Source organism: Struthio camelus, chromosome 3 (genome assembly GCF_040807025.1).
Source record: "Struthio camelus isolate bStrCam1 chromosome 3, bStrCam1.hap1, whole genome shotgun sequence".
Lineage (NCBI taxonomy): Eukaryota > Metazoa > Chordata > Aves > Struthioniformes > Struthionidae > Struthio > Struthio camelus.
In genome coordinates, this window is record NC_090944.1 from 15702320 (window position 1) to 15922839 (window position 220520).

The 220520-nt window shown below is 39.6% G+C and overlaps 5 protein-coding genes across 16 annotated transcripts; 3 read left to right on the forward strand and 2 right to left on the reverse strand.

Moving 5' to 3' along the window:
• The first annotated feature begins 13220 nt into the window (after window positions 1-13220).
• Window positions 13221-30230, forward strand: LOC104151473 (WD repeat and coiled-coil-containing protein). Its single transcript, XM_009686347.2, has 3 exons — window positions 13221-15143; window positions 24086-24206; window positions 30064-30230. The coding sequence occupies exons 1-3, from the start codon at window positions 13221-13223 to the stop codon at window positions 30228-30230; spliced, it is 2211 nt and encodes a 736-aa protein (XP_009684642.2).
• Window positions 30231-42827: 12597 nt separating this feature from the next.
• On the forward strand, window positions 42828-54964 carry LOC104151474 (WD repeat and coiled-coil-containing protein). Its single transcript, XM_068937049.1, has 5 exons — window positions 42828-42948; window positions 43321-43435; window positions 45833-47720; window positions 50211-50328; window positions 52436-54964. The coding sequence occupies exons 3-5, from the start codon at window positions 45852-45854 to the stop codon at window positions 52705-52707; spliced, it is 2259 nt and encodes a 752-aa protein (XP_068793150.1). The 5' UTR covers window positions 42828-42948; window positions 43321-43435; window positions 45833-45851; the 3' UTR covers window positions 52708-54964.
• Window positions 54965-62302: 7338 nt separating this feature from the next.
• MFSD2B (MFSD2 lysolipid transporter B, sphingolipid) lies at window positions 62303-102948 on the reverse strand. Of its 5 annotated transcripts, XM_068937053.1 has the most exons (15): window positions 102822-102914; window positions 97375-97500; window positions 93636-93760; window positions 90217-90340; window positions 87673-87751; window positions 83587-83753; window positions 80159-80249; window positions 79940-80061; window positions 77445-77528; window positions 74259-74339; window positions 69859-69968; window positions 68491-68634; window positions 66331-66350; window positions 66174-66216; window positions 62303-65097 (listed from the first exon to the last, which is right to left on the reverse strand). In XM_068937053.1, the coding sequence occupies exons 1-15, from the start codon at window positions 102864-102866 to the stop codon at window positions 65040-65042; spliced, it is 1419 nt and encodes a 472-aa protein (XP_068793154.1). In that variant the 5' UTR covers window positions 102867-102914; the 3' UTR covers window positions 62303-65039. The 5 variants fall into 5 exon arrangements, with proteins under 5 accessions (XP_068793154.1, XP_068793156.1, XP_068793155.1 ...); XM_068937050.1 differs by having other exon boundaries at window positions 62305-65097; window positions 66174-66350; XM_068937055.1 differs by lacking the exon at window positions 93636-93760 and having other exon boundaries at window positions 62304-65097; window positions 66174-66350; window positions 102822-102948.
• Window positions 102949-105885: 2937 nt separating this feature from the next.
• Window positions 105886-131419, reverse strand: UBXN2A (UBX domain protein 2A). 4 transcript variants are annotated; one of them, XM_068937059.1, is made up of 7 exons: window positions 131279-131419; window positions 120323-120376; window positions 118490-118625; window positions 116583-116692; window positions 114922-115062; window positions 109882-110046; window positions 105886-106983 (listed from the first exon to the last, which is right to left on the reverse strand). In XM_068937059.1, exons 2-7 carry the CDS (start codon window positions 120361-120363, stop codon window positions 106794-106796), a joined length of 783 nt encoding a protein of 260 aa, XP_068793160.1. In that variant the 5' UTR covers window positions 120364-120376; window positions 131279-131419; the 3' UTR covers window positions 105886-106793. The 4 variants fall into 4 exon arrangements, with proteins under 4 accessions (XP_068793160.1, XP_068793158.1, XP_068793157.1 ...); XM_068937057.1 differs by lacking the exon at window positions 131279-131419 and adding an exon at window positions 129774-131243; XM_068937056.1 differs by lacking the exon at window positions 131279-131419 and adding an exon at window positions 123496-123634.
• A 450-nt stretch (window positions 131420-131869) lies between these two features.
• Window positions 131870-213288, forward strand: ATAD2B (ATPase family AAA domain containing 2B). 5 transcript variants are annotated; one of them, XM_068937062.1, is made up of 29 exons: window positions 131870-132310; window positions 147852-148006; window positions 149560-149606; window positions 150650-150803; window positions 153006-153108; window positions 153665-153773; window positions 155135-155251; window positions 156248-156323; window positions 158099-158197; window positions 159614-159725; window positions 160583-160698; window positions 161472-161646; window positions 162455-162543; window positions 163535-163694; window positions 164630-164720; window positions 170340-170651; window positions 174653-174785; window positions 176745-176931; window positions 177641-177826; window positions 178647-178782; window positions 179119-179315; window positions 181904-182063; window positions 186106-186228; window positions 191111-191248; window positions 204407-205102; window positions 208577-208704; window positions 209576-209704; window positions 211421-211476; window positions 211619-212662. In XM_068937062.1, the coding sequence occupies exons 1-28, from the start codon at window positions 132155-132157 to the stop codon at window positions 211460-211462; spliced, it is 4326 nt and encodes a 1441-aa protein (XP_068793163.1). In that variant the 5' UTR covers window positions 131870-132154; the 3' UTR covers window positions 211463-211476; window positions 211619-212662. The 5 variants fall into 5 exon arrangements, with proteins under 5 accessions (XP_068793163.1, XP_068793161.1, XP_068793164.1 ...); XM_068937060.1 differs by having other exon boundaries at window positions 211421-213288; XM_068937063.1 differs by having other exon boundaries at window positions 131878-132310; window positions 179119-179300; window positions 211421-213288.
• The last annotated feature ends 7232 nt before the right edge of the window (window positions 213289-220520 follow it).

The following is a 220520-nucleotide window of genomic DNA, read 5'->3' on the forward strand; positions in this document are numbered from 1 at the left end:
TGCATTCAGGGAAAATGATCTTCATCCACACAGAGCAGTTGTCAGGATGGTTTAACTGGAGAATTACCGTATTGTGTTCTAGCTGTAATAATGTGATGCTTGTATCTGTGCTCTTAACTGCACTGGCCAGCTCCACTCAGCTTTTTACACTGCTCTGATCAGATTATTCACCCACATGCTTTATTGCATATGTTTTATTGTGAGTCAGGCACTCTGCAGTTCTACTGCTGGGGCTGGATGAAGCTTCCCAAAAAGTGAGTGAATGAGGAAAAAGCATGAATTCACATTCAGAAACAGCAATGAGGATTGAATGGGAACTTCAGTCCTTTTCCCTGCCTCCCAGCCCAGTTAAATTCACATCTGGATATGGCATCCATAAAATAAGCAAGCAATTATTTCAGTTCATCAGTTCAGGTTTGTTAACAGTACAAATTCTGAAAAAGTTTTGTTTTTGTTGTTTTTTGTTTGTTTGTTTGTTTGTTTGTTTTAATCAGTGCAAATCTCAGAAAGCCATTTTATTTCTAATTGGTACACAGGTACTAAAAATGCATTCGAGAAATACCAGACAGGAAGTAAGTGGCCCAGGAGTATTAAGGAGACTTAAAACATTGCTAATTCCAGATATGTCTCCAAATCCTTCCAGAATAACGCTGATCGCTGATGGCGCAGCAAATACTGAGCCTGTAAAGGGGAGCTATAATGTTAGATTCTAGGTACACAGTGTCCTAGCTGGACTCTTGACTTTACAAGAAAGGGTTGCCTTCATCCAGGCTCCAGGTAGATGTCTGTGTCCTTTCAGACAATCAGAACAACGGGGAGGCATAAGTCTTATGAATGAAAGCAATCTGTATTTTGCTGGATACCCTTTAGCCTTTATGGTTCCTTTGATCACGGATACAGATCTTTCCCTGACAACGGAAAGGTAGCTGTTCCTGAGTCACTTCTTGTGACTAAGTCACTGCTTGCAACGGGAGGAGATTGGATTCAATCACATCATAGATACAGTTCAGAACGGCCCAGAAAATAGCTATTCCAATTGTCATCACACACGACAGGTCTTAAACACAGATCCCAGCGTCCTCAGACAGACTTACCACCATAGCAAAAGAGCAAAAGCCACCAACAGCCAAAAGGCACAGGCCACAGGGAGGAATTAGGAGAGACCGAGGTCACGACGTGGGCCTAAACCCACCGCGTTTGTTAGTATCCTAACCCCTGGCCTCTTGCCCTGTGCTGGGTCCCTAAATGCAGACATATAGTATATTTTGGGCATGAGCTACTTAGGTGCCCTACAATGGTATTCAAAAGTACATGGAAGGAAAGGTGAGACCAAATTCCGAGGCAGGAAAAAGGAAGGAGGGTATCTCAAAATTGCTGGGTGAATACTTTTCTAAATCTTTGTTACCATGGACATTGAACAATAAATAACTTGGTTATTTTTCTCACCTTACTGTATCTATAGCTTCAGCATCCAGGTTCTCAAAGACACTAGTGTTAACAACTGCACAGCATATGATGATCTTGGAAATGAAGAACAGAATGAAAAATGCCCCGTGTCTTCAGGAAAGCCTCTGAAACACAAGAGAAAGCGGTTTAAGATTGGCAGAGAATTGTAGGAGAAGCAGAGTACAAAGGAGCTAACAGGAAAAGCCTTTCCGTGACTAAGAACATTGCTGTGACCGGTTTATAGAAGCAGACCAGGAGATCACTGCTTTGAAGCATGCTCTTTCAAAGATATTGCATTGCTCCACCTCTTCCCCCTTTAGGATCCCATGTATCTTTATCAAGGATAAAGTCCATTAGTCTCTCTCTCTTAGCTTTCAAGGCTCTGTACAACTCAGACTCCTGAAACAGTGGTTTACCACAAGACTTTCCTGCAACATGCCTTTTATTCTGGCACCAAAAATAGTGGCCTGGAAGAGCGGGGGTTCTCTGAACCTTCCTTCTCTAATCTTATGATGGATCCACATGATTCCAACTTCTAAGGTTCCTCAGTGGTCACAAAGAGGAAAAGTATGAGGTTTTGCAGAGACCTCAAACCGCAGAAGTTTAGCAGCTGAATACCTCTTTTTCTTTAGATAAAACCCCTGCAGCCTGCACTGTTTACAAATTATTTGTGCATTTCCACTTTTAGGAAGACAAATATTTTTCAAACATTGAGGGTTTTTAAGTTTAGTTCAAAGGCCAAAATGTTCCTACATTGTGAAATCCCATTCTTCACTGTTCTTAAAATCTACAAAGGATCTACAAATCGTGTGTAATAGATTCCACATGCACACAAGGTACACCCCTTGAACTAGCAGACCGAAGCACTAAACTGCCTAGAAAAAGCAGAAATTCTGCAAATGTGTTAATTCGTGGAGGCCATAAAAATACAGATGCTACACAGTTCCTTCACCAGCATCCATGGAGAAGGACTCAGTGTTACTTTGGAATCCTAACTACTAGTCTATAAACAAATAATTAAAGCAAACAGAAAAAGTTTTACAAATACTGACCTTTCCCCTCATTGAACCAACAAGCACCATCAAGTAATTTTAATCCAAAAGTGTACAGAACATGCAAAACCAACATTACACTGGAAAAAAACAACCAAAATAAACACCAGCCGCGCAGCTCAGCAGGTCATGTCACTGCAAACGCTCCTGTGCATCACAAGCTGTGATAAACAGTCTAGAGTGTCAGGTCAGAACCAGCTATGTCCCTCGAAGCAGGTGCCCAAGGCAGTCCTGATAGCAAACCCTCAGTGACTGCCATTTACTTGGGCTCCCCTGATGAACTGATCAAAGCACACTGAAAATCTCTGAATGTCTCTATTCTGTTCTCTGTTCTGGAGGGCTGTCTCTATTCTCCGCACAGTTGTCTCCCAATTGGCACTTGTTCCAAATGCCCCCAAAGAGAGTAAGCCTTCCTCCTGATGCAATTGTCCTGACTCTTGTCTTCCTTCTGGAACTCCTCATCCACATCCCCATTCTTAGCGTCCTCTTGCAGTTTTAGCTGCTACTGCAAAACTTCAGCCAGAACTTTTCAGTAGCATTGAAATGGACTGGCAAAGCTGCCACCTCTCTCCGATGTTCTGCTCTGCGCACTGAGCTCTTACCAACTCAGATATTCACATATTCTCTGTTACAGTGCTTACAGGGGAGTCATTATTCAGGTCTTTGTCCTGATCTTCAAGACCTTTTACAGGACTAGGTTAGGTCACCTCAGGAATACACAAGAAAGAGCTCCGGCTCATGAGGCTGAACAAGAGGTGCTAGAGCCATGAAATTGGCAGCTAACGCTCAGGAATGGAGAAAAAAATTCCACAAGCACAAGACCTAATAAATGGAGCTCAATTCCAGAAGAGTTTAATATAATTTACCACTTCCAAACATGTTTTTTTTTCTTTTTTCCCCTGGGATTAACATCTTTCCATGGCCTCTCTCCTCAAAACTTTGGTCTCCCCAGTACAAGAAAAGACATTGATACACTGGAGCAAGTTCAATGAAGGGCAACCAAGACGGTTAGGGGCTGAATGGCTGTGACCTGCCAGGAGAGGATGAGAGATGGATTTGTTCAGCCTATAGGCCAAGGAGAATCACAGAATCACAGAACGACTGAAGTTGGAAAGTACCTCTGGAGGGAGGAGGACTCTTCTCAGAGATGCCTAGCAAAAGGACAAGAGGCAACGGACACAAGTCACAGCATAGAAGATTCTGACTAAACATAGGGAAAAAGTCTCCACCACATGAGTTATAAAACACTGAAACAGGTTGTCCAGAAAGGCTGCAGTATCTCCATCCTTGGAGATATTAAAAACACGACTGAATAAAGCCTTGAGGAACCTGATTAACCTTGCAGTTAGCCCTGTTTTGAGCAAGCAGCTGGCCTCCAAAGATTTCCTTCCAAGCAAAATTGCTTTACGAGTCTACGATATTTCTCCTGCAGAATGAAGAGTGAGGAAATAAAACAATGGTAGTGAGGTTAACCACACAGCGCTAGACCTAGCTTCAGGAAATGCAGTTGCATTTCACAGTTCTGAAATAGACTGACTGCGTGACCCTACATCACTTTGGTTATGTGTACAACGCATAATGCTCCAAACTGGCTGGTACTTCTACAGGGCATTGCACAACAATATGTGTATAAACTAGGTTGCATCTCAGATGCAGTATAAATATGAAACTGGAGCATCCACCCAGGCACACATGCAGATTGCTGCACTGTTTTGAAGCCAGCTTGCTGAACATCATAGCTAGACTCTCCCTAAATGTCATATAACTACACTCTGAATCACTCTGTGCCTCAGTATTCCATCTATATAATGAGAACAGTAATTCTGCCTTGCCTATTTATCTTACAAACAACTCAGGAACATTTATTGTAAATAAATGTAACACCTTGGAGCCCAGAGCCTAAACTCAGGGTCACGAGGTTCCACAAATAAAAATTTTTAATAAGAAGAAGATTAAAATTTCTTTTCCACGCAATCTTTCAAAACAAAACAAAACCGATAAAGACAAATGCAAGCAAGTCTATCTCCCAAACTGAACAAAACTGAACTGGAAACATGTCTATAAACAGTAAAACAATTACTCTAGCTTTGTCGTTACTTTGCCACGGAAGTGACGGAGGGGACACTCTGGAAAAGTTTGGATTTACAAGCAGCAATACATTTGCTGCTTTCTACAGTAAAACTCTTTTCTCTACAGTTTTGGTATTTATTCTGCTTGGGGAAGAAATGTCACTAGCTAGACATAGTGGAAGCAGTTTAAACAACAGGATAAAACCAAACAAACCGCAAATATTAGCTACAAGCTTCTGATTAGTCTTTCGAAGATTTTGGGAAATGTAACTGTGGTATAGAAATTAACTGGCATTCTCAGTCCTCCAGATAAATGAATCAAGGGAGCTGCATAATGGATTCAGAAAATTAAGGTCGTATTTGTTTTCCTTCATTCTGCATGTGCAATTCCAGCACTATTTAATGAATTTCTAGCACCTCTAGACCAAAATGATTTGAAGTTACAACTTAAAGACCAGCCGGCGGAGAGGTAGGTTGTAGACCTACCAGAACAGCTACAAAAAGATGATGAAAGTTTTGTATGACACTCCAGGGCCAGCTTTAACTCTAGGTAAGTGTCAACAGATTTACAATAGGCACTAAAAATCTCAGACTTTTGAGTCTCATCTGCAGAACAAACACAAACACTAATCTTTCTTGCATTCAGCTCCTCATCAAGGTTGACCCAGCATTTGGCCTTTAGCTCTCTTAAGAAAAGGAAAGGCTGAGTCAGCTCTCTGAATTTGGCGCCAATGGAGTCGAGGTGGCTGAATTCTGGAGAGCAGATATCTAGACTTAAGCTGACTCTGAAGTGGAAGATTTTCTAGTCCTTTCACTTAATGAAGGACATTAAGGACAAATTTAGGACAAATTTAGGACAAATAAATCTACCTAACACTTAAACTAGCTCAAGGTTTATGGTTTAAAACCATCATCCACTGTAGTTCTGTTTCATCCTGCACAAGAAGTTTAAAGGCGAACAATTTAAAAAAAGAAAAAATGGTGGATAGCAGCAGGATGTTACCACTGTTTTATTTTAATTTTCAAGTTTGTGTTAGAAAACACTCATCAAAATATTTTTCTACATTGGGAGAGATGGGGGTAGGGAGGTCATCTAAAATCTAACTAGCAAGAATGTGTCTAGGGAAGACCAAGCCAAAGGTAATTTGTTGTGAGGGCTTCCAAATATAGCTGGGAGGCATCTTTCTTCAGATACTTTTGGAATTGTTGCATAACCATCCTTAAAGTGGAACAACCCCATTGACAGGAACAGCAGAAGTATTCGTGTAACATGGACATCAGAAGCATTACCACTATACACACCCCAGACTTGAAGCAAAATTAGATTTGAAGAGAGATTCCAAGATCCTTCTCAATCACTGTTCTCAACCATGGTTTCACTGCATGAATAGATGCTAGAATCCACTGGATTCAGAATCAACCACTTCCAATATGCTTGAAATTTTCTTTCCAGTGCAGTTTCCAAAATAGATGTTGCTCAGAGTTTGACTCTGGCTACACTGACAGCCTAACTGATTTCAATACAGGGTTATGTCAGGCTCATGCTGTCCTGAGTCCCACTAGAATAATAAATTATTTTTTTCTAGTGTAGACAGAGTCTAAATGACCTCTACAAATTATCAAGCTGGAATAGTTCTGCTAAAAAATATTATTATTCTTTGTTCTTTTTTCAAGTCACAATGGGCTTTCAAATGGGAGTAATGCAACTGAGCACGCAAGTTGTAGCAAAGAACTTTTAGCCATACAATAAGCTCTTAAGTTATCTGAAAACATGGTGTGTTTGGTGTAAGCGATATAAATATTACTTCAAAAATGTAAATTTATTTCATCATGGAAAACAAAAAATACTAAGAAGAGATTTATTTTATATATATATATATATATGTTTAATGCCTATGAAAGAAAAAGATTAGCATAATTTGGGAGCTGAATGCTGACTTACAGATGGAAAGACCTATTAGATCATGCATTGCCTCTCTTTGCCAAGACAGGACTGTTTCCTAAAGAACATTTCATACTCTTCTGCCTAGTCTAATTTTAATAACATAAGTACTGGGGTTTCCATCACTTTTTTAAGATTCTATTTCACACAAACTTAGCTCAGTCTCAGGAAATAATCCTTTTTGAGAACACTGTGGAAAACTTTTTGCTTGCTTTATTAAGTGAGCAGAAGAGACTGGCACATATAGACAAGGCATATTAGTCACAAAATAGCGGTTTGAGCGATGTGGGTAGGAAGCATGTAGCTCTAGAAAGGAATATCCGCGGTCTCATCATTGATAAACATGCTAACTATAACAGGCATGCATGTGACAACTACATAACCACACCTGGGGAGGCATCTGTCCGTAACCATGTCCTATTTGAGTTAATCAGCTAGATTCATAAAGCGAGATTCATATTTTACATACTTTAGGATAGGATGATTCATGTCCTATAAGTGTCTCTTTCCCACCACTGACTTTTAAATGAGTCAGTGAGCAGTCTCAGATTTAGACAACTATGGTGTGTATGACTAGAGATGTGTCACAGAGCTGTGGCTCAACTCAGTTACCCAAACATAGGTGCCCAGTGACATTTCCTTGTGGCATCTCAAATGGCACCCAGCATCTATGTTTAGGCGACTAAATCAAGCCCCCTACTGAGCTGACCAGCTATAGAAGAGCTGCGTATCTCTCTGATTTCAGTGACTCCCTAGACTAGATTTCCATTTACTATAATGGGAGGTTGGATACAACTTTCAAGTAGACAGCCATACATACATATCTCAATGTCGGTTTGCTAAGTTGTGAGATGAATCACGCCCCTGCAATTAAAAGTGAAATAAATCTCACCCTCTGTGACTATATTTAAATAACCTCTTTTTATGTGCTTTCCTTCCTAATTCCTCCCCTATTTTGTTTTAGCATTGTGAAAGCCAGGAGAAGCTTGAACCAGACCACCTTGCTGGGAGCAAGAGAAAAGTGGCCTTCTGAAAAAAAGGTTTGATTCTCTTCTCCCCACCCCAGTGAGCCATGAGGGTCCCACTCTAAACCACAAAAGGGGAAGCTTGGGGGGCTAACGAATCCTCAGCCAACTCTGCTTCCCCAAACCTGCTGTACTGCTATGTTAGAATTGCATGATATTGCCTATGCATTACAGAAGAGAGGGAGCTGCAAGTACCGCAGATATCAAGAGGCCTGTTGACAACTCATTCCTGTGGGTCAGCTTGGAATAACATGACAAAAAGGAGCATCTCTGGTGGCTGCCCTGAGATCCAGGCAGATTTCAGAGAACTGCTGGTCGCGTCAGAGGATTGGCCACAGCCAATTACTTACCAGGCTTGGAGGGTTCCTTCTAGCAGGGTATCACTGAGTGTGGAGCTACAAGAAGTTTTGAAGAACTTTTGTCTGTATTTTAATCATCATTCCTGCATCATAGGAGTCCCCATACCAGATATCTTTATTTAGCAGACAAAAGATCGAAGCTGGCCAGTTATATCTGGCCTAGGCAGTCACTCCAGAAGACTAAGACTGTGGCACTTCCAGTGTAAAAGAAATAATCTTAGAAGGAAGCTGTGACTTTCAGTCTAGAGTCTCCTTAGTTCGTATGTAGCCTGCATCAAAAAGCTCAGGGCTTTACTTTTATATAATATCTCTCTTTTTTAATTAACTAAACTTCTTAACAGATTGCTTAAATATATTTATGTTAAAAATTACAGTCTTCTGTTAGATCTTTCCCGCTATTTGACACATATACAAAAGCTTGCTAGCAGAACAGTGGGTTAAATCTTGTTCTGAGTGCAGTAACAGCACACAGACATATCATCATCAAAAGAATGCTGATTTACATAGTGTGATCAGTAGATCTGCTCTGACAGATTGCGTATTTTGTATCTTTATTAACTGTGCATCATCTTCACATTCTGTTCCAGTTAGCTTGTGACAGATAACTGTTTTTTAAAATCAGATCTCAAGGCAAGAAATGTCAGTGTGGAAAAATAAATGCATTACTCAAGCTTCTTGAAAGTATTGAACTAAATGACATATCAACTAAAACTGTTGAAATCATGGTAGGTAGCTTTAAATAGAAATAATTTTGAAGTAAGTATATCACAAAACATTAGAGATTTTAGAAATTTGAGTTAAGTTACTATTAGAAAAATGATTACTGTGAATTATTTTTACATTTTGAGCTGGATCTGTCTTCTGTTTAAGTCATCAGGAATATTACCATCAATTTAATTAATTTGAAGTGAAATTTAGCCCAGAAAGAGTTATTTTACCATGAATAAAGGAGAAAATGAAGTCTGAATCTCAGCTTTTCCAGCAAGGCACTGGGCTCAGATCCACAGAGATATTTAGATACCTAACTCCTACAGGATTTGGCAGGAAACAGGCATGTAAATACATTTAAGAGCCTGGACCTCATTAGCTCTGATTCGTATTAAATACAAAAGGTATTCACCATTTCCTAAGACTGGTGAACAGTAAGTATAGTAATGCAAGAAAACAGCACAACTTACAAGATATAAAATCAATATTATACACAAAGGTAGCTCAACCTCTGCAACAATGAGGGCTAGATTTAATTTTCCAACATCCATTGTGAACTGTGGGAACTCACTGCCATTAACTAATAGCTATGTTCAGCTCAGTAGAAGGTATTTGGTTTTGCACTTTCTGTGCCACTTTAACAACTGTCTCCTCCAAAGCAACCGACCCTGGCTGGAATCGTTCTGCAGGACAGACCCAGTCAAGGTGCCATCAGCTGAAACACTTTGTTTAAACCATGGGTGACATTTTGATCGCAGTTGCACCAAAATTAACCAAAGGCCACGGTGACGATAATAGGATCAGAATCTAGCTCAGTATCAGTGTAAGGACTGTGGCCTCTCACTGGAGCATCTCAGATTACTAACAGATTACTCTTCTCATTGCTGTCTTAGTCAGGCCTCAAAGGAAAATTGTAGTACTGCCTGGACAGTTTTCAATTACAAGTCTTTATTTTGTGTGTGTGTGCTATATAGATCTGTGCACACCAAGGTCATGTAAAAATATTATTTAAATGTTTTACCAGTTTCCAGAAAAATATGCTAGCTGAACGAGGGGAACTTGTTTTCCCCCTCTATTTTCATCCTAGTTCTCAAAAAGGAAGCTGAGCCAAACAAAAGTTATTTGTCTCTTTCATTCACCTTGTGCCTGCATCTGGAACTTGATTTGATTCAGAGTATAACTTGCTAAAGCTCTGTAATCAAGGCATAAGTTCTTATGTTTTTTGTTGCCTTTATCAATTTTGGAAGTCTTCCATTGTTTACATAGTTTTTTTTAAGATAGATACACTCTGAAAGGTAATCTTATCTCAAATTAGTTTCTTCATCAATGTTGTTTACTAGATTATCCTGTTGGCATGGAAGTCTCTTGCCCACATTACTCCCTCCCACTGAAAAACCCATAGAATGAACCATGGGAATAATTTTTCTCGGAGATCCTCAAACGCTATCCCGATGGAGCCGGGCCGGGGTGGGGGGGCGTCAGGCTCAACTGCTGCAGAATAGGCTTTGTGGCTTGTCCAAACCCTGCAGATTCCAAGGAACATAGAGCTTTAGAGAGTTTGAAAAAGGCCGTGGCCAACTCTTCAAAGATTCCATGAGTCTGGCTTCTCCGTGGCCCTCATCTCGCATTCACTGAAGCTGTATTACAGAGATTCTTTGTAATCAGAGATCTCTAAATCTATCCTTTGCCTTAAATGAACTGTGTAACTCTGTATCTACTAAGCATCTTTACTGATTTTCTTCTAATTTTCTTGAACAATTCTACCACAAGATGTAAAGACGCAATGTGATAGGAAACAGAAGGTGAATTGGCTTGGAGGGAGTAAAGGTGCTAGAGTTTAGGAAAAAAAGATCTTAGCACTGGACAATGTAGATACACCTCTTCATGAAACCAGTGTATCATGCGGCTTCAGAACTACCTCACTACCATGCCAGTGAAACTTTACTGATTTACTTTACTCAGTTTCTGAGTATCTTGGAGAGTTAACCAGAAATAAACATAAGTACATCAGACTAAGCCCTTTCTCCTAATGCTTTCACAGCTAGATGAAAAGGTCATCATGGCTCTGTTACAAATATTTTTCAAGACCTCAGTGTCTGTGAGACATCCGTAATTCCAAAATCGAGGATCTAGTTACTGGCAAATATCACAGATTCTGTCCTGTATCTCCTTCTGATAATGTCACAGACACTGCTGAAGAGCAGATACATGCTATGAGAGTTGATGAAATTAAAAGAGAGCCCAGTCTTCCACATGGGTAGTCCATGATCTCAAAATGTCTGGCAGAATACATACCATCTTTAGTGAAACATCATTGGAACATTTCAGTCATACTGAGGCAGAGGTTTCTGCATCCAAAACCCATTTTAAGTTGTCAGAATCCAGCTGCAACATAGTTTGTTTTGATATTTAAAGCACCATTCAGAATGTGGATGAGATGATTATGCTAAAGAATAGCTTTATCAGTGTTAGTAAAATAGATCCAGAAAACAGCAAAGCAGCTAACCACCATTAATTTAAAGCAAAACAAAAATATCTTATACAGACTCTACAAGTTTGTGGGGCTGTTGTATTTTAATGTAATTTCAGTTTCTATTCATTATAATCACTATGCATAAAAAGCTGCACCACCATATATGACAGAATAATCCTGCTACCACTTTGTGGAAGCACAGAATTGTCCGAGGTCCTAATATAACAGATATGGCAGTGTGCCATCTTAAGTGTGACCTGGGCATCGGTGTCAGCAATCCGTAAAGTAAAATTAGTAAAAAACAAGGTTTGCCTGCAAGCACAAAAAGGGACCAAAAACTCAGGAATCTTGCATAATAAGGGATCTTCTAATCTGTGTATTTAGCTTTCTAATTTTCATCTGTTCCAGTCATCACTGTTGACTTGTCTTTGATGAAGGTAAAACAATTTTGATTTTAAACGCAATCTTCATGAGAATATGATATGACTGCTTTACACAAATTCAGGAGTTCTTTTGTAGTGCTCACCATCCTCAGTAAATATGCCTAGAAAAAGGATGTTAAAAAAATTCTTACAAGAGTGATCAAACAGCCTTCAGGAAGAGATCTGCTATTCCCAGGTAGTATTATAAAATATACATATAGTATGAACCAGTAAAGAAGCAGAATGGATATAGTTAAGTCTTACATCTTTAAACTTACTTACACTGATCATTTGAAACCCTTTTCTGCCCAGGTGAAATTTATTCACATTGGTGGGCAAACAGCAAAAGACACATCCAGAGGAACAAGAGAAGAAAGGAGATCCCAGCAAAACAAAAATTACAAAAAGTGCTGAGGACGGGATTAAGTTACCTATGTATGAGCAGCTAATGCCATTTTAGATAGCCTAGCAACTACCTAGGGATAGCCTCTTTGTTATCAGCTGCCACTCCAGAATGCCACTACGCTTCTGTAAGTCCTATGCCATATCTGCTAGCCCTGTGGGGATGCCTCAGTTATCCTAGGGTGTTTATAATAGTAATGGTTGCTTATATTTAAGTATTGAATCCCACCCTGAATATTTATATTCAGTGATACCCAGGCTCTGCCCAAACTAACCCCAGAAAAGGATGTGCTGAGGAGGACAGAATGAAGACACCTGAGGTATTCCATCTGAACCAGCTCTGGTCCTGAAACAATACAGCTGAACCGAACTGGCATGTGCTCACATTGCCACCCTGTTACGTGAGTTTATTTGTGGGGTTTTTGCTAGCTCCGGGATTTTTGCATGATGTTACATTACACGCTGTAGGTACTCCAGAGTTTGGGGGAAAAGGAAAACTTTGGCTTCCTCTTTGCAGTTTAGGCTGTAGGCTATATGATGATGGAGCAGTCCTTAGACAGAGGTGGCTGGGAAGCTCAAGAAAGAAATCAGTATAGACTTGTAGCTAGGAAATCAAAACCAGTAAAATGAACACTAGTCAGCTGTCTTTGCTTCTATAACGTTTTGCTTTTTTTTAAATCTAATCTTCCTTCATTCTTCCGTAACTACTGACAGAACAGAGTATGATTTCCCTTTCTGACTTTTCTTTCAGTAGCCACTTAGGATCTTGTATCTTTGAAAGGTGCTGTCCATCAAAGATTGCAATCTGCCTTGTACGGTTCTCATATATGTTTAAATCTTCTTTTACCCTTCAAAGGCTGGCTGAAAGAAGTGTCAGGTCATTATTTCAGGCTGTAGTTTAATACCTTGGCTTAACAGCATATGATCTCTCTCCTGCGTTCAGCAAAAAAGACCTTCATTCACTGAAGGTCAAGGTATTAGAGTGTTATTTTTAAATATCACTTCCCAGCAGTGAAGAGTCAAAAATAGACTTCTACGAAAATATACAGTAATTAGTTAAACCTTGTTAGCCATCACATGAGGATGATAACTCCTCCCAGGGAAGACATAGTAAAAGCAGCTTTCACATGGATTTACACTTAGAAGAGCAGCTGCAGGCTTACTGAGAGGGAGTTCACGATACAGGCTCTTGAACGAGCAGAAACGATAGTTTGGTTCTGGGAAGGAAGTCAAAGACCATTTTGTCTTCATCATGATCTGCAAATGAATTCTATGGATTCTCTACTTTGGAATAATCCCCAGTAGACAGAAAGCTTAAAAAGATGGAGCTGGGAAAGGCAAAACTGCTGAGAACTGGCCTTAATGCTTTGTATCAGGCCATCCACCCCATGCATGGAATTGCCTGGACAGATGGGAAGCAAGTGGTACTGACTGCTTTATACTATCATCATGGAGAACTAAGGTTTGGAGACTCAAGTGTTGTTGGTCAGTTTGAACATGTGCATGGGCTTTACTGGGGCCCATGTTGCTCTACGGACATCCCAGCTTTGCTTGCTGTTCAGCATAAAAAGCACGTTAGCATTTGGCAGCTGGGCTACAGCACTGCAGAGAAGAACAAACCCTCGATTTCTCAAACTTGTGAAATTGGTGAGCCATTTCCACTGCTTTCCCAGGGCTGTGTGTGGCATCCAAAGAAAGAGGTCCTGGCTGTGCTTACAAAAAGAGATGCTTCAATCTTGCATACTGTTCGTTCTGACAATAGCAGGGTTAAAGCAGATATCAAAAGCAGTGGGCTTATCCATTGTGCTTGCTGGACTAAAGATGGTAATCGTTTAGTGGTTGCTATAGGTAGTACCCTTCACTCCTATATATGGGATGATACTCAGAAAACTCTAAATGCCTGCTCCTTTTGCCCAGTATTTGATGTGGGAGGTTATATCTGTGCTATAGAAGCCACGCTGGATCTCCAAATTGCTGTAGCTACTGAGCTTCCTTTAGATAAGATCTGTGGCTTGAATGCAGGCATGGCATTCGATGTGCCATCTGCTACTGAAACTGGCTCTTTAATCTCACAGTCTACTCTGGTGCTTGGTGATGAGGAATACTCCATGGACCTGCGAAGAAAGTCTACAGATTCAGACAGATCAGTCACTGTGGATTCAGTAGCATCTTCTTCATCAGGTCCTGTGGATTTAACCAATATCCTTGCAAACCATCGGAGGTCTGATCCTGGGCCTCTGATTACTTTGAAACGCAAAGACTACGCATCAATAAACGGCCAGGATTCTTCTTACCTGATCTTGGTGACTTTTGAGAGGAAGGTAACCACCACCAGAAGAGTCACCATCCCAGCTATTCTGGTTCCCGATATATTGGCTTTTGACCTTAGAGCTCAGATCGTGGCAGTAGCCTCTAATACTTCTAATATTGTTTTGGTGTATTCAGTTACCTCTTCTTGCATGCCCCATATTCAACAAATTCAGCTGGAAAAAAATGAAAGACCGAAGGGCTTATGCTTCTTGACTGATAAACTCCTATTGATTCTGATTGGAAAACAAAAGTTCCCTGAGCCTAGTCTCATTCCATCTTCGAGTTCAGACAGGTATGTAATGCGTCTAATGATCAAAGAATTGATGTTTGAAGAAGATTCTTCAGCACTGCCTGAGACTAACCAGAATATGTTTTATAACTTTGAATCCTCTGTGAATATACCTGCGAAAAGAAAGTTCTTTGAAAATCTTGCCACAGAAGACCAACCTCAAAGCAGGGAGCTGCTAATGCCACGGAGCACAGTTATTCAATCTCCTAGTGGCAGGAGAAGACTCATAGAAGAAGTAAAAAGCCCTAGTTATGAACAGAGCTCTTCATCAAGTGTGAGTGACCAGGATGAAAAAAGGCTCCCAGGTGACTCCTCAGTTGCCTTGGAACCTTTGGGTGCTGACCCTATCAATCGTTCGCTGGCTCTTCTAGGTTTCAGAACACCTACCAGGCTTTCCAGCAGACCAACTTCCCCTAAGGTGCAGTTCAATGTGATCCAAGAAACATCAAGTTCTCCTAAAAATAACAATTCGCCAAGTGAAAGAGGAATGAGTCATATATCTAGGAATCTAGAGAGACTTTGTGGCAGCTTCAATGAATTACAACTGAGTCTTTCTGAACTAACAGACTTCACTAAAAATGGGAGGAGGATATCTTTAGCCTATCCATGTTCAGAGGAACCGCCTGTTGTTCATATCACTTACCAGGTAACTTTTTCATCAACTTAGAAATATCGTGATAGGGCACTGCTGTTTTAAAAAAAAATCTTTATTTATTTTTAAATCAAGAGGCTGCAGTTTAATTCTTATGTAATCTGAGTTTGACATCAAGCTTAATTTAAAATTAGTATTATAATTTGTCATTGAAACAGTAACTAAGGACTATGTGGGTAACTTGCAGGATACTTCACATGGGAGATCTGGGTCTGCCCTTCCTTCTTTGATTGTGCACAGCTGTGTTGGATACTTGCTGATTGGGTGTGTATCTATCAAAACAAGAGAGCGGAGCCAAACAGTCATTAGTGTACAAAAGGTTTACATACTAGTTCAGTACAGTGATGAGCCTGAGTTGGGTAGTACAGTAGCCATCCTCACCCGCGACCTGATAAATTCAAACCCAAGCTCCAATTCCAAGTTTGGAGGTAGCTAGGATCTCATGAAGGCTGAATCAAAGTACTGAATCTCAACTTACAGAAAATCGAAAGGAGGGTGATATGAAGTTGGATTATTTCTACTGCCAGTCTTTACACAGCTGCACATAAACAATTTATAAAAAGTATTACTACTTCAAATTTTAAAAGTCAAAATGTAATTATTTCATTAAATAAATAGGTGAATGTCAAATCATCACGTTCCTATCCCACCTTTATTTTGGCAAAAGTCCCACTGGCATCAATAAGAACTTCAACTGACTAAATGCAGGCTGGATAATTATTTATTATCATTCTTCTTAGTAATGGTAGCAGTAATACTAATATTATAATGATAATACTTTTGGTCATGCGGATGGTGGTGCTGCTGTTGAAGCTGAGGTCCCCTTCAGGATGTAGGTGCCAATTATAAATGTATTCTTACCTAACGCAATTTAAGCACCATTATGTCAAAGTAATGCATTTATTACAGTGACGATGCTGAAATATGTATGTCTCAATCAAATTTGACTCACAGATATGCAATAATGGCTTCCTTTTACTTTAAAGGGATCCATATATGCACATCTAAGCACCTCCCTCAAAACATTCATTAAGGGAATCATGACTAAATTCACATATATTCATTACTTTTTAGCAATTATTTGTTTGGCATTTTAGCAAATTCTAGTATGTTAGGCACTCTGGATGAAAGCAAAGCTTTTGATGTGAATTAGTCAATAATTTAACTTGAACATATTATACAAATTCTGTTGAAAAAAGCAAACGTCTATTTTAAATAATGCAGGATTTTATTTGCCAAAAAGTAAACTCTTGTGCGCTACAGCAGGTTCAAATTAATTCTGATTTCTTAACATAAACCAATTTATTTATCTAGCAAGGAGCCCTCTCTGTTGGATTCTACTGGATTAACCTTTCCAAAGAGTAGTTCTGATTCTGACACCTAATGTTAATCTAAGATCTGAAAGTCACTGTGCACATATTTGTTTGCACAGGCAGTAAGAACTAATTTTCCTGTTTTTCTCTTTGGAAACAAAGAAACGTTAGTGCTTATAAAATATTTCCAGACTAACTACATTTGGAAAGGAAGTCTCTTATTTATCTAAACAAGTCGGTTTCACATTGAGCCGGCAGAGAGCAACTCCAGTACCACATTGTAATGACTCAGAAAAAGTGCCACTTAATGTCTTTCAGACACATGTAGCTCTTCTGTGAAAGTCTCACATCTAAAGCCTTGCATAGTTCAACCCTGCTTCTGAGATCTAACAGGATCGCAGCATGATGCCAAAAAATAATGAAAAATAGACTGATAACAAAAAGGCTTCCAGACAGACAGGGAAATATTTGCTTCATAGGCAGCTAATAATTTGCTCAGCAAATAGTTGTTTTGATTAGTTTGGATTCAGATATCTGAACCTTGTTCCTCTTTCAGGAGTTGATTAGCACTCTGTGAGCTCAGAAACCAGCTGGGCTGTGGGTTCCAGCCAGGCTCTATGTTCACAGTGCAAAAAGTCAGGAAATAGCTTTATTGCCTTATGATATAAATATCAGCCTGTGGAAAACATTCTAAACTTTAGGAACACTGCAGTCCAGTCAATAATACGGCCATTATCTGTCAGCTTTTGTGCCAAGTGCATGTCTTCTGAAGTGTTTGTATAATCCCCAGCACAGCAGAGGCTCAATTTTGATTGAGAAATCTCTTGTACTATAAAATATCAAAATGAACAGTGCTGCATAACCATGTCTGTGCGTTAAAAACATAAAAGGAAAGTTTAAGCCATTAGAGCTAAAAGTGTAGCAATAATTAATGGTCGATTAGGAACTTTGCTGTGCAGAAGTATTATTTACAAACATTAAATTTCCAGTTCTGCTTAGAAAACTGTAATATAAAACAGAATGTAAATTACTTAATAATTCATAATGTCTGTTTATTCAAAATCGTTGTTTATTCTGTTAGTTCTAACCTAACTATAACTTCTCTGCAGTCACATCCATGCAGTATTGTCAGAATTTATTTTCTTTGTGTCCCATAGCCATAAAAGAAAAACACGATCACTCACACTTTGAAAATGTCACTGGACTATCACTTGTGTAATAGCATTCAGCCACCAGAGGTGACTTGATCATTCAAGCCTGAAAAGCAAATATTATTGCTCTTTCATCACATGCAGACTTGTGATTCAGGACAGTGTGGGAGGGCAGACAGACAGGCGCAATAAGAAGATATTATTGAACAAGAAAAAAGAAAGAGATGAAAATCTATCACAGATTTGTTTCTGTTTCATTTTGTAAAAAGATACTTTTGTCATTGTTTTCCCCCAGAAAAGAAACAGCTGCAGAATATTTAAACAAGCCTCACTTAAAAGCTAATTACAGTGGAAATAAAGCCAATCTGGATTTGAAATTAATGGCATTTAGGCAAATCTCTTTAGGAGGAAGAAGATTCATCTTAATTCAAGGAGCATCTTAAAATTCCTACATTTTGCTCAGAAGCAGAATGATGTCAGAAGTCTATATCATTGAGAGCATATGATGCATAATTCAACAGGAAATAAATACATTTTCAGCAATTAGTCATCATGATTTCCTTTTCTTAACATTCACCAATAATTGTAGACAAGTCAGTTTGTATTTTTATAACATCTTCATACAGTTTTCCATGGGAAACTTTATGGCCAAGGTCAGCTATAAAGTAAACAATCTTTTACACAGAGGTGAGAGAAGAATAGAAAGGATCAAAACATGACAATAAAGTTTTTTAATACAAATACATGGAACAGAGATAAGGCAGGAGGAGGATGCATTAAGGGTGGCAGCATAAAATGAGCAAGGAGATAAGGGGAAACCAGCCTGTAACGATCAGCTGTAATAAGTCCGTGAACCTTTTTGAAATCCAAAGGGCAATTTTGACTCGGGCTGAGCAATAGAAAGGAAGCCATGAAAATGATGAAAGAGGAAGGTGATACAACTGCTCCCTGGAGTAAGAAACTAGTCAGCCATCCTGAAGTTTAGAAGGAAGAGATTTAGGATGACCGTAAAAGAAAGAACTGCAGAGTCTAGACAAGATGTGATTAATGTGTGCTTAAGATTTTGAGCAAAGGTTGCGGGATCCATTAAGGATAAATTCTGACCATGTTCTGAAACTGCTCAACAGCAGACAAGCAGGGTTCACAGGGGTGCTGCGATATCTTCTATTGGACCAGATGATTCGATTGTCAGATAAACCAACAAGAGAGAAAAGAAATATGTAATGTTAAAGATGAATCCAAGATTTCATACCTTGCAAAGGAAATGAAGGTCTGAGTTAAAAAAAAAAAACCCATCCCAAACATAAAGATAATGGAAGCACAAGCATGGGGGCAAAGAAAACACCTCACACTACAGGACATCTGCAACTTTAGTTGTAGAACTCTGAATGGGTAGCCGGGAGGAGAGAAATCCTAGCGTCATATCATCTGGAGTGCTGGTGTCCTTCCACGAGCTATAAAGGAGACTGCACTAGGATTTAAGCACCGCTGAGCACCTACAAACTCTTCCAAGTTAAACTATTTTACAGGCTTATGCTTTTCCTATGGGCTAATTAGGTTTGTTCTTGGAATGTCTCAAATAAGGGCATGCAAAGTTATTAAGACCTCCACCAAAATAAAATCAGGATCCACCAAAAATCAAACAGGAATCACAGCGGCAATAGAAGTCATAACAGGAAAGGCCAGTTTCTGCCAAATCCAAATACTACTACTCATGGCAACGCTGCACAAGGCTTAATAACGCACAGTGCTTTTAATATGAAAAATCATAGTTCTCATTCCTCTTCAGTGCTCTTCCCGCAGCCATCTGTTTTCTCATTGTCTTCTTGGCCAGGTCCCCCCATGTCTGTATAATTTACCAGTTTTCTTTCCTCACATAGAATGAATATGGGGGCAAGGCAAAAGCAGGCTGACTAATGGGTATCAAAGCTGAAATTACCACTGGTGCACATTCAAAGAGCTGAAATCAAGGGTTTAAGGAAAAGAAAATAAAGAGCTAGGCAACTACAGACCTATTCATCTTACAATGCATACATGTGACAGACTAAGCTGGTATCTTTCCTTCTTAAAAGAACAGATTATTCACACGAAGGATATGAAGAATATTTAAAATATCTGTAACTCAGTACAATACTTGAAATGGTGCTACAGGGAGAGATTATTTATTCAACTGCAGAGAATAGGGATTAATAGAAGAAATATAAGGTGGTCAAGGAAGAATTAGCTAAAGGAAAGATAATAAATGGTTATGCTAAAATAACAGGAAATAGAGGAAATTTGCCAGTGGATTCTCCCATGAAAGATCTTCAGGGTAATCTAAAAGTTTCAATAATGATCTGATGAGACACGCTAATAAAATCTGCTTATGTTACCAAGTCAGTAGTATTTGCAATGGAGAATCAGCATACCACACGTGAAATTTGATGACCTTAACATCTAGAAAAATAAGAATGGACTGAAATGAACTAATATGAAGTGCATAGTCATATATTCCCGGATTAATAGCAGTAATTTCTGTTATACATTAGCTATTCATTACCTGGAAACAATTGAGGAAGACAAAGACTTGCATGTGTTAAGTGACTACAAGACGATTCTGAATCAGAAATGTGAGATGGTCATTAAAAGAAGAAAGGCAGTCTTTGGATACACCAGTGAGGTATATCCAGTATGAGAGGCAATACGGGGCAACACGGCAGTGAGGCCTCATCTGGAATATATTTTACAATTCTAGTCATCCACGTGCAAGAAAGATACATTTGGACTGCAGTGACTCACTGACCCAATGTTAGTAAAAACATATTTGATTGGTAGCATATTCTGATTTATCTCAGTGTTTCAGCAGTCATTAAAGTTAAGTTCATGAAGACTTACGGATCTTCGCATCCAGGCAAGTGAGGGCAGTGCATGAGGAAATCCAAGATTAATAAGGAAAAAGGGTCAAGAGGTAGAACTAGCTGACTGCTTAGTGGGGTTCAAAACAGAGACAAAATACATGTTTGTTTATTGTGCACACATATGGTGTAAGGCAGCTAATCCAGGAACCTCTTCTGCCGTAGGAAATGATTTTCTTCCCATATATATCTGCTTTCCAAAACATGAGGTTTGAAAGACAGCTTGGCAACACTGTGATTGGCTGGCTGCAGCCCAGAAGACCCTTTACAGGCTATAAAATCTGATCAAGGGGCAGGCTGACACAGATGAAAGAAAACAGTTCTTGAATTGATGGTTTGTTTCCGTTGGCTTTTTGTTGAGGGAGAGCAGGACCTGACATACTACAGGAAGTTGGCTAAAGAAACTTGATCTGAAAATATCCACTCAGGCACGTGAAAATTTCATTCTGTGAAATATATTTGTTTCTTCTGTGAGTATGTTCTTAGTCCTCCGATAAACTTTAGTTTAGGATAAAACAACTAACATTAGGGGCTTTTAAACAGAATTGCAAGTCCTCTGGCTTCCATTGGGGATAAATAGCAACACAGGAAAAAGAGATACTATTTCAGGAAGAGCTAGATTAAATTTAGATTTTACTAGAAAATGGTCTTTAGATCAAGACAGGACAATGGGAAGTACTAAGGTGAGATTTTGCTTTTATTTCTAACTCTGTCACAAATTATCTGCATGACCTTCAGTAAAATCTCTTAATCCTCCTGTGTCATGGCTTGATATCTATAAAAAGGGAATAATAACAACTACCTACCTCTCAAGAAGGCATGGGTTTAAATCAGTTAATATATGATATGATGTGTGCGAATATATTCTTCAAAGAGAAGGCACGTTATCCTCACTTAAACTAAACATTAACCAAAGAAGCTAAATAGAAGATTAAAACAGAGAAAGATTTTTGACCTGACAGAACTTGCCAGCACACAAAAACAAAAGGCAAAGCTCATCAATTTTGTCATTATAAACAGAGCGAATAATTTGATATGAATGCTCAGAAGTGATGAAAGACAAATAACTCTGAAACTTGAGCTCTGGGGTCTGTACTTGAAACCCTGTAAAATCATAGGTTAGGATAAAAAAGAGATACCATGTAGTTTTGTATAATAATAAAAAAAAGTCTTCTACTTCCAATGGCAGTTACAATAATAACTTGCAAGGCTAAGCAGAAAACATACTGCATCAAATTCATTCTTAATACATATTTCCATTCAGCTGATTTCAAATCACTGGGAGCACAGCTTGATTGCTTTTTTTTTTTTTCTGATTTTTTGGGGTTGGAGCACATCTATATAAAAAAACGAACCTCTCCAGTCAAGGCAATGTCTCAGTTACAGTCCACCATTGTTCATAATTCATTAATCGAGGTAGAATTTTGAGCAAACTCTGGTATTTCAGCCTGAATTTAGGAAAACGAGGCAGTTGTGTGATTTATTAATAAGCAGCAACAAAAAAGTCTTTCCACAAATATCTGTACAGGCAAATAGCACCTTTGGAATGTGAATGCACAGCACATGCTCATTGCTGAAAATTCAGCCCATTGAGTTTTAAGTGTATTTAGGTTCAGTAGAATAGCACTATACAATTTGAAAAGACCTAAAAGTAACTAAAAAGCTCTGATAAGCTGTAATAACATTTATAATTAAGAAAATGATACTTCTCTGATGCATTCCTTAGATATTTTCCTATTTATTACATAGCAACAAATTTCTGGCTGTTTTGAGCAGGGAAAGCGATGAGAAAACCTCTGAAGTTAGATGGGGTTTTTAATTGAGAGCTATTTTTATATTCTTATATCTTCAAACTATCATAATATGCAATTAAATAATAATCAGCTATGGACTTTATCTTCATGGCCAATTTAAAATACGGTAGGGAAAACAGCACTTTCACAGCAGTTGGTTGACATTCTGACTTACAGCATCCCGTGTGGTCACATGAGAGCGTACGTTCAATGTAAGGAAAAAATAAAAGTGATTATTTGGTTTAGAAAGGGTGTTGCATAGCAAGACAGCACATATTCATTGAGAGACAGACAGCGTCAAAAGACAGCACAGGTGGAAATTAGGAGATGAGCATTAAAAGAGATTAAGAGACATGTATGTAGCCAAAGGTTAATAAACTTGCGGAATAGATTACTGAGCACAGAAAGAGAAGATGCAATATGAATTGATTCAACGAGAAATGTTATGTCAGAAGGAAAGATCCAGGGATATGGAGTACACACAGACAGGGCAGGACCATCACGGGAGTTGGGATAGATGACTACTTTTCCGCCCATTCTAAAATGCTGACTTGGATCCATTCTGAACGTACGAAATGGAAATGTCTACGAAATGGGACATTTCATTAATGTCCCATGTCCCATTAATGTCCCATTAATGTCATAATTAACAGTCTTGTTAATTAATTATGACATGTTAATTAAATTAACAAATATGTTAAATCTGGGGATTTTGCAAAACTAAGTGATGTCAAAGGCAAAAAATGCATGGGAACTAAACAGAGGGAAAGTATGGGGAGGAAAGAACAAAATGAGTTTTACAGGACAAAAATGCAGCAAGATGATTTAGAAGAAAACGTCCAATTCACATCTATTTAATAGTGGCACTGAGTCACTGGAGAAGCTGTAATGCTGAAACTGACCTTCAAATGACAGCAGATAACAAATTGCAAATGCAAATATATACCCATTCCATAACCACATTAACTCAATTTCTTATAACAATTATTTTGTGGTCTTTGCACTTTGCAGTCTTCAGGGCGATGGATCGCAACGGTGTTAATTCACCAGGCCAACTAAACTTCATGAAGCACGAGTATGCCACCTTCATATTCGAAAGCGTGGGATTTTTTGTTAATGTCAGAGCAACCTCCAGGGCAGTAAGTCCATACACTCCCTCGCTCTCCAAGAAATAGAATAGGATTCCTAAGCTACCTTATTAGAGCAGCTTTACAGCCTCTCTGTATAGCCTCTCTTCACAGTCTCTCTGCAATTCTCTCCCTGCCAGAACGGCACAGATGGATTTTACTGGGGTGGAATAGCTGACCGATGATTCTACAAAACACCCACAGGCACCACTGAGACTGAGCAGACTGCTCATTCGCGGTGGTTGCATTAGACTTGGGCAACTTTCTTTCAGGCAACTTCTACAAACGGCACGACATATTCCCTTCCACTGGATTGACTCTTTAGGCAGAAAGGCACAACAGACATACGTGCACGGACCAGCGCATTATGCGTATGCAGGGCTGGTGCAGTTCTGAGCTCCATAAGCGCAAAAAGCAAAGAGCCGTGTTCCTCTTCACATGGGGCTATGAGGTTGTGCCTGGAACTGCACTGAGTCATGGTGCTATTTATAAATTCTAACAAAAACAGAAAGAAAGAAAGAAAGAAAGAAAGAAAGAAAGAAAAAACAAAATTAGTGAAGAGCTGAAAGGAGTAAGAGCAGGGGAAAGGTTAAAAGAACCGAGGTAAAATATGCAAGTCTTTAACAAGATCTTTTCTTTTACATATATGCATTTGAAGAAATGTTTTTCAAATGGAGCAGTTGCTGAAGAAACAAAAGCTGTTCTCCTCTGTGATGGCAAGATCCATCTGAGTTTAGTCCAGCAGCTTTTTGATCTGCCCATTATTGAAATGAAACACGGTATGTTCTTTTTATTTCTAGTATTGGTTTCACCTGAGACTTTTAGCATGAACGAGGCATTTGTGGCAGCGTAATTACTCTTTACTGTAGTAAATGGAGATATCTAACTTCTCTTGATGAGTATTTGTTTTTCTTTGTCTGAAATATGGCACAGCGCCTCTTGAAATCACTTAAATGCTAAGTAAATGCAGAACTGCCTATTACCAGAGTAATCTGTTAGATGCCTCTACAGAGGAAGGCTGAGAAGATAAACAGTACGCTGTGCTATCTGGAAACAGAAATTCTTATGAGACCTTTTGGCATTTTGCCATGCCCATCTTTACAAGCACATCCCACATCTGACAATAAAGAGTAGGTTGGAGGAAAATTCATCCTCTGAATATATGTGTCATGTAACATTTGGGATTAGTTTAATCTAAGATAAACAACAAAGCTCAATGTTCTAATTTGCCACTCTCACATTTCTGCCACCCACCACTGATTTATTTGCAAAAATGGAAGCAAGCAGTGAAATTCTAGCCCCAGAGCGGTCTCTGAATTACCTTATCCCTGCCTGTTCACATGTGCTAGCTCTTCAGCAAACATATAGACTGTTATTTCCCAACCATTTCTCTGTAATGCTTCTGATGGCTTTTCTCATCACAGTCTATTATGATCTTACAGTACACACTGTTTGGTTCTAATTATGATCTTCTTGCACAGTTTCCACACTGAGAGGTCCATAAATAACTCTTTGTCTTGCCCCTTGCCTTAGCCCCTGGCAGGGAGAGGGACGCATTGGCTTAACCAGTACCCTCTATCTCATGAGAAATGAATTCAACTTTTAGCGAAATTAAAATGAGAAGGACTGCGATAATCTACGAAATAATTCACTAAGTAACGATGGTTACATAGCACATTGCTATGTAACAGGCTTATTGATGAAAAAGAAGCTGTGCCTGGGATATTACTGGTGCTGGCAACAAGGGCAGTGGGAAAAGGAGAGGGAAAATATGCACCGTTCTGCCATTCTTGTTCTGCTTATGTCTTTGCTGCTGCTAAGACCACAAGAATGAAGACAAGGATCTATATCTATGATACACAGCTCAGCAGAACTGCCTTTATCCCAGACACTTTGGGCCATTTCAATTTTCCCCTGGCTTATAGTAGATTATTTGAGTTGTTCCAGAAGGTAAGGATATATAGGTTTCCTCTTTTCGTCAGCACATCTCTCTTGACTGTACAGTGGAATGGAAACATATACAGAAAATCTGCATTTGCTGTAGGGGCCTGAGCTATTCCCCAGCAGACTTCTGCAATAGTGCAATGTAGCTTTATAGGACAAGGAGGATCCCATTTTTGGCCTGTGCTTCACAGAATCACAGAATCACAGAATCGTTTAGGTTGGAAGGGACCTCTGGAGATCATCTAGTCCAACCTCCCTGCTCAAGCAGAGTCACCTAGAGCACATTGCCCAGGATCACGTCCAGATGGGTTTTGAATATCTCCAGGGAAGGAGACTCCACTACCTCTCTGGGCAACCTGTTCCAATGCTCGGTCACCCTCACAGTGAAGAAGTTTTTTCCCAGGTTCAGATGGAACTTCCTGTGGTTCAGTTTCTGCCTGTTGCCTCTTGTCCTGTCGCTGGGCACCACGGAGAAGAGGCTGGCCTCATCCACTTGACACTCCCCCTTCAGATACTTGTACACGTTGATGAGATCCCCTCTCAATCTTCTCTTCTCCAGGCTCAACAGGCCCAGCTCTTGCAGCCTTTCTCCATAGGAGAGGTGCTCCAGCCCTCTAATCATCTTGGTAGCCCTCCGCTGGACTCTCTCCAGGAGTGCCATGCCTCTCTTGTACTGGGGAGCCCAGAACTGGACACAGTACTCCAGGTGAGGCCTCCCCAGGGCTGAAGAGAGGGGCAGGATCACCTCCCTCCACCTGCTGGCAACACTCTGCCTAATGCAGCCCAGGAGCCCATTGGCCTTCTTGGCCACAAGGGCACACTGCTGGCTCATGCTTCACTTGTTGTCCACCAGCATTCCCAGGTCCTTCTCTGCAGAGCTGCTTTCCAGCAGGTCAACCCCCAGCCTGTACTGGTGCATGGGATTATTCCTGCCTAGGTGCAGGATCCTGCACTTGCCTTGGGTGAACTTCATGAGGTTCCTCTCCACCCACCTCTCCAGCCTGTCCAGGTCCCTCTGAATGGCAGCACAGTCTTCTGCTGTGTCAGCCTCTCCCCTCAGTTTAGTATCATCAGCAAACTTGCTGAGGGTGCACTCTGTGCCTTCCTCCAGGTCATTGATGACTATATTGAACAAGACTGGACCCAGGACTGACCCCTGGGGGACACCGCTAGCCACAGGCCTCCAACTTGACTCTGCACCATTCACCACAACCCTCTGAGCTCGGCCATCCAGCCAATTCTCAATCCACCTCACCGTCCACTCATCTAGCCCACACTTCCTGAGCTTACCTAGGAGGATGTGATGGGAGACAGTGTCCAAAGCCTTGCTGAAGTCCAGGGAGACAACATCCACTGCTCTGCCCTCATCTACCCAGCCAGTCATTCCGTCATAGAAGGCTCTCAGATTGGTCAAGCATGATTTCCCTTGGGTGAATCCATGCTGACTACTCCGGATCACCTTCTGGTCCTCCAGATGCTTAGTGATGACCTCCAGGAGGAGCTGTTCCATCACCTTTCCCGGGATGGAGGGGAGGCTGACAGGCCTGGAGTTTCCTGGCTCCTCCTTCTTGCCCTTTTGGAAGACTGGGGTGACATTGGCTTTCTTCCAGTCCTCAGGCACCTCTCCTGATCTCCAGGACCTTTCCAAGATGATGGAGAGTGGCCTAGCGATAACATCCGCCAGCTCCCTCAGCACTCGTGGGTGCATCCCATCGGGGCCCATGGATTTATGGATGTCAAGTTTGGACAAAAGATCTCTAACCTGATCCTCCTCCACCAAGGGAGAGTCTTCCTTTCTCCAGCCTTCCTCTCTTGTCTCCAAGGTCTGGAATTCCTGAGGACTGGCCTTAGCAGTGAAGACTGAAGCAAAGAAGGCATTCAATAACTCTGCCTTCTCTGTATCCTTCGTCACCAGGGCACCCGCCCCATTCAGCAGCGGGCCCACGTTTTCCCTAGTCTTCCTTTTGCTATTGATGTATTTGAAGAAGCCCTTCTTGTTGTCCTTGACATCCCTTGCCAGATTTCATTCCAAATGGGCCTTAGCCTTCCTTGTCGCATCCCTGCACACTCTGACGTCCCTGTACTCCTCCCAAGTGGCCTGTCCCACTTTCCACATTCTGTGTACTTCCTTCTTCTGTTGGAGTTTGGCCAGGAGTTCCTTGTTCATCCATGCAGGTCTCCTGCCCGCTTTGCTCAACTTCTTCCTCAGAGGGATGCACTGATCTTGAGCCTGGAGGAAGTGATGCTTGAATATTAACCAGCTTTCTTGGACCCCTCTTCCTTCTAGCTTCCAGTTCTTAATTCTAGAGACATAAATGCCCATAATGAAAAAAAGGTTTAGAATTCAATATGATGAAGGAGCTTGAGAAAGCCTATTTTCAGTCCTACGGAGTGACGATTTAATTAGCAGAACACTACTCTCCAATTTTGTGCATTAGACTTCAGAGCTATCAAAAAGATAATGTCTTAGAATCATCCTAACTTCTTGCCCTTTCTGTTCAACGTGCTGCTAGCCTGTTCAGAAATTGAGTCTGTTTGTTGACAGCAAAAGGAAAACTGACTCAAGAATCCTGCTAAAACTATGCAAAATCATCAGATTCAGGGCAGAGGTAATTATGTAGTTCTTTATTCAGTTCTGACTAGTGGAGGTTTTTCCCCCCAAATCTTTCGTTTGCCACAAGGTGTGAATATTAAATTTGATGGTTAAAAACATCACTCCCACCCTCTAATGCTATATAATTAAAAGGGATGTAATGAACAATGTGCTTATACTGCAATGCTTAGCATTTTTTTCCTTTGAATACACACTTCAACTTGAACATATTGGGAAAAAAAAGTCTACAGCTGTAGGCCAAATTCATACCCAAGGCTATTAATATCATCAGTTATATGAGCAATGAACTTGGCCTGATCACATGTGCTTTAAGTCTGGGGCTGTAATACCATTACCTGTACTTACTAGAGCCTGTCATATGTTGCCCTAGTATTAGCACACAGAGGTCTCAGTTTTCTGCAGGTCATCTGTAATGACTGTGTGCAGCAAAGGGGGATTACATTTTGCACAAGGTTTTTCCACCACTGAAATATTCTGTGGGATATACTTCAAAGCAAGTGTCATCAACTATACAAAGAATTTCACCCATTTCAATGTGATGGAAACAAAAGTACCAAAAGTGTGACGAAAGAGTATGCTTTACTGCTCTGACCAATCATGTAATTCTACTGATTTAGGCAGCAGAATTTCCACTTCCAGGTCCATTGTTTGCAGAATCTAAAGTCTGTCCAGAATTAGAAAGAAAGTATTAAGGGTAGAAGATTAAAGAGTCACGGTTTGCAATGTCAATCTCCTTATGATGTAATAGGTGACATGACAACATGTAGCAGCTTGTGAAATGCTTTGTTAATTGTATAAAGAGGGCAGATTTGCTTTGTCCAGTAAAATGTTTTGTTATGGCTGACCAAAATTAAGCACGGGTTTTGTGGATCTTCTACATTTCTTTCTCCACGTTCCTTTTCAAAGCGCAATCTCATCCCCAAAAACTAAAAATTACAGCAAAAGAACACAGCAAAGCTTTCCATGCCTCAGATAGTCGCAGTTAATGTTCCCTGCTCAGTAATGACAGGACCACATGCTGTATGAAAAATGTGTGATACAAGGGCTCCCACAATGTGTATCTGTTTCCACAGATGTTTTTTTCATAAAATGTCAAACTGTACAAAAGACAAACAGAAAATTCACTCTTTCCTATCATAAGTGCAATATTAAGTCCAACAGGAAATATTTCAGTCACTAGAAAACATATATAACCAGGACATCTACAGCTTCATTTTCAAGCTGTATTTCCAAAGGAAAGTAAAACAACCTGGGGTTTCAGGTTTATTTCTGCTTCTATGCAATATATGAAGTGAACCTCAATGTTTTTGATGGCTTTGCCTTTTAATCTTGCCTCTTTTTTTCTGAAAAAAAAAAAGGATACAAATATGTTATTCAGATTTTGTTCACTCTCTTATGAAAAGATTCAGCAGATAATTTAAAGACAAGAAATCTTACGATATCATTTGCATTTTACAAGCATAAGTAATTGTATAAATGTTGATTATCAAAAATCAACCCTTCAGGTGATGCTAAGAAAGCCCACAACATGTATTTTTGATATCACTAAAATGTTTCAAAAAATGCAAACAAAACATAACATTCCTAATTTTTCAAATAAAAACAAGGAGAAAAATAAAAATAAACTTTTTAGTGACTTATTTATCAAATCCCAATCTTTTTTCTTCTGTAAATCATCTTCAAAGTGTAACTTTTTTTCCATTTGCCAGGTGAATTTGAAAAGATACTGAACAATCCTGGACTGACAGTGAAGGAGATGCTAACCCTATTTCTCTCTAGAACAAATACACAGCACAGTCATCTTCTTTATTAACTGCAAAAATACACCTTGATACTCAATATAACTTAAGCAAGGGGTAAAATGCTTCAAGCCTGTCCTTCTAGTTTCCCTTTGCATTTACACAAAGGTGTGTTTAGCACGGATTGCCAGACCTTAATGTCATTAGGGTAATAAGGCTTTAGTGCACAAAAAGAAAGCCTGCTCTGCACATGTGCTGGATGACGTTTTAAAACGTGTTTGTACATTTTATGTAACCACAGCAGTACACTCATTTTCCTTTTATGCTTAATTTTTGTAGGTTCTTCTTGGATTGTGCTCACCGCAGATAATGACGGCTTTGTGCCATTAATATTCAAAGCAACACAAGAGATAATCATAAGGGATGGAACTGACAGTTCAGAAGTCTGTGGAGGTCACTCCTACCAAAAGAGCCTTTCAATGCGACCACCAAGCAGAGTGACATAATTTCTGAACAAAGAATGCTAATGACCTTCTGTTCGAATACAATAAGATGTTCTGCAGTGTCAGAAACGGAATGACTCGAAAGCTGACTTCAGCGCTTTCAGGGTATTTGAACTGTCAAATCTGTGGCAAGGTTACACAGTAGCTAGATTCTAGCCTTGGCTCAGCCCTCATGGTTTCTTTTGAAGGATTCGACTAGACTGATGTTTATCAGAGCTGTTGTTGTTAATGGCTGTCAGTGGACTGGAGTGCTGTGACTAGGCTGTACTTTAATTGTGGTCAGGATGTTCTTGGAGAAACAATATTATGCTAAAAAATTATGCAATAACAACACATCTAGCAAATACAGGTGTAGGGTCTACACAAAGGCCGAAGAAAATCTGATTAAAGCGCATTTATATTTATTATGGAAAACTAGGAAGAAAAAAAAAAGAAAACCCTTTCAGGCTCTCTTTGCTATTCCAGTGGATCTCATGGAAGCCTGCAATGCTTTCAGAAAGGCATAATTTTTATATAAAAATGTTCAATTATTAAAAAAGTCTGCATCACTGTCTCAGGTCAGTGTCTTACATAGCATGTAGATTTATACACGCATGCAGAAGAGAAAGAAAGTAACTTGCAAGGTAAACTAAAGATCGAACACATTCAGTGTAAATTTCTTTTGTCTGAATACAGGTGTCAGCACTGAACTAGTCATCTAGACTCCTGTAAGATCGGTCCAAAAAATAAGCACTTCTACAGCAGACTTATTGTGTCCTAACACAGATTTCTAAAACTGATCACGGTGAAGCATTCCCTAAGTGCCTGTTCCTTTCCACTGACTGCAAAAGCAAGCCAGGGTGACTAGTTTAAACACAGACATTTGCATTTAGTCAGATATACCTCATCTTTAGAGACAACAGGTAATATAAACATATCTGAGAAGCAGACAGACAGATTCATGGAAGCTAAAACTATCAGGATTATGGTGACAAAAGTAGGCATAAGGGAAGAACTGAATGAACTCCCAGACTTTTCCTCTGTAAGCGCAGAGAGATGGGTAAAGTGTCATGAGTAGCCACACATGTGAGGCCTAGCAGTTCATACTATTGGATAGGCCCCAGAAGAAAGTATGGAAAGGTATGCTTGCTTCATCCCGTACAGTCAGGGAAAGATAAAAGGGATGAGACTTATTTAATCTACTATTAAAATATTATTTTTCACAGTATGCATTTTGGCTCTGGTGAATACTTCTGCAGAGTCGTTTTCTTCCCTGCCTGAGGACAACAGCAAAAACTGTTTACAGAGCACAGATAGGCTAAAATCCATAGTCACAATACTTCACTCCACACCAAGCCACGATCAAGATGGGTTCTGGAAGTTCTGCACTAATATCATCCCAGTGATGCGGCCAGAAATCTCATGAGGAACAGTTTCAAATCCTGATATAGATAAGTAAGGTCCTTATCATGCAAATATCCTTCCAGAGACAAAGAAATCATCATCCTAAATCACCTGCAACTACAGGTATTTGATGTATGTGGGTATATTTGTAGTACCTTCTTTGCAAAGATCTTTTTAAGTGGACAGGAGGCTTCCAGTTTGTAAAAACAAAATAAAACAAACAAACAAAAACAACTTCAAAAAGAACCTGAGCACGTCTGAGCTTTTAGCTATTAGACACATCTATTACTTTGTAACCACTCAGTTAATTGGATTACCTGCTATTTTACATTAAAATTCTGTTCAAAATAGTATTATCCCCGCTTTAGAAACTGGGGTTAAGTCTTGCTTTCCTTCACTGAAATCAGTCAAAATCCTTGAAATAAAAGGGTACTAGAGAGGTTCACAGACCTAGTATGGTGAGTCAGGAAGACATTACTAGATTTCTGAATGACATGACCTAAGCCATTTTGAAGCAGCAGGTTTGTCTCATCTTCCACATACGTTTGAACAGCATCCTTGTGTCTCACAACAGCATGTGGTATTTAAAATATTTATGCATAAGGCCAAGTAAAATAAAAGCTAATTATAATTAGCTAGAAACGATGCGAGGATATACTTTAAAGGAATACTTAGGCTGAACTAAGAGAGAACTAAAATATTAGACAAATACTGTCTTATAAGGGAAACGGTGGGAGCCCCATAGTTTGGTCCACTTAGTATGAGGCTAATGAAACACAAAAGTAATTTATATGGCACGGTCCTGCCCAATACCCCTATGAACTTGAACAGAAACAGGATCAAGCTGGACACCTTCCTTTGCACTGTGCGGTTTCTCTGAGTTCATGGTACGTACTATTCCCAAGGACTTCTGTGTTGCTAGAGGAATACTCATGTTCCATCCTTTGCCATCTTGGTATCTTTGTGCTGTTGCAACAGCTGAAATGGGAATTTTGAGAAGGTAAAAATCCTGGCTAGCAGGTATCAGCCAGTATGTGCATCAAAGACGCCTACTCAAAAACTATAATTATCACTATACATTTAGTTGTCCGTCTGTCACACTACCAATCAAATTTTTCATGTATTACCTGTCTATAAAATATTCTGAACGTTGAGAAGTTCAGGAGTGAAAGGAGCTTTTATATCTGAATGACTATCAAGGTTTGGTCTGATTTAGTTTTCTGGAGCTAGAGAGAAGAAAATAAACCATCAGATGACAAAAAGAGTAGTTTCAGGGAATAACTGGCTGTAAAATTCAAAAACTGAGTTCCATGATGCTCAATGGACTTTCGGATTTGTTATATTTTGGTAACATTGTTTTCTTCTGCTGTACAGTTCAAAGGTTATTGATTCTGAGTAGGAATGTATCTGTCTTAAGGTAGTACCATTACCCAGTGCCATTATTCTGGTAACTGCTGAGGACCTCAAATCATCTTGCTGGGCACATACAATTGGGTAAGAAGGCTTAGGAAAAATCAATTAAAATTTTATAGTTAAAAAATAGCACTTGCCCCCCTTCATGAACACACTGTCATGTACATATATACTCCATTTGAAAATAAATGTTTTAAATCACGTATGCTCAATTAAAAATGGACAATTCCTGAACGAATAAATATTTGTTTTCAGGAAATGATTTAGAGGTCCAATGCGGCGCCTAAGTATTTCATATAGTGGCTAACATAGAGCTGTGAAGTTAAAATTGGAAGTAATAAAAGCACTGGAAGAAGTGTTGAAGAGATTTATGCAAAGCATAGGATAAATTTTCAGCTTTGATTTAGATGGAGAACAGATGGAGAATCAGTGAAGCAGAGAGATATAAGAAGACTGTTCTATTAAGCACAAGCTGTACAGAAGATTTTTGTACAAACAAATGATAAAAGCGTGTGGAAAGATAAAAAGAGTTGGTACTAAATGAGTTGAGACAGTAGGCTGTGAAAGGGAGAAAAGCATAGCTAGGGAAGCATGCACCTTCCTCCTGATATAGGGCTATTTTGCATATAGTGGCCAACATGGACCAGTTTATAAAAAGGGCAGTTGTGATCACTCAACTTTCATGAAGCTGCTAAACCCCTCTTTCACGCTCCTTCTTTAACCAGCAGAGAGGACAGGCTCCTCCAGAGGAAGGACTGGAGTATCTCTGCTAGGTTCCTGTCAGAGTCACCCTGTAGGGGAGCCTGTCTTTCCTAACTACAACAGCAGAAAGCTATGGAAACAAAGGAGCCTAAATTAGATGTCAAAGCAGAGTGACTACACTCAGTATGCCATACCAGTGCTGCTCAGAACACTAAAGAGTATACCAGCTCCTCCAGAACATTTCTCTCATGGGGAACAAGCCAGAAAGTCTACATTTCCATTTTAATTACTCTGCATCTTTATTCAGCACATTTATATGCATCCTAGTGTGTTTTTAGAAGTTAGTATATCTTTATTTAAAAGTAAAATCTGCTTCAAATTAAACTTAAAACTTACCTTACACTTTCCGTCACTTTGCTGCTATGAAGCAGTCTGTTGTAGCCTTCATGGTTTCTCGTATTGTCCCACCCCTTGAAAGAATTACTAACAACACAAGTTCTATATGCCAGACAGTTTTTTGGTGTTTTTTTTTTGTTTGTTTGTGTGTTTTTGCAGAACCTCCTACATTTTAATTGTGAAAACAACAATAAAACAATGTGAAAATTAAATGCAACAAAACCAAAATTAACCGAAATTCTGTTGGCCAGTCTACGATTCTGACTTTGCATGACAAAATACTACCTTGATATACTTCGTAAGAGCTGAAAAGTCACATGTCACTGAAGGAAGTGTATAAACTTGACGGAACATGACCCTCAACTAGTTCTTTTTTGTCCTCTACTATTACTGAAGATCTATTTACTCTTGAATAAAACTTTAGTATCCACGCTCATGTTAAACATATTTTTTATAAATTGCCTTTAATACACTTTAAATTATTGAAAAGGCATAAATAACATCATAAAGCCTAATTTCCTTTTCCTTATTTCTGATTTCAGAAATATCTTTTCACAGCTTGGACAATGACCATATTCTTAGCTGGTTTTACTCTCAGGTTTTCCTATTTTAACAGAAAACTGCAAACATTGCATTGTTTTCCCCTTCCAACAGGTTTCTTACTAGAATGCATTTAACTAAATTACAGAATTGTAGTAAACAAGGCTGGAAGGGACTCATGGCAAGGACTACCTAAAGGTGGGTTATAGAGTCTGACAAAAGCCAGACTCTTCTCAGAGGTGCACAATGAAAGGACAAGAGGCTATGGTCAAACATTGCAGCAGGGGAAACCCCGGGTGGATATTTGCAGGATGAAGGTGATTAACCACTGGAAGAGGGACCCAGAGAGCCTGTGGAACCTCCATCTTTTGAGATTCTAAAAAATCAACTGGAAACTTCCCTGAACAACCTGATCTAACTCTGACATCACCCCTGCTTTGAGCAGGAGGTTGGAAACCAGCAGAGGTCAGAAACCAGCAGAGGTCCTTCCCACCCTTAATTACTCTATGACTCTATGTCCTCTTACATCGAGACTGCCTTGGCACGGCAGGGGCCATGTCCATAACATTAAACTTTTGGATCTCAGAGAGGTCATGTTCAAACTGCGCGTTGGGAATGGCCATTTTAGCAAGTTAACAGCAATGACGCTCCAGTGCCCAGGAATGTTCCCTGCCACTGTTTCCATTACTAGTATACATGAGACAAACAATTCTCCTCTCAAACTGTACAAATCATTCCTAGACAACTCCTGTTAGACATTTGCCTAGCCTGCTCTTAAAAAAACATACAATACCAGTTATGCAAAGAGATTTATGCAAAGCAGAGGATAAATTTTCAGTTATGCAGTTATGAAACAGTTCAGTCCTTCAGAACTGGATTCATCTGACCTAACTTTAAGCATGTGAAATGACGTGAGGTAAATCCCAAGGGTTATGTAATTTTTCACATGAACGTATGAGTTTCTTCTCCATTGTCACACACAGCAGAAATTAACTCGAGTACTTGTTAATTACTCAGTATTATGGCTTCAGCTTTCTACAAGGCTGAGACGATTTCACAATCTCTACACTAAGCACAAATTCACTTTGCTGAGATTCAGTATTCCACCCCCGCCTCCAGTGCTATTATCTAATGGACAAGTAGAGGATTGCCAGTATCTCCCTGCTAATGACATTTGGGTACCTCTCACATGAGTTTCCAAAGTGCTCACAGCAATTCAGCCTCTGTTTGCAGGCAGCCAACACTGTCCTTGAACTTTATGTGTCCCTTTCTTCAACTATAATTTGACACACGTGTCAGCAGCCAGGTGTGATCAATGTTTGGAGGCATGTTGTGCCAAAGCTCAGTACTGGCACAGAAAGACTTCCTGCACAGGAGATGACATGTGCAGTGTTGTACAGACTTGCCAGTTAAAACCATTAGCATTTGACAACCTCTGTCCTTTGGCAAGGATCCATCTATCTTGTCAGCAGGCACCATGATATCTTAACAAACAGACAAGGGAGCATACTGCCAAGAAAATAGTACATCTAAACAACACAGTGTAATACTACTCGCAAAAAAGAACCAAAACTCCAGATGAACACAAACCAATAGTTCACTTTACCGGCTACAGTCATTTCCTTCACATTATAGATATCTAATAACTTGCAAAAATATATCAAGCAGTATCCTAAAACTATGAAACACTCTTATAATGTTGTTAACAAAATAGCACAAAATTCACAATAATATCCTAATTTCAGGAATCAAAAACTAAATTTTTGTCATCTAAGAAAAGCTCTAGCTTCCTAATTGACATTTAGGCTGTGGGTTGATGAGGCAAAGTTTTCAGAAGCAATACCAGTGGAAGGCTTTCTCATCCTCCATCGGATCCCTGTTCATTCCTGCTCCTGTCCTGCAGAAACTGGGCTGTGCATGGGTCAGAGTATTTATATGGCTAAAAAGAAAGACTTACCAAAACACTTCTAAAGTAGATCATTTTCCTGATTCAGTTAACAGCTCAGCTGCACAGTTGTGCCAACATAGTAGAGAAGGCACCATCATTCTTACAGTACACAAATGAATTACCAAGGTCCCCATTGCTATCACATCTCATACCGTGAACGTATCAGTGAATTACTATCAGTCTCTGCAATTATCAGTAATTCCCTTTTTAGGTTTAACACTGGAACAGTATTTATTACAATAACACTGACTGCACTTCTTTACGTTGTACCTAACATAGATAGCGTAACCAAGCATTAACCTGGATAAAAAAGAACCAGCCACAATTTTATTTCTAAGTATGGAGCTAGTTTCCCTCGTCACCTTCAGCTCAGAACCTTCGTGCACCCAAAAATAATTTTAAGACAAAATACTGGCTCCACTGAAATTACTGCCAAATTTTCATTGACTTCATTTACATTTTATTTAGAGAGGAATGACATTGTTATCACAAAATGTAGCTACACTGATCTTCATTTATACACTGTTATATCAAAACACTTTTACCTGTAAATAGCATAAAAGAAAACTGTGCATGATAACAGCATACCTGAAAAGCAGGACGATTTTAAGAAGCAAAAGGTGCAACTAGGGCTTTTGCAGATTACTTTCATGCAAGGCAAATAGAAAATGCAACAGTAGAAAAAAGAAGAAGTACCTAGGATTGACTTCTTTATTGCTGAAAGAAAGGTTTCTCACAGCAAGATTTATACCGAAGGAGGAGAAATGGTCTCTCTACACATTGTGACACAAGTAAAAGGGAACTCCAGTTGCCTACTAGAAAGATCAAGATTTCAACAAACTCTTCTGCATGATGCTGTTAAATATCTGACAGGATGTGATTTGTGTATTAGCTTGGTTCTGGACTGACCACAGGTACAAGGTAAGCGATATAAGAGAAAATATTATTTGTTCTGAAAAGGTATGCAACAAAATCTCTTTGGAAAGATTATTCCAAAGGGGCATTGTCATACCAAAAAACTTTACTGACTTTTAGTAATTGTTTTACTCAAATCAATTTTAAATCTGAAAAGATTCGCATAAGGCTATTTCATTTTTTAACACATACGCTGTTATTTCAGTTTTTGCATGTTTTCTATGGTACGCAATAAAATGAGACTAACCAGGAGACTAAATTTTACCTCCTAACATTTCCACAGTGGCACAAATACATTAGTTTACCATAAAGCCTTATGCCATTGTGCTGGAAGGTTACCCAGCACATTCTTCTGCCCCAAAGCAGGATCAACTTTATCAAAACCCCCCTTGACTGAAGCTTATCTAAAGGTTTGAAACTTCAGTGGTGGAGATTCCACAAACTCCATATACAAACTTTTTTACCATGCAGCTAGCCTTCTCATTAGATTCTTCTGAATGCTTATACTGCAACTGCTGCCATTTAAACACAGTATTTTAGATTATTCACATTTTAAGTCCTTTGCCTTTTGCCTCTACCTTTTCAATACTCAGAAACTGTTATGTCTCCCTTCAGTCTTCTTTTCGTTAAATGATCCCACTCCTTCAGTTTCTCTCACAGACATATAGCCCAGCCCTCCTGTTACTCTCCCCTACGCTAGAATTATCCATTATCTTTCTTAAATTGCAACAAAGCTATCAGGATTTGGTTGAAGTCTTACCAAGGCCTGTTTTAGACACAGAAAAAGCACTGGTATAGGTGTTCAGATACGAAAAAGTAGGCAGTTGCAGGGCTAAAGACTGCACGGGGTGACAAAACGTGCCTGGAAGAGCTTTCTACATTGCCCATGCCCTTTCCCAGAGTAGATAAAAATCAGTTGTTTGAAACATACATTACCGGATCCTGTTCACATTATCCCAGAGTCATGTTTGCCTGCTTGCAACAGCCTGACATTGACTCACGTCCAGATGATTTTCTGCAAAATTATTCATTTCATATAACTGTATCACTAATTGCCTCCCAAAATTAAGAAGCCTCAGAACATTTTCACTCTAGCAACAAAAACATCAGTTAAAAGATCTGTACATTTTAACTACTGATTTTAGGTTTTCCTTCCATACATCTTCCATTAGCAGTCTAAATTACTTAATAGTGCTTCATGAAGCTTTCCCATTAAGAAATTCTATGATGAGATCTTACTCAGTCAGTAATAACCTGGCCTAAATATTTTTAAAATAATATGAGGCTCATGAAGTTAAGAGGAAGTATCTTTGAATTATCCTTTTTCCCTTACACTGCTATGTTCTTTGAATGTGTAAATATTCAAGAAAAGCAAAGAAAAAATCTACAGAGCATATAAATGATGATACTACAGCATGTCCCACCTCGCATCCATCTCTCTGCCCTTCTTCCCCTCTAGCAGGTACTCATAATTCTTCTTTCTCAGACTGCCCTGTATTTTTAGGAGTGTTGTGTTTCAAACTAATTGGAAAGTAGAAGCCCAAATGATAGAAGCAAATTAAATTACGAGACCACAAATCTGTTCTCATTGCATGGACAGCAGTTTTGTGTAACTGTTCAGTGTTTAAGGATTAGTCTGTATTGCAAGATTGACTCAATGTAAGCACTTTGTTTTTAAAAGACAAAATGTGTGCTTTGAATGAGCATGACCATAGAAAATCATTTCAATAATTCGAGCTTTTTAACACTTCTTTTTGCATATATTCATTGCCCTACTTTCTACTTCAAATAGCTCTCCTAAGGGTTTTCGCATCACTTAAATCCCTGAAGAAACAGAGGCATCATATATATATCAGTGGTAAACAGCTTGAAAATTTGTGGGGGGGGGAGAAAGAAAACAGAAATATGTTTATTTGCATTAGAGCTACTGCGAAGTAACCCCTGTGGCTGCGCACATCACGGCTGTGTGACTAGCCATGGCTCGTGGCAGCTAGCCAAGCAGGCTACAGCAATTTTCATGCTGTTCTATGTGAAACAGCCAGCCAGTGCTTATGCAAATAACATACACACTGTTGGGCACGGTAATAAATATACAGCTCTAATAATAACTACCTACACACCGTCCCAGCCCTCTGCTAGGCTAAGACAATTCCATGTCAGTCAAAATAATTATAGAGCTGATCATATTTTACAGAGTTACAAATAGCGACAGGCTTTGGTGATATCTTTGGTTCATTTGCAGAACACAACAAATATTTATACATATATTTATAAGATAATTTATATGATAAAAATAAAGGTCTTTTAAAAGATTTACTCATATCAATTATGGGCATAGGAAGGAAAACAAACATCTAACGTGAAAATATTTTCTGAGGCATTAAAATTTGGTCTCTTAACCATTTTAAAATGTTCATTTCTGTGTATGAGTATGGATTGTCAATTTAAGTTCATCAGAAAACTCTACTTGGGACAAAAGAACACTGTGAAATAGTTATTACTATTTAAATAAGATTCTTTGTGCGGTTACAGGAATATAATTTTACTCAGGAACTAACTTCCTCCTCAGCCCGCTGTTACTGTCCAATAAAGCCCTCTAGTGGCTAAGCAGCACCTTAAACATAAAGCAGAACTGCACAGCAGCAATCTCACATACCTTGCCCTATTCAAAAGAGTAAATAGCTACACTCTCTGCTGAAACAAGTCCAAACAAGATTTCTTATTTATGCATGGCTTGACAGCACTTTCAAACTGCACCACTATCAATCTAACAAAATCACAGGGTATATCTCCAGAGCCTTAGTAGTTGCACCTTTTGGTCACCCTAATTTGTTTACTATCCATAGAACAAGCTTGAAAGCAGAGCCTGGCTCTGCCCCATCCTCTGCAATACACAGGACTAAGCATCCCTAGCACCTTAAACGCCAGCAGCTGGTACAGTAGTGTTGAGTATTTGATCAAATGCAGTCCTGTGGAGAGAGCGGAGTTGAACTGGAAAACGTACCACACTTAAGTTCCCTTTATCAATCCACTAGGTGCTAAGCAGGCACAGCAAGAGACAGTAGAAATTCCCTGTGCTGTTCAGCTCTCATAGCTGTGCTAAGTGTGTACTTTCTAAAGTTAAAAAAAAAAAAAACAGCAAATAAAATTATCATCATTATCATCTCTCAAGCAGGGCTTATCTCTGCTTACCTCTGTGAGAGGCAGATGATACTAAAGCCCTAAAACTGAAAATACATTAACACATAAAGTTAACATAAGCCTAGATTTTTACAGGAACTGAATCATCCTCCTGAATCATATCCTTTTCAACTCTGGATTGTTTTCTCTACAGCGGCGAGCATTTTGCCGCTCTGTCTATTGTCAATGACAGAGGAAAAAGAAAATGGAAAGGAGAAAATAAAATCACATTTGTTCACCTGTTGCTAAATTTTCATACACCTGAGAGTGAGTATTTGTGCAGCAACAGAGAGGAGCTAGCATTTGAGGTGTTGTCTTTTCTTTTTCACCTTCAAAACCCATCAATCATCCTAAACCTCGCTTTTTGATTCACTGCAACTCACAGAGCTACAAGGGCCTGACACTGGAAAAAAGACAGAATCTCGTTCATTATGCGCTTCATGAAAAAGAGCGCAGGTGGAATAAGACCTCTGCTCCACCTCTACCCAGCCCTGTCTGCATCCCACGGCCACTTCTTTTCCGAACAAGCTTCCAAAGGAAGCTGGAAACTACTCTCAATCTGAATAGCAGAAACTTCTCTTCCACAAATCTTTTCCACTATAATCATAGAAGAGCAGAGTTCTTATTCCTTGCTGTCTTCTTGAACACCCTAATCTATCTTTGAGTATCTTGCAGTTGGCGCGTCAGGTAAACAGTTAAATTATTGTGAACTTTTTTTAGACAGCGAGAGCACCTGGAATTTTACTTTGTAATCAACAGTCTGCCACAGATACATAGGCATCCTCAGCTTTTCTACATCACAGGCAGCTGAATTTCATCTAAAAATCTATGTATTGAGTTCGGAAACTTGTTCATGACTACAGAAAAACCTGCATTTAGCAGGAGAATATAACCCTGAAAATCAAGTTTCCACCTGAAGATGTACGTGGGAGATCCACTCTGTTGGCAGTTTGTTCCAGTGGGCAATCAAAATCACAGCCGTGCCTTACTTAATTCATCCACTGGCTCTTGTTAAGCCTTCCTTCACTAAGTTAAAAAATAACCTCTCTATTTTTTTCTTTGAAAAGGCACTTACATAATATGGCCACTACCTACTTTTCTTTTTGGTGAGATGAACCGTTTAAGCTGCTTACGTATTTGACCTTGCACCCCTGTTGAGCGTTTTTTCCACACCTTGAATCAATTTGGTAGCTCTTTAAAGACACCCTTTTCAGTGTTTCACTATTCTATCAAAAGTATGAATTTCAAAAACTGCACAGTGACCAAACTGCTTTGCAAGACTAAGCAGCAACAAAGTGCCACAGTGCACCTCTTGAAACAACGTGGGTAATTATCTTAAGAAAGGCCTTAAGAGACTTTATAAGAAGCTACACCCAATGCAGTATTTCAGGACCAAAGCAGTTGTCTTGGAGTTGCTCCATGCCATGCTTATATGCTTTCTTCTCTGGGTTTAAATGTGACCTCCCCAGGAGAACACAAAACAAAGTAGGTGTGTATGCCGTTTTGCATCCTGATCTCGTGCCAAAGGGTGTGAATAACTCTTAAACTCGCGGCCCTCGCGTTCAAACTTGCGTCACATCTGCGGGGGGAAAAAGGCCCTCCGGCCCCCGGGTGCGCACCGGCCTCCGGCGGCGAGGCACCGCCGAGCTCTGAGGCACCAGGCCCCGCGCACCAGGCGACGCCCCGCACCGGGCGCTCAACGGCCTCCTGCCCGAGGCGCCCCTTCCCTCCCTCGCTCCGTCGGCCCTCCCCGCTCCTCAGGCCCTTCTGAGTGCCACAGGCTGCGGCCAGGGCACGGCAGCGCGGGTCGGACCTTCAGCGGCGACAGGGAGGACATGTCCCCACCGCCTCATCCTCAACCGCCTCAGCGACAACGACCGTTACGGCGCCGGGGGCGGGTGGGGGGGGGGCGCGGAGGCGGGGGGGCGGGGAGGGGAGAGGGGCGGGTCCGCGCACGCGCATACAGTGCCCATCGGCCTCCTCGCCCATTGCCCCCTGGGAGCTGTAGTTCTAGCCCGCACGCCTTGTAGGCGCCCGCGATTACGTCATAGCGCTAGAGCGCCGCGAACAGAGAGTATAGAGAGGCGGCGGGGCGGCTAGAGCGCCGAGAGGCAGCGGCCGTGGTCCGCCCCCCGCGGCCGGGCGGGGAGCGGGAGGCGGGGCCGGGCCGCGCTCAGCGGCCGTCCGCCACAGGGAGCGCCGCGCTTCGTCGCGGCGACCGTCCCAGCGGAGCGGGGCTGAGCGGTGAGGCGGCGGCGGCGGCGTGGGGACGGGCGGGCCGCGGAGGGAGGCGGGGGAGACGCCGGGCGGGCCCGTGCGGCCAGCGGGGCGATAGCGGTGCGGGCGGGCCCGTGCAGAGAGCGGGGCGGGCAGGGGAAGCGGCGCGGGCGGGCGGCTTTTCGCACCCTCCGTGTCCTGCTGCCGCGGTGGCCGAGCCTTACCCTGGGCCTCCCGCAGCAGCTTCCCCGTGGGCCGCGGGCCCGGCCCGGGGGCGGAGGGGGCTCCTCGACCATCCTCCGGCCTCGTCGGTGGGCGTCGGGCGCCTCGGGGCCTGGAGGCCCCGGCGGGGTTTGAACCCAACGGCCGGCGGGGCTCTTTCTGGTTGCGCTCTTGCAGGTGTGCTGGGGGTGAAGTGAAACGTCGCCGGCACCAGAGGAAACTCTCCAGGTGGCCCGGGAGGCTTAGCGCCTCAGCATATCTCGTGAGGCAAGTTATCATCTCCCTGGCATGAGTAAGTATAGCGAAGCATACGCGTGATGCAGGTTACTTGAGAGCGATCCGCAAGCGCCTTGTGTTACCGCGCGCGATGGTCGCTTAGCGAGGCTGAGGTCAGTTGCGCTGGGTTTCGGAGAAGTGCCGGGAAGATGGGAGTTGATTTGGAAGCGTCTCGACTCTTCTCTTACCGGAGGCAGGTTCCAGTGTGCTGAAACTTATCCTGGATACACGTTTACTTAACCACCTCTTAAAGATTAAGAAATTCGTGGAGTGCCCTCTCTCCCTCCCGGAGGTTACCTGTTTCAGTGCTTAGCTATTGTTTATAGTTAGAATTTTTCCTTAATAGCTGACCTAAATCTCCCTTGTTGAAACTAAGCTGATTATTATCTTACACTACCCACGGTAGACAGGGAGAACAATAGATCACTGTTCTCTTGTTAACAACCTAGTATGTGTTTGCATGTTTCCACTCGCACAGTACTCTCTAACTTGAGTGAACCCTCTTCTCTTATTTCTTGGTCTTTGAACTCTTTCAGTCGTTTCCATCGTCCCTGAGGTGTTACGCTCAGAACTAGCCGCAGCACTCCAGTGGAGATCTCGTTAGCTCAGAAGGTAGTGCGGGAATCATTTCCCTTGTGTACGGCATCCGCCTTAAAACATTCAGGAATGATGCTGTCTCATTTGGCAGCGCTGTCACATTGCTGACGTATCCATTTGTGATCCACTGTAAGACGGATCGTTTTTTGGTATAATACTACCCAGGCAATTATTCCTGAAGTGGTATTCATGCATTTTATTTATTTATTTACTAAGTAAAGTATTTTGTACTTTTTGTTAGTTGATGAGAAACTTTTTGTCTCAGTCATCATAATCTCATCATAACTCTTTTTTTTTTTTTTTTCCACTCTTCCACTCCCCCAGCTCCAAGTTTGGGATCATCTACAAATAATTAAAATATCAAGTAGTTCCAGGCACACTGTGATTAAACCCTTCCACTTGAACTCTCAAATACTTTCCTGTTATTTTTCAGGTTTCCTGCTAAAGCTGCAACTACTTCTCTGCTGTGACTCTGAGTTGAGTTAGATCCTATGGAGGAGCCTAAGTGAGGGAACCTTCTATTTCTTTGAATTGGATTCTGTGCACAGAGTAGGATTGCTCACAGCTCAGAACCTGGAAATGTATGAGCCTTTCTGAAATGTTGGTGCCTTGCATAGGGCTTTTGTATGTCCCAGGCACCAAGCTACAGACTATGGAGAAGGAGGTTTCCCAGCTGTTGCCCGTTCTCCCTCTTGAAGCCTTTTCAGTTCTCTCTACTTAGAATAATAATTTCTTTCGAGACATCGGGCAAATCACATAACTTATTGTTTCAAAAATACTGAAATTCACGTTTCCTGGGCTTTTACTTCTTGCGTATAAAATGGTAGTTTCTGCTTCGCAGGATGTTATGAAAGTAAGTACTCTGAAGCAATAGCCAGGCAACAGTCGATAAGAAATAAAGATTTCCCAGGAATTACTGCAGATATTTAGAAAATGAACTTATGGGTATGCAGGCATGTGTAATGCCTGTCTGCAGGCATAGTTAGCTGCTAACTGCTGTCATCCCTTCAAATGGTAGTGGGCTGCAAGATGGTTTGTGGACTTGGACAAAAAGCCACTGAACATTTAGGAAAAGAAAATGAAAATCACTGCATTAGAGAACGTTAAAGACTGTTAGTTGTTTGTGTGCTATCACAGTACAGCTAGGACCTTCGATAGATGGTTCTATGCCCCTTCTCTGTTCCAGGTTCTTTTAAATTCTTCCTTTCTGGAGGAGCGTTAGGAGAAGATTGTGGATCCCTCCCATTCACTGTCTGTGTCCTATATTTTCCTAGAAATAGCTACTTTAATTCTAACCTTTTTCAAAATTTCATTTACTCTTCCAGAGGGCTTTCTGGTATAATGATCCAAATACCTGGTTCTCACCTGCCTAATGTAGGACTAGATTTATAGGTGATGTATTAATGCTTTGTCACGTGTGCAAAAGATTACTTTATCTGACCATAAATGGTCCATGAGACAGAGTCAGAGATAGGGGATAGTTTTAACATTCTTAATGCTAAAAGTCATCACAAAATATTCTGAGAACCAGCAACCTGTCAATTAAAGTTGAAAGGACTAGTTTTGTGATGAAAATGCAGCAGATTTAATCCAGGTAAAGAGAGCAAAAATTCTTTCTTTTAAAAGGGCGTTTCGCAGTGGAAAACCTATAAATGAAAAGCTCTAGGGTTAGAGTTTAAGCATGGATGAACACTGTGCGTATATTGACATTACTGAAAGGAAGAGCCTGACATTGGCAGGGTGATAAGCTAAATAATCATTTATTTTTCTTCTATCCTCTAGAGCAATATCTTCTTTCTTTTCTTTCTATTTTCAGATGTGTTACATTAAAAATCATGGAGCTAGGAAAGGCAAAGCTTCTGAGAACTGGCCTTAATGCGTTGTACCAAGCAATTCACCCTGTGCATGGCATTGCCTGGACAGATGGGAAACAGGTCATACTAACTTCTTTACATCTTCATAATGGAGAACCGAAGTTTGGTGACTCAAGTGTTGTTGGTCAGTTCGAACACGTTCATGGACTCTACTGGGGCCCGTGCCCTGCTGATACCCCAGCTCTGCTTGCTGTTCAACATAAAAAGCATATCACTGTTTGGCAGCTCTGTTTTAATGCTGCAGAAAGAAATAAGCTTTTAGTTTCTCAGATATGTGACATCGGTGAGCCATTTCCAGTGCTGCCCCAAGGCTGCGTATGGCATCCGAAGAAGGAGATCTTGGCTGTGCTAACTACACGGGATGCCTCAGTCTTGCACTCTGTTCATCTCAACAACTTGAGAATTAAAGCAGATATTAAAGGCAGCGGTCTCATCCATTGTGCTTGTTGGACTAAGGAAGGCAATCGTTTGGTAGTCGGAGTAGGCAGTGCCCTTCATTCTTATATATGGGATGATGCTCAGAAAACACTGAATGCTTGCTCTTTTTGCCCAGTCTTTGATGTGGGAGGCTACATCTGTGCTATAGAAGCTACACTGAATTTCCAAGTGGCTGTTGCTACAGAACTTCCTCTAGACAAAATCTGTGGCTTAAATGCTGGTGTTGCGTTTGAAATTCCAACAAGCATTGAAACAGACTCTTTTCCCTCACAGTCTAGCTTATGTGGCGAGGAAGAGCATTCCATGGATGGGGGGAAAAAATCACTGGACTCAGAGAAGCCTGCGTCTGTTGTTACATCTCCTGTGGATCTCACTCACATACTTTCTAGCAAGCAGGCTGCCGATTCCAGTCCTCTTCTTCACCTGAGGCCCAAGGACTACCTAACAGGAAGTGGCCAAGATTCGTCTCATCTCATCTTGGTGACTTTTGAAAGGAAAGTTACCTCTACCAAAAAAGTTAGCGTCCCAGGCATTCTGGTTCCTGATATAATGGCTTTTGACCCCAAAACTCAAACTGTATCAGTTGCGTCCAATACTTGTAATATTATTTTAGTGTATTCACTGACTTCATCCAATTTACCCAACATTCAACAAATTCAGCTAGAGAAGAATGAAAAGCCAAAGGGTTTGTGCTTCTTGACCAATAAATTATTGTTAATAATGGTTGGAAAACAAAAATTCACTGACCCTGCATTTCTTCCATCTTCAAGATCAGACAAGTACATGATCCGCTTGATGATTAAGGAACTAATATTTGAAGTGTATCCTTCAACGCCTGCATCAGCTAATGTGAGCTCCAGTTTTAATCTTCTTTCCAGCATACCTCAAGACTTTTCTACAGACGTTCACCCTCAAAACAGTGGACTCCTGATACCAGGTCGTGCTGCTATTCAGTCCCCTACCAGCAGAAGAAAACTCATTGAAGAAATTAAGAGCCCCACTTATGAGCAAGGCTTGTTGTTGAATGTGGGTGACCTCAAAGAAAAAAAGATTTCCATGAATTTTCCTCCAGCTGTTGAGTCTCTGGATGCTGAACCAGTTAATCGGTCCGTGGCACTGTCTGCCACACCACTGGCGTTTTGTAACAAGCCAACATCTCCAAAAAGGCAGATGGATGCAGCTTCCAATATACCAAATTCTTTTAAGAATAACTTACTGTTAAGTGAAAAGGAAGCAAGTTACTTTTCGAAAAATATAGAAAAACTGTCTGGTAACTTTACGGAATTACAGCATCATCTCTCTGAATTAACTGAGCTGCTAAAATCTGGGAAGAGAAGTCTTCCAGCCTACCCATCTTCTGAGGAACCCTCTTTTATTAACATCACCTATCAGGTAATTTTAATTTTAGAAGCCTTAATGATAAAACCTGTTTATGGACATCTTCCATAGCCTTACTGTAACTGTATCGCAGTCCCTATTTACAGCTTTTTAAAACTGCATATTAGTACTTTTCTCTGACAGGAGATAAAATGAGGGAAATTGTAATCTTTCAATTAAAATTATTGTCATTTCACATGGATACTCTAGGAGTGCTTTCATTTGTACACCCCTGTCTGTAGCTGTGCTGAAAACAGTATTTTTAGGAAAAAAAAGTTATCACTTAATGATCAATAGGATTAGATTTATGTCATCTACAGTCCCTTTGCTCTACAAACTTTTATTGTTTTTAAAGTGATGTAATATTCAGGAATGTATGCTATTCCCTATCCTCACCTCATGTTTGGGCTGAAACGGTTGGATGTTACCCAAGGAGGCACGTCTTGTCTTTGTATGCGGAAACCGATGAGAGTGCAAAGAACCCATGCATGACACTTCAGTAGCAGAATTAAAGTTTTAGGTAAAGTTTGAGGAAGTTAATGTTTTTCCTAAGCAATTTCTGAAGCTTTTTGCTTATAAAAGTAGGCAGTGAAAACTACCATTTACAGGAATTGAGTCATACCTCCTGTCCTCTTGTGGGAGGGCTCGTATAATTGGGACAAAAACCAAAAAATTGCTTTGTCTCTGAAACTGAAATCTTGCTAATTAATATTGAAGGTACCATCTGAGCAGGAAGGAGACCCTCTAGGATGCAACAGATCATTTAATTAACACAGCTTTAAAATGGCATTAAGATCATATTTGATATGAAAGGCAAGAATTCTGAATTATCTTGTTTGTTTCTTTTCCTTAGCTGAAAGAAGGTCCTTCTGAATCTCATGCTAGAAAGTGTAAATTACCAGATTGTCAAAATATGGCACAAGATCCACTAGTCCTCTTTTAGAGGTGATATTAGTTTATCCCTAGTCAATATTCAAAGACATTTAAACTGCCCTTTCTTTTTGATAAACACTTATTTGATGGCTTTATTATTGCTAAAAATAATTGTTCTTTGCTTTTGTAACACTGACCTCTTAGGCCCTAGACCATATTCCCTCACTGTCTTTGCCGTTCTCCATTTAATAATTGTAGTAACTCTAATTTTTCTACCTCTCTTTAATCTTAATTAAACTCTGGACAATGGCCATAGAAAAGTGACAGTTTTCATCAACGAGTCTGCTCTCCCATCTATCTGAGATGTTTATTTAGAGGCCCACTTTGTGTTTGAGGTAGCACAAGATTTTATTATGTTGTTATATTCCGTTCTCTTTTTACAGATCGTTGGGAAGTGAATTACATTCTAGCCTAGCTTGTGGTCACGTTCCAAGAGCTAGAATAGTTATACTTGTATGAGCATGTTCTGCAAATGAAAGCAAGGCTACAATGTAGTCTATGGATTTTGATCACTGATGATCTGTGATAAGAAAAGAATTTGACTCTCAAATTATGAGTGAAGTTGGAAATTCTGGCAGAAAATCTTGTGTTTTAACTGTAGCCTGCGTATATTTGACATGGAAATCATTAGCAGGGAAACGGGGATTCTCACCTCACGCGCTTCTCCAATGAATCGGACCCCTTGACCGTTTTTCTGGTGCCCAAGTTATTAGCTGTATTTTCCAAATTGTTGAAGAAATCCAAAGGACCTTAAGGGAGCAGTGTCCTTCAGAGGGTACTGGCAGGTTTATCAGTGTGGGAGGCAAAGAGCATGTGTGCGTCTCCGAACTCCCCTCCGACAGAACTCTTGTCGGGCATGGATGGGTCAGTCCACAGCATGGAAGCAGAAACAGAATTTACGTTATAGTATTTATCCTATCTGATGTTATCAAGGCTTCTCTGGGAAGTGACATGGCTGTGTGAATTTTATCCTGTACTAGAAACAGTTTGTAGATTTTGTAACAATTTATTTTTTGCGTATTTCAAAAATGCTTTGCTCTGCCACATGGGAGATATTTTCTGAAGATGCTATTTGGATTTTAAGGCTTTGTGCAGTGATGATTACAGGTGTGATAGACGAGCGCTTCTGATTTGTTAATCTGCTCCCCGTTGCAAACGTCTATGGATAGGAGTTCTCAGCTCTTCATAATACGTGGACGAGGGAGGAGGGAAGGGAGAAAACTTGCTGCTTTACAGACTTCTCAGTGAGATGTTCCTCACAGGTGATAGGATGAGAGTCTGGATTATGCTATGGTTGTAGCTGGTTATTTTCTTTAGCAGCAGTGTATGATTTCTTCTGTAGTTCTGACAGATGCTGATTTTTGCACATAGCGACTTGGCACAGGTCATCTCTTTGTGAGAGCTGGGACTTCAAAGTATAAATCTTGAAAATTCATCTGAATGTAGCATTTGATTTTTTTGTAAATGATGTAGGTGAAGGCATAGCTGTGATCCTGTTTTGATGAATGTCATTCTGATATGTCTACTTAAACGTAAATCACTGTATCTAATGGTTCTTTCTTCAATTTACAGAAGCAGCTTTCCAGAAATGGTTCAGATGAAAGGCGAGCTGTTATTCTTTGTGATGGTAAACTTCGTCTAAGTGTAGTCCAGCAAATATTCAACCTCTCTCTTGTAGAAATGCAACATGGTATGTTGTAATTATCCAGTAATACACATATTTTAAAAGACATGCGATATTCTCAATCCAATAGCAATGTGCATAATTTAATGTGGGAAAAAAAAACAAGGAACAAGTAATGAAAAGGTATTAGTAAAAAATTACTCGTTTGTTATAACAGAAAAATTCTTCTCGGTCGAAGCCCAGACTGATTATGCAAACCTGTTGTGTACTGGTACCCCCTTATGAAGCTGCTGGTTATACAGGAAAATCACTGTCACCCAGTATCTTATTTATATTTTCAGCTATTCTGAACAGAGAAATCTGAAAAACAAGGAGGTTCGACTCAACCAGTGGTTTCGGAACCCAGTTTTCTGTATTTTCATCTGTAGTTCCATCTTTTGGTCTCTCTTAACCAATGCTGTAGCTCTTTATAAACCCAAAAGTAGCTCTGTAAATTTTGGTGGTAAAGTTTGCTTCAGTTTTTACTGTGAAGGAAACTACCTTTCTTCCTGCTCTTTTCTTCTCTGCTATTATCCATTCATCCCGTGCACGTTCTGGATGCCTATGTTTGTGTCAATTCTAGCTGTATCATTTTTAGCAAAGGTAGAAAAGTTACCTTGGGGATATGATCTCTCACTGCTACTTATATTCTCTGTACTGTAGTCCGGCAAGTGCAGCTTACCATCTGCCTACTGCAGATTACTGAGCAACTGTTCCAAAGACTGAAGACTGTTCTTTTTACGATTATCAGTGTTATTTTTCTGTAAATAATTGTTAAAATATGTTTAATATTCTGAAACCTAGAGGAAACTGTAGTGTAATAACTCACAAGTAAATCTTGGAAAGGTCCTTACCGCTGTCTTACGTTAGTTTATTGCAAGATCAGTCGCTGCAAGATCAGCCATCTGTATTGAAACACAGCAGCTGTTTAATGATGTCGTGGCACAACCCAGAAGCATGTGATATACCCAGTGCGAAAAGTGCAGACAGTTTTGTAGATATTGATTTCTAATTTTTCACGCTGAAATTTTATCTTGAGCTGTAAAATCTGAACAACTTCTTTCTGGCAGGTAGAGGAGTGTGTCTCCATTACTGGCATTAGTTATGACCGCTTGCTTATAGCTTTAAAAAGTGTAAACTTAACAGAGTTGGTTACCCATGAATGAGTAATGATCATGAATATCATCATGAATATGACTGGCCTTAGTAACTAAATTTTAAAACTAAACTGTTAAAATAGGATTCTTTATGAATGTGACTAATATTAGGAGATAAATGGGCACAGCAGCAATGGTATTTTCAAATTCCTAAATAGTATTGGTTTTAAAGCTTTGTCCAAGTGCGATATTAAGCCAAAAGATTAAAGGGTTGTATGCTTTTAAGCCACAATCTTTTCCTGACCTCACTTGTAATATGAAGTTACATAATGTAGCTACATGAAACAGCTGGAAATGTTTCGCTGAATTCCGACAGACGCTGTGGTACTACTTCATCACCTTAAAATATGCAAGTACAAAAATTTTCTATTTTACGTGAATTGGTAAGAGTCAGTACTTCTAATCCTCTAAACAATTCCAAAATCAAAAAATAATGTTAATGATAATGTAAAATCAGACAGGAAATGGACCAGAGACATGGGGCTTGTACAATATGGTACAGTATTTCTTAGAAATAATAGGAGTTGTTTAAATTGTTCTCATAAACTAATAATAGAAGCTGTTTCCAAATTGTTTTTATTATATGAATTTGACCTTTATTTTAATAAAGGTCTGTTTTGTACAGTATCTGCCCAGCTTAAGAACTATAAAATAGCCTATGAATACCTAATGAAACAGAAGTCTGATGCTTCTGAATTATGTTGTTCAGGATTTCGTTCCTGTTCCTTATTTAAAGTGTACATTTACTATAGTCTCATCTCCTGGTGGGAAAATTGTTCTGAAAGCTGTTTTGCATATTTGTTTACACATACCTTTATTTTTCAGAACGCGCCACCTGTACCTCCCCCGACTTCTTGCTAGAAAACCTATGAACATACAGATGTATTTAACTTTCAATTTTAAAGAAAGGTGTTTTATACCTTAAATATACCTCATTACAGGAAAAATCCTAAACAGATAATTTCATGTTTTCACAGGTTCGTCTTGGGTTGTTCTCACAGCAGACAGTGAGGGCTTCATTCCGTTAATGTTTACATCCATGCAGGAGATAGTCATAAGAGATGCCAGCACGAAAGGCTACAGTGTCCGTTCTTCCAAAACTTTGGACATCATCAGTTCTACGGAAGGGTGTAGACCTGCTTCTTCTGAAAGCTTGGACATCACGAGTTCTTTGGAAGTCCTCAGAGACTGTTCTTCCAAGAGTTTAGGTAGCAGCAGTTCTTCAGAACAGTCAAACAGTAAAATGTAATTTTTAACAGCGATTTTGTAATGCCTATCTTTTGTGATAGAGTTTTAAATTTACTCTACAGGACTGAATTTTTAAATAATGGTTTGTCTTATACCTCTGAATTTCCACCGTTTGTTGGGGATCACTGTAAATCGTGTCATTATTTATTTGGTCGTCCTTGGAAACGTTAGCCTTGTCTTTTTTAACTGAGGAGGTTTTAAATCTGCCTCTTGCTACGTGTTACAGACTAGGTCTTTGTATCGTTTGTATCCTCCAATCACTTTATAGCGGTTGAAAAAAATGAGTTCTTACAAGCTCCAGAGCTGAGGTTTCCATCTTGGTCTTTAATATGTCGGTGTTTGTAGATGATAGCACACTTGTATGATAAAGAAATTCTTGAACACATTAAATTTTTTCCCCATTTCCTCGCTTCTGTCAAATCCTGAAATATGTTACTGTTCTTATTCAGGAACTTCCAGATGCTGTGCCTACAGGAGCGCACATACTTTTGCCCTGGTCTTAGCTAATGGCACAAGCACCAGTTTAGGTATATGGAATTTGGGCCAATGTGATCACATTGAATAGCCGTACAGTGTAGTAGCAAGGCCCTTTTCTCTTCCTCTGCCCCCCTATTTGTTTCTGTATACTTACCCTCTGTGTAAATTTGGGAAAGTTGCTATCACATGAATAATCTCAATAGTCATAAAATGACATTAAAGTTGATTACACCGAGACAACTGTAAGCATTTGCTAGTTAATATTTTTAAACTGGCTTCAATTCACCTATTTCAGCTTTCATAGGCAATACATGTATGTATTGAACTTTCAGAGGAGAATTTTAATATAATCTATTTTAATATAATTTGTAGAGCTTTCAGTTTAAAGGTTAACTGAAGAAAATGTTCTATAGGCATTTATAATGAAAGAGAAAATTCAGGGGTAAAATTTGAGATAACAACCCAAGTTATGAAGCATGGAGTTCAGCATTGCAAAAAAAAAAAAAAAAAAAAAAAAAAAAAAAAAAGGTAGTCCAAGATTGCTACCTGTAAAACTAAAGCATGATAAAATTAAAGAGTTTGTCAGCCTTTCACAGTGGCACTTAACTGTGTGAGAAGGAATCAAGCGAAGAGATTGTAGAATTGGAGCTGCTGTCTCAGGACTAGTATAATTTTTATTTTCTTTATTTTTAATTGCCTATTTGGAAATTTAGCCATTGTCAATAATCAGCTGTCTGCAACATACAAAATTAAAGATAAAATGGTAGCTAAAGCTGCAGAGAGAACTGAGTGTTTTGTGTTGCAACAGAAAGTTAACAGCCTCAGCTTTTTATGAACAAGAGACTCGGATGAAATAATGGTCTGGCCTGCCCCAAAGTATAACAGCAAACAAAGGCCTCAATATCTGAAATGTATCAAATGTATGGCTCATATAATACCAGGGCTTTAATTTTCAATACTGAAGACATTTTGAGAGAACAGTGCACCAATTAGAAATTATTGTACTCTAATATAGGGGGCTGAAGACAGGAACTAATAGAGTCCAGACTTAGGCTGCTACTACCTTGTTGTGATAGCACGGGTAAGTAATTTTTTTTTTTTATTTTCAATTTAACTGTAATAGAGGTTAATAATAATGCTTCAAATAATAGACTTTGTAACGCATAATGCAGCAAGTGTACAAAGTATTATTTATGAATAAATTTAGTAGGTGAACCAGCTTACTTCTTCCAGACAGCTCATTAAAATGTATAGAAAAGATTACATTGAAAAGGAAACCAAACACACACACAAAACCTGGAAGATGTTAAACTTTTTTTTTTAGTTAGCACCCTCTCGTCTGTAGAAGACCACAGAAACTAGTGCAAAACTGATTAGAGCCATTAGCTTACTCATGTGCTTCAGTTATTTACCTTCAGGACAACTTCAAAGACTTTGTGGTGCTGTGATAAGCATGAGTTATAGCAGTTGAATTTAAAGTGCAGCTTGTAATTTACCTTTTCTAAGTCGTTCTCCAAGTTTGGCTTTCATTGGAGGCAATTCTTTGTCCACTGTTGTAGATACTACAAGTTAATACTGTGACAGGGAGTTACGGTACGTGTGATATACATAAGCTTGGAGATGGGGACACGTATACCTTGGAGATAAAAAGCCCTTGCTGCAATTCCACTAGGTCTTGAAGACAGAAGCATTATTACACTGGGGTTTATGTCAAGAAATGCACAGCTGACGGTTTTCAAAAATCTCTTTGATGAAATGTTATTAAAAATCTCATTTTCATATATTGGCTTTTCATTTTCTTCTACTGAAACTTCTGCTGGTTCTTGATAGGATATGGATTTCATTCAAATCCATGTAAAGAAGGCCTGTGCTCTCAGTGCCTTTGAAAAGATAAAACCTTAAATGAATCTTTTTCATGTCAAATCAGAGATTTCTGTTCTGTTTACAATATCCCAAAACTTTAAAAAATGAATTAACATTCATAAACCAGGTAATACTGCGAAAGCCCTTTTATCCGTTGTGTCTTTTAGCTCTAAAAGCCACCTTTAAAAGAACTGGCAAAAGGATCCTATCAGCTAAACCTTATTAAAATGAAATGGTACAATAACACTGCCATTTCAATATCACAAAAACGAATTAGCCTAGGATAATGAGAATGTCCTCATAACTACTTTTCAGGTGTACGCATTGCTGTGCTGACTATAGACTACTACAGTCATTTTATGTAATGGGTCTAATGGTTATGTGTAGTTAGTAAGTTATTACAAAAATGCCTTCTAACTACAGATATCCACATGCACCATAGGTGCCATGCAACTTACTGCAGTTTCTTTCAATATTATCATCTATGTCTTCATATATATGGCATTCATAAACATCCGGCAGTAGCACTGCCTGTGGATACCAACCAGACAACAGAGGATTGACCCCTTTCGAGTCCTAGAGAGAAAACACAAGGCAACTTTCCAACGAGCGCCTGCAGCTCAGCAATATCCTCAGGGCAGGAGGCCCACCAGGTCCACGAGATGCTCACGTGAACTGGAGGAGCTGACAGCCAGCTTCAGTTGCAGCCCAAATGTCTCTACTTCAGGCCTGTGCTGGTGGCAGTGCCTGGGACCCCGTTGCCTTCAGCCTCTGTTAGTACTGGACTGACAATGAGGGAGAGATTCATTTCACCAAGCCTCAGATGCTTTAAAGTCGCCTTGCCAAAGATGACTGGCAAAGGCTTCCCTACTTTCAACAAGAGAAACAGGTACCTCCAGAGAGAGGGTTGGTTACCTCTTGTTAAGATTGGTTGCCAAGACAGATGAAACAAGTGATCCGGTGGAGGTGCCCTTTCCTCTCCTTTCTCACCCAACTCTTTCTCTTGAAGCATATTTATTTCATATAGTCACATTTTGTCTCCTACACTCCACATATCTATCCATCTCTGTTCCATCTTCAGACCATGCTCTGCTTTTGGTTGGAAACTGTCAATTCTGTAGCTTAATTTTGTGCTATGGCTACAACCTTCTATCAGGCTTTGCCTTTTCCACCTATTGATTGAATTTGCCCTTGTTTTTAGTGTAAAAGGCAGAATTCAGAAGTGCTTTGGAAAAATACTTCAGACCTGACTGAATTATGTTCATAGCTGGGATGGTGGTTTACCCAATAGTTTCAGAAAAATACGTTCTGAATTGCTAAAATTGTTTAAGAGCACTTAACGCAGCAGTAGCAAACAAACTTGTACAAAGCTAGTGTGCGTTTACACACTAATTAAAATCAGTCAGTTAAATATGCTAGTGTTTTTCACAGGACCAGCCCAAGGGGTCTCAGAATCATTGTAGGCTAACCTGGACGTACGCTCAGATAAGAGAAAAAAAGCCATCGCATTTCATCTCAGAACTACAGAAACTACAGAAACTGCTTTCACAAGATTTTCATGTTCATATTCTTTATTAAATGGCATGTTTTGCACCATAAATTGACTCTTATTCCTGTTTTCCATATATGCTGCTAGCTGATCAAGCTTTTCATGTCAGCCTGTTGAGAGCTTGAGTAGGGACCGGTACACCAGCCCACCAACACTTTGGAAGTGTGTCCAGTGATACCACAAGTCTACTTGTTCTTTTAGACAGACAGACACTATAAGATCAGGTTGTCCTTGGTCAATAAGAGTTATTTTTATCCCTCCTCTGTTAGGCTACTTTAAATTATTCTTTTTTCTTAGTGTTTAGGTTCCCCATTTATTTTTTTTTGGGGGGGGGGGGGGTTATATTCCCTCCTAGCAGATGATACATCTATAACTCTTTTTACTCTATCCTACTAAATCCATTACCTGTCTCCACTACCCCAGTCCTCTCAAAGAACAGAGCTAAAGAGGATCCCAGAAAAGCCTCGGGATTAAATGGTAATCTTCCTACCTCATGCAAAAGAACAGTCAAAGGAAATGAGAAGTAATGATGTTCTTCATTGGCAACCACAGCTAAATCGTTCTACGTCATTTCTGCGGACAGTGAAAAGTGTCCGATTCCGAAGACTGCTGTGCAAGTCAGGGATAGAGGCCAGGAAACGAGGTGCTGTTTAAGGAGCTGCTTTGCTTTTCTGCTCTGCTCCGCTCTGGCCATTTGTAGGCTGGTTGCACCAGGTTTGTATTCACCACGTATCCGCACCCAGTGAAAACGAAGGGTGCCAAAGCCAATGTTAAGGGTGCACTTCCTTTTCCATGTTGCTCTGAGAAGTCTGTAGTTGTTACAGATAGTATAAATCACTTGGAAGGGAACATTTTACAACTGACCTTGACAGGTTTTCTGCGCTTGTGTTGACCGTTTCTTCTTCCTTCCCTCTCCCCTCTCCCCTCAGCCTTAGATAGTTAAAATAACAACAAAATGTTTCCCTTGTTTGTCATGTCAAGTGCAGGCTAAGCCTGGGATGGGTGACGGGACCAGATTCTCCTACAAACATACATTAGCACAGCCCAGTGCAGCACATTTTCTTCCAGGGACATGAGACTCTAGGCCTAGTATTCATACTACCACGGAGCAGCAGCAGAGGAGTCACAGTTAAAATCCGCTGAATTGTTAGGAAAGAATTGCACATATTCTTTTTCAGTTTTAGAAGATCACTTGCTGTTTTCAGGAAAAAAAATCTCACTTTTTCTCAGGCATTCTACAATTCCAGCTGGATGGCTCTATTTAGTCAGCATCTCTTTTTCATTCTTTCAGATTTTTGTGTTGCTGCCTTGCTAACAAGGGGGAAGGAAAGGGAAGAAAGCCAAAGCCATGAAGCCCAGCAGCATGCACTATGAAAACGAGCAGTTGACAAGAGATCTCATCCAAAGATCCTTGGCTCTTCCACTCTGCAGAATGTGAGATGGCAACACAAAGTAAATGGCTTCTCACAACCAGGTTTCAAAGATGAAAAAAAAAAAAAAAAAGAAAATCAAACTTTTTGAAGCCAGAAACCTTAAAAATCCAATATAGCTTCTGCTGCCAAGGTCCCACCATGTTCTTCCATTGCTTTATTCCTACTGATCTGTCTGAAAACAAATCACTTGTTTTCATCTACCCACTATTGGGTTTCCAAACGAAATAAGAGCAGAGGAGATTTTTTTTCTGTTCAACTTGGAGAACAAATGAATACTTGAATCTATTTCTCCTGCTGAATGAGAGACCGCTCTGTTCATTAAAGGGGGAATCCAGGCTCAGCGCAACAGCCAGGTTTCTCTCTAACACCTACAACAAGACTAGATCCAGCAGTGGCATTAGGACAGAACTCCCTCCTTTCCTTTAGTAATTTATAGTTTTCATAAGTCAAAAATTCTCAAAGTCCACTCCTTCCAATATAGGAACAAGTAGGAAAGTGAAATATTTTCCTCCATCCTATTTCTGTTGGTGTGGGCAGGTGATATGCTGTCTTCACTCCTAGCACCTCCATCTTCTGTATAGTGGGTGTCCAACCACAGCCGGTGGTAGAAGTATCATCTTCCAGCAGTGACCAGGCCCAACACAAAATGGGCTTGATGGACTAAACCTGGTCTTTCCCTGGTTTCTCTCTCCCCCAGGCTGAGTCCCTCTTTCATACTAGTCTTTAATACTTCTCCAGAGACATCTGGCTCTCTAGGAAACCTGAGAAACTTCCCAGCTGGGGACCGTGGGCACACCAATGCACAGTCCTCACCAAGTGCCACCCCAGCTACTCCAAAACTATGTCCAGTTTCAGTTCACTTCTGGATTCACTCAGCCTGCCCTAGAACACGTCTCAGTGCTGGATTTAGTGTGCAGTTTCCTTTACTCAGGGCCACACTGCAGCCAGCAAGTATGATATTGTGGGCTGGTAACCAGTGAGAACACAGTGGGGTCTGAAAGGTGAAAGAAAATACTACCCAATTGCTTCCCTTAGGATAATTTGTGTTAGTTCCTAACCCATTACATCCTGTGCTCTCCTACCAGCTCTCATCTTTTAGACTGGGTCTATCAGACAGTTCCTAATTGGCTTATTACTGTCTGCAGACATCGAGCCTACAATCAACACTAGTTACTAGCAGCACCATGGCCAAAATGCGTTCACCTTATAACGCTGATGATACTGACATCCTAATATGTTTTCTAACTGCTTGTCAGTCCTTCTGTCAGGCTCCTCGTTCTTTCAATTGCACACCCAGAACAATTAAATTATGTCTTTCTTAACCTTTATAACATTGGTTCTGCTGACAGTCCAGCTCCTGGTGAATCACTCATCCTGCTGTGTTGAAATCCACCTTGCTTGCTGCAGTCACTAATCATCTCTTGTACCAAGCTGCTGCTCTTTCCATTGATCCACTTTTATATAAACACTGGTTCACATACTGAGTCAGGGAGAACAAAATCTGAACATGTGAATATCTGATAATTTAAAAAATGTAATTTATTGTCTAAGTTTCCGCTTCCTTGCATGTGGCATTGAGGTGTGTAAATCCAACACCTTTCCTCCCAGTCATTGATCTCAATCCAACAACCTTTAAGAAAAGATTTCGGAGTTTTTGGAGGGAGCTTGCTTGCCCTATGGCTCTTCTTTCACCGCAGTGAGACAGAGCAGGAATTCTGGAATTTCTCTACCTGACCAGCTCAGCAGAGCTGAGACTTTGCCAGGAGTTTGGAGGTGGCTACATCTGTGCATTTGTCACACGTGTATGTCAGTGCGCACAGGTATCCACTGAAATGCTGAATGCAACATGGTCAGCACTGGTGGAATTGCTGAAGCTGCTGGACGTGGCAAACGTGCAGATTCTTCTTGGTGACTTTGAAGATAGCCAAAGGGTGAGTTCGTTTTGGAAATGCACAGGAAATGTTTCATCATGGACTACAGGTGATTTCAAAGATACAAAGACAGAAACTTGTCAACTGTCATAAATCTGGTACCATATTCATGATGATAAGCTGCTGTCCTGACCTGGCCTTAGGCAGGTGAAAACATCCTCTAGGAAAAATAATGATGAAAGTCCTTGACGGAGGCTACTCAGACTCAGAGGAAATCCTGTAGATCCTGTGTTGAATATGAACGGCTCCACGGACATCAGCAAAGATGGGCAGGTAGGGGATGGCTGCCACGGTCTTGAAGGTGTGCCTCCACCTTCTGAACAAGTGAGTATCAATCAGCTCCACAAGGCCTGAGCAGTCCCTTGTCACCGTGCATGGCAGAGTGCAGCGTTACTGAGGACAGAAAGCTGAAGAGAGAAGCTGAAATTCATAGTCCTGTCTAACATCATTCAGGACAAGAAATAAATCTTATTTCTGCTTCCAGAAATAAGATTTCAAGAGCAAAGCTCCCTGTTTCCCTACCATCAAGCCAACCAGCCTGCCTTCTTCACATGCTGCCAGCTGGTTTTACAGTAGCCAGGCTCTCAGTGACGTCCCCTTTTATACTGCTGCTCTCAGGTTAAGGTTAGAGATCCTGCTCTATAAAAACTTTGAAACTATGCTGACCCTTTTCTGCAGAGTGTGGGGACCATTCCCCCTCCACTATTCGTTCAGTTGTATTGTGCCAGCTTGTGTCTTCAGAGACCATAAATTCTCAGGTGCAACATGGCAAAAAGTCTTCTCTGCCTTGCAGATGGAGACGTGGTTTTTCTTTGTCTTTGGAACATATTTTATGCAGCAGACTTGGTGTCAAGTGATATGAAAGCTGTCTACTTTCATACGTTAAGCCTATAACATACACCCATTTTGTAACCAGAATACTCAGCACCCGGGTGAGGTATCTGAACCAGAGTCTTGCAGGGAGTTAAGGTGAGAAAAGAAAAAAAAAAGCATTCAGTGCAGCACCAAGAACTTGTGATCTCAAAAAGAATTGCAGGAAAACAGAACATCACTCCCTCAGCTGCCGGTTTTATGAACTCAGCTGGCCTTTGCATTGATCAGTCTTGGCAGTCTTCAGAAGGAACAGACTCTATTGTACCGCTGTGAGCTTGTTTTTCCTGTAACTATGATACAAAATTCATACAAGGTATGTGTCCGACCACTATACGCTGCGTTGCTACGGGCTACGCTCTACCACCTGAGGGACTTAGAACTAACTTGCCCACTCTTCCTTGTCTTTAAAGAGCTGGACAACAAATAGCAGGTACTAAAGGACCTAAGTTTCCCTCACCTCAAGATCTTCTCAAGGAGATTGATTTACTTTTGCATTTTCTAGCTACAATCCAGAAAGACAGTAGAAAAGAAGGTGAAGAAGTGATACTTAGCAACAAACTATGGGCCCAAACCATGGGCAGGGCTGGGCTGTAAAACATTGTCCACTTCAAGTATTTTACTTGAAAGGAAGAAGGCAAATGGAGACCTAAGGATGCAGCAAGGATTGCATCTACCAGGCATTCTTACAAGGTGCAGGACTGACTAAAGGAACTAGTTCTCAGATCACCAATGCCTCTCTTGGAAGCCCAGTGACCTGAAACCTAAGGTCCCTCACTCCGGAAACTCTCAAGAGACAGATGTCTGAGGTGGTATTTACCTATTAAAGTGCAGGACTCAGCACGGATGATCTAATCCACCTAAGCCATGCCAGGGCAGCAAGCTGAAGGGCAGACCGAATGCAGCAGGGTAGGAGAACATGATCAGCAGGACACAGCTGGCAGCAGTGACTAACAGCAACCCCCTCTTACAGGGAGTGACAAGGATGACAGCTCGCCCACGCAGTCAGTGGTGACTACCAAGGAGCCTGCTTACCTGAGGTAATGCTTGGGAAGGTGGTATAACCTTTGAAGTTTTCAATACTGTCACAAACAACGAGCGGGATGAAACGAGAGGGAACGACTAGTGACTAACTCAGTTACTGCCTATTCCAGCAATCAGTTCATTATAGAAGACGTGGGCTACCATCGGTATACTTCGGCAGGGGCAGGGAACGGGCATGGTTTGCCTTATGGGGGACTATCCAGTGACGTGTAACTCTGTTATCCTTTCCTTTTCTCCCTCTATTAGTGTAAATCCATGTGTTGGAACTGCTTGCGTGCAAGTGGAGAAATACCGTGCATTAGGCACCTAGCTGGTTTAATCCAGTCTCCCATATTCTTAGAGCTGTATTTGGGTGTTACTTGAATGAGACCCCCTGGGAATGAAACCCGGCCCTTGTTACTACCAATCAGTGCAAGTCAGAAGATTTACATTAGATCAGTATTTAATATGAATGGTTGTTAATGTAAGAATCTACTTCTCTCACTCATGTTCTGAACAGATATACCAAGTATACATCATTTTAAAAAGTGACAAGAAGATACAAAAAGTTCATTCATTTTACAGTATCAGCACTGAGCCCTCAGAAACAAAATTACAAAAATCCTACCCTGTACTTTGTTTTTCCATTACAGTGCTGCTTGTTATTTTTAAACTGAAAAAATACATTCATTTTATTAACAGAAGTACAACTCTGGTAATCAAATAAAGTATTTGTCATTTTCAAAATAGAAAAATACTCTGGTACATTTAATCTATGGAACTTTTTTATTTTGGCAATTCCCATTAATACTACCATATGCAGAGTGAGGATTGTGTGCATCTCTGTTTGTTAAATATCACCATTTTCTCTCTGGAAACAAAGGAATAGAGTTTAGAATCTGCAAAGTTTACCCTGCTAGAGTCTGAAGTCAGATGGGTGTTGTGCAGTTTTACAATCAATTGCACAACTGATCTGGAAATAATGTCTTACACCACTTTGAAGATACTCCAGTCAATCACAGCTGATAGTTTCTGCAACCCTTTTATCACCAGGCTAGGTATTTGGCTTATGTAAACTGACACAAATCTACTGCCATGCAGCTGCAGATTTACAGCAGCTGAAAATCTAACCCATTTAAAAAAAAAAAAAAAAAGAGCCCTTACAGGGACATCTGCTTTTCTTTTTAAAGAAGACTATCCAGAAAGATATAAATGTAACAGAATAAATCCAAACCAAAAATTTGTTTGCTGAGGAGTTTTGAGCCATGTAGTACATTACTACATAATTTACTTGTTTCAAAATGCAGTATACCTATTATTTCAGATTCTATCAGACTCAAAATTGTAAACAGGCTTTTGGTATTTATTGGTGCAAACATAGATGCCCCAGGCATATAAACCTTCTTTTTTCAAGACTGGAACTGAAAAAACAGCCTTACGTATCAATTTAGCAGAAATCTTGAACACAGTTAACTCTTTTACCCACATACACTCCAGTCAGGAGTACCAAAATATAGCCTTTAAAGCTCACTCATGCTTAAGTGCTTTGCCCAATTAGGACAGTTTATTAGGCCTTAGACTTTAAACTTGCCTGAAAAGGCTTCATTATTAAACTTAATGAGACACCCAGTGGATGCACTGATTTTACTTCACAATATCTTTCTGTGAAAGCCTTCGCAGCTTCCAGTCCCAGCACCATCAGTTACTTCCCAGATGGCCTGGAGTAAATTATTTGTGCCTCCAGTAATGCCTGCAGCAAGTGCTCCCAAACAGTAACAAGCCATACCTCTAAAGGCACTTCTAGTACAAAATAGAGACATCCCCCTGTGCTGATACAGAGAAGCCAGTGTACTGTAAATTTGTTTCTTGTCTTGTGCTGTGCTAATTTCCTCACATTAACAAACCTTCAGCTCTTGGATTCATCACTCTCCATTCCAACTTTAGATATCTGTGTTCAGAGTCTAGTCATTTTAGCTCACGCTTTGAATCAGCCGCTGGAAGTATCTCTCTCCACTGGCTACAGAAAAAAGCTCAGTGACGGGAGTCTGAACTTAAACGCCCCAGAAAGTACCTGAAGTTAGCTGTTTCTTTTATCTACAAAATGCAGTTTGCAGTGCAAATCTATAGTAGAAATGAGGTTTCAGTTAATGCATCTAATGCAGGATGAAACCCCTGGCTCAAAAAAATCACCATTTACAAGTCAAGTGTGGCCTCATTATTATAAAACAGTATGTGAGCTGAGATTGACAGCTGTGCTGTGGTGTTTTATGAGGTAGAGAGCCTACACCACATGGAAATGGATGAGTACCATGATTGCTTAAGGCCAAAGTTACAGAAATTCATACTGCATAGGCTAATTTTTTGGAAGGACTACTGATTTTGGGTACCTTGACTGGAGATGTCATTTTTTGAAAATGTCAAGTACTCACGTTCTGGCAAAGACCAGTTTAAAGGTGTCAGAAACGAGGAGTTCCAGATCAATAGTAATTGGAAATGTAAGCTTCTGTGTCACATAAAATCTATAAAGTTACATTGCATCAAAATCTCTTTCAGAAAAACTCTTTGTGAGAAAAATTCTCAAAACATGTCTGCATCTGTGGTTTGCTTCATTTCAAAAGAAACTAAATCCTAGCTTTATGCAGTATATTTCAGGATTCCAAAGTGCTTTCCAAGCATACTAGTTATATGTACAGACTGTGTCTGAAAACCACCCCAGCCTCTTAGTGGAAAAATATCACACAGGAATTAGTCAGAAGAAGTGATGAAGAATACCCTTTCCAGCAAAGATTACAGAGTCAGTTCAGGTCAGAAGAATGTATCTCACTGAGTTAAGATTTGCCCAGTATATCACATTTACATTATTTCCCCTTAACCCCTAAGTCCATAGAACCTCCTGTAGCCACAAGGTCCTTGCTTTGCATTATCATTAAAAAAACAAAAAAAACAAAAAACTTTCAATAGCTTCTATTCTGTTCCTGAATATTTGTAATGTCTATTTTAGAACAGTGCATGAAGTTATGTACATATTAAGTGGTGAATGTCCTCTCTTGAATTCATCACTGACTATCAGAATCATCCTTTATCCTTTGTGACAAAATGTGAGCAGGGAAGTGACCCAGAAGATGTTCACAGAGTTTGTGTGTGTGGGATGTGAGGCTGGTTTGGAAAGTCATTGCATTCAGAGCTTTTACACCAAGGTGTCCTCTCTGTGTTCATCAAGGTTCTCTGTGCTTTGATGGTTCCTTCTGTAAAAGGCAGAACAAATCATATGTGAGCAGACTTCTGTTTTTTATTACTAACTGAACAGGCTACAGCTTAGCATTCTGAAATAACAAAGATAACGGAGAATCACCAGCAAGAAGCAGTTGTTGCAGACATTACAGTACTACAGTACCTAAATGGAGGGACCCAGTCTCATTTTACATCTCTTAGCCTGTCCCTTCAGGCCTGCAGCTGCCACTTAAGAAAGCAGCCAGTGTCTCAGAAGCCCTGTGTCACATCAGCCAGCCCCATGAAGGTATTTTGGATACCTTAGAGTATGCAATGAAGTAGTCACAGATATCCATGTTTAAGCACTGGAATTATTCCCTTAGTATCTCAGTCCATTTCCAAGTCTAGTAATTTGGGATGATAAAAACAAGATAGACATAGTCTACCATTTAATCCATCAATCAACCAGCATAAACTGTTCTACAGGGTACTCTTCTGTGTGTTCTCAGTAGACTGGGTCTTCATTTGTCAGAGGTAGATGATTTTGAGCTAGCCAAAGTTTATTGGGAGGGACAGAGAGGGAAGGAGGGAAAAGGAGAGGAAAAAGAAAGACAAAACTACTCAAAGCTTCCTTTCATTTTTCTCTCTTTCCTTCTCGCTCCCCAAAATGGCTTGGACATTTCTTATGTGCCAGAAGTACCAACAATGCTCTCAAGAATCTCATTTTCTTCTATTTACAAGTAAATCATAACTATTCACATTTTCCCCAGTAAATTAATCTGGACAGAATATTCTTCATTTCTGACTTGAAACACTGAATAACAATAGTGCCTTCATGTGCCACCCCAGAGGAAAAGTAAAACACAGCAGCTGATATATCTGATAAAACATATACATGGTCCTCTAAGCAGGTAGTACTATACTACAGAAGTAAGGTGCTAGAGCATGTAATGGAATTATTCAGTTAATAATTCAGCTAAGAGAAAGAAGAGTTGCTTTCTTTTGTGTTAAGGAATACAGAGATGTGATTTAGTAGCTAGTAATTTTTCCCTGGCATGTCTGTGAGCTGCTGCGGTGATGTTACTGCAGTTTGCTGCTAGTTCAAACCTACCTTAACATCTCAAGCGCAAGCTTTGTTTCTTTCCGACTTTCTTCTGTGATTGGGTAGAAGAGAAGTATTAATAAACCTACAATGATGAGGATAGCAGGGACTGCTCCAATGAGGATTTTCAGTGTGAGGATCACATCATTGGATTGTTTACAAATACCTGGTTTGTATCCGGTAAACCTAAATAAATAGAAATAATAGTAGTATGCATAGGTCCAAATCTAAAAGATATTTGTTCCACTCAAGGCCCACTTCCCAAGCCACTCCCTTTCCCCCAACACACTTTAAGACTTTTCTCCCATTCCTTCGTACATCTCTCTCTTATTTTTTCCCTCCTGTGTTTCAAATCTGGTTGGTGTCACCCTAATCACAGTAATGTCAACATGGAATTACCCACAAATTTCAACAGGGCTTGGGGGCTTTGTCCATTTATCCCAATCTCATGTTTGTGCTCTTTTTCAGATAACTGCATTACCTTGGTGTTTACTCATTACTACTGTATAGCATTTAACTATTAAGAGGAACATGGAATCCCATTTAAGGAGATTGTTCTGATACATGATTCTTACTAATTTTCAGTAAAGCATTTAGACTCAGCTTTAGAAGTATGCAAATAATCTTACCAACTTCACCAAGAACACTTAACTTCAAATTAAGCACACACTTAAGCACTCTGCTCAACAAAGACAAATTTACTCAAGTACTTAGAGTTAGGTACATGCTTAAACTTTGTTGATTGAGGGCCTCCACACAGTCCTACAACTGCGGATGTACTTCAATTTGCATCCCCAATTTGTGGAATGAGTTTGTTTCCCTCTGAACATGAACCTATGAAAGCTGCAGCTCTTTTGCTGTCACTCTATATTCTACATTCTCCCATAAACGTCTGCTTTGACAAATTACTGTGAGCTAACTGGAATGGCATGGAGCTAATTGATGAAAAGCAGTTTGTTTGTTTTAAGCTCTTCCTAAATAGTCAGTAAAAATAGGGAAACTTGGTTTTGTTTACTTTTGGGGAGGGAAAAGGTATTCTAGCATCTTTTCCAAATTTTGTCAGGGTTTGTTACAGGGCATCCAGGAGTGGTTCCTGGAGTAGGCCTCACTCAGCCTTCCTTCTGTCATTTTGGTTCTTCACTTTTCAAACCATAGCAGCAATGGCAGGCAGTTTAATCATGGCTAGAATCTGGGATCTGATATTCTGCTGCAGATAAACTAATCTCAACAAAGGAAAGTTTAAAAATCACCTGTAAACACAGAGAATAGATTAGAGGTTCTTGGTGGTAAAGATTACTTCTTGTCAAGCACCTATCCAAAAGAGCTGTCCAATTACGTGGTCTTCTTCATCAACTTGCAAAGCAATATCTGACCTCCACACTTCATAATGTTGGTCAAAACTTTCGTCAAAAAAGCCTTTTGCACATGAGGGTGTTAGCAGTAAGTATCTAAAACTCCCGAGCTGAAATGTCCAGCCAAGCACTGCCTGACAGTTGGCAGCTTTTGCTGAAGGCACTGAAGCAAAAGATTCTGTTTACTAAAACCCAGCTTTGAGCCGAGGGCTAAATAGTCCTTTCGGAACCTGAATTCTGACCGTTCTTTGAGTGCTCTGCTGAATCCTGACAGCTGCAGGCAAAGGTCCTTTCTACTAAGTCATATACAAATACCAGGCAGGAGACGGCTAACATTTTTCCCAATTTGCTTTTCTTTTTGGAACAGACAAGGCAAACAGCAGGAGGAGAACACAAGGCATCCTCCAAACTGACATGCTCTAGGTCATGGGCAGAGCTGTGAGGAAATTCCTGTTCCTGATGCTCTGTTCAGGGTCCAGTCCCCTAAATTCATGCAGGAATCAGCAATCCTTCTAGTGCTGAACAGGCCACTAGGCTGCCCGAAAGCACTCCAACCTGTGTAAAGACTTATAAGCTCGTGGATATAACCTAATCCAGATGCAACAGGGACTAAGAAAACAGTTGTATCGCCAGGTATATCGGCACCCGCTAAGCTTTTATGTTCAGTTCTTTATTCATACAAGCCACTAAAATTTACATAACTAAGCCACTAAAATTTACATAACTAATTTGGAAAAAAAGAAAATCTAGTAGGAATTCAGGTCTTTCTGAACTGAAACATGCTAGGGCAGGTGACTTAATGCTCATCAGTCTGGCCTAGGTGATGACAATCCTGTGTTTAGCGTTCAGCCAACTGGAGCTGCCAGCGCATTCGGCCATATGGCAAAAGGCAATAAAACCCACAGGATAAAGGCAGAATGACCTCAGAACGCTTTCAGCATAGAGAAACTAAGTGGAAACACAATATTACTTACTCCAGGCCTGCTGCAGAAATTCCTAAGCCAATCCCCGTTGACATCTTGGTAAAGAAAACGTAAGAGGAATAGAAAATTGTTTCATGTCCTTTTCCATGGGGATTCTGCAGGCGAAAGTTATCAACAACATCAGGCAGCATTGACCTAGAGATGAGCAAGATAAGAGTAAAGGTTATGCCAAAATCTCTTCTCATGTCTAGACTTACTGGAAGTTTTTTTTTTTTTTAAGATTTGATTGATGTAATTAATTATGCACATGAGATAATCCAATTCAAAAAGTCCTACTGCTTGACAGGAGGACAAAAGTCCTTGTAAGAAATGCACAGCCATGCATTACAAGCTAAAAAAAAAAAACACCAAACTGTCAAACACTTGCTAGGAGGTGACTGTAGACTGACTTTCATTCCAATCACAAGTTGTGATGTTAAAAAAGAATCAAAAATGTTTCTTAGATTTCAAGAGACTGAATATTGAGTAGTCTTATTCTGAAATAACTCTTTCGACAAGCTAACAAAACAATTTTCAGAAACCAATGGGGCTCATTTTCCCCCTACTTGAGAGAGACAGATTTTGGTCATAGGGAATCAGAATGGAAGCAGCTCAAAAGTCAACTATAAATTGATATTTTATTTTCAAAACATTTCATGATTTACTGTTAGAAAAAAGGGCTTTTTGACCCTCTAGGCAGAAAAGTTCAGGTATTCTGACAGCCTGCCTTAAACTGTATTTCCCTGATGTCTCGGAGTTTCACAGCTTTCAGGGAACTAGACGAATGAGGAATGCAAAACAGTGCTTTCAGCAACAGCCTTGCTTTCTGGTCAATTTGACCCAAACAGCAATTATTTCCTATAGAGAGGAAATCTCCCATCCTGCTCCTTCTTGAGTAATTTTTTCCCACATGTTTTCTGTCATCAAGAGCCAAGGACCTTGAATTCTCGGTTTCTTTTATCCTTGTGGTACACTTTGGCATTTGATCTATACCACAGGATTGCTCAGCAGGGATACATAGCTTGCTTTACGTTTCCTCTGCTACATTCTTAATTGCTTAGCATCAATTGATTTGCATGCAATATCCAACTTCATCATTCCTGTAGAAAACCAAGTGTCCTGTTAGAAACCAAACATAAACAACTAATTTACTGCTATCACGAGTTCTTTGGCTACTTAGATTATTGCTTCCTCTACATTCACTTATGTACAAAAAGCACACTTCATCACGAATAGCCTCTATTCTAAAAGCAGAAACAGATTCTTGGACGAGGTGACTGTTCTCTCGTATTCTGCCTCTTTGAGAGGCGATCTCCATGCAGTACACACACGTGTCTAGACATATACCCCTTCCCCATGCCAAATGCAAAATTCTCCTACCATGGCAACAGCAGAGAGGCTGCAATGCTCAGGCCCGAGACAAAGGCAACAAAATACGCCAAGATCAGGTTTGGTATGGTCACTAGCATGACTGCAAAAGGAATCATCCACTGAGGAAGAAGAAAAATAGTACATATTACTTACAGTACACAGTATTTAACAGTGTATATGTGGTTCCCTTCAAAATATCAGACCGACATTATGAAATTACACTTCACAGAGGGAAAAGTCTAACACCTCACCTATTTTGGTGAAACGGCATTTCCTACCTGATTTGGCTATCCAGAAGAATCAGAGAAAAACAGGACAAGCACTGTTACTGCCTTCTCTGTTAGCAGTAGTAGTTGTAGCAGTAGTCTATAGCTGCATTAGTGAATTAAACAGACCTAGGGGCCTGTTCATCAGCCCTGAGGCCAACCGGTAGATCCTTGCCACGTTCACATGACTAAACTGTCAAAGTCTCCAAAAAAAGGGTCACCACATAAACATCTATTGTGAAGAGTCCCTGAAGTGAGCTAGTTCCCAAACTGGTCGAGATATTTCTTGGGAAATTGCTAATCAACCTGTGCTAAGATTTTTCTGACAGTTTAATGTTACAGATGACCAAACTCCAGTTACTAGGTCTAGGCCAGTGGCACTATTTAATTTCCTATTAGGGACAAAGCCTTGAAATGTCAGTACACCGCACTTCAGGGGGAGAGATAGGGGCTCAATGGTCATTTTAAACAGTAAATATCCCATTTCACAGGTCAAATCGAATCTTGAACAAAGAAGAGTTTAGCTACACCTTCATTTCCAATGACAGCTTTAAAGTAATCTGGATAGTTAGCTAGTACTTAACCCCGGGAAGGCAGTGTGGCTTGCTCCCACTCCACACAGGTAGATATGCTCACTACAGTGCCCAAGTCATTAAGGCTGTCCTCAAAACTAATGTGGGATGTTCAGGATTTCTTTACTGGGGGTACTTAAACCCACCAGATTTTCTTAACTTGAGCTTGAGACAAAGGGCTTGCAGAACTGAAAACCCACTATTTTAAATGCTGATTGAATGCATACAGGCAGCTGTCCTGTACCCATCCCACGCTCCATCTCCTACGCCTGTGAACCACAAGTACAGCACATGTAGAATCCATAACCGGAGGTTTACCTACACGGCTTTTTAGTGATGTAGGATTAGTTTAACATTAAGTGTTTCAGTCCTCTATACTCACAGCTTGGCGACTGAGAGTATGAGCAGAGCTTTCATAGAGAGTGATTCCTCTAAGCATTGCTATTTACAGTTCTGTTAGAGAACTGATTCTGGAGTCTTGGAGTCTAATCCATTACGTTTATGTTTTAAATGCTTTCCCATCTAAGGCATTTGCTCTTAACCTAAGGAGGCAGAAAATAACCTTTCCTGACTGCAAGTTCCCAGCACAGACAGATTATCTTTGCATTAGGCCAGTGTTGTGGCAAAATCGTTATTTCACCACAAGAGAGCACTCCAGCACTACAAGATTTTATGTTGCCTACAAGCAATTTTATCACTAGCTTATGCTCCACATGGGGTACCCACTCAGAAACCAAAGCACTTAAATAAAATTCTAGATCGATAATAATAATCATTGTAATTGTAATTTTTTACTGAAAGAGAAGCATGACCAACAGGACTGAGGCTACAATGCCCTAAAGTCTCACTCATGTGACAGCAGTGCAATCATGGGGGCAGTGTTCCTGCAGCAATAAACAGCTAATGCATCTCATTCTTTCCTACTTGTAAAGCAAAAAATACTCTGGTATTGGCAATTTGCTCCCTAGACACAGGCTTGCTGCATTGCGAGTCATTAAAAAAAAAGACATCCTAGAGTGACCGTGTTTCTTCCATTCATGCGCTATCAGCACTATGGCAGGGGACCCTACCGGCATACTGAGGGTGCTACTGACCTGTGTAGCACATTGCTGGACATATGAAGGGCAGGTCAAGAGAAGATGCAGCTAAGATGTTCAGCAGAAATGGGAATGGAAGAGTGGCAAAGGGGCTTCATAGTCAGCATTCATCCAAGGGAATATCTCCATGCTGAACAGTGCTGACAGAGGGCAGGCCGATAACTGCGTATGTGTGAAATGTGTCAGGAATGACTAAAGATTGTCTTTCCTTTTTAAAAACAAACAAACAAACAAACAAAAACCCACGAATCCTCCAAAACCCCTAGCCAAAAGCTAACACTGGCTAGGATGGAAGCTAGAACAGTGAGGTTTCTTGCACAGCAAATTTAGGTCTGCAAATAAGAGCCAAACACACAGACACACACAAAACATCTCCAAGAATCTTTAATACTCAAGCGTAAGAGAGAGAAAGAGAGAGATCTTCCATTTTTAAACATCTTACCCAAACCAAACCAACTATTCAGAGTATAGAAGGGCAAAGGGCTGAGCTGTTCCCCTTCTTAAGATTTCTCTTGGCCACTCCACTTCCAGTCATCAAATAACTTTGCCTTATGAGGTCAGAGCAGACGACCTCAACGCATCAAAGCATATGGAAGCAGAAGCAAAAAACAGAAGAGAAACATTTTTAGCCTGTGCATCAACCCAGTCATGGGAAGGATTCTGTCAAGGTTCCTACTTGGGTATGACCCTATATTTCCAGGGAGTCTAGTCTAAACTTCCAGGAAGTTTAAATACTTGGTAAGTACTTAGACCACTGGTCATTTCTTGTGGGGAAATGAGTGAAAAGGGCGCCATACCAATGGCAGGAATCTAAGACTGTTGCTATCTGTCTGTCTGCTCTGCCCTCTACACACTTAAGGGTTTTTCCTGCTTTACCAGGGAAAATGATTTTGGAGTAGCCTCTTTAAAATCTTTCAGAAAATCTTTTAAATCTTTCAGAAAACTGATTTTAAAATTATATCTTTACCTTGAAACCTGAATAAGGTTTTGGGGAAAACTCTTGTTTTCTTCTCCCAGAAGAACACAGCCCTCCAGTGACACAAACATAGGAACTTTGAATGACGTGATTTTATTTCACAGTAAGAAAGGACAGATTATCTGTACAGATCACATAAGGTGGTAGTACAGGAAGCCCCTGTGATATATTGCCTGACACAAAATCCGTCACGGAATCGGATTCACAATCCCTTGAGAAATGTCTACCAGGTGAAATAAAGAAGTGACTTTTTTCAATCCAGTCCCCACTTTGATCATAATACAGTCAAGAAACAGTCAAGAAATACAGTCAAGAACATTAAGTTAAGTCACTTTTACAGAGGTACTGAGAGACTTTCCAGTCATGTTAAACTGAATTTATAGAGTCAAGTCGGTTGAAGAAAGCATTTTTCTTAGCTGAGTAGGCAGAGGAGGAGATTTCCTAAGGAGGAAATTTGCATTCCCACAAAGGTCCAACATTGCTTTTGACATTTCTCTTTGCTCAAGCGGTAAAAAGAAAGGAGGATGGGACCCAGTTCCAGATGCTCACTTCAGAACACCTAACGATTCAGTATATTTGGAACTTGTATTTTAAAATTACTTCTGATTCTTTGGAAGTCCTTCCAACAGACAGTTTTTAATTTCAAAAAATTATAATTATTCCATTATATTCAGCAACTGTCAACTGACCCTTGGGTTTTTTGGAGCTGTTCAGATTTTGACATACAGCCTCAGGCTGGATTTTCCAAGTCCTCATGCTTGTTTGTCCACAAAGCAGTCAATTTTCTTCTTTCCTCTTTCACAAGCAATTGAAGGTAAACGGGAAAATGGGGAGGCCTACACAATGACTCACTGAGGATGAGGATGGAAAGTTGCTGCTATCTGGCACTAAGTGAGGGACTTAAAATGATCCATCAGAGACCAGGGCAGGCTCATTGAGTTGGCTCTGTAGATCTGTGCCAAAGTTAAAATAGGCTTCTTTTCTCAGGTAGGTCATCTATTTCTTATACTTCACTAATAACCTTCCATCTCTGCTCACAGGGATGCGGGCACCCCCATCTGCTTAGTTTTTTTAGAGAAGAATATGGAACACATTTCTCTTTCGTCGTCTCTGACCAAATTACAAATCTGGTCAGCTGAGAACCACAAAGATAAAAAACAAGCCTTCTACAACAGACAGACTTTCTATCTGAGGCAACATGGATATGAATCTACAAAATTTTGTTGGGGTTCACCTTTATGACAGCAGTGAAATGCAGAGCTTGTTCAGATTCTTAAAGCAGCTGGGATCTTCCTTCAACATCAGGCCATTTTTCAAAAGTTTTCTTGAAAACTTGGATTTTGTGTGAAATTTAGTATAATAATTTAAAATAAACTCTGAAACTAAGCAAAATTTTTTGTAGCCTGAGGTTACGAGCATTTGAAACAGCTCCTGAAGAGGATCCAATTGTCACATTTTGTGAGCACAAGCAGATTTTTTTCCCTGAGGATTTGCTTACCGAAATCCCATATGCTGCACATTTCTTGCCAAATCGCTGCAGAATCTTTTGCCAGAAAGGAATGCTGACAGCCGCCGATACCTACAATTGATGAAAAACTATACATATATATACTAAATTACATATATACATATGAAATACTAGAGCTACATGACACAGTCATTAAAGGCCAAGCCTACTGCAGATAGTCATACTTCATGCTAAAGTCTTCTGCCTCATGATCTGAAACGTGACTCATGATAATTGAGTTAAGCCCTACCCTACTTTACAGAAAGAAAGCTGAGGCACAAGATACACTTCTTCAGTAGTATACATATCCCGTGCTACATGCTTATTCTCAGGAAAAACTTGTAAGAGAAATATTCACTTACAATCAACATTACCGTACTGTAGACTGTACTACTCACCTAGTAACAGCAACAACTACACAACATAGTACCAAGCACTGGAGAATTGCTACTAATGATAGTCTTACAATTGGCTAAATTCAAACGTCACCTTGTTATTACAGCTATATTCCACTTTGTACTGTCTTTAACCGTACTGTCTTCTGTCTCTGTCATTTGTGTCCACTACTAGTAGAGCCTCAAGATATCCAAGAGTCATCCTTTCTTCTCAACTTGGTTTTAATCATTGGAAAAGATCTATCTTGTAACATGGGAAAGGAAGAATCAAGAAGGGTAGAGACGGTGGGAGGATGAGGCCAAGAAGCGGAAATGAAGTTATCCTAAGATGATTCCACAAAGTTGCTGCGCCAAGTAGGTCAGGAATCAGGCAGCAGCTTCCCCGAATTACAGAATCACAAAATCATAGAATGGTTGAGGTTGGAAGGGACCTCTGGAGATCATCTAGTCCAACCTCCCTGCTCAAGCAGGGTCACCTAGAGCACATTGCCCAGGATCACGTCCAGATGGGTTTTGAATATCTCCAGGGAAGGAGACTCCACTACCTCTCTGGGCAACCTGTTCCAATGCTCTGTCACCCTCACAGTGAAGAAGTTTTTTCCCAGGTTCAGATGGAACTTCCTGTGGTTCAGTTTCTGCCTGTTGCCTCTTGTCCTGTCGCTGGGCACCACGGAGAAAAGACTGGCCCCATCCTCTCGACACCCTCCCTTCAGATACTTGTACACGTTGATGAGATCGCCCCTCAGTCTTCTCTTCTCCAGGCTAAACAGGCCCAGCTCTTGCAGCCTTTCTTCAGAGGAGAGATGCTCCAGCCCTCTCGTCATCTTTATAGCCCTCCGCTGGACTCTCTCCAGTAGCGCCATGCCTCTCTTGTACTGGGGAGCCCAGAATTGGACACAGTACTCCAGGTGAGGCCTCACCAGGGCTGAGTAGAAGGGTAGGATCACCTCCCTCGACCTGCTGGCAACACTCTGCCTAATGCACCCCAGGAGACCATTGGCCTTCTTGGCCACAAGGGCACACTGCTGGCTCATGCTTCACTTGTTGTCCACCAGCACTCCCAGGGCCTTCTCTGCAGAGCTGCTTTCCAGCAGGTCAGCCCCCAGCCTGTCCTGCTGCATGGGGTTATTCCTCCCCAGGGGCAGGACCCTGCACTTGCCTTGGCTGAACTTCATGAGGTTCCTCTCCGCCCACCTCTCCAGCCTGTCCAGGTCCCTCTGAATGACAGCACAGCCTTCTGCTGTGTCAGCCTCTCCCCCCAGTTCAGTATCATCAGCAAACTTGCTGAGGGTGCACTCTGTCCCTTCCTCCAGGTCATCCATGAATACATTGAACAAGACTGGACCCAGCACTGACCCCTGGGGGACACCGCTAGCCACAGGCCTCCAACTAGACTCTGCACCACTGACCACAACCCTCTGAGCTCGGCCATCCAGCCAGTTCTCAATCCACCTCATTGTCCATTCATCTAACCCACACTTCCTGAGTTTACCTAGGAGGATGTGATGGGAGACAGTGTCCAAAGCCTTGCTGAAGTCCAGGGAGACAACATCCACTGCTCTGCCCTCATCTACCCAGCCATCAGAGAAGGTTATCAGATTGGTCAAGCATGATTTCCCTTTGGTGAATCCATGCTGACTACTCCGGATCACCTTCTGGTCCTCCAGATGCTTAGTGATGACCTCCAGGAGGAGCTGTTCCATCACCTTTCCTGGGATGGAGGGGAGGCTGTAGTTTCCTGGCTCCTCCTTCTTGCCCTTTTGGAAGACTGGCGTGACATTGGCTTTCTTCCAGTCCTCAGGCACCTCTCCTGATCTCCAGGACCTTTCCAAGACGATGGAGAGTGGCCTAGCGATAACATCCGCCAGCTCCCTCAGCACTCATGGGTGCAATCCATCGGGGCCCATGGATTCATGGATGTCAAGTCCGGAGAAATGATCTGTAACCTGATGTTCCTTGATCAAGGGAGAGTCTTCCTTTCTCCAGCCTTTCTCTATTGTCCCCAGGGTCTGGAATTCCTGAGGACTGGCCTTTAGCAGTGAAGACCGAAGCAAAGAAGGCATTTAGTGACTGCTGCAATATTCTATATGCTAGACAAAATCTCCACAAACCATTAAAATATGCATCAGATACACCTCCCAGTAGTTATGCAACACTAAACTTTCCACTTACTCTAAAATGACTTTGATCAGAAGCCTGAAAACTGCAGTTTTCTACTAACAAAGCAAAGCATGCATTACAGGAGCAGTGTATAACTGAGTTGTAAGTATCACCTAGAGAGAGCAGAATCCCACCTTCGAGTGTCAAGAAAAAGGGTTTTGTGAAGATGCCTTTTTATCATGCTGCCACTCCTTCTAGACAGGAATCTTCATGTCTCTGGTTATTTTACATATTTATCCTTGCAAACTGCCTGGCCCAGAAAGCTCATGTGTATGGATGCAGAAGGGAAAGTTATTTAATTTTCAGCATACCAAACCGGGAAACAGGAACCAAAACTCCAGACCTTCTTTCTGACAGCAACTTTTGCCTTTCATAGGAGCAGAAAGTGACTCATGGGTGAAAGTAACAAGGAATGAATTAAAAGCTCCAAAGCATTAATTCTTTAAAAGTTACAGTAGGGAGCACCACATTTATTTCAAATAGACAATGCAAAAGATGGTGCAGCATCTTACAACTCTGCCTAGACACAAAATTCTTCTTGTCTTCTGCTAAATTTGTGCCAAAAAGCACAGTGAAATTCAGCTATCAAATAAAAATATGGGAGAGAAGAGAGGCAACTCACCAAAATGGTAACCACCAAATACTGGAAGTGATTGCGGAGATTAGCTGCGTGCGTGCAGAACAGGACGAAGTTGCTCTGCTCCAGCTGGTGAATTGAAGACATTGTGGAATGACCACACCAAAAAAAAAAAAAAAAAAAGAGGGGGGCAGAAGAAGGAAGGGAAGAAGAAAAAGGGCAAAAGAAAAAAAGAACATTACACTCCATACTGGTCAAACATGCTTGGTGATCAATTAGTTAAATGCAGGATTTGGGAGTTCCATTCTTCCCTCATCTGCAACAATCTAAAGATGCAAAAACTCTCCTGCTATCATTGGAGTAATGTGCAGGTTAAAATTGGGGTAAGCAAGAGGAAAATCATAGTCCTAATGAGGCATAATGATGAAAACAGGAGCTGGCTTCTGAAAGCATTCTGTCTCGAGGCTCTCTATCCTATGTTGCAGCTTGCCTTGTGTCATTGTTACAGTCACAGCTGCAGTCTATTGTAAGAAATTGCTCTTGTTTTTCCACAATAATGCCATAAATCTTTTACTAGAAGCTCTGATTCCAAAACAAGTTACTCTTCAGCTGGAATTACCTCTCATGCCAACTTCCTGTAGTAAAGCGGCTAAATGCTAGTTTTGTGCAAAACCTTGGCTGTGGAGTGCAGCTTTGGGCCAGAATTCTCCACAAGTCCGAGTACTCAGTTGATGGGAGGAGCTGGCCCATTTCTTTTATAGTGAGAGATCAGGCCACGGAACAAGCATCCATGCTTGGTAGAACTCAGGGGGATTTCTCAACATCAGATTCTGGTTCAAGCCCAACTCTGGCAACTCTGAAGAAATGGAATGATAGAGAAGGATTTAACACTTATGCCACAGCAGCATGACCAACTCTTGTTCCTTTGTGGGCTTGCAGATTATAAGCAGCCGTCATCTGTATACAAATAAGGCCAAAAAATGCATCCCTCTTCTGTCACCACCAGAGCCTTCCCTAACTTCTGGTCCAGTTTACTCTGCCTTTATTTCATATATAGACCATCATTCTCCAGGATTATGGGCAATGCATCTTTACCTGCCTATTTCTTTTCTCATCAGCAGTCCACTCACCAAAACCCACCGTGTCTGTCCCCCCTTCCCAAATGATAACAGCAAGGGTTGAACATTTTAGCTGAACTGGAGCCACAGTATTTCCAGCTTCTGCCTCCCCTCACAGCTTCCCTTCAGCCTTTTAGTAAAAAGAAAAAAATAAAGAGATTTAGACTAAGAGAACATCTCTTCCTGTCCAGGTGTTGTCAGTAGTAGCTGCCTGCACACCATGTGTGCGCCATACCCTTACTGACTACATGGGTGTTGGAATGGCTTGGACTACAAGGGATCCGCTTTCATCTTTTTCATGTCTCTACTGTTACTGAAAGCGCCTGCAACTCCCAGATGTGAGCAGAAATACTTCTGCTATTGTTTCTCATGCTTGGGCCTTCCAGCAAGGATTGACAGATGCAATAAAGGATGGCTTTACTAACTGTGCCCAGATTCAGGCCAACGGGAAACTCTGATGCTTCTTTGGCAAACAGACAAAAGTCGTTGCTATAAGCATAACTGCGTGACTGGAAGGGGATGGCAATTCTTCCTTGGAAATTTCTAATCCACCAGAATCGCTGGTGAACACAGCACTGATCTCTGACATGCGCAGTTCTTGCCCTCTATTCCAGTGCTCATTGTGATCAATAGTTTTTGTGACTAACAATCTGGTGATAAAAACATGGATATTATGTGCTTTTCAAAACAAAGCCAACTTCAACTGATAGTTACATAGGGAAAGGTTCACATTATGAACACATTTTTAATGAGTTGAACGTAACTCAAAAATTCTGCTTTAAAATGACTACTGGACTTTTAAGTTTTTCTGCAGCCTCTCTCTATGGGATGACATACAACATCATTTTGGGAAGGCCACATTCAGCTGTAGGTCCTGATTTGAAAATTAGCTCTACCTAGCTCTGAGACAGTTAAGACTTCCTGCTTCTGAGTCTGAACATCTTTTTACTCCGACCTAATGCCTTCCATCACAAAATACTCCGTGAGAACCAGTTCAGCAGTCACCTATGCAAAGGAAAGGGGCAATAGTTTAAAGCTGCACATACTATAGAGAAGAATAGAGAGAAGAGAAAAAGCATTCTCTGAGCAACTGAAACCACAGGAGACTGTAGATGGATAGCATGTAATGACCCAATCTGGGTCACTGCCACCAGCTCCTCACCTTTTATGAAAAAAAGCCACCTTTAAACAGTCAGGACTTTGGTTTTCCTTCTCATTTTAAAGAACCATCTCCAGCTGCACAGGACCCCAGGCACCAAAGAAAGGTCCTGGTTCCCTACTGACTTGTAGGGGAGGGCACTGCCCCCTAGATCATCACCTTTAGTCATAAGCTAAGGGTTATTTGCATTCTAGCTGCTGCAGACTCTCCCGTGCTGGGACTGGAACGAGGCCAGCGAACAGACTTAGAGAGTCTGGAGTTACCTGAACTGCTGTTGAGATGAGAAGAAATGAAGCTGTAAGTTTCACATATGGACCATGCTTCATGGTGAGTCCAAGCCCCTTACAAAAAGGAATTGCTCTGTCTGAAGTTAAGGCATAAGGATCTAAGAGGAGCAGAATAAATAAAATAACATAATGTTTTCCAGAGCTAAACATGAAATAATTATTATTAAAATCTAGGCATATGTAAATATATCTTACCATCTTTTTCCTTTACTCCAAAGAAAAAAATGACAATTCCAAGAAGATACACACCTCCTATAACCCCTGCTGCAATCATATAAACCTTTGCCTTTGAAAAGAAAAAAAAAGACATAATTGAAATTATGACAGGAGAATGATAAGTCATTATGGAAAATGTCAGTCTCTTTTTGGCGAGTCTTCTGTAACTGAAGAACTGGCCATCTTCATATAGCCAGCTGTCCGTCTTTTACCTGTCTGAAAAATTTTCACTTCTGCAATTCATTTATAAACAGCTACTTCTGGATAAATCCAAGGCGCATAAGTATATACTTAGTACAAAAGAAAAAAGAAAAGAAAAGAAAAGAAAAGAAAAGAAAAGAAAATAGAAAAGAAAAAGAAAAAAAGCTGTGAACAAAGGGACTGCTGTGTCAATAACCAGAACATGTTTAAAAGGTTATTTATGTTGAGACTGGCTGTAGACACACACAGTCATTTATCAGAAACATGCAGCATCCACAGAATGGTTGCAAATTTTTCTGAATCAGTTAATATACCTACAGAATACAATGAGTATTTTCATGCTGGACGGGAAGGGCCTCAATACTGATGTAAATATAGTTACTACCATTGTTGAATTTATGCATAACAATAATAAAATCTTACTTCAGGCTTTAATGAAAGTACTTTAGAAAATACTCTTACTTTCAGGACAATACTTTGAGAATATGGTATGTCACATGCTTATTTTCCCAGACGCTTAATGAAATTCTTAAGCAAATTGAGAAACCTCTGCTTTCTATTAGCCTCCAAAGGATACTTCCTGCACCATCAAATCACATTTACTACTTCAGACTCTGATTGCATCTATTAATGAAGTAAGCTTTAAAATTACATTTTGATTTAGTATTCTGTAATAATTTATTTTACACCATGTTACAAAAGATAAGTAAGTGCTGGATATAGAGCTCTGTGACATGCTGATTATTTGATAGGAAAATTTAATTCCAAGTTTTCATTAATATGCTGCAAATGACAGGATTATAAATTTAGGAACCATTTGGAAAACAGGCATGCAGTTACAAGAATGAGCTGTCAAATATAAGGTCACTCAGTATAGACGCAAAATTAGTTATAGGAACCACTTAAGTTTAGACAATATTCAGGATGGCTACTTTTGCAAGATAATTACATTTCAGAAAGAGATATGGTGAAATAAAGGAATGTAGGGCTATTCTTTATTTGGGATAACGGTTTTTTTTGATGTCTGAGCTATAAATTAAATCACAGAGTAATTTATACTACACGTTACAGGTCACATTGATGGCAGACTACAGTATAGTGCAGGTAACTGAATTCACTTAAACAAGGTAATTTCAGCCTCAGAAGCAGCCTAGCCAGGACAGAAGAGGTAGAAAGACATAGGATGATTAAATAATATATTGGGAATTATAATTTTTGTACCTATTCATCAGTTAATTTGCTACTTCAAAATTTCTTCTCAAAGCAACTGAATGAAATGCTTTCTCTCACAGATCTTGGTTAAGAGTAATTTGAGCTTTGTCCACTCGAATTATTAAGGCTATTCATGACAGGCCAGATGGGATTCTCTGACCCTAAACAAAATTTGTTAGCCCATTTACGAACCATGTCAATCTCCATGCTTGGTTTCTGCTAGGAAAGACCCACTCCTAAACTGTATGTTTCAGCTGAAAGTTCTATACAGAAACAACTTTAGGAGATATTAGATGTAAAATAATCATTTTCTTCCATTTCCTTTATTTAACAATGAGCAAACGAGCAACTATTCATAAGGTCTACTTTTAAACATGGTGTGCCCTACAGCAACGTAAGAATCGCTCCTTGTGACAAAAACGGTCAGGCTCATTCTCCTGAACTAGCTTTAAGAGAAACAATCAAGATTTGGCATCTTCTAATTTCCTCTTTTTTTTTTTTTAACTGAGGGTGATGGAGGTACTTCAGGATTAGAGACCCTAGCCCCGCCTTGACTTCTAACTTTATGTCCATCAGCCATACAACCAAGATTCAACATCTCCTGTCAGTCATCCAGTTAGGTGCATATTCTTTGTCGTGTGAACGAAAGGCAAGTGCCCTGTGCCCTGTCTTGCGATGCAAGCAGCTCCCCCATGCAACTCAGTGGCCATGCACACTCCCATTATACAACCATACTGGTGCCAGGTCACATGAAAGGTGAAAAATTGTGGTCCTCACAAAACAGGGTGATAGGGCCTGGGCTGGGTTGCCAGACTAGTCCATTGACACTATGGCCTCTGCCCATGCCTGAGGGCTTTTTGGGAAAAAGGGCAGTAGCAAAAAAGCGGTAAACAGAACCTTACCCTTGGGACAACAGTTGGACACAATAATCCAGGCTGTTCCCATCCATGGCTTACTACTCATCTACAGATGTGTCAGGAGAGGCTGACACAGCAGCGGGAGGAGAAGACAAACAAACAAAAAAACCCAAAACAAATGAACAGCAAAACCTCACAGCAAATGAATACGCCCCTGCATGTAAATAAGGAAGTAAAATGAGGAAAACAAAAGAAATAAAACACAGATTCAAAGAAACATTTCTTTTTAACCATTGATTTAGTAAGTTTGCAAAATTGCACTTTAGCATAGTATTAAAGTTGCAGGAATGATGTTCTAAGGATATAACCAAATCTAGATTTCTGGGATAAGGTAACATCTTTAATTAAACCAATCATATAGTTGGAAGAAAGCTGGCAACCTTTCAGGCACGCTGCCAGTTCTTCAGGTCCAAAACAGAAACAGATCTGAAAAACATTTCTGTACCTAAAAGCTTGTCCATTTTTCCCTAGTCTTGGTAGCTAGTTTAATGAAAGATACTACTTCTACCTACAAACTTTGGCTAGTTTAGGATATATGTCTTTGCTATTTTTTTCAAATAAAATAGTACTCGATATTCAGCTTATTGTGATGCTCCTCTCTCCAAGTCTCTCCTACTTCAAAAAGGATAGGAAAACACATGTGGTTAGATATAAAGAAAGTAAATCAAAATCATGTATTTTTTTTCCTTGAATGACATTTAGGAGATTTGAAAGTGGAAGATGGTGATTATGGCATAAAGCGGATTCAGACAGGGAGTATGCTGCGGAACAAACTTCAGCCTACTCCGCAACTCTCCTAGCTACTCCTCCCCACAGTTTACACAGCTGTAACAGCCCACTAGTTTTCTGCATTGAGCTAACGCTCACTAGAAGTTATAAAGGGAGAAGAGAAGTTGTCTGTGTCTTGTTAAAGTACACACTGGACGTTACCCAACAAGCAGTTTCACAAACACTTTAGTCGGCTATCAAAGCGCTCTGCCACTGAAAGAAGTAGCCCTGCTTATGGCAGCTTCCCAGTCCAGCTCCCTCCAAACCCCTCTTCCCAAGGGATTTTAGTGTGTTCCCAGGGACACTTACTTGATGAGACAGGGGGTCTAAGGGCTCAGGGAAGCTGGGAGCGTCATGCGGGGAGATAAAATGGCTGGTTGTGTTTACAGTGCAGTGATGAGAGACATGAGCACTGGCCACAATTTGTCCCTGGAGTGCAGCTCCAATCAAGGTCCCAAGCACCTCCATGGTCATTCCTACAGAAGGAAGCACAAATGTGCATTGAGGAAGAAAACTTGATTCCTTCATTGTTCGCAAGTCTGCTTTTTCAGCTCACTGAAGAACAACCTCATAAAGGCAATGCAATTTTGTTTTATAAGGAACGAGCAGAAAAAGCAATACAGATGACAGAAGAACTGAAAGGTCAATAATAGAATAGTCTCAAAGAAAGTTTTGTCGCTTATTTTCTGTTCAGCTTTTAGAAGCCTCTACAGAAGAGCCTCTTTCATAGAGGCTATGCAGTATATGCAGCCAGGATTAAGAGCCACAAGGGTGATAACATAGAAACCTTTTACCTAGAGGCCCACAGCTGAACTACACTTTAAGTGTTGAATGTCATTTTTCCAAAGCAGGAACAGAAGCTATCACATCAGACTTATCTTGGATTTGACAGTAACTCTGTGAAACACTTTGCCAGCCACTTATCTGCTCAGACCTCTTGTTTCTCCAACTGTAAAATGAAATGATATGTACCTCAGGCTTATGCTGGAAATAATATAGCTGTAAAGCTCTTGAAAACAGCAGATGCTGCTCTAGCTGCCTGAAGCGATATTCAGAACTAGGCACTTCGACCTCGGAGAATGATTCAGATCACTAACTCCTCAGTACCACCAAACAAGGAAGCAATGCAAAGATCTAAACACGGGTATCCAGCTCATGCTCCATGTACTCAAGGCTGGTCAGTAAGGCGGCTAGTTGCAGTCTAGCGGTAAGTAATCTGGGTTCTAGACCCTTCTCACCCTCAGACTTTAAGCCTGTGACTCCTGTTGTCCAGCAATACGCCCATACGCAGCATTTCCATCACAAGCAGATAAACCAATTCCTGTCCTAGCTCCAAGGACTGTTGATGAATTTTGCATAAAGATTCATAAGATCAAATGCATGAACAGATTAGGAACAGGGTCTAAGACTCCTTCCTTTTTACGGAATACTCTTCTTGTTGACCTAAACACCAGGCCTCTTTTTACTTATTCTCTCTCCCTGCCTGCATGACATGTGTCAACTCACTGGTGGTTCCAGGGCAGGTTTTGCCCTAGTGGTTATCATATGCTCCTGGAAAGGGAGAAACATTTCAAAAGCCCCTAGGTTCAGGTTCATTCGAGTTCCCTCCTCTGTCACAGCCTTTCTAGGTGGCCTTGCATCCGTTCTGTGTCTGTATAAAGGGATAATGCTTCTCCACCTTACAAGAAAGCAATACACAGGAACTGTGAGGTGCTCAGACAGTACGGTAACAAGGACCAGAAGCGGCAATGGAAGATAAGTGAGGAAAAGGAAAGATAGACTCCCTAGCAGTCTTGGATCATTTTAATAATTGGTAATATGTTCCCAAACAGAGAATGCTTCTGCATGGAAGATTTGAGGCTTCATGTTACATAAATCTAAAGTGAGGGGAGGGAAAAAAAAAAAGTTTCTTCCCCAAACTTCACACCTAATCTGACTAGCATTATTAAAGTTCAGTCTATCCACATAAAAGTACTGGCTGATGGCGGAAATCCTAGCCTAAACCTGATCTAAATGTTTGGCCACAATCCAGTCCCACATGGGCATTGCAGACCACCCAAACTGCAGACTACACAGTGCAAAGGCAATGCAGCTGAGCCACACTATTCGCTTAGGACACCACCTACATGTTTATAACGTTATCTAGGACACAATATCCACATTTTACCAAGCGCTTGCATAGAAAAAAGCTCAGAAGCATCAGCACAAGCAAAGGAAGCACACTCATTACCAAAAATTTTCCAAGAAGTAGCATGCACTAAGAAACAGGCAGATTTCAAGGTTCTTGTGCGCTCCGTATTTATAATGTATTACTTTCCACCTGAACTGAGAAAATAGATCATTCAGAAAGCAGTTCCTACCTTGAGGCAGGTTCTATTTTGCCTAGAAAGTAAGTACAGCTAAAACAACGTTGGAATGCTGTATCTCTACCATGCATTTACAGTACGGAGCAGGGCAGAAATTTATAATAAACAGTTCTACTTATCTCCAGTAGAGGGTAGTGGAACCTCTAATCCCAACCTTCTTTAAAATACCACTTCATATTACACAGATGTTTTTCTTTAAACAGTTGAAATGCCTGAACAACTGAGTGAGTCCAAGAAAGTCTATCGACAAGAGGAATTCTCTATGAAACCCAAAGAGAGGTAAGAGACGAGAGCTTAAGAAAGGCCTTGTTAAAAACAACAACAACAAAAAACGACACACAAACACACACAAATTGTCACATAATCATAACCACCACAGGAAAACTTGGCTCCAAGGAAAAATAATTGCAAAATTGAAAAAAATCACCACAATTTAAGAGGCCAAAATTACTCCACCATCATAACTTGGCTTAGCAGAATAACTACACTCAAAAGTTAAACCCTTTCCTGAACAGTAAAATGACACTGTAAGCGTATAACACTTCTCAGCCATGGAGCTTAACAGCATTTATGATCAAGAATTCCGCATGCCTGTGAAGCCTTACGTGCGACTAGCAGATAGGAAAGTGCATTTATTTGGATCACAGCCTCTGAAGACATACAACAAAACAACAGAAGACACTAGGTACATGGATTTAGTTAGAATTTAGGTCAGATGACTCAGAATACAGTGTCAGTGCCAAAGAGTGTAACACAACTGGAATCTCTTGCTGCTTAGCCCTGTCCTCTGACTGCTAGCCCAGGCTTTCTCTTGAGATGTTTGATGATAATGCAAACTGCCTATGTTCCATGTGGCTCGGAAGGGACTGGGGTACTTAGGGGATATTATACCTAGAATTTCTGACGATTTTTTAGAATTTTTGATCCTAACGCCGTGCCTCTATGGTTTTGTTTTCAACTTACTCAAGCAAGTATGTTGAGGGTTAGAAGGACTAATGGAAGAAAAAAGAGCTCTTGCCAGGAAGAAAAAACAGATAGAAGAAAAAATTTACAAGTTAGTCTAAAGCAACCCCAATGAACAAGTTAAGACATAGAAAAGTCTTTTACGTAGCATTTAAGAAGTCTTTTCTCTTTACCTTGTTTAATGCTGGTGACCACAAGAGATAGCAGTTACATACTGAGGAAGGCATGAGAACAAAATTGAAGAGAGTAGAAAGGGAAGAAACTGTTTTTGCATGCTATTCATGATCTATACAGGAAACCTTGGAAAGATTTTCATCGCACTTCTTTTTGTCTGATTGATTTGCTTCGAAGTAAAACTTTGTCTGGTTTTGCTTGGTGAAGAGCCAGAAATATGGTCTGGAAGCCCTCATTCTTTTAGCTAATACAGTCAGAGTGTTGGTCATTTTATAGCAAGATCTTTCCTCAAACTACCTGGCACGTGTTAGAACTAAATAGACAGAGATGAAATGAAAAGAGAGATTTTAGTTGGTGTGAATATGCACACAAATTACTCTCCCCTTTTTGGTGAGGTTAACTGCCTTGGTTCTATGAGATCTAGCGTATTTTTCAGAGAAAATAGGTTAGGGAACTGAATTTATAATGTGAACACATACACCCAAAGAAATTCAAGCTAAATAGAAAGAAAATACTTAAAACATACAATATAAAAGGAGATCAGCACTATGGTTTCCTTTTCCCCCACAAATCACCTACAAATGAAATAACTATTCCCAGTCCTGGCTTTGGGTGAGAGTGTTTTATTTTTGTTGTTTCTTGTGGCTAGCAAGGAACTGAGAGGAGTTAATAGCTAATCAGATGATTTGGGATGACAAATCATTAATATCAGTTACTTAACTGGAAAAATGGAAGCATTTACAAGACAAAATACTTGTCATCAGATATTAAAAATTATCACGTAGAAGTCCAGTTTTAGGGTCACAGAACATCAGAAACTTCCTATATAGAGAGAATGATTTTAAACAAAATTCATCCCCAATCCACATGAGAAAGCCCAGATCACACTCACGGTATGCTGTTGCAGAATCTCTCTCCTTCTGGTCTGTGCTGAGAAACATGGTGAGAGCAGAATATGGTACCTGGAACAACTACACAAAGAAAGAACATCACTTAGGAAAACATATCAAGGTGGATGTTGTATTCCTTTGATAACCAGGAAAAGGAAAAGGTGCAGTTCAGCATTGCAATTCACTCATTTAGAACATGGTATCTTTAAGCACAAAGGCCTGCCTTTCCACTCTGGTTTGTAAAGTATGTAGCATAAGAGGAAAAAAGCCTCCTTCATAATATAAATAATAAATAACAACTCAGCAACAGGATTTACCTTAATGCTGTGCTCCTCCAGCTTCCTTGGGAAAAAGTCCTTGCAGCTAGGCTATAAACCATCTAGCTTTCTTTGCACTAGGAGACTCTCATGTTCCTAGCTTGAGCTAAGAGGAAGCAAAGCCCTAGTGAAGACAACAGAATTTACCACTTTATTGAAACCAGAAAACTGCATAAATCCCCCAGACACTCTCAATGGATGTCTCACTATATAATTCAAAGAGATAATTATGAAAACTACAAACTGCTTTGTCTTCAGCACCATTTTGCCATGCACTCTTTAATTTGAGTTAAGGATAGGTAGAAACACAGATTACTACGTCTAGTCCCTGACAAAACAGTAGCAGGGATGGGTGTGTTGCTTGTTTGTTTTTTTACAGCACTATATCTAGCACGTAGTCTTTACCTTCTTGTAAAATCTTGGTAGAAATAGGCACTGGTAACATTTACTGCAATGCTGGTAGATGAGCCCCACTTTTACAGGAAGAGAGACCTTCCCTCCAATAGTACTTTACTGAACAATAACTATTGAATGTTAAACGCCTCAGCTTTTGAACAGTAATGACACGAGTGAGACCTTTTCCTCATAGTGTTGAACTAAAATAAAAATAATTTCTAAAATCTTGGAGCGACATACAGGTCGAACTTCCAGAATCAGCATTTGCTTTTGTCCCATCTCATCCTGTGCCTCCATTCATTTCAATGGCAACACCTTTAATAAACTGACTTACTCTACATCCTCTCAGATATACTTAAAGGAGTTTTATCACCATATAAATACATACAGATCATCATCCTCTTTGTAAGGTAGATAAGTGAGGAGCCTATTATATAAAAGATGCAAAAAAGATGCACAAATAAATGAAATTAATTAACTGCCCAGACTCAAAACTAGTCATCCGCATTGTTGTAAGAAATAAACCGATCTTTCTACTCTGAATACCGTTCTTTAGCAAGGAGGATCAGCTTATATGACCATGTGGGAAAACAATCAGAGAGTCAAACCATAGCCTGAGAATTCCCAAACTGTGGTTCACAGACTACTGTAAAGTGGTACATAAGCCCACTTGAACAACTGAAACATGCAGACATTGTTTCCACCACCAGAGAGGTCAGTACCCAAGCAAACTAAGCCTGGCCAGCCACATCCTACTCTGTTCATACAAAACGCGTTTCTGTTCAACTCTGTTAAACATGAAGAATGTGTACTTTTTCAAAGCTCTGTCATGGAAAGCCTGCATTTTCCCTTCAAATGAGAGAGGGAAGAAAATAATTTTAAGCCATTATGAATGTGTTCTGGACCATCTTTCTCCAGAGGAAACAAAGGATCTAGGGAAACCTTCCAGCTGGACACAGGAATACAGAATTCCCAGGTTCAAAACACCTGCAAACAGGAGAAATGCTAAAGTCAAACAAGATATATAAATATTTTAAATGGCTGGGAAATGTTTTTTCAACATGCAATCCAGTGAAATTCAGTCGGCTGGGATACACTCTGTCACGCTGCAATCCGGAGGCCTCACTTCTAGTTCTAGACCTCTGTATAATACTGCTTTGCAGTGAAGATACCTTGCTTCACCTTGATTTTGGCTACAAGGCAAAATGGGGCAACACAACCCTTCCATAAATGCAGTTTCAGATCTGGGACTCTTACTTTTCATTGCCCTTCACCTTAAGTCAAAACACCAGAACAAGAGCCACAGACCTATTTGGTCTTCTAAACCACCCCTGAAAATAAAAGTTAAGAGAAGTTAGGTGTCTAAGTGACACCTAGGAATTTGAACGTCTCTGCTGATCTATTCAAGAGTGAGCTGACTACCTAGAGCAGCACATTAGTTTTGCGAAAGGCTGAAATGGTTTAGGACATGGTTTAGGACACTATCTATCCCCAAATGTGTGCAACTGGCCTTCAGGTGAAATACGCTACCCTTTCTTGTGCATGCTTTTCAGATGCTCTTAAGTCACCAGCCTTAGCCTCAACTGCCAATGAAAGTGACTGGAGGCAATCTGGCTGAATTAGCAGGTCATCAGGCAGAAGCTGTGGGCAGAAACTGTCAGCTAGCAGACAGTTTGACAAAGGGACATCTGCCTTTCCTTTAAAACTCACTGGAAGTTGAAATACAAAAGTGAGCACTGACAAACCTCAATTTAGTAAATCAGAATGCAATAATATAGACAGAAAGCAAAAGTATGTTACTGCTGAGAGCATCATGGGCTGTAATTTACTTACTGTGGTCAGTGCTTGGAAAAGGCAATAGAAAATCAGGTACCATGCAACTCTTCCTGCTACAAAAGGAGGCAGGTACCACATGAAAAAATAGGACACTACTGTGAAGGGTGTACATGCCAGCATCCTGCAAAGAAGATCAAAACATATCAACAACCTCAACACAATGGTAGCAAAGTATATTCAATTTTCCTGCTGATAATTGATACAATGCAATTTATTTTATGTGCAGTTTTTGTAAATATATGACCTGATTTTAAACATTAAATGTTAGCATGGATTAAATGCACACATTAATACAAAATATAAACCAGTACTGCCATAAAATGAAAAAAAAAGACAGTCAAACAGCAAATGTGAAGGAAAAGAGCTATACTTACCTAAATTAATATCCGAGCTAGAACAGATCGAATTGTCCCGCACATACACTGTACTGCCATGACTATAGTGCCAGTCCTTAACCCACATGCCTCATACTGCACCTTTGTTAGAAAGAGCTATTGAAAACTGAGCCCTACTAAAACGCAGCACAACATGCTTCAGCAATTTTCATATGAGCCTACTTAGGACCAAGGATTCCCGCTTCCAGTTTTAACACCTTTGATCTTCCTCTCAACTTAGCCTCTTCACTGCAAGTACAAATATGTTGATATACTTAAAAGTGCTGAAAATAGCATAAAAGGTGATGGACAGCTCAATTCAAAAGTTCCTGTGGTCTGTATCTACCCTGGTACATACCCTATGGTCAAATTCGCTCCATTTAACTCAATAGCCAAACTCCTAATCACATCAAACATAAAAGCTTCAACTCTTAGGGAAGAAGGTGGCTTAAAAAAGGACCATGGAAACTTAAATTCAAGATCTTGCCATGAAGCAACAATTCAATTTAAATTGGTCTAAAAATGACTTCAGATGAGCAACACTTTTCCAGTTCCATGATATGGAAGAACTGATAAGGTGCAATTATTTCCCAGCAGCCTGACCTGCAGTAGCACCAGAGCTCTCCTGTGTTATTGCAAATCATACATTAAACAATGTAACTGGATGACCAAGACCCAACAAAAGAAAATCCAAACATGTAAAAGAGAAAATATTAATCCCTTCACAACAGCACTACTAACGTTGGGCATCAGCTGATTGTTTTGCAATTGTGAACGAAAAACACAGAATACAAAAGAGTAATGTGGGTAAATAGTTTAGTAAAACAATGGCTTTCCCATACTGCTCTGCGGGGATGGACAGCAGCACTGGGAGCTGAATGTGTAGAATAGCAAGGAAAGTGCCAGGTTCTGGTATTCTCTGTCTCTCTAGTTTCCAGGCCACAGTTCAGTCATAGCTGGTCAGCAATGGAGGACACAGACAAGGTTGTGACTTTAATACATCTCAGGCAATCTACCTTCTTCTCCAAAAGTGTGAGCTTTTCCAGACACATGCTCAGATATAGTTTCCGCAATAAAGTTTTTTACAGTCATTTTTTGTGCAACTCTTCAGCAATAACCCTCTTAATAATATTGTTCCCTCCTCTTTCCATATCCTTTCTTTTCCTCACTAATTTCAGTGAGTTTTGAGAGCCTTCTGAATCTCTGTCTGCTATTATCCCCTTTGACAAAATATTTAACCAAGTTTGTCTCTTTTATGCCACTATCTGGTTATGTGTCTTAAGCATGCTACGTAAAAGAAATCCTTCTGGAAAGAAGAAAGTTGTTTGATGAGCAGCTATTAAAGGCAGGGCTAGATAGCTGCTCTTTCTGTAAGAAGTGCAAGTTGCACAGCAGTCGGTTTGCAGTGCAAAAAGCTGATAAACTCATGCTGAAGCTAGAATGGGAGTTATCCTAACGCTGATCTAATACTAGCACTAAACGTGCAGTATTTGCAGTATTTCAGAGAACTAGAGAAAAAAAAGCATCAGAATACAGCTAAGGGTAATTGTTATAAACATGCTATGATTTTCTTTTTGAATGATCTCTTTACTAAGTTAATTCAGTGCTCATAAAAAAACCCCTCTATTGATGTGGCTACAAACCAAACGCAGAAAAGAGAAAGAGCAAAGTGGCAGCCGCTTTGCTTTTCCTACAGGGCTCCTGACAAAAACCTTAATTTTGATTTGAAGGTCCTGCTCCTGCTAGGGCCAAGAGCGACTGATCTCAGTCTTCTTCCAATACATATCTGCCTCCTATTCTTTGACAGATACAAGCTGCCCACAAAGAAGTTTTTGTAGCCCTAAAGCCACACCACAGCAAGAGAACCACCAGCTAAGGAAGTGGGCTTATTTTTCATCACAATTTGATTGCTTCGCTCAGGGTGCCACATGTTTACTCTTAGATTTTAGTTGTGAACTGAGTTTTGGGATTATATTAATGGAAGAAGAAGAAAGCCACCAATTAAAATATCTGACAACATAGCATTATAGTAAAAGAGAGAAACCATTCAGTCTCTCCTAGACTTTTAAAATGAAAAAAACAACAAATAAACTCCCTATAAGCATAAATAAGCATAGATTCTTCTAACAGGGACTATCCCTTCGCAATCCACTTGTTTCATTCCTCTGTCCCCTCCTTATAGCGCATGGACAGCATACGGACAAGTGTTACTTGCCATGCACTTTCTCCTGGACAAAAAAAAAACCATCTGAGCTAGAGTGCACGTGAGTGCATGTGAGGGATAAGAAAATCTATGCCTAATAACAACGCTGATCAAAATCTTACAGCATCTCATTCTTTGACAAAAGGTATGGTGATTTTCTGATTAAGCATTTTTGACTAATAGGACTTAAGAGAAGCAGGACCAGAACGATCGCTTTAAGGAAGAATGAGGCGGACTGCTCGAGCCGTGCTAGTTACTGGGGGCTTGAACTAGCGGTGGTGTCAAATCTGTGCCGCACATGTGCACACATCCCGTACTGAACTAACTGTAAGCCCTAGAGAATTTAACTTAAGGGAGCTCCCGGAAGGCTCATGTGAAAAGGGAAGACACACTAGGACACAAGTAGAAACAAGGTCCAACTTTGCAGAGGAGGGTGAGGGAGGGACTAGCACCCCTTTTAACTCAGAATCCAGAGCACAATGAAATCAAACTAAAACGAATGCAGACAGAGATGAAAATTCAGCTGCAAATTCAAGAACATTCTAGATCTGAGATTCTGGTTTGGCTTAACAAAACAACCCAATGTCTTATCTTCATTTTTTTTGTTTCTCCAGTGGTAGAAAATCTCTTGTATGTTTTCACAGAAGAACAAGTTGAAGAGAAATAGATAGCATGGGAATTTTTCTTTTGAATTTTATATAGGTAAAATTAATATGATCACTCTTGTCTGGGAGACAGGTAAGGAAAAATACAGTTTAATGAAATTAATCTATGATTACAGCACTCACATAAAAAATATACACATACATATGTAAATATATGCACATATTTCTGCTTACCAAGGCATGAGCCGGCCAATTTTTGTCCATCTACTTTTGCTAATAAAAAAGCCCGCAACAGGATCAGTAACTGCACCTGAGGCTTTGCCAATGAACAGCACCAAAGAGGCATGAAATGGAGTAATCTGAAAGTACAGACATAGTCCTCTAAACAGCGGCCATTGTTTTACAATACAACGAAACAGCAAAAAGCGACTTTCCAGAAAGAATCTCAGTGCTTTAAAGAGTAACAGTAGGTCATTTACATGTCTGCTGCTATCAAAGACATTACTATTGGTTACGCTATTGGTTTCCCATAGCAAATAAATAAGACGTCAAGACAGGCAACATGCAAGGAAGGATTGGAGGGGAGAAGTGCAAGGAAGAAGAGATTATGGATATATTTAGAACTAGGAAAAGGGGTCAAATCGAGGAGCCCAGGGAACTAAAATCCTTGTTTTGGTCATAAAAGCAGACAGAGACCCTCTGTAACTTTCCCCTCACTTCATTCCCCATACAGCCCCATTTCCAGATCTTTACCTTGATCTGAACTAGACTAAAGCAGAGGTAGCTGTTTACATGAATTCAGCCTTTTTCATCTCCTGAGATTACCAATAAGACTGCCAAGTGGTGGCATGTGGCTATGGAAGAAGTTAGAGCATAGCAAACTCGTATCCACCCAGAACGACGCTGTGACAAGTGAACTGCATAACGCACTGCTGCTCAAATCGAAGTTGTCAGCACAAGACCAACAAATCACCCTTGAAAAACGTTCCCATGTTACAGAGGAATAAAATAGCCAAGTGGGAAAAAACTCTGAAATTAACCTGGAAAGTCCATATTTTAGTGCACATATAGAATTACAGCTTATCCTGGGCAATGCATTTATCTCTACATATATCTGTAGAGAATGTAGGAGTTCAAAACATACACTAGCTAAAAAAAGAGGCTGGTTCTCCTCTAAGTGCCAAGTCCATGCCACTGAAGTAGAGGCTTGAAAAGAGTCATTGAAATCTATATAATCATGAATGATCCTCAAATCAATTCTCTTACCAAAAAAAAAAATATATATACATATATATAGATGCTGAAGCAGCCTATTGGACTCAAACAGTGACAGGAGACAAAAACCCTTTGTCTATATGCTCTTTCATGCTGTCAGTGATCCAGCCTAGCTGGAAGCCTGGCGAATGCAGCTGATACAACACCAAGCTTGAGCTAGTATTCCTTGCTTTTCTGCAGAGCTTATCTCCTGCCAGGAAGAGTCCCATGGCTTCCTGGTGGGACAGGTCCCCGATCCGCAAAATTTTCTGTCAATACTCCCTCAGAGGAGGAAGAAAGAAGCAATAATCTCTGAAATATCCTGGATGACCTTTTTAAAAGGGAGATGCTGTGCACTTTTATAATCACGTTTGTTAAATTTTAGCTCAAATTAGGTGAGACTGCAGGGGTAGCCAACCTTCCTGATGCTACCAGCTCCAAGACACGTATCCTACCCTAGAAAGCTGATGGACAGGGAAGCATTGGGAATGATACACTAGCAAGCAACGACAGTGCCTCTCCAAGCATCCCTCTGCTGCACATGGCAGAGTCATTGCGCTCTGTCCCAGAGCAGTTGGCTGCTGCCCCTAAATCTAAACCATGTCTGTCAGCCCCAGTGCCAGTAGCTTCTAGGTGGTAATAAAATACAAGATAAAATGTGCCGTGTTCACCCACCTTGAAAGGAATTAAGGATAGGACCCTACTATTGGAGGTTCTGGTGTTCTCTAGTAATTTGACGCAAGCATTCTGTGTGGTTTGCCGTTATATATAGCACTAGTTCATACCAGTAATTTAGATGTAACATGGAATTCAAACAGAATAACTATAAGCTACAGAAGATGAATACAAAAGTATTTTCTTAGAACGGGTATAGATTACGTATGAAGGATTATACATAGTGAGTTTCACAATCTCCAAGGAACAGCTGAATTCATTTTGCCTCTAAGAGGACAGGAATTAATTCCAGGTTATGACTATAAAATGACATACCCTCCCCTGAAAATATGTGGAAAAATCCATGAGAATTCAGATCTGTTGGAGAGGCTTTGAAATGAATCTTTGTCATGCAGGATTACTTTGGGGACTAACTAAACCATCAAGGAATAAATAATTAAGCCCTTTTACAAAGCAGTAGGTGAATTACTACAAACATCAAGCAAAATTGCTGTGTTTCAGTAAGAGGATCTTACTAACCAAAAAAAAAAAAAAGTATATATTATTATGTCATTTATTTAGGTAGTGCCCACAGAGAGGTAAGACTGGGACCCCAGCTTGCTGGGCACTTTACACACACACATGAAGAAATAAACAGTCCTTATCTTCAAGAATTTTCAATTTCTGTGAATAGGCAGAAGATTAGGAAATTCCCCTATTTATAAGCACATTGGGAGAACTGTGTTAGTGTCTTTTTCATCCGGTCCAGTTCATCCTTCACTTATCTTCAGGAGCTTGTACTGCCATCCTTGAAGTAAGTGTGAAATAGCTGCGGTCAGAGCTGCATCCACCTCCTGCTGCATCTCCAAGAAATTCCCTCTTCCATCCTCGACTCTCACACTCCCTATCAACCCCGTTGCCACCTTTGAAGCTGCTCTCCAAGACTGGTCCCTTTTCTAGATCCCGTGACTTTGGTCTCAACCAGACATTTAAGAACTTGACAGCTTTCAACGCCAACCATATCGTGATGCCAAAACTTGAAAGTCTATCAAGTAACTCACGAGATTTGGCATTTCTTTTACAGCCCCAGCTTCTGATATCAGACTTCTATAGGAAAAATATAAACCCGAACTTTCTGACACCTCTACTCCCCCCCACCCATATCATGATGTACTCATCCTGTCTTTCTACATCTCAAATAGCAAATGGGTATTTATATCTGCTAGAGGACCTCCTGTTCCTTCCAGCAAATGAAAACAGTCAGTGCTGAAATCTGCTCATACGGTTTCAGCAGCAGCTGTTCTCACAGACCCTGCAATTTGGCCTCATCTCCCTAAAACCCTTTTGTTCCCTACCTTTATTCCCTCCTATAATACTTTGCCTATCCCACCTAGTTACTACACAGATACAGAAGACTATCCAGACCAGTCAAAATTGCTTATGGATTCATTTTCTTTGTTCCTCTGCTGCCCTGCAATCTAGCTGGAGCAGCTGAAAGTCAGATGAATGGGATGACTCCTGCTGCTTTTTTTTACCAGGTCTGCTTCTGTACCAGAAAGCCACAGAATGGAAGTAAAGAACCTTCAGGAAGGATTACTCAGCTTTCTTTGCAAAGAATAATTATCCTAGCTAAACAAAATAAAATTGACATGAAATATGTGGACTACTGGACTCAACCGCAGTGATTTTTGACCAGGTTGTAGTCTGAATGAACAGAAACTTATACTAACGTTTCACATGTCTCATATCTTAGACTCTTTGATCCTTGACAGCAAGAACCACATTTTCCTGTGTCTGCAAGTGTGTAAACTCAGCTGATGATCCCAAACTAAAAGCAAATAATGGCCGCTTCAAATCAGAAATGAAACTAGTGAAAAAAAACTCCCTCTTTTTAGACAGGTTTATGCAACTCCCAGGACGTTTAGCAGCTAAAGGCAATGATAACAAGGCAGTTTAAAATCTGTGTTAGCTAGTTTACCCATATTAGTTCTAAAGAAATGAAATCATTAATTAAATCAGAATTGAGGTAAGTCAATAATTTGTAAAGGTTTCCTGTGTTACTTACATGGGCTATATCTAGCAGGTAGATCTGTAGGAAGAAGGCAGCAGCGCTCCCCGCCACCTGATTTGGGGCACCTCCTATTGCATAGCATAGCTTGCTGCAAACTGAGAGCCTGTATTCCTGTTCCAGCTGAAATAGAACAAGTAATGAGAAAGACAAGCTACATAAGATAAAAGCTACAAAAGTCTCTAAGGGTAACACAAATTCCGGTATTCAATTAGTAATCAGGTTTTCTGCTAGCATGTCCACATGCCCTTAACATCAATGGGCTTTTGGTTGTCCACTGCTTTGGTCTTATCATTTTTGTTCCTTACCTGAGTCCCTGAAAACCAGATCGCAGTGCTCCTACAATGGAGTCCAGGTTTATCCACTTCCCACAAGCTATTACAAAGGAACAGTTTTATGATCAAATCTACAAACAGGTAAGAAGAAGCAAAGAAGTGCACATCCTGTTATACTATTTTCCAGGCCCAGCTTTCTCTATGAATGTTTAATTCAGATTCGAAAAAATATTGAAAAACTTACTTGTATTTATCTTTCGAACCATAATAATCAGTATATACTCTCATACTGTAGCAACTAGACAACATGCAGAGAGGAGGGAAAGTTCTGCAGCCAAGTGTCCAAACAGACTCCGGAGATTTGTGTCCTCCTCCTTCCTCACTTTTCCACAAAATGCTGGTGTGATCTTGGCAAAGTCACTTGACTTTCTATGTTTTCATTTTTCAAACAGTGAAAATTGATATAAAAAGGAAATTTTGGAAAGTGATTTTGGGGCCTAAGTCCTACTTGGGAAGGACTCTAAATCACTATAGATGTCTTTGAAAATTTTGCAAAATTAAGCTTTTTTTTTTAAATTGCCTTTTGATATGTGGTAGAAAAGTGCTATAGGCATCCAAGAATGTTCTTTAATAGAATTACCAAATAAGAGTAAGATTAAAGCTGAAAATAGGGTTTGATAATCATAATTTAGAGACAAAAATGTAAGGAGTCTAATAGAAATTCCAGTGAAGAACATTATGTTTTCTAATAGTAGAAGTTCTAGAATATTGGAAACACTTAAAAAGCTCAGCGTTAATTTCATGGAGTGTAACTGAAAACACGGGAAGAAAATGACTCTACACTAATCTTGTATTCCTCTCAAAGGGATAACATACCCAGCTGAAATTAAGACTTCTGAGAACTATATTCACTTATATTCAATCCTTCTTTAAAGACTGCTATCAGGAGGAACCAGAAAACACAAAGGAGCAGCAATATGCATCCTTGGTCTGCCCTCCCTCTGAACTGAATATACAAGCCCTTAGTTCTTACATTAGGCCAGGATAAAATAGAGATATGGTAATGAGACCCAGTGCAGTGATAACACTCTGATACATTACCTAATTTCTGAAAGTTTTAGAAGTACTAATTACCATCGTCTTTACTATACAACAGAGTTTTGATAAGCTTTAGATTGCCAGACAAAACCTTTCATCATCTGATTGTTCTCCTTTGAACTACTTTATCTGAGTGGGTGTGAACAAGCAAGCATGAGCATCAGGACTCTTTCCTTGTTCTGTTTTGACAGAGAAAGAATAAAAAGTCTCACGTTAATTACATCTCTTATTCCCGACCTAACTACATATACAGCCCCCTAGTCTTAAGAGGTGTACACCTCTCTAGAGGTGGCTCCTATTACTTCACCTAGGTAGAGTGAGCAGTTTCAGGGCACTGGCTGCTAAACGTTACCGTCACAGCAGGCCTCACTTACGCTTCTTGGCAATTCTCTCCCTTCCAGGAAAAAAGACAGTGGTAAACAGTCACAAGAGGGACTCCATCAGAGCAAAATTGGTAAGAGACTTTAAACAAAACAAATAGACCATATGTGTATTTGCTGTACAAAGTAACTATCTTTCAAACACGGTCCTGTTAAATCTGAGCTTTCTGTAGCCCCCACAAGACTAGTGAAGTCTAGGGTTGTAATCTCGTTCATTTAACTCACAACACAGTTCTCTTGAGCTTTGTTCCAGGGTCTGTATACTTTTAAATCTAATCACTTTCTTCTATTTTCGATCTATTCCTTTCCCCTACCCCTACCCACATCCTCACAGAAATTAAATTACTTTAAGGGTTTCTTTCCTTTGATTGTTTCTCTTCTTAGCTCCAAGCAACGGCAAGACAACAGTGTAACTTCTGGCTGAAATCAAGACACATAAGCCATTGCCATATAAATCCCACATCCCATTCCATCCCCCCAAAAAGCTGTGGTACAGGAAATAGTAAACCAAGATCTAAACTTACGGGCTGTAGGCAGTCCTCCATCTTTAAATTCAGTGTCCCGGTTAGCAAATTTACAATCCTAATACACTTAGTTTTTTTTCAAAAAGTCTCATTGTGATACCACACAGCAGCACCTTTCGGATGCTGCTCAAGCTACTTTTTGAACCACACTCCCAGATCACCTTGAAACAAAGGTAATATTTTGGCCACAGCAGTAGTTAATGGCAGCTTGCACCTGCGACTAACGTTGTTTACGAACATTATTACCTGAACAAAATGAGCTGTCAGATTCTGTTTATGCTCACTAAAATAGCTATTACTTATAGGGAGTTTGGCATGTTTAAACTCCTGCGTGAACACTCTTCACCTATCCTTCTCAGAGATGAGTTGTGAAGCCATAACCCAGATACCGGAGAAGGAAATAAATGCAAAGTAATTGGAAAATCAATGGCAGATGAAGGATTAGAATAGGCTGTCGTACTCCTGTCTTCCTTCCACAGCATTATGCTGTGCTTCGTAGCACGCTTGGTCAAAGAGAACAGTTTAGAAACCATGAATCCAGCAATTAAGCCTAGTCTGAGGGATTTTAGATTATAATTAAGGCCAAGCTACCAATGAGGCAAAGCGCCTTTTTTTCCCTATCCTTAGGAGCCTTCCTGTAGGTCTGACAAAATAACTTAAGGAGGAGTTCAGTTCAAGCGCCTTGTGTCCCACTCACAGAATAAGGATGTGCCTCTCCACCAACAAAAGCGCAGTAAGTTAAGAAAAAGAAAACCTATCACCCGCTGCACTTGATTAGATCACGTTTCCACCTAGAACAGTAGCTTGCCTCTGTCAGAGAGAGGGTGCCTGAAGAAGAAAAGGACACAGCATAGAGGTGTCCTGACCAGCTAACCTCAGATCCACAGGCCACCAGCAGCTCATGAACTTCCACAAATGGAGGTTACATCCTGATCGCTATGCCTAACACTTGCTCTCCATTTATGTTGTCTGATTCTTTTTGAACTCATTTATACTTTTAGCCATCATATACTACAGCAGTGACCCGAGTTCTACACCCGAAAGTCATGGACTGTGAAGAGAAATTCCACTTTCTGCTCTGTTTGTTTTGAAGCTGTTGCCTGGTAATTTCATTTGGTATCCCAAGAATATCTCCCGAGAAATAATTATTCAGATCCTGCTTTAGATCCTTTCAGGTATCTTATTTCCAAAAGAAGCAGCCTGTAGTCTGTTTTGCCTCTCCATATTGAAGTTACGCTCTAATTATTATTGTCAGTATTTTCTGCCACATCTTCCTGTGAGGCACTGGGAAAAACGCTATACTTCTGAGAGTGGGTTTCTATACCCTGTAAAGCTTTACAACTTTCCAGGCTTACTGTTGAACTAGATAAGATACATGGGGCAGCTGTCCCCTGCAGGATCTAGGGCAGTAAGTCCCCCAGACTTCACCGGGACTACTCGGTATGGCTATGCCTGATGCCAGAAACTGTCTCAAGAAGGATAAAACTGCCCTTGTGCAGAGCAGTGCGAACAGCAGCAGAGCATGAAGACTACAAACACCCGACAAAAATTTTTTCTGCGACTCTGAAGACTAAATTTCCCTGCTGCATTGCTACCTTGAGCGACAGAAATCAAGCTTTCACCTGTGCAAGCTTGTCAGTAAGCTTAAAGCACTCTAAAAACTCACGAGAGACCTGAATGTGTAGGTAGTAGCTGAATAAGGAGCAAAATTCAAATTCTCTGTGATGAAAATTTGTGAAGATCTATGTTGTAGTTGAACACCGTTATGTCAACCTTAAATTGTTTGTGTAAGTTTTATAAGAAAGGTGAGCGGATGGGGATGGGAGGTAAGAGAAAGGAGAGTCAGATGACGTTATATTCTCTTCTGTTTTCAGATAAGTTGAAATTTTTTTTACTTACACATGCTACCTAGTTTAATGTCAAAGTTCATTTTGTTCCAGGGTAAAGCGATAACGCTGAATATGTGAGATATATGACAGAAGAGTAAGTTTAAACATTGTTACAGAAACTTCATGCATCTAACACACTGCAGTTCCTTTAAATTACTTTTAATTGTCTTGTAAATTAAAAGCGTACTTCCCATTGTTTATAAGTTTTCCCTTCCCCAACAGAATAGTGAATACGATGTTCATAACAGATACAATTTTTTAAAAAATAAAACTTTGAAAAGCAACTCTCGAAACCCGAAAGCAACTCTTTGCAAACGCGTGAAGGTACTTCACGGCTGTTACAGACATGGGGTGCAGCTGCACGCCCTTTGTCCTCAGCTTTTCTTTATCAGTCAAGTCCAGAACTCAACCAACAACTAATTTAAGAGCAGCCAGAAGACAGAGCGGGAGCTGAGGCTCTTCGATAACGGCTAGCTGCGGTTTTATCCGAGAAGCGGCGCGAGCACGAGGAGCAAGCTTTCGCGTCAGCTTTTCCCCCAGCGTGGATTGAACACCGCTCACGCTTCTGCTCTTCCGACAGCCGTCCTACGTACCAGCCGCTTACGAAGCGTGGCCGCAGCAGGTCCCTCACCCGTCTAGGGGTGTTGTTTTTTTTTTTTTTTTTTTTTTTAGGAGGCCGCAGTCCGTGCCTAGGTGGAAGGAGGAGCAGGGCCTGGGCTCGGTGGCCGACGGCTCGGGGAGGCAGCCCGGCGAGGCGGGCTGCGTGCGGCCTCCAGCCCGCAAGCGGCCGGGCTCAGGGGCTGCCTAAGCCGCAGACGGCGAGTTTCTGTCTGAAACCCTGGACGGCTTCCCCCGGCTCCTTGCTGAACTCACCGACTGCAGCCCGGGCTGCCGGCGGCCGCAGCGCCCTGCCCCGGCGAGCCCCGCACCTTCCCCACCCTCTGAAGGAAACCCTGCCTCCGCTTCTGCCGTTTTGAAAGCGGCTCCTTCCAGTTTTGCCCGATGCCCCGGCATCTTCTTCCCCTAGGAGAGACGCTGAGCCCCCCGGGGAGGGGGGGGGGGCGCGGCGGCTCGCTCGCCTTTTCCCTGCCGCTCGTTTCTACTGCGACAAACACCGAGTTTAGAAAGGAAAAAAAGTTGGGTGTCTGCTCCTGAGGGGCGACGCGACGGGACGGCGGCCCCCTCCCCCCTTCCGCGGCGCCTCAGGGAAACCTGCCGGCCGCTAAAGCGAGAAGCCGGGGCGGCGGCGGAGCCCCCCCGCGGCTCCGAAACCCTTACCTCCGGCGGCGGGCGCGGCGGGCCGTCCCTCTCGGCCCCCGCCATGGCAAAGCGGGCGACCCACCCGCGGCCGGCACCTGCCAGCCCCGGGGCGGGGCCGCGGCGGGAAGGGGAACCGGCCGCCTCCGCCCCCCGCCGCAGGCAGCGCCCCTGAGGGGCGACGGCGCCGCGGCTGCCCGCCCGGCAGCGGCCCCCCGCCGCCGGGCTCCCGTGTGGGGAGCAGCCCCGCCGCCCTCGCTCCGGCGTTGCCGCGGGAGCCGTTCGCGAGGTCGAAAACGGGTTTTCTGGTCCTCGAGGAAGAGCGTCGACGGCGAAGGCGGCGGCCGCTCTTCCCGCCGCGCCCTGAGGGGAGGGCGGCTGCGGCGCGGCCCCTCTTCCCGGCTGGAGCGACAAACGCTGCGTTTCCTTGAGTTACAGGCGTTTTTGGCCACCGGATCACCGAAAGCCACACGCGACCGGGCGGCCGCTACCCTCAAAGCGCCCGGCACGCCGGCGCTTCTACTCCTGCCGTAGCGCCCCTCCGCCCCCAGGAAAGGTGTCTCCACCTCAGAGGCAAAGGCAACAAAACACCCTGCATTTTTAACTGCGAATTCTTTCAGCAGTGAGATGGACCAAGAAGGTTTGAACGAACCAAGACACGCACGAGGACCCGGCCACCTGCCCATCTCGGGAAGATGACGACAAATCTGTTCGCACAGCGCTTCCTGGCTAGACCGGGTCAGAGAGCTTTAACGTTGCAGCCCGTTATCTAGCACAGGCACCTGGTGGGTATGGGATAGCCACCGCAAACTAAGCCATTACGATGCCAATATCCAAACCCTTTGCAACCTTATTTGACAAGAATCATTTTAACGAGTTTGCAAAATCTGCAAGAACACGGCGTTAAAAACGTTCTCATTCTAGCACGACCTCATAGCTGCATTTTTTGCTTGTTTTTTTGTTGTTTTTTTTTAAAGAAAACAATCAGAGACCTTCAATGCAAAGCTGAAATTGTGGCTTTAAGAGGTCTTATTTAAAACCCATTGAAGCTGTTAGGCTACAAGGGGTCCTAAAGGCCAAGGATATAGGGACTTAGAAGCAGAGGTGAAGCTCAGTCAGTCCCGAAACATAATTTCTTCTAAATTACTAAACTAAACATAAGTTGAGCACGTTTAATTTCAGAACAAGAAACGTTCAAATTCAAGATTAAGGTTCTCTCTTCTCTTCACAAACATACAACATGTTAAATCTGTTTTTTACTTACACTTGCATATGTTTCTGCACTAGGGAAAACATTTTCTTTGTTCTTTAATAGGCTACTTCAATTTTACTGCAAGTTATCTTAAGGCACTGGATTTACTTACATGCAAAAACAGCGATGGCTTGTGAAGAAACAATGATTAACTGGTAACACCTGTGTGCTTCATAGACTTAAGTATTGATCAAGCTGGTTTTAATGGTGTTTGACCAATGCACAATAGCTGTCTACAGCACTGAGCTTATTAGACTGTTCAGATACTACAGGTAGGTAATCAGCCTTTACTAGTTGACCAAAAACCAGCTACATGTTTGGAAAAAGTACAGGGCTCTTCTACATTTTCTTCAAATTGAGCAATAAATTATCTGATCACAGCTTGTTGCCTTGTTATTAAAGGCACTTTCTAGTCCACGATGGGATTAGGCAGTCAGCAGTACTTTGACTTTTTAAAGAATTGATGTCATTTGTATTACAATTAAGATCAATCCACTCACATGATACTTTCAAACCACAAACATACTCAAGTCTACAAAAGTCGCAGCCATAAACAGTTGAGGTACAGTAAAGCACAATCTATCACTAAATAGAATCAAGCTATCCAGTCTCTTAAATACTGGTCAGCAGACATGAATGAATGTTGGAATATTAAATACTTAACTACTCCTTACCAAAAACATTATCTTGTGATAACAAGCAAAATTGCTTTACCCACTTGATTTTCTTCCCTAATTTAAATTAATTCCACACTATTTTTTCACTAAATTCCTATGTTGCACATGCAGGAGTAGTATACTGCTACTTTGAGGTTTCATGCACCTTCTGGATAAGAACATTGAACTTACTATCAAGCATTTTCGGTTCTCCAATACTTAGTTTTACATTAAAATAAAATCAAAAGCATTGAATAATAAAATTCACTGTTCAGGAAGCTCTGCAAACTAAGAACTGGAGCTGCATCTCTACATGATTTGTCTCTTCAGTTTTACTACTGGGTTTGGCTGCACCCAGCGTCCTACTACTGGAGATCTGGTAGGCTTTTCATATAATATAGAAGTCAGCTTAAGATGCAAACAAAATTTAGTTTTGTTATTTGCTACATAAACCTGAACAACATAGCAACTGTTTTCACTGCTGTAAACTATATGTTAAGAACTGCATAGTTTTCAGAGATTTGCTTTCTGAATATATTGAATAGATATTTGTGCAGTTGACTTTCATTAATTGCCCTCATAAGGGCCAAGAGATGCTAAAGCAAAATATACAGTTCTACAACCTTATGAATGAAATAAGTGCATTCCTCCTTTGAAGTAGCAGGAGTTTTAGAAAGAATTCAAGTTACTCCAATAAGTCATCTTCTGTTTAAAACAAAAACAGGAAACCCCAAACCTATCTTCCAGTTAGCCATGCAAAGGAAGTGTACCAACTCCGACAATTACCCATTTGTGCAGGTAGCATAAACTAGTTACCATTCTTTGAAGGCCCCAGGTAGCCTCTTATCCAGAGACTTCAGTTCCATTCACTAACCCATGTTCTACTTAGCTTTTCATGCCAACTGTACAGCAAGTATGGTGTTCAGGATATCTAGTCCTTACATTGTTTTCTCCTTCAGTAAAATATGGAGTGGTTGGCTCCAAATCCTATGTTCCAAAACCAAGAATGGCAAAATAAGACTTGGATGAAAAGGGAGGGGGTGACAGGCAGGGAGAAACCTTGACTTTCAAATAAGGATTTTAAATATCTCTGAAACATGGGCACACGCCCTCAGTGCCCCCCTCAGCTGGCTGGTTCAGGACAGAAATGGATATATAATACAGAAACAACTGTGTTCCTCTAAGCCACTACTCCTGTAAACTCCAGGAAAACTGAAGCTTACGTGAGACCAGGCTAACAGTGGATCTTTATTCTTTCTACTGAATTAGGTAGTTTAACATCACCCTGTAAGACACCTGTGGCAGAACGCAAGTGAGGCAGAAACCACTTCAACCATTAGTAATAACAATGCCTTACTTTGAGGCACTTCATACGCAGCATGCACCAGACTACCTCATTTCTCTCTTCTCACACATGCACCTACCATGTGAAAACTTGATGGAACATTCACATTGTAGAAGTTAAATCCTAAAGATACTGATACTGAAGAATATTTTCAAGTTACTTAAGAGTTCAAATATGAGACTCTGCAGCATCTGTTGCTTAAACATTTCTGTAAGAAGAATGCAAACTGAAGCAGGTTACAATGAAAAGTGAAACCAGCCAGTTTAGTTTCATTTCAGTCCAAAGTGCAAAAATAAATAATGTTTTCCTTACAAGGTGCTATTAGTAGTAGTAGTAGTAGTAAAGTCTTAGAGTAGTACCGTTTCACTTAGACACTCCTTAGAGAACAGGCTAGCAAAGCTTTCTACTTAAGGAAATTCTAAGGAGGACCCTGTAGTACAGTTACCTCTGCTAAATCATAGCCAGGCTCTGACCACAGAAATTTGCAGAAAATACTTCTATTATAGCGGATTACAGCATAGCACACTTTTCACTCTCTAAGACTGCAGCTATGTGAGGATCATAGTGCATCCAGATATTGCTGGTTAAATTTTTGGTTTTGTCGAGTTCCGTCTGTACGTAGCTTTTGGCTATTTAAAATCTAATTTGTCCTCATGCTTTTGATTGCACTGTTTTGCTCATTCTTGAGATGTCCTTTAGATGTAGCAGCAGTTTTACAGTCATTGCTAGGTGCTTTTTCACTATGAGTGTCTGAAAGGTTCAGTCATTTTCTGAAGTCTCTGAACAACAACAGCGTTTTGCAGCTTTGCTTCCTCTAGTGTGAGTGTCTCATCCCGCAGCTCTTGAAATGGCAGAGAAGTAGTCAGTGTAAAGGGAACCCTTCCCTCTGATCCTTGATATTTTGTTATGAAGTCTCTGACATGGCTTATTCTGAGAAGAGAAAAAGAAAATTTGGCATTAAAGAGCTCAAATCCCAACACACAATACACAGAGCTACCTCAAAAACAGATACCCGCTTCACACAGCAGCTGATGGCCCAGGAGAGACATGGAGGAATACTGAAGGGCTATCCTGAAGTGCCTGGACCACTTGAGACGGAGGGACAAGGTTCACATGTTCTTAGGGCAATCCCAAGGGGAAAAGATGAGTGCATTTTGCTCCAGGCACCCAGATGTTTCACTACGGCTCACACAGTAATACAAGTCCCCATTTCTTAATAGCTGGCAGAGCTTAGAGGTCTCTATAACCATGAGCTAGAATAAGCAAGCCTCTAGAGTGCAGTGTATGCAGCAGTACCAGAGTAAAGGTTTACAGGAATTGCCCAAATATTAACTAAGTTTAAACATAGTCTCCTTCTACCGAAGCAGGAGCAGCAGTGAATTCATTAGAGATTCAAGCTGGGTATTAAGGGATAAAGAACCTTGAGACAATGAACAGGTCAGGTTTTGTACTAACAAGGAAGGGTCAGGACTGACCAATTTGATTAGAAAATGAAGATGACAGGATGCATCATCTGTCCTGGTAAACGATGCCCATTCTCTGGTCCCGAGGCCAACTGGCAGAGTCTGGCCACAGGCAATTTATTAAATTCATCTTTCCTCTTCCCCGTGAATCAGGTAGGTTTACCGCCTACGAGGCATGCTCCGTGACCCGGGCTAATTCCTGAACTGAGTTTGCTTATTGTTTGTGAAAATGATAGATGGCCTGTGTGAAAGCTATTCTACCAGTTTAGCTGCACAGACGACTGAGTTTCTATGCCTTGACACACTTTGTAGGACAGATACAGCCAGCATCTAATTTCTGTGCATACGGGCCTCAATTAAGAAACAGTATTTGGGCTTATTAGCCTACTGCCTGAAATAATTGGAGCAGGTTTCGATTTTTGGTTAGACGCTTATGCTTACAGGTGGCTTCCTGCAGATGTCAAAGCTCACTGAGTCCTAAGAGAAATTCAGGTGATTAGCCTCCAGATATCGACTTCAGAATGAGCAAGCCCCTTTCTTCGATTCCATATCCCACAATCCAAACTCACAGTAACTTAGCAAGCGCTCACGAAGGGACACAACTGGATTTCGGACCTAGCTGTATGTGGGCTATCCCTAAAAAATTGCTCTGCCAGTAGCTTCACTCTGGCAGTCTCCTCAATTCTCCATACTGCAGTACTGCAATGCTACTTACACTTTTGCTCTTGTGCTTTCATCAGTATTAAATTCATCCAAAGTATGAATTTACTGCAGAATATACACATTCCACCTATGAAAGGGTAGGAGTAATCATTTTGCCCTTTGCCCAGCCACTGCAATATATATACTACAGGCTATAGCTCGTTTAACAAATAATTGACTGTTTTCTACTCCTGCCACTGAAGGGAGTATATTACTGCCATACTTGCAATCATAATACTTACGGTTGTATACCCTACAAGGATTTTCCCCTATTTCTTATTAGGCCATAGGCACATGCTACATACAGCCTAAAAACATGATGGTCTTGTTGCAAGAATGGATGTTATCATGGAATATTCATTGTAAACTTTAGAGAAAAAGAGCATTACATCAGGAAGGCTCCTGCTTATGTCAGACTTGTTTTCTCCAAGAGCACTTAGCAGCTGTACCTACTACTCTATTTAACATGAAGACGAAAAGCAAACCTGGAATAATGAAGGTACTAAGGCCTCCACCAATGGATTTATAATCAAAATAGCAACTGACCCTTCAGCAGTATATCACAACAGTGTTTCAGTTCATACCTCAGGCTTCTAGAGATAACAGTAACAAATTAGTTTGTAACTTTTTTTTCCCCTTTAGTACTATTTTGTTACTGTTATCTCTCTGACCAGACAAAGCCATACCCTGTTTATCCTAACAGCAGCCAAGGGGGCCTTAAACCTACGATCACTTTAAATTGCCTCAGAGAGCAGCACAGGCAACATGTCATTTCCATATTATGTGACTGTGCAGTACTGGAGCAGCAAATTACAAATTTGAGAAAGGTCCTTAAAAACAGTAGTTCTACAATTTAAACAGTTAATCCCACCTTCTCAGAGTTCTGGCATACATATGCTATGCTGACACTTTCTCACTTTATCCCCACTTGTAAGCCTCTTCGGGGAATTTGAGGTTTTAATCATGAGAATTAAATATACTGGACACATTCTATTCTGTCCATGCTGACAGGACTGACATGCAGGTGAATAACCTCCCCTGCTTAATGCACTGACTCTGTCCTTCCTTGGAGGTTCCTCTGGCTCACATCTAAGTCACATCCTCCAGCTCCCTTTGCATGCTGGAAGGGATACAGGTGGATTTGTTAAAACTCAACATGTGGTGCAGTCTACACTCAATGACTAGCAGAGTTTTTTTTTTTTTTTAAAGTGATTTGCTCCAGATGTAGTCATTTTGTGACATATTTGTCATCCTGAAAGCTATGTAACAATTCTGCTGAACTGCTTCCTCCACTAAGGAGCAATATACATACCTGAACTTGCAATAAACTACAAGGAAGTCCTAGAATTTCCTAGGCAGATTTTTAATTACAGTTACTCACTAACTAGTAATGTCACTCCACGTTTCTCTTAAACTTCCCTCTTGTCAACTAAAAATTGATCAGTTTCTCAAAAAATTTGAGAGAATGTATTCCAGATACAGCTGAACAGCTATCTGATGTTAAGTGAACTGGTGTGTGTGTGTGTGTGTGTGTGTGTGCGCGCACACGTGTGTGTGCGTGACATAATTATTACTCCCAGAATTTAGAGACCTATTGTTCATACACTCATAGGATAAATAGTTCTGCTACAAACACATAGGACAGTGCTAAAATAAACCTTACCTGTGAGAAGCATTGAATTTCTGAACTATCCTATTCCCATCAGCTAACCAGATCTGGATGCTAGTGATAGGCTCCAAATCATTCAAGGGTACTAAAGGAAGAGGTCTTTCGTTGTCAGCTTCTTGATGATCACCTCTTACTTTAGAAATTATCCTTGGAGTAGCACTGAAAAGAAAAGCCATACAAGGTTATGCATTCTGAGGTCACCTGCAAGCTTGAACCTCCATTCACACCTCTGCTTCTGGAGGTTTCTACCCTGAGTCAGGGTGCATTGATGACTATTTTTTTGGGTTGTTTAAAGTAGAGAAATATTGAATACAGATGCTGGATTTTTTTTTACATGTCAGTATCTTCTCCTGAAGACTACAACACGCTAAAAAGTTTCAGTCTGTTCATGGAAAATATTTTTACAAGGTAGAAGGGAGAAATACCCAAGGATTAAATCAAAACACACAAGAGAAGTGAAAGGATTTTAAGATTCTTCATTAATCTTTTGCACTCTAATCACACAGGTGAAACTTTCAGGTGTGTGAGTATCAAATTTGCATACTCAATGTTAATTTTCACTGTAACTGATTAGAGTAATTCAATTGAAGTGAATGTTGTTAGCCTTGATTTAGACCCCAGCATCACCTGTTTCAGTTTAGAGCCATTATTTATCTGTCAGAGGAATTGACTTAACGTGAAAACGCAGGCTGATGCACGCAGCACTTGGATTTTGGTTTGCAAGGCACTTTTGACAGCTGAGCCTCCCATAAGGTCCACAAAAGGACTTGATAGAACACAGAGACCTCAGTCCAAGTGCATGGTCTTAAGGAAAAGAAAAAAAAAACACCTAGAGATTTTTACTGGTGAAAATTTTGATTCTTAAGAGATGTCTAACGCTTAGCACTTCAGGGCTAAGCTTGTTTGGCATGTACTGTTGAAGTCATCAATAAGGCCTGATCCAACAGGCTTATCCTCAGCTTATGTAAGTGTAACCAGATGTTTGCTTGCAAAATAGCAGCAGCATTTTAAGCAGCTGTCATTTCTTCTCTCAGCTCAGCCATGGTCACTGACTACATGAGTGCTTCACAGTGGTTTCAGAGAAGGTTTTCTCTTTGCACTGAAAATTATCAGTTACTGTTTCTTGAGTGAGGAGTCAGTAATAAATGACCACGGAATAACAGTTCTTAAAACTATTACATCTGCTTCACAAACAAACCCCAGCATTACATACTTATGCTCCTGTGGGTTTGGAAGTTTAATCATAAAACAGAAAAACCACAGCTACTTTTTCATTAAAAAAAAAAACAACAAACTAATGATTTAGTCTTCATTAAAGACTAACCCTAAGAAAGTTGGACTCTTGGGCTTATGTCCTTCTCAGGCTGAGGTATTTAAAAAAAAAAAAAAAAAGGTATTTCAGAATCATCCACTGTCTAGGTAAGTGCCCTAATTTCTAGCCTGTCAGCCAAGAATAGAGGCACTTTTTACTTCTTCCACTGAAATTGTGCGAAAAGAGTAAAAACCAAGGAATCTCATTCCCAAGCGAGTGATAAGGGATGTTCGCTGGGACTGGAGGCACAAGAGAGGCACAGAATTCACTGCTTTGCATTATAGAGAAATCAGCTGGGAAGCAAGAAGCAGAAACCAACAGATTCCCAGAGTCGCATCTGTAAAACATTCTGGTACTCCAACAATAAGTGACTTCTTATCATCTACCTGCCTCTACTGATCTACTTATATCCATATTTCTTCTTTGTTTCTGTTCTTGCTTAACCTCAGCATTCAATAAAACCTAGTGGTCCTGCAGACCTGGAAAAAAGGTTTGAGGACCAGGAAGATAACGTCAAACACTCTTGAGAGCAGGAAAAAAAAGTCTAAGATATACTTAAGCCTTGATCAGCTGTAGTTGGCCAATTGATCAGTGAGGTTCAGTTCTAGAAGGAGACGTTCAAGTATAAGCATTCATGTGTGAGCTAGTTGTCTCTAGTACAGTAGAGGCTGAAGAGCTAGTCACCTGTGCAGCCACCAGGTGTCTGCTTTAGGTTGGGCTGAATTACATTTTAGCCTCATCAGCCACAGTGATGTGGCTGTAGTTTAGACAGTTGTCTCAGCTAGACACAATTTTGGTGCAATTCTCAAACAAATTCTTGTCTTTCATGCTCACATCTCAGGGATTTTTACTAGGTGTCTGATACAATCCTTTTAATAGCAAGCATACGTGAATAAAACTGAAGTCAATAAGTTAAGCTAAGCTGCAAGGAAAAGGTAGAAGAGCTATATTCAGCAAGGTTTAAACTGTTTCTATTCTTAATAGCTTTGCTCTTTTAGAACTGACAGATAAAGCCATCTAGTGGTAGAAGCTTTGACTAAAGCCACAAACCAATGACATAAGTCTCTTATTATCCTGACTTCAAAGTAGCATCATCCCTTTTAAAGATTTGCTTATTCTTTTTACATCTTTTTGATAATCTTGTAAACTAAAGATCGAAGAGACGTGAGAGTCTCTAGTCAATTTTCAGAAAAGAAAAAGCCCAAGAGTACTGTCTTACCAAGACTAACGGTTAAGAAGCTTGACACACATCGTTTTACCCTAATGAGGTTATAGAGCAAGCCTACTCTGCTACAAGGGCTTTCAGTCAATATTTTGATTAATGTGCTTCTGAGGTAGACTTTAAAATGTACAGTTAAGCTTAACAGAAAAACATGGCTGTGAAACTTTTTATAGCCACAAACCATTAAATGCAGCTGAGCAGATAAAGCAGAAGAAATATACCCTTTAGTTATACAGGTTCATAAGGTATGTTAAAATAGTCCAATAAGCATCATTTGTTTCCTCTGTGCAACACAGGGGGAAAGGATTAAACTCATCTGAGTTATATATATATATGTGTATATATATATATATATATATATATATAAAAACCAGTTCTAGTTCCTCTACCTTTTCTCAAACCAAACTTACAATGAGCCAGTTAACAGACTAATTCATGTAAGGACTACACAGTTCATCCACCCACATAATCCATCAGTCTAGGAACACTGACAGGAAATCTATAGGGACTATGGAAAGAAATTTAACTGATGAACAGAATTTTGTCTAGGTCATAAACTGGAGTAAACTGTTCCGTCATTTGAGCACACAAACGTAACTACGTAAAGGGAGTTCTACAGTTGAAAACTTGTTGTAACTAGTCACTATTACTGTTTTCCCACAAAGCTTTTCTGCTGAAAGAGCAGCATTTGCATGTAATGGACGTTTATTAACTTCAGGAAGCAAGCAGCAGTTCACAGAGTCAGAGCACTTGTGGCTCATGTTTCCCATACCAGCAAAAATATTTACTAATCTTTCAAGAAAAAGGTTTTGATAACATATCAGTGAGTAGAACAGCAACAGCAGGGGTGCGGGGGAAACATTTTATCCAGCCTGTAACAATCAAATATGCTGAGCAAGTGGTAAGACATCTCAGTGTACAAAACCAGCCAACTGAAATTCAAGGAATAGCATGTTTCCAGAAACTCTCTCGCCTACTGGGAAGCAAGATCATTACTTGCTGTCAGCATGACAGAGCAAGACAAGCAACTGAACAACCTGCCATTTAGTACTGAAGTCAGCAGCAGAAACCCAGCACATTTATAGATCTCTTTTTGCTTTTGCTATATACATGTCTACTTGTAGATGAAATACTACTCTACTGACCTTATCTACCCAGGCATATAGCAACTGAATGGATGAAGCGACACACGCTACTTCCTGATGAAACAGATATCGGTTGCTCTAAGACAGCCTGGAACCACTCACCCTTTGCCATATCGGTCTCTTACTCTGCACACATTACCATCTTCTCCTCTCCTTCGTCCTTTCCTACCCAGGCCACGTTTTCCTTCCCCACCAACACTGGGTTGTAGCAGCAAGCCTTTTCCAAGGCCAAAACAAGCTGTTCACCTGAGGTTTCACCAGAGTCTACTGGGCCCAGTTTGCAAGGTCACGAGATAGTCCCACATCTGAAGGTTTCCTGAAGACTCTTGCTCACTGACTGAGCATGTTCTGCTCCCTAGGCTGAAGTCTGCTTTTAAAAGCACACAAGTCTTACGTGATAGGACTATGTGAAGATTATTTCGCAGGAGTAAGCAACATCACAGGGACTGACATGCAAACTCTTGGCTTGCCCCTCTGCAACAGTCTTCCAAAAGACAGCACCGTCTGGTAATAAATCAAGTCCAGCTTTAGCATTGGCATTAGTGGCTGGCCCACTCCACCCGTAAGAGAAGCATGGAATAAAGGAGGAGGGGGTACAGTACCACAGGCTAAAAAGTGACTGCAATAAACACATGGTTGAATACTAAAGAATTTGAATAGAATGCAAAATATCCTCTTACTTATTCAGTTCCTTTTATGAGAATGTCATATTCCTCTCTTCTCACACAAAATATTGTGTATACAGGTTTAAAAGAATCTTTTCTGTTAACTTACAGAATAGAAGAGTGAAAGCCTTTCAATAGGGAACAGCAGTTGGAGAAAGTACTGCTAATGTTTAGATCGTGAGCAGAGATGGCCAATAGCATCCTGGCTGTATTAACAAGAGCACAGGCAGTAGACTGTGGGAACCGGCTACCCCTTCTACTCAGCACTCATTTGACCACATGTAGATACCGCATCGCAATTTTGTTCCCAGCAAAAGACAGACAGATAAACTGGAGCCAGTTCAGCAGAGGACGACCAAGATAGTTAGGGCTGGGGCATTTGCCCCATGAGGAGAGGGGCTGATGGAGAGGGGCTTGCTCAGCCTGGGGAGGAGACTGCTTCAGGGGCACCTAACAGCAGCCTATCAGTACCCACAAGGAGGCCATCAGGAGAAGGGAGCCACAAGACACAACAGACGTAAAGTGAAACAAGGGAAGCTTGGACTGGATATAAGGTAAGCTGATCCTGCTTTGAGCAGGAGGTTAGCTGGAGATCCCCCTGAGGTCCCTTCCAACCTGAATTATTATATGATCGTTTACCGTAGATATACTTTGCTTCAAGTCCTCAATCACAGATATCAGACTACTTACCTTCCTAATCTGTAACCATGTCCAGAAAAGGGATGAAACATTGGCTTTTTTGATGATAAATACATCTCATCTTTCTTATCTTCCACTTTCACATCTACCTCCTCCTTATCAAAAATTTTTCGTAGCTCAAAAGGCAGTTCCCTTAAGGAAAAAATACACATCACAAAAAAAATTACAATTTGGTTTTCAGTACACAAAATAGATTAATGATTAATACCTCATTTACGTCGATCCTCATAAGGATTAGGTGTTTTTTTTAAACTCCTAAGTATTTACTAAGAGCTATACTAAGTGCACGTCAAACAACTTCAAGCTCCTGAACTGCACATTAACTAGTAAGTGAACAATAAAAAACAGACAGCATAAGAATTGTTGAATGATGTTCAAATTTACTCAGCAGTTACCACACTAACAAAAACCCCATACAACGTGCAGTTTTTTAAACAGCATAGCTGAAAGAGAGAGACTTTTACAGAGAAAGGCTCAGTTTAGGAACATACGCATTATAGATAAAACAGGAATTTCAGCTTTTCAAAAATCAGACCATCACTAATAGCTACACTGTTCAGGGAAACAGCATCGCCTTGGTAATGTGTTACTTGCATTAAGCAGAACACAGCAGTGCCTTCACTTATGAGCTCTGATGCAGATCCTACATTTTTGGGTGGTGATACTTAGCTGGTACATGGACTGTACTGGGTGCTTCTCCACCATCAACAGTTATTCAGGAACCACCTTGTAATTACTTAGTATCTCCACAAGAAAATGGTGGAAGGGAGGTGGCAAACTTGTCTGACTCATGCAAACAAAGAAAGCAGAGGACTTTTAACAAATTAATAATTAATAATTAATTGCTAGCTCAACAAATGTAGGTGACATCCACAGAAGAAAATATAGTGTAAAAATAGCATTTTTGAGGGGCTAGTAAAGTATGGAGAAGACTAAAAATACAGGGCTTAATTGCTTCACATATCTGAAAAGGACTTACCAAATTATATAAAAGTCTGTATGGGGCAAGACAACACCACAAATTAAAGGCTTGAAAAATATGCTAGTCTCCGCATTCAATCTGCTCTTTTAAAGCAGCATTGCAACAAATACTAGAGATTACAATAGCATGCCAGCTGTTAACAGTAGGATTGAAGTAAGATTGCAATATGCACAATGAAAATCACAAGTTTGCACTAGAAAAAGACTGAAAGTGAAGGCTGATTCTGTAACATGCAGCAACCGTGCTCATTTAATGAGGGCTTTTCATCAATAATGGGAAAACACACAAAGGCCATAAAAACAGAAATGCTCAACTACTTATGCATTGAGTTTGTTAGTCAAAGTATCATTTGAATGGTAGCTCTTATTAGGCACTGTGACTTATTCTGCATTTTATACTGCACCTGCTGTGCCTCCTCCCAACACTTGCTTTTCTCTGTTCCATCCGCAAGCATACAACTACTGCGACAGAAAACTACTAAACCTGTTAGATGTTGAAACAGCCATTAGCACTGCAGGAACTTAGACAGGCAATGGCCTCCCCTCCTGCAGTGCTACCACAGTGCAAAGCCAAGCAGATAAGTCAAAATTCATCTAGCTTTAAAGCATGAGCAAAGTGCTGTCTAAAGCATATTAACCCAGGCTGATTCAGTACACAAAAGCTCACGTACCCTTTTTTAACGGAGTCCAAGAACTGCTGGTTTGCAGCATCAGTGTAGCTCCTAAGTTCACCATCATTTACGGTAAATCCGTTTTTCCAAAGTTTAATAATTATATCAACCTGTAAAGTAAGAATAATTCTCATTACATCACTGATGCAAGAACAGCTTGATATACCAACAGTCTCCTATGTTTTTAAATCCATGTTTTTAAATCCATCCACTGCATGCACTGAAAATTCTGACAGAACACTCATTCATAATCTGTTTTGGCCCACTGCCAACAGGCAGAGCGACTGCAAGGGGTAAGTGACACTCCCAAGTATCTTCTGTCAATCAGAGTTAGAAATAAACCTTCCCCCATCCCTATGCTTTCCCAGGCCAGGAGCACTCCTTCCTTTCAGCAGGAAAAGAAAAGCTGGAAGATCCCAGCCTGCTGCAAGTCTTCAAGAGCTCTGCTTCGAAATCCCATACATCTGGTGTTGGAACAGCAACTACTAGCATAGTCCAGCTGGGTTTATTAGATTAAAGCCTTGCTCTGACCATTCAGAAGGAGTTTCTGAAGACAGCACATCAAGAGCATTCATGCAGAAGCCTTTTACTCAGGAAAAGCAGGAACAATTATCAGAAAATTTTACTTTTAGGAATTATATTGTTACGTTACCTGGAAGTTCAGGGTATATTCAAAAGCTTCAGGTATTAGGAGAATGAAAAATTAAATTCTCAGTAATTCACTAAACTTTGCCAGAGAACTTTCACTACTTCACCTTGCAGCCTTCACACTATTCACTGAAATCTCTCCAACAAGAGGGGTAGATCTGGGATCAAGTTTTCCCATTTGTACATTGCGCCATTTGAAGAAGCACGTAGTCATCCAGGTCTGGCTTCTGAAATTATATTGTCTTGACAGATACACGGCTACATGTATGGTATACGAAGCACATGCGAATGCAGAATTCACCTCAGCTGGAAATTAGTTTGAACTACACTTGGTAGTTCTTGACTTTTTTTTTTTTTCCTCTCTCTCTCTCCATTTTTGCAGTTTGGCATGTTAGAAGATGATTGCAATGTACATACAGCATGTGCAAACTGCTTTACAGAATTCCTTCTCTTTTGGTTGGGTAATCTGTCAAAAAGGCATATAGCACCCAGCAAGATTGAAGTCCTTTAAAAACGTTAGTGTCTCAGGGCACCAATTCAGATGGAAGAGGGTTCTCTTTATGAGAAGATTCCTGTACAGTGAACCAGAATGGGAGTTTACCATGCACTAATTATTCCACACCAGCTTCCCATTTTGGCATTGACACAAGTACTGTTCTGAAACAGTGTTCCATGGCAGCGATTTAAGGTATTGCTCCCTATCCTTCTTTTCTTCTCTGCTCAGTCAGGGATCTAGGAACATAGTTTTCAGCAGTGTCCTCTCCAAATTTCTCCTAGACATTTTTGTTCTGCATTGCCTTTTCTCCAGCCCCTTCCCAGCCTGTCAGGAGCAGCAGAAAAGTATGAAGAGGAAAGGATGGATTTATTGAGATACAGACCCATGCTAAGCATCTCACTATCAAAACTATACAAATGAGAGCAAGGGAAAAATTTGGGCTATGCCTGTGCACAAAAAGGTTGCAACGGTTTAAACAACTTTAGACAAAGAATTCCATATGACAATTTATTTTGTGGTTACTTCTAATACTTTTGCACCCCATAATCAAGCCCCTCTCTTTACTAATAAAGCAGAAGCGCATGAGCCAATACCAATATAAGTTATGTAGATTTTATAGTACATAGACTTTTCCTATCGCTGTCTGACTTCCATGCATCTTTATAGCTTGACTGGATAAGCCTGCTGGAATTCTTACATTTGTTTTCCTGAGCACTGCCTGCAGCGTAGCGTTAAATGCGAGTGTTTTTTCTTCATCACCTACCTGATTCTTGACTGTAGTTGGGGGCATACATATAGCACCAACCTTCTGAGCTTCTTCAAAAAGGTTATCTACAAAATAGTCACAGTTTTGTTCTGTACCATTCAGAATCTGATCATCACTTCCAGATTTACACATCCTGCAAAACAAAGACTTACGTAAAAATGAGCTTGTTGTCTCAGAAAATACATTAGAAGACAGAAGCAGCGTACAAAGGGCTTGTTCCCCTGCACTCAACTTACTTGGTTGTCACAGAACACACAGCTTTGTACTCTGCCTTTTCAAGAAAAGGCTTGTGAATCTCTAACTGATGTCTATTATCCGCACTTCCGAGACACAATATAAAGAAAGACAACAGAAAAGGTGAATTTATCAACGCAGAAGCGTCTAAAATTGGCATCAGAGTAAGGAATGAAAGTTAAACAGTTTGTATTTCTAACTCAAACATTTAAACAAACACCACTGAAAAGCTTTCCTTAAAACATTTTCATGATATATTGGATGACTTCCTTTACCATAATTTAAAACCCACATACAAGAAAATTGCCATAGCATTTACTTCTCCCCAGCCTAAGCCTTCCCATTCCCAACACCATCACACAACCACCATTACTGTCTTTGAAAGTACATTAGAGAAACCCGAGGAGGAGTGACTCAACACCACTTGATCATGTTGAAGAAATACAATAGAATATTTCAATACCTTGGAGACTGGCAGAGTATTAAAAAAGAAACATCAGCCATGTCTTTTATAGAACATTGGATATGTGGCAGCTGCTTCTTTATTACCTTTTCATCAAAACAGAAACATGCAACCTGAATGAATGACTGACTGTCAGTTTACGTTCTTTGCATAGTAAGAGGATCATGCAGCTTTTGATAAACATTGTAGGAGTTACTTCTATTGGAAATTCAGAAAAGTCCATTTGGAACAATTCAAAAATCTTAGCTCTTGAAAAAAAACAGTTTTACATAAAACTCTGCATTAAAATTGAGAAGAGCAATGTTATTTGAATGGTAATTAGACATGTTTGCATGAAAAGGAATTATCGTTAGCAGTGCATCTCTGCAAGAATCCCTAAAGATTAACATCTTTAAACAAAACAAAATCTCAATGACATCAAGAAATAAGCTTCCACAGCATGCTGTACTCGTTTTAATTTTTTAATAGAACAAAAGAAACTTGAAATATTAACGTAAGCACTAACTTTACTTTACCTTAAAAAATATAACTGAAAACCTGTCACCTCCACATTATAAGTGGAGGCCCACAGTGCATTAGCAATTTGTAAGCCTGTCTTTCTATATTAAGTAAAAATGTTTGTGCAGCTTCTTGCATCTAGGAAAAATTCCAGGTATGCAAAAAATCTTTAAGCGCAACAACCTGCCTCTTCTGCAAATTTCAGTTTATGTGGAACAGGTGCATAAAGCAAACAAAGAATCCTTTTTTTTTTTTCCGTTAATTATCGATGCCCTTCACTTTAATCACAAAAGAACTATTCAGTTATGGTGGATAATAGGAAGAGAAATGTTTGCTTTAGCAGATCTATTAGTTATTGCAACTGTATTATTTGAGCAGTGAGGAACCAGCAAGCAGGAGACATGCTAGCTTAAAATCAATTCTTTCATTAACACTTCATTAATTCTATTTCAGCTTGTAATCTTGGATACTTCATTCCAATCTCATCTCCAATAGCATCCCTAAAACAGTTATATTCGTCACAGTGCTGAAATTTTACTTCTTTCAAAGATATACACATTTAAAAAGTCATAGCAAGACACACAAACAGCAATAGGAAAGCAAGAGTAAAAGGTGAGGAGGGGGGCAGCACTTACCATTCGTCCTTCACAGTTTTCATATTGTCTACTTCTTTCATTCTGGTGCTTCTCCTAATTATGGAAAGGAGGCAGTTTAAAAAAAAACAAACAAACAGACAAAACGCCTAACACACTTGGCATATTTTTGAAGGTGAAACACTGCTTACAGTTACTTCCTGTGTCGATAGCACTTTTAACCAGGAATCTGACCCCACCGCCCAAAGACTCCAGATGGTTCTTTGCTGTCCTGCAGTTTCTAGTTTGATGACACATGAACCAAACACCAGTTTCAGACATTCAAAAGGCAGATTATTTTTTCCTAAATGTACAAAATAAATGCCACAATAAAAAGTAAATTGAAAATATATGCCCATGCTTATGCTAAATAAGGGGGAAAAAAAATCACATTCCTTGTTTTTTTGAAGGGTATGATTTAAACTCCTCTGATTTTTGGCATTACTGTCTATCAGACAGTTGCAGAAAATCTGCATTGCCACTGCAGGCAGGCGTTTCAATGACCTTCAGTTAAACAGCGTGCTTTATCCAAAGGTGAAAGATTTGTCAGGTTCATTTTCCCTCTCCCTACCATACCTCAACATATTGCTTCAGCCTCTCAGAAACTGCATTACCATTTCTGGTCTACCATTTAACTAGAAAGAAAATCCTGGATTTGCAAGTACTAAATATACTGCCGGATTAGTCCGCTGAGTTAAAAGAAACAAAGAATGCCATACTGATCTCGTTACACTTACTTCTGAGCTCTCTGAAAAAAGTTATGGAAAGTCACAAAAAGCTAGAGACTCACAAAACAAACATCTCCCTAAAATTCAACAAGCCCCCAAGAGAAAAGAAATTTTAAGCTGCAACTATGTTTGAAGAGCTATTCCTGGGGACTGCTTGGCACAGGTTACACAGAAGAAGTTCTGCTCCTGGCAGCTTTGGGACTAAGCGATGTTACCCCTAGCCTAAGCAGTGACTCCCATCATACTCCTGAAAAAAAGCACGCAAAGCAAGACTAAAATAAATTTAAAAATGGCCTTGCCATCTGACTTAACAGATGGAGAAGTTAGAGGAAAACAATATTCATTTTAACATTAAAAAAGCAAAAAAATATATATGGACATTCAGTGCTAATTTATATTCCTCAGGAGGTTGGTTTTGATATTCTTTTGTCTTTTAAAGTGAAATCCTTGTGAGATACTTTCTGCAGAAAGCCTTCAGGAACCCCCATAACAACCAAAAAGATTCATTTGTTCCATATGATCATCACAGACCTTGAAAGTTCAGGCAGCCTTCAATTTAACTGTTTCTGTTATGCATTAGGTTAAAACACTGTTTAGCTTATCTTTGACATGTCACACGGATGTGGTACAGGCTTTTTTTTTTTCCCTCCTGCTTTTACAAGTGTTCTGCCAGAACAGTACACTTGGGCAAGCCTGTGCCAGTACATGATTATCCTGTAACCATATCTGATTTCTGCCCTTGGAACTCTGCACTGCACTTCAAAAACATTGATTTTCAGTATCAAGTAGGTATAATTTAAAAGTGCTTAAGAAATATATTTTTTAAACTTCTCGCAAATAAGTTTTAACACTGCAATACAAAGCTCTTGCATTAATGTGCATTTATTCTAATCTTTCACTATTTAAACTTCCAAAAGACATGAAAGCCATCTCCAGCCACCAGCTTCTGTTGATTTCTCTGTGACTTGTCATCAGAGCTATTAAAAGAGACAGAGACACAACAAAGCAGGTCTTCAAATTAATTCTTCTGCTACATTAGGCCAGCCTCAAACGTGCAGGAGTGCTATTCAAAACTGGTCAGCTGTGAAAGCCACTTCCCTTTCTAAAGCACAACAGCAATTACGTTTAAAAGTATTGTTTGTATTCATATATCAAGGTAAAGAAGCCAGATTATGCAGGATATTGATGTTTACTACGACCAAAAAAACCTCCAAACCCACACACTAGGGGACAGAGATCTGTACTGATGTTGCTGGATGAACACCACAGCACCAGAGCATAAGCACTTTGGTTTGGCAAGCCCATCCAACTAGCAAAAAAAAAGAAAAAAAAAAAGGTTTTTTTGCCCGTGATAAGTAGTATCACAAAATTGTGAACTTTGCCTGTGGAAACTAAACAAATTACAGGAAAAAAAAATGTTAGCACCCCAACACAGCTACATCTGTTCATTGTGGCAGGATACCCCTGGCCTTCCCTGGCAGGGATCAGCTGCGCCTGCCTCCAGCCAGTCCTCCTGGGCTCTGAAGGGCAAGGCCCGCTTGGCCAACAGCGGCCTCGGCCCGCCAACTCCTTGAAACGCGCACCTCCGCACCTCGCACGTACGCAGCAGCTGACACATTAATTGTGGCAGGTATTTTTGTGCGTCATCAACAGGAATTACAACGCTGGAGAAACAGCAACAAAAAAGTTAGAGGCTAGCTCTGATGCTTTCCTGGTTTTAAAGCGTCGGGATATTAAACCAGGCGGGTTTAACATCCCAACCCTGCTCCTGTAGGTGGGAGCCTCTCTGCTAACTTTAGCAGAAACGAAACTTTCCAAGGCAAGAGTTATTTAGAGCAGAGAGTACCCTACCCCCACAGCACCCAGAAATCACGAATATGACTGCAAACGATGCCGGACCAAAGAAACAAGGGGCTACCGCCAGACAGCAAAGGGGAAAAAACAGGAAAATGTGATTGAACAGCCTAGACCCGACCGATACGCTCTGGTAAAACTCATAACACCAACGTTTCCCCGCCTCCAGCAAGCGAGGAGGGCTGCGCGTTTTGCGAAAGCCTGCAGCGCGACCCGAAAACATCCCCAGCCCCCGGCGAGGACTGCCGCCCGAGGTGACCCGAGCCGCCCAGCCGCCGGCCGAGAGCCGCGCAAGGCCACAGCGGCTCCGCGCCCGCTGCCCACAGCCGGGGCCACCAGCGACGTGTTTTTGGAAGCGAGGAAGGCGACGCGGCCGGCTGGCAGCAACCTCCCTCCGGGCCGGGCCGGGCCGGGCCGCGCCCCGACAGCGGCCTCAGCGGCGGCCCGGGGCGCCCGGCGGAGGCTCAGCCCCGCCTCGCCCCCGACTCCGCCGGGCCCGCCACAAGTTCCAGCCGCGGCCGGAGCGGAACGACCGCCGCCGCCTCGCCTCGGCTCGTCCCGGCCCAGAGCCCTCCCTCCCCCGCAGCAACTCACCGGGCGGCGGCGGCGACCACCGCGACCCCCACAGCGCACAGCCCAGCCCCGGCCGCCGCTCCCCGCCGAGCCAACTCGCTCCAACGTCCCGCGCCTCACTGCGCACGCGCACACCAGCCACCCTCCCCCCTCCCAGCGCGGGGAGAGGGGCCCCGCCCCCCCCGGCCGAGAGGGGCGGGGCGCCGGCCGCCATGTCGCGGGGGGCGGCGCTCCCCAGAGGCTGCGGCCCCTGGGGGCGGGCGGCTGCCGGCCCCAAGATGTCCGGGCGGGGCTCTGCGGGGGCCCGGGGACAGATGGCAGCCCCGGTGCGCGCAGCCTTGTGCCCCTCTGTTGTGTTCCCCCCCGCCACCACCATTTTTTTCTTCTTTTTTTTTAATTCTGTCAGCGCGTCCTGCCAAACCTACGTGTTTTGCTGCAAAGGCAGATCGCGCCCTCGGCTTGAGCTGGGCACAAAAGCTGCAGTTTGGAGCTGTAGCTGTCTCGCCCTTTGAATGGGCGAAAGGCACAAAGCTGCATTCAGCCCGGGCCCACAATAGCGGAGAATGGGCCCAGTGTCTCGCCCAGCCGGCCCTGCCCGCACCTCCGCCGCCGCACGGCCCGGCCCGGCCGAGCTGCCTCCAGCCCTTTGTCTCTGCGGCTGAGCGTAGCCAGCAGGACCCGCCGCACACTGGACCCTTTGCAGAAGAGGAATGCCTCATTATGCTGCAGGGACTAATTAAGGACGAGTGTTGACATATTTGAAAAGCAGTGGTGCCGGGGCCTTGCACCCAGCACAAAAGCGCTGCGCGGTGGCTGGAAAGCCGCGGCGCCCCCGAGTTCCCCGCGGGGGCCGGTAAAACGTGGGATGGGGTCTTCGAGGAGGCAACGAGCATTGAGCAGCCTCTCCTCCTTGCTTTGTGCGGGGCTGTGACTTTGCCCTGTATCTGGCTCCTCACAGAAACGGCGCTGCGCGAGAAGCTGGTGCTAGGAGCTATCCAAAGCAAACACGACGCCGGGCCTGGAAACACGCGCAGCGCTGAACGTGAGCGAAAGCAGTGATTTCCTAGGATTTCCCGGCTCGCACCTGCACCCTTTCGAATAAGGTTTCTCAATAATTAGCGATGCACTGTAAAACGATTAGAATTAACCTAAATTGAGCAGCCACAACTAGCTAATTCACAGTAATTAATGGGAGATCCGCTGTGAATTAACAAGTGCGATCGGAGATAATTCTAAAAGCAAAGATTTCGCTGAATGTTTTCTTCATTTGGGACCCGTTTCTGCAATCCCTTCATCGTAACAACTAAAATTATATTCTTCAGAAATATGACTGAGACAAGATCTTGAATACCGGAGTCAGTGAAGGTGAGTAAAAGAAGTGAAATCTGGCCCATAATTTGGCAGTTATAATTTATTCTTCTTTGTGGTGTTGTACATCACAATACACTAAACCTTTTGGAGGATAATTTGCAGTAACCATGAAGCTTTAGCTGGATGAGATCTACTTAGAGCACACGCCTCTGCATCTTCTCTGAAAATAGGGAAGATGTTTGCCTTTTATTTTGGTGCCAAATACAAGGTGTCTCACTTTTCAAAATACAAATTTATGAGATTCTGTTCTCCCTAGCTTGGATTTGTTTCATGGTCTAAACAACCTTGTTAAATACAAAGCACTTCATTGTTACAAGTGTTACTTCTTGATCCCCTCAAGTGCGTTATATATTTATGTAACTACAGCTTATTGCAAGCACATCATACCACTGTTGAAAAGTTTAAGGAATGTACAAAGCTCTGTGTAAAACTTCAGAAGCTTGTGCTGCACATTTTCCTTCAACATTTTAGGTACATTGGACCCCCTTCATTAAACACAGAGGTTCAATAACATGCTTAACCTTTGCTTTTGAGCCCTTTCTGTAAGGCTTTATAGACCCCAAAATAAGCATAAAAGGCAGCAAGACTGGACATACCTCGCGTAATGGATGCTGGCTTCTGAACTGCAATCAAGTATTGATTTAGAAGATTAGATCTACTACTGCAAATCAGAGTACCACCAGGGACATGCTGACCTACTACAATAGGAATCGGTGTCCTAGTGAGTTTACTGGTTCCTTAACAGCTCTTTTAAGTACAGCGTTCCTCCTTTAGCGAAGCTATCGACAAGCATAGGAGTAAGAAAATCTATGGAAAATATTACTGTTTCTTAAACTTCAGTATGACGTAAAAACTCCTTTTTCTTAAAAGCTAGAAAGTTTCAAGTTAGAGTGTTGTCACAAGCAAGACTAAAATCCTTTCAGACTCTGTGCATTTCATACAGCTTATTCTCTGGTTAGAAATGGTACACGAGAAGAACGGAAGCAAATGGTCCTTTTCTGACTGCGTGGTGAATAGAAGCAAACAGCCCAGAATGAGTTCACTGAAAAAACTGTAACAGGGTATTCATAACATGAATACAACCATCTCACGCCCCTTTGTCATGAGGGATCAGATGCACTGGTGTGGAAGATAAGGACAACCCCTGAACTTGTTTTATAATGTAGGGGGGAAATCTGAATGTTGACAAAGTAAAGCAGCGCTTTACCTCTCACCACCCATCTTGTCAGGGGGACAGAAGGACTAGGGCACAGTAGTGAATCTAAAAACAAGCAGAAAATTAATTGCAAAGGGGCATTTTTAAACCATATATTTAACAACGTTGACCCATGCCAGAAGAAAGTATCGGTTACCTATAACTAGACATCAACAATTCAGCTATACTGATTGACCTTAACTTGAGACTGCAGTTGTTGCCTGAAGCCTTTGCAGTTATGTATGTGTATGCACACAGCTCTGACGGAACGGGAGGGAAATGGGATTGTAAAATAAACTGGGATACAGAGTAGTTATTCCGTACTGAGAAATTCCATTGACAAAGTCAGTACGTTCCTCTACACAATGTCCCTTTGCCACATTCTCCGTGCAGGAATGTTAAACCTTGAGGACTGCCACACAAGGATAAATAGCTTGAGGAATAAATGTTTCTGGAAAGTTAGCTGCCAAATGGAAAAGTGAGTCATCATTTTTATGGGAGATGTTGGGTGAATCAGCATTCATGAGGAGGGTATTACCCCCATGCAATGAAGGTAGTGTCCATACATGCTATTGGACAATTGCACTGCAAATCCGCAAGAAAACTGAATACAGCTTAAATTTTAAAAGTAGTATGCAATGCATGAAACCACAAAAGATTCAAGAGAGTCTGAGCTGTTAGCACCATATAACAAACATGTTTGGAAATTATATATGATGTGATTTTTCCCAAAACAAAGACAAACTTCTAAATGAAATTTCAATTATGAGATAGTCTTGGAGTTTAGGGGATAGTTCTTGCCTTTGTAGCAAGAAGGCACATTCGCCAAAGCTACGGTACTGCATGAGGGCTAGGGAGATATATGAGCAAATAATATTTCTGACACAGACTTCATATGTGACTTTAATCAAGCCATTTTGCACTCCTACGCTCCTAATGCCTATCTATACAGACGTGTTTAATAAAGATTTATACTGCAGCCATTTTAGGACAGGATCTGTTTTACTGCAAAGCTATGCATCACTCAGCAAGTGACAGGACAGTGGTACTACTTTCCTATGAGTAATCATCATAAACAGCAAAGATTTGCCCCTTTTGTCCAGGATGGAAGCAATTTACAGCACTGAATGACAGTGAAGAACAGATCACACGGATTTCCTGGCCTACAATATCATCAGCCAGTGAATTTCACACAATTTGTAGTGTTAGAAAGACTATCTATGTAACCTTACCTCAAGAGAAAAAATGTTGTGGAAGCTAATGGCTAGACATGCTATGAAGCTAATTTTGAAATGTTAGGAGGTGAGTCTTACCACTCCCATTGAATGTCATCTATCTAAGAAATCTACTTTCTGATACTGATACCGCTTCAGTTTGCAGCGATACCATCTGCTGTAGCGTGAAAAACATAAGCTTGAGATTTTGGGGCTGATAACAGGACTAAACATTAACTATTTAATTCTGCATTTTTAAATGGTAATGGCAGTCTTCAGATAATGTGCAATCTTCAATAACATTGCAAAATGTTTGGGAGAGTGACTGTACCACTTTATGTGTTCAAGTTCAAGGTAATACCAATCCTGACTATTGGACACTGCTTGCTTGATGTTTCTAAACTTGTATCCCACGGGCATGTTTCCAGTGGACAGTTCTTAAAGGAGAAACCATACAATCTGAATTACCTAAGATCCTCTCAGGAAAGTACTTAAAGCAGGTTTACAAGAAGGGGCTCTCTTGTGAATCCTCTTTATTTCAAGATTCGGCTGAAACCAAGATAAGTTGACAGCATGACAGAGGGGAGCACACAAGAGCTTATAAATAGAGTCCTGAAGAGATGATTTGACTTCCATTCTTTGGAATGTTACAGCTATTCAGAGATATTACAAAGTAATCTCTGGTAAATTGCCCGTGATTGAAGCAAACGGGAACTCACTGAATAAAGCCCTCTGGTCCTTACTATGGTGAAACTCCATTAACATCCTGAATAAGGGATGCAGGACTTTTTCTTCTGTTATAATCTGCTCCTGATTTCCTTGCAAAACAGGGACAGGTGGCAACAAAATCTTCCATCTCCAAATATTTCTTGTGCCATTAAATATTAGTTATGGTGCAAACAAGGCTTTCCATCCCTCTTTATCCTAGGTCATTTTTTATTTATGTTGCTAAGTCCTAATAAGACTTAATTCCCCAAGTCTTCTTTAATGGAAAGGGATTCTTTTGCTCAAGTACTTTTTCATGGTTTTCCAATTATCTAGTGCTATACCTGCCACAGCAGAGGTTCTGGCTTTTTCTTAATATATGTTTCAGATATTTTCATCATCTTTTCTGAATAACTGGAGATAAAAGGGTGTGGAACACCCTTTTAAAGGTAAGCTCCAGCATTTGTTATAAATTGACTTCCTTTGAAACTTAGTCCTTCCCAATGGCATTTATTTTCAGAAGCATTTAGACATATGTCCGTAAGACCAAACTATAGATCTTCAAATTGAATCTTACTGGAAATGAGCCCTACAAAATTTGTATGTAATATTTAGTGGCGTGTGGCTCCAATCATTTGCCCTTTCCTTTCTCTATTGCCTTGTCTTTCTCTGCTCAGGAGTTCTTTTAGTTTTTCTTTTTCCACAAGGCTGCGTATGGATTGCTGAAGAGGGTCAAAACGGGTTGTTAATTCTGTTCTCTTTCTTTATGACACTTGAAACAAGCCACAGATATAAAAAATGGCAACAAGTTAATTCTTGGATTAGGGAAATTACTCTAAATCTATTTCTACGGTACTTCGTCTTTTATTCTTAAACCACATGTAAATCTCTCAGTATGTGTGATATAAAATATTAATCCTATGTTAACATGTCCTTTTTATTTCAAAGAAAAAAAAACCCAAACAAAACTAACAAACCTTGTTATTTACAATTTATTCATTTCCATTGTCAGTACTAAAAACGATGATGGAGCTTACATAGACTATAAAGTGGAAAGCTATTCCAGTCAAAATAACTAGCTGTGCCTTGTAAGAATAACAAGACAACTACAAAACCTGAAAATAAAACCATCTGCCAAAAACAATCAAGGGAGTAAACATCCAAAATGAAGCATGTCTTTACACGTTTCCCTCTATGCTAACATAATGGGAATAAAGCATTAAAAATACTCAAAGCAGTGAGCAGGGATTTTTAACTACAGTAATCCCGCTACAAGAGTAGTCCCTCTGGCATCGTAAGGAATACTCACTTGAGTAGGGTTCACAGGAATGAGATCAGAACATTATAAAAAGGACACAAGTATTGTCAAAATATTTAGTAAATATAAAATAAATAGCTTTTAAGTTGTGGGTTTCCTGTTGCTTCAGGCAGATGTGGATAGGCACCCAAGAAAATCCATTTGCTTGCATAACGATGAAGTTTACTTTACTTATAAAAAGTCATCAGTGTTCATGAAAGGGGGAGTGCTGGTTTGAATCAGGCATGTTGCAAACAGATGTTATGCAAGCTTCCCCAAACAGTCCTGCCAATGCATTACAGTCCTGAGTTATGATATTCAATATAACTGCAATCCGGGCCCTTTTTGGGGCCACAGATTGATCTGCTGCTTTTCCAAAATGGGGTAAGATTTTTGTGATGCAGGCAAAAAGCCTGAAGATCAATTTATTATTTTTTGTTTTCACACGAACAGAATTTGGACTCAGTATCTGAATTACATTGCTTATCAGTGTTACAGGACAGAATTTAAAAAGTACCTTATCTGTCATCATGCTTGTGATTCTCAGCAAACTTCTCTCCAGGTTCATTTCCCTCAATGTACTTGGTAAGGGACAGCCTCCTACAGTCTCCTATTCCAGTTCTTCAAGGACAAAAGGAAAGCGGTTTCCAACTATCATTTTCAAAAACTGTAGGTTTTTAACGAAACTGTTCCTTTAGCTACAAGTCTGTGAAATGGTGGCACCCTTTCATAACCATTAAGCATAAACAAATAAATGAATAAATAAAGGATACAAAACATAACAAAACTAATCTCACTGAGCAGAACAACTAAGACTTTTGAAAGACCCTGTAGATTCTTAAACAGGATATGAAGCAATGTTGCTAATGCGAATTAACAGCCCTGAATAAAGAATGTGAAATGAGAAAAAGATCCTACTTTCCATGCCCAAAACACAATGTATTTTGGACTATCTCATAAAAATGAAAGTTTATCTCTGTACACAGTAAGAAAATATTTGCTTGGAAATCTGAATAGGCCATTTTCTTATTAAATATCCTAATGGCATAGTTGCATATTTTATATATCGTACTTTTCCAGACTTTATTCTCGAAAAGGAAGATGTGGAAGTATGCAGGAAAAGCAGAAGAACAGTTTTTCCATTTATTGTTCTTTAGCATTGTTCTTTCAAGTGCTATCTTTAAAGAATAAAAACACTTTGATAAACTGTTTGAGCCTAAGAGCTTGAGCCTTGTGATCACTAATTTTATTATCCTATTCCTTTTTGTTAGAGAAACACAAAACACTGAAATAACTTGCCTAGCAATGGCAAGGAAGTGTGAAAAATAGAATTAAAGGTGGAGGCTTTGTTGCTCAGACCTCTATATTCGTATTACTAAGCTACGTTCCTTTTACGAAGCTTTGGGTTTGGGGGCTTACGTATACTGTAATAGCTGTAAGTTTAATGAAAGGCATCAAGTTGTGGTGAGAGAGAAGTGATTCTCACTGCTCCCAATGCACATCAGTGAAAATAGATTGCCTTATTGTTTATAAATAATCTGAAAATCTCTTAAGCATCCAGTGCTCTGTAATAGGTACTGTTTTTCTTCTCCCTAAAATGAGATTATTAAATAAAGGAAGGAGACAAATAAGAGGAAAATAAGCTGAGTACTGAGCGATAAACATCAAATGCAAGCTAAGGCTACTGGGCAAAAGATAGAGGGTGTTATCTGCGACTTGTACAGCAGGCAAAGCACAGCAACATTTCTGATAGTCTGGCTATCAGGAAGTTTCTTGAAGAAAGAAACTCACCAGTCTGTGAAACAGTTTTTCACAAAAGATGGTGGAAATCCTACGCTTGGGGTGTATTTATCTGCATAAGGTGTCACGTCACTGACTTTAAAGACCCTTCCTGGGTGAGAGGGGCCGGCAAGCTCGTGTGCCCCAGGGCCCGGCGGTAGGTTTGGGCAGTAGGTAGTGCCACCTCTCAGCCCTCCTCCCTGACCTTGAGCCAGCCGCTTCCTCCCTGTCCCTCCCTCTCACCTAAGCGGACAGTAATCCTCCGGCTTCGCGCCCCGAGCGGCAACGCCGAGGCGCGGCGGCTCCTCAGCCCCGGCGGGCGGCCCCCGCAGCACCCAGGCCGGCCTGCCCAGGGCCTCAGGGCCTGACAGGCCGTGGGCGAGTCACGTCGCGGGCCCCGCTGCGCCCCGGGCCTCGCTCCTCAGCCGCGTCGCCGCGGCGCGGGCGGTGCGCGCTTCCCTCAGCCTGACAGGACTGCGCCCCTCCCCCCCTCCCCTAGGACAGCGGCCTCCCCGCCCTGCAGCCGGCAGCTGCCGTCCCCCTGGCCGGGAAGGGCGGCAGGCAAGGCGCCCCCCGCTCCCTCTCCCGTGGGGACGGCGGGCTGAACAGAGCCGGTCGCCCCGGCCGTCCCCGCTCGGCTCCGCTCCCAGGGGACGCGGCCGCCTGCAGCCGGCCGCCGCCGCCGCCTCCCCCACCCCGGCGCGCGCCAGGCCCATAGAGCGCGCCGGCGCCTTGCTAGAGCGTCCGCAGCGGGGGCCGCCAAGGCCTGCGCGCGGCGGCGGCGGCGCCGCAGCGCCCCCCGGCGGCAGCGGGCGGCCTCGCCGCGCACCGGGCAGAGAAAGGGAGAAGGGACAGTAATGGCGGCCAGTTAGAGTGTGACCGAGCCGAGGAGGCGGCAGCGGCGGCAGGAGGAGCCCGCGCGGCTCTGTCTGCGGCTCTGCCCGGCGGAGCGGCTTCCCCGCAAGGAGCTTTGCGCCTTCCTCCCCCTCCCCCTTCCCCCTCTCCCTCCCCGTCCCCTCCCCACCCGAGCCCCCGCCTGCCCGCCCTCCCTCCTCCCTCCGCGCCGGCGGCGGCAGCGGCGGCGGCGCCCCCCCCCCCGGTGTCCCCCCTCCCGGGGCCATGGTGAACACCAGGAAGAGCTCCTTGCGCCCCCTGGGCAAAGCGGCGGCCGCTGCGGCCGGAGCCGGCAGCCATTTCATCTCGTCCCGCACCCGCTCTTCCAAAAGGGGCACCAAGGCAGATGCGGCCGGGCTGGAAGAGGCGGCGGCAGCGCGGGTAAGGGCCGGGGGGGGGGCGGCGGCGAGGGCCTTGGTCGGGGAGTCGCTGGGGACAGCGCCACTGCTGCCGGGGAGGGGGGGCGGATATAGGAGCCGGGGGGGGTGCCGAGACGGCTGTCGGGCTGCGGGAGGGAGGGGGAAGAGGAGGGACGGCGGAGCCGGCGGGGAGCCCCGGGGCGGGGGGGGGGGGGTGACGGGAGGACGGCGGAGCCGGCGGGGAGCCCCGGGGCGGGGGGGGGGGGGTGACGGGAGGACGGCGGAGCCGGCGGGGAGCCCCGGGGCGGGGGGGGGTGACGGGAGGACGGCGGAGCCGGCGGGGAGCCCCGGGGTCAGAGGAGGTGAAGAGGGGCTGTGGAGCCGGCGGGGAGCCGGGTTTGGGGAGGTTGAGGAGGGCCGCGGAGCCGGCGGGGAGGCCGGGGTCAGAGGAGGTGAAGGGGGCCGCGGAGCCGGCGGGGAGCCCCGGGGTGAGAGGGGGTGAAGAGGGGCTGTAAAGCCGGTGGGGAGCCCGGTTTGGGGAGGTTGAGGAGGGCCGCGGAGCCGGCGGGGAGCCCGGGGTGAGAGGGGGTGAAGAGAGCCGCGGAGCCGGAGGTGAAGACGTTGTAAAGGCCGTAGGGAGCCCGAGGTCGGGGGAGGCGAGGGGGGAGCCCGGAGCCGGCAGGGAGCCCCGGGCGAGGGGGGAGCCCGGAGCCGGCAGGGAGCCTCTCCCCCCGGGAGCGGGGGCAGAGGGCGAGGCTGTGGCGGGTCGCCGCGTCCCAACTCGGTGCGGCGCTCGGCGGGAGAGGCCGCTGCGCGCCGGGGCGGCGAGAGGCGCCGGCCGGTGACAGGGGCTGGGGGCGGCCGCGCGCGGGCCCGTGGGGAGCGGGCGGCGGCGGCGGCGGCCGCCGGGGAGACGCGGGACGAAGTTGGGGCCGGAGCCCGGGCGGCGGAGCCGGGGGAGCCGGCGGCGGCGCGGAGCTGAGCGGAGCTCCCCCTGCGGCCGCGCCCGGCACTGCCCCCGCTGCGAGACAAAAGTTGGGAGCTGCGCCTGCAGCAACTTCGCAATCCTCTTCCCCTCCTCTGTTTCTTCCCTCTTCTCCCCCCCCCGCACCTTCCTTCCCTAAATGACCTCGATTCCTCTGAAGGGACTGTTCGCAGCAGCTTCGGCGACAAAAAGCTGCCGGTTGAGCAAGTTCCCCCCCCCCCCCCCCCCCCCCCGTCTGTGATTCACCTCCCTCAAAGAGCGGGGAGGATGTTGTTTTGCCCTCGCTGGATATGCTTAATTGAATGTTTTCCCGACATAACTTATTATAATAGCTTTGATTGTGTGGTCTAATGGCAAATGAATTCCGCAGCCTAATTTGGAAAGCTGGTGTCTGGTAAATGGTAACTGGAAGAGAGAATTCAGGAGCCTCTTTTCCCTCCTTGGAGTCTCTAAGTAGGTTTACTGACAGCTATGTCTTTCTCAGTGGACGTTTTATTTATACAGAGGGCTGTTTTTCTTGCTAGAACTGCATGTATTGATTCGAAGACTTAAACTAGCAGTTATAGTTTTCTGGTCTGAATACATATTTTAAAAGCAGAGTACTAGGAAAGACTTAGGAGCTATGGAAGTGAAAACTGAGGGTCAGACTGGTTGACAGTCATGCACCAGGTGACCGAGTCTTGTCCCCTACTAAGGAGGAAGTTAACCAGGCAAGCAGAAAAACAGCAATAGCAGCCAGAAGAAAGACGGCTGGAATTGTCAGAAAACCTTTTGCCCTGTCCTTTTTGTTTTCAAATACTAAAAAAAATTACTGACTAGATACTTGTTCTGTACTTTCTGTGCTCCTCTTTCAGTTCTCTAATGCACCACAGTTTCTCCTTTTTTTCCATACCATCTTACCTCAGCATCCCTTATTCTTGCCTTGCTTGATTTTACTAGACTCATGGGGATGCCGCACCATAGCTGTAAAAAGCTGTCCTCCTTATTCCATTGTGCAGTTTCTATTTTTTCATACCATGGGTCTTGTTGTGGTTTGTGAGGCAAAGTTTGGCATAACCCTTACTGGCTTACTGCGTGGGGAGTTTACTGCTGCTAAAAGATAATAAGTTGGAGTTCTTTCCAAATATTTTTCATCTCTAAATAATATTTTTGTATTACAAAGTTATCGTAGAGGTTATGGTATTGTCATGGTGTAAGGAAAGGAGATTGTGAAAAATACTATCCTAAAATCTATAAATATATCCAAGCATAATTCTCCAAAAGCGTTTTTTTTTCTAAAGACAAGTGTGTATTTTGGCATGATGGAATGGACTTGTTTCACTACACATCACTTGTGTTTCAGGCAGGTATTTTTTTTGTTTGTTTGTTTTCTAATTTTTTTAGACGTAATTGCCAAAGATGAATAGGAGTTCTCAGAGAGGTTTTTCTTTTCTTTTTTTTTTTCGTTCTTGTTTCTTTTGAGTATATATTGTAATATGTATTTCCCACCATATTTTAAAGTTATCTTTGGATGACTGTTTTTGTCCTTCAGGTGGTAAGAATTTGTAAGTTGTTTGGAGGTATGGGACAGCAGGGTGATGTAGTGTCTTTTTGAGCTCCTGAATCTCCAGGAAGTAGTGCCAAAGAAGGATTTCGGTGATTAGAGGTGAATAAGTATAGCAGTGAGAAGACAAAACCTTTGCTTTTGGAAGTGACCCGTCAGGAGGCGGATACTTAACTTGTGTTTGTGTAGAAGGTGTATCGGGAGTGTTCTCATGTAGTTGTATGTATTTTTCAAAGTTGAATAGAACAGGGTGTCCTTTTAAAATCTGCCAGTTGTAATGGCAGAGCACCAGCCTTACTACCAGCCGCTTATCTGGTTAACGGTCTGCGAGAGTTTGGAGATCTGGCAGACGCTTTATGCTTTTTATTTGCACTGCATGACTTAATTTTCTTCCACGGGGGTTCTGACTTGGCCCTACAGAGAAATGCTTGTTAGTGGCAGTGCTTGTTATTACCTTTCAGAATGTATTTTAAAAGATCATCTGTTTGTTCCTTATTAGCAACTAACACTGAGTTAGTAATCTAATGGCATCCTGTGCAATGTTGATTGGGCCAGATAGTACAGATGAAGGGTTAGAAGCTGCCTTCCATCTCTTTTTTTATCCATTTCCATTTCACTTTTCCCCTCCTCCCTTGGCTTTTCCTGATACTTCTTGTTTCTTTGCACACATTTACAAGGATAGGCTTGAATCCCTCCACTTCCAAGCACAGGATAAAAGAATTTAAAACCCTAAGTTTCTGATCTTCAGGTTTAATATTATGTTGAGTTGTATATTAATAGTGTCCCTTTTTGTTTGACCTTTGATCTGAAGGCAACAGATATTCAGTGGAAATGGGCCATAGTAGTCTGAATACCTTTACCTCATTCTCTACATTCTCTCTATAGTATTTCCGGATTCTCATTTAGAGAAAGCAATGATCATCTTGCTATTTCTCAAGAGATTTGTTGGGGATATGTCATTATCTGAAAAGTAAACTATTTTGAGTTATCGAATGGTGACTGTAATTCAGTAATTGAGATGAATGCAGTTGTGTCTACTTACCAGAAGCCAGATTAAAATTAACAAAATCCCTCACTAATTGGATTAAGGAGCCAATAAGTTTATTCTCTGAAATGATGTCATAGCAGAGTGCCATACAGAGGATATGGAGAGGAAAAAGTGGGATACATCTTTATTCCTATTATTGTGATTGATTTAAAAAGTATTTAGTAGAAAGTTAAGCTATCTTTTTATAAATTCTATCTTTTTGTAAGTTGTATTTTTTTCTTGCTAGTATTAAGACTTGGAAAAGTCTTATGGCTTGATAATAAAGTATTCTGAAATGAAGAAGCATCCAAATCTTCCACAGTTTTCAGAAACATAAGATTATAAAGCAAAGTGTATAAATTCAGGGGATTGCATTCAAACTACAAAAGATAGAGCATAATTGTAACCCTAACTGGTTAAACCTGTGCTGTGGATTTACTGATGTATTTGTTTTTCAGATACTGAATTGTGATTGTGTTGATGATATTTATTTGGCAATTGAAATGACTTTTCTCAGTCATCTCAAAACACAAGCCAAAAATGCTGACTGTGAAAAATAATGAACTTATTGTGAAATAAATGCTTATTAATCATGTCAGTGTATTGGTTAGACATTTTGGAAATGTATACAAGATTAGCTTAATTTAATTAGCCAGGAAAGCGTCAGCAGTGCCTTAAGAGCTACTTGAGGGCACTGCGATAATTGTAACACACCATCCTAGCTAAAAGTAGTGCTGCCAACATCATTCAACTTATTCAGTAGCAACATAGAGCTCTCCATTGTACTTGATTGCTGATAGGAACAAACATAGACTTGAGGATTGACATAAAGTGCTCTAGCGTGGTAGAATATAAAGCTAAGCAGCATTTTAATGCTCTATAATACCAATATATTTCAGTATCTCTTATTGTAATTTCTCAGTCTGTAGGAATAAATATTTTTTCTTTCTTGAAAGGTGTGATAATGTAGTTCTGTTCTTTTTGTAGCATTGTAGCTCATTGCTACGTTTTAATCCTTACAAGTAGTCTTTATTGGTCAGCTTTTGAAAACTTGTAAAGTGGGCTTTAGAGAAATACTATTAATTTTTTTTTTAAATACTAGCTTTAAACATATACCTGAGCGGTTTCTAAAAATTAATCTTTTCTTCAGAAAAGAGCCTGGTTCAGATTAATATATTTCCTTTGGTTGCCTTCTTTGCAAAGTGTCTTACAGTCTTCTGGATGTTCTGTGATTTGGAATAAAACTCTTACAAAGTTAGAGTTCTCCTCTTATGTAGGAAAAATTAAATTTTCTGGCCGCCTGCATGTGAAGCTCTTCAGAGGGAAAAAGCTCTTCACAAAAAACCTACATTTTTAAAGAGCTGAATTGTCTTACTGTTACAGTTTAGAGTAAAGGTGCTGAGGCCAACACTTCTACAGTTCTTTGAAATATATCCTGAAATATACAGAGCCTTGTGAAGTTATTTAAAACAATTTCGGTTAAAGGCAGATTCCCAAGAAAACTCATCTTTGCAGTGTGTAATAAAATACAGAGTTCTTTCAGTTTTAGTGGTCTAATGCTTCTTTGGGACTTACCTGGAGAAAATCAGTGATCTAAAATGAATCGTGCCGTCTGTTCCTTGGTAGTATAGCATTAATATATCTGTGAGCTGTCGGAAATTGAGTAGTTGTCGGAAACAGTCTGTGTCCAAGTTTCTGTCAAAATAGTGTATAGTCAGCATTTGTCATCGTTCAGTGTTTCCAAACGTGTGTCCCAAGTAAGAATGCTTCATATGTACCTTATGAGATCAACCTGGGCCACTGCTGAAATTCATAACACCTCCTAAAAACATTTGGTTTGATTGAGGAAGCGACTTGTGCGTTATGTTTGAAGCTGCTGGATCTCTTTCCATTGTACTGTTCTAGGGCCTTAAAAGGAAGCAATTGAAGGCCAAATCCATGGAGGGAACGAGACCTCCAAAGGCTACGCAGGAAATGGTGTTGATGTTTAGTGTGTTGCATTGCTTCCTTTGAACATTAGGCTTGCCCCAAAGTCATATTAATAAAACTACTTCTCAGACTACTTTCTCTCAGTTAAATCTTCAAGCAGAAGGCTTAACCAATAAGTCATTAAAGATCCCATGACAATTTTGCAAGAGCGGTATACGGCTTGGGGTTATGTAAGATAATTAGCTCAGGTAATTACATTCTGATCGCCTAGATCCCCCTGCAGTTTCAGTCGGATGTGGTATGGTTTTGCATCTCCTGCCCTAAATTGTTGAGTGTTTTCTATGCAGTGCAAAACAGCTTTTATTCTATTCTAATGATGTTTTAAATGATTACTGTATGAAACTTTTATATAATCCTCTTTGAAACAAAGGATCCAGAAAGTAGGCATCAGTGACCTGAAGCTTTCCCTGCTCTTTTGTAGCTGTGACCATTTCAAATGATCATTTATTAGGTGTTTCATCTCTAATATATTACTTTTGTATGGGAGCAATATTGCTCATGAACCTGGTTATTGCAAAGAGAGCTGACAATATATTTTTTTTCCAGCCTTTTTCATCCTATTATTCTTTTTGCTGTTTGTATTCTCCATGCTTTGTTTGTTTTTTCTAAAAAAAAAAATTTTCCTGTGTCTGAGCTTACTCTTGAAATATTATCTTCATTACCTTTGGGTTTTTCATAGTTTATTTCAGCCATTAATTATGCTTTAAACTGTTTAAGTATTATTTTGTATTTACACTTGCTTGGGTTCTTTTCCTAAAGAAATGTAATTTCTTCTTGCTTGGTAGCAATTAAAACATGCCAGTTTGTAAGATTGATGTGTTATCTTCTCTTACTTTTTCATTTTGTGCTGCTGAGCATGGGTGCGGAATAGTAACTTCAACTAACATTAATATATTTGAACTAACTGTAAACTACAAGGAATACTACTACTGGTATTCCTACCAGCAATGTGGAAGTTTAGGACTTGCCCAAGTTCTTGAGTAGTTTTTGTAGCCTTCTCTGAATTTCATGTTTTTATCTTCATGCTGCTAGTAATGCATGAGCTAAATAATTTAAAACTTTGCTGGAAGGTTTCTATCAAGTTGCATTCAGAGCAGTTCCAGTTTGAGCATTTTCATAATTTAGAAAATGTGCTTTTTTGCTTTTTTCCAATCTCCAATTAGTTCCTTAATTTTAGATGAACAAGTAGTTGAACTAAGCCGTTTAAATAAACTGATAAGAAGAGGCTATTCTTTCTGTGCATGTGGACTGCTTGCATCTAAATTTGTTGCCATGCTTTAGCAGACCTTGATTCCAAATATTTAATAACGACCTGTTATTTCTCTGGTTTGTCTTTCAGAACCTGAATGTTGTTTTCACTAAAATTTCGAGTTCAATACATTAATCCTCAAGATTTTATATTGCAGTTTTACACAATTTTAATGTGGCTTCACTTTTGAAATATTGTCCTTTTAAAGTGCATTGTAAATGTAGAAATGCACAAGTTTTTTTTGTTTTTTTTTTAACCTACTGTTTTTTTAGGGCACCTTCCTGTTTACTTTGCTACATACATTTCCTTGCTTTATTTTAATGGCTCAAGTGCTTTAACATGTGCAGACTTTGAGAAACCAGCGGTCCACTACTGATTTCCTGCTTGCTATCTGCACTCAAATCATTCTGCTTATTTATTTAGGCTTATAGTAGTACTGAATGGAGATCATGTTCGCTAGACTGTCTTTGAGCTGGGTTGTTCAGGAGAAATGATGAATTTTTGAGGAATGAGGCCAGGGAAAAAGAGTTGCTTAAATGTTTTAATTTTTTTCCACTTCTAAACTGTAGTCATTCCTAAAATGTTTGCATAAATATAATCTCGACTTTGAAGGTCTTTGATAATGGACTCTAGAAACTCACAGAAATAGTTAGTGTGGTTCTGACTAAAAATGGGCTGCAGTATTCTTTAGTGTTAAACTACCAAGATCTGTGGTTCTATAAACTTCAGATTTGTGGATCTTCTAGAGAAGTTTGAGTTGTAGACAGACTGCTGTACAGCAAATGAGAAGCTCTCTCCTCAGTAGACTTGCTCTTCTGAAGGTGTGGGATTTCACACGTGGTGCAGACTGCATTAAAACCGTGCAGGTGTGAAAAGGAGCAGACTTATTGATATTAATGCTGGCCTGGCCATTTGATCTGCTGGATCAGGCTCAGGTTACTGAGCCAGCTGAAACTAACTCTCCTGCCCACTTTCTCCTGCTCTCCCAATAAATTTGCAGCTGCAAATTCAGAAAGTCATGGTAATTTTAGAGAGGGCATGAAGGAGGGGAGAGGGACACTCTCAGGGAAGTGCTTGGAGAAGGGCAGCGATGATGTGCGGAGGACAAACCCCAGCTCCCTGTCTCTTGGCTCTGCCTCCGCTTGGCAGAGGCTGCTGTGTAGTTGACTCTCCCTTTCTTTCCTGAACCTCTAACCATTCCAAGAAGTCTGTGGATTGCAGATCAAAAGCGGTTGAAGGGCACTCAACCTGGAGGTAAAGGGGTGGCTTTTCTAATGCAGATAGAGTGAATGGTTGTAAGGGTGATAATATCACAATAAACAGTATGGCAAGTAGCAGTTCCTATTTTTAACTTGCAAACTGTAACTTTTCTCAAAAGCTTTCGCATTTATTAAGCGACCTGAATTCTACAATTGAAGAATTCTAGGAAATGGAAATAGAGTGTAAAGGGTAAAAGCAGATCTAACGCAAAAATTGTAATTTATTTTCACATGAATGAATTGGGAAGAGTTTTTTCTTTTGAAAAAGGCCAGATGATGGAATTAATTGTATCCTTTAATGGATAACATGGATGTGAGCATTGTTTACTGAAACAAATACTGCAGGTGAATGTTAAAAGAATTTTCATCATCCTGCAATTGAGAGATTCTTTAATGCCGTTTTCGCCAACCTTATTAGTTGTTTATTCCAAGATCATCAAGCAGTTCCTAAACATGCATATTTGCTATTCTTCCTTAACAGCTGTGGAAAGCCAGTGTCTGCTAAATGATGATTGTATGCAAACAAGTGGAAGTTAGAGAACTGTGTCCTGAAGATGGATTCTTTTAAGCCAACTTTGCCACTTTTCAGCCTGCCAATAAGGTTACCACAGAAGACCCTTGATGAAGTTCGTAGTAAGATTGTTTATGTGCTTTAATCCACGTAGCTTTTCCCTAGCTTTTTACCATTTGAAGGCACTGGCAATATACTTTGTTAAATTTTTAGGACACGCAAGATATTTAGCATGCAGCAATGCATGGTGAACTGACATGAATGCAGAGGGCTAGGTCTGCTGTATCATGCAACAACGGAGAGTTGAATCATGTTAGCTTCTTCCCCCAGACAAGTGGATCTAGTCTTACCTCTTCCTACGGAGCAGGTAGTCAGCTTTCACAAGGAGCGGGGCTAAGGGCCCTCACCAGGCAAGCGCAGGCTCTTTGTGAAGGTTTGGCAGTGGTGGAGAACGGATAAAGAAATGCATCATCCTGAAATTAGGACACAGTGCCAATGCGTTAGGCAAGGGATGGCCCCTCGTTACAACGTTCTCGTGAGAGTGTTTCAGCTGCCTCAAATTTGTGCTAAGCATTAAGACAATCTTAATTTTTTTTTTCCCTGTGAAGGATGCTGTAAAAGCAAAAGAGTGAACTTAAAGAAGCAATTGAAAAGGGATTTGGAGGGATTTGCCAGATTATGGTCAGATGATGTTATTACAGTCATGGTAGAAATTTTGTTTGATCTAGGTAACAAAACTTGGAACCAAACATGAAGCAAAACTAAAAATAGCTCAAAGAGATTGTCAACTTTTTTCATTTGGTACTTGCTTAGTAAGCCGAGCCCCAAAGTGCTAGGAATGCTAAAGGATACCTAGCACTTACCTAGCTTTCCTCAATAGATCTTGAAGTGCTTTACAGAAGTTAGTACTTTAATCTGCATTGTTTACCTAGGCAGAAACTGATACACAGGGGAGCAGGTGGCTTATCCAGAATCAGTGGACAAACAAATAGAGAGTTTTTGGTATATTTTCTTGGGATGTTTGAAATGGCATTAGAGATTAATGCAGAAAAAGCAAATTATTTGTTAACCGAATAATTATCTGAGGGCAAAGATGATTGATCAGCTTAACGAGTTGTTACACTGGGGCTGATGTTGCATTTTTTTCATGAATGCAAGTCTTATTTTGGAAAGTCAAATTTACCTTTTTATACCAGAGGAATAAATATGTTTATTAAGTGAACCTGAGAGTATGTATTTTATTTCGTTTAATGCCCAGCCCATTTCCAAGAACTATGCATGAACTGATAGAGGGAAAGGTGGATCTTCAGCAGACCAAATTTTTTTTTCACATGTTGTACTGTCTTAATATTAATCCAGATTATTAGTATTCTGGGACTTCTGAGCATTTGTGGTGTTATTCACGAGATACATTGCAAATTGTTAGAAATAACTGAAGGCCGCTGGATCCAGTTTCCTCAGAGTTAGTAAAGAATACAGGTATTGAGAGATTTAATGTCTGAAATCATTGTCTTTTCCAGGAGTCAAATGAGGAAAAAGTTATTTTAAAATATCCATAGCTAGTGGAGAATTAACTAAAATTAGAAGTAGATATTTGTGAAAACCTGTAGCTGAAACAGATTTCTTAATTACGTTTATGTTGTTATCTTAATTAAGACAAAAGTAAATTTCAGGCAGTTGGGTATTTGTTCATTGGGGCAGAAAGAAAGACCAAATGAAATAATTTGGGCTTCCTACAAAATGCAACGGAACAGGACTGATCAATTAAGAATCGAATGTTAGTTGGTCCTAATTTAATACCTGAGACATGCAAAAGGAGTAACAGAAAAGGAAAGCATGCTGAGAGGATTAAAATATGAGATTCAAAACTCTCACGCCTGATTTGCGAAGTTACATGAGCAATCGCATTAACTTTCGAGGTGTGGCAAAGAGTTAGTCAGAAGAAGGGTGCGACCCACAAAATGCACAGCAAGGAGAGCGAGTTTTACCGTGGGGGAAAACTCAAATGTATCAGCATGTCCATATACTTTTTTTTTTTTTTTTTAATACGGTTAACCTATGGCAAACCAGACAGAGTGTTTTTCTGAAGCTGTAAGGTGCGGTCGTGGTTTGAGTGTGATATCCCTTACTCAAAAAGCTAGCTTGACTTGTGTTCGTGTACTTTGAGATGACAGTGATTGAGATGGTTCGTGCTCATCCTGTATTACCTAGCTTGCTGGATTGTGTTTGTTTTTGGATGGTCAGACAGCAGTATAGTGAGGAGTTTTTTTGGTGTTCTCTTGTCCAGGAGACTCAACCTATTTAAAAAAACAAAAACAAAAACAAAACCTTTTTTTTGGTATCCTCAACATGCTAGAGGTAGTCTTTATATTTTAACTTGAAAAATAATCGGCAATAATGCTTTAGCTGGCTGGTCTCTGTGATGCAGCAGAAGGCAAGCACTTGTCAGTGAGGGCTTCCTTGGTATGTTTAACCTTAAGTCACACGGAAGGCTGTGTCTATTTAGTCACTTCTGTTCTAACGGGATGGGTTCAGAAGGAGGAATGCAGGTTTTTCCTCTGATTTCTGGTTTGTGTTCTTTTAAGTATTTGCCTCTGAATGTTGTAAATCTGTGTTAGAATTAAATTATTATTTTGAAATTTGTATGTAGGGATGGATATGAGATTACAATAATACTGTATATCAATATTTTTGTTGCATGTTCTTGTAAATGTGTATTAGGAGAACAGAAACATCTTTTCCATCTTTCTCTTCTTTTCCTGCAAAGAAAAGACAACGTAGAATATCGGTGTGCAACTATATTTGTTTTAATGCTTTAGATTTGTTGCTGCTATCATTTGACTGCTTGCAGTGAAGTTACGTTACCGGAGAGCTTGCCCCACTACCTCTGCAAGACCCTCTGTTGATTTTGTAGCTCCTTAACAACCAATTTGAAGTATTTCTTCAGCTGTCAACTTTAATTTTACTCTTGAATCCAAAGATGATAATGAACGCTATGTTCCTCCAGTCTAGACTATAGATGGTGTCCTTCAGTTACTTCCTTACTTACTACTGGCGAGAGAAGAAACTGTGCTTTGCTGGGCATGGTTCTCGCTGTTCAGGATTACAGTGGGAGTTTGCCAAGCCTCTCATTTCTGTTAGATTAGTAGAAACCTGCTAAATTTGGTTTAAGTGGATGTAGTTTGTGACACTACCCAATCTGTGTTTTTTGATTCGTTTCTGCTTGCTTTTCCCTTGTGCCTAGCAGCTGTCAGCCCTTTGGCATGCCTGGGTTTTGTTGCTAATGTTGTGTGGCTTCGGTATGTTTTTAGGCAATTTCTGATATTATTAAGATCTTTTTCACTCCGATTCTCTGCGTTCTGGTGGCAGCAGTGCTTCCAGCGTGTGAACGAGTTTGCTTCAGTGCCAGTGCTTCGTTAGGAGCTGCAAGTTCAGTGCATTTGTTCCTAATTCTGCAATTGCGTTATTAATTTCTTAATTTTTGAGTTGGATGCTTATATTATACATTTTTCTCTCTGGTCCCAGAACGTTTTCATGGTGTCTTCTGTTAAGTAATAAGTTTCTGGTTTGAGACTGAAGTACTATTTTTAATCATTAAAAGTATAAATGGTTTGAGGCTCAGTTGCTTCAGGGAGCAAGTCGACTGCATTAGACCTCTTTTGCTCTAAACGGGAGGAAGAGGTGGGCAGAGTGCTCTCTGTTAAGGCTTCTCAATTTGAACTTCATTTCTTTTCTTGTTCTGTCAGATCCCAGACTGGCTAATCTCTTGAGTGTAATGAAAACTCCATTTCTATCTCCATTTTATATTATTATTAGTGTAGGAAGGAGAAAGGTTGTATAGATATGATTTGATTCCCTAGAGTTTATGTTAGAGTGCTAACTGGAAAGTGGAATAAGATTACTTATTAATATATTTAAAATTTCAGTGATTTCTCATTGTAGTAGCTTTGTTACTACTTAGTGGTAACAGTATTTTGTGTATATGTGCATCTTTTATAGCAGATGTTCTAACTTAAGGTGGTATTTGGGCTTGACTTAAACTCACTCATATCGTATTTGTTAAGTTACTGCATAGAGTTGTACACAGACAAATGAGGCTCAGCTGAAAATAATATGCTAGGAATAGCAAAGAGTGACCAGAAGTTACTACCTAGTTACTACCTCTTAAGGTAATAACTTCTGCTAGCCTAGTTCCTTAGAGACCTGTACTAATATGATCACTTGAACTGTTAACCTGTCCTTCCTTCCAGCTTCTGAAGTTGTTGACTAGCATCAGTTCCTTTGACAGGTGTTAGGTATCACAAAGATGCTCAGTTTGTATAACTTTTGTGAATATTGGTAACTCGGTAGCCCAGAGAGACCTGAAGTAGTAGGTTTTGCTTTCAGGTTAATCACTGATGTTTTGTTTTGTCCGCCAGCAGCCACTTGGCGTGTGCATGGCTCGGGAAGCAACTATATCACTGTATTGCCTTTGACCAGTAAATAGGCAGGAGAAATAGCTGACAAACGAGGAATGCTAGCTAATTTTGAGACCTAGGGCCAGAGGCGGGGAACTGGGGGAAATGCAGTGAAAGGTGGTCAGAGGAGGCCTGGGAGGCGTTAGGGATTTTCACATGGGAAAGGGGTAGGGATGGAGTGTAAGAAACTGTGCATTATTAATTTCACCGCTCACAAAATAACTTTAATGTTACCCCTCATAAAGCTTCATTGCATGCTTGTTCCTCTTTCTTAGTTTAATTTTATCTATCTGGCCTAGCCGGTTTAAAACTGGTTTTGTGGCTTACGCTGAAGCTCTGCTTCTGTCTTGCGCAGAGTAGCTCCTGTAATTGCAGAAAGAGAGTTCTTACTAAAATTGTCTTTTAGCAAAGTGGTGTGTTTCTGTAAGTCCACAAATAAGCCTGTGTCTCGTTAAAAGAAAAAAAATGTAGTGCAAACACAAATCAATGTTAGAATTTTGAGAAAAGTTTGTATTTTGCAGTTGCAGTGTGTCATGGGAACAGCTGGGTTGCTGGAAATTGATTTTACAATTTCATGCAAGGTGGAGATGTTTGTGTTTAGGAATGATAGCGATTTCTATTTCCCCTTTACCTTAAATCATGGCAGGATTTGGAATCAAAAACTTCCTCTAATTTAATTTTAAACATGATTCTCTGGTATCCTGTGTATTGCGAATATTTGAGTTTAATATGATGTACTTTCTCAGTAACTGAAATGATTAGGAAGAAAAAAGTGTATGTTTATTTACTTATTTATTTTTAACTAGGATTCAATGATTTCTAGGATTAAGTTCTAATGTTAGCCTCCTCCTTTTCCTGAGTTTACCTCAATGGGCTAAAATTATGAAAGTTGAAAGTACTCTTAAAATGAGATTTGAACATGGACTTGTTAGTATACTGTTTGTTAAAGATGTTTCTTGGGAGACAAAATGTTAAGGCATGATTTAGACAAGAGTTAGGTCATTTCACTCGCAGCTTTCTGTTCCTGCAGATGGTGATCCTGTTCTCATCTCTGCCGTTTGCTTGTGCAATTTTTCTTGCGTTATGTTTGGCATTTGTCCGATCCCTCGGCAAAATGATTCAGGTCACTAAACTGGTAGGAAACTAATCTAACAAAAGAAAAATGAGCTTCTGAAGTTTGAAGCTTTAGCGCCCTGATCTGGTTTCTTGGTGGGTCAGAGGAGCATCAGAACAAGTTCAGAGGGGGCTGGAGTGGAGCTGGGTAGCCAGGCCAGGCACCCGGGCCGGCCGCTGTTTCAGTCCTGCTGAGCTTCCTTAGGTCAGCTCTTGTGTCAGCCTGCGTCCGTAGATTTGGTTTTATTTAGGCTTTATCTTGGCGGCTTTTCTAAATATTGTACTGTGATGGTCTTTCTTCCTTTCTTAAGAAAAAAATTACTTTTTGTACTGTCTTAACGCAGTGCTTAAGGCAGCATAATATTGAGTTATTTGGGGTACAGAGCAGAGTGTGGTTAACAAGTCAGGTGAATAAGCTGGACTTGCATGATTATCTCTATGCGTGTAAATAAAATTATCTTTTGTTCTTAGTTTAAATGCTTACTGACAATTCCTGGAGGCTTAGTGTCTTGAAATTGGTTACACTGTTGCGGTAAGAGGGGACGTGTAGTCTTTGTTACGACGATTGTTTCCATGAGCCGAAATTTGTGATTCACAAAATGTTGCTTTTTCTTTTGTTGTCCACCTTAACAGTAACAGCCTCAAAAGGTACCTGGCTGTCCCTTTCTTGTGTAGCGCTCTGAAGTAATCCCTTGTTACTGTCTCTGAGTTTGTCTATGTTACCTCTGATACGCACAGTGAATAAAAGCCCCAGTTAGTGTTTAGATGCTTCTTCAAGGTGTCTAAGACTAACATTGTTAATGTGTATAATGCTGCTAATGAGCACATGAGGGGACAGGTGCTATAAAAGTAGGAAGTCTGCTTCCAGTTACTCCTTGGTTGTGTGTTTGACAGTATAAAGAAGAGAATAAGATATTGCAAAACTCTTGCAGCAAGAAGGAGAACATAATGCAACTGTTTGAACATTTCTAATACAGAGACTTTCAACAGAATAAATCTGTGCTATGTTTCTAAGTATCTTAATTTTGCTCTATCTTTTTTCTTTTTGATCACTTTTTCCCTTTTTTGGCAAGAAGCGCAAGGGTGGCACTATTATATATAAAATACAGTGGGTTAGAGAACCAGAATGCTTGTTCAGAAATAAATCTAAAATACTGTACAAAATTTTAATAACTCAAAATAAATATTTTAATGTCCAGTAATATGTTCACGATAAACAAACTTAACATTTATTTCAAATCAGTTTGCTGAGAGTTTGATAGAGGAGTATGCAAGTTATCCCCAAGGATGCTTGTTTTTATTTATCATGAGAAACGTTTGACTGTATTTCAATAATTAAACTTTACTTTTAATTGCACAGTAGATCTTTTTCTGTAAGGATATATAAAAATGAGCCAATTAAATATGGTCTGATGCTCTTTCCTTTTCAGAAAGATGAAGGTAGTGATGCTAGTTTGAGTGATAGCCACGTATCTCCTCCCGCCAAACGTACCTCAAAACATGCTGATCCTGTGTGCAAAGACAAATCAAAATCACGCAGTACTGGGCAGCGAGAGGAATGGAGCATCTCAACTGGACAGTCCAGGTAACTTGGTACCAAGAGAAAAATGATGACGTTTTACCACTTTGTCCAATACTGTTAACTTACTCATTGTAGTTGTGCAGTGAGCTCCAGCTCACACTCAAGGTGCGTTTTGGAAGTATGTTATTTTCATACCGATTCCTTCTAGTTAGGACTCCAGGATTGTGGGTTACATCAGTCTTCTCATCTATGTGCTTTTTTTCTATGCTGATTTGTGTGCTAAAATGGAAAGTGTTTTTATTTGAAATGCGAACTGAATTCTACATTCCTGGTACATCCAAATTTAGTGACTTAGTTGGTATTTTTACGTACTCCAGCCAGCAAGAAGACTTGACATTTTAATTAGGTAAACAGTATTTTCCACATCTTCAGGGAATGGATAATGGTCAAATCTTTCTTTCCATCGTTGTTTTCAGCCTCTCTTCCCTGTTTGGTTATAAGGACCAAAAGAGGAGTAATTTATTTCATTTTCTTACTCTGATGAGTAATATTTTAAAAAGCATTTGTATGTTGATAAGATTGTTCACCTTATTACAAGTAATAATGAGACAGTGTAGACAGTACCCTCCTACAGCCGTGGCCCTTCGGCTATTACTGGTTGTTTTATAGATACGTTTTTTTGTATTTATGTACAAACGAGAAGACTTTTCTCAACTGTTTGTTGCTAAAATTTTATTATTTCATTTCATACGTTTCCCTTCAATTGTAGTTTCTAAAAAAAGAAAAACACCTGACCAGAAAAAAGTTATTTGGCAGTTGAATAATGTGAACGTGATTTGTAAATGTGGTTCTCAGTGTTGCTACCTAACCTTTGCAAAAATCCTTAACTACCTTTGTTTTATAGGATTCTTGTTAAACGTTTCCTAGGAAAATAATAGCACGAGCCACCATCTTCTATTCTTCTATTAAGTTGAACTATTTGTAGTGCTATTGAACTCTTGGTCACATTCAAGCTCTGATTGCGTTTGCTATTTTTAAAATTTCCCGTCCTTTTCCTTTCCTCCATCAAATTCATTTTAGCTTTCCAACTTAAGAACAAGCAACACCTCCCTATCCAGTACTGATGTAAAGTATATGCTACGGTTCACTTCTCTGTAAAGTACTTTGTCTTCTTGAGGGTGGAAGAGATCTACAAAGAAAGACTTCCTTCTTTTGTCTGATTTTCTTTTGCTTTTGGGTGTAGCAGTATTGCCAAGTTTATTATAAGTGCTTAAATGGTTATTGCTTTTGAAGAGCTACATCAAGATCCTGTTCTGGAACTTAAGGGAAAGTTAATAGTAGGACAGGGCATGGGGTAAGCATTAGAAGGATTAATAAGAGATGTTTGTATAATTGAGGATTCATATATTTGGTATTTGGCAATTTTGTGCTCATTCCAGTGCTGGACAGGAAGTGTGAGAGACACGCTTCAGGGAGTATGTTTCACAGCAATTTTGAAGTTGTACTTAATTCTGCAACATTTTAAGAGTTTAACTTTTAAAGTTGAGTTTTTGTTAGATAGCTTTTACTTGGCTAAGGAGTGTTAACGTTATGCATTTTAACATACTGTTTTCTAGGTTAACTTCTCAGCCTGGTGCTACACTACCAAATGGACGTAGCTTATGTAAGTGTATTCCAGTGGACCCCCTTGTATCTACTTTTATGTTTAACAAATTTTCGTACATGTTTTTGATAACTTTACTGATTGCTCTCACCATTTTGGCCAGAAAAGTTACTGTTTTGGCTCAGTTTTCTTCTCTCAGCATCTTGGATGTTCTCTATGGATGCAGGGAACATTCTCGGATGAAATTCCATTTCTTTTCTCAATTCAGACCTCTTGGCCATGATTTTGATGTTTTCCTTGATTTTCAAATTTACTGTTATGGACTAATTTTGGCCTTCCTTTCCCAGCTGGTCTCTTGAACTTACTCACTCTCTTTGCCTGTTTAAGATTTGGCCTTTTTTGGCTCTTAACATTACTGTACTACTGCTTTAGAGACCTGCCTTGTCTGCAGCTCCTGCTACTTTGGAATGGTTTTCCTATATATTTCTACCTTATAAATTTGCCATCTCATTTCATATCTCAGCTAAAACGACATCTGTCCTTCGTGTCCTCCGTTTCTCTTAAATTGTCTCCTTTAGTTCTGCGTTGACTCTATGTAAATGTTACTCCATTAAACATTTTTGGTATTTTTATTATTTATTGTAGTGCCTAAGGAACAATCAGGAGCGGGATCCCTTTTTGTTTGGCACTGTACAGAGTAGCTGATACAGATTTGCTTGCAAGATCAAATGTGTTGTATCTGACCTCTGAAACCTATTGATTCTATATTTGGAAGACTTAAGAGTTGAAACTCTTAGTGGGCCAAGTGTGGATGTTAGTCTTGATGGTAACTTAAAAAAGTTAAATGGATATTTGAATACAAATTTTCGTCATAGAGTACGATCTATCCTATAAGGAAACAAGCTCAAGTCTGAAGAAATAGCTTGTAAAACATCACTGATAGGAATTTTGAAAATTTTTTTTCTAGTGAATATAAGGGTGTTTATACTGTACTCCATAATAACTTTTGGTTTATTGTCCTTGCTAAGTGTTCTGCTTATTAATTCTTGTTTATGAAAATGTTATTTCCTGCATTTTGAAGTAGTAATACAAATTTCTCTTAGCTCTCAAAAGCCATCCCCTTCGAGGGGAAAAAAAGGGAGATGGGGACCATGCTTGCATAAACGGAGATATAGAAGTCAGAAAAAGTTGTCGGTCCCGGAAAAACAGATTTGAAACTTTGAATCAGAGTTTATTGTTTGATCAGCTAGTAAACAGGTATGTGGGGATACTTCAGTTGTATTCACAAAGCATCTTGATGGTTTTTAAAAAAGTTAGAAAACTCTATCTTTTAGTGCCATCTAAGTTTTTGACTATGGGAGCATATTAGCATTGGGGCAAGCTAGATTGTGGTTTTAATTAAAAATGCTGGCTCCTGTGCTGTAACTGCCTACGTCATCTGTGCTGTAAATGCAAAGCAGCTTACTTGACTTTCATTGAGGAGTAAGCTACTTTGTGTTTGCCCCTGGGAAAAAGTGTGTATGTTGGCGGTTAATGCAGAGTGGCTAACATGTTAGAAATCCACACCCTAGTTTGTCTCTCAGTAGCTTATTTCTGTAACGATACCCTAAATGCAATATGAATTAGTGATCTACGGTGTTGATCTAGGCATCAGCAACAATGCTTGGAAGCTTTGTAGAGCTTGCTTGTATGATTTTTTTTTGATCATAAAATATCAGAAGTTTGTAGTCTTTCCTTTTTTTTTTTTTTTTTTTTTTTTTTTTTACCATTTGTTAGTAATTCACATAGGACGGGTGTCACTTTTTGACATTTACAGTGCAGACAAAGTAGGTCAGAGAGGGAGGCATGGTCTGGTCTGAGCACAGGAATGGGAGCCAGAAATATTTTTCTTGAAATACTATTTCTTTGCTGCCTTGGGCAGGTCACTTAATGTGTTTCAATTTTCCCACCTGTAAAATGGGTTCTAATAGTCACGTTTGTGAGAGACTGCTTGGTAGTGTTTGGAAAACTATTGAAACATAAATGTTTAATTGCCAAGTATGATCTTTATTGCTAAATGTATACTGTTGAATCTCTTTTTCATTTAAATTTTTTTTCAATTTACTCAGTAACTAGTTGGTATCAGTTTACAAATTTATATTGAGTTACATTTATTTTTCTAGTTGCAGTTGAATCTCCCTCTTCATCAACAATAGGAAACAGTCTACCATGAAGATTGTAATTTGATAAGATCATGGTACTGAAGTCTACATATGAACTTATATTGATACAGTGTGTCCAATAATCATTGGAGATTTTTAAGAACAGGTTAGAAAAACATCTGTCAGGAATGCTTTAGGTATTATGTAGCTTGTTCTTACCTGGCAGAGGAGGTGGACTTTTCCAGGTCCCCTCCAAAATATTTTCTTTGATTTTGAGCTATTGCTTAATTTTACTTGCAGTAGATATGCCACGTATCACAAATATTTTAGCAGAATTGTTTCTAAATTCCGAGGGGCGCTTGTAATGAAGTCTTGACCCTATTGAACTCAGTGGCAGAACTTGCATGACTTCTTTTGGGTCAGGATTTCACCATTAGGTTTACATTTGAAGAGCTGATAGGAAGGAAGAGAAAGTTGCTGCCTTCTTACAGCTGTTAGACAATTACAGTAGAATTTGGGTGGAGATCTACCATAATTGCCACAGAGAGCAGGAACTAGGTGGTTGACTTGGCCTGGCTAATAACCTGCTGTGTTCTTCCTTAGCAGTAATACACCTTGGCCAAGATTATTATTTATACACCACTGTTGTTTTGTCAGTTCTTTACAAATATGTCAGAAAAATGCTGTTCTAAAGAAATTGGAGTGTAATTAAGTAATAGATGAGAACTGGTACAATATTAAGCTGAAATAATGAATGGTGGAGTTCTAGGTATTACTGACTTAACATTGTTTTTCACATTCCTTTGCTTATTAGTGTCTTTCTGAGGCCAGGGTAAGACGTTATAAAGCTTACAGGACAGAGGCATTGGGTTGCTTTTGCAATGTTAATTATGTGCATAAAAACTTTACTTTCTTATTCTGTCAATCTGGCACCTTCCTAGAGCAGTACCATTCACAAATTTATAAACTATAACCTACACTCGGCAAACAACAGCAAAAAACTTTTAAAGCATTGCAGCCTAAGTTGAACCCATAAAATTAGTGTTTCTTCTTAAGCATACTCTTTAGTTTATATTCTGTAGGTTCATCTTTCAGTTTTCTTTATTGTGGTTGGTTTTGTAGTTAATTGATAGATTCAGAAAGTTACCCTAAAATTTTCAGATTTTAATTCATTTGTGTATTTGCTCAACATGTAGCTCTTGGAATAGCAATAAAAGACCATAGAATTAGATATTTTATTATAGGCTATGTGAAAACTTCTGCATGTCTGCTGTTTTAAGACTGAAATCTTTTTCGTTAACTGTTGCCTATGTTTTAGTACTGCTGAAGCTGTCCTACAGGAAATGGATAATATTAACATCAGGAGAAATAGGCGGTCTGGTGAAGTAGAGCGGCTGCGAATGTGGACAGATACAGAGTTTGTAAGTGCGGAGTGTCTTAGGTCTTTGATAAAAGTAAGAGTGAGGAAGGGCATGGGTTTTTCTGTTTGTCTGTGTACGTCTGTCTGTAGCTGTATTAAAAGGTTTCAGAACTCCTTCACTGGATAACATAAAAAAATTTGAACTCAAATTCAGAACGAAACGCACAGATGTTATATGTATTTTATAAAAATCCTGGATCATGTTTTCCTTATTGATGTATTGATTGCCGTATGCTCATGATGTGTTGAGGTGGTGGTTTGATTCTTGGTTGGAAGCACTGTCTGATAGTCTGCAAACAGACCCAGGGACTGTCATCTGTTTTATTCCCTAATACAACTTGATATCAACTGTGTATTGCATAGACTAGATACTACCTCAGAGACTTACTTCACCGACTGTTAAATGAGACTGCTTTTGTAGTCCACCTGTGGAGGGGTCTGTTGAAAAAACACTTAGGGGATAGAAATTTTATGCAGTGTTACTTATTGAACTGTAGGCTAACACTATAAGTGACATGGGACAGTACTGATTAAGGTGTAAATTAATTTTATTCCAGGAAAACATGGACATGTATTCTCGAGTGAAAAGGAGAAGGAAATCACTGAGGAGAAATAGCTATGGTATTCAGAACCACCATGAAGTGTCCACAGAGGGGGAAGAAGAAGGTATGGATTGAACAGAATTGTAAGGGCTTGTTTGAAATAATTTTATTTTCAGGACAGTTTTGTTTTGCAAGTAAGAGAGCAAAATGTTGTGCTACAGAAAGTAATTTGGTTTTGGATCTGGACTTGCAGTTACTAAATGGACAAATTAACAAGGCTATTGGAAATATACAGTCTAGGAATTCCCTTCAGAAAAGTTTTGGGGATCTCTACAAGTAGTTTTCTTTAAACAAAAGCAACCCATGTTTACCTGAAAGTAGCAGAACAAAGTCTAGTTCCTAAATATCTATGTATTACGTTCCCTTACTCCTGTTTTTCCTAGCACTAAATAACTGGAGCTCTCCTTGTATTCCCTGTAACAAACCTCTGTGTGGAAACAAGATGTTTCATGTTGTCCGCAACTATGCATGCGCAAAGCGTCTGGCTGTTTCTCGTATGCTGGCTGGTTGTTCCCAGAAGGAATTTATGATAGTGAATTCTGCATCTTTCCTCTGGTGAAAACATTAATATGGGTATATCTCTTCTGTTCATCAGCTGAGTTTTAGAAAGGGACATGACTGTGTGTGAAATTCTGCCTGCCTTCTTTTGAAATTTGGATGAAAGTGGATGAACTTGGTCAGTGGGTTCAAAGATCCCTGGAGAAAGAGGGGATGATGACTAACTTGATTTGCATGATCAAGGACATGCTTGGTTTGCTTAAGAAATCACACTTAAACTTCATTTCAGAGATCCAAACACAAAAGTGTCTCTTGATTCTAAACTGAAGCGTTGTAGGAAGTATGGTCTATCCCAGTTAATAAGAATGCAATCTTAATTCTGAGGCCCAGGGACAGAAGTCTTGATCATATCAATAAGCTGGACCTAGGCAATACCTTTATACAGTGTATTTGCTCGAAAAAGCTTTGTGTGTAAAAAAACAAACAAACAAACAAAAAAACCCTAGATTGTGACTCTTAAAGTTGTACTTATTTTCATGCTATGTCAAATATTTGATTTTTTTTTTTCCCCAGGTTACTATTAGGAAAAGAGAGAAGAAGAAAGGTGGTATTCTTGATTTGAGGAATAACTACTCAAGGAAAAAGATGGCATACAATGAACGATAACAACATTACTATCCAAATTAATTTGACTATGTTTATTTTGCTTTCTGTTGCTATTCCAGAACCTTCTGTGTCATACTGTCTTCCAGTTTCCCAGTGTACTGTAGGTTTATCTTGATCTTCAAATTTCCAGTGTTTTACCAATTAGTGGTAATAGGAGAAGTATAACTCTCATTGGCCGTTAAAATACTTATTTTGGTGGTGAAGATAGCTCTGAAATCAAGAAGTAGATACGTTTTGAAAAAAAAAATTTTTCCCACTTAGAATCTCAGGAGGAAGATGGAGATATAGAAGTAGAAGAAGCCGAGGGAGAAGAAAATGATCGACCTTATAATCTAAGACAGAGAAAAACTGTGGAACGATATCAGGCCCCTCCAATAGGTGAGGAACGAGATCGTGTTTGTTCAAGTCTATTCTGCTGACTTCCCAGACTTTGCAGACTTCCATGGGTGAGGGAAGGGAAGTTGGATGACTGACCGCTCTTCGTCCCATATATGCAGAGCTTAGTTCCTTCTTTTTTTGTTCACCATGTAACTAAAGCTACAGAGAAGGTTTGTGAAGAGTGAATTGTGGTGATATTGCTAGTTCTTGCAGTCTTATTCAACTTTGCAAGTACTGGCATGCGCTGGGCTCAGTGGTGGAGGTGAGCGGGGTGTAGGACAAGAAACAGTTGGCGGAAATTGAATTCAGTCAGCCAAGCTAGTTATGCTAAAAAATGGATAATTAGGTATAAAAAAGGATAATTGTTATGCTGGCTTCTCTTACTGAGTAGTAAGCCTAAATCATAACTCTAGATTATGCATAGAATTGCATAGCAACTCTAGAATTAGAAGCAACAGTCACCATGTTTTGCCTACATAAGAAATTATGATACTTTTATATAACGTATTCTGAGCATATCTGTTTTGGATTAAAATGATGTATGCAGTGCGCTACACTTTAAGGCAACTTGGAAATTAAGATTGCAATAGAGGAATGCTGTGGTTTATTTGTTAAGCAAAGTTTCAAGTCATCCCATACTACCATCTGTCTAGGGGCTCCAGTATGGAGTTTCATGTCCTGCAAGTAAACTAAAAATGCTGGTGTCTTGGATGAATTATATTCTGTGCTATGCTACCTATAGCTGTAATTATTTGAGGAGGTTGAGGTGAAATTATCTTGACTGTAACAAGGTAAGTTTGGAAATAGTGACTTTCATTAAGGGATTCGAATTTTTTTTTTTTTTTCCTCCTCTTAGAGTCTTTTCTTAATTTCAGCTTTTGAAGAAACTGGTGATAAAAATTATTAAGGCAATGATCTAGTGCATTTGGAACTGCATTTGGATTAATTTTGTTCTTTAGTAACTGATGCTACAAATCTGTAACATCTCTTCTTCAGTGCCAGCTCATCAAAAAAAGAGGGAGAATACACTGTTTGATATTCACAGATCTCCTGCAAGAAGAAGCCATATCAGGTAACTGTCAGTCTTTTTGTAGGTAGGAGCTGTTTGCTTTCCCTCAGTACATTTCTATTAGGTTTTTTATTTTAAAAACATTCTTGAATGAGTTGTCTAGTTCTTTCACACAAATGTATGGGTCTTGATTTGTCTTAGGGTCAGAACCTGATCAGCATACAAAATAAATTTCATGGCACTTCATAATACAGGAGAAGCTTTGTGATAAGCAGTTCCCTCACGAAAGACTGGGAACAGGTGTGCTGCAAGTACTGGAGAAGAGTTGTTTTGCACGCTGTAGCTTTTTCTGTAAGGACTTACATTAGGTGTTCACTTTCAAAGCAGCACTTTAACAAATCTCCTTTTTATTCTACAAAAATAAATTGCAATAATGTTTTTTGTTTTTTTTGCAGTTCAAATTTCATTCAAGTAATATTAGCCATATTAATAAATATTAATTAACATTCTAAACATTTGACATCAAATTAACATTGATTAATTAACAATATTTATTAATAACATATTAACCAAATGTGATTTTTGACTTGCTCTTTTGTGTGAAAGAAGTCTGGCCAGGTTGTCTTGGAGAACTATTGAAAGGCTTTATTTAACGTAAGATCGGAGGTTAATGCATTTTTGTAACAATAGATGTACTCAAAAATATAAGCCTTACTGTGAATGGAATACTTTCTTTACAAATACCCTCTTGCTCAGATACAATGCTGTGATCCTATTACATACTGCGTACAGGACTACGTAAAAGCACGCTACGGCCTTAACTGAAACTCTTGTTGCCCAGTTTGATAGAGTAGCGAAGAGTGAATATGAAATAAATAAAATATGATTAAAATCCTGTGATTCTGTTAGTTTCTTTTTAATGTATTTAACAACATATAATTTTGAGGAGCACTTTACAGTTATTTTATTGCTTAAAGTTCTATTGACATTTTGTTGCGTAGCTTCTGAACTTTTACCTAAGAAATAAACAGTTTGGAGGCGATTATCCCTTCAGTTTTAGCATGCTTATTGCTCCACTCTCGTTTTATCCTGTCTTACTAGGGTATTTTACACACACAGAATTTCATTGTAATTGCATGTAGTTCTCTCTGATTTTTAAAAAAATATATATATTTTTGGTAATCAGACAATAAAGCTGGTTGGCCTTGTTGTCCTTTGGAAAAAAACAGTCAGTTCATGTTCATATAAGTGGTGCAACTCGCTGTTTACAGCGAAATACATGAATTTTTAGTAGTACCCAGCTTCTATTATTTCATGCAGATAAAAATGCAAACATCTTTCAGATGGAAATCGAACTGCATACCTTTAGAAAAAGAGACCATATGTTTTAGAACTATGGAATTTTTTAAAAAGAATATTTAAAGGGAAGTTTCAAACTGAATAAGGAGACGTGGTCTTGATATATCTGTTGTTAGAGGTGACTAATAAAGTTGGAAAATTTCCTAATAAAGTTACTGTCTGATAAACTTTAACAATAGAATACTCGAACTCACTAGCTGATGTAACTAGGCCACGTCTTAGAGGGATCTGCAGTTTCAATACTGTTTACATTGAAGTCGGACACTTCTGAAACGGTGTAAGAATGAATATAGAAGTTTCCCTCACAGGCTATTTTGATACTTACGCATGCAAATTTTTGTTTTATTAATGACTTAAACCTGAGCGGTATTATACTTACCTTTTTAGTTTTCTTTCTTATAAAAAGTCACAATATGCTGTTTCACTTGGGGGGGAAAAAAGGACTCTTGAGTTTCCTATTTTTTTTACTGCTTAAATAGGAGAAAGAAACATGCCATTCACAGCAGTGATACAACTTCTTCAGATGAAGAACGTTTTGAAAGAAGAAAGTCTAAGAGCATGGCCAGAGCAAGAAATAGGTATAAAAACATCTTTTGTCTTTGGGAGGGTTTGATCCCCCTATTTCCCCCCCCCCCCCATGAGCAGAAATTAAAATGGTTCTACTTTATAATGTTCTAGCAATTCTGCCTGTGACTACCTGCAGGCACAGTGGCAGGAGGGTTGCTAGTTATGTATTCACAAGGATTTTGAAGTCTTGTGAGTAGATAATTAACAATATAGATGATAAGGATGAAAAGATAATCCAACTGAATCAAATACAGATTTTTTTTTTTTTTTTTTAATAAGACATAACAGCTTATGTCAGTTAGAAATGGATTTTTGTTGCTGGTGTAAAAACGCTGGTTACTTCAGTTGTGGTCCCAAGTGGTAGCTCTTCTTATGTCGTCTTATTGTGCAATATGTGCATTCTGTACTTGCATGCGTGCGCGCACACACACACAGAGCAGGTAGTGTGTTACTTTGCGCTTATTCACCTGTTATCTGTAAGCGGAAGGTCTGTAACTTATATCAGTAAATTGACCTACTGCTGTAGATATATTGGTATGAAAACTGAACAGAAAAAATAGTATTTTTGCTTCTTCCTTTTTTCCACCTCTTTTTGTCTGACACACTGTTTTCCATTGTGAAGTATACCAAAGCCGTGTACAACTACCAAAAAGAATACTGCAAGTTTAACCTGTATCTTACTGGTACCTTTCTTCCTCCCTTTCTCTGTGTTTCATCTGACATAATATCTGTATAAAGACGTATGGCTTCTTTATATACACTAAGAAGCTGAAACAAGAGCATGTGAGTTAAAATATTTCTTGCAGATCAAGACTCATCTTGCCGATGGACTCTAATGAGCTATATATTTTTTTAAATCTGTTTACTTGTACTGATGCATTCTGTTAATCCTTTTCTTACCCTGCTGAATTTATCCAGTTCATTACTGCCAGTGGAAAAGCTCTTGTTCTTTTGGTCATGTTATTTCTTCCATGCTTGATCAAAATCATATAACCAGTTTAGCTCTCTAGACTGGAATTTCTCTTTGCAAGCGTAAAACTATCTTTGAATTTAAGGAACTTCCAGATATAGATGAATAATTATCAAAAGAAAAAGGTTAGTTTTGATTACCTTGTCAGTTAAGAAGGTCATCTTTGTAGCTACCTCTCAATTCATAATGATCCACAAAAACATAAGAATTCTTTATTTTTCATTCGTTTAATTCAGACTGATGAATTTTATTCTTCGCATTTTTTTGTTGATTGATTTGAAATTGATTGATTAAGTGAAAGCAGTAGGATGAAAATTGGTTAAGATGATAACCATTTTAATTTCATGGAAGAAGCCGTTTAACGTCTTGGCTCTGACCATTCCAGGAGTTGTTGATTTCTTTTTCCAAAAGTCAAAACAATTGAAATAGAACAATATATTTATTTTTCTTTGAACAGGTGCCTACCTTTAAATTTTAGAGCAGAAGACTTAGCTAGTGGAATCCTGCGAGAACGTGTAAAAGTTGGGGCGAGTTTGGCTGATGTTGACCCTATGATTGTTGACAAATCGGTAGGTTCTGTTATTTTGTTTTTCTTTTCCGCTATTATGGATAAGCAGAATTCACCACAGCCCTTGATTAGAGTTGAAGTAAATTCATAATATACTCATAAATCTTTTTGGATTATTCCAAAGCTGTTATCTGTTTATTACTTTGGGCTACAGAGCGCTTGCTTGTGGCCTCTGGGTAACCATCAGACTGCATGCATACAAATAAGCCAAAACGTCAAATTCCCAACCACATGTCTTTAGTTGCAGTCAGTGTTCCGTTACTTGTAGTAGTAGAAGCTGTGATATTCTGAGCAGTGGAAAAATCAAGGAAATGATAGTACTGATCACCTGGGCTTTCTAACTCCATGCTAGCCATGTTGTGGGTTCTGCGCAGACTTTATGCGGGACCTCTGTGTCCACATGCTCTCTCATTAGTCTGATAAAGGGAATGCAGTCCAGGACACCCGGCTTGGCTCAGCAAATAGCCTATTCAGAGACAACGGTGTATATTGTTTTAGGCTCTGTGACGTGAAGAAGCTGCTGAATTACTTGTAGACCTGAGCCGTTTTCTAGAAGTACTTCAGCTGCATTGGTTATGCTGTGCCTGAGCTTAAAAATGCTCTTGGACTTAGGCTGGATCCCTGTAGGTTTACAGGTGTCACTGGTGCGGTTAGTGTGTGAACCAGGTAAATCTCCTATGAGTAACTGAGAGTTGACTTTCTCAACTTTAGTTACACTTTCAAAATTCAGTGAACACCTATTTTAATATTTTTTATGAATACAATGTTATTTGTAATTTGTTTTCAAATATATTATTTCAAAAGTAAAAGTCTCTTTTGTGGGAAGCTGGTACTGTATTTTTTTTTTTTCTTTTTAAGGTGCGTTTTGATAGTATAGGGGGATTGAGCCATCATATCCTTGCACTTAAGGAAATGGTAGTGTTTCCACTTCTCTATCCAGAAATATTTGAAAGATTCAAAATTCAGCCACCAAGGTAGGTGAATTTACTTGTTGCTGTATTTTTATTTCATTGAACTCTGAAGAATACTTTACTTGAAAACATATAGGAGACTAATTCTTCCCTGAAGTGTTTGTAGTTTAAGTAGACTTACATATGTGCTACCTAACTTATCTATCAGAATTCATAAGCAAGATAAAAATAAACTAGATTTTTGAAACACTTTATTGTGATATGAAGATAATCTTTTTTTGTGACTTCGTTGAAAGAATTACCAAGTTCGTAATTAGGTCAGCCGAAGTACTTTGCCTTTTTTCCCCTTTATGTTATTGAATGTGTGACTACATCAAACTAAATGCTGTTATTTTTTTTATAGACATAGTCTCAGTAATTTTATATTCTGGTTTCAGCGGCTGCTAATCAGACATTTTGGGGTGCAGTTTAAATGGATACACATAGGTTAAATAAATTGAAAATTTTTTCAGAAATTTTGGTCATTTAAAGGAAATACATCTCTCCAAAGAAGTAAGAAATAAGTAACTCAAGCATTACCTAAGATAAAATGTTTGAGGAGATATTTAAGTAGGGTAACAACAATCCTTTAAAAAATGAATATGCCTTTGATTAATATGCTCTACAAAGCAAAGATTTGAAAGCTTAGATTTTGTGACGCTGAATACAGTAAATAATAGTATTAGAACTTTAAGTCTTTCTTCTCCAGGCTCCCTGTCTTCATTATAAAATTTGACTTGGAGTTTTTCAGGAGACATAAAATAAGTTTATGACTGTGTTGATCCATTTATCTTCAGGGGCTGTTTATTCTATGGTCCTCCTGGAACAGGTAAAACCTTGGTAGCTAGAGCTCTAGCTAATGAATGCAGTCAAGGAGACAAAAAGGTGGCTTTCTTTATGAGGAAAGGAGCAGACTGTCTCAGTAAGTGGGTTGGTGAATCTGAACGTCAACTTCGACTCCTTTTTGATCAGGTTAGAAGAAAAGATATACTTTTCATTAATCTGTCTGTATATTATTTTGTTGTTGCTACAATGTGTTGGAGGCAGACAAAATTATTAGTAACTAAATATCTGTAAGTTTCCGTAGAAGGGCAGGATTTGTCAAAATTTTATGTCTAGATGAAGTAATAGAGGAATGCTGACAACGTTTTTTTGTATTGAAAACTGAAAAGAGAAAAATCTCCAGACTTGTCCATTAATGAAACAACAATCAGAATCATTTAGTTAAGAATTGGAAAAAAAAAAAAAAATCAAAAAAACAAAAAAAGCTTACATCAGGCAATTTGAATTTAACTGGCATAAAGGAGGATGCAGGTTTGCATCTGCTGTGCGTATATTTTAGTATCCGTCTTTAGCTCTGAAAATAATGGACAGAAGAGAGAATTATATAAAGCAGTGAAAAGTAGTTACTAAACAAGCACTTTTCAGACATAGATGTCTAAACAAACCGATTTTAAGCAGATAAGATACTGTTTTCTGTAACTCAGTTTAAAGTGTGTGTGTTTTGCTGTCTTGAATGTCTCAGATACACTGTAAAACTGATACACTGGTGCCATCTTGCTTATTCAGAGGAGAATGCAGTTTCTTTTACCTTGTCTGAAACAGTAACAGTACCATAGCTGAAAGTTCAGATTTGTTTTCAGACCTTTCACCTTTTAACAAGTGGCTCAATATAAGTGTAACTGTTTAGCATGTTGATGTTTTACAGTAAAAACAAGTTATTTCAGTGTTGATGGAGAAATTATGAATTAACAGTTAATTCAGTTTTTCTGCGTGCCAGGCATACTTGATGAGACCCTCTATAATCTTCTTTGATGAAATAGATGGCTTGGCCCCTGTTCGTTCTAGTAGGCAAGATCAGATTCACAGGTAATACTTCTAATATGTTATCAAAGGTGCACACTATCATGGTAACCTCCAAATGGCATTTTTCATTCAGTTATTGAGAAAGGTGGTTGTTGTTCTTTTTGTTTTTTTTTCTTAAGCCAAGTTACACTAGAAAAGCCAGATCGTTGAGGATTTTTGATACGGAAAGTTGCCTTTTCAGCTGTTTCGGCAGAGCGTGATATACTGGGAGTGGAATTGTAGTGGAAATTACCCTACAACCCAGGGTTGGAAAAAACATTGATATAAAGATTTCCATAGCCTTCCCTTTCGTTGCTGGTTTTCTACTGTAAACCGACTATCTATTGCCAGACCATTAGAATAAGCAATTGAAAAAACTGTTATTTCAAAGTGATAAATTTTAGTGCCCAGTGAACGGGCTGCACGTCTCTATCCTTTTGATTCTAGGTGGAATGATATCGAAACTTATCCTGAGTTGCTATCGTATAATTTTTTCCACGTTAGAGCCTTCAGTCTCAGTTTTGCTGCACACTTTATGGCAACAGACTTGCACAGTGTTCCCTTTTATAGACAGTAGCGTTTGTATGTGCATCTCCTCCTACTCAGCTGAGAGGACAGAAGGGAAATTCTGGGGAGAGCAGACTACGCTGTGGAAAGTATTTGGCTTTGTCGTGATGCAGCCTTCCTCCTGCTGGTGCTACTGTTGCTCTAAACAGCACAGCGTGGTGGACATAGACTTTTCAGGGCCACAGTAAATGTCTTCCTGAGCTCATGTTCCTGAAAACTTTTAAAGGAGAAAGTTTGAATTTCATGTAGTGCTTCTTAGAGTCATATTACTATGTATAATATAGCTTATAGCGAAAGGCTCAATCTTGCTTTTAGACTTGAAACAATCATGTTGCAGGGTTTTTTTTTTTTTAAATTAGCATTTTATTAAATTATGAGCATTGCAGTTGGAAGATGAAAAATTCTTTTGCTGTTCCCTATAAGCTACTATTTGAAATCTTCCTCTTAGCTCTATAGTGTCTACTCTCCTTGCGCTCATGGATGGACTGGATAATAGAGGTGAAATAGTTGTAATTGGTGCTACAAACAGACTGGATTCTATCGATCCTGCACTCAGGAGACCTGGTCGTTTTGACAGGGAATTTCTTTTCAACCTGCCTGATCAAAAGGTAAAACTTACAAAGGAGATTTATTAATAAATCTTTCTAGTATATTAGACATTTGAATGCCTCACAGCCAATCTTATGAAAAAACAATTTTTGTACTTGCATGTAAGGATTTTTCATTTTGCGAAGACGTTTTTAGTAAAACCGTGTCGAAAATATACATAAATGTGAAGAACTTTAAATCTTCAGAACGTTGTAAAAACTAAAAACATAGGTAAATTGTTTGCATTAAACTAAATTGCTTAGCTAAAAACTGTATCTTTGTATAGATTTGTAGAATGAGCCCTAAATGTTGCAGTTTTGGAGCTTATGTTAGCAGAAGGTGGCTGTATTCCCATGTAGACTGCTAAGCGTATAAAATTTCCATGTAAAACCAGAAGTTGCTATAGTGGCAATATGAATATTTCAGTTCCTTGTTCTACATTTTTATAAACTCAAGTTACATGAATTTATACTTGAAATGAATATAGTGTGCAAATTGATAGTATTTGGATTCTGGTAGAATTTTTTTAATGAAGTACTTTTGGAATTTGTGTACGTACTCAGACAGTCAGTGATTAATTGGTGAGGCATTTGACAGTAGAAGCTGTTAATCACATGTACAGCAATTAAAAATTCAATTATAAAATTATGATAATTCCTACTAGAACATAACTTGTGATCAGTTCATATGTAGTAATGGTGTTGATTACACAGCAATTAAAATATGTAACTTACATACTGAAAAATAATTGATTATATATGAAATTTGAAAAAGGCAGAAAAACTCCTTTTGTTCCTATGAGAGTTTGAGGGATAAGTTCTTTTATGTATTTCAGCAACATGTCAAAAAATACGTAAAATACTTTGATATTCATATGAATGCATATTTCTGTCTAAAACATCCTGGCATGAATTTGGCTTGCTAATTTTGAATTACTTTTTTTTTTTCTAATCAGGCACGAAAGCACATTTTACAAATACATACCAGGGATTGGAACCCCAAATTGTCAGATCCTTTCTTAGGAGAACTGGCTGAAAAATGTGTTGGTGAGTATTATGATATTGGTAATTTTACTATAGATGCTTTCTTTCTTTTGTTTAAAACTTTGAAAGTATGTTAAATGTTTTCAGAATATGCATTATTTTTATCACTTTTAAACTTTTGTATTTTAGACAACGTTTTTTTGTAACAACAAAAAGTGCTTCTGGTCTCACTGAAATAAAACATGAATAGGTACTAGTTGTTTGAAGGTAAAATACAGTCATGTTTCATTTCTGTAACATCCACTGTCCTTCTAGAGGATGCGCACCCACAGAGAAGCAAAATGAAGTGAGAATTAGAACGTTTGGGTAGGCTTCCCGTTAAATTAGCGTACTGCAGATGAGATAGGGAGACATGTTTCTTTGTCTACACATGGAGGAAAAAAATCAGTACTTTTTTCTTCTATTTTTACTGAAACTGGCGTTTTATCCTCTGACGGAAGTCTCGCAAGCTAACCCACCCTTCCAAAGGCGATTTTTTTTTCCAGATTGCTAGCACATGACAAATACAGAGTATAGATATAGATGGGGAGGGGAAAAAGTAGCACCACATCATGAGTACCTTAAATATACCTTTGGACCTCTCAAAGACCTGCTGTACTGAATGGAGGATGGTTGTTCAACATAAACCTGCTACTGAAAAGCTAATCAGAAATAAAACCAAACATTTTTATAGTGAATTTAACAGAGGAAATGACCCTAAAATACCCACCACAATCTCCTCTCAACAATTTGTCATACAAAGATGCATTCTCTGTCAGCCATCTGCTTGGACAAGCGCTGAAGTTCTCAGAAAAAGGACAGTCTCAAATATCTGTACATTGGAATCCATCAGCAAAGAAATAAGAACTTTAAATTGAACATCAGTCCATTCAGTCAGCTACAGTACATCCGAATTATCCTCTTCATCCACAGGGACATCTATCATCGAAGCAGCATCCCTCCGCTTTTGATGCACAAAGACCTCAACATCTGCTGGTGAGGAGAAAACATAACTATCCAGCAAACTCCAATTTAAGCTTTGCCGGGTATAAGACAGCATGTGCCAAACCCATTTCATGTAAATTCTGCTTGATTTATGCAAAGCCCTGATGCTGCTTAGTGGGAGAAAGGGGAGCAGTTGGGATAAAAACAGTTATTTCTTTGCAACTTCACCGTATTTTTGCCTTGAGAACACAATTATATGTTTTAAAATTTCAGACCGTAGGGAAAGCCGTTTGTAGATCTTACTGGAAGACAGTCTGTGTGCTGAATAAAGCCCCTTAGTTCTGTGGAAAAAAATCAACTAATAAAAAGAAATGCTCTTTTCTGTTTTCCTTGGCTTTCCTATTGTCCAACTACTCTGCACTTGATTTTCTCCATTATGTATCTTGGAATTTACATATTCAATACATCCAAGATTAAAACCTTTTGGCTGTTACAAGGACTCTTTAAAGCTGTTGAAGTAAGACTAGCCTATCTTCTTCATCTTGAGATTACCTCATCGTTTTTGTGAGTGAAGTCTGCAGCAACTAATTGTTTACACAGGCTTTCCAAATTCTTTGCAGCCATGCAAATAAACCTCATTGGCCCACTTGTCGCATTGATGCAGTAGCTACTAGCCTGCTCTTTTCCTTTTACGTGCAGGTTTTCATTACCTAAAAAAAAAAAAAAAAAAAAAAAAAAAGGGCCGCCTAGACTCACAGGTTTTTGGTACAGCATGGTTTATACCTCTCTCCAGTTCAGCAAAGTTGGCAACGCTTACAAACATACGGATCTTAATGAAGAGAAAGCTGAAACACTACTGAAGTAAATGACTTTAGGAAGCAGGTGTATGTGCAGCTTGGAACTTTTTAAAGTCAATGGGGTCCAGTTATAAGGAAATTATAAGGAAAAAGCCTCAGGACTCGCAAAAAGTAGGTTATTTTGCTAAGTGGATTTTTGCCCCAGGTGTTATGGATTGCATACGTTTTAGGAAATTTCTGTATGTGGGTACATGAAAATTAAAGAACCCACTTCACTGAATAGCCCTAAAACTGCAATGAATATGAGACAAAGTGAAGCAGCTTTGGGAGAACATGGAATTGCTCAAAAGACTACATGCTGATGTCATATTAGTACATTTAATAAACACAAGTAGTTACTGTATTTTATCCATGTAAGAAGTGCATACTGGAGAATGGGCCCCAGCTATCCTGAACTTTTATAGTCTTTGCTTATCTCTTGTGCTTACCTCTTTTTTTAATGATTGTTAACTTTCTCTAGGTGGAGAGACTGATTAACTCAGTCTATTAACTCAGGCTTGTAGGAAACAGAAGGTATTAGCAACAGAAAAAGCATGAACTCCTCCATCTGTCATCTTGCAGATGAATCTTTTCACAATGTAATGAGGGTTATTTAAGTAACACTAAATGGAATTGCAAAGAAGCAAGCCATCATGCTCAAGAAGCTTGTTAAAAGTACTCTCTTCTGTGCTCATTGCTAGAGGAGCATTTTGTGACAAGATGATACCTTATTAGACTTTTCTTTCCCACCCTAGTAATAATGATAGAAAGGGAAGTTTTGACATTAGTGTTCATATTTTTTCACAAATGTGTGAAAGGCACGGTAGGTAGTTTTCATTTCTATCATCACACTGAGATGTCTGCTAACCTGCTTTCCATGCCGTCCATTTGGGGAGCTGCGCTGCCAAAACTGGAAGAAGTGGTCAAGGTTGTAAGACTTAATGTTTGACCTAGCTCAGCAGCAGTTTGTTGTAAATTTTTGGCATGCATAATAGGCAGAGGAGAATTTAGAAGGAATGTAATTGCTCCACAGTTGAAGTACAAGAAGGTAGCTTAAAATTTAAGTGATCAAAATATATTCTTTGGAGGGCTGCGTGGGAGCCTGCTTGTTTACTGAAAGTTACACTTTAAAAATACTCCGTACTGTGGTGGTGATAGGTAGGTGCCGCTTGGGAAGCGTATCAAGTTCTGCCCAAGTTGAGGTGCACCAGTACCTTTTATCTGCCAAATTAGATGTCCTTTCCAAAATGCTTCAAAAATGGAAGCAAAAGCAACTTAGTTTTATATTATAGTGTCAGTCTGGGCAAAAATAATTTCAGGTCCTTGGCTGTTGGCATGATGCATTTTATTTTGCTTTGACAGTGCTTTACTTGTGTTCTTCCTCCTCTTAATCAGTTTGCATTCATTTTTTAGCAACAAAAATCTCTGATATTTCACAAAATACAGGATTCTTGCAGTTTTCTTGTCACTGGAATGAATGTACCGCATGCACAAGAGAGTCCCTCTGAAAGAGACACCAATTATTACTCTTCAAATGTAATTGCTCCTGAGAAATGGGAAATAGAACTGGAGACTAATTGTGTACCTGATCACCTGAGAATTTAATTTCAAAAATAGGCTACAGGCTATTATTTCCTAATTTTGCAGTTCCATGGAGATGTACAAGCTGTGATTAAAAAGACTGTTAAAAGGTGGTATTACAGCATTTATTAATAGAAAAATTGGAAAGGACATAGCTCCTGAGCTGCTGGATCTTTTATGACAAAAATGCTAAACTAGTTTTTATGGTGACAGGCTTTTGGGGCAGTATATAACTTCAGTAGACGTTTGGTACAACAGCTTTGATTTAGTGTTCCCCCAAACTTATTTGTTTAATCCAGTATGCTTTTTATGTGGAAAGTGGATCAATTGAAACAGGAAAGTAATGCCTGATGTTGAAAAAATGAAGCAGAATTTAGAATAAAACATGGTTTCTAATTTCTCCGATACACCTGTAAGTACTGTCTGTAACGGGTTGTGTACTCACACATGGCTGATGGAGTGTGCCCGCGTGGTTTAGATTTCATGATATGGGGTTATTTTAAAAAAGAAATATAACCTTAGAGCCAAAAGTAATTAGTTGCCTAGTGGCTAATGAAGACGGACATGCCTGAACCTATTTCAAGACTGTCACGTGCATTTACTTCACGTTAAGGTAACTTGTGAATGTCTAGATTCTTTTGAAATGGCAATCACCGTGTGTACGCATCAAGTTTACACAATTATAGCTACCAACCTTTCTATAAAAATGGAAAGCTTAGTGTAGAAATTATCTAGTATTTTTATGATGATCTTCTGGCTGCGCTTTTTGAATTACATTCAAGCGTATGTGAGAAACTCGGGTGGAATTTTAAGTCTCCAGGCCAAGTAACAAATCTTTATATATGAAAAGTTGATATCTCTTCATATTATCCTCAGGACTGATATAACTGAAAGAGGAGGATGGAAAATTGTCAATCTCCCTTATTTAATTGCTTCCTGTTTTATTTTTCAATACTCTGTATACAGTTATCTTTGCTTCTTGTTTCTGTATGGGTCTTGTAAAAACATGTATGCCAGCAGCACTGACAGAGCAGCAGAGGACAGAAAGACGTGAACAAGGCAGGCTTCGGTTACAGGCTCAGGGCTGCCAAAGGACCAGTATCAGAGTAGAAAAAGTGCAGTCTGTGTAAGACAAAAAAGTTATCTAATGAAAAAAATTGATTAAGAGCAATTTTAATTAAGTAACTGGTGAATGGCTTCTACAAACACTTCTTTGCAAAGCCACAAACTTTTATATGATGGTAACATAGTGCAGCGTACTACATTTTCCTTGGAGTGACTTTAAAATTCTCTAAAAGAATTTTCCCAGCAGGAGTCATCTTTGGTAATTTTTTTTTTTTTTGGAAAGATGGAACTATGGTACTGCAAAATACAGTGACATATTAATGTCTGTTGCTGAGAAATGCAGAAAAATACTGCTGTTTGCGATCTAATTTCTAGCCCTGGGGAAAAACCCCAAACCATTAGTACTGCACAAGAGAATAGGGTATTAAGGCTCTCGATATCATTGTAATTATCAGATATGTGGTTGTAAATAGTGACGATTAAGCGATTATAGGGTAGCCACCTGTAAACATTTAGAAGCTAGACCAAAGGAGAATTCTGGTGCTTTTTAGTAGTGTAGCTTTGCTACTCTCTTGGCTATACTAGTAAAATTACGAAAATGTAAAAAGTGTAGAAGGTTTTCTGGATAGTAAAAGTTAAGATTTCTCCAAGAGTCCATGGTATGCTTTTTCTGGACAGGAGTTTTCCTCTTGTCTGTATTCTTCTCATCAAACATTTTTCTTTGTATTGCTCATTTTATCGTTTTGTACAGATGTAAAATCAATGAGGCTCATCCAGTGTAGCAAAATTACTTTACTTTTTAAAAATACATTTGCGTAGAGATGTTAAAATGGAAGAGGAGGGGGGCTAGTGTGTTACCTCACATACTTCAGAGAATATTGAGGAAAAAGGCAGGGAGGAGACCGAGCTTAAGCTGTGAGGGGGAAAATACATTGCATATTTTACAGTGAAAACATAGGTCATTTTAACTTTCATGGAGGATTCATATCTTGCCTTATTTTAATGTAACTATAGAAAATTTCTTGATACATAGCATTGTCACTGTATTATGATTATTCACTAGACCTGTACCTTTTTGGAGATGCTGTGCGGGCCTTGACAACAAAGTATTACTGATAGTTTTTAGCTTTAGGCACGCTTGAAACGTATGCAGCACATCAGTGCTATTTCATGGAAGATATTTTGTGGGTTTTTTTGTGTGTTCTTTGTGCATTAGGGTACTGTGGAGCTGACATAAAAGCACTTTGCACTGAGGCTGCCTTGATCGCCCTGAGACGACGCTATCCCCAGATTTATGTGAGCAGTCAAAAACTACAGCTTGATGTTTCCTCAGTAGTTCTCAGCGCACAAGATTTTTATCATGCAATGCAGAACATTGTGCCTGCTTCCCAACGTGCCGTGACATCTTCAGGACATGCGTTATCTCCTGTGATCAGACCGTTGTTGGAACGTACCTTCAGTGACCTTCTTCAGGTTTTACACAAGGTGTTTCCCCATGCTGAGTTTAGCCAGAGTGACAAAAGTGAAGGTACGTGGCTTTGGGGGGTTTTGAAATTTTTTCCAATTTTAAACGCTACTTGCGAAACAATTAGCTTTCTTCTATTGCTGGCCGAAACCTGATGTGTATTTGTTTTAGTGTTATGTTTGTACATAAATACGGTTTTCTAAGATGTTACTTAATTATTTTTGCTGATTTTTGTGTTGCTGTGGAATTTAATAAACTAACTTATGTACACCAAGATCCCATGGGTATGGCTGCCATCTGAAAAAAGGAAGACCCCCAAGTCTTGAACAATTGAAATATGAGAAATAACAGGGCACAATCAGGTGCCATTACCTGTCCCCAGTCCTTTGTGTGTTGAGGGTGCAGAAACAGGGCCATGCTGCAGAGGAGGACGTCCATCTGAGGCTCTGCAGTGGTCATCTGCTGGTGCGAGAGCGCGTCCCGGTGCTTCCTCCCCTTGCACTGGCCCGATGGGCTTCTGATCCTGGGAGCTGATTCTGCTGCGTAAGCAACTTGAGAACTACTTGCTGTTTTCTCAGGTTAGCTTTCTGCCACACTAGTGACTGAAATCAACTCAGTAAGGAGTCAGACGTGTGCCAGAGCCCTGCTGCAGTGAGAGCAACACAAGTGCATTGAGGAAGCAGGCAGTCAGGGGAAGTGTGATAGTTTTGACTGGCAGGGAGTCAGTAGGTTCCGGTTTTTTTGTCTAGCTGTTCTCCGAGTCATACTTCAATGGTTATTCCTAGGTCATTTCTCGGAAGTTAAGGATTGAACAAGATATCTTGATTTTCAATATCTACTTATACTGACAAACTGGTTTTGGTATTTTTATTTGGGAGCAACCCCTGCCCCCACCCACACTTTATAAACAGTACTTGTGGTTGTGTGGGGTGAACTTTTGAATAGCCTGGCGTCATAAAGCAGATCTGTGACAGCTATGACTTTTTCTTTGCTATTCCAGGGCACGCTTTCAGACTGCAGGCCAGGCAGCTTATGGTGATCCTTGTGCTGGCTGATGCACTTTCACCAGCCCAGCTGTGCATTTTTGCTCCTATTCCTCGCACTTACTTTAGTACATGTCAGGTGTTTGTTAAACCATTTTAGCAGACAAACTCATCCAAAAATGATGTATTTTGGTTGGGTTAGTTTTCTGCTGACTATGGGATAACTGGAGCTTCCAATGAGTGTTGGAGTTGGCGCAGGAAGGGGCCTGGGAGTATGTGGCGGAGGGTAGGGGGAGGTGAGCTAGTAAGCTAGCCTGCAGCAGCTAGCAGCGAGATCATGTTAGGCTGCCTTGGAACCGTAAATTAAGATGCTAAAGTCCATGTATACTTTTAACCTATTGGTAATGCCCAATTTGAAGGCTATCATTACTATTAGAGTGTTGAATTGAAATGTCCCTGTATCTGTTGTAAAGTTCTAGTTCAGAGTATTTTATTGGATTATATTTTTTTTCTTCCCTGTTTATTCCTGCTTATAATTGCTACCAAAGTGAGTTTGGCAACTTCCAGTGAGTTTAATATTAGTTTTAAGAGATGATTGTGCTGCTGTAATGTAATGTTATGCATTTGTAGTAAATAGATTGAAGTTTGTTTGTAGATACTTGTTGAATATATAAAAATCAAAGCATCCTTTGAAACGTCTTCTATAGCTAAGTGAGTTTGTGCTCTTCTTATTTACTTAAACCAAAGAAAACATCGAATACCAAGTTTAATCTATGTTAAAACAGCAAAATGTGCTTTCATGCATAGTGATTTCAAATGTGAATGTAGATTACATTCCAGTCAACTGTAGGCAATAAAGAAAACCCTAAGGCTTCGTTTTATTTCTTGAATTTGGAGACAGGTACATGACACCTGCTTACCAGTGTAATTACAATCTGAAAGTCTTGTTTTCTCCTTGACTTTGCAGTTCACTGATTATTTCTGTTTCCTGGAGTTCAGTGACTCAGACCCACAAGCAAAGGATATCACAGAGGCTTGATGTTTGGCATTAAAAGATGGGCTGCTATGCTGTTAATAATCATGTATTTTAGGAAGTAGGAGCTGTGTCTAGTGCTTGGGCATAGGACGTACCCTACGGACTACGTTTGGTATAGCAAAAATTCTCCCCGTTTGGGTACTGCAGTGAGCCAAGAGGTAGGAGGCACGTATCTAGTTGATTTGAAGGTCTCTGTCCTTACCCAGAGTTAGATGTCCAGCAGCTTCTGACCGAATATTTCCTGCTGTTGACTGGTTGTGGCTGCTGTTGGGATCTGCAGGCCTATTTGCATTATCCGCTCTCTCTGAGGAGCGATTGTTCAGGTGTTCAACTGCACTGCGCTTTGCCAAGAGGTACGGCATGTCCTCAGCACATTTCAGTAGAGCAGTGTTTCTGATCAGCCTGCCTTGAATCCAGTTTCTTCTGTCATTCAGGCAAATATGGGAACCCTTTGTCTCTGAATAGTTCCTCCTGGGGCCAAATGTCTAGATGCACGTGCCTAGATACTGTGGTGTTTTATCCAACAGTGTTAACGCTACTCTGAACTTGATTCATTGGTACTGTGGTTGCTCGTTTGGTCAGTGTAGCTGTCCGTATCTGTGCCCCAGCCTCATGTGGCTCAGGCAAACTATGCGGTGGGTCACATGTTGGAGAGTAACACTCGTATCACTTTGTATTTCACACTTTGACTTCACAGCAGTCCTTTTTTCTAAGCTGCTGGTGCCTGCTCCGCTGTTAGGACGTCAGTGGTCAGCTGCAGAGATGCTGCTGAGCTGCTCTAGAAACTGCCCATCACATTGCAGAACATCTTGTTGATCAGGAGACCTGGCCTCGGCGCTGCTCCTACCTGCCCACTGTATGACTCAGTGGCCGTGACCGTCTTGTTCCTGTCCATGCGGGCTGATTTCTGTAAGGGAACGAGCATGGCTTATTTAGGGTAACATCCATTAAATTCCTTTCCTGGATGTAAATATCTGGGGGTAAAAATCTTGGAGCAGTTTAATTTCCTTTTTGTAATCACAGCAGTCTACTCTCCAGTTTCATTGTAGCTCTGGTAGCTAATTTAGGTGTACCCCTTTGGAGGGAATGGGTGCCAAAAATGGTGTTTTAGTCCATCAGGAGGGTCCTACGCTGTGCACGTTTCTTTTGCCTTCTTAATTTTATCAGGTGTTTGCTTCAGCTCTCACAAAAGAGAGTTCGGTGGTGGCCAAGTCTGACCACCTGAATGCTCTTTCTGGCCACCAAATGGCAATGTTTAGTAATGTAATTTTCACCTATGTGGGTCTTCTGTCAACTGTGGGGTTTTTTTTGAGGGGGAGGTTAAATGCCATATTTGCTTTTTTTGTGGCTCTTTGCCCCTCTCTTTTGTTTCGAAATGCCTCTTTAGAAGTACTTCAGTGCATTATATTAATACATTAGCAAAGGGATTAAGATAGATTAAGGTGGAGAATATGAGCACAAAGTAAATTGAACTGATAGCGATTAAAAGGAGTCTGATATTCTTTGGCAGAGGGAATATATAGAATATAGAAAGCAATTTGTGTTTGTAGACTTGTATTGCCTAGTTCATGCTCAGCATAATTTTGGAGGAAGTGTACTCGTGAAAACTTGAGCACTTAAAGAAATAGATACAAAATTCTATGTTGTCAGAGAAATTACAGATTTTATAACTTTATCCTTGAAAAACCCTAGCAGTGAAATGAAACTAAAGGAAGCATTGCGTAATAAGTTAAAGCATGGATGTAATTTTATTGTGATAAAGTAAGTAACGTTTTTTGTATTAGTGAAGTTATTGTTCTGCTTGATGATTTTAAAAAGTAACTTGTATTTATGATCAGACTTCTGCAATACTTGATTTGTGTTGTTTTTTGAAGTAGCCAGTGTGTATCATTCTGCATTCTGATATTTAGACAGTTTTGAGTCATATTTTTCCTACTGTTAAAATGTATATTACAGTATATGAAGAAAATTCTAATATCTTTTCCTGTTTGTTGCAAGTGCACTTAGAAGTGGTGAGACTCTAATTAATGTATCTCTTGGAACAGATGTACCGAGTCTAATATTAGATGATAGTGAAGATGAGAATGCTTCGTCAATTTTTGAGACAAGCTGTCACTCAGGATCACCAAAGAAACAGACGTCAGCTGCTATACATAAAACCTACCTTCATTTTACAATGTGAGTGTGTCTCTACGTGTATTTAACTAGATAGATAAATCTATGAAATTCTTAGTTCAGCAGAGGCAAGAAAGATAACCTACTGCTTTGTGGTGACAGTGGTGTTCTGTAAGAGGAACACGTAAATGCACGAACAAGAGTTTTAGCTATGAGAATGGCCTTTGGAAAGGCCACATCTTAGGCATCAGGAAGCTTGCAACAGATAGATGTAGCTTAGAAGTAAGGATCTTAGCAGCAGCTCTCAGTTGTTAAAAACTCAGTGTTCATCTGCAAGAAAGAAACGGGGAGATATTTGGAAGTTCTTGGAGGGAGAGATTTAGAGGTTTGCTTTGTAGGAAACTTTACAATGTCAGTGTAGATTGTTTGTCTTTTCTTGGTCTAAGTCCTGTTATGCTTCAGTGTATACAGCTGCTTGGATGCGTTAGGTATTTAATGCATTCAGCACTTTTAATAGGATTTTTTTCTGTGTTTTTTTTTATGGAAAGTTTCCGGGAGAGGGGAATTTAGAAAGTATGTGTGAAATCTGGATGAGTCTCCTCTGTATAAATTGAACTGGCTACAGTAATAAACTAACAGTAATAAACTAATAATTCCTCTTTTTTAATAAGAATAGCTTTAAAATATTTTGTGCAGATTCTTCTGGGAGTCTGTTCAATAAAGAAAAGTGAAGATAGGAGAGCCGTTTAGTAGTAGTAAAGTTTTGTGGAGCCATCTTGTGGAAAAGTGTAAAACTTGTAGTGCTGAAGAATGATGCCAGAGCAGCGTTTACAGTCATATGAGCTGAAAAATAATGGATTTAATTGAAATTCAGATAGTTTCAGTTCCCTGAGAGGTATATGGTCAAGTATGGTAATCCCAAATTTAAGTTTTTTTTTTCTTGGGGTGAGGAGGAATCCAGAAACAGTACCACAATGAATGTTTGTGTGGTTGTGTGTCTAAATAAAATAATCTAGAAGAGTTTATTTCTTTTTGTAAAGTATGTAAGCCTCAGGTGATATATTTTATTAAACATTTTTCATTGCTCTCTGTCTGTAACCTCTACCACCAGAACTGAAAAGTCGAAGGTCAGCGTCGTCATTGCAAAAGATTTAATGAATAATTAAATCAGCCAGTCTTGTTTCACTGCCCAAACTCAGTGATGTAGAGATAAAAATGGCTGAATGAAAGAAAACATAAATTGTAATTCTTTATTATTTTATAATCTATTTACAATAAATGGGAAGGACTTGTAATGGAAAACCTAACACACCTCTCTTGCTTTGTTCCCTCTCCTCCCCCCTGCCCCCAGGCAAAAGGAAACCCAAGCAAAAACTTTGTATGCAATCCTTGGGATTTCTTTTTGACAGCAAAAACAAAAAATAAGTTGATGTATTTATATTTGTAATTTTTGCTTTAAAATCATAAATATCCTTCTGCTATCTGGAAGTTTACTAAATAGAAGCAGAGAATAGAATTTTTATTTTTAAATTAATACTGGACAGGATCCTAATTTTTTAATTCAGCAAATTATTGAAGTTTTCAGTTCTCTTTGGAAGAGTTGAGTAGCCCCTTTAAGGAATGAATGGGTTGAGCTGGTATTCCTGAGGCTGCTGAAGAACTGCTTTTATAGTTAGGCCTGCACTAGACATAATTAAATTGATATTTTCATTGGAACTCCGTGAAGTCTGTTCCCATTAGCAAGGAATCGGTTTTAAATAAACTGATTATAATCAAAGTTTGCATCAATTTAATGTTATGTGCATAGTTTTGCACAGATGAGGTGGAATAGGGCCGAGGTATATTAGAGTCAGCAAAATCTTTTTAAGCTGCCCAGTGGGAAACCATTATCTGTTATTTACAAGTCGTTTGCTTTCTAAAAACATAGCTTAGTGAAATGAAACAGCAGTTCTGGTGTATATCCATACATTGATAACATTGACATGTTAATTGTATTTTTTTTTTTTTTTTTTAATGTTATAGGTCAGCTTACCACCAGCCAACCTCTTACAGACCGAGATTACTGCTATCTGGAGAGAGAGGTTCGGGTCAGACTTCGCACCTTGCTCCAGCACTATTGCACACACTTGAAAAATTCTCTGTACACAGGCTAGATCTGCCAGCACTTTATTCAGTCAGTGCCAAAACGCCTGAAGAATCGTGTGCACAGGTAACAGTTCAGATTATCTCTTAATGAGTAAAATTTGTAATCTGTAGCCAGATTAGTTGCCTCTAAATAAAGGCAATTAGCTGACATGAAACTTAAAAGCCAGGTTTTCCCTCTGTATCTATATCTATTTCCCTCTATAACGTAGAGTTAAAAGAAAAGTGCCACCAGAGGGAGATTTAGAACTCTCTGCTGGCTTGTGAGAGTAATTAAATTTTTACCTTAACTCCTCAGTCAGGTGCGTAATGTCAAGTAAGATAAATCTGGGTATTTGGTTCCTAATTTTCATTTTTATTAGCTTGTGTATGAAGTGGTGTGCTGTGATATTATTACTTAATTACTTCATTTTATTTGTTTGTCAGTTTCAAGAAACTTTGTGGAGGATTTTGCATCGATTGCAGAAAAGCTAATTTTCATCTTTGTTTAGTGTTAACAAGTTTCTAAAACACATGTGACAAGAAGTTGTTTTGTAGTCCCTAGCGCCTTGACCTAGAATGATGGGATGATGCAGCTAGCAGTCACTAACACTTGTTTAGAAAGCCTTCATCACTAGATAATTTTATTTTACTGGAGCGTTTTTATATAAAATACCACAAACTTATGTCATTTTCCAGTCTACAAGAGTTTTATTTCTCAAAGGTTGATCAAAAAACTGTTTCTCAGTTTAAATACCAGTGTGGGTTTGTTTTTGTTTTTTGTTTTTTCCAACTAGATCTTTCGTGAAGCTCGAAGAACAGTACCAAGTATTGTTTACATGCCTCATATTGGTGATTGGTGGGAAGCTGTCAGTGAAACTGTGAGAGCTACTTTTCTAACTTTGCTGCAAGATATACCATCTTTCTCTCCTATATTTCTACTGTCTACCTCTGAGTCCATGTACAGTGAATTGCCTGAAGAGGTAAGTTTACTGTGAAAGAACTCATTATTAGAGCTTTGTGTATGTTTTCCAAAATGTTTTGATAATGTAAAAACATTCTGTTTTGCACTCTTTTTTTTTTTTTAAACTTGATTTAAAATATATCAAGCTGAAAATGTAATGTTAATTTAGTATCTGTAATGTCCTTCAATGAGGATATAGTTCCATAATACTGATTTTCATAGTCTCCATACTACTTTGCTGAGAAAACAAAATTTTTATCGGATGGCACTTGCTTTTTTTTTTTTTTTTTTTTTTTTTTTTTTTTTTTTTTTTTAAGAGACAGCCTTTCTGTAAGGAAACCCATGACGGGTTTCTTCTCTGATCTACTGTTGAAGGTAGTGATGGAGTTCCAGTAGGACATCCAGTTATACACGTATAAGTCCAGAAGAGCCTGCTAAAGCAGCTGAAATTTGTCTGGACATACACTCTAGTGTAAATATGGATTTAGTTTAAAAAGTTAAATTTAACTTTACACCTTGTGAAATTCAAGATCTTCTGTATGGTGGTATTTTATATTTTCCCAACTTTTTATTAGATTTTTTTTTTTTCCTTTCCTTTCTCCTCTTTTCACTGCAGAGGTGGCCTTTGCTGGGTTATTGGACACTACAGGTTTAGTTATTACAGAAAATTCAGTGAGAATTACACGTATTCATTTTCTCTTGGCAGTGTACAACTTTGAGTAGAGCTTACTTTCTTATGACTAAATTTGAAAAGATTGTGACTAGTTTCTTAATATGGGTGTTAATAATCATGTAATTTTGAGAAGAGGCCCAATTTTCGTATGACGTTTTCTTTTTAGGTGAAATGTATCTTCAGAATCCAGTATGAAGAGGTTTTTTATATTCAAAGACCAAGTGAAGAAGACAGACTTCGATTTTTCAAAGGGTTAATTCTTGATGAGGCAGCAATGCCCCCACCAAGAAGGAAACAGGCTGGTAAACTAAATTACAGTAAAAGTACTAATAATATGATCTGAATATTTTGTTGTTTGATATTTTTCTTTTTCAAAAGGTTTGGGTAAATTACAGTTAGCATAATTAACAAGTGATAGTGTATCAGTGCCAGGAGTAAATTTCTCACGTGTTACTTGGTGGGAGGATTGGAAGAGTTATGATTATCAGTTTTGAAAAATGGAGAGCCTTGTGACTAAAACTACATAGAGGCCTGATAGGTTAGGCAGATTAAATATACAGTGAAATACAGAATGTCATAATCCCAAGGTCCATTACTGTTACCATTTCCTTTGTTTGACTTCTTGTTTTTCTCCCTAGCTCTTCGTGCTATGGAGGTTCTTCCTCTTGCACTGCCATGTCCTGCCCGTGAGCTGTCAGAAACAGAAAAGCAACGAATGGAGGACCAGGAAGAGAACACATTGAGAGAGCTACGGTTGTTTCTCAGGGATGTTACCAAGAGGCTGGCCACAGACAAACGCTTTAACATCTTCAGCAAACCGGTGGATATTGAAGAGGTCTTGTTTCAGTAATGTGCAAACAATGAAGTTGTATCTATTAGAAAAAGAATATCAATTTAAAAAAGGAACGGATAAATTAACAGGCAAAATTGATATTTTATCCGTGATCTTTCCCATCTGGAATATTTATTTTAGGTAGGGAGATACTTATAACCTCGAGAGCTGGGGTGCAAGAAGTCAGGAACAGGTTCTTTGGCTGCACTGATGACGTCCTGAGAAAGCTTGCACGTTCCTGTCGGTTCTCCGACTGAAATCAGCACTTAAAGATGCCACCACTCCTATCTCTACCAGTGCTCTTAAAATATTTGAAAGCATAACTATCATTCTTAAGTGATAAAAGCTTTTACAACATTGTAATCTTCTAGGGATGATGATACCGGAAAAGTGATTTATGTCTCAAAAAGAATTGAGCATCAATAGTATTGGTAAACGATTTCACCACTAATGCTTGTGGATGCCATTTATCGCAGACGGTAACACATTGCAGGGCGTTAACTGGTTGATTGTGGAGTGTGCACACCTAATTGACGAGATTTGACCTGCGAATCTATTTAGGTGCTGGTATATGAAAGGGGTAGAGTTCAGCCTGGCTTTGAGATCAAATCCTGACCCACTGCAGACTTTGCAGGCCCACTAGTTAGAAAAAAAGTTTTTGCTTCTGAACAGAAATATCTCTCTTGAAAGACATTAAGAGACAAATTTGGGACATTTGAAGTACAGCATTGTAAAAAGCAGATTTGCAACGTAAATTCCTTTTAGGACTAAACAAATATGTTTTTATGGTCCCATTCAGTTGAAGTTTTTGGTAGTGTTCTGTAGCTGACTGTTTTTGAAAGACTGACAAACTGTCTTTAACATGACAGTTTATAAAGTAAGTACGGTCAGAGGAGCAACTGTTTGCTTTTTATTATGAAACTGCTTAGGAGGTCCGTTGCTGTAGGAAACTCTTCATGCTCATAGTGTAAAGACGGACTTTTTTTCCCCCCAGAGAGCTTGCAGTCTAAACAGACTTGACTAAGAGCCTGTAAAGAAAGAATTAATTACCATCCTTGTTTTGTAAATGGAGAATTGAAATACGGAGTTGTGATTCAGAGGCTTACCAAAAATTCTGCTAATATATGACAGCACTGGAAATTAAATATAATCTTCTTGGTCCCACCTGGTACATTAAGCAGAGGGCTATCCTTTCCTTTTGTACAAGAAGTCTGTCTGCTTGACTTTTTGAGAAAAAGTGTTAAGTTCGTTTTACTCCTCCTTGCATTGCAGAGAGAATGCTGCTATGTGAAAAGTCAAGGGTTTTTCTGACTAATTCAGCAGCAATATATACAGTTTCCAGTGAGGATTCTTTCTAATATGGAAAGAAAAAAAAGCCCGTAGCTTGACTTTCAGATCCCTGAACAAGTTAGCATAATCTTTCAGAAGTATATAATTTTATTTGTGAATATATGCTTCCATAGGGGAAGCAAAACAAGAATTTTTGCCATTTTAATTTTTCATCATGAAATGCACTGCATGCTTAAGGAATTAGATGCTACTGTTGTCCTCTGAAATAAAATATTAGTTTATGTTGTAATGTATTTTTGTTTGAGCGTCTACAGATATTTTATATATATTAAAAAAAAAAAAAAATAAGATATCACTAAGGCTAGATCAGAATATGTATTCACTATCCAAATTACTTTTCAGTATTTTGGCAGCCACCATTATATGTGGGTAATTTCAAATTAGAAAAAGCGATACTGTTTCTGAGGCTGCCAATATTTTAACTAATTGTGATCTTAATCATACCGAAACATGCAAGCATAGGCTTATTTTTTTTTTTTTTTCCTTGAAGGAGACAATAAATCCATAGGTATTTTGGTGAACTTGATTACAGCAGCTGTACTGATGCAGTGACTGTCAAACTTGAGCCCCGTCTGGTGCCATTAATTTTGTTAAATGCTTTTCAGTGCAGAGTGGTGGATGCCAAATCTCCACCTCTGAGCTAAGCTGAGAGTAAATTGTGAACTCTGACACAAGGCTTTTTATTTAGACTGTCCTTCTGTAAAGTCAGTGTTATGTCTTCAATCAATAACACCTATCTTGGTTACTGTACAAGTGATTATAGGAATTATTCTCCATGAGATATTTAAAAGTTGGTAATTTGACTGTTCAATTTAAAGAGAACTTTATTTACAAAGTGAACAAAATATAGCTTCCCTACTTTTAACTGAGGTTTTAAGTTAGGCTCATTGATTTTCATTTCTGACTCAAGGTAGTGTTATAACACTATACAAATATTTATATAAATGATAGTATAAATATATGACGTTAAAGGTACTTTGCCTCAAAAATACCATTAACTTCATGTTGAAGGACGAATTAGTGACTTGCTGAAGAAATAGTAACTTCAGAAGCTCTATGTTTTGTTTAGTCTGATAAAACTTTTCCATTTTTAACTTAAATTTATTTAGCAATCAACATGTTTAGCTAACACATTAGAACTAAGCATGTGGCCTGAATGTGAGTATAAAGGTGTGAAATTGGCAGTGTTTAAATGTAATATGTATGGTCCTGTGTCATTTCTGTGTGCTGTTTGATTATAGGTTTCAGATTACCTTGAAGTTATCAAAGAGCCAATGGACCTGTCAACAGTAATAACCAAAATTGATAAACACAACTATTTAACTGCCAAGGACTTCCTAACAGATATTGATTTGATCTGCAGCAATGCATTGGAGTATAATCCAGACAAAGATCCTGGAGGTAAGGGCCTACTTAGTTTTGGCCTACCTAAACTTGGAAGCCTGGTACGTAATCACATATTCAGTTACTGTTCAGGGATCTAAATAAACTGCATGTTGTGTAATAGGATAAACAAGTGAATTTCCTAAGGGTCTATGCTTTAAGTATTCTGAGGTGCATGGAACATCACAAGAACAGGAGAACTAAAGCGCATAAGGTTGTTTTCTTATAAATTAGATTTTGTAACTCTCTAAAATTTGGTAACTCCTTCTCAGTAAATAGAACTTCTGTATGTGCAACAAAAACCCATCATATTTTGGGAAAGTTTTGTAGAGAATCCTGCGCACAATCTGGCAGTGCTCTGCTTTTATTTGCACGTTGCCTTAGTGCATGAAATTCACCCTCAGAAAGTAAGAACTGTGTATTTGGAATAGAAATAAAACAAGATAAATCACCAAGCAGGGAGGTCTGTTGCAGTTTATTAGGAGGTATTGTGTTGACAGAGTATGATGGCATGCTTTCAGTTAAATAATAAAAACGAACTAAATAAATAAAACAGACTGAAATGCATATAAAAGCTGTTCACACCTAAAGCAAAGAAAAGAGCATCTTGTGTACTTACTGCTAACTCACCATTGCAGTGTCCTGGGGAGGTGGACGTTGTCAAAAGAAGATGTTTCAGTTGGCAGCTTCCAGGCTCATCAATAAAACATTTAAAATGCAAAAGTAATGCCTTTTTAATGTGTTTGTGATTATTATATGGGATACTTAAAAATCTAGGCCCATCTGCAAGTGTAGCGTTAAGAAGTTTTTCATTATATTTTGTGAAACGATGAAATTGTTTCATCATTACTGGCTGTTTTCCTGGCTTTTTTGTTTTTGTTTTTTTGTTTTTTTTTGTTTTTTTCCCCCCCCCTCACTTTTCAATATTTTGGATTTTGTGAGGCATTTGCAAGTGTCCCTTACGTGGACTAGATATGTTCTAGTCAGGTCAAATCGAAGACTCTGACGTTTACCACTGATCAACAGTTGAGTTCCTGCTTGGTGAGGTGGTTTTGTTGCTAGACCTTGTTTCTTAGTGTGCTAACAGACATAGTTGAGCAACAGACCTGTTGTATATGACTGACATACGTTTGTGACTTATTCCTGGCCTTTGTGAAAGATTGGAAGTAAAATACAAGCTCTGTTCTCATTTTTAGGCCGTGTGGATCTGTGGGTTTGGTTATTTAATTCTAGGAAACATAATCTGAAGAGGTCATTGAAGTTGTAGAGCAGGTGTTGTGTGACTGAATTTCTGAGATCAGATCTGCACAGGACCATAAACTACGTGAGCTGCAGGTTCAATGTGGCGGAAATGTAAAATAACAAAGCAGCTTGGGAACGTTTAGAGGCAGAACTGTTCTTTGAGCTTGTCCGAAGAGGAAAAGTCCTAGGAAATATGTTTAGAGAACCAGAAAGGAGGTGTGTTAGTTCCTCCTGCCCCTTGGGTCCGAGCTGGAGGAAACGATTCTAGCTATTTCTAGGTTAAGTGTTGGATTGGAGTTTCTTGTCCTTAAATCGGAACTGGAAGATAGTTCTGTCCTCTGCGTTGTCACAGATTGCCACCGTGTTGTGAGGAAAAACTTCCGTTCTTCCTCTTTTAGCGCATAAAATTCATTGACAGAGTTCTTGTATATAGTGCACTGCTGAAACAGCCCGTAACTTCTGTTCGGAGCAAGCATTACTTGTGTTTCAATGCATTAACTGTTTGAGTAGTAACCTGTGAGTGTTCACATTCTTTTAAGGCTTGCTTCTGCTTCGTGCATGCCTTTTCAGAAGAATGATACTGTACTTGATTCTGTCCTAGTGTTCAGTTTGGAAAGGCAGTTGGAGTACCAGACTAGTTGTTTTTAAATGTAGTACACCTATTCAGAACTGGCTTCTTTATTTTCCTAGTACTCTTGTAAAACTTCAGACATAGAGTATAGAAAGATATATATATATATATTTTTTCATTCCCTCCATTCTTTGACCAGGAAATATTCTGGAAGGCATGGAAACGTAACCATTGTGCTTTGGACACATTAGTATTTGCCTCTTTGAAGAAAGTCTCACCTGTCACAGGATCTGAGGAAATCAGTAATTCAGACAGATACTCTCTTCAAAAGATCTAAGTCACTTTTTACCCTTTTTGGACACTGTCCAAAATACTTGCCAGTAAGGAATACATTATGCTGTGGTGTTTTTTTTTTTTTTTTTTTTTTTTTTTTTTTTTTTTTTTTTAAGTAAAGTGGATTGGTCTAAACTTGGCAAACTACCTCTATAAAGTTTGATACAGTATAGTCAGTGGTATAGTAACCTATGACAGCCTGAGTGCATTTATGCTGATATTCTGGTAGAGTAGGATAGTATAACACAACAATTTATGTTAAAGGAGAATAGCGTAACAAATATGTCTATAAGACTATATAACTCTATCTAGATAGGTTTTTTCCAGCATAACTGTTTTGGTTAAAAACAAGTATGCATATGCTGTTAATTAATATAATTTTGAAAAGTGAGCCAGGTTTTGGGCAGGGTTATTTCAACAATAAACTTTTAAGCAAGTTCAGAAACTTAAAAACCCTTATCCTTGTAAGAGCTTTAGTCAGTCTTTGTTTTGTTTTGTTTTTTTGTTTTTGTTAAGCTTTTTTACTTGACCAGCTTTCCAGAAGTTCAGTATCGCACAAAGAATGAGAGTGTATTTTTGTGGGCATGGTGGACAGCATAATGCAAAAAGGTTCAAAAATATATACAAGTAAAAATTTCTATCTTCCAGTTAACCATTTAATTAAGTGAGGATAGATTTCCTGAGAAAACAAAGCCTAGGGCTCAGCTGAGCTGGATACTGAGTATTGTTTTTGACTCAGTAGTTTTTCCAGCTGTAAAATTTGCTGTTTCTACACTTAAAAAGCTTATTTAGTAAATATTCACTGATATTGTTAATTGTTGTCTTCAGTGATTATTCAAACAGATTAAATCTGCTAATTGTGTAATATACTGTAGACATTAATGTTGATGTTTGCTGTTGAAGTACCTGCATCAGCTGTAAAAAGTAGTTCAGTATGGATAAATTGAGAAATTAAATATGCTTTTACTAAAAGCAAACAATGAGTGTTGTAGATTTGGTTGAAAAGCAACATTATAGATGTCAGTTTTCGCCCTATGTGGGTTTACGTATTAAGTAACACTTGCTAGTCAAACTTCAAATACTTAACAAACATTAAAAGAATTTCTTTGGTGTGTTTTGAAGATGAGTGAACTAGTCTTCTCTGAAAATATGTTTTCTAATATGTCATACTTGGACTTTCAGTGTGAGCAATGTGTTCTGTCCTGTTCCCCAGACAGATAAGAAAATGTAGAAAATTTCGAAGCTTATTTCTTGCCAATTTTTCTCAACAAATTAAAATCTGAAACAGCTGTTTAATATCAGCAATAAAATCTGTTTAAGCACAATTTTGAATCTTCTAGCATATTGGTTAAATAAAAAGTAACCATAAGTTAAGATTAAAAAAGAAAAAACAACCCACAGGTGAGGGAGGTAAGCCAGGTCTACTTTGCAGATTCAGAGGCTGTCCAGTATGATTTTACTAGCAGTGTAGTTGTATGAATGTTCCTAACCTGAGCTGTAAATTAACTTCTGGATAAGTCTGATGTTACTTGGGACTCTCTGCACTGTATTCCACAATGCTGCGTAGATCTCCCTGTGGAAACTGGCTAGAAATGCTAATTCTAGCAAGTTCCTAAGAACTGCAAGTTGATTTAGGTGTGTTCTTCATCCACCGTTTGCATTTGTTTAGAAATGCCACCATTGATTAAAGTGACAATTTGTACTTCAGAAAACTCCTTTCTCTCTTAAATAGCTGGGTTGTGATTATTGAGCATGCTATGATATTGATCCGTCTATATTTTCATACCTTTATAGATTTTTCTAGTTACTTCCATGCATATCAGTGCAGTAAAATACAATACAGAACTACATATAAATGATAAAGTATTTACATAAATGTGATAAAACTAACAAGTGTTTTGTCTTGTTTTCTAGATAAAATAATTAGACATAGAGCTTGTACTTTGAAGGACACTGCTCATGCTATAATTGCTGCTGAACTGGATCCAGAATTTAATAAAATGTGTGAAGAAATCAAGGAAGCAAGAAGAAAAAGAGGTACGGTAAACTTTATTTATCCTAGTGTAAAATACCAGGTTAAGGAATTATTGCAAGTGAGCGTGTGGGATAAAAAAACAATTCACGAATGTTCATGTGAAAATTTAAAACGAAAAATGGAATCCGTGTTAGACACAGGCAGAGATATATGTTAAAGGATGACTGAGCTTGACACTTAGGTGCTTTTTCCAGCTATATGAATTGGTCTGATAATGCACCATCCTTTACAATACTTGGATTATCTGTTGGTACAAAAAATACTATTTAACACAGTGAATGCATAAATGTTTGGAATGCTATGACACTTGACTGCTAGTTGAAGAGGTGGTGAAGCCAGAACTGTATTTTTAAAAATGCCATGTAATGCAATGGAATAACAGTTATAAATAGGCATTTGAAACGGTGGATTTTCAGTTCACCCTGGCATGTGTACATGCGTATTTTTGGTGATAATCTGCATACTTTTTGGATCAAGAAGAGTCTGTTTAATCCACATTGAAAGGGACGTGAAGTTGACAGTGAGGTTTAGTAACCCGAGATAAGGAAGAATGGTCCCCTCCATTGGAGGAAACACTGACTTAATTTTTGTTTTAATTACTACAGTTGTTCTCAACTTATAGTCCATAGATCTCCAAGTCTGTGGACAGCTTCTGAGGTGTTCATGAAAGGTAACCAAAAACCCAAACACGCTACCAGTAGGCTTCTGCTGACTTGAAAGATGTTTCATGGAAGGTTTTTCAAGTTCTGAAATGGAAAAAGGTTGAAAACCACCAAACTATAGCCTTAGAACAAAATTTCATATTGATTTAAGGCTTTCTGATTTCGGTAATTCCAGCTTAGCCTTTGGTAGCTTTTTTCCTGCTTTGGTAAAGAAAACTGTCTGTTATTTCTAGGTTGGACTGGTCTTAACTTTTCGCTGTTGGTTCTTCTAATGCTTTCGTCAGTGGGCTGAAGACCCTTCATTACTAACATCTTTTAACTATGCAAGTGTCTTTAGGCTTTTTCTTTTTTTTCTGTTTAAACAGATATAGTTCCTTTTACTTTCACGTTGCCGTGCATTTTTTGTCTAATTCTGCACAAGCTTTCAGTATGTCTTAAATTGTGGATAAGAGAACCAATTATAATTCACTGTGGATGTAAAGTAATAATATAATGCCTTTGTTTCTCTTCTGTCCTTTTTTATTAGAAGTACAAGAACGTTCTTAATTTTGGTCCTAGTGTCACACTGAGAGCTATGCTAAGCTGAGTCTCCTTTATGAGTCCCCCATGATTGTTAAAGGTTATTGCTTCCAAGGTTAAAGTAACTGTGCTTAAGAACCCTTTGTTATATTACAGAGGGGGACTATATAGTTTGTAGTCCCTCCTTGCAAGTCTCTCAGGAGGTACCTGGCATGCTGCTCTTTCTTTTATGGCAGTGACAGAATAATATATATTTTGGGCCTGCTGACCCTGGTACAAGAGCTGAGTTTTCAGAGGTTGTGCATAAGGCTGATGGTGTCATGCTATGAGCTTGTTCCATCAGAAAAAGAGGATACTGCTGGTTTCGGATGCTGGCTAGTGGACTTTCATACTTGGACATACGACTAGCAGCACCAGTTGTTTGTGACCAACAGCAGCTCACATATGATAGTGAATGGGTAATATACTAGTGTTTCAAAGATGGTTGCAGGTGTTGGCATGGAAACTCAAGTGTCACAGGTACCTGCTAGTTACGTTCCAAAGATGCTTGTGCTTTTGGACCACGTGGTTTCATGAACAAATGAGCTCTGATCCAGGTATAGACCATTGAGGCCTATATCACCTACTGGATTAGCAAGGAAAAAAGATTTGGACTGCATGGAAGAAGTCTACGAGATGATGAATGAGGAACAGTACCTCCAGCTCTTGAGGTCTGAAGAAAACTCATGCTGCAAGGCAAGCCCAAGAGGTTGCCCTATCTCTGGAGTAGGAGCTGTGTCAAGGACTGTGGTTTAAAACATCAGGAGGATAGTACTTTAGGCATGTAATCTTGGCACAGGTTCCTGTAAGCAAGGGAGGGATGCGAATGCTGATCAACCCTGTCATTACTCGCGTTTTGCCCTAGAGAGTATGTTGCTCATCACAACAGGTCAGCGAAATCACAGTGCATCTGCTAGTCTAGACTTATGACGCAGTTTGGTCCTGTTTGGAACACTTTGGATGAGAGAAAACGAAAGCATCTCTTTACCTTTTCTTCTTTTGATTGGAGGTCCATGAGGAAATTAAGGGAATTTGGATTTCTTTTTTTGGATTATCAGATGGTCAGATATAGAAGTGAATCCCCAAGAAGCCCCTCCTTCCCTTCTGTGTTATCTATTAGTTTCAACAATAAGAAACTGCAAACTCCAAAAAGTATATGGTTTTTTGTTTTAATTTACCAATTTTGACAGAATTTGTTATCCTTAGATTTCCATTCTTTCAGCACCACCAGTTATTTTCAATGAGCTGAATGTGTCATTGTAGTGGAAGTATTTGAGGGAAACTTTAAGTAGCGTAAACAATACCTCTTGCTATCCAGAAGCTCTTTCCACCTGGTCCACCTAAATGCAAAGGTGGTTGTTCATACCAAGCTTTTTGCCTGAGTGGAGCCGCCCAGTGAAAGCAGCCAGCCTGCATGAGATAAAGCACAGGGAATTCAGCCTTTAAGTACTTATTTGTAACATTCACAAGAGAGGTTCAAACGGGCCTTAAATGATTGTTGGTACTGAGATAATAGATGAATGTCTACTCTGTTTTCAGCTCAGAATACTTGACGCTTCTCCTTTTGACTTCCTTTAAAAGTGCCAGAGTGGGACATACGAAGTGTGATTTAAACAAACAAACAAACAAAAACTAACCAAAACAGAACAAAGCAAACTCGGGAAGAAAAATATGCAGTGTCTACATTTCTCGGCAAGTAATTCTGGACTAAGCTTGATAAGGGATTCTATTTTCCAGCCTTATCAGCGTTAAAATCCTTACTGTGCCAAAAGGATCCCTGTGGAAGAAGGGGAAATAATGCAAACAGTGGACAACTTAATGCACCAGATGAACAGAAGAAAAAAAAAAAAAGATTTATTGTGAGAATCTGCTAGGAGTTCTTGGAGTGGACATGAAACTAGTATTCATGCCTGCTCAGAAGAGGTTAAGGTGGTGTTGCAGTCCCAGATTGAGTCAGAGTGGGTGGCTATGGCCTTCAGAAAGATTTGTCAACCTGACAAATAAAACCCAAACTCAGATCTTAACCAGTGTTTTTTTTGGCTACGTTTGGAAAGACTTCATAATTCAACCTGAGATTTGGATGGAATTGAGCAAATTGGTTTGTATGAGGCTCCTAATTGATTCTCTGGAAATTTTATCAAGCGTTACTGACCTTGAGTCATAGAGGAGCTGGAAGCCAAGTGGCAGCACACTGTGTGTTTTTTTTTTTTCTTTTTTTTTATTTTTAATAATTTGTCCAGTTACAAAACTGCTAGTTTTCTGAGTCTGCCCCATTTATTAGCTCATTTGCAGGAGTTGCTGGAAACCAGAATTAAGGCGAGAAAGCTCCATATACATTTCCTTTACATACACAGCTCCATATACATTTCCTTGTTCTCTGGACAAGTTACTCAGCAATCTTACATAGCACTAAAATGGAAGGTATTTTCTGCATCACTTTCTTTTTCCTCAGCTGCAAAACAGATGTATCTATTGAATAAATGCACCTCTTCTGTATTTTTGTCAGATCTGCCTTTTTGAAGTACTGAGACTGGTGACCGGTCTGAAAAAAGGTAGTAGAGAGTAAGAGTATGACAAGCTGTATAGTAAAATTAAAATCTAGAAGTTAAAATAGAATTTGTTGTTCCTGTGTTACAGGAATGAGGTATTGTTGTTGAAAGAATGGAAACTGAAGGAGGACAAATTCTAAGGTGGTGAATTAAAATCATATACTAGATTATTGGAATTCAACATTTTTTTGTTGTTGAAACCAGCAGAGAACAAGATATAAGTGTTGGATAGAAGTATCTGAGTAGCGAAATATAATTTCGATACATAGTTTAAAATATTTATAAAGATACCTATGAGCTTATGCTTTGCAAGGCTGTGAGGTGAAAGTTTCTTTATGAATCTTTAAATTTCTACATCCATTAGTTTAGAGCTTCTTGACTGCTTTTGATCACTTGATTCTGGCTGCTATTGGAGACGTAGTGTGACACTTAGACTGCAGCAGAGGACAGATAGCAAATCTAGTTCATCAGTACGATACCTCAGAGATGCATTTATATCTTTAAAATGTGCCTAATATGAACATATACACTTTTAGAATTTAATTAACTTCTACCATTTTATCAGCTTTTTACGAGATGAACTTATGTTACAGAAAGAGCAAACTTGACTTTGATAAAAACAGAATCACATTTTCCTCATCAGAGCATTCATATTGACTCTGAAATGGATCCATTTTACAGTAACGTAAATTATGGTGACTGAATTTTCTTTCAGATACTCTTTTTCACATGGAATACGGTGCCATTATGAATGGGTGATTATTTTATGTCATCCATTTAAAATTGGGAAAAATTGCTATATAGAGGAAACATAGATAAGAATTTGGTACGTAGAGAAAATATGGATAGAAGAGTGCCATGTTTGGGGACAAAATATGGGAGGCAATAATATTTTTATAAAAAGCCAGAGCTGACAGTTTTAAGGTCACGCTACCAGTAAGTTATTTTGTCAGTAGAAAACATATATTCTTGATTCTAATCTTATTTTTGAATGTCTATCTAAATACTGATTGATATATTCTTACTGCAGCACAGTATTCCAAGTTTCTTTTTAAAATCAGTAGGTTTATGCAGCTTGGTTTATTTAAATAGGTATGGTTATCTTCTGTATGCAGGCTTATCGGTACCAGCAGAACAAATAAATCCTCATGGTTCCACTGTACGGAAAACAGAAGCTAGAGTCGAAGAGGCGTTTCGGAACAAGCAAAAACCCACAATGGCGGTCTGGCCCAACTCTGCAAATAAATGTGCATGTGAGTACCTTGGGTGATATTGTGCAAAAGTAGAGGTATTGCCAATGGCAAACATTTGGTATGTGTCTGTAGTAGTGTTTATTTGTATTATCCATTTTGAATCATGATTCTTGGTAGACATAATTTTAGGCATGAAACTCTTGCAACTTCAAGACATACCCTTTCTCCAGCTACGTTAAATCTCTGCCCAAGTAGTGGTAAAGAAGTGGGATTTGAAACTGTTTTTTGTAATATAATATACAAGTATTAATTTTTCTTTGAAAAAAGGCTATTTTCAGCATAACACAACTCCAAGCCAATGGGAAGATCATGTTTATCTGTGTGTTAAGTGCAAGGTTTTTGTTTTCTGTGTGTGTATATGTTTCACGGATACATAGCTAGATGCTGTATTATGTTCTCACGCTAGTTATTCCCTTCCTGTCTGCAAGGTATGTGGTATTACGCTAAAACTTAGAAAATAGGCTACAAATTGAACTGTATTTTTTTTCTTCATGTCACCTATTTCTGAATAGTCAGTATCCCTTACTGAAGGATGTTAGATATGCTCGATGCAGCCTAGTAGGTTCCCTCACAATTCTAAAAATTTTGACTGATTAATTGGGGTATGGTCACGTGTATGATTGTCTAACTGTGGTGTAGGTAGTCGGAGGTGCTGTTATTGTCAAGAAATGAGTTGATTAGAGAGTCAAATGCAGTACAGTAAGTGTTGTAACAAACAAGAGTAAAGACTCTGTAAGAGAAGGTGTGTGTGAGGGATTCAGCTGAAGATGTGGACTCTGCTATTAGCACCAAACTAGAATTAGATGGCTACTTAATGGGAAATTTGATAGATTGGGGCACAAAAGTTTTCACTGGTCTTGTCCTCTACCCTGTCATGCTTTTTCCTAGTGAGAAAGAGTTTACTGAGCATGGTAATGACTGCCCAGAGATGAACATTATTTAGATATGAACAACAATGTCAATATCAAATAGTTTAATGATTTATAGGTGTGTGGTTTTATTTCATGATGATGTAATTTCTTGCGTTTAAGGAATCATAAAAGTCAGCCGGAGTTATGATTTCACTAAATTGTTGCATAATAAATTGATGATTTTTTTTTTTTCTCATTTGCCTGCTTATGGAAAAATAGAGAGAGTTCTCAATGTTTTTGGTGTCTAATGACATCTAGGATGAAGATTTTCACTGTGGCTGATCTGCTGAGCACTTTCTTGGCTCTGCTGGGTTGTGCAGCAGTCATCTTAGACCTCCAAGCCAGACTTCTCCTGAAAAGAGAGGTAGCAGTCACTACTGGCTGTATAAAAAGCTCTGCTGCCTCTCCTCTTTTTCACCTAGTTTTGTGGATTCAGTGGTAGTTGTTTGAAGGCCAGAGCCATCGACTGAAGAAAACTGCCAACTTCCTGGTGTGTAAACACAAAAGGAGGTAGCGTCAAGGCAACGTTCCTGCAAGTATCTCAGTGGTTTGGGTTGGGAGATGAGAAAATGTGGGGTCTGGAACTACATCAAGTGGAAATCTGACTTTTCAGGATGAGTCAGGGGCAGGTATGGAATAATGGGAAGCATCTGATAATCAGAAGAGAGAAGCAGGAATCGATGAGTAATCAGAATTTAGTGTCTGAATGAGCAGCCTCAAATCTGCAGAAGGGACTGAGAGGAGTACATGGGTATGCCTAAAGATGAATGCAGAAAGTTCAGTAGAGACGGAAGTTGGGAAGAGATGTAGAATCTAGAAAGGGAGGTGGTGGAAGGAACTAGAATAAAGCAAGAGCAGAACAAAGCAGATGATCAGGGAGCTCAAATAGCAAATTTTATACTGGATTGTGATCGTGTGCATGAAAGGAACTAGTTTAGAAAAGGGATTTCAGAACAAAGAAATGACTTTAGAGGTAGAGTGGAAATTTTTTTTATGATCAAGGACTAATTTTTTTTGAAGACTCAAATGTGTTTCACAAGCGGAGTAATAAGGACAGTGATTCATGTACTTTAATTACATGGGATAAAAACTGTGTTTTCCAATTAGTAATTCCAAAAATCTTCCTTTTTTTTTTTTTTGGATTGTTTTGCTATTTGAACCTAAATTCAATTTTTTCCTCAGATAATGTTTTTTTTCTGGCACTGGTTAGTATTTTTATCACCAAAAACATTATTTTCGTGTTTAAATTCCTTTTTTTAGGAGCTTCACTTACCATATTTTAGAGAATAGCTGCAAAAAAGCCAATTCTTATGAAACACTTATTTGAGAACCCTAAAGAAAATTGTCAGGCATCTTCCCTAGAGACACAGTGGACTACAGGTAGTGCAACAGCTTTGCCTGATTTTAAGCTGTGACTGTTTAATATTCAGGGCTAATATAGCAGAGAATCAGAGAAGGCAGTTGATCGTGTATTGCTTTACATTCCAAGATTATGCATTTTGTATGAAATTGTTTAGATGTTTAGTTACCTATTGCTTTGTGATGTACTGTTATGCTATTCATTTTCATTTTGCTAATGTATTTTAGAATTCTTCTTTCCATTTGATTAGAGCAAAGGGCGATCTGAAATGGGCATAAAATATGCTGCTCTATTTGAAGATACTATGATAAAAGTTCCTAAGTTAGGTGTAGTCTACAACTACCATATCACTGTCCCTAGTTGAATATGCACCAGTGGTGGAGCGTGTATCACAATATAGATTAGTTTTAAAAGTATTACGTTACTAGCAGTTGTTAGAACTTTTCTGAATGAATTTTCATCACAGATGATTTAAAATATGTCAGTAATGACTGTGTATTTGGAAAGAAGTGGAGGGGCTGTGGTGGGAATGTAGAATGGTATGTAGGTCGAAAGCTGTCAGAGGCAATAAAAGTAGCTGTATGATCACAGAACAGTTGAGGTCAGAATGAATCTGTGGAGATCATCTAGTCCAACCCCCTGCTCACAGCAGGGTCAGCTAGAGCAAGTTGCTCAAGGCCTTGTCCACTTGGATTCTGAATATCTAAAGGTTGGAGACCCCACGACCTCTCTGGGCAACTTGTTCCAGCATTCAACCATACTGACAGCAAAAAAAGTTTTTTCTTGTGTTGAATTGAATGTCTTGTATTTCAGTTAGTGACAGGACTAGAGGCAGTGGGCACAGACACCACTGAGAAGAGTCTGGCTCTGTCTTTTTGTGTATGTGTGTGGAAAAGGAAACTATTGGCAATGTGCAGTTTTGTATAGCTAGTAAATTAGTAGTTTCTAAGTGGTTTGGATGCACTTCAGCATGCGAAACATTTAGTGTCTCTGGCTGTCATGATGCTATATAGTAAAACTTTGTCCTACTCCTGTATCTTGCCAGTAGATGGAGTATGTAGCATGTTATTGTACTGTCTTGTAGTTCCTTAAATGTTATGTGTAAATGAACTGTATGGGGAAGATTTGCTTTTCCATTCTTATCTTTTTTTGCAGTATTCAACAGTAATGTATTGTAGTGATAGACTACAGATTGTGAATTCACAGAAAAGATTTCTTTTATGTGGAATGATAAATGTGATAGCTGTCACATGTGAAAATGGCATTTGGAGCAAGAAAAAGTTCAAATATTTTTTGTTATATGAAATATTAGAAATCTAAGTTTTAGATAAAAATAGATTTTGTGAAAACCGAAGTAAACGCGTTGCTGACTTTCCCCAGTAATTGAAGTGATTAGTGGTCTCTATACAAGGTACTGCAGGGAGATCTAACAAGAAAATAAAAACCACTGCAGAAAACCTAGTTCCCAAATAAATGGTATTGAGCGTTCTCTTTTGTATCTTTAGCTAAACGGCCATCTCTGCTATTACATGCAAATATATATTTCTACTTTAAAATGGAAAGGAGGTTTTGTTTGGAGGGAGTGTTTTTTCCAAAATATTTTTTTTTCTTTTTAGAAATCTCCTCTCTCAACTAAATCACAGAAGTCAAAGAAATGTCAGTGATCACTGTACTTAGGGCATGCAGATGACTGCAGTGAATGTCTTATCAAAGGACATGGCAGAGCAGATATCATTTTGTTTTTTTTAAATGCAGAAAGTGTTAAAATAGTTAGGACCTAGTTCCGTACCAGTTATCCTGGACTCTGGATACTGGCCTTTAATTAGTCACCTAAACGCTAACATTAAAATACTGGTAGCTGCTCACGTCCAGTCAAAATCATGAATCCTGCACTTGCTACGTTTTTCTTTTCTTCTTCCCTCCAGAAAAGGTATTAATTCTTACAACGCTCTTGAGTTGGAGGCAAGTGCTGAGACTTGGCAAACACCATTCAAAATGATTTTGTGGAACTTGAGGATGTCTTCACTAGGTGCTCAGACAACTATCTTTTTTTCATTTCTTAATTATTTCTTTCTTGGTAGTATAGATGTTCTCATCCTGGATGAGAGCAATTTGCCAGCTAGTCTGATCTCCTGTTTCTGACTTTGGCTTCAACGGGGTGCTTTAAAAGGAAGTTACAAAAATCTGACAAATGGAAACTATGGATTGCCTGGTTTTGACGAAAATGGCCCTCAGTGGTTTTTGAGTTGGTCAACGGTTGTTTTAAACCCATAGGCTTTATAATTCTTCTGATGTAAAACCCCATTTAGTGAATTTGTGGATGTTCTTGTAAATCCTGAGTGCCTAATTCTTTTTTTGGAATTCCACCAAACTTTTGGAGTCAGTGATATCTAGTGGCAAAGAAGTCGTCTTTGATAGCTACTGAACATGCTGCCTCTTGAATTAGTTGAATGTCTTTTTGCTTTGAGGGCATACAGAACGCTACGATTTACCTGATCTGTACCTGCCTTTCACATACTCCGTTTTAAAACCTCATGTTATTCATACCCCTTTTAACTCAGTAATCCAAGATTGTTCAGCTGCTCTTAATAAGGAAGTTTTCCTGCAAGTATTATGACTGCTTTTATTATAAATAGGGTTAAAAAGAGAGGCTTTGTAGAAAATTGTTTTTTTCTGAGTTCTTTTGTTAAGATCTATTTTTTTTTTTTCCTACCATTGAGTGCTGCATATTTTAACTTATGGAAGTGGAAAAGAAGTGATGCAATAAAAAACAGTTTTCAGGCCATTTAAATTATCTTCCCCCTTACTCCCATTTGAAAACTGCAGCAATGTTTACTGAAAACTGTTTGAAGAATTAGTCTAAAGTTTCTGTCTACCCTAGCAGTTGATTTTCTTGTAATTTTTGCCCATTTCCTCACCTCAGTTCTTAGCTATTTATTTTCTTTGTATTTTTTTTTTTATTTTACCTTCCTGACGCAGAGACCAATCTAGCAGCCCTGAGCCTTTCGGATCTCTGGTAGAAAATAATGTAAAGTGAGTGTCTGTCCTCAACCTGTGAAGCTGCAAGAAAAGCTTGTTTGTTCGTGGCTCTCTTACAGCGGGGAAGCTGCCATTCAGCAGTCCTTAAGAACAAACTGGATGCACCAAAGACGTAAACAGCTGTAATAGTTGTTTTGTGTAGAGCTACTCAGCAGAGGGAAAATGAGCAGCTCTGTAGAAGTGGACAGTCTAACACCAGTCTGCACTGGTGATACTAATCTGATTGTTTTCTTTTGGCTTCATTTTTAGTTTTCATGTGTGACCGTCTTGCCGTGTACTTAACTGTCATAATTACACTGATGGTTTCATGTAAGTTATATTTTTAGTTTGTTTTCCTAAGAAAATAATACATATGCTATCTGTCCATCTCTCTGCTCCGCTAATAACTTTTGAATTACTTAACCAGATTCAAACAAATTTGACAAGAGCCAAGGTCTCAAAGATGAAATTCCTACAGATTTTGTGAAAATTGGTAGCTGGATATATCTATTCATCTACTAGAGGAAAAGGCTACAGACTGAAAATGGCAGTAACCTATTCTCTGGCCTTGTTAGCTGGACAGCTGCAGCAGCGTTGTGGCTGGGCAGCGTTTCCTCAGCTCAGAATTAGGTGTAGTTTATCCTGCCCATTTTGGGTGGTTTGAGGTGGGGAGGAGCAGAAGATACTGGGAGAGGTTTCTGAGAAACACTGGAAAGACTTTGAGAGTACTGCAGGGGATGAGGGGGATAGCAGCTGACTAGGAGGAGGAAATACTGGGGATCCTGCAGCTAGTTTTCTTCCTGGAAACCATACTTCATCTGCTGCTTATAGAACATGACTTCCTGTTGAGTAGAAGTGCCCGGGTTCTTGGAGCTTTTTTTTTTTTTTTTTAATGTTCCGCTATTGATGAGCGTATACCCTAAATTGTTGCATTTTTTTATGTTGATCAGGTCTCTGCCCTGAGCCTTCCATTTATGTGAAGGAAATGGTATGTCCTGTAGAGGTTAGTTCCACAGTTGCTTTATGCTGATCAAACTGCAGGTTGCTACTGAAGGTGCTGTCCTCCCTTCTCACTAGTTGCATGTTTCCACCACCTCCCTTGTGCCAGTGCTGTCATTCATGAGTTAGGAAGCTCAGCTGGGGAACCAGACGTGTCCCCCTGGGCAACAGGAAAAAAATACGAAGTTTCAGGCAGATTAGTTCCCTGATCTGGCTTACTGCAGCAACAGTAGAGCTGTCACAAATGAGGTAGTGGAAATGCTATAGCTATCTTTGTCTGTTAGTGGAAGCTGGCACCTCATTTTGCTTTTAAAGCCATTGTGGAACTGTGCTCTGTTCTTTCTTGCTCTGTATCCCTGACTGCATTTTGGGACTTTGTGACTAAAAACTCCAGAGACTTTCAAGTGGACTACCAAGGGGACTTTCAGTGCCCATTGGTAAGGAAAGTAGAGCTACTGGAAGCACTAAATTACTGTGACGGATACGTATATCCCGGATCCAGCATAAGAGAGAGCAGATTGCTCTTAATAAGTGCTTTCTCAAGGCTTTGAGTTACTTTACACACAAGACATCAGAAAGAAGTTTAGGGTTTTGATCATGGAAGAAAACCTTGAAACATATGCATTGCTTCAAGTGGTTCTTGATATAGCAGGCACAGAATCTAGATCCACAGTGATCTTAGTTGCAAAGACAAAATTCTTTGGGTTTTAGTCCTCAGGAATTCTTTATGAAATACAGGTAGCAACAGAGAAGCTACTGTTTGATGAATGTGAATTTTATCTTTTAATGGCAGAGGATTTACATGCTCTGATGGTCTTTTAAGCAATGCTGAGGCATATAAGGGTCTACTTTTCTGCAGGATAAAGAGAACTAGTTAGCTTCCATAATATTGTACTACACTCAATATAACGTAGTAGTCAAACTACAGAAATTGCGAAAGAGAAACTGATCTGCTACCACTGCTGCATCTTCTCTAATATTAGAGTTCATCCACATTAAAGCAGCAGACTTGATTGCTGCTACAATCTTTGAACCTTCTAATTATGTTTGCTCACTTTTCCAACTGTTCATTTTATTTCTGTAGAGTCTGCAGTACTGTCACTGTACTGCTGGATTTGGATGACTGTAAGGGTGTCTTCCCCAACTCTGAAGGTTCTCTACCGTTCATCCATTTTTTTGAGATCTATTTTCACGGAATGACAGAATGGTTGAGGTTGGAAGGGACCTCTAGAGATCTTCTAGTCCAACTTCCCTTCTCAAGCAGGGTCCCCTGGAGCAGGTTGCTCAGGACTGTGTCCTGATGGCTTTTGAATATCTCCAAGGATGGAGACTCCACAACCTGTCTGGGCAACCTACTCCAGTGTTCAGTCATCCTTACATTTTTCTGAGACCATACTAAACAGAATTGTGACAGTTTCCTCAAGATCTAGCAGAAATACTTCAGGAATATGAAAGTTATTTTTTGTTTTGTTTTATTATAACTGCTCTGTAAAATCCAAGAACTGTGAGATTCAATGCACTGCTCTGAAAAGGATTGATGTGCACCCCTAAATGGTAGGGTGCTTATTTTCATCTAGAGTCTGCTTGCTACGTGATTGGATCCAGGCTTCATGCTGCACATCTTCATTCCTGTCACTCAAGTTATGAGAAGGAATATTTGTTCATATTCCATTATAATATACAGGGAGTAATTCTGTACTCTGTTGTAGTTGTCCGTCTACTTCAAGAAACAATATAGCTGTAATAAGTCTATTCAATCGCCAGTATTTCTCTCTCCAAACGTTTACTAGAACTTTTCTCTGGGGTGCTTAACTAAAGCTGAGTGCCAAAATTCACATACAGATTTTATCATACCTGGTAACGCTGGATTTTTCTTAAGTGCTTGTGTCACCAGAAGATGTTATCATTACTTGGTGTGTCTGTCTTCAAAATCTTAAAGATGAACCTATCAATGAGCAAGAATCTAGAATTTCTGAAAGTCTGCTACGCGTTTCATTTTGCTTAATTTGTTCCTAGAGGACTAGTCCTTCTGAAGTACATACAGAATTCCTTTTTTAATCATGGGAGGCCCTCTCCAGGGTAAGTGCTGTCTATCTTAAGTGATCTTTCAGCAGACTCTTAAAGTTTTTCAAGATAGAAATGGAAGAATTGGGAAACCCCACGTACTGGTTAAGGAAATTTAGGGTAAATTTGTCTTTGGTGGTTAATTACATTATATTACATTGTACCTTTTTAATTTTATCTGCATCAACTGTGCAGCTTAGCACAAATAAATGAGTGCTGAAGGGTTACTTTTGGTATCAACTCCATGTGAATCCAACTGAAATGTTGTGTGACTCGCTTGGCCAGATCTGTATGCGTTGTTGTAAAAAAAAAAAAAAAAAAAAAAAAAAAAAAAAAATTCTGTATGAACTGGGGTAAGGATTTACAAAAAAGCAAACTGAACTGAAGTGGGGATCCCCTTGGCAAATCTATAGAGGTTACATGAGGATTATAGAGAGAAGAGTGTAGCAATTCAGAAGGCAAATGAATGTACTCATGTGTGAATAATTGGTATTATAATAGTTTGAGTTATAGAAACTCAGTTCTGAAAAGCAGGATTCCTGTGGTAATTGTATTTCTACTGCCTCTGGCACAAATAGTGCTGAAAGATTGGATATCAATGGGTAGATTTCAGATGAGTAGTTTTAAAAGGAATAATTGAAAAGGTGTTAATGCATTAACTTATAATTGTATATGCTCTGGTAATTTTTTTTAACAAAGTTAACTCTCAATAGTTCTTCTGTAAATGGCTATCCCATTCTATTACTTAGAATTTTAATGCGTGATGAATCATATTAACTGCAAAATGAAAAGTGTAATTTTGTTATTAATGGTTTACAGTTTTTATAGAAGATCACCATTAAAATGGAGACCCCGATGAGGTTTATTTTTTTAAAAGCGGCAATGCATGAACGTTTGCCCGTTAGTTATACATCAGTTTTACCCTGTGATAGCTCCTCTTTCCTTTACAATTTGAATCCTATTCAACTCCTCTGCAGGATCTGGAGATAAAAATCTTATTCTTTCCTGCCTTATATGGCACCTTTTCAGGTCAGTGTGATTCTCTCGGTAGCACCTTCCCCCCATTGACTATGAAAAGAGTCTAGATGATGAACTCCAGTGCAGAGTTCCAAATTTGATCAGATGGATCCCTGCTCCATGAATTAAACACCTCTCTTACTTCTGCTACTCCCTTAGTCTTACTGGGGGAGGTGGGGCGGGAGATAAAGGCTGATGTTATCTTTTTTAAAAATATTGTATTCCTTGCTTGGCTTCTCACTTTTCCTAGAGGCCTGGCTCTCTGCATAAAATAAAATTGATATAACAGTGTTAAGAATGCTTCCTATCTGAAGCAGAATTTCTTTGCATATCCCAAAAGACATTGCTTTACACAGAGCAATAATACAGCCTAGATTTAAAAAAAAAAAAAAAAAAAAAAAAAAGTTTTGAAGGGTAGTTAAATATAAGGACTGGAAGTCTGCTTTTGACATGCTCAAGATTCAAAAGCTGGTGAATGGACTCAAAGCTTTATTGGGTAGGGGATTAAGAATCTCACTGTGGTCATGAAAATGATATTAGCAGTTGTGTTAAATGAATTGAAATGAGATTTGGGTGAGTTTATGAAAGTCAGAGGAGAAAAGGTTTCAGCAGATAGAAGGAGGTGAAAGCAGGAAGGCTTTTATCTGAATGACGGGAAAAAGTTGATTCTTAGAAGTATATGGACAAAAAAGAAAAAAATCAGTATTTTGAAATGTTGGTCTATAAGATACTCATATCTGTGTTACAGGACTGGATGGCTCAGGTAATGGTACTTTCTTAAAACATGAAGTGGTAAGAGTCTAGGAAAGAAAAAGTTAAGCATTAACCAAATTTGACTGATGAAAACAAAAAGTAACTAGGTAATTGCTTTTGTCAATTTTCAACACAAGTACTATAAATTATGTTCTTGAAGGGCCTGTTCAGCAATATCTGTTAATGAAACGTGGTGGTTTTTTCCTAAAACTCAGTGGTTGGTTGCAACCACTGAGTTGGTTGGTATCTTTTTTTTTTTTTTTTTTTTTTTAATAATATGACTTTAGACCGTTTTTTTTATATAAGACATTGTAATGTTTCAGTCAGAGCTCTGCTTTATTTGCATACTTTGGATGAGGCAGCTAAACTGTTTACTCGTTTTGAGGCAGTGCAAAAGCAGAACATCTCAGAGATCCTGGGAGGAGATCTTCTGCAGCACTTTGAGGTTGCTGTGTCCTATTTAATAACGGCAGTGAAACCCAGAGTGGGTTTCACTATGGAAAACTATGGAAAGGCCTATAATTTGCATCTGAACAGTACTGCATGAGAGTGCTAGGCTTTCTGGCTATAGTTTAGGAAGGCTTGAAACATACTGGTGTGTGTAATAGAAGGTTAGTTCCGTTTTACTTTAATGTGATTCTCACATGCTTAATTTTAGCAACATGCCTGAGTATTTTGGCACTATGTGCTTTTCATCCCAAGTTGGGCTTGCAGAATGGGCAAAATAGATGCACCAGTAAAATAGGCATCCTTGAGTACAAATCATTGATATGATAAATTACATCTTGCTGCAAAGGCAGCTAAAAAGCCAAAGTCAGATCTTTAAAAATTCAGCTTTTCCATTCATTTTTACAATTCAGGACATATTAATTAATATGTTTCCTTTAAAAGGCTTTTACTCCCCTTCTGCGTTTTCTGTATCCATCTTTGGAGTTGACCTGAGACTAAACCCATTTCCTAGTAGGGAAATTATTTCTCTGTGTAAGTTTACATCTGCCTGTTTCGTTTCAGATTTGCTGCTTCTGTTGTTACTGAAAATCTCTTGCAGAATCTGGGGAAAGATTATATGAGCTCCTGAAAAGTTATGGGAACGGGTTGTGGCTCATCATCAATAAAACAGTGAAACTGACTGTAGAAGCCGCTATCAAATCTACAAAGTAGCTGGAAAAAGTGATTTTTTTTTTTTTTCCTTCAAATCTTATAGTTCTCAGTAAGGATTATTTGTAACAATAAATATATGCTGCAAGTGCAACTACCATTTTTTATGGCAATATAGCTTTTAAAACTAAAAGGTTAATGGCAAATTTATTCTCAATGTAGCGGTTAAACTACCTGCTTACGTATGGCATTCACAGGGAGGAAATTCTGAAGTACAAGTGTACTCCTCTGAGCTTCTGTGGTTTAATTCTGAACAGATGTACCTGCCTACTGCTTATATTTTCAAAGCACCTTAATAAACACTGATCTTTGTAACTCAGTGTGAGATAGGCAGGCACAGATTTAGGACTTAATACCCCATAGATCAAAGCAACCTACAAATACCGAGAACATGACGGAGGTACTCAACAAAGGAGTTTATTTCAAAATGGAAAAATATTTGTTAATCACTGCTAAGTATTGGTTGTCGTTTTCAAATAGAAGCACTTGGCTGTAACTTCTTTAACTTTGCAAAAATATGAGCAATCTGCATCATTGCTTGAGTTTGAATGTAGAAGTTCCCATTTTTCCCAACCTTTTCCTTAATTTTCTGCACTGTGTCTCATTAGCGCTCTTGAAAAGGTCATTGACAACAGCATTAGATTTGAATAGTTTTCCTTCTATATTACTTGTAGATTATATTGCAAACATGCCCCCACACCTCTTTCACATTGGTGCCGTGTTGTGTCTCACTGCAAATAGACTAGTGAAAACACTACTCTCTGAAAAAAGTTGATAATCTGATTTTTAAAAATGCACAGAAAGTGTGCATAAGAAATAGGAAAAATGAAGAAGTAATGGAGCAAAGATAATGAAAAAAGGATCAAGGGGCCTTGCTGCTTCAAGTTGAGTTGCATAATATGGGGGGAAGCATTGGTGCTGAGACTAGTTTAAGAAACTGTGACTTCCCTTTCATATTAACTCGTTGTACAAATGCTTATGTTTGTGAGATCTTGCTGTGGGCTGAGTTGCTAAAATGATTTGGATTTCAAGAGGAAAAAAAACTCTTTTTTTTTTTTTTTTTAAAGCCAGATTGTATCAATGCAGTGAACATAGTACACAGGAGGGGATGAGTGGAAGGTTGAAGTGATGGTTATTCTGTAGCTGGCTTAATCCCTGAAGATGTCTTTGGATTTAACTATGGATGTAAATTGACACAAGAGAGGTTCTGACAGGATACAAGTTTTTAAAAAAAAAAAAAAAATCCTTTTCACTCTTAGGGCAGTTACATGTTGGTACAGGACACCTATGGAAACTTGTGCAGTCTGCATCCATGGAGGTTTTCAAGACCTGACTGGATAAAGCCCTAAGCAACCTGATCTGCCTTCATAGGTGACCCTGTTTTGAGTGGGAGGTTGGACTAGAGACTTCCTGAGGTCCTTTCTAAACTGAATTATCTCATGATTCTGTGATTCCACGAATTGTGTTTTCATTTCTTTCATTGTATGATGATTTCAAATCACTGAAAGAGATAGAAAGGGAAAACAGCAGCCGCTCAGTTCCGCATTTCCTAGTGAAAATAAGAATGACTGTCTGAGTTCTGCGTTATTGCTTAGAGGTTTTCTCTTAATAGTGTATCTGTAAATAGATTTTTATTAAGTATGCTAAGTAGGAAAGATTAGCAAGTCTTAGTTGTTTCCGTAACCTAGAGTAGGAGTGGTGCACAAAACTGAATGTTCACTCACTGGACTTCAGCGCTCGCGTTGAAGTCAGTGGACGTTTTACTTATTCCTTTAAATGTGAACGCATTTGATTGCCTTAGGTTAGAGCATATTCTAATATGTGTTTACTGAGGGGTACGTATGCATTTAAAAGCGTCTTTCTTTCCTTATAATTCAGTTCGAATAAGGAGAAAATCAAGACGGCGCTCCCAGTGGGGCAAAGGAATTATTAAAAAGAGGAAAGTCAATAATTTGAAGAAAGATGAAGATGATGCAAAGTTTGCTGATGATGAAAATCACGGAGAGGACAGTAAATTGCTGGAAAATGGAGAGCTAGAGATCAGCACTGATTGCATTGAGGAGAATGGGGAGGAAACAGGTGATCTCTCCATGACAAATGATGAATCCTCTTGTGATATTATGGATATAGATGCAGAGCAGAGGCTTAACAATGGGACATCAGGAAAGGAAAACAATTTTGCTTCCACAGAAGAAGAGAGCTCAAATGAATCTCTGTTAATAACCGACAGTGTTACTCTGAATGCTGAAAAGGAATTAAGGAAGGACCCTGCATCAAAAGGGGGCTGTGTAAATGGAGAGACATCTATGCACAGTGTAGAAGGTATACCTGTTCCAGCATGTCACAACGGTAAAATGGAATCAATCGATGTTGTTTCACCCTGTGACAACAGTGATGGATCTAGTAACAAGCAAAAAGCTTCAACTGAAGATCAGCCAAAGGAGAAATCAGACGCTTCCAGCGAAAGTCAAGGAGCTGATTTGGTGAAAGCTGAGGTACCACACTGCAGCAATAATGAAAAAACACTACAGAGCACAGACGTTGAGACTAAAGATGCGGAACCCGATAAAGAAGGTATAGCTTGTATTTTCAGTTTTCCACTTATTTATTACCTTATTGCCCAAGTAAATAGTTATATATGTATATATTTTAATTATAATGCCTGAGCATATCATTTTAACTGCAGTCTGTCTATCTGGATCTTTGTGTATTTGCACATTTAATTCCCCATAGGTAAAATACGCTCTACCCTTGGCTTGCTCTAACGTTATCTTAGGCAAATAAGCTTACCACCATACTGTATTCTGTTCATTTTTGTATGCTTTATGGAAAATACAGTAAATATTGAGATAGCATTATTTAGACAGTAATTGAAGGTTTTTAAATTATCAGTACACTTACATATCTGTTTGATGTTTTGACCTAGGGATTTATGATAAAAGTATCATTGACATTGAATCAGAAACCACAGAAATACAGAATATATTTATTTAAGGATTCCTTATAAAAAGTTTGGAATGTTTTATTAAAATTTAGTTTAACTCGTAGCAAAAACCATTGTTTGTCTAATGGAGTACATATCTGACTTTGGAGTTTACAGTCAACATGCTAACGGTGCAGCAAAAAGATAAGGAGAAGGAAAATCCTGGTGGTGCATAAAAGAAGGGGCCATGTCCTTTGAAGAAAAGAGATATAGTTTCCTCAGGGAAGAAAGTAAAAGCTTTAGGCATGATTGCTTTTTTAATTAGCTTTTCAGAATTATGTAAAAGAATGAAATCTTTGCTTCAAAAACTAGTGCTGAGATTTACAAAATAAATGAGCTTTAATGAGGGATCTGAATCATGAGAACATCACTATTACATATACATGCTGACTGTATGTGTACATATTTTACTTTTCCGAAGGATAAGGTGCATAGTGGAAGAAAGGTACTAGGAATAACAGGATGAATAGGATGTATGTTAGAGCCATTACGTATTTAAATTTAGCAGTTGAATTTTGGATACATTGAGGATGATTATAATAACAAGGGATCCTCAGAAAAAAGGCGTTTTAAGTTGAGGAAGAGAAAAACAGTGGGTGAGTCTAGAGATGGAATCAGGTGATAATGTTTTGTTCTCCACAACAGGATTGCACAGCAGCTTTAATACAGAGGTGGAAATAAAATGTGTCACCAAAGCAGGAAGTTTCCCTGGTAGAACAGATGTTGGAGTTCCTGTGGTGATGAAGACAGGGGACACTTTAGAAGGACAGATGAGAATTTTGATTCCCTTAGGAAAAACCATTTTGGAAGTTAGCTTAACATCTGAACTTCCCTTAGAAGCAATGAATTTGATGTGGATAAGTAGAAATGATATAGCAGAAAAACACTTTCGATTTACTACTGGCGTTTCAGAATTCAGTTTTAAACTTAACCAGTTTTGTGGATGACTTCTGAGCTACTTTTCTGTTTGTTTGTTTTAGCACCCATAAACCTTTTTTAGGATCCTGTGAAGCTGAGAAATAATGTGCCCTGGTGGAATCATCATGCTTGCCCAGTTTAAAAAAAAAAAAAAAAAAAAAGCAAAATCAAAGCAAAATGAAAAAACAACCTGTTCATTTTTTAACGATTTCTCACCAGAGTTTCAGCAAGGCTTTGGAGGCAGAAATGCTGTATGATAAGCTTCAAAATAATCATATTTAGAAGCCCAAAATATCCTTTACTTTTATTTTAAATACCGTATTTATAATAGTAAGAAGAGTAATTTTATCTTCCTGCCTTTGGGGAGAAAAAAGCCTACAATGAGATTCTCTAGCAAATACTCAAAATTGGAATTCTTTCTTTGGGGTATTTTATGAAGATTAAATAAATGTTTTCCATAATTTAAACTAGCAGCGTGAGAAATATCATCTTTATCAGTATCTAAGCCAACATTCACAACTATTGGGAAAGAAATGACCCACGAGAGAACCACACCTGTAGAACAGATTATAGGCAGTCTGTTGCTTCCTGAGGAGGTCGTGGAGGATGGTCTTCCAGTAGAGAGTAGAGCGATTGTTGTTTTTACTTTGTTGTTATTTTAGTGAGGACGTACGATGTAGAGGAGGAGGCTGGTCAAGACTGAGGAGCTGATATAATGGTGTAGTGTGAACTTGGGACTAAGCTATTCTTGTTTTTGTGGGCAACTGGAAGGATTGGCTGTACCAAAAGGCAGGAAATACGTGTCTTACAGGGAAGGTTGTAGTCATCTTTAATGTTTTTCAGAAGTAGGACTAGAGGAGATTCTGATGGGGGGGGGGGGGGGGGAAATTTGCCATGAGTTTACAGAGAGAAGAAAAGTTACAGATTTTCGTTCCAGTCAGGTGACGGGTGTGTTCATGGAGTAGTTTTGTATTTGTACGTGAGACACAGATGCTTGTATAAGTCTTCAAGTCCCTTGAGGAAAATAACGTGAAGTTTAGTTTCTGAAAGAGTTGAACGGTGCGACATAGTTTTTTTTTTTTTTATGCTATTTTTAAATGCTAGTGCCACCTGGCAATTTTAGTAGGAGAGGAATGGTGATTCTGTGTTAGGTGTAGTTACTATGGAAATTTGTTCTCTCAGTCTGCGAGTTTAGATGGCAGTAAATGAACTGACCAACAGAGGTGGACTGTGAAGGGATATGGGGACCTACAGTGAGAGCAGCTCAGTTGAAAATCTGCCCGAGAGCTGTAAAAGCTTTTCATAGAAAATAAATACAGATCCTTTAATGCAGTTCCCTAGGAGTCCCTGGGAAGTTCTCAGTCTCCGGATGTTTGGATTTTCTTATTTGTGAGGCTGTATGTGACTGAATCTACCTAAGTAGTATCTTTCACTTGATTTCTGCAAAGATTCCAAGATACAGAGAATTGCGCTAATTGGATTTAAAGTGGACGTAAGCATGTGTTAGCATATGTAAATGTCTTCAGCATCATTTCTTACATATCAGAGGTCTCACTGATAGAAGATTAGTCATTGTTTTAAATTGTCACAAGCAAAATAATGATTAGCATTTAATAAATATAAATATAATAATAAATGGTTTTTGTTGTTATGTATCTAATTTAAGTAAACTGAGAAAATAACTTGCTCTCATGCAAAGAGCTTTCGCAGCTTGATTAACCGTCTGCATTACCAGCATTCCATCCAAATGTTTGTGGGTGCAAAATATACATCTTTACCTGGAAACAAGTGGAAATAGAAAACACTTAGGGACACTGCCCCCGAGAGAATGAGTCTCAGAATTATGGCTGAGTGAGTTATGAACAGATTCAAGTCATGTTGAATTGTTAAGATCAGTTCTCAATTTTATTGTCTGGTTGAATGGTTTTGGGGAAGTCTTTTTAGATGTTTTTGTGAAATAGTTTCCTTATGTAGGAAGTTGTTGGAGAACGTCAGAACACCCAGAACAGAAATCTCAAAGAATTCATAGGTTGATTGTTCTAATCTAGTGCTTTTTGGTTTGCTTTTTTGTTTTTTTTACCTGATTAGTACTTTCGATTTTTTGCTAGTTGTTGACGACATGCTGATAATAGTTTTTCAAACTACAGGTATATCCAAAAGTAAGAAAACTCGAAAAGTCACTATGGAACAGTCAAAAGCTACAAATTTGGAGCAGGTCCCAGAGGAACCATCAGATCCCGTACCCTCTGTAGTTGTTGACCATGACAGATTAAAGGTAACAGAACTAAAAAAATTCATTCATCTGTTAAGACCCCGTGAAAAGTCATTTTTTTTAACGAAGCAAAGTTTGTCTTTTTTTATTTTTGATTGCAAAATTTCATTTTGGCGGCAGTAACTTTTGAAGATGATTTGTTGATCAGTGTGTGTTGGATAAAAAAGCTAATAAAATTACTGAATCCTTGTTGTCCCCTCATTACTATCATCTTTACAAATACAGTAATGGCACAGCAGTCCACTACTTTAATTGTAGTTTGTGCAGACACCGTTATGTGTTAATTGGACATGACAGTTACTGAGAAACTGCTGAGTGCCTAGTAATTAGCAGTTAACATCATCATCTCTCTTCCCATGTACGTGTACTTGTTGAGAAGAACTGTTAGTGAATTGGAAAGCAAACTGGAAGCTGTGCCGATGTTTTGGGGTCATAGGTTGAATCCGTTGCCACTTAATTTTGTTTCTCTTTTATCTCAGTTTAAGCAAAGTTACAACAATGCTTGCTGTAATCTATTGTAGAAACTAGCTTGTCTTACTATAAAATTTAGATCTGACTTGCTGGGAAATGCATATAATCTCTTTGGAAACAACAGATGTATTGTGATAGGAAAAAAATCTTTATTATTTAGCATGAAATCTAAGACAAGAAAAAATGTGTAGGTGTAAGCAGAGAAGCAAAAAGAGACACTGAGTTAATTTAAATCAACATGGAAGCAGTGGCCTGACTGATCGCCAAATGTAGTCCATTTTATATGTATCCCTCCAAAATAGGGCTTCAGAAGATGATTACATTTCTCATTTGTCCTTAAAAAATAATAAAAAGCAATTAGCATAAAGTTAAGAGTTTTTTTTTTATGTTGTTCTTTCAACAGAAACTACTTGACTTGGTAGTTAAGAAAAGCGACAACCTGACTGTTGACCAACTTGAGAGATTGTATTCACTCCTCAGTCAATGCATCTACAGACATCGTAGAGATTATGACAAATCACCACTTATAGAGGTGATGTAGTACAGTTTCTTTTATTCTTGAATTTTGTGGAACTGGTTAGAATTGTTTTTCAAGAACAGTGTTAACTGATAGATTTATTGGTTTATTAGCAGGCAGAAACTTTATAAATAGACTTTGAGAAAAATATTTACAAACATTTGGAAAAAACCTAATGACTTTGTAAACAGAGGTTGTTTCTGATAACGCTTTCCTCAGAAAAGGATTAAGATTTTAACCTAAAAGAAAGGAGGAAAAAGAGGAAGGACTACAACAGCACGAAGAAGCATGTGCTAGCAAAGTGATAATGGAGCAGAAGCCCTTTTCAGGGGGTCATCTTGTCTCTGCAAAATGTTATTGTGACTGTGAGTCACTTAACTTCTGTTTTCCTTCTGCAGTATTGAACACATACTTATTTGTAGCTATCTCACCTTGAATCTGTAAAAACTGATATCAAAAAGGCTTTATGGCTGGTAACTGAGTGTATCATTCTGTACCTTCCCTTCTCTGATTTTCTGACTTGCATCACGCTACTCATTTTGGGTGTAAGTACTTAGTCTTTAAGAACCGCAGCAAACTGTGGCAAGATTATTTCAGCCTTTCATTCTTGTGAGGTGTGTAACTGAATTCCTGAGCCAGAAGTTACCAAATTTGTGGTATGAATAGCACTGAAGGTAAAAAGGCTACTTTATAGGCGTGCTGAGCCAACAACTGCTGATTTTGCCCTACTTGCCATTGCATAACTAAGCAAAAAAAGTTTATACACCTTTGCTTCATGCAATTTCCTGATTGTAACTTTCGTATGAGACCTTAAAGGCGTGTATACTTTCTCTATATTGGTAAGGATACCGTGATTGATCTTGGCAAGGACTGTGGAAGGACAGGTAGTCTTACATAAGATGAAGTAGCCAGTTGTCTGCAATGCTGTCGTCCTTTACCTCTAAAGCCTTTGCTTTTCAAAGACTTTTGCCTCCTGTCTGCATCGGTGGTGAGTGAGTCATTTCACCACTGGCTTAGGCTGATCATAGCTCTGCACATGCATTCCCACCAGCATCTTTGTTTTAGCTGTAGTGTGGTTTGGATCAGCTTACTGATCCAGCTGATAACCAACTCTGCTGAAAGAGGAATAAAAATTGCTAGTTCCAGTTGGACCACTGGACACTAAATATTTTTCTGTTTGAATATTTTCATGTAGGACCTGGAAGGGCCTTCCTATGGGTTAATATTTTCCAAATTTGCAAAATAATTTTGCACGTTATTTTTTCAAACCGTTTTCATCCTATTTCTTGGCCATCCTCACATAAAATATGCTGAAAATTTTAAAAGCCTGTACAAATGTAGGTAAATTTAAAAGACCTTTATCTAGGAGGCATACACAGAGACTGATCTTTACCTTTGATTCTTGAAAATGTGCAGATATGTGTTTACAGCTGGGTCACCCGTAGCAAATGTGCACAGGAAGACTTGAATTCACGCAACGTGTTATTGTAATGCTTTCTTAATATAGACTGAGTGAATCAGTTACAAAAGTGAACCTAATACACTTGTATTAATTAGTTTCCTTTTTTTACCATATTTTGCTAGCAGATGGCAATCAATAAACAGAAATATCTGTTTTCCTATGAATTATTATTTGTTCAGATTTCCCCCCAAAATCAGAGTAAATATGGTGATCTAACATAACATTATTTCTGTCTTTATATATAAATTGCTGCTCTGTGTCTCTTGCAGGAGATGGAAAGAACAGTTCATGTGTTTGAAACATTCCTGTGAACTCGTCAAGATGGGTGGGTTTATCCTCTCTTAAACTGCTCGTGGGAGAGCAGTCCTCTGAGCCATTCAGTTTCCATTTGCACCAAGTATGTGCAGAGCCTTGGTCTTAAGTGCTCTCTCTTTTTCTTTCTGTTGAATTTGGTGCTATTGTCTCAGGTACCTGAAACCAACCAGCCTACAAGAACCAAACGGAACTTCATATAGTTGTATCTGATATAAATAAAGAATACAATGCCACAGCTTGGAGATTTTTGGTGCTACAGAAACTGTTCTCATTTCTGCTCTTGTTCACTCTACATGTGTTATCTTTTGGGAAACTTCAGGCAAAGTGGAGACCAACACAAGAGAACTGGAAAGAGCAGATATAAGTTGAATATTTTTAAACAGGCAACTTTTTAAATTTTTTTTTTTCAATTTTTCTCTTCTCTGGGGTAATGGACAAAAAATCTGTTCTAAAGATGGCAGCGATGCATTGTGGTAGGAATCTTGAGTAACTGGATGTACAGTAATTTGAAGATGAGGCTCTCTAGAACTGCCTTTAATGTGCCTTTTAGTCGATTGAGAAAGATAAGGCTAATCAGTTGGTTTGGATTCTAGCAAATGGCAATGTTAGAAAGCTGTCTTCAGAATGAAGATCTCCGAAAGAATGATTTGTATTCTCTTCATTGGATAGCAACCGGTATTATGGTTATATAATGCCTATCTTACTCTACAGAACTAAACTAAGACACACTGAAAAAGCCACATACTTTACCAAAATGGTGAAATTCCTTTATTTCATTGGTATGTATTTGTTTTAGAAGTAAGTTACACAGTGAAACTCTTCTGTTTCGCTAAAAATGAAGCGTTTTCCCATCACTCGATTTGTTGTCAATTTTGAGTTCTTTGGAGGAAAAAAAAAAAAAGTTTATTACTGGCAGGTTTCTTTCTGAAGTTCTGTGTTTATAATGTAGCTTGGACTGTGCAATGCAGGTAGGAAGACGCTATAATTGGTCAAAATCCTGGAGCCCAAGCTCACTTGAAAATACGACCTGGACTGAGTTGTGAAGTCTAGTTTATGCAAAGCATTACTAATGTGAGGGGGGTTGGAAGACAGACTTTTGAACTGATCTGTTCAGACCACAGGTCTCTGGTTCTGAATTGTGTAGTTTCAAATCTTTCCCTTTGGGAAATTGGAGAGAACACAGTCTAGGCAGTTTCAAGAAAAAAAAAAAAAAAAACATGTTGCAGTAAAAGTTTTATCGCAAGCTCAATGTTGAAACATTACCTAGGCTGATTTTTCAGAGTGGGAAAAAGTGGAAAATGTTGTAGAAAAGTTGGCTGGGGTTACCATCTTTAACCATTCATTGTAACTGTCCCTATGTAGCTGTGGAAACGTCTTTCCAAAAATATGCAACACAGTGTGATCAGTTTTTAATTAGAGAAAACAGTCTTGGACTACTGCAGAGATACTGCGCTACCTCAGCTTTTTGTATTTTAGTTACCAACAGTGTTTATGGAGGACTTGTAATCACTCTGCTCCCATTTACAAACTGAAGCTAAGGTACTTGTCTCCACCTCTGTGGCTAATAGTAGTGTGCCACTGCAGAGAAACAACCCTGGGCCTTGGCCTATTGCAGTAATCCAAAGTGCTTTGTGTTTTGTGTTTAAACATAATTCTACCTTTGATCTTTTTCTCCCCTGAATGCCACTTTTTTTTCTTTATAGCTAGTGACAGAAAAAGGTTTCAGGTGTTCGTGTACATCTAGTTACACCTTCTAAATGCAACCCATGCAGAAACGCTGTATTTTTTAGGTGGGAAAGTGCGATTAAAACAACAAAAACAAGCAGAAAACACATTTTAAATGAGATTCTTTGATCTCAGATTTGATTATGGGATTTTTTTCCATGTTTCATTTAGTATTTATTAATATCATACCTGTTTGAGATATTTTTGTGTCTGGTACATTAACAGCATTTTGTATTTTGATGGAAATTGTTACAAACTTTAAGATTTGATTAAATGAAATGTAGCAGATTTTTTGTAGCAAGTTTCTGATAAAAGGGGTTTTTTGCAAGTCTCAGGTTCTTGCTGCAGAATTTTTTTAAAAATATTTATTCCAGTTTCACTTGCTCGAAGAAGTTTTTGTTCAAGTAACAGCAGCACTTGTGGAAGATAAAACTGCGTACATTTTTAAGAAGATAATAAATTTATATTAATTAAAACAGTTAATAATTTTAGTCACCAATGAGTTTGAAAAACAAATTGAAGCTAATGCCTAGCATTAAGTGGTTCTAAAAGGTCATGTTTCTAAAGAAAAATTTTTACTGTCAGTTGTTGATTGGAAAAAATCTTAGGAAGCAGCTTTACTAATTAAGGAGCTACCGTGATGTTTTAGAGAAAAGTAGCCAATTTCAAATGTTATAGTGGACGACTTACATAAAATAATAAATCCGCCTTCCTAGCCCAAATAACCACACTTCAGTTTTGTTTTCCTTTACAGAGGTCTGGTGGTTATAGAGTTAAAGCAGCTGTTAATCTATCCATGTGGTCTAAACTTGTTTACTCTCTGTATGTTTTTAATTTTTTGCCATATAGCACTGGCAAGAGTTTGTACAAATTGACCTCTCTTCCTCGTTTCTTGTTGTGAAAATTGCAAATAAACTCCTGTGTGAGTCCTTGTGCTGGGGTCAATAAAGTGTGGCCAACCAGAAGAAAGGAGATTTCTCTATGGGGCTGTTGGGGCTGTGTTGGAGACAATAGAGTTGCTCTTGGGTGAAGTTGATGGCTATGGAGTTGATTGTATTTGCAAGCTTGAATCTCACCTGTGATTATTTTGTTTCGTTTTGTGTCCTCTGTATTGTTACTTGATTTTTCCTCATATGCCAATGTATTTATAGGATTACTGTTTTTTGTAATATCTTGTCTTCCCCCCGACCCTGTTTTTTAAGTTGGTAGTCAGCTCTGGTTTTACCTTCAGTCTCTTGAATGGCAGGTCCTGCAGCTGATAGTCATTTATTTTGTTTTTATTTTATTTGTAATCATAACATAAGCTTGAATTTGGGCTTGTACTTGCATCTTTTGTATCTTGTACATTGGGTTGTTTAGACATTGGGGAGTCCTGTTTGGTTTCATTAACATGTGTCTACTTTGTGGATTAAGTAGACTTCCTTCATCACCTATGGTATATTTTGGATTCTATAGTTTTATTCAGAACTGTGTTTAAATTGATGTTTTGCATTTTGACTTCATTTTACATTAGTTTGGAGTAAGTTATTTAATTTTTTTGAATTTCTGGAAATTTTGAACATTTTACTGTAATTTGTAATATAACTGCTGTGAAATACTTGAATAAAGATGACAAGAAAACACAGCTTTAGCTCCTTTAAAAATATTGTTGTATTTAAATGAAGTGCTACCTTATAGCTGATTTCAGTCTTTTTCATACAAGACTTCCTTGATTCTGCTTTTGACATACTTTACTCTGGGATCTTGCTGCTTAGTTGTTTTTGAGCAGTTTAAATCTGTTTTCCTTTCAGTGTTACACTTATGATACATCTGATTAGTTTTGGCAGAAGTGAAATTTGCATTGTGCGTTGGCAAGTGAATAACTTAATTGTTTTTAAGTTATGCTCTGTGCTTAGAAAATGTTTTATATTCAGTTGAAACACCAAGGACTGCTTTTAGTACGTCAGCATCCAATATCAGAGGTTTTTTATTTGAGTATTTTTTTTTTTTAAGAAGCACTCTTTCCTATTTATGAAGGTTTTTCTTGCTTTTTGTGTCTTTGTTGAAGATAAACTTCTAATATATCTAGGAATTGCTTTGTCCCCCCTGCCCCCGATAACTTATGCATAGGAGGACAAGCTGCTGTAGGTTATGCAAGTCAAGAATCAACGCACATCTTACTCATATGAGAGCTATCCTGGCAATTTATCCGGAGCTAGCAAATGGCATGTAATTTATGTAGTGTGGAACAGAGTATGACAAGCTGTTCCACAGATCTGGTATGGTCTCTGCTGAGGTGCAGGACATACGGCACTCTTAGTCCTTTTCCTCTTTTCCTCCCTGTGTTTCCTAAACTAGAGCATTCCTGGGCAAAAGAGTAGTCGAGTAAATAGCTTGTTTCAGGTCTGACTCCGATTTTGCTTTTATGCGCAGCTTTAAAAGCACAGCTAGATGTTAAATAAAAATAATATGCCAAAAAACAGTAGGGATAAAGGAGTTCATCAGCTAGGGCCTAGCTTCAGTTCATATTGGCACGATTGTATCGATTGTTCTGATCTGTATGGCATGAAACCTGTTGCCGTGCAGATATCAACGCTGCTTTTAAAGCCATCCAAGGAGGTGGTTGTCTCTGAAGAAAGAGTGTAGGATATGAGATCTTGTGTATTTATTTCCATCTTTAAACAGCAATGGGCACGTTAACTGAGAGTTCAGGCCTAACTTCTGACAGGGGCTGTAAAAATGATCAGTCGTAAAAGGGACTGTACTGTATTTTGAGCTGTATATTGGGTGGGGATTGCAAAAATGTTCTTGTAAAAATACTTGGTGAAGCCTAAATGAACAGTGCTTTGAAAGTATGAATAAGCAGTAGTTTGGTTGCATCAGCTGTTGTTAATAAAGCTTCAGTAAAAGCTTGTGTAATGCCCGTCTTTGTCAAATGTTTACTGCTTAAGACTGCTTTCTCCTGCTCTTGGTTTCTACCTTGAACAAAGTTTTTACATGCAATTTTCTGTACTTCCTTGAACTTGAAGTGCTACCCTTCCTCTGGTTCCTCTTCTAAGCCTTTCAGATAATATGTTTAAATAAAAATCGAGATCCTTTTGTTCTGTATTTTAAGTAGGGTTTAAATCTGGACTTGTAGCATTCGGGATTTAAAGTAGCACTACATGAAAAAAATCTGAAAGCCAGATCAGTAGGCTTATGAACCAATTAATGAAGCCAAACACTTCATTTTTCTTCCCCTTTTATGCATCAGTTGTGGTCATCTAACTGTTACGTAGAAATCAGGCATTACAAACTTTATAACTAATTAATTCAGCCTCATTCCCTTTCTAGATGAGTAATTTTTTTACAATGTGATCATTTGCATAGAGAATATATTTCAATTTAACCCAATGCCAGTAAATGGCTGTGACTACTACTAAATTCTGCTTATCTTAGGAATATATGTGACTTATGCTATATCGAGCCCTACTGTAACTGTAGGAACATTCTCAAGTTATTTTAAAAAATGTGATAGTTGCTAAGATTTAAAATGGTTTTACCACTTCCAGTGGAGTGTTAGTGTAAAACTGGCCATTCCTGTTAAGGCTTGCTGATGCTTGGATGCTAATTTGGGATAAAGCTGTGTTCGAGTTTCACGTGCAAAGGGTACTTTTGAGTAACTTGTGCTCCTCACATTTGGTTACTCAGGAATAGGTAATACTCAGTGCATAGACAAGCTTTTAGGCAGAGAAGGGATATTCCTTAATGAGCAGCAGATTCAGACTGCAGGAGCCCGCTTCTCTCCTTTGCCAGGAGAATGTTGACCAAACCGTGAAGGTTTGACCAAAGCCTGTTTGTAGACTTGTGATAGCATAGTGGAAGGTAGTCTAGAGCAGATGGAGTACAGAGGAATGGGTTGTTCAGCATCTGCAGTTGGGACATCAATCCTACAGCCTTTTCGATGTGTTGGCACATTGCAAAGGTTAAGTTGGTTCTACTATGGTGGAACCATTTCTCCATGTTTTGTTTTGCTTTCTTCTGTCTCATGGCAATCTGGAAGTTGACAGAGTTTTCATGAGAAATGTGAGAAGCCCCTGAGATTGGGTGGCTGCTTACAGTGCTCAGACCACTTGTCATCTGCTTTTTGTGGAGCTGAATTATATTGTGATGGATAGGAGAAAACCCCTTTGCTCCAATGTAAAATTTGAATTGTGCTATAACCTGGAGACGTTTGACTGTGTGTCTGTATGAAGGTAGGAGTCAGTAGAGGACCAATTGACTCTTCAGCTTTGAGACTCTAGATCGGAAGGAAAAAAAAAAACACTTGGAGTTTTGGGAGGGCTCCTTTTGAAATATTTCTGTAGCAAGGGAATTAAAGCAGAGACTAAAATACAGAAAATCAATTCATCCTGAAAAATGTGTTAAATTCTGACTAAATTAATTTACTAAGAAGTGGAGTTACTGTGCTATTGAAAGAAAAAAATAATAGTGTTGCTTTAATTAATCACTATTTGTGATCTCCAAAAGCCCAGCTCTATTTCTGTCATAAAGATTTTGTGTTCTCTTGCTGAGTAGGTTATACCCTGGAGGATACTTTGTGTACGTGGAGGCTACCTTGAAGAATAGTGAGATCTGATTTTTGGTGATAGGCAAGGACAAATTACCGATCTGTTTTAGGTTTCTAATGAGCAGAGTTGTGAAATAATTTTTGAAGTGATGCCCTGTGCATTCTCTCTGCCAGCGTAAAAAGTTCAGCGAGGTAAGGGAACATGACATGAATAGTCACGTGTTGTCTGTGATTATTAAAGAGCATCAGTTTAGTAATAAATTGCTGTTTTGTGCAGACATTTTAAGTATCAGAAATATAAGTGTATAGGACTACATTTTCATAAGACACTGGAGGCTTAAAATTAACGGCTAGCCTTTATAGCAGGGTGAGTGCTTCAGAGCCTTGCTCTAAAATTTAGTTCCAGAAGGAAGAGGATTTTTTTTTTGATTGTTTTGTTTTTTGTTTTTAATAAAAAGCTTCCTTTTCACAAGTTTCAGAGAACAACCAGGAAAGCACAAACTGAGCATAAATTTTAGTGTTCATCTTTTCAATACCTGAGAATAAATTTTGGGTGAAGAGTACTCTGTTAACTCTGACACCTAAGGATGAATTAAATATTTAGCAGCTTGTCACCAAAATTCAGGTTTATTTGCGGAGTGTAATGCCAGAAGAGAACACTAGTTTGCTCAACCTGATGCTGAGGGACATAGGACTTAATCTCATGCATGTACAGAGTCTACTAACTTCTTTGGCTGATTAGCCGTCAGAAAGGCAGGTAGTCTCGGTCTGAAGAGATAGCACATCTACCCTATTCTTTGAGCTTTTGATCAAGTGGTTAAGCTCACTGGTAGAAACGTGCCTTATTCCTCTTTTTTTATTTTTATTTTTCATTTTTTGGTCAGGCTTCTACTTCCAGCCACTGCTTCTTGTTTTGTCTTTCTGCTCTAGATTAAAGAGGCTCTTCATACACAGGTTGCCCCCTCCCTGCAAGATACTAAAACACTGTGATCAAGTAGCCTCTCAGTCGTCTTTTTGTTGAGCAAAATGAGCTCTTTATGGCTTTCGCTGTGTTTTCTCCAGCCGTTAAGTCAATTTTGTGGCTCTTTTCTGCCGTAGGTCAATTTTTCAACGTCTTTTAAAACATTTGCTCACAGTGGAAATTGATGTGATGTTCCAGCATTGGTCCGACCAGCACCATATATAGAACTAAAATCTCTGATTCTTACTCGCTCTTCTCCTTTTTACTCATCCGAAGATCAGTTTAGCCCTTTTATGCTGTGAAATTGGGCAGGGAGCTCTTGCTGCTTGACTTCTCAGACTTGCAGTTTTTTGTGATGCAGTTCTCCATCCTGAACGTCAGCATTCCTCCTTCCCAACTCTGAGGGTCCATTTAGTTTTATTAAAAGAAGTTTTGTTCTAATTGGTCCCAGCTAGCCAAAGGAGCCAATACAATATGTATGAGTTGTTCTAGTTATTCTGCTCTACTAATCTTTGTCTTCCACTGGTTTAGGAGTAGTGATTTAGGACAACGTTTTCCTTTCAGGCTGTTGGAAGGAGAGGATCCCCACAAAGCCCCCTCTAGAAATACTCTGATAACACCAAACTGAGAATTACTTGAATAGGTTAGAGATTCCTCAATTAATCTGCCTATTCTTAGCCTGTTTAATATTTGCTCTGTGAATGCTGTACAGTGAGAAAGTTGAAGTATTTTGTCACATGCTGTTGAAAATCTATTACCTTATCAATCAAATGTGTAATCTTGTCAGAGAATGAAATCGGATTTATGCGATACAGCCTATTTTCTAAAATATCGTGGTGTTTATTCTTATCTTTTTGATTCGTGATCAGTTTAGTTAGATACCGTCTTTCTATTTTTGCTTGGGATTGATGTCAGGTGAATGCCCGGTAATTACCTAGTCATCTCACTTGCCCTTTTGATAATTGTCACATGATCGGCACTCCTTCCAAAGTGCCGATAACCAGGTATGCCAAGTGTTATTAAAAATGAACGTCGGCAGGGCAGAGCGTTCTAGGCTGTCTTGAGACTGTTGAGTGTAAGTTAACTCCTGAATTTAAAAAACCTTATCCATTAGAGGAAGTCTAATACCCTCTTCAGGCAGTGAACAGTCTGGAAATGATGTCTTAATCCCCACAGGATACTTCTTTCCAAACAGAAAACAGAAACGTGAGCCATTCCCAAACAGTTAGTCCCTGCCACGTTTCCACTCTTTGTTTTCCCTTGAAAGGCCGCATGTGGCACTTACATATTCTAATACGTAAACGGGCAGCTTGCAGAAAGGCTGGGGATAAACTGAAGTGGGTAGAATTGAACTCGGTGTCAAGAAGTAATGGAACGCTGCATTCAGTGGACATGAAGGTAAGTAACTTATTAAAAGCCAATCTTTTTAAATGGAAACTTAGTGGCTGCAGAAATTCCAGTGGGCTTTAAAAACTTGGCTTGCTTTGCCAGGGCTGATTATTTTTACCTGCGCAGAGGGCAGTGTTTCTAGTAGAGCACAATGTTCTGCTCTTAAGACTCCAAGTATTCAGTGCATCACCTCCAAAGTCAGTTCACTGCTCTTTACTCCGGCTTTGTACACCAGCCCAAGGAAATTGTATTACAAATTAAGAACTGCTGTGTTTGACGAAGTTCCGCAGCCATGTAAAGGAATTGATTCCTTTCTACCTGTAAGAGCTGCTATTTTTATAAACCTTTATTTTTTTTTATGGGGTCGGAAGAAAGGACGACCTGAAGCTTTTGTAGGAGTGTCACTGGTAACTTTCTATCTTCTCTTTAGCCACAAAAACATGAGAAAAGG

Coding starts and splice junctions, on each gene's coding strand:
- MFSD2B (XM_068937050.1), bottom strand. CDS start 102,866: ATGGCGGGGGCCGAGAGGGACGGCCCGCCGCGCCCGCCGCCGGAG. Junction 87,752..90,216: donor TTTTCCAAGCACTGACCACA/GTAAGTAAATTA, acceptor TTCTTTGTGTAG/TTGTTCCAGGTACCATATTC. Junction 68,635..69,858: donor GCCTCTCTGCTGTTGCCATG/GTAGGAGAATTT, acceptor GCTCATCTCTAG/GTCAATGCTGCCTGATGTTG.
- LOC104151473 (XM_009686347.2), top strand. CDS start 13,221: ATGGAGCTGGGAAAGGCAAAACTGCTGAGAACTGGCCTTAATGCTTTG. Junction 15,144..24,085: donor TTGTTCATATCACTTACCAG/GTAACTTTTTCA, acceptor ATGCATTTGAAG/AAATGTTTTTCAAATGGAGC. Junction 24,207..30,063: donor CATTATTGAAATGAAACACG/GTATGTTCTTTT, acceptor TAATTTTTGTAG/GTTCTTCTTGGATTGTGCTC.
- LOC104151474 (XM_068937049.1), top strand. CDS start 45,852: ATGGAGCTAGGAAAGGCAAAGCTTCTGAGAACTGGCCTTAATGCGTTG. Junction 47,721..50,210: donor TTATTAACATCACCTATCAG/GTAATTTTAATT, acceptor TTCAATTTACAG/AAGCAGCTTTCCAGAAATGG. Junction 50,329..52,435: donor TCTTGTAGAAATGCAACATG/GTATGTTGTAAT, acceptor ATGTTTTCACAG/GTTCGTCTTGGGTTGTTCTC.
- ATAD2B (XM_068937060.1), top strand. CDS start 132,155: ATGGTGAACACCAGGAAGAGCTCCTTGCGCCCCCTGGGCAAAGCGGCG. Junction 155,252..156,247: donor ATATCAGGCCCCTCCAATAG/GTGAGGAACGAG, acceptor TCTCTTCTTCAG/TGCCAGCTCATCAAAAAAAG. Junction 205,103..208,576: donor TGCGGAACCCGATAAAGAAG/GTATAGCTTGTA, acceptor TTCAAACTACAG/GTATATCCAAAAGTAAGAAA.
- UBXN2A (XM_068937059.1), bottom strand. CDS start 120,363: ATGAAAGAAGTAGACAATATGAAAACTGTGAAGGACGAATG. Junction 115,063..116,582: donor TTGGACTCCGTTAAAAAAGG/GTACGTGAGCTT, acceptor TTTTTCCTTAAG/GGAACTGCCTTTTGAGCTAC. Junction 106,984..109,881: donor AAATTCAATGCTTCTCACAG/GTAAGGTTTATT, acceptor TTCTCTTCTCAG/AATAAGCCATGTCAGAGACT.